At 42.3% G+C, this 241,769-nt stretch overlaps 1 protein-coding gene across 3 annotated transcripts; it reads right to left on the bottom strand.

Annotated features, from left to right (window-relative positions):
• Positions 1–30,735: 30,735 nt before the first annotated feature.
• LOC116989013 (syntaxin-1A) lies at positions 30,736–230,446 on the bottom strand. Of its 3 annotated transcripts, none has more exons than XM_033046126.1 (10): positions 230,243–230,446; positions 203,066–203,143; positions 180,335–180,434; positions 130,688–130,762; positions 124,414–124,487; positions 82,126–82,234; positions 53,369–53,442; positions 46,722–46,859; positions 43,468–43,578; positions 30,736–33,054 (listed from the first exon to the last, which is right to left on the bottom strand). In XM_033046126.1, exons 1-10 carry the CDS (start codon positions 230,270–230,272, stop codon positions 32,974–32,976), a joined length of 870 nt encoding a protein of 289 aa, XP_032902017.1. In that variant the 5' UTR covers positions 230,273–230,446; the 3' UTR covers positions 30,736–32,973. The 3 variants fall into 3 exon arrangements, with proteins under 3 accessions (XP_032902017.1, XP_032902019.1, XP_032902018.1); XM_033046128.1 differs by lacking the exons at positions 30,736–33,054; positions 43,468–43,578 and adding exons at positions 36,117–36,735; positions 43,655–43,765; XM_033046127.1 differs by lacking the exon at positions 30,736–33,054 and adding an exon at positions 36,117–36,735.
• Between the last annotated feature and the right edge of the window lie 11,323 nt (positions 230,447–241,769).

Genomic DNA, 241,769 nt, shown 5'->3' with positions numbered 1-241,769 from the left:
GGCCTCAATGTGGCTGCAGGCCGTTGCCACGCGGAAATTTTGGACAGTGTCAGTTTTTCGGAGCCCCGCGCGATGTCAGGACCAGCTCCGCACAACTCCATACGGCTCCGGCGATGGAAGTGGGACCAGCACCGCGAGGCCATACGGCTCAAGCGACCACGTTGGGTCACGCTTGCCGCATGCTCGTGGGACAGGCCCTTCAGTTTCCACTCAGTTCACATGTACTACGTGCTGACATAATCGGCAACATGATTACAAGAGGAATTTTGCATGGTTATTTTTGAGATAATTTTGTTTTTTACTGGACCCCTTTAGCAATAAAGTTGCCAAGATTGAATTGGATTTCACTGATTAGTTTCTGTATTTGCATCATTGCACTGTAACAGTGTATGTTCAGATGATCAAAGATGATACTTTAGATTCTTTCCATTGTTCAATCGAATGATACGTGTATAATATCAAAAAGGATAGAATCCCTTTTCATTTCCCTTGACTTTACAGAATGCAAGAGATACATTTTACTCTGGTTTCTAGGTGTCAAGAAATACCGATGAACTTTGCAACTAGTCCAATAATGCAGTAATGACAGTTTAATAGCTATAATCAGCATTTAGGTGAAATCGTTGAAGAATTTGTAGTGGGTTTCAGGTGGATTGTTAAATGATTCATGATGTAGGTTATGGATTGCGTATTTCGTAGCCGTCTCAGTGGCTGATCTGTGGATGTCAGGCAGACATTTGATATTGCCCAAGTAACGGTGACAGCAGTCCAGCAAGCACAGGATCATTATCACCAAACAAAGGCCCAGAGTGCTAATACGATTGCCCCCAGCATCCTTGAGAAAGGGGAAGAACAACCCGAGGGGAAGATGTCATCACTGTGGTGGCAAGTTATATCAAGCTGATGACTGCACACACACAAAGGTTCTGGTTGCAATAATTGTGGCGTGAAGGGACATTTGTTTAAAAGTACATTAAGACCCAGACAAACTCAAATAATCACACTAAAACCTATTGGGAAGAACATTAAAGAGCATTGCACAGGACTGACTTGTATCTTGAGCCCTCCAATCCAGGTACCATACTTGCAAATCCTTTCTGCACCCTATCGAGGTTAATGACATCGTTATAGTTTGCTGTTCAGACCTACACACAATACTAGCTTAAAGAACATTCAGTACAACTGTTGGATTGATAGATAGCCAAATGGAAATGTACAGGAGATTTTTTTTTGTGTTCAATGAAGGAAAGCGTGTCAAAGAGCACCTTATGACTGAGAATGCTGTCACCCCAGCGGTATGAATATTGACTTCTCTAACTTCAAATAACCTTTGCTTTCTCTCTCTCTCTCTCTGCATCCCTCCCATCTTCCTAGTTCCCCTAGTTCTCTGACTGACCCCTGATTACATTTTATCTGTATGCTTCGTTGTCACTTTCTCCTAGCTAACAATGATCTATTCTACATTATCCTTGACTCTCATCCCCTTTGATGTCTCATTTTCACACTTCCTTTTCTCTGTGTCTCCCTCTCCCCTGACTCAGTCTGAAGAAGGGTCTCGGCCCGAAACGTTACCCATTCCTTCTACCCAGAGATGCTGCCTCTCTTTAACTTTCCACTTGTCTGAATTCAATTCCAACTTGCACACATTCCTTATATCATGTTGTGACCTCGGACAACCTAATTCACTGTTCACTACACCACCGATTTTGGTGTCATCTTTAAACTTACTCATCCAAATTATTAAGAAATAGATATCCCAAAGAGCAAAGGACCCAGCACCAGTTCCTGCAGCACATCATTGGTCACATGCCCCCAGTCTAAAAAGACTTCCTTACCACCCTGGATGAATGTAGCAAATTAATATTTAAAGTGGATAGCTGTTTCTGTAAGATAGATGCTCCTACATCTCAAGCAATGATTTCAAAGCCGAAGATCATCTTTAAGGTTTCCCTTGACTTTACAGAATGCAAGAGGTAATTTTCACTGCTATTGAATTTGCTGAATTACCCTGTAGGAATGGAACCAAGTATGTTGCAGGGCTGCACACTGACCAGGCTCAGATTGACAGAAAGGGAGGCTCAGACTGAAGGATGAACTGTGCAAGATAGAAGGAGATGACACTGAGACAAAGGCTGCACATTCCTCATTTCATCAATCAAGTACTCCACATCCAACTACTGGGCAGATACCAGTGGAATTCTGATGGGTGGACATATCAAAGTACATTTGGGTCCAGTGAAACCAGAGGTTTAAGATATTGTGTGTTCCTAACAAGGAAGATAGAACTTAAGATTGTCATTTCATCAACGATCTGTTACACACATCTTGAGAAAGCTAGTTAGCAGGCCCCTGCCTTTTGAAGCGTCAGCAAGACTACATTGGCCATTGTAAGTCTCTGTCATCAAATTAACAAGATGAGGGTTTGCTGGAGCTGGAGGTTTCCTCACTTGTCACTGAGCCTGGTGTAGTGAAGGACAATGTCTTGAAAAGTGGTATTCAAGATGAATCAGTGAATGAGAAAGCCACCAAATTGAACTTGTGAAATATTGAAATGTTACTTTGTTTTGTTGTAATGTATTATTTTGAGTAGATTAACTTGAAGATTTTCATCCACATTTCTCCAGGAGGGAGAGAGAACTGTGATAATTATGTTGTTATGAAGTCCCTCTAGTGGTCAGATGAAGACAGCAAAATGGTTTTGCTGAGGGAAATCAGGCCAACTACTGCAGAAGTACGACACAAAAAGCTGGAGTAACTCAGCGGGTTAGGCTGCATCTCTGGAGAAAAGGATTAGGTGACGTTTAGGGTCGAGACCCTTCTTCAGACAGAAGTATGTTTTTTTAATTGTTTGTTTAAATCCGTTTACATTTACTGTATGTCCACTTTTTAAACTTTATTTTGATGGCATTTAGCAATCATATGTATCATACATGTAGGTGCCATCACCATAAGTAATTGTGATATTAAAAATTATACAGAGAAATTCAACTAGCAGTCACCGGGCTCTGGAAAGTGGGATTAGCTTGGTTAGGTAACTTGGTTGGCATGGATGAGTTTGGCAAAAGTTTCTTTCCGTTCTCCATAGCTCTGACTCTGGCTGATTTACCAACGTAGCACAGTGGTTTGGTGGAAGATTGCAACCTTCACGTGGTCCGCCCTGTTTCAACTAATGCAATCAACCCGGCGTACACAATCAAATAAGATCAAATAGAACAAGTTGTCCAACAACTTTAGGCTGTGCACGCCATACGCAAGACGAGAGAGAAGCACAGTGGTAAACCTCTGAATTCCATATTGCCAGTTCTCAAACTGACTCAGGTGACATTGAATCATCTAGGGTCACATGCATAATTGAGAGTTCCATGTCTTAACGATGCTTCCATAGGGTCATACAGCGTGGAAACAGGCCCTTCAACCCAACTTGCCCACATCAACCACCATGTCCCATCGACACTGGTCCCAGCTGCCTGCTTTTGGCTCGTATCCCTGTAAACTTGTCCTATCCATATGCCTGTCCTATCCATGTCCCTGTTTCTTAAACATTGCGATAGTACCTGCCTCAAATACCTGCTCCGGCAGCTCGTTCCATACACCCACGTCACGGGGAGAATGTACAAACTCCGTACAGACAGCACCCGTAGTCAGTATCAAACCCGGGTCTCCAGCACTGCAAGCACTGTAAAGGGGCTGTCCCACTGTGGCGACCCAATTGATGAGTTTAGGAAAGTTTGAAAAAGTGTCATATTGAAGACCTTCAACTATGTGGAAGACCTCCTTCGACTATGTTGAAGACCAGCTCCGACTAGCTTCGGGAAAATTGGACAGAATGAAGATGACCTCCTTCGATCTCCCTTCGACTATGTTGAAGACTATCTTCGATTACCTTCGACTACCCTCGATTACCTACGAATAACATGCGGACCTACTACGACCTACTTCGACTAAACCTACGAGTAAAAAAAATATCGATTTTTCTCCATGGCAACCTTTATTTACTCGCAGGCATTTTTCAGCATGTTGAAAAATACGCCGTGACCTAGCTGAGGCCTCGAGTACGCGGGGACTACTTCGAGCATGAAGGAGAGTTACAAAGACCTCCTAGGACCTCGTGTCGACCGTGTTGTGAGTATGAGACGAGGGCAAACACTTCTAAACTCGCCAATTAGGTTGCCGCAGCGGGACAGCCCCTTAAGGCAGCAACTCTACCGCTGTGCCACCGTGCCACCCTTATGTGTGATAAAGTTACCCCTCAACTTCCTATTAAATCTTTCTCCCCTTTCCTTAAACGTATGTCCTCTGGATCTCGATCTCGATTCCCATACTCTGGGCAAGAGAATACGTCTACCCGATCTATTCCGTCATCAGACTGAACTTGAGAACATGCTGCTCATTCATTCTAAAACCTCAGAAATAACATTCAGAAAGGAGACTGGAGCATTATTTAAAATGATTTCATTTGTATCCAGGCAAATATTTGGTCCTTTTAAATATCTGAGACTGAGCTTATTTTTGACCATGAGTTGCTTTAGTTTAATTTAGAAATGTTGGTGTCATGTCAACATTGGTATGTTTCTGGGGCTGCTGATGAAGTTGGACAATGGGGAAGACCTGACCTATGACAATAGAATTACAAAGTCTGTAATCCTGTCATCATGCAGCCAGAACAGACATAGTCTTTTCTCCAGCTCCATAACTTTTAGTTCTGAAAAACAAAAATTTTGAAGGGTAAAATGGGGAACAAAATAATGCTCCTTCTGCTGGGTTGCATGCAATGATATCCATGAGAATAATGCTTATTTCCTGGAGACTTGATGACAATCCTGGAGGAGACTAGATGAGATTTAGGTAGCAAGTTAACTGAAAAACATGAAGTTGGACTATCCCAACGTTTAAGAAACAGTAAGACACGTACTGTACATGGATAGGACAGGTTTGGAAGGAAATGGACCAAATGCGAGTTGATAGGACTAGTGTAGCTGGGGCATGTTGGCCAGTGGGCGAGTTGGGCCGAAGGGCCTGTTTCCATGCTGTATCACTCCATCAGATTTAAAATATTAACAAAAATAGTTAGAAAACCAACAGGCCAGGCAACATCTGTGGCCGGGAGATCATCAGGGCAGCTATATTGTTGAGATTCTGTGACACCTCTTTCTCTACTGCTTATCAAGACCCTGTAATATTCAGGTCATAGCCTAATCATCTTTACAACCGTGTTTCTTTAATAGTCATTGATCATGTTCATTTATTTCTATTTGTTCCATCAATTCATTTCTTGTGATAATTGCTGCATGCCTTTAATGGTTTGTTGAATGAGGTGCACCTGTGGTGTGCGTGAGCTTTTAATGGTATTCCTAATTATCATTGCTAAACCTGATAAATTAATTTAATTTATGAAGTATACTGTATTTCCATTAAAACAAATGTTCTAAAATGCAATTGTCTTACAAATAATTCATAATTAATATTATTTAATCTTTGGTTGATGACATTTCTGGCAATATTTTAACCACGTGTGTTTTCTTAGCTTTGTTTACTGTAAAATGTTTGCTTGAAAATTAGTATTTATTACCTACGGCTCTGTGGATCATTATTAGCTCCTCAGCCAAATTAATGACATTACTGTTGTTGGTTGCTAGAAATCTTCCATACTAACCCTGGAATAAATAGCTGGAAAAGTTGCCAAGTCTTTAAAGCAGTTTTCTTTGAAGTTGAAGACAAACGTTGAAACAACATTGACTGTAAAATCTAGTTCATTGTTTCTGTTTTAGACCTACAGTCAGAATTTAAAATCCAACTCTTAAATGGCTAACTTTTTTTTTTTTTTTTTTTTAATATTTTATTTTATTAGAAGTAAGTACAGTCATATGGCACCAAAGTGCCTAATATATATTTTCATAATACATTTTATGTACAACTTCTTTTTTTTTTTTTTTACATTGAAAAAAGATTAGAATAAGAAAAAGAAGTTAGATAGTAAAGGATAGAAATATGTGAAATATATAGTGTGTGAAAAAAGAAAACGAGTAAATGAAGAAAGTTGAGAGAGAAAATAGAGAAAATAAAATAAAATAAAAAAGAAAAGGAGATCATTATTTATAATCTTGACCAACCCTCGTCCAGTCCTGAAACAGTTATTTTTTACAATTGTGTTGCACCATATGATTCCAAAAAAACGACGAATGGAGACCAACTCGTTATGAATTGGTCTGATTTATCCATTAGGAGGAATCGCATTTCCTCAAGATGAGCGGTGTCCAACATACTTGCAATCCACATTTTAAGTGTTGGTATTGATGTACCCTTCCAAAATTTAAGTATTAATTTTTTTGCTATTATTAAACCATAGTTAAGGAATAGATTTTGAGATGTGTTCAATTTATTCCCATCTTCCATTACACCAAATATAATCGTTTCAGTATTAGGTTCCATTCTTGTCTTGAATAATTTTGTAAATATTTCAAAAATATAATTCCAAAATCTATAAAGTTTTATGCAGGAAACTAAGGAGTGTGTTATAGTTGCCTTTTGGGGTAGACATTTATCACAAGTGGCGGATATATTTGGATAAAATTTGTTCAATCTTGTTTTTGAATAATATAATCTATGTACAATTTTAAATTGGATTAGATTATGTCTTACATTAATTGAACATTTGTGAATATATATCAGGTATTTTTCCCATTTAACCTTCGTAATTTTTATCATTAGTTCCCGTTCCCACTCTTCTCTAAGTACCTCTGTCGAAGGTAGGTCTGTATTTAGAATGTAGGTCTGTAGGCTCACCAGCGTCTCTTCTTCCTGAGGAGACTGAAGAAGGTCCATCTGTCTCCTCAGATCCTGGTGAACTTCTACCGCTGCACCATCGAGAGCATCCTTACCAACTGCATCACAGTATGGTATGGCAACTGCTCTGTCTCCGACCGGAAGGCATTGCAGAGGGTGGTGAAAATTGCCCAACGCATCACCGGTTCCTCGCTCCCCTCCATTGAGTCTGTCCAAAGCAAGCGTTGTCTGCGGAGGGCGCTCAGCATCGCCAAGGACTGCTCTCACCCCAACCATGGACTGTTTACCCTCCTACCATCCGGGAGGCGCTACAGGTCTCTCCGTTGCCGAACCAGCAGGTCCAGGAACAGCTTCTTCCCGGCGGCTGTCACTCTACTCAACAACGTACCTCGGTGACTGCCAATCACCCCCCCACCCCCCGGACACTTATTATCACTTATTATTATTTATTTAAATCATTTGCTATGTCGCTCTTCCAGGGAGATGCTAAATGCATTTCGTTGTCTCTGTATTGTACACTGACAATGACAATTAAAATTGAATCTGAATCTGAATCTGAATCTGAGAATACTATTATATAAATATGATATTAATTTTTGTGAGTCAGCTTCAATATTCATTGCTTCTTCCAATAAGTCAGGAGTTACTTTTTGCTATCCTTGTATATATTTTGTCACAAAATCGCAAATCTGAAGATATTTAAAATATTGGTTGTTTTTCAATTTAAATTTTAATTGTAGTTGTTGGAATGATAGTAGGTTTCCCATTTCGTACATATCCCCGATCCTTCTAATTCCGAGACTTTCCCATTGGTTATATGTCTTATCAATAAGAGATGGTTTAAATAAAGGGTTATTCGCTATTGGCATTAACAGTGATAGATTTCTTAATTTTAAAGATAATTTTATTTGTTTCCAAATTCTTATTGTACCATATATAATTGGGTTCTTCTTATATATTGTGTTATTCAGTTTTTTTGGGGAGAAGAGGATAATTCCTATATTACAAGGATGGCAATCCTCCTTCTCCATTTTTATCCATTCTGTCTGTTGGGTAGAACTATCCAACCAATAAATCATATTCTTAATATGCACTGCCCAGTAATAATACATAAAATTCGGAAGTGAAAGTCCCCCGACCTCTTTTGGTTTACATAAGTGTTTTTTTGTGATTCTATGTGATCTATAGTCCCAAATATAATTAGTAATATTAGAGTCTAATTTAAAAAAAATATATTTTGGTATAGTATACCGGTATAGATTGAAATAGGTATAGTATTGTGGTAGGAAGATCATTTTTATTGCATTTATTCTACCTAATAATGATAAGGGAAGTGTTTTCCAAAATTTAATCAACGTATTAAGTTTATTTAATAAAGGTATGAAATTAGCGTTGAATAATGCTTTATATTTTCTAGTAATCTGAATACCCAAATATTTAAAGTTTTCTGTTGCGATTTTAAAGGGGAACTTCAGTAAGTGTGTAGGTTCTTGAGGTTTTAATGTCATGATTTCACTTTTATTCCAGTTTATTCTATATCCAGAAAAAGACCCAAATTCCTCTATTAAGTTTAATAAATTTGGTATGCTCGTTTGTGACTTTGTAATATATAAAAGTATATCGTCTGCATATAATGAGAATTTATTCTTTGAGTCCCTGGTATTATAGCCCTGAATATTCGGATGAATTCTTATACTTTCAGCCAGCGGTTCTATCATAAGGGCAAATAGCAGGGGTGATAGTGCACATCCCTGCCTATTACCCCTTGATAGTTGAATTTTTTGAGATAACATGTTATTAGTTAAAATTCTTGCCATTGGTTTATCATATAATAATTTTACCCATGTTATAAAATTCTCTCCCATATTAAATTTTTGTAGTACTTTATATAAGTATTGCCACTCTACCTGATCAAATGCTTTCTCTGCATCCAAAGAAATAATTGATATATCTTCTTCCTCTACTTTATGCGAGTACATTATATTAAACAGGCGTCTCAGATTATTAAATGAGTATCTTTTAGGTATAAACCCCGTTTGATCAGGGTTTATCAATTTACTAATATATTTGCTTAATCTTCTTGTTTAAACTTTGCTAAAATTTTCTGATCTGTATTTAAAAGTGATATAGCTCTGTACGAGCCCGGATCTTCTAAATCTTTATCTTTTTTTGGAATAAGCGTAATAGCTGATTCTGTTAGTGTTTCAGGTAGTTTGTTTTCTTTAAAAGCATGGGAGTATAAATTAAATAAATAAGGGGTTGTTATCTCCTGAAATAAATGGCTAACTTAAAACTGATTTGAGTGGTTAAATTATTTTACAGTGAAGAGCTGAAAGTTTCATCATCTAGGGACCACTGTTAAAACTTAGCTTTATATCATGAATTGCATTGAGGAAAGGGCCAGACAGGAAGGGAAGAGAACATTGATAACCATAGCAGCAAGTCTTGAGTGGTTACTGGGCAGGACGGTGGCATAGCGGTAGAGCTACTGCCTTAGAGCACCAGAGGCCCGGGTTCGATCCCGAATACGGATGCTTGTCTGCACGGAGTTTGTACATTCTCCCCATTACCTGCGTGGGTTTTTTTGGAGATCTCCGGTTACCTCCCACACTCCATAGATGTGCAGGTTTGTAGTTTAATTGGCTTGGTATAAATATATAAATTGTCCCTAGTGTGTATGGGCTAGTATTAGTGTGCGGGGATCGTTGGACGGTGATGAAGTGCTGTACTGAAAGATTCCACTGAACATATCTGGGACCACCATAGACCGATAGATCAGATTACTAAGAGGCAAGTGATTGGAAAACTTGCGCTCATACATTCAGGCATAATTGAGATATTTGGTAGAACAATTTCTTCTGTTTGTTTTCACCAGTGAGGCAAGACAATCCAGCAATGAAAACTGTATGAGGACATGTTTGTAAACATTTTACTTACCTGGAATGGGGTTGGTGAATCAGAGTAGGTGAATAGCTAAATTTTGCATTTCCCATTTTGAGGAAAGAGATTAGAGAACATGATGTGGGATGTGTGTGGTCAATGAAGATATGGCATGGGATTGTTGGCTTTCTAATACTTTTATCTCTCAATGTCGAGAGTTTTAATTGAAGAAAAGTGTAAAACTAACGCCAAACACGTGTAAAAGACAAACACTAGCACAGATCCTGGAGACTGAGTTAAATATAAAAAATAACACATTGGGCCAAAGTGGATGGTGAAATCTGCAAAAAGGGTATGTGAAAAGAAACTTGTGAAGGACATTAAATTAGCACACAGACGTTTATAATTGGGAGAAACAGATGCAATGGGGACCCCTTAAAAAAGAGATAATGGTGAATGAAACTGAATTAATGGGCAGGTTGAATAGTTACCTTGCATCAGTATTTACAGAAAAGAGGACGAAACCTGGCATATCATAGAAGACAAATATTAAATCCGGCATGGCGCTAATAAAACTGGCATAAGTAAATTAACATGGAAGAATGAAAAAAACACTAAGTGCTGGAGTTACCGTAGAGACACTTTATCCGACTGAAGAAAGATCCTGATCTGTAACATCGCCGAACCATTTCCTCCACAGATGCTGCCTGACCTGCTGCGTTACTCCAGCACTTTGATTTTTTGCTCAGGATTCCAGCATTTAGATTTCCTTGTATTTCATTGGAAGAATGAAATAAAAGCATTAAAGAGTGCAAAATGCCTGGGAGCAGATAGATTTCAATTTTGGGTATTAAAAGAAATAAGTTGACATTATAGCTGTCAGAACTGTACTAATTTTCCAAAATTCTTACTATTTGGAAACCATTGGAAAATTCTTCCAGTTCACACGTTACGTTAGGAAGGCGGGGAAGTGAAATGAGTATTCTAAACCATTTAACTATGATCAAAACATTATGGATTGTGATTGAAAATATGTTGGTTGTCCGGGTAGACCCACCATGGAGAGATGGGGTTACAACATGCCGGCAAACATAAAATAATAAGCACAGATATGCCTTTGGTTACTTATAAAAGTTTACCGAGAAAGAAATAGTGAAGTGTCTGGTAAAAGTTTGTTTGCTGAATTTAAATTAATGGGATTATATGCATTACTAGTCTGGATAGAATCGTCTGAGAAGCACGTGCAAAGCTAGGGATAAGGGGTGGCTATAACATATATAGTTACTTAGATGGAGAAATAGAAATTCATGTGTCCACATTTGCCACTGGCACCATTCTTCCTTTCATTTTGCAGATGACACTAAAAGATAGGTGGTGTTGTTGTACACATGAAGAAGATCATCAAGGATTACAGTGGGATCTTGATCAGCTGGAAAGGCGGCCCAAGGAATGACAAAAAGATTTTAATTCAGGAAAATATGAGGTGTTTCATCTTGGGAATTCAAACCAGGGTAGGACTTTCATATTGAATGGTAGGGGTGTGGGGAATATTGTAGAGCAAAGGTACCTAGGAGCACAAGTACATAATTTCCTGAAAGAGGCGTTACAGGTAGTCAAGGGAAGGCCTTTTAGCATGCTGGCCTTCATCAGTAAGGGCTTTTGAGTATTGAAGTTGCGGTATTACGTAGGCTGCACTGAGCATTATTTTCAGTTTTGGTCAGCCTGATGTAGGAACGATGCTGTTAAGCTGGAAAGATGGAAGATTGGTGCCAGTGAGCAGGCTGTAGAGTTGCCTACTGCTCTCAGAGGCAGTTCCAGTGCACAGGGACTGAGCAGTGGCTGCAGGAGGCAAGGGGACCACGTGTTCACGGTTTGAGTTGTCGGTACAGTGGGATGCTGGAAGCCCTGCAGCAGCCAAAGGGTCCCTTGGAAGCCATATAGAGGTTGTGTGCGGATCAGACACATCCTGCAGCTGCACAGAGCGGCATGGTAGCGATTGAAGACAATGACAGCATCGCCAGGCCCACCCATACAACACTGACCAAGACAACAGACCTTTACGGCCAAGGTAAGAAAATATACTTTTAAGAATTTGAAACTTATGGGGAGAATGCAGGAGAATGGGGTAAGAAACATAGAAACAGAAACAAAGAAAATAGGTGCAGGAGGAGGCCATTCGGCCCTTCGAGCCAGCACCGCCATTCATTATGATCATGGCTGATCATCCCCAATCAATAACCCGTGCCTGCCTTCTCCCCATATCCCTTGATTCCACCAGCCCCTAGAGCTCTATCTAACTCTCACTTAAATCCATCCAGTGACTTGGCCTCCACTGCCCTCTGTGGCAGGGAATTCCACAAATTGTTGAGAGGGAAAGGTAAATCAGCTATGATTGAATGGCGGAGAAGACTTGATGTGCCAAATGGCATAATTCTGCTCCTATAAATTATGAACTTATGAAACTTGAAGGAGACAAGATAGTGCCAAAAATGTGGTGACTCTTTGTGTCAGGCCTTGGTGTACTCTACTACTCTTGAACTACAATAGTTGCACTTTTGTACATATTTATGATGATGCCTATGTATAATATGATTTTACTGAATTGTATGCAAAACAAAGAATTTCACTGCATCTAGGTACGTGCGGCAATGAAGCATCTAGGTACGTGCGGCAATGAAGCATCTAGGTACGTGCGGCAATGAAGCATCTAGGTACGTGCGGCAATGAAGCATCTAGGTACGTGCGGCAATGAAGCATCTAGGTACGTGCGGCAATGAAGCATCTAGGTACGTGCGGCAATGAAACACCATTGGACCATCGGGTCATCGGGTGTACAACAAAAAGTATGGCTTTTTGTCAGGACGAGGGGCTGAGTTAGAGGGAGAGGTTGGGGAGGGCAGGGCTTTATTCATTGGAGCAAAGGCTGAAGGGTGATCTTATAGAGGTGTATAAAATTATGGGGGGCATAGATAGGGTAAATGTTAAGTTTTTCTCTCCCCTGGTGTGGAAATCAAGGATCAGAGGGCATAGGTTTCAGGTGAGAATGGAAAGATTTAATAATAACCAGATAGGCAAATATTTCAGAGTGTGCGATCCAGGTGGAACAAACTGCCAGAGAAAGTGGTTGAGGCAGGTATAATACTATTTAAAAGACATTTGGAAAGGAACATAGATATGAAAGGATTGGAGGTCTAGGGATCAAATATGGACAAATGGGACTAGCGCTAGATGGGCATCTTGGTTGGCATTGATTAGTTGGGCTGAAGGGGTTGTTTCTGCACTGGATGGCACTATGTTTCTCTATTGCAAGCAATGTCCTTAGTTGCAAAAACTAACTGAATGACAAAGTGTGGTAAATAAACTTTTACTTTAAGCCAAAAAAAAAAGTTGTAAATGGTGAAAAGCTGGAAGCGATACGTCCAAAGTACCTAGGAAGCTCATGTAAATGAGCTCATTTTATTGTTATTTTGTTTTGTTTTGAACTATTTTTGTTTTATATGTTCGAAATAAAATATATACAAAAATATATACAAAATGAATGATTAAAATGTCATGGTCAGCTGCAGAAAAAGGTTTTTGATCTGGGTGATTGGAACACCAGAGAATAGAAGTTATAGTAAAGTTGGATCACATATGAAATATTGTGAGCGGTTGTGTGTGCCGCAGGATATGTACAAGGAATATTGCTGCAGTTTTCCAGATAATTGGGCTCCAACGGTTCATTTGCGATTCGAGGTCACAGAGGATGGAGCTGGATTCCAGCAATTTAGGGTAGGGATCATTTGATCAATATTTTTCAGACATTAAAGGCAATTGGAGTAGATGGATGTTATTTCTACTCGTTTGCTAGCCGAGTACTGAGGACATAATTTAAACATTTAGAGCTATTTTACTTTACATTGGAAGGGGTGGTAGATATTCAAAACTTTTGTTTGCATCCAACAATTAATATTAGATCACGTAAATTTATCTCTGCTATTCGATAACCAAATGCATTGAGGGATGTAGATTAATATCATGGATTAGCTTTGATCTCAATGAATGGGAGAATGTGCTAAAGTGTTAAATAACCACTTTTGTTACTGGAAAATGCAAAGATGGCAAGAGATGGGTGGATGTTCATGAGATGATGACAGATATGGTGGAAATAACTGAATATCTGTTGGCGTGGGTGGGTTGTAGGATGGGAGATGAGAAGTTGTTTGCCTTGTTCGAGTAGCTGATTTGCAAGGTTGATGATTCAAATTCCAGAGGCTTGAAGCACTTAGACTAAGCTGCCATTTCAGTGCAGTAGTGCTGAATAGTGGAGGTGTCATGTTTTGGATGAGATTTTAACCTCACTGTTTATGTACCCATCCTCCCATTATTGGAAATCAGGGAGTTTCTGTTGGGCTGGACAATGTTTATTCTCACCAACATCACCAAAGCAGATGATTTGATTGATTTGGTGATTTATTTCAATGTCCATTATAGAGCCATGGTTTGGACACATTGCCTATCATTAAATTACTTCATTAACCAACCTGGGTCACCCTGATACTGTGTATAAATACACTTTTTGAGGTTTTTGTTTTTGCAGTCGTAGTATTCAGTCCACTTTCCCAAAGTTCTTCATTTTCCATAACGATCACCCGCACACTACACACCAGAAGCCAATTAGCATAGAAAACTCCACATCTTTGGAGTGTGGGGGGAAACGAGAGCACCCGGAGAAAACCCACGCGGTCACAGGGAGAATGTGCAAACTCCATACAGACAGCACCCGTAATCGGGATCGAACCAGGGTCTCTGGTGCTGTAAGGCAACAACTCTACCGCTGCACCACTGTGTCACCTTATGTGTGATAATGTTCAACGTTGTTAAGCATATGCCAGTATTGTTGTTCTGGAACACTGTGGCTAAGGCATGGTTAATTCTAGCATGCAAGTCCTCAGTTCTACCACTGGGATATTGTCTGGTCCCATAGCTCCCCTAGTCCCAGGATGGATCACCCACTTGACACTTCTTACTGAACATTAGCAATAGCATTCAAAAGGGAACTGCAGATGCTGGAATATCGAAGGTACACAAAATTGCTGGGGAAACTCAGCGGGTGCAGCAGCATCTATGGAGCGAAGGAAATAGGCGACGTTTCGGGCCGAAACCCTTCCCGAAACGTCGCCTATTTCCTTCGCTCCATAGATGCTGCTGCACCCGCTGAGTTTCCCCAGCAATTTTGTGTACCATTAGCAATAGCATACTGGGCCCTACTATGACTGAGTGTGGGGAGGTTGTTGGAGCTGCCTGCTCCATTTAGACATTTTATTGTCCACCGCTATCCAAGTTTAGATGTGGCTAGGCTGTTGTTTTGATCTCATCCTTTGGTTGTGGCATCACAAGTCTGAAGAAGTGTCCCAACCCAAAACGTCATCTGCCCATTTACCTCCACCAGGGCTGCCAACATTGGGTGAGAGTGAGAAATTGCGAGGGAGCGAGGGAATGGGGGGTAGGAGGGGGGAGGGGGGAGGTTTCTAGTTGTTAGTGTCTATCTTCAGTTTAAAACAGCATCTGCAATTCCTTCCTACACTATTTGTTAAGCAAAACAGGTCCTATTCTCATTATATAATTTTGTAATCATCGTGAGAGCATGAGAATTTTGTGAAATGCGAGAGTCTCACGCTCAATGCGGGAGAGTTGGCAGCCCTGCTAATAATGCAAACATTTTATGCAAGTTCCAATTGTTTGGGCAAAAATCACTTATTACTGCTTTATAACAGTTAAGTTACTTTAAGACCATTTCAGAAATTATGGCAGTCAACAAAAAATCAACTAACAAATTAAAGCAAACTAAAATAAGTACTTTAACGCTGTTAACAGAGCAAAGGGATATTAATCTCAAGAATCAAAATGGGGGCAATTTTGCTTAAATGGTCATTCTAAGTCCATTCAGGTCTGCATAGAGTCAGAGTTATACAACATGTACATGGCTGGCCCACTTTGTCCATAATGATCAAGTTGGCATTCTGTGTGCCCAGGGACTGGCTGCCGTTCCCAGATCAGCTCGCGTCCCAGGGACTGGCTGCAGTTCTCAGGTCGGCTCGCCTGCCCCGACCCTGCGAAAACGAATTGAAAAAAAACCCCGTGGTTTTTCGGGTTACGGGCCGGATTCGGCCTGTGTGCCGTAGGTTGCCGAACCCTGTCCTCGATGTTTGGCCTCATTGTGATCCCCCCATGTTTTACAACCAATTCACCTGGTTAGCTCTATCTCCGGCTGCTTCATGTTGTCGGCGGCTGCACATCCAACCAAGAAAGAAGAGAAGAGAAGAGATGCGACGTCACTCACAGCTGCCAACTGACGCTCTTCCACAGACCACACAGATCGCTCTGATGTGGCGCAAAAGAGACAAACTGTACAGGGACTGAAGACAGCGTGAGAATTGGCTGAAATGCGTGACTCTCGAGCGTGAGAGTTGGCAGCCCTGTCTAAGGCCAGGATGTGACAACAGACACACAGGGAGACACATACACAAAGGAAGACACACACACACACACACACACACACAGACACACACACACACACAAGGAGACACACACAGGGAGACAGACACACAAGCACACATATACACACACACACACCCTCCTCCCCTTCCTCCCTCCTACCCCCATCCCACCTTTCTCCCCCTCCCACCCTCTTTCTTCCCTTTCTCCTTCCCTTCCTTCATCCCCTTTCTACATTCTCTCCCCCTGTCTCTCCTTGCCTCCATCCCTCCCTTTCTTTCTTTCCCTCTCTCTCTCTTTTCCCCCTCCCTCTCTCTTCCCGGTTGCCCAATGGGGAGTCTGGCGGGCAGGGTGTAGCGTGGATTGGTGGCGCTGGCGCTGCCGTGTGAATTGAAGGGCAGGAGGGAGGGAGGGAGGGAGCGAGGCTGCAGCAGCGGCCGACAGCGCTGCGCTCACAGCCGGCAAACAGATGCACTGACACCCGGCGGCTGCACATCCAACCAAGAGAGAAGAGACGCGACGTCACTCACAGCCGTCAACCGACGCGCTTCCCCAGATCGCACAGATAGATCGCTGTCATAGCGCAAAGAGACAAACTTTGCAGCAAAGATCGTATAGCTCCGCTATAGGATCCTTGCTGTGCAGGAACTGAAGACAGCGTGAGAATTCTGTCTTCAGCGTGAGGGCGTGAGAATTGGCTGAACTGAGTGAGTCTCACGCTCAAAGCGTGAGAGTTGGCAGCCCTGCCTCCACAGATGCTGCCTGATCGGCTGAGTTTCCCAGTAGTTTATTTTCACTACTATTAACACCTTTTGGATTACAAGCACATATATAGTCCTGTGTGCAGCTTCACATTGTTGGATCTACTTGGTGCTGCTTGTTGTTGAACTAGGGTTGGTCCCATAGTTTGATTACAATGGTAGAATAATGCATAAACTGGGCCAAAAAGTTAGAGTGTGGCACTGTACATTGCTGCTGCTAATAGTCCAAGGTGCTTCATGGATTCCAATATTAAGGTGCCAAATTTGTCTGAGGCCATCCCATTTAGCAGACAGTTGTCGTACCACAAAGTGTGGAAACAGAACTTTGCTTCCATTAACCGTGTGATGGTCTTTTTACCCATGTTGTTGTGGACCAACAATCAGTAGATTAGTAATGATGTGGTCAATTAAACGTTTCTCTTGTGTTGCTTCACTAATTACATGCTGGAGTCATGTCCTTCAGGACTCTGCCAAATTGGTCACCTGTGGTCACTGATGCCAAGGGACCTAATACCTGGTGTCATTGTTGAGCACTTCTAGTGCCACTCACTGCTAGTATTGGATTGCTTTCTCTTGCCACACCTTTTGTTCCTGAAGTACCGAGCGACTGCGACTCTTTTGTGTACTTTGTATGCAAAAACAAATAAATTCACTTTTGTTAGGTTCAAGTGACAATAAAGTATCATCATCAAAGAAGGACAACAGAGTAACTTGCTGACAATAAGCAATAACTTCATTCTTTATATTCAAATTCAAATGACAAATTCCATTGTTGTGTTTCGGTACATGTGACAATTAAACACTCTTGAATGAACTTTATACATAGGGATTTGTTTTATGTGGAAACTTGAAAAAATAGGACAGGAGTAGGCCATTCAGTCCTGTGAGCCAGTTGTGCCTCTCCATGCAATCTTCTTAATAATATATTCAGGTCGAACAGGTTCAGGTACTTGGCCTCCACAGCACTTTGCTGCAGAGAATTACAAAGGTTTATCACCCAGTGAGTGAAGAAATCTCCCCTTATTTTGGTCCTAAATGTTTTATTACTTGTTCTAGACAATCCGTTTACACAATAATCCCTGTCAAAATTTGTATGTTTCAATTAAATCCTTTCTCATTTTTCTTCACCTAATCTTGCTCCTGTATTTGGCAAGTATATTCAGTAAAGTCCTTCTGTAAAACATTCCAGGAAATATTAGGTGGGGAATAACCCATCTTTCAATTTGTCTTTTCTGTTCCTTCAGAAGGATGTTGTAATTACTGTATAAAGATCCATCTGAAAGGCGAACAATTGCAGCAGACCACACAATATCATTGATCAGAATTGTTTATTTTGTGTAAGAATTCACAACGCAGGAAGCCATTTGCAACCAAAGCATGAACATACTTTACAAGAAGGCAATGGTTGGGGGAGCAGACGGGAGACAGCACCGTCCCTCATTTCTGCAACAAACTGCAACATATAAACCAGCACAATCAGCTCTACAGCACAGTTACAAATCAGGGCAATCCTCGCAGAGAGGGCAGAACTGACAACAATGACAGCCATCCACATCTTTACAATATCAAGCACTGCTGGTGAGGAGCAGTGGATTAAACGACAAGTTCAATGAGAGTTTCAGACACAGAAAGGAAACATTTTCACATCCTTAAAAAATCCTGTAACATGCAGCATAAATTCAACGAACAAGAAGGACCTGGGGTATTTTGTCCACTTTATTGCACAGTAATAGAAATGCTTATCCCCAGAGATTTATTTAAACGAGGCCACAATGATCTCGGATGCAACCTCCGATCTCCTTTCTGTTTGACCTTGCTGAAGTTCCCCCTTTGTCTGACTTACATGAGTCGTGCTTAATACTAGAGCTGGTAATCCCCCCCCCCCCCCCCCCCCCCCCCAGTCCACCCCCACCCGCCCGATGACCTTTCTCTATCTGGTGCCGTCACCAAACTTGGAGAGCTTTAAATTGAAGGACAGTGCTGCTGGATCCTGGTTTCTACCTGAGGATGTAACACTCTCAATGCCTTGATTGAAAAGTTACAAATCCCGTTATGAGAGGTTGATGCTACCAGCTCAAAAATGTGCAATAAGGAATAGGACGTTCCAATGAGTGATATCCATCGCAGTGGACTGGCAATTCCTACTACTTTGGCATTAGCTTGATATACTTCAGCAAAACAAAAAAATAAGTGTCTGTACCAAAATCAATTTGAAACTCTCACTTTTTATGATCCATTCATTGACACTAATCCCTCAATTTTAATTATCTGACCTTTCAACCATTGAAGTGCTAAACTACCATTATTGTGCACAATGTCATTTGAAGGATTGGATAATTCAAATTTTCCTGGTGGAATAAAGTTTGAATTACCGGAGTAGGTTGTAAATCCGAAGATTTCCCTGAGAGCTGTATATAGTTGAGCCATCGGTTTATATCCGGGGAATAGTAGTTTCAAGCATGGTCTGAGTAAATATTCACATCATGTTGGTGACCCCAGTCTTTGTGGGCTGTTTTATTTCATTTCTTCGCTCATTTGAGATGTTGCAAACTGAATTCTAGGACAGGGTGTGCTTTAAACGTGAAACGAGAAGAGCTGCAAATAAATTGTGGCAGAGAAGTCATGTGATACTCCCCTCAGTTATTATAGTGCCAGAGCTTCACAAAACTCACTCAGGAAAGATCTCATTTCTTTCTAGAGGCAAATTCGATTCCTGGTTCATTACTGAATTATTTGTGAATAATCCTTCTTTCGTGGAAGTTGAAAACTCAGTAAACTATCTAAACTGTTCAGCTAAATAAGACTTCCTTGCTGCACCCTGTGGGGTTTAGACAGAATTCTTTATAGTCTTTTAATAAAACCAAACATATTGCCACTGTGGTGAGTGCAAAGATGAGTGACAATGATGTACTGCCTCCATCCTGCCTCATAACCTCCACAGTAAAATAATCCAAACTGGTTGATGGTGCTGCCAACCCTTCTTGGTAACCAACAGCTTGGTTACCCCACCCAATGGAGATATCAATCAATGTGTTATTAAATGGTCATTTAGCTAACTGATTATTGAAATGGGAATTTTATTAAATTATTCTCTTTTTGGGTAATTTATCCAATAGGAAATTAAGTTTATTTCCCTACAAAAACACACCACTAGCTGAGATAGACACTAAATGCTGGAGTAATCAGTGGATCAGACAGCATCTCTGGAAAAAAAAGGATAGGGACACAAAACTCACCTGTCCTTTTTCCCATAGATGCTGCCTGACCCACTGATTACTCCAGCATTTAGTGTCTACCTTTGGTGTAAACCAGCATCTGCAGTCCCTTCCTATTACATCTCTAGCTGGCTGGGTTTTGTGCTGCAAGTTTTAGTTGAGCCGTGGATTAGTTGCTGAAGCTCTGCAGTGTGTGTACGTGACAAATGGAGAAGTCCCAATGATGGCCGTAATATACAGAAGCTTTGTCTGGCTTTCCTGATTCTTGGTGTTCTATTACTAACGAGCTGAGCACAGTTCCAAATCCTTGATGTAAAATATGTCTTAAATCCGAAGCATATGATTAATCCAGCAGCACTGTCCTTCCTTCCATCCATCTGTCTAGGGATGTGCCCCACTCACCATTGGGATCATGGCCACATATTTCCACTGTGCAGAATATCCTGGTACTGCCCTTGTAGTCAGACAAAGGGGACTCTGTACTTTTGCACCAAAAGATTTAGCATTTATTTTATAATGAGAAGGAAGACATTTTTTTTTAGTAGATAAGGGTTTTGAAATTTGCACTCCTGATCAGGGACATGTTTAAATCACATGCAGGCTTCTCTATAATACAAGGTGACTAACTGAGACACCTCAAGGATCGGTAATTGTCTTCAATTGACTTTCACATTTAAATGACTCAAGCTGTGCAACTTGGAGAACACTAAAACTGAATGGAAACTGGTGGAAACCAGTAATTAATTTCATCATAATACTACTGATATTGAACACTTGGATATTAGCTCCGGGTAACCCTCATTGAAAGATGATCTAAAGCTCCCATCTCAGACCAGTGGGGTAAATGGCACTGAAATAATTAGACCAGGAAAATCTTACACTTTGTCACTGATCTGTGCTAAGTTAGTTCTCTCTGAAGAATTGCTGCAGTGAGGAATGGGCTTTGCCTCTGATACTGATGCGTTGCTAGTACTGGATCAGCTGCCAGGGAAGGAGGCCGTGTTCAGCATAACCACCAAGGTGGACCAGTCAGGCTGAGCGGCTGCTTTTGTGCTGTACATTTTATGTAATCTATGTGTACCATTCTGGGATCGCATTCATAACTGGTGACTTGATGTCTGCAGGCAAGTAAGATCTTAGGTGGTGAAATACAACTTGCCTTTTGTAACACTCACCTCCTTATGCTGAGACCCCAGAAACCTGTAAAGCTTATTGTTTCAGTTGTTGAAAAATAAATAACAATTTAAAAAAAAAAGTAACTGCTTACTCCCAAACCATTCCGCAGTCAGTCCCACATCATTATTCTCCCTCCCATAATTGTATCCTAATCCTCCCCCTCCTTTCAGCTCCTAAACCCACCTCTTCCTTCAGCAGTGGCATCCTAACCATACCTTCGTCACCCAGGGATGGAGCTGCAGCCGAACCCTGTGCAGTCCTAACACGTGCTCCCACAATGATCTCTGTAGGATCTTACAGCACCAGAATCTTGGTGGGATCCTTGCTCTTTCTCTGCCTTTCATAGTGATCCTAATCCCACCTCTCCCTCCCACAGTGGGGTCCTAATCTTATCTCACCTTCCCAAAGTGAGATCCTACCCCCTCCGCAATGGGATCTAATCCCACCTATGCCCCCCCCCACAGTGGGATGTAACCCCACCGCTCCCTGCTACAATCGGATCTATCCCCATCACTCCGTCCCACAGTGGGAGCTTATCCCACCCGCTCCTAGCCACAGTCGGATCCTAATCTCATCTCTCCCTCCAACAGTGAGATCCTAACTCCACCACTCCCACCCACAGTCAGATCCTAAACCTATCTCTCCCTCCATCAGTGAGAGCTGAATCTTACTGTGCCCTCTCAAGGGTGGTTCTGAACCTTGCCTCGCACTCCGACAGTAGGATCTGAAATTCACCTTTCACTTTAGTCACCCTTCTTCCACCACTCTATTTCACCTCTCTATCTCAAGAACATTGCAGAACCCTCGCAGAATGACTTTGAAACTCTCCTGCATTGGGCTCCTAATCCTATTGTTACTCTGACCCAGCAGGGTTCTAATGCAGCTGCTTCTGCTCTTTGCTTCGATTACACCTACACTGGCCTCTCGGTTGTTCCCCCCAATTAGTACACTGCACAGCCCATGGCAGCAGCAGCAGCAGCAGGGGATGGGATGGGGTGATACTACAGCTGTTCTTGTCTAAGCCCATCCAGATCAGAGAGTGAATTGGAGCATGATGCTTTGCTTTTATTTATTCACCAGACATGTAGTGCTTTCAATTGTTGGCTAGTAAGGAATGTACTGTTTGTCACACCTTTGCAAGCTGGGTGGTTTCACTGGGGTATTATAGTAGGTGAAGAATTGTGATTTACTGTTGCACATTTATGTTTGTGAGTTTAAAAATAACATCAGGTATCGCGACGGGCAAACTATGAAAAGTTGCAGAGGGGGTCAGAGAAAAAAATTGCAATTCAATAACCAAAAGGAGTTATAAGGGAAGGCAAAAGAGGAGAGTGGAAGGGATGGTGCAAGCATCAACCACTGAGGGTGCCTCTCCTACTAACTGATTTTTATTTCAGCCACGAAGCTTAACATTTTGCTTCCACACCCTGTCCTGTGACATTTTCCATCCTTGTGCTTTTCATGGGAAGTAAGGGATTTGGGCAGGTCCCATGCCAGCCCATTCAGTGCTTATGGTAACTTTGATTTAAACTAAAGCGTGTAGGCTGCAAATGTAGAAAACACTGAGTTGTTTTTTTATCTTCAGATCTGACACAGATGCTAATGAAAGAATGCATAAGGGTTTCTCCAGGAAAGGTTTTTTTTTTTGTACCAAATATCAGAATCAGTGACGTATTTAGAAATCGCAATGGGGTGCAGATTGAAACTCCCAATTTCTACAAAACATCCTCATCCAGGCTTTTACTTTTCAAAATACAGAGTTTGGACACCACATTTATTTTGAGACAGAAAAGCCAAAACCAAACTAATCACAGACACGAGACGAAACACTGCTTTTCATAGGCTAACGTGCAAACAATTTGTTAATCAGCGGATGCAGCAGGTTCACAAGTCCAGGCTTCAGTTTGTGCTACACATTGGTGGGGTGGGTGGGGATAGTGATGGGCAGACTGGAGCTGAGCCAAGCCTGGCTGCAGTTTGTGCTGTACATGTAGGGAAGGGGTGCAAACTTTAGCTGAGCTCAGCCAGGCTTCCGGTCTGCTCAGTCACAGGCTGGTGACTTGTTTGTGTACATTCGAAAGCAGCTAAAATACCAAACACCAGATAATTGGCACAGAACATTGGCTTTAGATGAACAATAAAGTCTTCAAGCAACGCAGGGATCTAGGCCATACAAAAGGCAATTTTGTTTTGTTTTAAAATCATAACGTTAATGAAAGGATGTACCAGATCTGCTTGGAGTGCAATGGAAGATGTGGTGAAATGAAAGAATCCAGCAATAAGGCCTTAATCAGTCATCGTGGATTCACTTTCGCTCAGTGGTTTTCTTAGTGTGTTATTGCCCTGCAGTCTTCATCAGCTGCTACCCTGTAGATTCCTCCAAGAGCCAACCTGAATGGTTTCTCGAAAGATATTCAATCATCCTTTATTTCAGAACTCAGCAAGATTGAATCTTAATGAGCTGTGAAGCAGGTTGTTAGATCCCACATGGACCAGACTGGAGACTTCATTTATTTTTAACTGAACGTGTGATCTGGTCTGAAATTCCATTTAATTTTCTTTTACTTTATTTCGGGTGGTTTTATGTGATTCATGCCATTCAATGTTGAAACAAGGGAAATAGTCTCGTAACTTCACTGTGGTATTTAACTGGGCTGCTGGCAGGTCTTCAGCAAAGAAGAGTTAAGTTCACCAAAGAATGAGGTGTGCGTTATTGGTGAGGAGATGGTGGAGATGGAGGCATTACAATCTCAAATTGTGGAGTTGAAAGGGTATCTGATCTTCCTCACAGCTCACAAACTATTGTGGAAAAAACAGGGATGAAGACTGGGTTGACCTTGGCTTAGTTGTCACCACATTAATCCTTGATCATTTACAAGGGGCAATCTCATCCAACCCTTTGCAATAAGAAAAACTCAAACCATTTACCTCTCTGACTGATGCTCCAACTATCTAATGCACCTGGAGCCTGGAATGCTGATGACTGACAGAACGTTCCAATGAAAGCCACAGTGGAGATTCATACCTCAATCCTGTACGACAAGCAGATAGACACAAAATGCTGGAGTAACTCAGTGCATCAGGCAGCATCTCTGGAGATCGTTGGTAGGAGTCATTTTGAGATGCTGCCTGACCCGCTGAGTTACTCCAGCATTTTGTGTCAATCTTTGGTGTAAACCTGCATCTGCAGTTCCTTCCTGTATTACAAGTGCCCTGTGAACAACTTCATATGCCTAAACAATTTTAATTATGATTGGACTCATTGATGTAAATGACCATGACTCTAAAATGCACGTCTAGTTCCTTTGCAGCCATTGCCTAGTCCATTTACTTTTCAAAAAATAGTAATACTTGTATGTCTCGAAGACACAGATCATAGCTGGTCTCTAGGTAGCACAAACATAGAATTACTGATAGAAGCTGCAGGTTGTTTAGTTGTCCTACAGAAAGTAACAATGCTATTACCATGTTATGAAGCAGCCTTTGGCAGCAGTTTTCAACTCCATGCACTTCTCTGAAAAATGTGGTGTTCGAGCACACGACTGAATAGAATGTCTTTGCTATATTCACCCCAAAGCCAAGGACCAAAGAAATAACAATTGAAGCAAATTTGAGTAGGGAAGTATTATTTTCACTCTCTTTCTAATGCAGAGTAGAAATGCCTGAAGGTTGGGATCATAAAGCTATACAGGCCTTCTGTCCAACTCTTCCATGCTGACCAAGTTGCCAAACTGAGTTAGTCCCACTTGTCTGATGCTGACCTTTCCTATCGAAGTACCTGTCTTTTAAACGTTGTAATTGTATCCGCCTCTACTACTTTCCATGGCAGCTTGTTCCATATACGCACTACCCTCTGTACAAATTCCCCCATAGATCCCTTTTAAAGCTCTCCCCTCTCACCTTAAACCTATGCCCTCTAGCTTTAAACTCCCCTACTCAGGGTAAAAAGTATGGCTCTGTGCCTTATTTTGCTTAGTTTATAAAATCATCCCTCTTCCTATCGCAGGGTGACCTGAACTGTACACAGTGCTCCAAATGTCTTGTAAAGCTGTAAGATGACATCCCGGGGTGATGGTAAAATTGAATAGGTCTACTATGTTGTTAAAAGGACATCTGTAGTACATAGGCTGTCAGTACCGAGCCATAGTTATACCATTTAATTTAATGATCTGTCAGTCATTGCTTGATATGGCAGCATTCCACGCTGCACGTTGGCTGCAACACCTTCTCCCTGGCAAGAATCCAGACCTTTCCACTAATAAATGAATTGCTAAATTATACGGGGCACAGCACTCACAGATAATTTTCAGGAACTCTGAACTTCATAGCTGAAACCTATCTGATTTATATCTTGCTTTGGCATAAAAAGCTTCCCAATGCATTTCAACGCACTCACTTCATATTTCATTGCTATTTGGATGATATTACTGTACTTGTCAATGGCCGTAGTGATGTAGATGAATCTTACTCTGACATACAAGTGCTTTGCAAAAATGTCTCCAGTCCATCTCATAATTTAAATAGTGTAGACAATAGTGTGGACAAATATTTGGGCGGGAAGGAGAGATACTGCAATAAGGAAGGCAGTCCAATGACAAGATGGATAAATGAGGCGTGTAAGGAGGTTAGAGCATTAATTGGCATTTACTTTCTGGATATTGTCTAGATAAGAATAACTCTAAAATATGCCTCCAAAATGGTGAAGGATTGTCTCCTAGTCTGGTGTGGTGCTAATATTAATGATGATTATTCTGGGCCTGTTCTTTAACAATGATAAGTTACCTACATTAATCATGTATAGGGAAGCATCCAGGATTGAATTGTATTGAAATATTTATGAAGATACTAATGCATGGAAAGGGAAGAAAAGATTCAGATGTATTAAGTCCAGCCCATTCAATCAATGACACGTCTTTGTACCCTGTTCACCTCGTAACAAATTAAATTTTCCTCCCAATTCTCCATCAGTCTCATCATATACCTCCAAGCAGTATTAAACTATTTCTTGGGACAACTAAAACTCAATTTTGCTGACTTCTTGTTAATTTTTTTAACTAACTGAGAAAAATGGGGTTGGGCCAGGTTCATCATACATCACAACCAACTCGTAATTTACACCTTGTAACTGTTAATGATCTCATCAAAAACATGTCTTGTTTTCAGCTAAACTTGTATCGCAACATCATACATATTATGGAGAAGAAGCTAAAGGGAAAATAAGTTAGTACTCAATGATTGAGGGAATATACTGAGGTATATCATTAATAATGAAGATTTCGAGCTCAGCCTAAAAATAGCGAAGTATTTAAGGAATTGCATATTGGACAATACAACAATGTAGTAGATCCGCTGTCTCACTGCTCCAATGACCTGGGCTCAATCGCAACCTCTGCTGATGTCTGTGTGGAGTGTGCATGTTCTCCCTCTGACCATGTGGGTCTCTCCTGTATGCTCAGATTCCCTCCCATATTCCAAATGTTAATCGGCCACTGTGTATTGAATCAGTGAGTGGTAGAATCTGGGGTAGTTGATGTGAATGTGGGGAGAATAAAATGAGTCTATAGTAGGATTAGTGTAAATGGATGCTTTATAGTGAAAATGAACTACGTGGGCTGAAGGACCTGTATCTGCAATGTATGATTTATGACTACAACCACAAGAAAAAATTAAACCTACAGTCAATATCAGAATATATTAAAGGAGCACAATATCATGAGAATAGTTGAAAATACAAGTAAAGGGATAAATGGTAGGTGGCTTCAGTTAGTATAGCAAATGGAATGCTCAATGTTAATTTTCTGAGATTATCTCATTTTCTGTCATTATTTATATGTGAAAACAGTGGGCGAAAATATAATGGCCATGTTCAAAGTAATGGTGAACACTAGAATCGGAGTCGTACTGTGACATTTTCTATTAGCAATAAGAATGATCTTGAATAACTTTATAATCAGAAAAATCTTCAAACTTATAGCCAACACAAAAAGGCGATATGGAATAAATAACAATGAAGCTCAAAGATTATTTAAATAATTTAGATCTCTTTGAAATCAAATCCTCTGATGACAACTATGAGTATAAAATATAGTTGAACAAAAGCAGAACATGGGAGAGGTTATATCAAATCTTCTTCATCCCACTTGTCGGAGGAAGGAGCAGAAGAAGCCTCCCATAATGCTGACTAACATTAAGAATATAAATTTAAGACTGTGCTTCAGAAGAACTAAGGGGCATTTGAACTATCCTTTACATTAACTCCTCCAATGTAGTCCATTGCTCCTGCATGATAAATCTTACAAAGGCCAGATATTCAGTGTGTAAACTGAATCCACTCTTTTATACATTGCATTCCCATCTAAAACATTTCTTGATTACACAAACGTCTATGTCCATCTGGGAGGTCCATTCTCCCTTGCAACGTAATTCCCAAATTATTTTTGAGTATCAATTTTTCTGTTTGTAGTTTTCATACTTTTATAATCTCTGAATGATGTTCAGCTTTCCTGGCTGCAAAAATAATCACCTTCTTCCAAGAATATCTCAGATTTCTCAATTCTTCCCTGGTATCTCATTCACTTTATGCTGCCCCACCCAATATATTTCTATTACTTTAATTCTACATTGAACAGAGTTGAACACAACAGCCCAAGACAGATCTGGCCTGATTCCTTTTCAACAAAGGAAGATCTCTGTTGGCTATCTGGATTTAAATTATAAATATTTATGTAAAGATGCAGTGCTGGAGACAAACAGAGGAAACCTTTGTTTTAGAGACCATTATACCTGGCAAGGACAGTATTTAGCAGTCTCTACCCATTTAACACCTGTTCGTGTCAAACTTTCTTGAATATTCCTGCCATGAACTAAAACCTTCCAAAAATGTGGAGCTTTATTATATGCCACCTCAGGGAGCTGGTCTAGTAATAAATATGTGCAAAATCACCTCATACTAGATGGTGACTCTAAATTTATTCTGGAGAAATTCTGCTTTCTATTTCAATAAACAGCCTATTGATCTGAATCTATTGGAGATAATCTATTGTCTGCCATGACTCCAGTGCTTTGCACCACTTACAAATATTGTTAAACACATCAGATATTTATGGCAGTTCACTTGCTATTTGTTCTCCAGCAATACTTTGTCATTTATCGATCGACCATCCAGTGCAAAATCAATTCTCAATCCACTTAGACAGCCTCTTTTATGAATCTGCAGCTTCCTTTCTACACTGATTTTTCATTTTATTTAAAAAACCTTTTTTTGACTCCACTATTACCTCCAAGCAATCTCACAACAGGTAGCATTTCTGCAACCATACTGGAATCTGCTGATTAACAAACAGAATTGGCAGCATTTATCCATTTAAATGGTCTCATAGATATAAATGAAAAGCGGAAGGCAGATAGATGAAAAGGGGAAGGAAGGCTAGTGTCTTTTTAAAAATATTTTGTTTTGTTCAATGATATTAACAATTTACTTTCAGCTGATTTTTAGCAATTTTATTTTTTAACTAATTAAAATGAAATAAATGTTTCTGGATATCAGAGGCATTCTGAAATATTTACATATTTGCATAGCTTTGGCAGCTGACATAGCTGGGAACAAGGCTTTGCCAGCTGTCAAGGTCTCTGGGGCTTTTTCTATGTACATTGAAGGATATACCTCTCCCTAAATCTCATTGCAGGAATCTGGGATGCTTCAGACTTGTAAAATGGGCCTCGAGCATCTGGATCAATTTGCATGATCTGAGCGATTGCAGGTTATGGCAGATTTTAATGCTTCTGTTCTCCAGATGTTTATTGATTGCATCATGCTGAATGCCCTTAAATCACTTTTTGTGATATTTAGGAATTGGTCTGAATTATCATTGTTGCAACACGCTCCTTTTTCTGTTTATTGGAACCACATTTGCTGGACTGGGGAGCTTGCCACATTCTGTTTGTAAAGGAACTTTAAAAAAATAAAGCTAGCAATGGGGAATATCTCCTTCAATTTCTCAAATACATTATCATCTGTCCAGAAAATTTGGAACGATATAATTGCTCTGGAACATGTTATTTACTGATTGCTATATTTATTACAGGTAGACAAAAATGCTGGAGAAACTCAGCGGGTGAGGTAGCATCTATGGAGCGAAGGAGTCTAAAGAAGGGTCTCGATCCGAAAGGTCACCTATTCCTTCGCTCCATAGATGCTGCCTCACCCGCTGAGTTTCTCCAGCATTTTTGTCTATCTTCGATTTATCCAGCATCTGCAGTTCTTTCTTAAACACCGATATTTATTACGTCTCTCTGGAATGTGCCTATACTCCTGGCCTGTGTACACTATTCTGAAGAATCCATTCAAAGTCTTTGCTACATCTTGAGCATCAGAGGTGTCTTGCAATTAGTCTGTAATGGTGGGTTGTGATCAGTGTCATAGCTTAACCAGATCATTCTATACTGGTGACATATTTCCTATTCTGCACTGTTCTTAGAAGTGAACTGCAATTTTCCTTTTTCTTTTATTCACTCACTCTCAATCTTGTCTTTATTTTCCCCCACAGGCTTTGACGTCACTTGCTAAGTCATGAAAGATGTTAATAGGTCTGCCAGGTTTTGATTTCCTTTTTATATTTACTGTCCTGATATGATCTTGCTCATTCTATTTGGTGGCTTAACCTAAGTGAAAATATTCTTTCCCTGCTGATCTCAGCCATGCCTCACTCACCCACAGTTTCACATCGGTGAAAGATCAACTCATTGTGCAAAAGACAGGAAAAAATTCTGAAACATCAGAACTGACAAAAAAAAATTAGAGGTCTCTGTTGCTGCCAAGTCTACTCACAATGGTGAGCTTAAGCGAGCAGTTACTTTCAGCAAAACCTGCATATCAACAGCCAACTGTCACCGGATTAGCGACGTTAACATATCTGAAGGGAACAAGAGCAGTTTCAATAATAGTTGTGCAGATGAGGAACCCCAGTCGTGACAGTGCAATGTCATGAATTTAGTCTCTGTGAATAATGCAAACTATGCAGTTAACGCTGCTTTTGTTTGAAGGGGTGTACGTTGAATTTGTTATTTCTGATATTTCTAGCTTCAGAAGGCAACTCAAGTTGGATGGTTAAAGTATGGCATGAACAGCAGGGGAATTTCTGTTCAATATTTGAGGTCTCTCCTGTGCTTAATCTGCTTAAATTTCAGATGGTGTTCTGACATCTATTGACTTTGTTCTCATTACAATTACTGACGGGATGTTTCCCAGTCAATAAGTTAATTAAGACTGAATATCCAAGTCATAAAGGCAAAGAAAACACTGAAGTTACAAAAGATAGACACAAAAGCTGGAGTAACTCAGCGGGACAGGCAGCATCTCTGGAGAGAAGAAATGGGTGACGTTTTGGGTCGAGGCCCTTCTTCAGCTCGGGTTTGAGAAGGGTCTCAATCCAAAACGTCACCCATTCCTTCTCTCCAGAGATGCTGCCTTTCCCGCGGAGTTACTTCAGGTTTTTGTGTCTATCTTCAGTTAAACCAGCATCTGCAGTTCCTTTCTAGACTGAAGTTACAAATATTGGTCAAAGGTGATTTGGCAGATTAAACAGTTGAAGACGTTTTAGACTACAGGGTAAATCAACTGGTTTCCTGATACTCATTACTGCTCAGTGTGTCACTGGACTTAAGTATGTGTCAACTGTCTTAGTCACAGTGAAAACAGCAGCATCATTAGTACAGATCTATCTCAACATACTGCGGTGACAACTGAATTTTAAGGGAAAGTACTTGCAAGTAAATATTATGGAGAAGGGGTAAGATAGGTCAATGTGGTACTAAAAGAAAGGGGGAACTTTATTTCCATAGTAGACACAAAATGCTGGAGTAACTCAGTGGGACAGGCAGCATCTCTGGAGAGAAGGAATGGGTGACGTTTTGGATCGAGTAATTTCCATAGTAATGGTGAGAACATGGGAAACAGGTGAATGATAGTGAGTGTGACATGAATGGTAGAACTGCTAACCTAAATTGGAAAATTATACCATTTGAACTGCTCATCTAAAATGGAAAATTATAAAATTTGGAAAGCACATGTGAGCGATCTGGCGATTTGATTAGTGGTATTATGACAGTGCCCTGCGTAGGAAGCCTTTTTGCATCACCACTGCTGGAATAGACAAAAAGCTGGAATTTTAAAAATCCAGTTACATTTTTGTTAATACATAAATTGCATAAATAAAATGTTTTTCTTACTAAGACTGGAAGAAACTTGGCAACAGAACTTTCTGCACCATTTGCAGACTGACATCACCTCAACAACCCAAGGAGCTGCCAAACCAGAGTGCAGCTTGATGAAAACTAGCAAGTCTTGACCAACTGCTCTTTAAAGCCCTTTAATACCTAGTTACACAGGGTTACACGTCAGCTGTGCTGGCGAGGACTTGCGAGTATTCCTGGCAAAACAGCTCGAGTGAAAAAAACAGCCAGAAAAAAAGACTTCACGTCGTAGGTAATTAAAATAAATTAGAATTCAAAAGCAGGAAAACTAATTATAGCCGAGGTACAAAATCTCCAAACACAAGCCCTTTATAGATGTTAACACGAGTGCCACATCTGTTTAGGACGGATGATATAAAGGAGAAGAAAGCTGTTCCTCACTGGAATACCTTTCACAATATCGGAGACTGGTGTGAAATCCACAGTCTCTCAAGGTTTCTGGTTCAATTCAAAGGCTGGAAGAATTTATTTTTGATTGGTAGAACAGTTGATGGTTCACCTGCCTAGTTCCTGATTTTTATTTTGTTTTGGTAATCCAAAATAAATTTTAAAAAATGATAACATTTGTAAAGTTCCAACCTCATTTCCCTTTAAATAAAAAAGAAAAAAAAGCTGAATCCTTTAAAGATACTCTTCAGATCTTGTCAGCCTTTTCTCTAACATTGCGGGGAGCGATAGCACCACTTGAGAATCTTCATCAGCAAGTCTTCTTCACATGAAGAAATGACAGCGAATAAAAAACTGTTATTAGCAAAGGTGTAAGGCTGAGATCAAAAGAGACTTCAAAGACTGCCTGGCAGCTCCTCACCAACAGTAGCAAACACGGAGTCTTATATTTAGAGCAGAAATTTCTTGGACCATATCATTTCGCCATCAATGGTAGTGTTATTGTGAAGAAATAGAATTTCCACAGAACACTTGCAGTTGGGATAATGACCGGCAGCCTAGTCCAGTGGACACCATTGTGCTGATGAGATGTCGATCACTGCATTCTTCCAACCTTGACAAGATTTGAAAGCTCTTAGGGACTAATTGAGTTTTTAAAAAAAAGATATTGCCATTTTGCGATCAGTATCTTACAAAATGTCGACTCCAGCCGTTGTGTCTGTTGGTGTTTACTGGGCTTTCTTTGGCTTTGGCAATCAAATGGGTTAAGATCAATCCCTTTAAATGTGAAGAGTTTTGTTTTTTCCCAGGGCCAAATTTTCTTGTGTTTATGGCAAACAGAGCATCATTGAAAAAGAAAAAAGAGGAAAAAAAAATGTTACCATACCTTAACAGCCAGAAAGAGCAGGACCAGTAAAGGAAGTAATGCTAGATAGTCATGCAGAGGAACTTTTCTCAGTGATACCGAGTGAAAGTCACTTCATCCCACAAAGTGGCTGAAAAGCCCACATCACATTGGTAGATTCTTTCCTATTTTGTGTTTCTCAAAATCCAAACACTCCCCCAACTGTGGAGGCAATGACGACCCCCAGCACCACACAGCATATAATGATCATGATCTTCTTCTGTAGCCCCCACATCCAAGCAGCATGACAGGAAGAAGAGGAGAAAGTGTTAGTTCTGTAACTTTATTTACATTTAAATGATTCAGGGTCTTTACAGAATGGAAGATGAAGCAATTCCAAAACAGATTATAACCTTCCCTTTACATCAGTAAATGTTCTTCTTGTTGCAGGCTCTTCATTTTAACAAACCATTAACATTTCAGAACCTACCTTGAAACATAAGTCCCTCACATGTCAAACCTCTCGCACACCACACATCTCTCGGTATAAATAGGACACCACACATTCCATCACCACACTCCATCATATTCAGAAGCCATCCTCACATTAGACAACTGCTCACATTTGATGCAAACTACAACAACAATGCTCCCACTTCATATTTTAAATCTCTCTTCGTAACAAGTACCTGACATTAAACACTCGCTCATGACATTTTTTGTAAATTTAAGTAGCTGGAAACAGCTGGGGAGGTAGAAAGTATGATGTCTTCTTTCGACCTTTAATCTCAATGTTAAATGTTTACACATTATTGAAGTTAGCTAATAAGTTTCTGACTGGTATCTTACCCTAATCTACTTTTTGCTGTCAAATTTGTATTTACAGTAATTGAAAAGCTTTGCAAAAGGAGCAGATTTTGGGAGAAAGACGAGTATTCAAAATCCAATTTGGTTCAATCCTGAGTTGATAATACAATACAATTTTAAGAGAGGGGTGTGATTCCAAGTGTGTGCACAAAGAGGTGTAAAGTGCATATCCGCATGTAAGAATGTTATTTACTTTCAATTCACTTACCATCATCAGGCATTGAACTACATAGGGACACATTTTAGATTCCCTGTTGAGATGTCTGTTAAGATCTAGACTATAATTTCGACCTAAACTATCTTCTATTCCTTGTGGCCAATGGAATCATCAGCTTCTCCAACTTCTGTCAGTCTGTTATAGCAGCTCAACTGCTTCCCATACAGTCCCTCACTCTTCACCTCACACACACCTTGTGAAAGGGTTGTAAATGTTTTAACAGTAGAGCGGCCATAAAATATACAATCATGCAAAACAGCAAGCCACGTCTTCAGAAATGGATGAGGAGAAAGTGGGAAATGTAATGCTGATACAAGAAGAACTGAGTAAAATCTAGAAAGGTACAAATCTCCTGTAGAACTATGGCACTATCCACGTAGTACATAGTGCTGTAGTTTTACAGCTGGATAATACTGTTCCAGTAACACATTCATTAGCAGTAGTGGAGACACGGGAGAGGATCCATGCTGTAACACAATACATTTCTCCCATGGCAAAAGGCTCCTTTACTTTTGGGGAGAAATCGTATTACTTTTATTGCATAGTGTATTTATGTTTTTCCTTGGAGTCTATTATTATTTAGGCAGCTTCACTTTTTTGGGGGTTAAATAACAGCACTTCAGTAGTTTGTATCACAGTTGATAATTTCTTTGAGATCAACGAATTATTGTATTTTTATTATTTTGCCTTTGTCATTATTTCCTTTACAAGAATTGTTGTCAGTATTACATATGCCCATATATAATATGTGATAAAAGAAATGTTGACAATTTATAATTTTCCTTTAGTATGGTGAAAAACAAGCAGATAGAATGGAACTATAAACTGCAATGAATTATTTTATTTTGTGTTGTAAAATTATATATTGAATATAATTTTGTGTTTGATATAAATGCATTACCCTGTGCAATATTAGTTAGAGAGACGGCAAGATAAGCCTCAGTGTCCAGGATTGGTATGGAAGGAAAAACAGTCAGGAGTATCACCTCTGATCACTACCCACAGACCTCTGCAGGAGTTCATGCAAGTACTCAGGAATTAAGGATGTAAAGCCAGACACAATGACAAAAGGACACATATGCAGGCCTATTCAAGAGATATTGAAAGGAAGTTCGCTTTCATTGTATACTAGCCTTTTTGGCAAAGGTTTATAATTTGTTGAAAAATACCAGATCTCTTAGACATTTATTATAATCATAGCCAGAATCACTCTCAAAACCATTCAGACAACACCAATGTAAGTGTCGAGGTTAGGAGGAAAGCAAAACACTGCAGATGCAGGTTCTGATTAAGTTATTAAGTTATGCAGGGCCTATTGTGTTGACATTTGTCAGTGTCATAAATTTAGATCTATATTTTTTCCTGTAGAACTGTTCACGACTGCAAATTCATATATGGCTATATCCACACTCGTTCCTGCATCTATACATGAACATGATCATGTTTTTATATGTTTTTCTTTACATGTATCTGCATGTTTGATTATTTCCAAAATTCACATGGATCTGTGATTTATTTTCCTGCTCTTTAATTTTTTTATTTTTTTTATGGGCTTAGTGGCTTGGATTTTCCCAAGAAGATGGCAGGAATTTCTCATTGTAACTTATGATACTCATGCAAACATGAAACTTTGAAAAGGAATGCCTGTGGATTCATTTACTGTGATGTTTGTACAGTTTCTTGGGGAGTTGATCAAGTAGGGAGGTTAGTACCTGACAGAGTATATTAAATTATGAAAGGCATAGATAGATTAGACAGTCAGAACTTTTTTTCCCCATGAGGGAAATATCAAGTGCTAGAGGGCAAAGCTTTAAGGTGAGAGGGGCAACATTTAAAGATATGTGTGGCAAGCTTTTACACAGGGTGGTGAGTGCCTGAAACCTCTGCTGATGGTTGTGGTGGTGTCAGAAACGATAGTGGCATTTAAGAGGCTTTTGACAAGGCACATGGATATGCAGGGAGATAGGAGTTGGCCTTGGCATCATGTTCAGTATAGACATTGTGGCCCGAAGGGGCTGTTCCTGTGCTGTACTGTTCTATGTTCTATTTTTTAGGGCCAATTTGCTTCGATATGTGCGTCAGATAATTTGCATCTAATAAAAGCATTTTTTTAAATTAGGACTCATGGATTGGTGTATGTGTCTGATCTGTAGATATTTGCAATGGATCATGTTTAGCAACAGTAGGCTGTAACTTCCTGGTAGTGGAAGGCTGGAAGTTTGAGAGAGACATTGACAACGGGAAAAGAGGGAGTTGAGAGGGAGAAGAGTGGAAAGAAAGACCGAAAGACAGGATAGAAAAAAAGGTAAAGTAGCAAGATGGGAAAGAGAGAGGAAGGGAATGGAGAGTAATTGATTTTAAAATTATTTATAAAAATAGAAAAATCGCTGCTGAAATTCACCTGAATTCATCGTGAACTAATAAGTTTGTAAAATCATGGATCATACTCTGTTAAGGCAAGATGCAAACCAATAATGCTTCTTAAGATTATAAACATTGAAAGTAAACTAAAATGATAAATAAAAGAGTGTTGCTTGAATCCTGATGTTGCTCTTCAGCTTATGGAGATGCCAAAGCAAGCGAGGTCCGCACACAAGAGGAGTAGTCAGACCTGCAAGAATCATGCTCTTGGTGCCTGTAAGCAGCCCCTCCAGGAAAATCCTAGGTGTTGGCAAAATGAAATGGAGGTGTCCAGGAATGATGAGTTGTCGTCTTTCCTTTTCACACAAGCATACATGGAACAACAGCCCAGCTTTAGTCTCAGTCAGGATGATTCGGTGGGTCATGCACTTTCGAGCATTAACTGAGAGACACAGCCAAAGCAATGATGATAATCAACAGTACTACTGCAATGCATATTCCTATAAAGATCATTTTCTGTGGGAAGGGAAGAAAACAGTTTGGTGAGGCTCGGCATGCAAATACGCACATCACACAAAGAAACCGCAGTAGCAAATAAAACATTCAAAATGTGATGCAAATTTCTGGCTGACAACTGGGCATATGTTGCACACTGGAATAATACATTCAAAGTCATGACAGGACACCAAACATGTCCCCACATATCTATGGCTCAAGGTTGGATAATGTTGGATGGCCAATTGAATAATGAGCACATGTGATGGGACTGTGGCAGTGTGTTCAGAGCACTGTAGTCCCCACAGAGCATCTCGGAATTTTTTCCAATAAAGAACCTTTAGAATGAGGTCTTACGACGTTTACTTTCAGCATGAAGATTCAGACTGCTACTAGAGTGCTTGGGTGTCAAGTTAGGGAAAGTAGCTTTTAGTTAGGATGGAGTCCCATCTTGCTACTTTATAGAGATGTGTAAGATCATGAGATGAACAGATCGGGCAGATGCACAAAGTCTCTTGCCCAGAGAAGGTGAATTGAGGACCAGGGGGCATAGGCTTAAGGTGAAGGGGAAACGATTTAATACGAATCTGAGGGGTACCTTTTTCACACAAAGGGTGGTGGATGTATGGAACAAGCTGACAGAGGAGGTAGTTGAGGCAGGGACTATCCCAACATTTAAGAAACAGTTAGACAGGGACATGGATATGACAGGTTTGGAGGGATATGGACCAAATGCTGGCAGGTGGGACTAGTGTAGCTGGGACATGTTGGCCGGTGTGGGCAAGTTGAGCCGAAGAGCCTGTTTCCACACTGTATCACTCTATGATTCTATGACTCAGTGACCAGTTGCAGACAGGCATTGCACAAGACTTCAGGGCTTTTATTACAAGCATGAGATCTGCTTCTCACAGATCAACAGCCAGCACCAATGGTTTGCCCAGACTATACAGTGGGTGGCAGAGCCAACACAGCAGAACATGCATGCTGCCCCCATGCTTCTCTCTGCCAGGGCATTGAGGTGACAATCAGTTTTTCCGTTCAGCACATGGTCCATCTTAAGGCTCGGTTTGTCATAAATAGGCACAGCATCAAATCAAAAACATATCTTAACACACAGCAGCCAAGCTCTCAAGACAGCATTTGGAAGAAGCATGGAATTCAAGCAGCAATCATCAAGCCTTAGAATATCTGCAATTCAACAATAGTACGGAGATTGTGTCAAAATGGACAAAAATAAACCATTAGTAGAGGACAATGCACCTGTAACTTGCTTTGTGTATCTGTGCACAACTGCTTAGCTGTTAAGATTGTCAGGTTGAAATGATGCCAGCATACAAGTCCAATGCTGGCGGTCAGTGCAGAAGTCACTGGTAGGATGTAGGATTTGGAGGAAGTGGGCTGTTGACTTGCTAAAACAATGGCATCGTCTAGGTACTCATTTAAAAGGCAAAGCTTCCTCAGACATGATCTATCAGTCAGTTGCTTCTGTTCACGTTATGTGGTGTGACAATATTGGCAACTGGTGCTATATGCCTGCAACTATTCTCTCCCAGAGGGAAAAAGGATGTCGTGATTACATAACTGCTAAATCCAGGTTTCAACCATCATTTTAGATGCACTAATATTTTTCTGTTTAGTTTTAATGAGCATATATTTCTCCTTTTTCTGAATTTTGTTGCATTTCTTTTCAGCAATTATTATAAAACTTTATAATTACCCTTACTTTTCCTGGAATAAATAGGAATTGAAGATGCTCAAACATCTCCTGGACTATTTTTCCATCATCACTATCCCCTTCATATATTTTAAATAATTGCAAGTCATGTTAAACATGCTTTTCTGACCTGCGTAGTATGACCTCATAATTAGGAAAATTCACTGTTTGCTGTTCTAATAAATCTTTCAACCAATTATGCTAAAAATATGAATAAATCGTCTTTAAGAATTTCATAAGAGTTTTTTGAGTTTCTAGAGGCGGTAACAAAGGAGATGGATGAAGACAGGGATTTTACATGCCGTTTAAATTGACTTTTGTAAGGCATTTGATAAGGTCCCATGTGGTAGGCTATTGCAGAAGGTTAATGCACATGGGATTCATGGTGAGCTGGCTAATTGGATCCCAAATTGGTGGAAAGATGTTTTTCTGATTGGAACTCAGTGACCAGTGGTGTACCGCATGGATCGATGCTGGGACCTTTGCTGTTTGTGATATATATTAATGACTAGTGTGTTTGTGTGGGAGGTATGATTAGTAGGATTGCGGAGACACAAAAATCGGTGGTGTTACGAATAGCAAGGAAGCTTGTCTAAGACTACAACAGGATTAACACAATCAGATGAAAAGTTGGGAAGAGGATTAACAAATGGAATTTAACCCCAACAAGTTTGAGGTAATAAATTTTGGGAAGTCAAGCAGGGGCAGGTTAAATGTTTGGAGACTTAAGGAATACTGATAAACAGAGGTCTAGGGGTCCAAGTCCATAGTTCCCCAAAAATGGCACGCAGATCAATAGGGTGGTGAATAATGCATAGAACATGAGGCTTCAGTGGCGGGGCATGGAATGTAAAAGTTTGGATGTTTTGTGGGAATTTTACAAGACACTGATTAAGCTGCGTGAAGTACAGTATTTTTGCGCAGTTCCTATTGCCACACTTGAGGAAGCATGTGATTGCACTGGAGAGTCCAGAGGAGATTCATCAGGATTGGAGGACATTAGTTATGGGGAGAGAGTGAATAGACCAGGCTTGTTTTCCCTGAGCAAAGGAGACCAAAGGGTGACCTGATAGAAGCATATAAGATTCTGAGGGATACAGAGAGATTATGAGGGTAGATAGTCAACAACCTTTTCTCATGGTAGGGCGTGAATTTTAAGGCGAGAAGATGGAGCTTTGAGATTGATATCTCAAACATGTTGCCATAGGAGGTGGTAGGATCAGATTAAATGACTACATTTAAGAGGCATTTAGACATAATTTAAATAAGCAAGCACAGAGTGATACAGTCCTAAAGTCAGATTAGTGTAAATCGCAAAAAGGTTGGCATGGATGTTTTGGCAGAAGGGCCTACTTTTATGCTGTGCAACTCTAAGAGTCTTTATATTCACACCCTATACCATCAAGGCTGCAATGATGGGAAATAATAATTTCTCGGTGTGTCCTACTACAGGTATATCCTAGAGACTAATTCTGACATAGTTGTAAAAATTAACCAGAAGTTTCTCTGCTTATTTTCATCAGCCCAATTAGGTGAATTTCTCCAAACCAACTAAAAAATAGTAGATTTAATTTGAGAGAACTCCTATCACCAATTTCCACCCACAAAACCACATCTTATCCCTACACACATACATGCAAGCAGAGCTGATTAGCAGTGATTATGTTAGTTAAGGATGGCACTTCAATTTATGCTCATAGAAATCTAATTTTTTTTTCATTTTTAATAGATCACATTTTTAATTAAACTAACTACGAAGCTATCGGCCGCACACTGATGAAATGATTCAGTCAAGGTTATAAAAGATATGTTTATTGACTGTATCAGATTACCAGAGATGGAAGAGTGGACCCATATTAAAAATTTATATTCTGATGAAAAATCCATTTAAAATGGTATTAATAAAAATGCCCTAAAGTTATTTCTTGGTGTAGTTGATGAAAAAGAGATAAACGTTCTGTTCTACTGCCCAACTGCCCTTCATTGAAGATTTTAATTTAAACAGGCTTGCACAATGAACCACCAAAATTAAACCTTGGGCATGGTTGCCTGATTGCCTAACCCAAACTGATCAGTAATTTATGTTCTAACATATGTAACAAACAATAGAATTTGGTTTTTAATCTAAAACAGGCTGCAGCTTATGAATTGTATTTGCTTATTTTGAATTATTAATTAACAAGCTAGCATGTTTTTAGTAACAGAAGGCAGAACACTGGAAGAACTCAGTGGGTCATGCAACGTCCGTGGATGCAAGAGGGTAAGTAAATATCTCGGGTTGGGATTCTACATCAAATCCAGACCTGCCGGGCTCTTTGTGTTCTGTTTATCGATCCAGATTCCAGCATCTGCCGTCTCCTTTGTCCTCCTCTAGCATTTCTTTATGTTTCAAACCCATTCCCCATACGACAATTTTTTAATCAATTAATTAATTAATGATCAGACTCAACAGCATTCTTACCATTCAGTGACATTTGGTGAACTCACACCTATCAACAGAGCTTATTTCGATTTGAAGTACATGTATCCTTGATTGCTTGCATTAGAATAAACGGCAATAATGCTACTGTAATAGATGTATGCGAATCAGAATGATTAAATTGTAATAAATACACTCTATGGATATACGGATTGTTGGAATAGATGAAAATATGATAAATTAGTGGCATTAATTGGATTGTATGAAAACCAATTAAGTGAGGACAAAACTGAGGTAGATTTTGCTAAGTGTAATCTTTAGCTTGATTGGCTCCAGATAGGTTGGGCTGGAATTAATATCAAGTAGCAGAATAAATGAGTTGAGATTGATTTGAGGTAGATTATAGTGGACAGATTTTAATAGAAATGATTCAATTATACTGACTGCTTCTGCCCACATCTGCAGAATGAATATTTCTTATTCGTTGATTGTAAAACTTCAAAAATGGCCCAGACTAAGTGACCTAGTCCAAAACCAAACATAATTGAGCAGATTTTAAAATAAACCAGTCAGCTCTTGCCCAGGGCTAATGCAGGAAGTAAAAAAATAATAATGCTGGTACAACAAGGAAGCTTAATCGAGGCACAAGTGAGATATGTGGGGTTTTTTGTTGTTGGATGGAGGCCTTGCCTTACACGAGGCCTTGACAACTGGTGAAAATGGGTGATACATACAGTGGCCAAGAAAATGGAAAATAAAACAGAAGTTGACAGTTGTGTTGTGCTGACCTGTTATATACAGTTGGGCAAATAACATTGGATTGATTTTATTCAAAATGATTAAATTTAGATAGATTATAACAGAGTGAATTATATCAGGATAGGTTTATTTATAAGACACTGCAGTGGTATTGATTTGACAAAGACATATTAAATTCCCCGATGGGAGGGATGCAATAAATAAATACCACTGGACAAATTGCACCATCTGAGATTAGATCCTACTCATTGATTTATATTGGAGATAGATTTAAACAGGCAATGCATCATTTAGGCATGATGGGTGTCAGGGGTTATGAGGAAAAGGCAGGAGAATGGGGTTAGGAGGGAGAGATACATAAGGAATATGTACAGGGAATAAATTGCACTGAATTAGATGCTGTTAATATTAGCAAAGTCTCAAGATAGATGGCAAGAGGAAAATAATGGTTGATTGGTTTCTCCTCTGTTCTCCACCATGTCATTGTATGATTGTTAAGTCACTGTATGCAAGTCCTGCCTCAAAATTCTTCCAATCCCTCTGTAAATGGAGCTGGCAAAATGTCACATTACATTAGCTTGTATAAATGACAGATGGTGTATTGGCTGCTTTTGGGATCAGAGGTATGAATGAAAATGGCCTTTCCAGACAATGGGCATGAAAGACTGTCGGAAAGAACTGCAGATGTTGGTTTAAATCGAAGGTAGACACAAAATGCTGGAGTACCTCAGCGGGACAGGCAGCATCTCTGGAGAGAAGGAATGGGTGACGTTTCGGGTTGAGATCAGTCTGAAGAAGCGTCTTGACCCGAAACGTCACCCATTCCTTCTCTCCAGAGACGTTCCCTGTCCCGCTGAGCAACTCCAGCATTTTGTGTCTCGGCATGAAAGACCCACTGAATGTAGTAAATGTCAATACTAAGAAGTGTACGCATCTTTCCCAGGGTCCCACACCAAAAATGTTGCTTGACTTCTCATATTATTCTTAACCGACACTCTTTAACATACATCACAGAATCGGCTGATGCATGTGTTCTCTGCATCACACACCACTCATCACGAACTATGCCTCGGAGTGTGTCACTGTGCAATGTTGTGAATAGATTAACATATTCACAAAGGTAAGCTTACATCATCGCCCAATTTTCATGTATCTATTTGAGATGTCAGATCACTTTCTTCACTTAGTTTTTACTTCTACTTTCATCAAAAAGATGTTCTGCTTTTTACAATGTGGGACAAATAATCATTGCTGAAACATAGTTTCACCCTGGCAAACAACAGCAATGAGATGGGGAAAGTGATTGCAAGATTTATAGTGTACATTATGATCTAAGTTTACATCTAAGTTATAGAGAGTTATATGCAGCACAGGATCGCATGCTCCTCGACGTTATTTTTAACGTGCCTCTAGAATATCTTGTTTCTGATCTATAAATGTTTGAGTTACACCTTTTAAATACGTGAAAAACTGTGCAGCAACATAATGCAATGTGTGCACTTCTGAACTGTCGAAATTTCCTGAGGTGAAGAAAGCAGTTACATTTCTGTGAAAGACTCACAGTCCCAGAGCCAATTATAATATGTGAAGAGTACGGCCCTTATAATTGTTATCACTGACAGTCATAAAGCCAGTCGTGTGTGCAGAATATATAACCCTCATAAATCTTATTACAGCATGGGGCCCCCTCGGTGGGAGGGAAGTCGACCAACTGATGGAGTAACAATTATAGACACACACGTGCACAATGAGATGAATACAGGGTTGCGAAACTTTTTTTTTTGTACGGTCTCTTGTGATGGAATTGGGGACGCACAGTGAGGTCATCACGCATGCAGGGTTGTTGACGTGCACTACTCACCCGTCGTGCTTTACTCTGGTACTTAACCGCTTTTTTTGTGTCAGACACTGCCCTCTCTACGTAGTCAACTGAGTGCTCGACGTTGTATTCGATCCTGTCTATCATCTCTCCCTGGGCATCGAGGAAAGAGCAGACACGCATGAAAGTAACAGAGGTGCTTCAGCGGCCATTCTCCCCAGTCACTTACCCGCCGGCTGGTACTCTTAAAATTAACTGCTTTTTTTGTGTTGTCCTTCGCGTCGCCTATGTAATCCGTTGCATTAACAACGTTCCTCTCAATGCTGTTGACCACATCACCCTGAAACAGAAGGAGAAAGATTCACTCTTCCCGAAAAGCCCCTGGTATCCCACGGAATTATATCACAAGCATCAAACTGAACTGAACATATCTGACAGCATTGTCCTTGAAGGGTGGGGGGCAATGTGAAGTGAAGCCTCAAAGAGGCCCCACACTGCCACCCTGCATGCTTTTCTGTTGCAAAGAGCCATTCCTCTATTCATGTGGGCACCACTAATGGTTTATTTGAATAGCAACACAGCATAAAAGCAATATAACATAATGAGGCACTTATTCTCCCAAGGACTTACTCATCAGAACATCCAATAACTCCCACATAGAAACCTGATGAAATCAACCAAGGTATGGGTTGGTTTTGAGTCTCCAGATAATCTTTTTGTTTACCAAATGGAGCATTTTCAGATTGTCATCTTTGCTGTTCAGGGATTTTAAACTGGAATGAATTTCCTCAGGGAATTTCACTGGAGAAGCAGGGGTCTCTGTAAATATTTCTTGTCCCACTCCCCCCCCCCCCCCCCCCCCCAAATTTCCTCAGGTGCAAAGTTCATGGATAAGAAGCAAAGAGCTGTTTTGTTCAGCCTCCGTGAGGTGCCATCCTGAATACTTTGGGAATAATAGAGTTGCTTCCTGACATTCCACCTTTCCATCTGTCTCCCAGTGTCCCAAAACCCTTCTTGAATGCAGCCGACATATTTAAAATACCAATTTCGCCCTGACCACCAACACCAATGAAGCTTTTAGCTGCTGTTATCTGTTACTATGGGTGTCAGAGGTTACGGGGCGAAGGCAGGAGAGAGATAGATCAGTCAAGATCGAATGGCAGAGTAGACTTGATGGGCCAAATGGCCTAATTCTAAGGGTTCCTAACATGAGGCTATCTGCTTGAATAATCTACCCCTTTAGTCGACACCAGGCTTCCATTAGATCTCAGCACGCTGTGTGCGTGGATCCTGTCCAATGTTTGGCATTGGAGATCATGGTGGGTTGATGTGAACTGAGGACAGGGTGGAATGGCAGGCTAAATTACCCTTGCCGATGTTGGCTATTTCTTATTCATGCACCAACTAAGATTCTGACTCCTGGTAGCTTGAGAATGAGCGCAGCAGTGAGATTGCTTCCTCAGCCTTGTCCCTGGACTCATCATATTCCAATAGTGAGTGATTATCTTTACCCAGCAGCTCTGGTGTAAGTCTCAACAGATGAGAGAGCAGTGGGGGGGGGGGGGGTTTCGTGTTCAGATAGGCCAAGAAGCCAAGCACATCTTACATTGCTGCACCTTTGATTTTCTTTAGGCGCTTTACCACGTTTCAAGAGTCCAATATCATGCGTGTGGTTGGAAGTACATGCAATCATGCAAAGCTGCACTGTTACTGCATGCTACAGAATGTGTTACCTGCAGGACTCCACCGTCCAGTCCAGGGTATTAGCAGCAGGAGAAAACAGAGGCTGTTACCAGCAATAGGAAGAATAGACTCGCAGTCAGAGCCTCGCGGTGAATTGTGAATTAATGCAACAGAGCTCTTTGCAACTCTTATTAGATCTTTGCTCTTCTTGACTTTGATATCATTTTCCATACGTCACAGTCCCTTCAGTCCGCACATCAGATACCTCGTTTCTAACCTTTGGACAGAAGGTTGCTGAGATGGGGGCAGAAAGGGAAGGAAGGGGGCAGACACTTGGAGTGAGAAGTCTTTGCAAGTGGTTAGATGGTGTGATCAACAAAAAGAAGTGGGATGGTGGGGGTCTGGCAGTGCAAGGACAGAGGCAGCTCCAGGAATGTCTTGGGGGCACTTTACGAAGCAAAGATTCTGCCTGGGAATCAGCTGACCTGCCCTTGGCTCTGTGGTAGCACGTTTGGTTCTGAGTGAGGCATTATAGAGCTTCACCTATCCTCCGCCAAGGATCGTCTCAAACAATAAACAGGAAGTTGATTGGCAACTTTCGCAAAAAGGACAGTGCCTCAAATCAGAGACGAGGGATGTGAAAGAAGAGGAGGGCTGGGAATGGGAAGAGGCACAGCTACATGGTACTGATCATTTTAAATAGCAGAATAAGGTGCATCCTTCCATTGTCCTTATTTTAGGAGACAGGGAGATTACTGCACCACTTTGAGAAGCAGGTGATATCTCTTGTTTGCAGGATTGATGGTGAGACCATGATGGAAGAACTAATTCACTTCCCAGTCTAGTGTGGTGGATCAGTGGTTAGCTGGGTTGGATCACTGAAATTCAAGTGTACAATGCCTCACATGACCAACGAGGCAAACTCCCTTTCCAGTGCATATAAAGTCATGCAGTCCAGGTTCCCTCAAGCCTTGTCATCTTGGGGTACTGGTAAAAGGAGACTACTTAGACTTGCCATTGGCAACTTTGGAGGGCATTAGTGGTTATCAGAGAAACCTAGAAGGAAGGTACAGCGTAGTCTAAAAACTAAACATATGGTCAATGGGTTACACGCCAGTAAATTACATTTTAGGTTGGCTTTCTGTGTATTTTTGAATGTTAAGTGTGTCAAGGAATATAGGCTTGGATAGGAGAGTGGACAGTCTTGGATAGGAGAGTGAACAGTCACATCCTATTGACAATTGGCACAGACTCACAGTACTCTATGACCTACTCTTGCTTTAAGGGATTGCTCTTGGTCTTATGCTCTTGTTTTATAGGTTATGCTCTTAAACAGAGATTATTTTTTCCGTGCAACAGGCAGAATGCTCGAACACTAGTCAATGAGCAGAGACTTCAAAAACTGAAGTGATAATTCTTCAACGCACAATTCTTGTCGAATCAAAGTTGTTAAGGCAGTTAAAATCAGCAATAACAAGGAATCATAAAAAGTTTTGTTTTACACTCAATCCACGATGACAGAGTAAGATGGACCTTTTCTCGGTTTAGATAACTGGTAGTTCCTGCCACACAGATTCAAAATGAGATCTTTCTCTGTTTGATCCACATCTTACCTGGCTTTCCACCAGCATTGCCATGTCCATGAACATATCGTGCAGCTCGCGAATACAGTTCTCCAGTTTGATGATCTCATGATGTCGCGTTTCAATCTCATTTAGAGCCTGCTTCGTGATGTTGGAATCCATTATGATCTAAGAGAAGAGAAGAGAAAACCATGCAGAATCAGCTGACCAGCCAGGCATCACAGAACATATATGGGTGTGAACAAATACTACAAATCCTCGAAGTTACTTTCAATCTGTAGTCTGAACGGTTTAGAGGCAGACTGTGACAAAATCAGGGAAGGAAAAAAAAACCCCATATACAGATTTTTGCCATTCCATCTGGACTTCCACATGTGGCATCGCCCTGGTACAGGGCATGGTATTTTTAAATCATTTGGCATCGGTTTCATTTTACATTGTTTTAGCTACGTCTACATTCCAGGGTTAGACACTTTGTATTTTGCTCTGCAGTTCCTTGTATATTCATTCCTAGAGTTAAAGGACTGGAAATTCTCCTTAAACTAGCAGTCTTGATGGGGTTAAAAAAAAAATGCTGGAGGAACTCGACAAGTCAGGCAGCACCTATGGAGGGAATGGACAGATGACATGTGGGTTCGGGACCCTTCTGATGATGTGTTTACTCTTGCTTTATCTTTAGGACTGTATATCTTTTCTCCTTACAAAGACTGCATCTCCATTCACATGTTTAAGAAAGAACTGCAGATGCTGGAAAAATCGAAGGTAGACAAAAATGCTGGAGAAATCTCCATTCTCATTATCTATACTACTAGGTTTTCTGATTCTGCCAGAAATACCCTGCAACACATTCCATCAAACGACAAGGCAAAAGGTGAATCCTGTCAAATCCACTCATTACAGACAGTCTGGTTGGCTTAGCAACATTGTGGAACGATAGGCATTAAAATTTCACTGGCCAACCTGTAGCTCCTTGTTCCACAGCGCACCAGACATTTACTCGTACCCTTGAGCAGCCAAAACTGTTACTGCAATAATTTGTGTCTGGTTCAGATAATGGTGCCCCCCAAGGATGTTGAAGCTGAGAGATTCGGCAATAATAAAGCACTTGAATATCAAGGAGTCGTGGCTTTATTGGAAACGACAGTTCCTCAACACCTGTGTGATATGAATATTATTTGCCACCGAACAGCCCAAGCCTGAATATTGTTACGGTCCAGTTGCAAGTAGGGCCTGTCCCACTTAGGCGACTTTTTAGGCGAGTGCAGGAGACTCTGCGCTCGCCTCATGATCACCACATGTTCGCTGGTGGTCTCTGGTGAGTCTCCTTCATGGTCGGGAGGAGTTCCCGCATTCTGGGAACTAGTCATGGCCTCAGTATGGTTGCCACAAATATTTCAACATGTTGGAAAAAATTTCTGCTACCAAAAATTGGTCGCCGTGGAGAAAATCGATAATCCTGTAGTCGTCGGTGCAGTTGTAGTGGGGTCGCCATGTAGTTATACGTAGTCGAGGTAGTCGTAGGTAGTTTTAGTTAATTGCCTTTGCTGACCGGTCATTTTCATTGGCTCATTGGACGAAAAAAACATAAGCACGAATTTTCAGAACCAAGGATAACCGACCGGTAATGTTAAATGCCCGCCAAACTTCACAGCTGCGTATCTCTGGCTTATTAAAAGTTGTCTGGCTTCTTAAAAGTGTCTCCATTCCTTCTCCCCCTCTTTTAAAGGACTTACCGTACACTGTGCTAACAGTCTTAACCTTCCTGTTCATCGCGGTGTGCGTCTGTATCACCTTGGCTTTGCACCGTGTGAATTTCAGACACCGCTTCCCCGCTTTCCCTGGCCCCTGCCTTTGTGATGTGTTTGTGTGTGTGTGTGTGTGTGTGTGTTTGTTCCACTCTGATAGTCGCCTTTCCAGTTCCCGATTTTTCAGGCGAGTGCCGCGAACTTGACAGTCACCGGCAGTCCGCTGAAAAATTGCCTAAGTGGGACAGGCCCTTGTGGCTATTGAGTGATCCATTATCTATGAAACTGAGAAATCAACAGTAAACCTGTCCATTTCTGATAAAGCACCGTACAGTGGTGCAGCAGACGAGTTGTTGTCTTTCAGCTCCAGAGGCCTGGGTTTAAATCTGACTATGGGTGCTGTCTGTATGGAGTTTGGCCTGTGACCGTGTGTGCTTTTTTCCAGGTGCTCTGATTTCCTCCCACATTTCAGACATGCAATTTGGCAGGTTAATTGGCTTCGGTAAATTGTCCCCAGTGTGTAGGATAGAGCTGGTGTACAGGTGACCGTCGGTTGCCGTGGACCCAGTGGGCTGAAGGGCCTGTTGCCAAGCTGTATCCCAAAACCAAACTAAACGTGTGGGTGCAGGTCACTTCCTTCGGGATCTGTTGCAATGATCACCTGGTGGATCATTGATCTCTTGTTTGACCTCCAGTAACAACTATATTTCTTTACACTAATAATGATTCCAATTGGTGAAGATTTTCATCTCGGTTCCTACAGATTTAATTTTTCCCGTCTCATTCATGTCAATGACAGACACTCTCACCCAGTTTCTAGAAGTCATATTTTTTGACTGCTTGGAAAAAGGCTGTAATGAGATAAAACCAGATGAATGGTGACAAATGTCATGTGAAGGCACCTATGATGATTAATTTCAGCACTATGATGTTTGGTTTGACAGGATGATAATTGCCCACATTGGATTCATCCTGCTTTGATGGACAGGCCACACTGGGCAATTTTTCACTTTATCAAGTAAATTTGAGTGTTCCAGCTTGATTTGTGCCTGGTTCAAAGCCACAAGCCTTCAGCACTACGATGATGTAGGTCCGATGGCTTTTGCCAGGTACAGAGCACACAGCATCCTATTAATGTCATGTGAGGTGAATGATATGGATTCACACTGTAGTGTAGGTTTAAGAAGGATAATTTACTTGGCACATTGACCTGGTTTCAAATGCTTCCGTCTGATCTTGTGCAAAAACAACTGGACTTCAATGTCAGGGAAGACAGGGGATGTTTTGCAGTCTTAGTTGTTTAATGTTCCACTACTCTTTATCACCACATGACAGTGGATGGACCATTTTGACTTAATATGCTGGTCATGGGATCACTTACCTCTGTCTGCAAAATGCAGCTTCAACATGTTGATATCTTGTCTGCTTGATACTCCCTCAGCGTACTCTCCTACATTTCTATTTGAACTAGAGATTTGTCCCCTGTCTAAATTGTAATGGCGGGATGAGATGGAAATTGGAGAGGACATTTAGTACTGTTGCAGATGGCTACTAGTGCCTCACCCACCCAACTGATAATTGGGGAGCCATTTGATCTTAGGCCAGACTATTAAGCATGTTAGGCAAGGTGGAGACTGCCTTCAATGTGAAGTGTGTAGAAAGGAACTGCAGATGCTGGTTTAAACCAAAGATAGACACAAAAAGCTGCAGCAACTCAGCGGGATAGATAGCATCTCTGGAGAGAAGGAATGGGTGACTTTTCGGGTCGAGACCCTTCTTCAGACTGGTTAGGGATAAGGGAAACGAGAGATATAGATGATGATGTGGAGAGATAAAGAACAATGAATAAAATATATGCAAAAAACTAACAATGATAAAGGAAACTGGCCATTGTTAGCTGTTTGTTGGGTGAAAACGAGAAGCTAGTGTGACTTGGGTGGGGGAGGGATAGAGAGAGAGGGAATGCTGGGTCTACCTGAAGTGAGAGAAATCAATATTCATACCATAAGCTGCCCAAGCGAAATATGAGATGCTGTTCCTCCAATTTGCTTTGGCTGTACGTTCAGAGGGGGTGAGGTTAGAATAGGTAACGGGAGTGGAGAAATTGAGATGTTTGATGTAACGGCGGCAGTTAGAAATAAAGAGGTCTAGAGAGGGTAGCAGGCCATTCTGGGGAGTCCAAGAGGAGGGGGACTGGTGGAGATGGGAGAAGGCGTCATCACTGGGTGCTGAAGACCTTACCATAGAAAAAGGCTATTGAAGACAGACTTCAAAAGAACTGTGTGGTCAATCCTACCAATACTCACAGGCCAGTGTATCTGCGGCTGATATATTAGTGACAAAATGTTTGTGAGACTTGGTGGAGGCTAGGTTGAACTTTGAGGGCTCCTGGATCCGGCCTGAACTGTGTCCTCATAATGGCGATTCAGCCTCGTAGCTGGGCTGGAGTTACCCACAAACCAAATGCAGGAGCCTGGAACTTTGGCTGAATGGAATGATTCTGCACATCTGACCATGACGGGCTGTCGTTTCACCAGTTTGTGGGATAGCTTTTTTGATTTAGATAAGATGCCCAAATGTTTCTGGGAGTTTACATGGGTTGAGTATGCCTTAGTGCCCAAAATCAATGTCTAGGCTGATGACGAGTGGTACAATCTGTTTTTTCCCCCCTGATATTTGTGACCATGAGATTTAAACAGCGGAGTAGTTTGCTGGCCCATTTTCAGAGGGCTGTCACATTACTGGAATCACATTTAGGTCATAGCAGTTGCGGATAGATATATTTTCCTACAAATACGTTAGTGAATCATAAGTTTAAAAAAAATTTACAAACCAATAGCTGCTTTGACACTATTAATGATATGAACTTTTAAAATCCAGGTTACAGGATTGTATTTTTCAAGATTTCATCCAGGCTTGGAGCAGCGCGGGCAATTTAGGTGCCTGAAATGCAGCTTAGATTCATTCCTGGGGTGACTTGATTATCCTACAAGGGATTAACACTGGCCTGTACTAATTGGAGTTTAGAAGAAGAAGAGATATGTCATGGAATCGGGATTGCTGCAGGATTCTGGCAGGATGAATGTTGAGAGGCTCCCTCTTGTTGGAGATTTCAGTGTTGACACATGAGAAGGGATTGGCAATTGGTGTTGATAAGCAGTGGCTTTGAGATTCTTGCCTTCAGAGGGCTGTAATTGCTCTTTGAGATCAAAAGATTTGCCCACACCAAGGGATCAAGAGGATATGGAGATTGAACAGAAAACCGGACAACAAAAGGTCAGTCATGATCGTATCGAGTGACAGAACAGGCTCAGATCTCTAAGTGCGTTATTTCAACAACATATTTGGGTTCTGGGTTACTGGACTATTAACATAAACCTCATGCCTCCATTTATCTTTATGCACTCCCTACATCTCTTAACGCTCCAGGCTGGCAAGGTCAAATATGTGTTTAATTTACAGTAGTCCAATGTCCATGGAGTGAATTTACCAGAGGTATAATATTATATGTAGAAAAATGAATGAAGCTAATACTCGCTCAATTTACTCGCATGGGACCAAGTAAAATAATAAATAAAATGAATCAAATTAAAGACAAAATGTAAAAAAAATGTTTCAGTCCCATCAGCCCTAAACACTAACTCGCATTGAGTCTATTCACTGTTTATTACTGGCCTGTTGGACTTGAGTGGTTTTTGCTGATTTCACTTTGAAGCAACCTTGTGGCTGGAGAATATCAGATTCATTACTGAGTCTGGAAATAGACTCAAATGATTGAACGCGGCTTTGAAAACTTCTCACACAAAAAAATGATGCTTGCTCTCAAAGCCGAGTGGGAGAAAGTATGGATTATTTACAGTAATGATTTTTACTGAGTGCTAAACACCTGTGCGGGCAAATTGGCTGGAGAATTCAAGGTCATCCTCAGCCTATTGCCTCTGCCGTCCGAGGTTCCCATCTGCTTCAAAAGGGCGTCTATCAAATCGTTGCCGAACAAAAGCATGGTGCCCTGCCTCGTTGACTACTGTCCGGTAGGAATTACATCCACTATAATGAAGAGGTTGGTTACAGTGCAAATTAACTCCTGCCTAAGACACCACAAGTCAACAGCAGATGCTATTTCACTGTCTCTCTACGATGCTCTGGACCATCTGGAAAACTGAAACACAATCGTTGGGTTGCTGTTCAGTGACCAGTTTGGAGTTCAACATCATTCCCTCCAAATTCATCATTAAGCTCCAAGACCTAAGCTTCTGTACCCCCTTTGCAACTGGATCCATGACTTCCTCATTGGCAAACCTCAAACAGTGCAGATCAGTAACAACATCTCCTACTCGCTGAACATCACTACAGATGCACCTCAAGGCTGCTTGCTTAGTCCCCTGTTCTACTCTCTTTCTTGGCTAAGAACTACAGCCAAAACCATCTATAAATTCACTGATGACACCACTGTTGCTGGCCGTATCACAGGTGGAGATAAGTCAACATAAAGGAGAAACACAAAACACCTGATTGAACAACTACCTCTTGCTCAACACCAACAATACCAAGGAACAAATCACTGACATTAAATGGCCAACCACTTCGTCACAACTTAGTTTAGTTTAGTTTGGAGATAGAGCACGGAGCACCCAGGGAAAACCCACACAGGTCACAGGGAGAACTTTCAAACTCCTTAGAGACAGCATCCGTAGTCAGGACCGAGCCCGGATCTCTGGCGCTGTAAGGCAGCAACTTCACCGCTGCACCTCTGTGCTGCCCTTGTGAGATGATTGAATGGTAGAATTCCTTGCTTTAGCCCAGCATGCTGCTTTTTCACCCCTTTATTCATCACTTATTATCTTTTTGATCATGAATTTCAGCCCTGCTCAGTAGAAATAGTATCAGAGTTACAGAGAGCTACAGAGAAAACACACCACATACTGTACTTACCCCTGATGTGAAGATAGCAGGATTCCCACTCTCCAGCATGTCTTCCAGCTCCTCATTTGTGGTCGTTCTTCCAGCTAGAATAAATAAATAAATAAAAACAACCTTAAGTTATGTTTATAGGGTGAAATAGTATGTTTACTATTCAACACTAGTACATAAATATCACAAATTCACAATGTTTGCATGTTCAGTGCATTATGCAATCTCTTACACTGCTGAAAACCAGCTACAAGTGTTGGTCAAAATGGCTTTATCAAAATGTACTTATGATAATTGCTCGTCTCTGAGCTTCCCCCCAGTCTAGTTTCAGTAAAAGTACTGAATCAAGCACTTGAAATGACTAAAGTTTATTTTACCAAAAGCGCGTCACAGATCAAACACTGTTCCTATCTCCACCGCGGATTCAATCCTTGCTTCTGTCTGTTCAAGCCCTCTAGGCCTCACGCAGACAGTGTAGTGGCCAATTGGCTTGTTTTGCATGTCATTGATGATGGCATGTGCCTTTAAATTTTAGACTGCCCGTTATATTGTGGGTGGGATTTATGACATGTTTTTGGGCGTGTTTGGAGCTAAGATGCTTGTGCAGAAGTTTCGTTTTTAGTGTAGTTTGGAGCGAGTAGGGAGAAGGTTAACCCTTCGACCATGCGAAGTGTAATGGAGACACGAGGAGTTTTCTAATGTTTGAAGTAATAAGCGGGAGTTCGATGATGATTGCAGTAACGAGTCGGAAGAAATTTGAATGTATCTTACTGTTTTCTATCAACAATAAAGCTTTTATTCATCAAAAGACTGTGTTTTAAAGGCTTATCTGTGAAGAAGCTCTGAAGGTCTCTGTGAGTAAGCTCGCATGTGTTTCAAAGACACCCCCCTTAACCATGCTAATCCATTCAGCGGTTAGAGAGTTAATTTCTCGAAAGATATGAAAACCAGCCGCTACAGACAGACACTCCAGAAGTTCTCCAGAAGATCGACCTCGATTCTCGTGATCACGGCCTTTTATATTCCCCGCGAATCTGAGGGCACACAGGGGGTTGTCTTACAATTACCCAATAACAGATATCGATTAACCCCATACATAACAGATGTTTCCCTAACCCAATACTACAAAAGCCCAATACATTGTATTCACAACGGACTTCAGGATGAAGTCAACTGTTGAAACATTCAACCTGATTTACAAAGCTTTCAGACAAGGCTTAACACCCCATCCAATATACATCCAGCAGAGTCAGATTCTGCAACATTATATACAACCTATTTACAAAATGTATATCAAGTTTATAACCACCCAATTCATTCTATGCATTTGGTATGACAAGGCTTGCAGGTTCCCTGCTTTTTTGCATATGAATAGTATCTAAGCTCCAGACTCGCTGGCACCTCTTGCAGCCTGTCCCATCTCCGCAGAGAGCTTTCCCAATTTTACCAAATCTCCCAGCAAGCCCTGAAACTTAACCCCATTTTGAAGTCCTGACTGGTCCAATTTAGCCAGGATTAACACTTATTCATCCGGATCGCATGAGCATCATGAGCAAAACATATCTCAAATGACCATTCCTAATAGCCCATGAACTGAGCTGTCTGTTATTTCAGTGAGCAGTTGAGACTCAACCATATTGTTGTGTCTGGGGTGACAGATAAGGAAGACTGAATGTAGAAACAAGAAATTCAGATGCTGGTTAACACAAAAGGACACAAAGTGCTGGAGTAATTCAGCGGGTCAGGCAGCATCTCTGATGTACATGGATAGGTGACGTTTCAGGTTATTTAGACTGAGTCTGAAAAAGGGTCCCAACCCGAAATGTCACCTATCCATGTTTTCCAGAGATGCTGCCGAACCCACTAAATTACTTCGGCACTTTGTCCCCTAATGTCTGAATATTTCTCTGAAGAACAATGAATAATATGTTTTTTAGGACGATCTAAGAATTTCATTATCGTCATTACTGATAATAGCTATTTATTGTATATTTATTTGCGTGTCTGAATTTGAATTCTTCAAACCCCATGGAGGATTTAAACATGAAATTTGGATCGGTAAGGAAGCTGCCTGATTAGATTGTGTACTGGTGATGGTTGTTTGGTGTGTATTTTACAGCTTCCGTTAGAAAGGAGGATAAAGTTATTAGAATTGTTTGAGAGCCAGCAGGGACATGGGGGGGGGGGGGGGGGGGGGGGGGGAGGTGGGTGTGTGGTTTTAATCTCTTCCATGATTAGATTCACAAAAGTGGAGCTTGTTGTTCACCTCCATATGAGTTTTATCAAACTAATATATTTGAGCTTTAAAAATGAATACAAATTGTATTTAAATGATTATTAGAGGAGTTCATAGGAGAGTTATGTTCATAGGAGACTTATGATTCTCCAATAACACACATCTTCTATGTAAATAATGAACAATTGGTTCTGAAGTGTCTCACTCCCCCAGGTAGTAAATTCTTAGAATGCATTATTTGAAAAATGTAATATTTTAAAAAGTAATATATATGGATCAAAAGTACTCTTTTTCTCCTCTATCTTAACCACTCTATTTCTCTTTCATCCTAAATCTCATTTATGAAACACACTTGGTCTTTGTATACAGTCCCAGAGGTCCCAATGCTCCATTATCAGTCTGCACTTCGAGCAAGTTAAGAACGTAAGAATATTGATAACATAAGTGGAAAGAGGACATCATTAAAAACGGCAAGACAGATCTCATCTTTGGTTTATCCCTTTCTGATCTTCATATCTGTTGTTATCCAACAGTCCAAAAATCGAATCAGAAATACTTTGGGTAGATAAAATAACTCAGACACCTCTTGGAAAAATAATTCCAGAGGTTGGCAACCTTAGAGCCATTGAGAGCTACAGCACAGAAAAAGGTCCTTCAGCCAACTGAGTCCATGACAACCATCAACTGCCCCCTTACACTAATCCCACATTAATCCCATTCTCCACACATTCCAACACTCACTTGCACATTAGAGGAAAATTCACTGTGGCCAATTAATCTCCCAACCAGCACATCTCTGGAATGTGGGAGGAAACCTTCCAAGAAGATTCTTCCTTGCGTTGGTACAAACCGTTTCTGAGCAGTAGGGCAAGGAAACCGACCTGTTACACAGGGCCTGCTGCAGGAGGCTCCACCCCAGCAAATATTGGGCCACAGTTAAATGCACAGCTCTGCATGAAAAGCAGGCGGTGCACAAAGCAATGTTATTCTGAGTCACAGCACCACAGCCACGTCCTTAGTGTGGTAGCTGGTGATCAGATAGGTCAAGAGTCAAGTATGTTTAAATGTCATATGTACTGACAACGGAACAATTACATCCTTACATGAAGCAGCTTAGCAGGCCCATAAAAGCAATAATATAGATAATATATAACAACCAACAAATTCAATAAATTAATAATCTTAATATTACATAACCATAACAGTGCCAAAACCGAACTCTGTAGTGCAATCAAAGACACAGTCCATAGAAGGTCATGGCTTAGAAACAAGGAAGTGCAGAAGCTGGTTTATACATGAAGAGATACAAAGTGCTGGAGTAAGTCAGCAGGTCAGGTGGCATCCCTGGAGAACATGGATAGATGACGATGTGGGTCGAGTCCCTTCTTCACTATTCTTCTCCCTCCCCCACCCCGTACAATCAGCCTGAGGAAGGGGCTCGACCTGAAACATTACATATACATGTGCTCCAGGGATACTGCCTGATCTGCTGAGTCACTGCAGTACTATGTGTCCTGAAGGTCACAGTTGCTGAGATTAATATTGTGTAGTGTTCAAGAGCCTGATGGTTGTCGGGAAGAAGCTATTCTTGAACCTGGTGGTCATGGTTATCGAGCTCCTGTATCTTCTTCCCAAAGGTAGAAGCTAAATGAGAGCATGGCGTGGGTCTTTGATGATAATGACTGCCTTTTTGAGACAGCTTCCACCATTCTTTATAATCTTCATTCCTAGCCATTCGAGTTGCCGAACCAGGCCGTGATGCTACAGTGGCAAGTCTAGTCTCTGATGGTAGGGTGTCAACATATTTTCTATCTATGGTCTGGTCATCTTCAGTGCTGATTCAATCATGCAGCGAGGGCATTATACTGCTTGGCCTACAGTAAATTTTGAATGCACAGTTAGAGTCCGCAGAGCAGTTCATTCACCAGTTTTCAGAAATCCATTATTGGATTGAAAAGGCTGTTCGCTTGGAATGATAATTTATTTCACAAATTGAATACTCTCCTGGTGACCAAACTAACATTGTCTTTCTTTTACTAATTTAAGCTTGCTCTATTTTGAGTTAGTGTTGAAAATTCTATTTATAAAGATGTGAAAGCTATAATTATGCTATTTCAAACCTCTCACCCTTGGAAATCAATGGCTTTAGCCTTTCCAGATCACCTGGAATTCTTGGCAATTTTTGGTTTGCCCTTTCTCCAGGGAAATGCAACAGTTCCCGCATGTAATTAGGTTACCTGGCGCCCTTTGCTGACAATGAAGTTTAATGAATCAAAAACATCGATCCAGTATAACTTCTGGTCTCTGCTAAATGTGTGCCCATTGACACACATTGTAGAACACAGATGCTCTCCCCCACCAATCCAGTTCCTTTCACTCATCAACTAAACTGGAAGTGCTGGATTGAATATGAAGTGGAAAAGATTTTATTATTTGGATAGGGGATCTGCCATATTGATTGAAACAAAATATAACAGAAGTATAAGTTTCAAATCATAATTAATGAGCAAAGCATTTGTGATTGGCAGTTACGAAATGAATATGAAGCATGAAAGTTGCCCTTTTGAAAGTCGGGCGCTGAAGAGGAAACTAATGCAGATTTATATTCTCACTCCCAATAGCATCAAGCATTGTGTTCCAGTATTAAAGGGGCAGTATACCAATACTAAAATGATGGTGTATGTTTTTACAAAATAGGATTTCCAGTCAGAGAGCAGAGGCGTGCCAACAAATTATTTGTATAAAATTAGACCTGATCTTTGTTTGAGCTCCTGGCAGGCGTACAGAATAATAACTCCTGTCCAGCAGCGGTAAAAAGCATTTCTCTTTGTTGTGCATGACACGGCAAACAGACTATTGTGGCCAAAATAGTCCTCAGCAACCTCAGCATAGACATGGTGGGTCAAAGGGCCTTTTCCTCTGCTGAACTGTTCTAATCTTTAACAATACACAGACACAGACTTTGATCATGAATTCACGTAAACATATGCACACAAACACCAATTCACATGCACCGACTGATTCACACATTGGACCCGCAGTGGGAATACCATAAAATACAAGCAAAAGGACTCTGTTGAAGTAAATAATAACACGAAAGATGGGTTTTGTCCAAGTTTCAGATTTCTTGCAGAAGCTTAACTTATATTTTCACACAACAGAAAAAAACGAATCCCCAAGCAACCACACCCATCCCAATCCCTATTCATTTCCCTGCTACTAATTTCCTCTCTCACATACCCATGGATTCTCCATCCACCTACTTGAGTGTTAGTTTACAGAAGCCAATTAACGTACCAACCAGCATTGTTTTTGGGTGGTGGAAGGAAAGGACTCAAGGGAAACTCATAGTCAGATAAACTCCATACAGATGGCCCCAACATTTGGGACCACAAGAGCAACATGACAGCAGGTCTACCCACTGCATCACTGTGGCATATTTAATATTAACTGTAAATGTATTGACATTAGGCAACTAGTCAAACCCCACCTCTCCAGCTGGAGATCTTACTTTATCTGGTTTAGTTTTGTGTAAAATTATTTGTTTCAAATCATTTCAGCTCCAATACAAATCATGTCAAACAGCAGGAAGCACACTTATTAAAAAAATTCCTCTTCACCTCTCTTCGGGATTGGTGAAACACAAACCATCGCTGCACATATTAAACCTGAGACATTTGCCCCAAATAAATTCCCCCTGCTTCAGTTCTAGGCTATAGAGCTGGTGCTCTCAGGCTACTTCAGAAACCAATTACAATGTTGGAGGTTTATTTATTTTTTCTTGAAGCACGATAATAACATTATGGCAGTCATGCAGCATAAACCAAATAGCTTAAAGTTTGAGAACTGAATCCACAGGGTGTTCGAATAATATCTCTCCACACTTGAACTCTTCTACTCATCTAAATACCTACCAGGCAAGTGGGTCTGGATGGAACTTCCCGTCGTTTCTTCCGAAATCTTAGTCTTGTTTAATTTACTGTCATCACGCAAATCCTTTATTTCAATACCCTTCTCCACGTCTGTCTTCATTTTCTTATTGAGTTGCCACTTGCTAAGTGGAGTAAAGCACCAGGAAGATGACATTTCCAGTGGTATTTGAAGGGAGAACTGCTGGTGGGATAAGTATACCCTTAAAGTGTGTTCTGTATCTCTGCCGAGGATCTGGATCGTTTTTTTTTTTTTAAACCACACCCTCTAACGCGAGAGATGACAATAGGGCAAGGGCAGGTCAGATTACAATATGCAGATCAACTGGAAAAATACTGGAAATATGCTGGGGTTAAAAAATACCCCAAGGAAACACAAGAACAATCATGTCCTTGACAATCCATTATAAGAAAGGGGGAATCCAGAGACCGGCGGCATGGTGGCGCAGCGATAGAGTTGCTGCCTTACTGCACTTGCAGCACCGGACACCTGGGTTCGATCCTGACTACAGGCACTGTCTGCACGGAGTTTGAACGATCTCCCCATGTTGGCTTTTTTCCCACACTCTAAAGATGTACAGGCATGTAGGTAAATTGGCTTGGTATAAGTGTAAAATTATTCCTATGTGTGTAGGATAGTGTTAATGTGTGGGGAATATTGGTTGGTGTGGACTCGGTGGGCCGAAAGGCCTGTTTTCATGCTGTATCTCTAAACTAAACTAAAGACTGAACGGAACCAAGTAGAATTATAGAGTGAACCTTAATGGTCCGTGCTACCACGTGGGTCCATTGTACCTGTGGTGGATTTCTTTCAGCCTGTCACAGTACCAGTTAAACCAACAGGTTTATCAAGAAATCGACAAGCCCTGGGGACTTAAGCAGACATTAAGATAAAAACAAATTATTAATCACCTCACCCAAAATTTCCCATTCAAATACTCTCATGGACTTGCAAGAAAATACAGCCGGAGGTCACATTTGTGCAGAGGAATTGGAACAAGACTTCTTGAAAGCAGATCAAAAATAATTAAACTATTGTTACTTCAAACAGCTTGGTCTGGGCAGAGGAGCAATCTGCTCTGTCTCATTTTACCCGACTAAAGCTTGGTTTTGCTTCTTATTACTGCACGGCTCCAAGAGGGAAATAAGTTAAAGTTATCACCCAAATGGATTAGTTACCAGTGCATCTCAGACTTTGGCACGCTGATGTTAGGTGTTGTGGGCAGTGCAAGCTGGCGGCACAAAATCGCCACTGACCTGGTCGCTGAAGCCCAGTTGTGGTCCTGCCAGGATCACTCGGCTCCAGTCCAAACATGGACCAAAGAGCTGAATTCCAGAGGGAATTGAGTGCGACTCCAAAGGAACTTTTGACTGAACGTGGTATCAAAGAGCCATGGGCAAGTGGAAATTAATGCACATCGTAGGGAAAATACATAGATGGCTGGAATTCATACATCATGCAAAGGCTGTGGTTTCAAGCTCAATCATCTCAGCTTCAGAGCATTATTCCAGGTAGTCACAAATGCAAATTCTTGCTGATGACTGCATAAATGTGGGAAATATGGGAAAGATGCGATTAAGCTGGAGAGGATGCATGGAAGGTTCAAGCCTAGATTGGAGGGCTTGAGTTAGTGCTGAGTGATACTCTATCTAGAGATTTTCAGCGTATTACATCCAGATCCAGATCCAGTTGTAAACAACGATTGGATAAGCTGTGCCTATTCTCCCTGGAGCAAAGGTGGCTGAGATATTTAAAATTATAAGAGGCATGTAGACAGGGTAGTCGGCCAGTGGCTACTTCCCATGACAAGGGTGTCTAAAACTAGAGGGCATAGGTTTAAGGTGAGAGGGAGGGGATATATAGGGAGCTGAAGGGTGGGTTTTTCACATGGAGGAGTTGGTATCTGGAATGCGTTGGTGACAGAGGTAGCAACAACATTGAAGAGGTATCCTGACAGGTACTTGTGTAGGATGGAACTGTAGATGCTGGTTTATACCGAAGGGAGACACAAAATGCTGGAGTAACTCAGCGGGTCAGCAGCATCTCTAGAGTCAAGGAATAGGTAACGTTTCGGATTGGTTCGCAGTCTGAAGAAGTGTTTCGACTTGAAACGCACCTAATCATTTTCTCTAGAAATGCTGCCTGACCTGCTGAGTTACTCCAGCATTTTGTGTCCATCCTGACAGGTACTTGACCGAGCAAGCCATAGAGGGATATTGAATGAATGCACACCAGTGGTATTGGCGTTGAAAAGCACAATGGTTGGTATAGACACAGTGGCTATTTCTGAAGAGACTAATTCTGTGCTGAACAAATCTATGACTGTATGAAACAATCGCAAGAAGATCTTTAGTCAAACAAGAACATAATTAAGTCTAGCAACCCAAACTGGCTCTGAAGGACCTGACTATGTGTTAGAGGTATAAGAGACTGCAGATGCTGGAATCTTAAGTAAAAATCTAACTGCCAGAGGAATGGGTAGACAATGAGAAGTGTCCTGACCCAAAACATCGCCTGTCCATTTCCCTCCATAGATGCTGCCTGACCTGCTAATATCCTCCAGCAATTTGCTTTTAGATCTGTAGAAATTAGGTTTTTGGGTTGCATGCCCATTTTAATGTAACATTTGAATTCAGGTTAGGATCAGGCCGCACCATACCAATGTGACTCAGCACTCAGAGGGCAAGATGATTTGCCTAGTTATTACTGCATGCATCAACTGTTACTCATCAAAAGTTGGTGTTTCACCTTGAAGCAGAGCATGTTTGAGTCTGTACATTTTATGACAATGGTAGGTTGGATTTAGAAAAAATTCAGAACACAGGCTCGAATCAGCTCTGGCTGAGTATCTGTGCAGACCACTGTAACACAGTAGAATATTTCTTGAAATATAGCACAGACAAATATGAAAATCCAGAGTGAGACAGGGGCACTTATTTCATCAATCCCTTGGCATTCCGAAACAATAAAGGATTATTCCATATTTATTCTAAAATCAATTTAATGAGCAATGACCTATCTAAAAATAATGAAACTATTGTATTGGGACCTTGCTGTTATGGCTGTGTGCAAATTAGTTGCCATATTTCACATATAGCAAAGAACTTATTTTGGCTTAAACACTGTAAGCAAGTTGGAAAATCTTAAAATGATGAAAGTTGCTACATAAGTTAAGCTGTATTTTGTTTGAGTAGGGGAACTGAATTGCAGGGAAAATAATCTTTTGAATTATCCATTAAAACCTCTGTAGAGGCTCAGCCACTGGGTATATTCAAGAAAGAGGTTAATAAATGTTTGGTTATTAAGGGAAGGATTTCCCGAGGTGCTAAGCGACCGTGGTTCACGCCCAAAAACTCGTTGGTCGGCGGGACTTCGCCCGAAGGCTCGGCGGCTGATGTGACTGGGAACGTGACCGAAGGCTCTTTGTAACCAGGAGGGAGCTGGAGACGTCGGGCACTAGGAGTGGGCCGGTAGGAGGTTAAACCGGATATTACTTCCAGCGTCTTCAAGGTCAGCTGCAGGAGGTGCCCCAGGGACACAAAGATGGCCAGGCGCGGAGAGGAGAAGGATGTCGGTTTGCGGGGACTTTTCCAGTACATCGAGTGCGTGGGCTGACCGGATTGTGGATTTTGAATAACGGCGCCAAAAATGGCGGCGCCTGCAAGTGTAATAGATGCAAAACGAATTTCGCTGTGCAGTTGCATCTAAGACAAATAAAGCAGGATTGGCGCAGAAAAGTGGCGCTGAGGTTAAAGTTCAGCCATGATCCACTGAAATGGCACAGCATGCACAAAATGCCGAATGGCCTACTGCTTTGTTTTATACTGTTATGTTTAACTGACACAACATTATCATAGATAATTCTAGCTTGCCATCCAACACACTCTGATTTAATCCAATGCAACTTGATTGGTGACATTTTTGTTTGAGTTGTTCACTTCCAATGTTAGTGAAGTCTCATAATGGAAACCTTTTATTTTTCAAATAGCCTCTGATAGATTCTTCTCTACATGAAAGCAACGCTATCTGTTTATGAATATAATCAATTTCAAAGTTCACAAAAACTTTGCATCAAACTTAAAAATACAAAATACTGCAGACATCCTGCTTTGTATCATTCCCAAAAATTGTAAACAAGAGGGATTCTAGTGCAATCCCCGTGGAGCTTCACTGCAGGCATTTCTTCCTGAAGCAAAATGCTTCACACTGATCATCCTCCGCTGACTATGGTAACAAAGCCAATTCTGAATTAAATCAGACAACCTGTCTACGATGCCACGAGCCATAAGCTTCCTTACTAGTCTTGCATGAAGAGCTTTGTCAAATGTCTTTTGAAAACCCAAACAAACTACATCTATTAGATTTCACTAGCTGGCTAGTATAGTGGCTTCAACATAGATGCCAGCAGGCTTGTGAGGCATGACCTATTGCTTCAAAACATGTTGACAGCTGCCTAAGAATCTATGCTGTTAAAAAATACATTTATTGCATGCTGCAGAAGTCCTTTGAGCAATTTTACTACCACAGATGTTGACTAACTGGCCTGTAATCACCATGTCCACACTCTACTCATTTTGAAAATGGCAGTCACAATCCATGGGGATTTCTTGCATAGCTGAACTCTGCAAAAAATTAATTAAATCATCATTAATTTCCTCCTCCACGGAGGGTTGGAGGAGGAAATTTATGATGGAGTATTCGTCCGTGGAGGCGGTATGAGTTGGGCATAGAATAGGAAAGCTGCACGCACTCGAAGAAAGGTGCAAGGACTCCCAATAGCAAACGGGAGATAGAGGAACAGATCTGTAAACAGTTTACCGAAAGTTGCCAAAGCATCAAGTGTCTTACTGATTTGATCAGGTTTTTTTGAGGAGGTGATGAAGATGATCGATGAAGATAGGGCTGTATATGTTAGCAAGGCATTTGATAAAGTCCCCTATGGTAGATCCATAAGATTGGTCGTATGGATTTCGAACTGGCTTACTGATGGAAGACAGAGGGTTGTGGTGGAAGGACAATATTCAGGCTGGAGGTCTGCGGCCAGTGGAAAGTTATAGGTTTGCAGATGAAACCAAGATTGCTGGACTTTGAGGAAGGATGCCAAAGTATACAAGCAGATATAGATCAGGTACAGAAATGAGCAGAGAAGTAGCAGACGGCATTTAATATGTGCGTAAGGTGGTACACTTTGGGAGACCCTTAACTGCATTGATGTACAGAGGGATCTTGGAGTCCAAAAGTCCAAAACTCCCTAAAAGTGATAACACAAGCAGTGGTAAAGAAGACATATGGTATGCTTGCCCTCATTGGTCAAGGCATTGAGTATAAGAGGCAGCCAGTCATAATACAGTTTTAATGGACTTTGTTTAGGCCATATTTAGAATATTGTGAGTCGACACAAAATGCTGGAGTAACTCAGCGGGACAGGCAGCATCTCTGGAGAGAAGGAATGGGTGACGTTTCAGGTCAAGACCCGTCCAGAATATTCTTTAAAATATTGTGTGCAGTTCTCGTGGCCCCATTTCAGGAAGGATGTGGAGGCTTTGTAAAGGGTGCAGAGAAGGTTTACTACAATGGTGCATGGAATTGGGGTTATTAGCTACAGGGATAGGTTGGACAGAGACCTGAAATAAGTATATCAAATTAGTATATCAAGTATACTAAGTCTGAGTTAAAAAGCACCGAGAGGGGAGACAGTCAGAATATTTTTCCCAGGATGGAAAAATCGAATACTAGAGGGCATCGTTTTAAGGTCAGAGGGGCATAGTTTAAAGGAGATGTGCGGGGCAAGTTTTTTTTACAGAGGATGGTGATTGCCTGGAAAACGCTGCCAGGGGTAGCGAATGAAGCAGATACATTAGTGGCATTTAAAAGACTTTTGGACAGGCATATGGATATGCAGGGAATGGAGCAATGTGGATTATTTGCAGGCAGAATAGTGATGTTCTTGGCATCATGTTCGACATAGACATTGTGCGCTGAAAGACCTTTTCTTCTGCTGTATCATTCTATGTTAATTTTTTGACTATTTTTGGGATGTACTTTGCTCGGTCTGGATCCTTGTGGATATCTAAGTAGCTCTGGTTTTCAAATACACATTCATTATTTTGTAATAGATTAATTTCCTTCATTTACCAGGATGAAAAAAACAACTTGGTTTGTCTTTGCGAAAATTGATGTATGGAATCTATTCAACACATGCGCCATATTCTAATAATCTAGACTTGACTCACTTCATTCATTATACATGACCTTCTTTCTGATAACATATTCATAAAACCATTTCCTCTGGGTCTCCCTTTGCTTTGGCAGTGGCATATTTCTTACTGCACTAGTTTTGTTAGCTAATGTTGTCTTATTCACACCACCAGTTCCAAAATTTGCATTTTTAAGAACCTGTCCTTCCATGTTACGGCCAAGTCTTTGCTTGCACAACGTTGAATCCATATCTAAGTGTTAGGTTTAACGAAACAGCATGGAAACAGGTCCTTTGGCCCACAGAATCGGCGCTGACCAACGATCACTTGTGCACTAGTTCTGTCCGACACACTAGGGACAATTTTATAGAAGCCAATTAACTTACAAACCTGCACTTCTTTGGAATGTGGGAGCAAACCGGAGGACCTGGAGAAACACCACAGGGTGAACGTGCAAACTCCATACAAACAGCACCCGTAGTCAGTATCAAACTTGGGGTCTCTGATGCTGTAAGGTAGCAACTCTACCACAGCACCACGGTGATGCCCTTAAATTGTTCTTTATGTCTGTTACCTTAAGTTGAGCAAACTAGACATCCACTGGAGTTTAGATGAAATTTGATAGAAACATAAAAGATTCCGAGTGCAGAGGAGAGAGAGGAGGGGGGAGAGAGGGGTGAAGGGGGAGAGAGTGGGGAGTGGGGGGGGAGGGAGGGGAGAGGGGGAGGGGGTGAGAGGGGAGGGAGGGCTGGAGGGGGGGGAGTGGGGGGGAGGGAGGTGGAGGGGGGAGAGACGGGATGGGGGGGGAGGGAGGTGGAGGGACAGGAGAGGGGGGGAGAGGGGGAGGGAGAAGGAGTGGGGAGGGAGAGGGGGGTGAGAGAGGGGGAGGGGGAGGGGACAGGGGGAGGTGAGAGAGGGGGAGGGGGAGGGGACAGGGGGAGGTGGAGAGAGAGGAGGGGGAGAGAGCGGGTAGAGAGAGCGAGAGAGAGGAGGGGGAGAGAGGGGGAAAGAGGGGGGAGCGAGAGGAGGGGGAGAGAGGGGGAGGGTGGAGAGAGGGGGGTGGGTAGAGGGGGGGAGAGAGAGTAGAGGGGAGAGAGGGGGGTGGGGGGAGAGAGAGTAGAGGGAAGAGAGGAGTGGGGAGAGAGGAGAGGGGAGAGAGGCAGTGGGGAGAGAGGAGGGAGTGAGAAGAGGAGGGGGTGGAGAGGTGGAGGGGAGCCGGGAGAGTGAGTGGGCTGCGAAAACCGGAGATAGCCCGGGGAGAGAGTGAGAGAGAGAGAGAGAGTACAGGGCCCGACTCTCTGGAAACCTGGAGCGGGTATCAGCGGGGGGGAGCAGGATAGGAGCGGTTAGCAGCGGGAGGGAGGGGGCGGGGTTGGGGCGTGACTTCACTCGGGGCGAGGGGACAGGATGGTGACATAACTTGTGGTAAACAGTGCGCCTGCGCGTTGCCAGCAGCTGCTTTAATCCAGAGCCGGGGGGTGAGCTGGGTCACGAGCCAGGTGGGCCACGAGCAAAGGCATTGTGAAGTCATCAGCTGGCCAGCGGTTAGATTTGGGAACTATTTTAGTGAAAAACTCGGGAAATAATTACCCAAATTACAGATGAGGGTTTTATTGAAATCATGAGGTAAATCTCTACCTGAATATGTAAATATTTCACCGTTTCGGCATCAGGTTTTTGAGGAGATGTGAATCAAAGGTGAAATGACACACACAGTTTTAATATGATGTATAATTTGTTTCTGTGCGTTTCTCTGAGTCTGTGTGTGTGACATGCTGCAAGCAACATTTTGCATTGTATCTTTACATCACTGTTTTTATGCATATGACAATAAATTCAACGATCTTGAACATGATCAATCCCGTGTGATCAGGAATATACTATTTTCTAAAGCCTTCTTTTTTTTTAAACCAAAATTGCTTTTAACCAACCTGCTAACCTTGTGCTGCTGATCGCTACTAGTTACTAGTAACTAATAATAATTTTAAATTGACCATTGCGTTGGTCTACTTTACAACAGTAGCTGCATTTTTAAAGTATTTATCCATCTACAAAGTGATTTGAAAACACAAATGTAATTGTAAGCTTGCTTTCTTTTTTCCTGTTTTTCCCCACTCTGCTGGGACATATTCCCTGTGGGAGCAACCTACATCTTGCACGTAATCTGCCATCAGAAATCAGGAACCCTAATCCAATACCCCCTCCCTCTATGCTGCCAACATGACTGCAATGTGTTTTTGTATCTAATCTGTTGCTCTTGTACACATATGGTGCAAGGCACCATGGAGTTCAATGGTAGAGATAAAGTACATTGATTTGCAACGTAATTCCACAAGTACGTGCGGCTAAATTTCCACCCCGCTTATCCAACGTTGTTAATTCCTATATGAATAAAACGTCTGGGTTGAACCAATGTGGACGGTAAGAAGCATTGGGGCGAAGAATTATCCAACTGATTTTCATCACTGGAGGTAGTGATGGAGTAGAATTACCAGCATGCCAATGATAGACTTTGATCTTATAGAAACATATAAAATTCTTAAGGGATTGGACAGGCTAGATGCAGAAAAAATGTTTCTGATGTTGGGGGAGTCCAGAGCCAGGGGTCACAGTTTAAGAATAAGGGGTAGGCCATTTAGGACTGAGATGAGGAAAAAAAATTTCAGCCCGAGAGTTGTAAATCTGTGGAATTCTCTGCCACAGAAGGCAGCGGAGGCCAATTCACTGGAAGTATTCAAGAGAGAGACTTAGCTCTTAAGGCCAACGGAATCAAGAAGTATGGAGAAAAAGCAGGAACAGGGTACTGATTCTGGATGATCAGCCATGATCATATTGAATGGCGGTGCTGGCTCGAAGGGCCGAATGGCCTACTTCCTGCACCTATTTTCTATGTTCTATGTCTCTATAGAGGAGAGCACTTGCTTGAAGAAAATAGTGAAGCATTACGGTTAAACTTATCATTTGTATCTCAATGCCAAGATGTCAATGAATGTCTTGTAAATGCAAAATCTGAGCCACATCTTTAAAGTTAAGGGGATATGCTTACTTATAGTAAAAATACAGCAATTTTCATGGTATCTATCCAGTCAGATCCCCAGTTCTTGCCACCTGGGATGCAATTAACAAGTTAACTGGGATAACAAGTTAAAGATGACTTTAAAAAGCCAATTACACTGAAAGTTTATTCTATTTTAATGAGTTGACTCCACATAATGGTGGTCATCTCAGTAAGAAAGGGGTTAACTTGTGGTACGATAGCCAATTATTCCATCACAATGTTTGCTAGACTAAACTATATCAAGAATGGTTTGTGGAAGCAGCATTTGAAATCACACTCGTTCCAAGCCAATTCAAGTGTTGTTATGCTCAAATTGCCTGCTGAATCTAAAATGAATGTAACTCGGTGTAATTTGCCCATATGTGTTGACCCAAATTTAGAACAGAGCTAATGGCTCTTTAATATGATAAGGTAGTAGGTTACAAAAGAGCAAGGCTTTTGTTTTCTTGAGAACGAGGTTGCCAAATACAAGTTAAGCAACCATACAGTTTTCTGGTGTAAATATTGTAAACTAATTAATTTTAATTGCTACGTTGGGTGATTCCAATTTTTAGATTCTTTCCTCTCTCTTACGGATGACTAATTTGTAAGGTGATGGTTCCAAGGAAGAACGCCAAGTCTGTGCATGCTGACCTGCAGACTTCCCTGCATGAGTCAGTTTTGTTGGTCTCCAAGGTGCCTCCCCTTGGCTGTGCGAGCATGGAAGAGGTGACGGGAGTATTAAATCTCCTATTTATAGTGAACGGTAAGGCAGAACAAGAAATCTCATGATGTCTTGTCGGTTAACTGGCTTGGTATAAATGTAAATTGTCCCTTGTATGTGCAGGATAGTGTTAGTGTGCGGGGATTGCTGGTAGGCACGGACTCGGTGGGCCGAAGGGCCTGTTTTCCACGCTCTATCTCTAAACTAACCCAAACTACAACATCAGCAAAGCAGAAAAAGGATGATCATCCTTGATTTCTTAATTTCTTCCTCACCCAGCCAGCACTGGATGCCCTCGTATCTAAGTCCACAACTAGCTCATCAGAAGTCTTGCAGAAAAAAACCCTTGGAAAAATACAGACACATGCAAGTTTCATTGAATCTTACATCCAAATAACAGAAAGCATAATGGTCCTTTATTTGTACCCTTTCAGGATACGATGCCAGACAATCCTGAACAAAGGAACAAGGGAGATTAAAGCTTCCTGAAGAGAAGGTGACGTGCTGTTCCTCTGACATGCAACCATGAGAACATTGGAGGCCGAGGTGGGTGGCGAGAGTTCAACACCAGAGGAGTATTTATCTGCTTTGACCTCTCTCAGTGCTCCAGCTCAGGGGTCCAACCTTCTCCAATGGGCTGTCAATAGAACGCTGCCATCCAGATCCTTTGTTCATTCTTCCCACAGGTCATTCAAGATACTCAGGAGGAAAATGGGAACCAGGACAAACGGGAGGGGGAGAGCAACTAGCTTTTGGAGAACAGCATAGTCCTCTGTTTTACTGTTACTGTTCACATGACTATGTAACCAGACACATCTTCAATGCCATTTTTAACAAAGCCAACGACACCACCATTATTCGATGAATAACAGGTAATGCAGAGTACAGGAGGTAGATCGATAATCTGGTTGAGTGATGCCAGGACAACACTCTTGTTCTTAACAGTAACATGACCAAGAAGCTGATTGTCGACTTCAGCAAGGGACAGCTGAGGGATCTGCACCTGTCTTCATTGGCAGAATAGAGTGGAGAGAGTCAACAGCTTCAAGTACCTGGGTGAACACATCTCTGACGATCTGCCCTGGACACAGCACAATGATGCAAACAAAAAGAAAGTTCACCAATGCTTGTGGTTCCTCAGAGGTTTGATGAGATTCAGCATGTTGTCAAATTATCAATTGAACTTCCACAATTATAAGATGAAGAGCAAACTAATTGGTTGCATCGTGGCTTGGTTTGGTGACTCAAATGTTCAAGAACAAAGGAGGCTGCAGAAAGTGGTGGACATTGACCAGTCTATCATGGGCACAGATCTCTCCACCATAGAAGGTATTAGACTTTAGAGATACAGCACAGAAAAAAAGGCCCTTTGCCCCACCAAGATCACGCTGATCTGCAATCACCCCATACACCAGCATTATCCTACACACTAGGGAACATTTTTACAATTTTTACCAAAGCCAATTAACCTACAAACCTGGGCGTCTTTGGAGTGTGGGACGAAACCGGTGTACCCAGCCAAAACCCCCGCGGTCACAGGGAGAACGTACAAACTCCGTACATACAGCGCCTGAGGTCAGGATCGAACCTGGGTTTCCGGCTGAGTAAGGCAGCAACTCTACCGCTGCTCCACTGTGGCGCCCTTCCTCTTCTACAGTCTTTGAACGAGGTTTAGTTGCCCCCCCCCACAACCCAACTTGGTCGCAATGGTGGCCAGGGGTTTGGCCAAGCCCTGTGCCTACAACAAGCCTGTATCAACAGCAATTACTGCCTCAAGAAGGCAGCTAATATCAATGATCTAGGCCACCTTCAGAAACAACAAGTAGGAATTTCATTATTCTGGTTCATATTTGGTGCACATGTCAAATAAGCTCTCTCTTGATGTTACAACAGTAATATCTACAATATGCCCTCTTGTATGAGATGATAAACAGTGTGACATCCGAATACAATGAGACAAGAGTGAGAGGTCAAAAGATAAATATCGTGCTAGCATGAATTTTCAAACCAGCACCTTTTTTTCAAATGTATAGCGTCCTGAAGCCTGTTTCATATAGCATTTTCACAAGCATTATGTGGAATTAAGATCTAGTCCCCGACTCCATGGGATCAGCTCCCATTCCAGTATATTGAACAGAGAAGCTCGACTGATTCCGCTGAGTGGGAACTCGCCTGCCATCTTCCAAATGAAATATTTAAAAGGGTTGCCATCTGCTCTTTGATGTGCATATAAAACACTTATAAGAGAAGCAGGAAGTCCATCCCAGATGTCCTGCCCAATATTTATTTCTCATTAAACATCACTTATGTGAGCAAATTAGCTGTTCGCTCTGACACTGCTGTTGGCAGGAGTTAGCTTTGTGCAATTTGGGGGGGGGGGGGGGGGGGGGGGGGGCTGTCTTTCCTAACGTGACTACTCTACAGAAATACTTTTGTACTATGAAAGGAATGGGAAGAACGCCTTCAACGGATAAAGTCAGAGCACTACTGTCTCCGAGGCAGCGCCAGGCTGACATAGAGAATCCTTCAGGAGAGAATGTCTGAGTTAAAAAGCAGTTCAAAATAACCCAAGCCTTACAATGATGCATGTCTCTGGTGCAGAATTGTTGTTGAGAATGAGCACTGGGAAAAAAAAATCCACACATGTTCTTCCTCACAGTGCTTGTGTCTAGGAAACTCAAACATTGACCTGCTCTATCAAGAACAATGGATGTATGTCCAGTATTGAATCTGTGTATGTTCTCAGCTGGAGCCTGTGGTCAGCGAAAGTTCCATTTATGCATTAAAATCATCAATAGCACAGATGGTTTGTCAAGAAAATTTGCAACACTTTCAGTCACTACATTTCTTCATTTTAGGTAGATAACTTTGCAGAGTCGTTTGCCTGAAATATTATCTTTATTTTTTTTCATCACAGAGCAGCCTGCCGCTTATTGACCAGTTCGATGAATTACCATCGCCCAACAGACACAGAGATCCCAATCCCATGTAGCTCAAGTACAGGAAGAAGGGTCTCGACCCAAAACGTCACCCATTCCTTCTCTCCAGAGATGCTGCCTGTCCCGCTGAATTACTCCAGCTTTTAATGTCTATATACAGTAAGTATAATGCCTGGAGACCTCCCATGTGGCCAGAAACATAGTAACTGAGGTGGACTCCAATTAAGAATGAAGGAATACAGCCTACATCCCACCTGCCTCTTTAGCATCCTCATGGCCAATGTACAGTCCCTGGAAAATAAGATGGAGGATTCAAGGGCACGACTACTTCCTAAAGTCTAGGAGCAGAATTAGGCTATTTGGTCCATCAAGTCTACCCCGCCATGCAATCATGGCTGATCTATCTTTTTCTCTGAACTCCAATCTCCTGCCTTCGCTCCACAGCCCCTGATACCCTTACCAACCAATTGCTTTACCAAAGGGTTTTGAGGGAATGCTATGTTGGCTGTTTTACGAAGACGTGGCTTATCAGGTTGGGATGGGTTGGCGATGAAGAGGGTCAACAGCTTCATATTTCTGGGCATATACATCTCAGATTATCTATCCTGGGCTCAGCACACTAATGCAATCGCAAAGAAAGTTCACCTCGGCCCATACTTCCTCAGAGCTTTGTGGAGATTCACACCTTATATACCATTGAACATCTACAGAGGAGAGCATACTGACTGATTGCATTAGTAATTTGAACGTTCAAGAATGAAGGAGAGTGCACTCTTGTCTATCACGGCTACTGAATGCCCCACCATAAAAGAGATCTAGAGGATGCACTGTCTGAAGAAGGCAGCTAATATTATCAAAGAACCCAGAACTACCCTGGCCTTGTTCTCTTGCATCAGTGCTGAGCCCTATACTGTTTATCATCTATATCAACGATTTGGATGAGAATTCACAAATTTGCAGATGACTAAAATAGATGGTATTGCAGACAATGAAGATGGTTATGAAAACTCCTAAAATCTTGAAACTCTCTTGCTAGATGGCTTTCTCTGAGGCATACATTTTTTATGATGCTACGTTGGATAAGTCTGCATATGGTGACCTTCAGTGGTCCTCTATGTATTACTGGTTAATGTCGTTTATTAATCTATCAATGTGTACAGCTTTTATTGCAGTTGGTTGTATCTTGCTGTGAAAAGCTGGTTATTGCAGTTATCCATATCTCACCTCGTAAAGCTATTAAAGGCATTATGAGAATATCTTGCTGTATGAGTCCGTTCACTGCAGAATATCAATATTTAATTCATAAAAGATTGGTCTCTCAATACACATGGTGGGTTACTGCAGTTACCATATCCTGTTGTGAAACTGGTTCTTTCAATGTTCAAAATGTTGCTGTGACGAAGCCTGATTATTTTAGGATATCAATACCTTGGGCAGGTTTGATTATTTTATTGCCCCGTAAATAAAGTTATTGAAGTGATTCCACATCTCGGTGCGGAAAGCTGTTTGATGGAGCGCAGTATCTTGCTTGATACTGTTTCGCATCAATATCTCACTGTGCAAGAGTGGTTATTGTGTGTAACATGTTACAGTGCATCAGTAATCAATGTAGAAGCCTGTGTAGTGCATCAATATCTGATTATTCTATATTTGATTATGATAATTTTGGTGAGTCAGGTGTGCAACAATTATATTGTATATCAATACCTTACTATTTGCTCTTTTTCAGTATTTATCAGTAACTCTTGATGGCTCCGTGTTGATCTTCCTGCAGATAAAGCAGGTCTATTTTTACCTGTAGAAAGGGATTGCAGATGCTGGTATATACCGAAGATAGACACAAAGTGCTGGAGTTACTCAGTGGGTCAGTCAGCATCTCTGGAGAAAACTCGGGAGACCACTTCTAGTGAATTTTCTGTGCCCTTCCTATTTAATTTCTCTATTGCATTGTTCTGTGAAGACACCAGTTACACAGACAGACTCACACCCGGACAACAGATCACTCTTTCCATTCAATCGCTTATGTTTCAGATCCAACCCAACCTACCTTTTCAAAGGCTATTCACAGACACTCCATCCCACCTTTTCCAAGATTGCAAGGTAAGGAAGGCTGTACAGGGCATTCCTTCAAGGTAAGGAAGGCTGTACAGGGCATTCCTTCAAGGTAAGGAAGGCTGTACAGGGCATTCCTTCAAGGCAATGCTCAGAATTACAACAATCCACCCTTGATTTCTGTGCTTCCATTAAAAATCTTTTTTTTTGTTAACTTTGATTCTCCCATAGCTTTGCTGATCAGTAATTGATTGGGTTAATTGACTGAAAATCAGTGTCACTTATTTTCCCTATTAACCCTATTAATGGTGAATTCTAATAGAGCCTAAAATAAATCAGAATACATCATATTTCATGTTAAATGTTTATAGCTCTGAGAGAACACCATTTTGCAATGGACTAGAATTCTGTTTCTTCCTCCTTAGGCTTATTGTGATATGATATTAATTATCACTGATATAAGCAAGTTTGAAAGCCAGCTATTAACTTCCATGTATTAAATGAGCAATATATCCAAACCACTGGTAGTTTGTGGTCAGCGGTTTACTCATAGGGCAATGATTGATGGGATTGAGGTGAGAGGGCTCTGCAAAGGGCACTAGCTCAAATTCCACAAGAGGTTTTACAAGACCTGTTGCAATAGCAGTTGACAGACATTACAACTTCACAATCTCAGCACCACATCTCACAACCGTTTTCACCATGAAAATTAAACTCTTGATGGCTCTCTTAAATACCACTAATCAAATCAAGTCTGCAGTCATGTTACATCTGCAAAGTAGTCGCTTTTTTTCCCTTGCCATTTTTAAAATATTGTTAGCTGCAAGGGATCTGCATTGGACTACATTCAACAATGGGAGGGGTGGAAGTGTGGTTGAACCAGGTGCTGCATTTACACCAGCCATAGTAACATGTTTTCTGGTTCAGGACCCACATAAATATACAGTAACCCACTCCCTCTGCCCTGATGAGACTAACCCATGCAATTATGTGGCACTTCCCAAAGGAAGAGAATATTCATCAGGTTGAACATTTCCTGTAATATCTTTTTTATTTAATTTTCATTTCGATAGGTATTGGCCAATCTCAAAATACTACGTAATTTGGAAGCTTCACCCTCTTTTGAATTTACATAAGACGTACCTCAATTTGACTAGATTGAGGATTTAGAAAGCCAAAATGGCATTACAATATGCTAATCTACAGTTCATTGACCTGCCCCATTGTATCTGTCTCCAATGCTTCATGCTACACTGGGAATTCTGCTTTCCAATCAACATTTGTCAAAAGACAGTCTGCTCAGAGAAGCTTACCAGAATTGCTACCCTTGCTATTGGCATAGAATTAGAGGACCCATGCAGAAATGACCAATAGCTCCTTTGCCAAAATATATAATCCCAACCAGCATTATCAACTCTCAAATGTTGCGCATAGAAACATAGAAAATAGGTGCAGGAGTAGGCCATTCGGCCCTTCGAGCCTGCACCGCCATTCAATATGATCATGGCTGATCATCCAACTCAGTATCCTGTACCTGCTTTCTCTCCATACCCCCTGATCCCTTTAGCCACAAGGGTCACATCTAACTCCCTCTTAAATATAGCCAATGAACTGGCCTCAACTACATTCTGTGGCAGAGAATTCCAGAGATTCACCACTCTCTGTGTAAAAAATGTTTTTCTCATCTCAGTCCTAAAAGATTTCCCCTTTATCCTTAAACTGTGACCCCTTGTTCTGGACTTCCCCAACATCGGGAACAATCTTCCTGCATCTAGCCTGTCCAACCCCTTACGAATTTTGTAAGTTTCTATAAGATCCCCCCTCAATCTTCTAAATTCTAGCGAGTACAAGCCGAGTCTATCCAGTCTTTCTTCATATGAAAGTCCTGACATCCCAGGAATCAGTCTGGTGAACCTTCTCTGTACTCTCTCTATGGCAAGAATATCCTTCCTCAGATTAGGAGACCAAAAATGTACGCAATACTCCAGGTGTGGTCTCACCAAGACCCTGTACAACTGCAGTAGAACCTCCCTGCTCCTATACTCAAATACTCCTATACTGAGCATGTTGTAAGTGGTTTAATGAAAATAGTGTGGAGGAAATAGCTGGTGGGCATAACAGAGAAAAAAGGAATTTGGAAGAAAATATAAGCTTGGAGCTTGGTCTACTGCATTTGTGTAAAAGGGAACAGTTACAGGCAACAGACAAAGAGGGAAAGGGCAGGAGAGTGTAAAGGATATTACAGCGAGTTTTGCTCCCAAATTGGATCATGGAATATTTCTGAAGTGTTGAATTTAATGTAGACGAATGGGGCTTTCTATGCAAATCTACCCTTGCAGTTATAACAGCTGTTTCGCCTTCATTCATCAAAGCCCCAAGTAAAATATTTAGCTTGCCAACAAACTACCAACCCACGTTGATGTTACCCGTGTTGCCGGGTAACATTATTCGATATGGACACCAAGACATTAAGTAAAGAGGAAGGACAGGAGAACGAGCAAGATGCAGAGGAAGTCGGAGATGGAGGAAAAGGAGGAAGGTATGAAGACATGAGAACGGCAAGAGGGATGAGGTGGGTGGGAGAGGATGGAAAGATGAACAGAGGGAAAGGTCAGAGTGAGGGATGAGGGCAGGGAAAGAAAGGGGGACGGAAGAGAAAATAACCTTGCATGAACCAGCATAGGCAAAAGCCTCCTGTCAGACTGTACCGGCAAGCAACTTAACTTATTTTCACCCCTTCTCGGGGAGGAAGCATAGAGATTCAGAAGGCAGGTGAGGAAAAGAGATAGAGGACATCAGGAGAATCACATAAAGGCAGACACCACGATGTAGCTAGAGAGGAATTAAAGAAAGAAGCTCTATGTTAAACCCCAACTCCTGTTTGTTGTTTATCTGGTTTTTTTTTAATTGTTTCCCAATTTTGGTCACTACATCAACCAAGACAGGGCAGTTCAGTTATGAGGAAGGATTACTAGGCCAGAATTATTTTCTTTGGGATTGAAGAGGTGAAGGAGAGATTTCATAAACCTCAGATTTGTTGAATAGTGAGGATTCATTTCCTCCAGTAAGCAGTGTTAAGTATATTATGGAAGAAATCCTTAGCACATTTTAAAAGTATTTAAATGAGCAGTGTGTGTGTCGTAACCGACAAGACTACTCACAGTGCTGGAAATTGGTGTTAATGTTATACAAACTCTCTCAGGCTGTGCAGACATAATGGACCAATTTGGTCTTCTTCTGCATCGGAATTTCGATAATTCAGCACAAGAAGCTTGTTAAACAATCAATCCGTGTGTTTAATAGGGGCTTAGCAAATTGAAGGACAGAGAGAAGATATTTTTACTTCAGGAAATTATAAATTACTGGTACAATTGCAGTTTGAGGGCATGGGGCATGCCAGACCAACACATCCCATGCGTAAAGGAATGAGATACGAGAGAAGCTTAAGTAAACCTCAACCCCGAGAGCCTGTAAAGAACATTAGTTAAACTGACATCTCACTGAGGTGCATTAAAAAGTGCTTGAGGTAAATTCAGACCTAGTTTTCAAACTAATGAGAGAAATATAAGAGCACAAAATACAGATCAATATCAGTAAGGATCAATTTCGATCCTTAGATCAGGGCTTCCTGAACAATATTCCATTACGATTTCACTTCAATAGTTAAAATTTCACAAGACTCCAGAAATTAATGAACTGATATAAACCATCAATAAAATAGCATTATAACTGGTGCAACATAAATATCAATCTGATGATGATCAGATAGTGTAATAAACAATGGCCAGACTACAAAAATGAAATTCTAAATGCTCTTTGGATAGAATTACACCCATCAGAAGGAGGACCTCTGACGGTGCAGCACCTCCTCAGTATTCCACTACAGTTTGATTTATTCTTGTTTTGCTAAAATCTCTGCAGTGTGAACTGATAAACAGCAGTACGGGTCCAGTCACTGCGGGAATACTCAATAACATTAGATTAGCTTACTCCATGACTTGGAGGCATAAATGTTCTTGTCTGCCACATATTACAACTTGCACATACCCGAAGCCTGCATGTAAGTGGCTCCTAATCATTTGGCAGAAGTTGGAGGCATCCCAGGGATCCTTTCTTATTGGCTGGTGGACAAAAATGATGGAGAAACTCGGCGGGTGAGGCAGCATCTATGGAGCGAAGGAAATAGGCAACGTTTCGGTTCGAGACCTTTCTTCAAGAAGGGTCTCGACCCAAAACGTTGCCAATTTCCTTCGCTCCATAGATGCTGCCTCACCCGCTGAGTTTCTCCAGCATTTTTGTCTGCCTTCGATTTTCCAGCATCTTCTTTAAAATATTCTTATTGGCTTGTCTGCTTGACTCTCTGAGGGACTTTTACTGCTGAGCACACAGGCGCATAGATCTTTACCTCCTACTCACTTTCTTTCTCATTCAACTTGGACCTTCTCCCTAAACCAGCAGATCAGATAGGAGCCATCTTCGTGAACGGCTGCTAGCCAGCAGCCGTCCGTTTTAAATCCGTTTTTTTAATAGTTTTTAGTGAGTCCTGTTTTTTGTTTGTAGGGGATATGGTCTTTTTAATGTGGGGGGTAGGTGTAAACTTTATTTCTAGGTCCCTACCTGGTCGGTGTGGCAGCCTTTTCTCCGGGCTGCCCGTCGACCCGTCCTCGTGGCCTACCTGCGGGCTTGGAGCGCCGTTTCCTGGCGGGGACCGCCCAGCACCTCGGCCTCGGCCTCGGCGGCGGCACAGCATTGGAGCGCTGGAGCGGAGCGGAGTGGAGCGGGCGATGCCTTGCCTGGGTCGCCGCGCTGGACCGCCGAGAGCAACATCTCCGGGCTGCGGGTCTGCGGAGCGGAGAGGCGGCGTGCGGAGAGGCAGCAGTGCGGAGAGGCGGCGCCGACTTTTTCATCGGGAGCCTGGGAGCTCCAAACCGGCGCGGCCTTGTCGGCTTCGGCAGCTGCGGGATCCAACCAGGAAGCGGCCGTTCCAGGTGGCCCAGCCGCCGAAAGGACTCTCCCGACGCCGGGGCAAGACCACCCGGTGAGAACGGCCAGGGACATCGGGCCTCCGTAGAGGCAATTGCGGTGGCCTCAATAGGCCTGACTTTGGGGTGAACATGGGGTGGGGACTGGACATTGTGCCTTCCTCCATAGTGCAGTCCACTGTGGGGGGATGATTTTTTTTGTATAATTGTAGTCCTGTAGGTCTGTGTCCAAGATGGCTGCCGTGAAGAGAGAGTGGACGCTGGCGCGCTTTGGCTGCCGCTACTCTCTCTTCACACTGTGTTTTTGATTTTCTGTTTTTGGATTGAATTCTGTTTTTAATTTGTGTCTCTGTGATGTCTTTATTACTTGTTATATTCCGATTATATGTTATTCCGATTACTATGTAAGGTGTCCTTGAGATGTCTGAAAGGCGCCCATTAAATAAAATTTATTATTATTATTATTATTATTATCCCTTACCCCCAATTCTCCCTCATCCATCCCTCTCTCCCTCTTCATTCGCTCCAATTTCCCCACTCTCTGCTCCATAATTTTTCAATCTCTCCACCACATGCTTTTGCCACTAGATGGTTTGCATTACAGCAGGATTTAGAGATAAGTAATGTCACTCGCGGATGCTAGATGCCAGCAGGATGGACATATGCCTTTATTCCCGCCCCATGAGATCACTGTGGGCTTTTGAGGCAGTGAGAGTACAGCTGGGTGATCAGATTGGCGGAGTTGTGGGCATGGGGGTGGTGGTCCTGTCATTTTACAGCATAATTGCGGTGTCCAAGGCTAATGTTGTTTTACATGAACCCAGCAATGGGCATCGCAACGTTGTTGGCATTGTGAAGTATAATTTGGAAGTCCTGCTTTAGAAAAGCAAAATTACCTACTAGACAATAAAGTGGAAGTGAAATACTCAGCATCTTCTAAGTATAGTTGGTGCCTCAGTGAACAACTGAGGTACCAAAGTGGTTTAGGTACCAAAGTGACTTTGAATAATGCAGCAATCAGTGCTGACTGGCTAAATAGCTTTATTTCGGTTCCACCAAGATGCAGGACAGAACGCCACAGGAGATCCTTCTTCCGAGTGGCTATTAAACTTCACAACTCCTCCCCCTTCTGTCGTGGGCTAGACTGGGACTGACTCCCCTTCCCCCGCCCCCCCCCCTCCCAACCTTTGTACATCCCCCAAGCCTTTCCACTCGTCACTTTAATTTCATGTTTCATGTATTTTGTGTTTTTATGACTGTTGGCAGATCAATTTCCCTCCTGGGATAAATAAAGTTCTATCGTTTCATATTGTTCATTTTCTCCTATATTCCAATACCCTTTGGGTTCTTCAGTGTGCCGTTCATTGAATTAAAAAAAAAATTGCATTATTTCCACACACTATTTCTTTTCTGTTAACGATCCTCTTGAGTGGTTAAAAAGTTCACTCGACCCAGTTTTTCCTACTGAGTGCAATTACTTGGGATTGATGATCATTGTCAATGATTTGAGGACAGAAATTACGGTGGAAATGTAGGGCAGTATTTTGCGAGCACAGAACCGTGGCGATACTGCCATGCAGTTGTCACTAAACTGAGGACATGCTTGATTATCAAGGAGAAAATAGAATTCCCAGATGCTTTAGCCATTCCAATGCTGTCGCCATCAATGAAAGAGAGATTAACTGATCACTGCCTATTTTTCTATGTACTGCTTCCTCAGAACGCTAGATATCCAGCGTCGATCCTGACCTCGAGTGCTCTCTGTGTGGAGATTGTACATTCTCCCATTCCTCCGGGTGCTCCAGTTTCCTTCCACATCCCAAAGATGTGCGGGTTTGTTGGTTATGCGCCTCTATAAATTGCCCCTAATGTGTCGGGAGTAGGTGAGAAAGTGGGACAACGTCGAATGGCTAATTGATGATCAGCGTGGACCGAGTCGGATGCAGGGCCCGTTTCCAAGCTCCATCTCTAAACTAAACGCAGTTGCCTACAGTTGTAATCACATAGCATAAATAATCACAAAATGTTTTGGGGTAAATGTAATATAAATACAGGCTCAATCTTACTGTCAATGTAGAATGACTTAATGAATTAGACTCAACAGCATAGAATGACTTAATGAATTAGACTCAACAGCACTGAATGAGCCTCCACCTCACAAAGTCACATGTATGAAGATTAACAATGAACAATTGCCCATATCATTCATTGGCAGCAAGCACAATACCGACAATGGTACAATGCTCTTCAATCAGTTTACACATCCATCCATGCCACGACAAATGATGCAAGTCACCAAATCTGCCTTTGAGGTGACTCTCACCCTCAGTTATGATGAGAAGGGCAGATCTCTCATTCATGCTATGATAAACGGAAGCCAAATTATGTGCTGGTGCTGGTGGCCATGACGTGGCTTTGGAATCAAGGTGTTGCTGACCACAGGTAGATCTGAATCAGAGCGAGCCTTCACTTTCACAGTTTTGTAATGGGATTTGCGGATCAGAAAGAGCTTGGGGCACAACTCATAATGGTTTTCTGTCACAGGTTAAGGCCCAGCTGCTTTCGGATCCACATCAGCAACAAATTCAGGTCGAGTACAAAACACAAAGAATGCTACTATCTTAGTGTGGGAGCTCCGTTTCCGGCCCTTACTCAAAAAATGCTGCAGAAAGCGGACTCACTGATTTCAAGTTGGCGTTGGATTCGTCCTTTGCAACGCTCCCTGTAGTCGGTCTGTGTGGCATTGTACTCAGACATCACTTCCACAAATTTACGAGACAGTGTAGAATGCTGCAAACAAAAAGAAACAAGGTTGGAAGAAGAGTTTTGGATTGAAAACTAATTCTTGCTGCTGCAGCAAGTGCTATCTACTGCCCACCAGTCAAGGGATGCACTACGACTGATTCCACAACTGACTTTTACAACCTTTCCAACCCCATAGAAATTTTAATTTACCGCATTGCTTGTGCAATTTCCAATTTTGTAATCAACAATATAAATATAGCATTTCTCATCTTAAAAAGAATGGGCTGCTCAATTTCATTAAAAAAAATTATATTCGTAAATTAGGAATAAATTATTTTCATTCACATTTTTTATTTTCTCGAGGAGAACATGGAGGAGTTCTTAAACTGGACATTAACTTATCTTTTTAAATGTTGTTATCGTACCTCTTTCTGCAACTTACCTGGGTAGCATGTTCCTAAAATCCACTTGTAAAAAAGGTACCACCCAGGCTTTCTGTAAGCACGTTCACTCTCACCATAACTTATGCCCTCTTGTCTTAGGCTCCCTTTAAGATAGGATGAGATCATCCACCTTATCTGTGCCCCTTGTGGTTTTCTGCACCTCCATAAATTCATCCCTCAGCCTCCTTGACTCCAGGAAAATAAACCTAGTCTCATCAAATGAAACATAATTTGTCTTGTGCAGTACCAGTAGACCTATGGCTAATATTCGTAAATTAGGAATAAATTAAAATGGCTAATATGTCACGATTAATGAGTGTGAGTGATTGATGGTCAGCACGGACTCAGTGGGTCGAAGGGACGGTCTCCATGCTCTATCTATGACTCAGTTAGTGGTGGGTGTGTGGAACGTGCTGCCAGGGCTGGTGGTGGAGGCAGATACGATGGTGGCATTTAAGAGGCTTTTGGAGAAACATGTGTACGTGCATAGAATGGAGGGACATCGATCATGTGCAGGCAGAGCAGATTAATTTAACTTGACATCATGTTCGGCACGGATATTGTAGGCCAAAGAGCTTATTCCTGAACTGTATTGTAATATGTTCTATGCAAGAACTGATGCAATAATCTTTCATAAATCACCCATTATTCTTCTGGACTCCAAAGAATGTAGATCTAATATAGATCTAATTGCTTTAGATGCTTATGACAGGACAACCCTCTCATCTGAGGAAGTAACCTTGTGAATCTCTTTTTTGATTATCTCAAATTACAGTATACCCTATCTTAAATAAGGGAACCAAACCGTGCAGTTATATATATTAGATTATTATATATATATTTTATGCACTCCTGAAGTGACCCATGCAATTGATGAATAAGTCGACATAAAACATGACTGAAAAGTTGAGATAGGATACCACCAATAAGTTCAGGTATGGTTGTTATATCAACAACATCCATTGAGCATCTGGGGTCAATATATGCAATATCAGCACAATTAAGAAGATCGAAGAATTGAAACGGCAACAAAATGGTTCATTTAGTAAATTGGTAAATGTTGTTATGCCGATTTCATTCTTTCTTTCTTTTCAAGAGAGTAAAACAGTGTAGTATGTGCAAACAAATGTGACTTCACTGCATGACACATTCAATCACATGTGCATCATCGTACACATCGGAATGGTACCATTCGGCGCCGCCGTTTAGGCACCGCCGTTTCGCCTTTTCGGGGTGTTAGGGTTAGGGTTTTGGGGTGTTAGGGTTAGGGTTCTGATGAGTACAGATATTATAAACAGAGGCGCCGAAAAGTACCCGACCCATACACATGATGAAAGACTGAGAAGAACCTTGAATAAGCAATGCATATCTAATGGAGCTCTCCATGTGGCCTCCATATCACTGACTGTTCCTTAGGTTTCTTTGGAGTAGAAAAGGTACTCACAGAAGGTACTCAAAGGTATTCATTACAGTACACTCAAGGAAGCATATAGAATGTAAAGCATTCCATAAAAAACATGAGGAGGGGAACAGTACGATGCAACCACAGAGGCTTGTGGCCTTGTGGAGAAATTTGTGGTACTGGAACATAATCGGGTAACAGTTGTGCTACTGCCTTATTGCCCCAGTCTCCGGCTTTCAATTGTGGCCTCAGGTGTTGTTCATGCTATGTTTGCAGGTTCTATCCATGACTGTGGGTTTCTTCTGAGCATTCATTCAGTTTCCTTCCACACTCCAAATAAATGCTGGTAGATTGATTGGTGACAGTGAATTACACCATAGGGGTGGGTGTAAGGAAGGGGTTTGATGAGCATGTGTGAGACGATGGTGGTAGGGAAATAAAGACTGGGGAAATGGGACAACTGAAATCACTCCTCTGGAAGCCAGCGTGTACCCAATGGGCATGAATGTCTCCTTATGTGTAATAACACATGTAAGAAAGAATAGAACGATCAAAAATACTGGAAGCCAAGTGTGAATAGGCCATAAATAAGCACAGCAGAAGTAATCGATGAACTAATGTGCGGCAGAAAGAGAATCCTGCTGATCAGAGCTTGTGTAGGTCTACAACCGGGAATTAATAGTGTACCAAGAAGGAACAGCAGAACAACAGGAATCTGGCTTTGAAGAGACAAGGTTTTGACCTCCACTGGAATAAAAATATGAGACAATTAGGAAGTACAATGGTGGGTTAGGACCTCACCAGAAGCAAAAGGATTGAAGACTGTGTGAAGGAGCCAGGTATTGAATTTACATATTATATAAGAGCACTATACACATATGGCACAGTGGCACAGCGGGTAGAGCTGCTGCCTCACAGTGCCAGAGACCCGGGTTCGTTCCTGACCTCGGGTGCTGTCTGCGTGGACTTTGCATGTTCTCCCTGCGACCTTGTGGGGTTTCAATCAGGTGGTTCGATCCACCACATCCCAAAGACGTGTAGGGTTTGTAGGTTAATTGGCCTCTGTAAATTGCCTCTAATGTGTAGGGAGTAGACTAGAAAGTGATATAACATAGAACCAGCGTGAACGGGTGATCGATGGTTAGCATGGACTCGGTGGGCCGAAGGGCTTGTTTCCATGCTGTATCTCTAAACTACACTAAACTACTCAGGAGAACCAATGTTCTTTCCAAGTTTACTTTCATTCTCTGACCAGGAACAATATTTGGTGTCACCCAGCTTCACATTGGTTTGACCCTACGCACATCAGGATGCCTTCATTTCATTTGAAAGGAAGAAATTCAGATGAGTACATAAGGAGTCAGAATGAATTAATTTAACAATTAAATTGTATAACTTAAATAGGACTCCCTGGATAGGGAGTTCACTATTTTGATAGGGATGCAATGGTACAGTTTTGATGGGGGGTCAACATCGGGTCAATGTCATAATTCTTATCAAGCTAATTAAAATAGGACGATTAAATATTACTTGCAGACCCACAACATTCTGGTAAATTTATCTATAGGAGAATTGATTGAGTCTCAACAAAACTGGTCTTACCTGACCTACATCTCCACTGGCCCACTTAAAATAAAACTACCTGGAACAGCTGTAGAATTCTGAATTCATACCACCCAAAAACATGCCCTTTATTTTTCCGCAGCCTCCTGATTGTTGAAATTCCTCTTTATTAGCAGACGGGCTTAATGAAGTTCAATTAAGCCTGATGAAGGATCTCGACCCGAAACATCACCTATTTCTTTTCTCGAGAGATGCTGCCTGACCTCTCTGAGTAACACCAACATTTTGTGTCTGACAATTATGTTAAACTCCTCAGTGAAAGTCAGATTAAGAGGAAAGACGGGGCCTGTACTCACAGTCCATTCGAATCGGACAAAATCACATTGAAATGTTACATTTCACATGGTGAGTGATACTAAAGACGTGGTGAGGATGTTTCCCCGTTTGGTCTCTTGTGGTCGATCCCAGCGAGAGAGGGAGTGGAGGTGAGGGTGGGTGTTGGACACTTATGACTTGCTTAAAAAATAATTTATTTTCAGAGGATTGGGAATCTGTGGAATTCTGTACATCATTAGTTTGCACTCCTCACGTCTCAAGATTATAAATCTGTACATCTTCAAAGGACTTTGGTATAGGTTAAGAACAGGTTACAAAGGATGAAATTCATGGATTTTTGGAGTCGGACGCAATTAAATGTTAAGGATATCATGCAGGAAAGAGACTAAAAACGAGATCAACCATGGTGTCACCAAACAATGGATGTGGGCGAACAGACTACTCCTGCTTTTATTTCTTATACTCCTGAATTTTAGAAACTCCAGCCTCGGTTATCAAAGGTTTAAGCTATGGGGTGAAATGGCCTCAACTAGTATATTGTCCCAATGCTTTATAAAGAGGTAATCATCGTTCTACACACGCATCTACTTATTTCCTCCAAATATTTTGCGCTCGATACCCGAACTGATCTTTTAGGTATATTATCTTCAATGGTAAATCTTATTCTTCAGGATCCTAATGCAAGCTAAGTTTCCCCACTTTTAATGGTTCGTGTGCAACAGATACTTTGGCAGGATGGACACCAATATCAGTTAGTGGAAAGTTATTTTGGTGTCAAAGGCCTCCTTGTCATTGTTCTTTCATCTCCCAATTCAACACAAATACCTCAAATGTGGAACAGAAAATAACTAGCCAAGCTTTCAAACTCTGGGCTTAATTACAGCCATTTGGAAAATTAGTATTTGGAAATGCACACAGCAGAGGTTTTAATTGCACTAATTGTTCTTTAATAACCTTGTGATTGAGGCTCTCCCTTGGGTAAATCTCACTGAGGAGACAGTGTACTGTGGAGGAGATTATTAACAAGACATTACCTGTGCTTTTGGCTCACAGCATTTATTGATGATGGATGTGCATGATTATGCTTCAATGGAGAATTCATTCCAATATCTGACAATTCAACCTAAAACTGATGAAAGTGAAGTGGTTAAGATAGAATCATGTTCGGTGTGTACACCAATGGCTTTTAGTATAAACTGAAGGGGCATTGGCAATCCCAGTGATCATTCCCCAATGCATTCATTGATAGCTAATTGAAGCAATGAAATGGCTTCATGAAATGCCTTCAGGCCTAGGTGAGGTACTATGCATAGGTCTGTGGAGTATAAGTGACATTGAGGGAGAAGCTGGAACAGGGGAAGCTCACAAAACCTTCAGAACAACAGGCAGGATGCAGGTGAGACCAACCCAATGGAATAGGGGAGCATTTCAAGTAGCAACACTGTGGAGGGTAGGCATTTCAAGTAGCACCAGTGCACTCCATTCTTATGCTGCACCAGGTTGGAGATTTGGATATAGTAAGAAGAGGCTACCGATATAAGTAAAGCGTAGAATTTTGCATATGGATGAGAGGATAAGGGGCAGGAGGCTGCCCACTGTCCTGCAAAGGTTAGGACATCCAAATAGAAAGAGACTCGTGGCTGTGAACCAGTGAATTGGACATTGATAGAGCTGGGTAAATGGAGCACATCAGAAGGAAATGTTTAAGGGTCTTAAACCAAAAGCAGGACCACAAGAGGAGAGTGTAAAAGTTGAGAAGAAGTTGAAACAAAGAGATCTGCAAGAAATAAGAACCAGGATAAAAACTGTGGAAGGTTCCCGAACAAATGTTTGTGTGGCCATTAAAACTGGTGTGGATGTAGACGAAACAGTTGCTGAGCCTGAGCTGCATTTGGCAGCTGACGGAGTTTGTAATTATAAAGCTATTTATCTCCATCTGCCCATAACTTTAGTATCATCAATGATCACAATGAAACTGTCTCGATAGAATTTAAGAGTGAGTCATCCAAGAAATCATTGAGATGGAATGCCATATAATCCAGAACATTACTGATAATATTTCATTATAAATATGAATTCATATGTGTGGCCTGACACTAAAAAAAACCCCAATTATTAACTGAGAATTAATATGTCAAGAATATTGCTGTCCAGGGGCAACCATTTTGTCAGATATATTTCCGTCATTCTGGTTCTGGGTGTTGGGGGAGGCAGATTGGAGATGACTGAAAATTGTTTTAATTTTTCAAAACACAGTATTGACAAGTTCAAAGTCATAATCTTTAATCCTTGAAGAATGCAAAATAAAAATACTTGCTTCCATTTCTACTGTGAATAAAGTCTACCTTTATCCTTCTGTTTCAACTTTGTATTTTGCAGGAATTAAAATGTACAGCGTTGGAGGGTCTTTGTACAACATGATTGTCGTAGGCGTGAGAAGTAAAACTGGCCATCTCAGCATCAATAGCAGTATCTTGGTTTGGTGAGAACCAGGCATGGTTATTTCCAAAATGTTGTTGTCTTCACTTTTGGCTTTTGTCTGCTTCAGAGCAACTATGTAGTCAACTTGATGCAAAATAGGATCAGCAATGACCCGGCCCACTTTTAAAGGAATCGATTCCTTTGCTTGAGCAGTTTACAACCCAGTGGTATGAATATTGATTACTCGAATTTCAAGTGACCCCCGCATCCCTTCTCTCGCTGTCCTTCCCCCACCCTTGTCATCTACACTCTTCATATCGTTATCATCTCATGGACCATTGTGGCCTCCTCGGCCATTGGTGCCAGCTCTGGTTTATTTTGTATCTTTTCATACCTCTAGTTTCTCTCTCCCCTGGCTGTCAGTAGACCCGAAACGTCACCTATTCCTTTTCCCCAGAGATGCTGCCTGACCCGCTGAGTTACTCCAGCATTTTGTGTCTATCTTTGCTTTAAACCGAAGATAGACACAAAATACTGGAGTAACTCAGCGGGACAAGCTGCATCTCTGGAGAGAAGGAAGTGGTGACGTTTCGGGTCTAGGCCCTTCTTCAGACTGAAAGGGAAAATCCAACACTGAGAATATACTGGTTAGAAACAAAGATAGATGATAAAAGTTCACAGGGATATGTAAAAAATAGATTGGGATTGGTTTATTTTCACTTGTACAGAGATATAGTGAAAAACATTGCTTGCATGCTATCCAGGCAAATCACTTCATATGAGTACATCAGGTAGTGCAAAAGAGAAAATAATCAGAGTACAGTATAGTTTTACAGCTGCACATAAAATGCAAGTACAGGAGCAGCACAATATCGCAATGGTAGAGTTGTTGCCTTTCTGCTCCAGAGACCTGGGTTTGATTCTCACTACCAGTGCTGTCTGTACAGAGTTTGTACGTTCTCCCTGCGGCCATGTGGTTTTCTCCTGGTGCCCCGATTTCCTCCCACATTCCAAAGCAGGTTTGTAGGTTAATTCTGTAAATTGGCCCTAATATGTAGGATGTGAAAGTGGAATGACATCGAACTAGTGTATGAGTGATCATTTTGTCGGCACAGACTTGGTGAGCTGAAGGGCCTGTTTCCACTCTGAATCTCTAAACTAAATTAAACTGAGGTAAAATAAAAAATAGCCGCAAGGGCCACAACGAGGTAGGTTGCAAGATGGGAAATTCATTCCTAGCATTTGAGAGGTCCATTCAAAAATCTAGTAACCTCAGGGAAGAAGTTGTTTTTTAATCTGGTGCATCTGCCCAATGGGAGAGGGGAGAAGAGAGAATGAATGGGATATGAGTGGTCTTTAATTATGGTGGCTGTTTTTATGAAGCAACGTGATGCACAGATGGAGTTAATAGTAGGGAGGGTTGCAGGCAAAGTGGTTTGTGTGATGACTGGGCTGTGTTCACAACTCTGCAATTTCTTGCAGTCCTGGGCAGAACAGATGCCATACCAAGTCGTGATGCATCTTGGAAAATATGCTTTCTGTGGTGCAACTGTAGAAGTTGGTAAGTGTCATTGGAGACATGCTGGGTGTCCTTAGGCTTCTGAGGAAAAAGAGGTATTGGTGCTTTCTTGGTGTCAATTTAGGAAATAATACTGGCAAGAGACATTGCAGTGGGAAATAATGAAATGGCAGAGAAATTAAACAAACATATTGTGTTTGTCTTTGTGGAAGCAGACACAGAATATCTCCTGGAAATAATGGAGAACTACATTGAATGAGAATAGCATCAGTTCAATTAATGGGACCAAACACATTGGATCTAAGTCTGAAGAAGGGTTTCGGCCCGAAACGTCACCTATTTCCTTCGCTCCATAGATGCTGCTGCACCCGCTGAGTTTCTCCAGCAATTTTGTGTACATTGGATCTAATGGCTGATATCATACTGAAGGGGTTGGACAGGCTAGATGCAGGAAGATTCTTCCTGATGTTGGGGAAGTCCAGAACAAGGGGTCACAGTTTAAGGATAAGGGGGAAATCTTTTAGGACCGAGATGAGAAAAACATTATTCACACAGAGAGAGGTGAATCTCTGGAATTCTCTGCCACATAATGTAGTTGAGGCCAGTTCATTGGCTATATTTAAGAGGGAGTTAGATGTGGCCCTTGTGGCTAAAGGGATCAGGGGATATGGAGAGAAGGCAGGTACAGGATACTGAGTTGGATGATCAGCCATGATCATATTGAATGGCGGTGCAGGCTCGAAGGGCCGAATGGCCTACTCCTGCACCTATTTTCTATGTTTCTATGATTTGAAAGATGTGGCCATGGAGAAAGTGGATGGCATTCTACAAATTATCGAGCAGATCTCACAGACTGGAAGGTAGTAAATCTATCCCCATCATTTATAAGAGGGAAGAGAAAAGAAGGAATCATAGACCAATTAGCTTAACTTCAATAGTTGAGAAAATATGTTACTTATGGAAATGGTAATATGGCACTGATTAAATATAAAAGGGTTAACTGAATCAACATGAACTCATGAAAGGGAAATTGCATTTAACAAATCTGCTGGCATTTTCTGCAGTTGTAATGAGCAAAATGCATAAAGGTAAATGAGTGGGTGTGGTGTATATGGACACGGTCTTTCATGAGGTGTCACATAAGAAGTGATGAAATAATATTGGAGTAGACTAATATTGGTTCGAATTCAGGATTGGTTAATAATCAGAAAGAAGAAAGAATAAATAGGTTATGTTTAGTTTGGGAGACTGTGAGTAGGTCAGTGTTTCATGGATTAGTCCTGGGGCTCCAGCTGTTCCTAATCGCTGATTTGGAAGAGATGACCAAGTGTAAAATCTCTGTGTTTGCTGATGCTGCAAAACTGGATGGCAGTTTGTGTTGTAAAAAGATAGAGCAGAGAGTTTTGAGGAGTGGAGAAGGGTAACTGAATGAATTAGGAGATGGCTGATGGGATACAATGTGTGTACAAAAACAGATCTATGTTATGCATGATGAGAGACAGAAAGATGAGCCACACAGGTGACGTGTCAGGACAAAAGGATCTGAAGAAGGGTCTCAACCTGAAATGCCGTGTGTCCATTTCCTCCACAGATGTTACCTGATTTGCTGAGTTCCTCTAGCACTTTGATTTTACACAGATTTGCAGCATCTGCAGTCCCTTGGTTCTCCAGAGACAGTAACATGGTGGGTTCAGAGAAAGGTGGGAGTGCACAAATCATTCAGAGTTAATGTGATGTTACAGCAAGGAATTAGCAAGGCAAATTATATATTATCCTTTACTGCAGAGGATTTAGATACAGGACTAAAGATGTCATGCTACAATTATAAAGAGACCTGGTCGGACTGCTTCTGGAATAATGTGTATAAATCTGGTCCACCTCCCCAAGACAGAATATATTGCAGTAGAAATGATGTAACGCTTACCTGAAACAATAAGATAAAGCTTACCTGCAACATTAGCAGAATCAACGATCACATTAATACTTAAAAAAGATAAAAATATAGAAGAACCAGGATCATATAGAGCTATTGCTTTGTTAAATACGGATCAAAAAATAATAGCGAAAACACTAGCCAGAAGACTAAGCAGGTATGTTAGTAGATTAATAAATGAGGATCAAACAGGATTTATACCTAAGAGACATTCATTCAATAATTTGAGACGCTTGCTTAACATAATGCACTCACATAAATCTCATGACCAAGAGTTATCTATCATCTCACTGGACGCAGAAAAAGCGTTTGATCAAGTAGAATGGGATTATATGATTAAAGTATTGCAAAAATTCCAATTGGGAGAGAACTTCATCGCATGGATAAAACTATTATATAACAAACCTACGGCTAGAATACTAACTAATAATATACTATCCTCGAAATTTGAACTATCAAGGGGCAATAGACAAGGATGTTCACTATCACCGCTGTTATTTGTTCTGGTAATTGAACCCCTTGCTGAAAAAATAAGAACACACCCGGATATTTATGGTTATAATACAAAATATTCAAATAACAAAATATCCTTATATGCCGATGATGTACTATTGTACATCACAAAACCACAAATTAGTATACCAAACATATTAAATTTAATTGAGGACTTTGGATCCTTCTCAGGATCGAAAGATAGAATAAATTGGAACAAAAGTGAAATTATGTCGATAAAACCAAAAGACTCAACACACCTCCGGAAATTCCCCTTTAAAATAGCCACAGAAAAATTCAAATATTTGGGAATTGAAATTACTAGAAACTACCATGATATGTTTAAAGCCAATTATAATCCCTTACTTAAGAAACTAAATAATTTGATTAAATTCTGGAAAACACTTCCGATGTCCCTAATAGGCAGAATAAACACTATAAAAATGATCTTTTTACCACAAATCCTATACCTATTACAATCAATACCTATATACAGGTATCTCCCAAAAATGTTTTTCAAAAAATTGGACTCAGACATTACAAATTTTATATGGGATTATAAATCCCATAGAATACAAAGAGCACACCTTAATAAACGAAAAGAGTTGGGGGGTCTAGCGCTCCCTCATTTTATGTATTATAATTGGGCAGTAAATATTAAAAATATGATTCACCTGCTGGACAATTCTGCCCAGCAGGTGGACTGGATTGTAATGGAAAGAGAGGACTGCTCTCCGTGTAATATAGGAGCGACTCTCCTCTCACCAATACATCTGAATAACAAAAATTATAATAGAAATCCAATTATACATAGCCCAATTAGAACATGGAAACAAATAAAACAGAATCTAAAATTAAGAAACTTATCTCTTTTAATACCAATAGTTAATAATCCATCGTTTAAACAATCAATTATAGACAAATCATTTATACAATGGGAAAGAATGGGAATCAAAACGCTCGAAGATCTGTATGAATTGGGAAAATTACTATCATTTCAACAACTACAACTGAAATATAATTTGAAAAATAATCAATATTTTAAATATCTTCAAATTCGTGATTATCTGAAAAAATATACAAAAGACTATCATAATATGCCTACCGACTTACTGGATGAAGCAATGAAGACAAAGGCGGAATCAGTTAATCTAATATCGTACCTATATAACATCATCTTAAACATAGAAATACCCACAACTGATGGAATTAGAAGAGACTGGGAACAAGAATTAGCTATAAAAATTTCAAAAGAGAGCTGGGATAATCACTTACTACAGGCGCATAAATGTTCGATCAACGTACGACATACTCTCATCCAATTCAAAACATTACATAGACTATATTATTCAAAAACTAAAATAAATAAACTCTTCCCTAATGTCTCACCCATCTGTGATAAATGTCTGTGTCAAGAAGCTACCATAGAGCATTCTTTTGTTTTTTGTACAAAAATCCAAAAATTCTGGTATGAAATATTTGATATCTTTACAAAATTAATCAAAATAAAACTGGTACCAAAACCAGAATGGATCATTTTTGGAATATCGGAAGGTAACCCTGAACTAAACGTGTTTCAGAAGAATTTACTCAATTACGGGCTAATAATGGGAAAAAAGCTCATACTTAAATTCTGGAAAAATGCGCCCACACCAACAATAAAAATGTGGATATCAAATATGTTTGAAACACTACATCTGGAAGAGATGAGATTCCTCTTAGCAGGCAAAGCAGACCAATTCCAAAAGACGTGGTCTACGTTTCTGGAACTATTACAAGCATGAGGTGCAATAGTAATTTAAAAAATAAACAAATAAATAAATGGTGCCAGGATCTGGCAACGGGGGGTAAAACAACAAAAACAGATTTGGTTGGTAGTCCCCTTTCTGCGGAGTTTAATGTTATAATAGAGCGATTGTTTCTCCTTTCTTTTTCCTTCTTTTCTAGGGTCTACTTTCTTTCTTTACTTCCTTCTCTAACTTCTTTTCTAAGGGGCTTTCTTTTCTCAACACTCTCTTGCACCTTCACGACTCTTGCGCACTTTCCTTACTTCCTTTACTTCTATCTTTTTCTTAAAGCTCAAAAAATGAAGCGGAACAAAAAAATGTATTAAGACATATGTGTTGTGTATTATTGTAACTTACCGTACTTCTAATTAAAAAAAGAAAAAAAAAGAAAAAAGAAATGATGTAACAAAGGTTCACCCACTTTATTCCAGGGATGGGGTTCTGTCTAATGCGAAGAGATTGAGCAATCAGGGCTTTCGCTGTCATTAATTTAGGAGAATGAGATGTCATCTCATTGATACATTCTTTCAGGGTTTAATGTGGTAGATACAGGAATTATATGGGTGGATTGCGTTGAACCAGTGGAGTAGTCTCAAATCAAATGAGCAGCCATGAACAGGAAGGATGAGGAGACATTTCTTCACCTAATAAACATCTATCCAATTTCTATCAGTTGCTCAGTATATTTAAGATGGAGATTGATAAACATATTGATACTAAGGGAATCAAAGATCAATGCTGATTTTATTAAATGAGTAGCAGGCATGAGGGGCTGAGTGGTCTACTTTGCCTTCCACTACCTCGGTACTTGCTCCTTTCTTGATATGCATATTTGTCCCACCCACCTTGAAACAGGAAAAATAACCCAGCTCCATGTGTCTGAGAATGGAGAAAGCTGAAATGTGCTTTAATTGATGTGCCATCAATTTCCTAATTTAAAAAAGTTGATCTGGACATTGAGAATAATGATAAGCTTCGTCTTTTCTGGCCATGGAGGCTCTCAATTCTGTCCGGCAATTTGGCTGCCATATTATTAACTAGCAGCAGCATGGATCTGCATTGTGTGCGTTGCAACCTGCAGCTTTGACGTCTGCTGTGACTGTGCACAGCTGAAGGCCCAATGCACTGAAGTAGACCATCTGTTATTGAAGGACAATGCGGCCAGAGGAATGACAAAATCATAACCAGCAAAATACTGAATTATGTAGGACAAATGCTTGCTGAGTTTATTACCAACCACTCAAACATAATAACCTCAATCATCAGTATGAAACTCAACCAACGATGTACAAATGTTTTCTAAAATGCAGGGATCTCAAAGTGTTAGATATTGACCTCTCGCTTTCCCGAGAAAAGATCATTCAAATTCAATTCAAGTGTAAATGAAAATCAAAACACTGTGGATGCCAGAAATCTGAGTACAGAGCTTCAGCTGTAGGATTAGTTAATGCCCTTTCTCCACTAGTGTTTGGAACACAGTGCAGCACAATCCTCTGGCCTGAGAAAGGTCTCACGTTTGGATCTGAGATATCTGAGACAATTTTTAAACCCGGTTAATGTGACCAAGTCAACAGCACACAACATCCTGCAAAATATTCAGACACTGCACTCAAAATACAAAACAAAAACCCCAGCTGATTGAAACACTCAGTGAGTTCACCGGCATTTGGTGCAAGCCAGTCAGTGTATCAGATGTGGGATTCTTCCTCGGGACAGGAGGAGTCCATGCACAAATGATGTCCTTCACTGATGTTACTTAAAATGTTTACAGAGCCCATTAAGCCCTGAAGGAACCTTTAAATATATTTATTTAAAAGATTTCAACTTAGTCCTAAATTGGTATTTGTACTTGACCACAGTGCAAGGATAAGCCATGATGCGTAACAAAATGTACAGGAACATATATTCTGTGTTTGGTTTTTATTGTACAAGAACTGGATATACTTAATGGAACAGTTTAGCTTTCCATTTACCCCCTGCTATCCCTGACCTTGGTTTGTTTGAATACATTATAGATTGCACGGACATCGTAAAGTGCATCCAATCCTTAATGTACCTGAACTGGGAGCGTTACTTCCAAGTGCTAATTTAATCCATCCCATTCTATAAATTTTAATTCCTCATTATCCAAATGAGATTCCTGAAAATATTTGGAGAATATCCTCCTGTTACATCCTTTACAACCTTTGTGAATGAAAGCCCACTTCTTCCTGCTCGGTTTAAAATCAAGCGCATTACCACACCCAATCCATAAAAATCTGATGGATCTGAAGACCATTCAGCCCCTCATGCCTGCTACACATTACAGTTGGACACCCAGGGACTGCTTGCAGACTTACGGAAGAGCAGATAAAATGTTGAGTGTGTGTTTCTTTCTTTCTATATCTTCTGTGCAATTTCTGACTGAACTACATTATTATTATATCTGCATGAACCTCCTGTAATCTTTCGTGCTTGCCAAAAAATGTCAGGTTGGGAAATACTGCTTTAGACCAACTAGGGTCAGCTGGGCAAACTGCACTGAATCTGCTGTGTTAATCACAGTAATTCATCTTTCCAATTATTACTATTTATTACTTCCTTTCAAAAAACCTGACCCAATTATGTTGCTTGGCACTACAACTACAGCCCATCAGAGAGATTCGGAACTAGTCCAGCAGCTCGGTGTGGGGGAAGGTGTGTTGCTGTGGATTATCAGCAAAAATAGCAAAATTAGACACCACCCAGGGCTTGGCCAAACCTCTGCTCACCAATGCTGCCAAGCTGGAGGGACGGGGGACGGGGGGGGGGGATCTAAACCTGGTTTAAAGACTGTAGAAGAGGAAGGGCATCATGGTGATGCAGCGGTAGAGTTGCCGCCTTATAGCGCCAAAGTCCCAGGTTCGATCCCGACCACGGGTGCTGTCTGTACAGAGTTTGTAGGTTCTCCACGTGACCGCGTGGGTTTTCTCCGCGCGCTCCAGTTTTCACTCACGTGCAGGTTTGTAGGTTAATTGGCTTCGGTAAAGATTGTAAATTGTCATATCTAAAAAAGGACATATCTAAAAAATAGGGCGCTCCCCCATTGAAGCTACCATTCGGGATTGCGCAGCAAAGGCTGTGTGCAAATACACAAGTAAACAATTTTGCAACCAACTGATCAAATCAACAACTCATCCTGTCATGAATTGGTGGGGGTGGGGGGTGGATATTAAATGGTTACTCGGGGAGAAAGCCCTGAGAACAATATTGGCAAAGACAGGGCTGAAATATTTGCAACTGCCTGAGGTCCCCACCATCTTGGAGTCAGCACTGAATACCACAAGTTAATTCACTGAATACTACATGTTGTAAATATCCAATAGACTGGATAGGGTAAAAACTAGATGCAGCAAGGACAGTTTCCCACATCACCCTTAATTACACTTCTTCCTGCTCTGCATTCTGCAATGATTCCATTCCATCCTCCCGGTTTCTTCACATCTCCTGCATATCACAGGTGACACAAAGAACCGATCAGGTCCCTCAGCCTAACTAGTCCATGCTGACTAAACTGCCTTACCAAGAACGTCCCACTTGCCTGTGCCTGACCTATATCCCTCCAAAGATAGACACAGAATGCTGGAGTAACTCAGCGGGGCAGGCAGCATCTCTGGAGAGAAGGAATGGGTGACGTTTTGGGTCGAAACCTTTCCTATCCATGTTCTACATCATTTTCAGGGGATACATATTTAGTTCCTTTTGATTCCCACATAGAGTGGCTGGCTTGATCTCAGCGCCTGGTGTAACAGCTGCCAATGAATATCTGCTTATCAAAATGCAATGCCTCTGCTGAGTATCCTACAGTTTCTAATCCAATTAATCTGTGTCAGTCTGCAATATGAAACCATCCTCCTCCTCTAACACTGAATAATTTATAAAATCAGGTGACTAATAAAATTACCCATTTAGAAATCACATGGTCAGTGTAATGTTAGAAGCTTGCTAGTCGAATCAGAGTCATTATTGAGCACAGGAGATGACCATTCGGCCCAATGAGTCCACTCACTGCTTTACACAGCTATTCAGTCTGTCCCATTTCCTGATTTAATATCCATAGTCCTGAAGGTTTATTGATCATTGATCCCTTGATTAGTTGTTGATTGATTCTTGATTAGTACAGGTGTAAGAGGCTATGAGGAGAAGGCAGGAGAATGGGGTGAGGTGCGAGAGATCGATCTGCCATGATTGAATGGCGGAGGAGACTTGATGGGCTGAATGGCCTAATTCTACTCCTATCACTTATAACCTTATCCCCTCTAATTCCATCAGCAGCAGTATTCAGGTCCTTACCTCTTCCTGAGTAAAATAATTCTTCCTCATTTCCCTCATATCTCTTGTTCAATATTTAAAAACTGAGTCTTTGTACCACCAACTAATGGGAACTGATTATTTTTGTGAACCTTATCTAACCTTGCCTTAATCTTATATTCATTTTACCTCCATCACTCCAAAAACAACTTCAGCTTTTCCAAACTAACATTTCCTTGTAGTGTCATCGATTCATGGAGTCATACAGAATGAAAGCAGGCCCTTGGGCCTAATTTGTCAATGCCAACCAAGCTGCCTGATCTAAGCTAGTCCCATTTGCCTGTGTTTGGCCCATATCCCTACAAACCTTGTGTAGGAAGGAACTGCAGATGCTGGTTTAAACCAAAGATAGACGCAAAATGCTGGAGTAACAGACAGCATCTCTGGAGAAAAGGAATGGGTGACATTTCTGGTTCGAAACGTCACCCATTCCGTCTCTCCAGAGATGCTGTTTCTATAGGTCTCTATACCTTTCCTATCCTTTCTAAGTGTCTTTTAAATGCTGTTATAATATCTGCCTCAACTACCTCCTCTGGCAGCTCGTTTCATATACCCACTAGCCTCTGAGTGAAAGGGTCGTCCCTCAGGTTTGTATTAAATCTTACCCCTCTCACCTTAAACATATGTCCATCTTGTTTATGATTCCCCTATTCTAGATAAAATACTACATTTTTCACCCTATCTAATCCATCTCATGATGTTATGCACCTCTGCAAGATGACCCCCTCAGTCACCTATGTTCCAAGAAATGCCAGGTGGGCTGAGGTTTGCTTGATGGAATTTAATGCAGAGAAATGTGAGGTATTGCATTTTGGGAATGTCAAACCAGGGCAGGACCCACACAGTGAATGGTAGGCCTCTGGTGAGTGTTGTAGAGCAGAGGGATCTAGCAGTGCAGGTGCATGGTTCCTTGAAGGTCAAGTCACAGATAGATAAGGTGGTCAAAAAGGCTTTTGGCACATTGGCCTTCATCAGTCAGAGTATTGAGTATAAATGTTGAGAGGTCATGTTGCAGTTGTATAAGACGTTGGTGAGACCGCATTTAGAGTATTGTGTTCAGTTCTGGGCACCATGTTACAGGAAAGATATTGTCAAGCTTGTAGGCCAGTGTGGGCAAGCTGGGCCAAAGGGCCCGTTTCCACACTGTATCGCTCTATGACTCTATTAGGCCGGCACAGTGGTGCAGCGGTAGAGTTGTTGCCTTACAGCGAATGCAGCGCCGGAGATCACGGTTCGATCCCGACTATGAGTGCTGTCTGTACAGAGTTCGTACGTTCTCCCCGTGACCTGCATGGGTTTTCTCCAAGATCTTTGGTTTCCTCCCACAATCCAAAGATGTACTGGTATGTAGGTTAATTGGCCTGGTAAATGTAAAAATTGTCCCTCGTGTATCGCTGGTCAGAGCAGACCCAGTGGGCCGAAGGGCCTGTTTCCGCGCTGTATCTCTAAACTAAACTAAGACTCTAAATAAAGTCCCAGCCTGCCCAATTTCTCCCTGTAACTCAAACCCTCGAGTCCTGGGAACATACTCATGTCTTCTCTGCATCCATTCCTGCTTAATAGCATCTTTCCCATAGTAGGGTGACCAAAGCTGAACACAATACTTCAAGTGCAGCCTCACCAACGTCTTGTACAACTGTAACAAAACGTCCCAACCTCTATACTAATTTCTCTGACTGATAAATGCTAATATGTCAAAACATCTTCTTCACTATCTCTCCGTGAATCCACTTTCAGGGAACTATGTACTCCCAGATCTCTCTGCTCTACAACGTTCCCCAGGCCCCTTCCATTCACTTATTCCTGGAAACATTTGGGTAATCTCCCCTGAACCTTCTCAAATATCTTCACATCCTTCCTATTATAATTCGATGATAATAATTCATTGTAATACTCTAGTTGTGAGGCCTAACCAGAACTTAAAGGTTCAGCATTAATTCTCTGCTTTTGTACACAATAACTCTACCAATGAGACTCAAACACATATGGTTTGCTAACTCTTCTCCCAATATGTTTCGCTACCGTCTAAAATCTAGACATGGATTCTTAGATCCCTCTGATTTTGCACATTTTTGTTGAACTGCAGTGCTAAGACTGTATTACCATTGTCCATGAATCACCCCACGCTGCTCTGAATAGAATTCTATGCAATATTGTCTATACTGTGGCCTATGTACTATCGCAATCTATTGAAATCATCTGCACTGTTCACCACACTTCCAAATTTGGTTCCATCACCAAACTTTGAAAATTGTCCTATCACATATATATTTATATCAACAATATAACTGCCACTTGGTGAATACCGATATCCGTCATTCTACAGTATGAAAATCAGTATTTTATCTGTTAGCCAATTTTAATACAATTATATATTGACCCTCTAATGCCACAGGCCTCAGTGTTGTTAACTAGCCTTTTATCCAGTACTTTTATAAATATTTTCTTAAAATTAACAGACAACATCCACTGCCTTTCCCTCGTCAAACTTTTCTGTAACATCAAAACATTCAATTAGGTTAATCCCACATAATGTCTCTATTACAAACAGCTCTCCCTAATTAACTCAAACCTCAGTAAGTGCCTGCTAATTATATTCTCAATTATTCTTTCATAAAATTTGACTAGCACCAATGGTAATCTGACCAGTTATCGAGTCATAGAGTAATACAGTGTGGAAACAGGCCCTTCGGCCCAACTCGTCCACATCGGCCAACAATGTCCCTGCTACCCTAGTCCCACTTGCCTGTGCTTGGTCCATAACCCTCTAAACCTGTACTATCCATGTACCTGTCCAACTGTTTCTTCAACGATGGGATAGTCCCAGCCTCAACTACCTTCTCTGGCAGCTTGTTCCATACACCCACCACCTATGTGAAAAAGTTACCTCTCTGATTCCTATTAAATCTTTTCCCCTTCACCTTGAACCTATGTCCTCTGGTCCTCGATTCCCCTTCTCTGGGTAAAAGACTGTGCATCTATCCAATCTATTCCTCTCATGATTTTGTATATTTCTATATGATCTCCCCACAGCCTACTCAACCTCTCCCTATAGCTCACACCCTCTAGTCCTGGCATGCTTACTAGAGCTGTCCCTACACCCTTCGTGAACAAGGATGTCACATTTGCTACATTCTGAAACTTATGGCACAATCCCCTGTTAGCCAATTTTAATACAATTATATATTGACCCTCTTATGCCACAGGCCACGGGGTAAAAGAGCCGGCTCTTACACGAGGCGGAGACGGGGGAAAAGAGCAGGCATTCACGCTAGGCTAACAGCTAACCCCACCCGACCTGCAGTGCCCTCGCTTCTCCTCTCTAATGTCCGCTCCCTGGACAACAAACTTGACGAACTGCGTCTTCTCAAGACAACATACAGGGATATAAGAGACTGCTGTGTGTTTGTTTTCACGGAATCATGGCTCCACGGTAACATCCCGGACACGGCAATACAGCTGAAGGGAATGACATCGTTCCGTGCGGACAGAGAGGCAGCTAGCTCTGGTAAGAGCCGAGGTGGAGGCCTGTGCTTGTACATAAACAAGGACTGGTGTGTGAACGCTACGATAGCCGGGAAACACTGCTCTCCGCTGATAGAATTCCTCATCGTGAAATGTCGGCCTTTCTATCTGCCGAGGGAATTCTCCGTTGTTTTTGTTGTGGCTGTATATGTTGCTCCAAGTGCTAATGTAAATTCTAAGGCCAACGAAGCACTGGGAGCTCTGCATGACGCCATCAGTGAGCTCCAGACCAAATATCCTGATAGCTTCATTGTGGTGGCTGGGGATTTTAATCACACCAGACTTAAGACTGTGCTCCCAAAATTCAAGCAATATGTGGATTTTGAGACCAGGGGAGAGAACATCTTGGACTTGGTTTACACCAACATTCCAGAGGCTTACAAGGCAGCCCCACGCCCTCACCTGGGCTACTCGGACCACATTTCAGTGTTTTTAACACCAGCCTACAGACCTCTGCAAAAACAAGTCAGAGCGGAGAGAAAACACACCAGGGTCTGGCCAGAGGGAGCAGCCTCAGCACTGCAGGATTGCTTCCTGCACACTGACTGGGATGTGTTCAGGACAGCAGCATCCTATGATGACCTCATCAACATCGAGGAGTACGCAGAGACTGTAACCAGCTACATTGCCAAGTGCACCGAGGATGTCACTGTCATGAAAACCTTCACTGCACGTGGAAACGAAAAGCCATGGATGACAGCAGAGGTGCGCTCGCTGCTGAGGGCTCGTGATGCAGCCTACAGAGCCGGTAACACAACCGCTCTTCGATCTACCAGGACTGCACTGGAAAAAGGAATCAGGGCAGCGAAACGTGCCTACGCGGGGAAAATCCAGGGACACCTCTGTGACACAGGAGACACCAGGAGGATGTGGAAGGGAATCCAAACACTGACGGGGTACAAGGCAAGGCAGCAGGTAACTGACACGGGCACTTCTCTCCCAGATGAACTGAACAACTTCTTTGCACGTTTTGATGCAGCAAACACCACACCCAAGGGGAGAGCCAGCCCCTGCTTACGAACCGACCAGCCAGTCCTGACCATAGACTCAATGGACACACGGAGAATCCTGTCTAAGGTCAACCCGTGGAAAGCAGTCGGACCCGACAACATCCCAGGACGTGTGCTCAAGGAATGTGCTGATGAGTTAGCAGATATGCTAACAGACATCTTTAACATCTCCCTTAGTCAAGCCATTGTCCCCACATGCCTCAAAACTTCCACGATAATCCCCATAGCGAAGAAACCAGTGGTTGCCTGCCTAAATGACTACCGCCCTGTCGCCCTGACCCCAATAATAATGAAGTGTTTTGAACGCCTGGTAAAATCCCACATTACTGCCAGCCTCCCCTCATCGTTAGACCCCCTCCAGTTTGCCTATCGCCCCAACCGTTCTACAGAGGATGCCATCTCTACCACGCTGCACACAGTACTCACGCATCTGGAAAACAAAAACACATACGCCAGAATCCTGTACATTGACTTCAGCTCAGCGTTTAACACCATCATCCCACAGAGACTTGTGGAGAAACTAACCCTGCTGGGCCTCAACACCACCCTGTGTCACTGGATCTTGGACTTTCTGACAGAGAGACCGCAGTCAGTCTGTGTTGGCAAGAACACTTCAGGCTCGATCACGCTGAGCCTGCTGTTGTTCACATTGCTCACAAATGACTGTGCTGCCAGATTCAGGGACAATAAGATCATAAAATTCGCGGATGACACAACAGTGGTGGGACTCATCAGCGGAGATGACGAATCAATGTACAGGGAGGAAGGAAAACAACTAGTGGACTGGTGCGGCAAAAATAATCTAGAATTAAATGTCGACAAAATGAAGGAGATGGTTGTCGACTTCAGGAGGGCGCAGCCAAAGCATACACCCCTCAACATCAGTGGCACTACAGTGGAGAGAGTGGAGAGCATAAAGTTCCTCGGTGTGCAAATTACAGACAGCCTCACCTGGTCCAGGAACGCCACTGGGACCGTCAAACGGGCCCATCAGCGACTGCACTTCCTGAGGAAACTAAAACAGGCCTCACTCCCCACCAACATCCTCAGGACTTTCTACAGGGGCACGGTGGAGTCTGTACTCACGTACTGCATAAATACGTGGTACTCCACCTACAATTGCTCGGACAGGAAGGCTCTGCAGAGGGTAGTGAGGGGAGCAGAGAGGGTCATTGGCGTCTCCCTACCCTCGGTACAAGAACTGTTCCAGAGCCGCTGTCTGAAAAAAGCTCAGAGAATTGCTAAGGACAAACTGCACCCCCTCCACATACACCTGGATCTCCTGCCATCAGGCAAGAGATATCGAAGCATCAAAGCCCGGACTACAAGACTGCTAAACAGCTTCCTACCACAGGCTGTGAGGCTGCTAAACAGTCACTCTGTACTCACAGTCACTTGATTCTGCGGCTGGCACGGACACTTTAATAACTGGCACTGGCCACTTTAATAACTGGCACTGGCCACTCAAATCAGCTGCCCCGGACATTTTATGATTGGTTTATTGTATTTTAATGTTGTGTTTTACCTGCTTTTAACTATTTATACTGTTCCATCAGGGACTGGATTGTTTTTAGTATTATGTGTGAAATGTTTTAAATTTCATGTGCGATGCTCCGCTATTCCCTGGGAAACGTCTTTTCATTTTGCACTGTACAACTGTTGCTTGCAAGATGACAATAAAGGTTGATTGATTGATTGATTGATTGATTGATTGATCTAGGGCAGAGTAGAATATCATGGCAACGCTCTCAGCTACCTCCACTCCCATTTCCATAAGCAACCTGGGGTGCAAGTCATTTAAACCAAATAAGTTATCAATTATCAATCAAGAGACGTCTCGCCTCTTTGCCAGAGTAGGGGAATGGAGATCCAGGGAACATTGGTTTAAGGTGAGAAGGGTGAGATTTTAATAGGAACCCGAGGGGTAACTGTTTCATTTAAAGGTTGTTAGGTGCATGGAACGAGCTGCCGGAGGAAGTAGTTGAAGCAGGTTTTATCACAAATTTTAAGAACAGGCTTAGAGGGATATGGGCCAAATGCAGGCAGGTGAGACTTGTGTAAATGAGACATATCGGCCTGTGTGTGCAAGTTGAAGCAAAGGGCCAGTTTCCACGCTGCAAGACTCTATCTGTGGGGCTGTGGTTGCGGGGCGAACCAACTTCCGACCCGACTTTGGAGCCTCAGAGGCTCGGCTGCAGGCCAGTGGACGACATCGTCGGGAGCTCGCAGGTCACAGGTGACGACCTGTTTTTCCGGAGCTCCCGCAACTAAAGCTGCGTCCACTGGACTGGAGGGCGGCAGCTTCGACCGCCCCGGGCCGCAGAGTTTGAACCGGCCCGTTTGCGGAGCACGGACTCAGCCGCGGGACTTACTGACCATCACCCGGCGGTGTCGCAACATCGGAGGCTTGGATTGCCTCAGCGCAGAGGGAGAGCGCAGAGGGAATAGACAATGACTTTGGGACTTTAAACTGTGTTGAGTGTTTGTTATTTATTCTATGTTATGACTGCAGGCTAAACCATTTCGTTGCACTGAAAAGTGCAATGACAATAAATTGAATCAAATCAAATCAAAAAATCTATCAACTCTAGTCTGCCCTTCCAATTCAACCTGCATATCAATTTTCATCCCATCCACTGCTTCAGATGTTTTGGTAACATGCTCTTCCCTGGTGAACCCTTGATATAAAGTACTCAATAAGTATTCACTCCTTACCCTCTGCCTCACACTTAATTGTATTCATCTTTGTTCTGAACAGGTCAAACCCCCCCCCCCCCCCCCCCCCCCCCCCGCCCTCCATTACCTGCCTACTATTTATAAAACTGGCACTTTCATGTTGAACGCCATTTAATTTGCATATTCTCTCTGCCATTCTCCTTACTTATCTACTCATCTTAATGCATTCAGCCAGATTCTCAGTGGTACAATTCACCCGGTGTTGAATCAGAATGGTTATAGCACAGGAGGGGGCCATTTGGCCCATCATTGTCAGTGCCATGTCTCTACCAGAACAATTCTCCAGTTTCAGCAACTGAATCCTTTTCCACATCAATTTACTTTATTTTAATTTACCATTTATATATTTAATCACTTCCCTCTTGAAGACCACAATGGAGTAATCTTCCACTACTTCTGTGGACAGTACATTCCAAATTCCAAGTGCTTATGGTTAAAATAATTATCTTTTCCTCATTTAACTCTTAATTCTCGTACCTTTTGTTCTTTTGTTTTATATTTATCAACTCCAATCCTTGCCTCCTCCAACAACAGGAAGAGCCTTCCATGATCCACAGCCTGAATCATTTTATATTCTTCTTTCAAATCTTCCATGAACATCCCCTTCTCAAAAGAAAACAGTCAGTGCCCCACTAATCCTTCCTAGTAATTGTATTCCCTAATCCCAGGAATCATGCTTGTAAATCTTTTGTGGATTCTTTTCCTTCAAGGCTGTGTTAAGAATTGAGCCAAATATACCAGTCGAGACCAGCCAAATGTATTGTAAAGCATTAACATAACTTTGCTTTAATACTCCAAGCTCAGATTTGTTGTATACCTTATTATAACCACTTTTGCAACCTGCTCTGCCACTTTCAATGATGTGTTCACACATACCCCCGGGTTACTCTGCTCCACATCCTTTTGAGGACAATGTCTTTTAATCCATAGACACAAAATGCAAGAGTAACGCAACGCGACATGCAGGATCTCTGGAGAGAAGGAATGGGTGATGTTTTGGGTCGAGACACTTCTTCGAACTGAAGGGATAGTGAATGGATGGAAGAGATTCCTCAGACTGAAGAAGGGTCTCGACCCGAAACATCACCCATTCCTTCTCTCCAGAGATGCTGCCTGTCCCAATGAGTTACTCCAGCATTTTGTGCCTATCTTCGGTTTAAACCAACATCTGCAGCTCCTTCCGACACATCTTTTATTCCATTTTGCCTCTCCTCTTTCTGTCAAAAATGCATCCCTATATATTTCTCCACTTTAAACTTCACCTTCTATGTGTCTGCCCATTCTACCAAGATATACTGTTTATATCCTGCTGCAATCCGTCACTATTGAGATTGGAGTCCACATGATGTCAAATTTTGTGGCAATTTTTAAATTTGTAAAATGTGGCTTGCATCCAATCTAGGTCACTAATATGGATCATCCATCCATCCATCCCTGGGGAATAGCACTATTCCTCATCATCCCATCCGATAAACCAACCGTTCACCACAACTCCCTGTTATCTGTTACTCAGCCAACTTTGCATGCAAGCTATCAATGTCCCTTTTATACCATATGCTTCAACTTTGTTGATAAGCCTGCTTTGGACTATGTTGCCTCATCAAGTTGCTTCTCACATCCATCATTTTAGATTAATCGTATTTTTCATTGCCATCGTCATGCAAGGAACCCTGTCTTTGATGCTTCCTTTTCCTCATAATGGAATATATCTCGTCAGTACCTGTAACATCTCTGCAATTGGAACCCATTGCTCTTTTACATTTTATGGTTGACATTGACATCCATTTTACCTTGGCTAGATACTCTTCATTCCACTGACAATGGATATCTTCCAATTTAGACTTTCCACTGGATTTTTTCTTGCCTTTCTCTGACAGTGACTGATATCACTGATACCTACACCACTTAACCCACCTCATTCCCCAGGACCAGATCCAGTATTCAGCCTACTTTTCCCATCCCTCCACCTGTATCCCTTCCTCTGGCTTCACATTTCACTTGTCCTATCTCCTCATCTTATACCCTTTTGTCTCATTTTTATCTCTATCCTTTGTCCACCCCTCTCCCAACCAATACCCTTCTCACCTATATTCACCTATCACCTACCAGGCTTTGTCCCAGCCCTGCCTCTTTTCCAGGTTTCTCTCCCCCCTCTCCTACAATCAGTCTGAGGAAGGGTCCCAATCCAAAGTGTTGCCTATTCATGTCATTCGAAGATGCTGCCTGATCCACTGAGTTACTCCAACATTTTACGTTTTACCCATTTCCAGCATGGCTTTCTTCATAGCTCGGTCAAGAATATATGGAGCAAGAAAGCTTTCCTGAACACTTTTTCAAAAATTCTACTTATTCTAGTGGATACATGGAACAAGCTGCCAGAGGCAAGTAGTTGAGGCAGGTGCTGTAACAGCATTTAAAATACATTTGACAGGTACATGGATAGGAAAGGTTTAAAGCGATATTGGGCAAATGCAGGCAACAGGACTACCTTAGATGGGGTATCTTGGTTCGCATGGACGAATTGATCAAAGGGCCTGTTTCCGTGCTGTATGACTCTATCTGCAGTCACTGTAAATTTCCCCTCTATATTCCCCTCTTCCTATTTGGAATAACACCTAAAGTGTTACACTTTCAATTTCAGCATTCTATTGTCTACTCAAACTGTTCTGAAAACGACATCATTCAATTTCAATTTAATATCCTTTAAAATCTTTCCTGTATTTCCCCCTCTATCTTCATTTTTTTTTGAGGAATGGAAAACAAAACTGCACAGTGTTCAACCAGGTTATTATAGAAATTTATGTCTTCAATTTGGTATTCTGTCCAGCAATGCACAAACCTCAGTACTTCATTTAAATTCAGTGGCTTTATCTGCTTTACTTATCACATCTAAATGATTTTTATATATATCTCTACTATCACATCTTGTCGTTCTTCTTCTAAATTAAGCTTTCTTCATTTCAACAAGTGAGTGATTTTCATCATATCAAAGTAAAACACCTTACAATTCGCTACAATTAATTTCATTTGACTTGTATCTGCTCGTTGTGCAAGCCTATTTACTGCACATCTCCATGTTTTTTTGCTGCAATCATTCACATTATTAATCAAACTCAGTTATCTATTATCTGTAATTTTTTTAACATTAGCCCTATGATTCCAAGGATGGCAATATTTACATCTCTTTATTTTTGAGATTTAGCCATCATTAGCAAGGCCAATTTTTTGGGTCTTTACTAACTGCCCGTGAGGTGGTGGTGTGGTGAGCTGCCCTTCTTGAATCCTTGCAGTCCTTCCCGATGTTCTGCAGGGAAAGTGCAGCAATATATTACAAAGACAGAATGATACATGATTTGGAGGGGCAGCTGTGGGTATGTGGTGGTTCCCATGCATCATCTGTCCTTGTCCTTCTTGGTGATAGAGGCTGCTAGTATGGGAGATACTGTCAAGTTGCTTCTAAGTAGAGTACACTTTAATAATGGTATATACGGCAGCCGCTGTGTGCCATTGATGAAAGGAATGAACGTTGATGCGATGCCCACCAAGGCAGCTGCTTTGTCCTGGATGCTGTTAAATTTCCTGAGAGTACATAGAATTCCAGTTCATTCCTGGCTCGTGGCTTGTCAATGATTGAAAGGCTTTGTGGGTGTCAAGAGGCAAGTTATCTGTCACAGGATACTCCCAGCCTTGAACTGCTCGTGTAGCCATGGTATTTATGTGGCTAGTCCAGCTGGATTTGTGATCAATGATGACCACACACCCTGCAGGATGTCAATGGTGCGAGGTTCAGTGTGATAAGCAATCAAACATCCAGGATATATGGTTAGATTTTCCCTTGTTGGAGATCGTCATTGTCAGGCGGTTTAGTGGCGCAAATGTTACTTGCCACTTGAATGTTGTCCAGGTCTATTAGCAAGCAGGCATTCGCTGCTCCATTTGCTAAGGAGTTGTGAATGGAGTTGACCATTGTGACATTAGCAGCTAACATCCCCACTTTTGAAATTGCAATAAAGGAAGGTCATTGATGATGCAGCTGAAGATGTTTGGGCCTAGACTATAGACCTGAGAAAATCCTACAATGATTTCCTGGGTGGAGAATAATTGATCTTCAACAGTCACATTTCTTTGTGTGAGGTACAACTCCAACCGATGGAGTACATTCCCTTTGAAGACCATCGATTTCAGTTTCACCTGAGCACCTTGATACCAAACGTGATCAAATGTTGCCGTGAGCCATTTCACCTCTGGAATTCAGCTTTTTGCATGGCTAAAGCCATGTTAATGTCTGGAACCGAGTATCTGAGCAAAATCCAAACTGTGCTTCGGGGAATAAATTGTTGATGAGCAAATATAACATCGCTGATTATGCTTTCCATTGCTTTGCTGATGATTGAGAGCGGATTCACTGCATGATAATTAGTTGGTTAGGATTTGTCCAGCAATTTCTTAACTGGTCAGACATTTGTGACCTGCTGAGTTACTCCAGCACGTTGAGTCTTTTTTGGTAAACCAGCATCTGCAGTTCCTTGTTTTAACATGGAGAAATACTGATTCATTAGCTGGGGAAGAATAGCAGGTGGGCGGGTGGAAAGAGTCAAGCCAAGAAAGTTTAATTGTCATATGCACTGTTAATAGTGCAATTAAATTCTTGTTGCATCTTTACAGGCACATTAAACACAATCTACAATCTAGACTTGGCTGTGTTTGATCAGATGCCATGGAGTTTGGGGTTGTTGTTGAAGATTCCAAGAACTACTTCCTCCTGCCTTTATATCACTGTGTGGCCACCTTTGGTAAGGCCATTTAATATCTATCTATCTATCTATACATAACTAAAAGTCTTGCTCACGATGTGTCTCTGTGTCAATCTGATTAATTCCTATCTTCTTCCAAACGCTAGACCACAGCCTTCCCATTTTCACATATCCTGCTGACATTTTCCCCGTGGTGGCGATAAACATCTTCCCATCACATTTCCACCTATATTTCCAAAGTTATTCGCGATTAAAGCTTTAAAAATGCCAACATTAACAAGATTTTTACTGTTAAAATCCTTCCTCCCAGCTTCCAACACACATCGATACAGTTGCAAGACACGAACTTTTGAAAAGTCTGAACTTTTCACCTCAATGGGATATTTCAACAGTAGGGGGAGGGCCAATAGGTATTGCAATTGGAACTGCTGCAGAAGGTAAGGGAGGTGCAATTGGATTTTTTTTAAATTCCACTGCTGAGGATGGCAGGGGAGTGCTGGAATCTTACGTCCGGGAATGGCGTCAGTTGCGTTGGGGGAACGTGTGAGTGGTGGAATCTTGCGTTGGGGGACCATACCATTGGGGGAGCAGACCCGAGCACTTGGTCTAGTTAATATATTAATATTATATATAGTTATAATATAACACTGAATTAGTGTGAATGGGTGATCGATGGTTGGTGTGGCCTCGGTGAGCTGAGGGGCCTCTTTCCATCCTGTATTTCTAAACTTACAAACTATTATTTTCTACAAGATCTCATCAATGGCTCCTGGAAGTCCAAATATACATCAGATGATTCTCCCCTATCCACCACCTAGTTTCTTTAAATAGTACAGTAGACTGTCAAACAGGATTTCCGATGCAGATTGTGTTTAATTCCAATGACATTTTCTAAGTAGAAACAAGGAACTACAGATGCTGGTTTACAAAGGAAGCCACAATTTGCTGGTGTAGCTCAGGGGGTCAGGTAGCCGTATCTCAGGAGAACATGGGCAGATGACGATTCGGGTCAGTATCCTTCTTCAGTCTGATTGTGGGGGCGGAGGAGGGGGGGGGGGAGGGGGGAGCGATGCTGGAAGAGAGGATGGACAGGACAAAGCTTGGCAGGTAATGGACTGACACTGCTGAGGAGGGTTATTTCAAAGGCAGATGGTTGGATAAAGCCCAGAGATGAAAAGACAGAAGGTGTGAGATAAAAGGATTAAATAGTTGCAAATTGTGAAGCTAGAGGAAGCAATGCAGGTGGAAAGGAAGGGGAGAAATAGGTGCAAGTCCAAGTGGAGCACAGGGGAGGGTGGAAAGACAAGGGGTGTTGGGGGGGGGGGTTATGTGGCAGGAGAAGCTTATGTAGTTATCTATTTTATGTGTCCTGTTATCTTGTTCTTGTTCTTTAGAATAGTCTCCAATATTTCCCCCAATACTGATGGTAAGCCAGTTGTTCTGTTAATTCCTGTTTTCTCTCATCATCCTTTCATAAACAGTGGGGCTACATTTTCCTTTATACAGTCTGCAGGAACTATTCCATAATCCATAGAATTCTTGAAAATGTTCATGGATATATCTACTATTTCCACAGGTAGACAAAAATGCTGGAGAAACTCAGCGGGTGAGGCAGCATCTATGGAGCGAAGGAAATAGGTAGCGTTTCGGGTCGAGACCGTTCTTCAGACAGCTGCCTCCTTTAGTACTGGCATGGAATGTTAGTCAATCTGAAATCTATGGAGAGCAGAAAACAGGAAATGTACTGAGAGATGATTGAATAATTTGGTCTGGGAGTGAAAGTAACGCACACAGGCTTGCACATTCAGGTGGGCTGAGGAGGGATCAGTCATGGCTGTTTTTGCAGCGGCTGAAGGCAATGTTTTGTTGAAGATAAGAGAATGGTCAAAAGATTAGCTCCGGATTAACCTGGATGTTAAGTTTATGAGCATTGCTTCAGCAAGATGGGTTAAGAAAATGGAATAAGAGAATATTGTTTTAAGGGGAAACATAAATAGGAGAAGATAAAGCTCGACTAGAATCCTGACCTATAGTCCAAACACAAACAGGGGAATAGAATAGCCATTAGAGCTAGAACAGGGAGTCCTTAGCAATGATACTGAAGCTCTTCCAATATCAATTGCAGATGTCACCAAGGAGTTCCATTCAAATGACAATAAGCCGAGTTCCAGAGCTAATAGAGCAAGAAGGTGTTGCAAGAAGAGTTCCCACTGTGATCAGATAAGTAATAATGGAACTAAAACTAGAGTAATCATAAGAAGCTGCAAAATAGATGAAAGCCATTTGTTAGGAATTTGTCAGGATGGGAAACTTATGACGTGAGAAGGTAGGTTTTCTAATTGATTTTGTTTTATTATTGAACTGACACTGCTGGGAAAGGTATGCAGGAATCAATTCAGCGCCCATTCAATTTCAGCCTCGGATTGGATTATGTTGTGCCCCAGCGTGCCTGCCGGTTTGGAGTTAATCACTTCAGCATTAGACCTTGATGATGTCACTTAAACATGCACTCAGTTTCCCAGTCGCTATGACTGTTGAACGCTGAGTCATTTACTGGCCCAAAGCAAATCGACTGCTCGATGCAGCAGGGTCATGTGTCCAAACAGTACGTAATAAGACATTTTGAGGCTATGCTTCTATTTGCTTTTCTCCCATTTCCATTTTGCTTGTTGGAAAGCTTTATGCTCTGTGATGTGCCATTGATCTTTTTGGTCTGATGCAATTTGGCAAGAAAGCTATTTTCATCTACTTTTTCATGGAGAAATGAAGAGAAAAAAGAGAGATCAGTCAGTTCAGAGGAGATATATCATTCCAAAGCCTCCACATCTTTCCTGCATTGCGGTAAATATTACACATGTAGTCTAACCAAATTTTTATAAAGCTGGAACCGATCCTTATACCCAATGTGAAAAGCATACCATATTCTTCCTATGTTACTCCATCTTTTTGTGCTGCTACTTTGCGAGAGCTGTAGACTTGGACCCCAGGATCAATGCTGTTAACAGTCCTACCAAAGCATATTTTTTCCCTCACATTTGACCACCCAAAGTACAATAACTCCACATTTGCTCAGATAAAACTCCAAATATGGCCATTTCAATGCCCATAATCTGTAAATGATTGATATCCTTTGACAGCCTTCTTCACTGTCTGCAAATCCACAAATTTTGGTATAATCTACAAACTATACTAACCAACCCATCTAAAATGTATCCAAGTCATTCATTCACATCACAAACAACAGAGGTCTCAGTGCTGGTCCCTGTAAAACATCACTGGCCACAGACTTCCAACCACAACGACACCCTTAAACCACTACCCTCTGTTTTGGACGCGTAAACCAGTTCTGAATCCAAACTACTAAGTGACCATGGATACCATTCATTTAATTGGATCATCCCATCACGAAGGATCTTGTTAAATTGTCAAGTGAGTTGTAGATCCTGGAATCAGATAATGATGGGTTAAACTAGATTGCTAGGGTAGCGGGAGAGATAGAAGTGGGGTAAAAGAGGAGGGGGAGTCGTTTTATTGATTGAGGAGAATGTCACACCAGTAGTCTGAGATGACATTACTGATGGATTGTCCAGTGAGGTTATATGGGTGGAGCTGAGAAATAAAAAGGGGATGATCACCTTGTGGAGAGTTGAATATAGGTCCCCAAATAGTTAATTGGAATTAAAGGAACAAATATATCAAGAGATTGCAGGCAGCTGTAAGATTAATTTGGTTGTCATAGTAGGGAATTTTATCTTTCCAAGTATAGACAGGGAATGTCATAATGCCAAGAGTTTAGATGGGGTGGAATTTGACAAATATGTTCAATAAAGTTTCCTCGGCAATATGTAGAGGGCCCTTCAAGGCAGAGGGCACAGCTTAATCTACTCTTAGGAAATTTAGACTGAACAAGTGACTGAAGTGTCCATGCGCGAGCCTTTTGGGGCTAGTGACCACTGTTCCATTAATTTTAAAATAGTTGTAGATAAAGACAGGGTTAATATTCTGAATCAGGACAAGACCAACTTTAATGATATCAGCCAGGAACTTGATAAAGTAGATTAGAGGAGTTGTTTGCAGGCAAAGGAATGCCTAGAAAGTGGGACCCATTTAAAGTGTGATGACAAGAGTTCAAGGTGTACATTATCCTGTAAAAGCCCCGTCCCAGGGTGCGGATTCATTCCAAGAGCTCTCCCGAGTTTGCCCTGATTCGAACTCGGAGATTTACGGTAATGGCCACTCGTCGGTACTCGGGGCTCTCGTTCAACATGTTGAAAAATCTTCACGATTCTTCCCGTGCTTACCTGCCGTTAGCGAGTCTCCCCGAGTACCTGCCGTTAGCGTTACGAGCCGCTAAGAGACGTCCCCGAGCTCCGACGTACCCGCTACGTTCATTCTCAGTGCTTACCACGAGTTTGATTTTTTTTAAACTCGGGAGAGCTCATGGAATGAACGCGTACCGTGGGACAGGGCTATTAGAGCAAAGGGCAAGGCAGGAAGGAGTAAAGTAGTCTGGATGATGAGAGAAATTGAGGCTCTGGTCAGGACAAAGGAGGAACCATGGGACAGGTATAGGCAGCTGGGATCAAGTGTATCCCTGGAGGAGTTCCAGGAACTGAGGAGCACACTTAGGAAGGAAATGAGGAGAGTAAAACAGGACCAGGAGATGGCAAAGCCAAAAATACATAAAATGCATAAAGGGAAATAGGGCAGCTTGAAAGAGAATAGGACCCTTCAGAAACCAAACCAGTCATCTCTGCTGTTGTCAATATCTGCATTAGTGCACCATTCCTACATATTCTCATTCACTCATTGACACAAAGAGTTACAATGACACCCCATCTCCTAAAAGATCAGGATTAAAATTCTCATGTTATCTTTGTTTCATTTTCCCCCCAAATAGTATTCAGGAAGTATCTCCGACACTACATTTCTTCCTTGCCCATCAGAGCTCTCTCATTCTGCATTTTCACCATTCTACTAAACACTCACCCCACCACCTGAATGCCACACTCCCACCTCATCTTCATCCCAAAAATTCTTGAAAAGCGATCCTGGAATATTCCATTCCACCAACACTGCAATAAAGAGGTCACTATTTTTTTTCGATATCTGTCTTACTGGATTTGATAAACATCATTGGGCATCAAATATGTCAACGGTTACATCCACAGGGCTTTGAAGACATGCCTGACACCAGCATTATGCTACTCTCTGCACTTCAGATGACAGCAATGCTTCTTTACATGCCAAGCTAAATTATCTATTTTTTCTCCAAGAATGAATCCTAAACCTAAATTGAAAGTTTACAAGGGATGTTGACACTAGCTTTAAATTGTTAATGGTACTGAGGCAGCGTTGCTATGGCAAAGCATTGCCTGCAAGATTCTGAGGCATTGCTTCCTATATAATCGACTGCTGAATCCCTAACCAGCACAATGCAACTCCCTGAATCAATATATTCTGTGCTTTCTCTGCTTGTTGCACACTCAATTGTGAAAGTGAGTCATGTTTGTGGATATCCATCAATTGTATGGCTTGTGCAGGTCAATTAAACAGCGACATCTACAATGCTATTGAAGGATTCTGAAAAGACATTAAGAATTTGGGATTCTATCTTTACAAACAGATGACAGCAAAAGTGCAACCACAAGGCAAATAAATGGCAAACAAAGAGAAATTGCATTTTAACAATCACCATAGTTTGATTTACGACTGTAACACAGTAGCTTTCATGATGTAATCAAGTGGCCTCTGGATCGCACAATGCAGAAAATGTCTGCAGTCTGAGGGTTACGTCCGGCAATGGATCACTATGGATTAGTCAGAATCCGTTCCCCAGTGTGTATCGGCTTCCTTGTCAATGTTGGATGCTATTTCTCAGAGTAATTCCCTTCCCCTTGGACAATAACAAAATGCAAGGTCTTTGGCACATTGCATGGTCGGGTCGGAGCCTCGAACAGAGTCAGGCCAAGGATGGAGCCTCGAGGTCGAGATGGGCCGAGGTGGACGGGCGAGAAACAAAGAACTCTCTGATTAGTATTGAATCCGTTTATACAGATGTCAGTGGGAATCAACCCTCCATCCACTGCAAGTCCAGTCACCAAAATATCTACACTGACAAACATCATGGAGCTCCAACACCTGAGAGATTAAAAATACGTGTTGCGATCACAAGTGCTGTTGCCCTCATTTTACGTAGTTTACACACATTACCATTGGGTTGCAAATGCTCTCACTGGGTATTGCAGTGCTGAGGAAATAATGTTGCTGAATAATGCAAACAACAGCGAGAACAAATATTTACATTTTAAGAACATTTTCTAAAGATTTTCGGGTATAATTGGACTCAGAGCACAGGGATCCAAAATAAATGTAGCCAGAAAACAGTACATTTGAGGCTAGTTCTGTTGTGCTGCTTGTAAATTACTCCACTCCATTGCAACACACTCTGATGGTTTATTTATAAAATGCTTGCAGTGAAAATCAAAATGCTATCAGACACAGCATCACAAGCCGCAGCCATTTCTTTGAGAATACACGATGCAGTTTGGATGTGAAATGGCTGGTAACTATAGATTCTTTGGCTGTTCAGGGTAGGGTAACTGAACTCTGCTTACACTGCAGAGGGCAGCAGATTGACTTTGTAACTGCTGCGCAGTGCCGACTTTCCCTGGACACTGGGTGATTGTTGATGTTTGTGTCATGTAAAAATGCAATCAACTCCTGCTGAAGTAAATCCCATTGCACCATCAGAGGGTCTGAAGCTGTGGAAGTGGCAGCTGCCATCTGACAGTGTTCCCATTCCAAATGTTTTCTTTAAGCCCTTGTTGCCGAATTTACTACATTTACTTATTCACGCATTACCGCAACGGAATTAACAATGATTCGCAATTTCAGCTTTAAATACTGGGTAAGACATGAAAATGATGACGTTTTAGTTAAATATTTAAACAAGCTTTAAACACCACTTCAGGCACTCTGGCCAATATGATGAGGCTCCCATTAATAATGAAGGAAGGGAGGCACTAGTTTAGATTGAAAGTTGAGTACCATTGTGCTGAGTTAAATGTAATGTAATACTCAACAACAGCAGAATGCAGTTGAACCTTAACCCTGTTAAATAAACAGCGACTCTGTACAATTGCCCAGTGAGTAACCCTTACCCTGAATAAACAATGGGGTATAGTCATAGTTTGTGAGCCTTACGCTGGTGAATAAAGTATACAGATTTGATGGCCGCATTAATTTATTTGGTTTTAATCTTGCTCCATTTTGATATTTTTAGAAGCTGTGAAAGCAGGAATGTCTGTTATGTTGCTATTCGTTTATCTCACAAACTAAGTAACTTTTCTGCTGCTGCTGATGTTCATTCTGAGATATATTTGTTCAGTATTTACTCAGCCTCTTTAACTATCAAGATTCCTCCCCAATGTGGGGGATGGGGCAGTGTTGCCAGAAAGCTTCTCAATGTCCTTGCATCGTGGCCTCACATGGGGCAAAATTCGATAGGGTAGGAGCATTTTGTGTCTATCTTCGGTTTAAACCTGCATCTGCAGTTCCTTCCTACACACCCCAATATTATGCTCACTGAGCTATGAGCCTTCTTTTAAGCTGGTGAATGTTAACAAGTGCCAAAGGACACAATAATTTTTCTTTCAATTTCTTTGACCTTTAGTTAAAAGAGTCTCTTGTTATCCTGCTTCTTGGATTATAATCCTTTACCTTACTCACTCACTTATTGATACAGGTTTTTAGTAAGTAGACCTTAATATTCTATACCGTTTTCAAAACAACTGTGAAGTCGTCATAGTTTAGACAGGCTAATCTTAAGTAAGAAAATGTAGATATTTGAAGATAAATCTGAGCAGTTTAAAATTAATTGTTTCTAAAGATGAACATATTTTTTACAGCTAATCTCAAGAATGACCCAAGAATGAATGTATATAAGATTAAAAAAGGTGCCCACCACAGCTTCTGTAGAACAATGTGAACAGTCGAATTTTAAACAACAAGCAGCATCTTTCATTGCCATCTTTTATTGGTGCCAGCATATCAATTAAGAACATTTGCAAAATGAAATAGTAAGATTAAACGAGAACTTACCAGTTTGAAGTTTGATCGTTATTTTATGAGGAGTAACGTTGAGGGAATACGTGAAGAACTCCGCCAGGACGCATGCGTGTCATTCTTCAAAGCAGCGATGTGAAATCACAGATAACTGTAATGACTAAACATAGTAAGATTAGAGGAGATACCAGTTGAGTATATGATCAAGGGTAGGAGCGGAGGGCACGTATTCCCTCAACGTTACTCCTCATAAAATAACGATCAAACTTCAAACTGGTAAGTTCTCGTTTAATCTTACTATTTTACTTCGGAGTCACGTGAGTGACTACGTGAAGATTTTAAAGCTCTGTGATTTCATGCCGTGGAAACGAGTCCATGCATCACATCTGCCTTGATTACGGGGAGAATAGAGTTAACATCATTAGACATCAATACGATATTGAAACCCAACGATAAATATATTAACACCAATTATTGCCCCTATTTATGGGGTAAGTTATATTACAGAACTTAAATTTGTTTCTGCAAATGTTCCAGGTTCAATGACTGGTTTGTTATAAAGTCGTTGGAAAGTTTCCTCCGTTGACCATCCTGCTGTCTTGAGGATTTGGTCCATAGGAACGTCCAACTTCATAGCTGCCGATGTAGCTGCAGCCCTGGTGGAGTGAGATTTAAAAATGCTAGTGTCTACTCCAGCCCTTATTAGGACCTTTTTTAGCCATCTAGAGATGGTCTGGACTGTCACTGTTTTGAGTGGCTGTTTGTAGCTGATTAAAGTGACATTTCTTTCCCTCTGATGATCTTAGTATACTCCATATATAATAGTAAGTGTGTTACAATACAGAGACGACCATCTGTCGGGTAGGCCCTGAATTCTGTTTTTAGGCCTGCTGACCCCTGTCTGTTCTGTTTGACTAATTCATTGATGTGAAAAGTTAAATTTCCAGATGAAATAATCATGTTGTCCAGCCTTAGTTTCTGTAGTGACTGGACCCTTTGTGCCGTGACCAAGGCCATCAGCATGACTGTTTTCATAGTCAGTTTCTGTAGGGACAGAGCTGTAGCTGGAGACCAGTTTCTTAACATGGTCAGTACAATGCTCACATCCCATATTTGGGAGTACCTGGTTCTTGGGGAATTAACATTAAAATGCCCCTCATGAGTTTGGTTACCAGGGTGTGTCCCAACAGAATGCCGCTCTGTTCCTTGCCAGAGGTATTTTGACAGAGCACTTCTGGCGCAGTTGATGGCACTATGATTGAGCCTCTCATCGTAATGGAGGCTTGCCAGGAATTGCTGAACAGACGGGATGTTCATAGATCTGTGGGTGATGTTTATTGTTGTGACAGTACTTCCCATTTCTTGATGTACACCAAGTACTGTTTTTTGGTGGACTGTCTGTGGGCCGCTGAAATAATATCCACTGTTCGGTCCGTCAGTCCCAGGTGTAGTAGAGGTGCTTTCAACTCTATAAATTAATAGGTTTATATAATTATGACATGGGTAACTACCCCTTGTTGCGGGAAGAACCAGTAAATTAGGTCTATGATGGATGGTGATGCATGGTTCTAAAACCATGTCGTGTATCACCGTAACCCATGGTTGAGTAGGCCAATCGGGTACTATCAAAATACCAGACGCGGAGTCTACTGTATATTCCTAAATACCCGACTGATGAGGCAGAAGGAGGGAATGCATAAATAAATAATCCCCCAATGCAGCGAAAATGCATCTGTACCACTGCCCCAGGTTCTGGTTCCCATGAACATAATTCGATAACTGGTGAGAGCATGGATGCGAATAGGTCGATATCTGGTGTTCCATACCGTGCTGTAATTTCAGCAATACATTTTTTATCCAACATCCATTCAGTGTTTTCATAGAATTAGCGTGACCTGTTGTCTGCCACTAATTCAGTTTACCTGGTAAGTAGGTAGCTGATATCCAAATATCTCTCTGGATACACTATTGCCAAATTGTGTTGGCCAGATTGTCACATGATGTCGATATGTTTCCACCCATATGGTTGATATATGCTACCACGGTGGTGTTGTCAATTTGTTGTCTAACATGCTGGTGATATAACCCAGAACAATATGACTTAAAGCCATGGAATGCACTCAACATTCCCAGGTAGTTTATGCCCAGTGTTTGTAATAATGATGCCTCCTGTGCATTCCATCTCCCCCACAGCTGGAGATGGAATTGGTAGCATTCCATCCAAGTGCACTGGCATCAGTATGTAGTTCCATAGACGGGTAGCTGATAATGTTTGGATCGGAACAATGCCTAATGTTATGTTTCCACCATTTTAGTTCCATTGTGGCCTCTGTTGGTAGCTTCATTGGTCTGTCAGAATGACCCCCATAATTTTTGAGTGCACGAATGTTTGCCCTCTGTAATTTTTGATAATGTAAAGATCCGATTTGTGTGGCTGGAAACGCAGCCACTATAATGCCAATTATTCTTGCTACCAGTCTGATGGATGGTTTTGTTTTGCTGCAAGCCTCCATTAAGGCTGTAACCTTTTCTTTCGGCAAAGTCACTGACATGTGAACTGTGTTAAGGGTGTACCGCAGATGATCCATTGTGTTAAATAACATCTGTGGTCACCTCTAATGGGTACTGTATAGTAAGCATCTTTAAATACGATGCTTGCCATGTAGTAACCTAGGAATCAATTGCTTAGCAGTAACAAAGGTTCCCATCTAGTAATGAATATATAGCACGAAAGCATTCAAATTAGTCAAATCTATGATGATGTGGCAACCACCATCTAGTTTATGATAAAGATTTTGGACACGAATTCCTGTGATTCGTGTTGGATATCCTCCATTACTCCTTTTTTATATGGGCACTGTAGTTCAGCATGCGCTTTTGATTTTTTCTTTGCCTGTAAGCACGAACATTCGGTTCGGTACATGCTGAACTGGAGGATTATGTTTTGTATAAATTCTATGGTATAACCCTATACTTCTGAAAATATAAGTGTCGGTAGTTAATTTATTCCATGCATCCAGATAGAATTGTAATCTCCCACCAACCTCGTAAGGAACCAGACCCACCTACCTCCATGGTTACTATTGGTAGGTTTGTCACTTTTTCGGCATCCTCCGTGGACGTTGAGGTGCCGGTGTCTGTATCTGTAGTTGGGTCGGTGTTGAGGGTTAGCGCATTCCCCAGGAAGTAGTTTTTAGACGTTGCTTTAATGAGCCCCAGGGTTTTACCCTCTTTGTCAAGTTCTTTTACCTGTTTTGATAAGTTGCCTCCAAATAGTAATATTGGTGGTTTGGAGGTTCCAGGTTTGCATAGGCCTGCAAATTAGGGTCTAAAGCCGGTTGGATGGCACTTCTTCTAATGCTGTTTACTCGTATTGGTAGTTGCAAAATAAAGCCAGTGCATCCTGGTGATCTTGTGTCATGTCTTTTTTGTTTATTGTGCGGGCGAAACCCGTAATTCCCGCTGTTAGGACTTTCAGAACTTTCTGTTGTTTCAAGTCCCTGGCTCTGCCATGTTTTCAAATACACTGGTTGACACTGGGAACATTCAGTGTTTTGCAGTTCCCTGATGGTAAGTGTCTTCCAATAGGTTTTCTTGCACCCCATGTGCACAAGGGGTATATTCTGCACCCCTCTTCAGGTTCAGCCCAGAATTGACCCTCTATACTCCCCTCTGATGAGGGAGAAACACTGTGCAGCCCTACAAGAGGTACTGCTGTAGGACTTACTAGCTGCCCCCTGTGACTAGTCTCCATCTCCCGGAGCCTGCCACTTTGGAGTATTTCCTCCAGCAGCCGCTCCAACCGGCTCCAATGCTCACGGGCACTGGCCGTCGCGGCTGCTTTTGAAGCTGCTCCTCCTGCAGCCGCTCCAACCGGCTCCAATGCTCACGGGCACTGGCCGTCGCGGCTGCTTTGTTCCCCGCTCCCAGCCGCTCCAACCGGCTCCAATGCGCACGGGCACTGGCCGCTCGCGGCTGCTCCTAAAGCCGCTCCAACCGGCCCCAATGCGCACGGGCACTGGCCGCTCGCGGCTATTCAGAATCGGACTCATCGGAGTCAACGACTGTTGGTTTTTTGCTTCGCTCTACCGCTCGGCCGTGGCCGGTGCGGGAGCGAAGTCGGGCACAGCTGTTCCCATTACGGGAGATTGGCGTGCCGTTGGCTGCTGCTGCCGGCTGCCCGCAACTCCGCGGTTCTCCCCCGCCAGCTTTCCCGCAGCCTTCGTGGATCTGGTCCATGTCTCCACCTGTAAGGTAAGTGGAAGGAACGCAGAGTCTCCTTACCTGCTGTTCCCGACTTTCAATTCTGGAACGCAGTCTCCTTACCTGCTGTTCCCGGCTTTCAATTTTTGCCTGCTGTGACTCGTTGCAATGCGTGTAGCGATATGCCACACATGCGTCCTGGCGGGGTTCTTCACGTAGTCACTCACATGACTCCGAAGTAAAATCAGTGCTGTTTCCCATTCCAGTCCTCACCTCCCATCGTGGCTCTGACTTTATGCCGTCTCTGTTCTGGAGATTGAACTATGCTCTACTTTTGCCATTGTTTAATCATCACCCACAGCATGTGGAGCAGTTGAATCCTATCAGAATTGTAGAATCGGTGCCAATTATGAGTTGTGGCAAGGGGTGGGCAGAGGCCCAGCAGCAAAGAGTGCCAATATCAACAATGGGAAAGGAAACAGAATGTTAGTATGATTGGTGAGAGAAGAAAGTGGAATAGCATTAAGAATGGCAGGTCAGTAGCGGGCCAGCATGGCTTGTGAATAGTGCTAGAGAATAGGATGCATTGTGGGCATTTGTGGGGAGAGGAACTTTGTTGTGAGAGGAGGGTAAAATATTCCATCATTATTGACAGAAAGTGAAGGATGCCAGTACAAGGGATCCAAGATGGTGCCCAATCCAGGTGACTCTTTGTGCGTTAGTCACAGACATGGATCTGCAATCACACATTACAATCACTCCACTCTTTTAAAGCTCTACTCCTACAGCAACATTTCTTCCATTAACTATGATCTTCTTAATCTCCTCTCTGATCTGTTCAATTTCCAACTCCCGGGATCTACCTCATTGGAGACCCTCAGTCTATCTTTGATCGGACTTTACTGGCTTTATCTTGCACTAAACGTTATTCACGTTTTTCCCTCTATCATGGATTTGTATCCTGTGGATAGCTCGATTGAAATCATGTATTGTCTTTCCGCTGACTGGTTGGCACGCAACAAAAGCTTTTCACTGTACTTCGGTACACCTGGCAATAAACTAAACTAACAAGTGGTGGAAAGAGGCAGAATATCAGCCTGGATGTTGATGGGAGGAAATAGTATGGCATAAGCCATGCTACCTCAGTCCCAGAATGAATTCCAACCTGCAGTGCTGTCAATGTGGAGTTTGCATGTTCTCTGTAACTATGCAGGTTTCCTCCAGATGCTCAGGTTTCCTCCCACATCTGAAGACATGCAGGTTGGTTGATTAACTGACTCTTAGTGTACAGTTGAGTGGTAGAATTTGGGGTGGATTGATATATGAACGTGGGAGAATAAAATTGGGGTTCATGTAAATGGGTGGTTGATGACTCTTGTGTCATGGGCATGGGATTGGCACCATTGTTATCGGGGCAAAGAATGGCACAATGGAAATTAGAAATGCCAATGTCAATGAGTGATTATTGAATACCATCAATGTTGACCCCTTATAAAGTGCAGGCATCAATCCTGTCATAACATACCTATAAAAATACTTAATAAATGGTAAGGTTGTAATAAGCTTGTAATTGATTTTATGGCTAAAAGTTACATCAGATCTAGAGTATATCCTTTGTACAAACTATGCACCGCTGTCAAACATTCTGGTTGGTCTTTGCAGTATAGAATTCATTAGAAATACATAGAGTTTGAAGTCACTGACCTGTGTCTTGCGTATTCTCAAGTCAGCCGAGGATCTGTTCTGTCCCTCCTCTTGCTCTATGCTTTGTTCAATACCTGAGGAAATAAAATGGAAAGACTAGATATCTCGTACAAAAGATGTATTTATAAAACAGCCGAATAATTGCTGCTGGCCAGAATGTGTTACTGTATATTATACCAGACATTATATTCATTGTTCACCCATGGTCAGCCGAGATAGAAGAAAGATATTCATTGTACAATTATCTAATCATCTTTAGTACAATATAGGTACACAAATATTCAGGTTGATTTATCAGAATATTGTACAATATGTTTTGTGCATGTGCAATTACAATGACTACAGACTGCTCAATATAAGCCCACCATCAATGGGACCTGCATTTGTATTTGATAAGGGGTGAGAAGTGTTAGAAAAGGTTATGAAGGACGTCGATAAAAGAAGAGAATCACAAAGAATTGCGGATGCTGATTTACAACAAAAAAACACACAAAGTGCTGGAGTAACTCAGCAGGTCAGGCAGAATCTCTGGAGGACATAGATAAGCAACAATTCGGGTCAGAACCCGACTCGTTTCAGACTCCATTACCACTCCATAACAGAATACTTTATTTGATTTAAAGGCCATGAAAGAGATCAAAAATTGATGGTTCAGTCATCTCATGTGGAGAAGTAACAAGAAAATAAGAGATCTACAGGAAATTATTGAACATAGAATGAAATAATCGAGAGTTGACGGAGACTGTGTGAGGGAGCATGGGGAGAACCTTGAACTAAAGAGCTAAATCGTGAGCTATGAGTGTAATTCTAACAAAGATCAGATGAGAGGCGATTTATGAATGCTGAGTATCAGACTCTGCCAAACACTGAAGATATCCAAGGTAATACATCACTGTGATATTCAAGGTCAGGGTGCCAGGGTGAGCAACACAGAGAGAAGGTTCAGCAGTGGTGTAATTGTGCTGAAACTCATGATTAGGAAAGAAAAGTACTCTAATTTCTGACCAGATTCAACAATTCAAGGGTCCTGCCAGATAAACGACTAAGATCAAATTAGGGTTGCAGGACTAAAACAAAGGCAAGATTCACTGAAAATTCAGATGTAAATAATCTGAAGCTTACCATTTCCACTTAACCTCCAGCTTTCCACTAGGAAAAGGCATGCGCAGAAATGTAATTCTGTTGGCTTTGGAAGGGATGGGTGGATATGTGTATCTTAACTGTTACGGGGAAAATATATGTGCATGCGCCCTTATTAGTTGATCTTGGGAGGAGTCCTTGCCTCTCCACCCATGCACCCTTAAGCTGTAGTAAATTTAACCCCCATGTCCTCCTCAGAGCTGCTTTAGGAGATCTCTGCACTTTCATCAGTCTTAATCCTGATTCTTTTCAGTTGTACGACTACACGGCAGATTACAGATCCCCTTCCACCCCCCGTATTCTGCTGCTTCTGGCAGAGCCATTTCTCCCTTCATACTGCAGCCCATAAATCTGTGTCACAATATCCCTCCTCAAAATCTTGCATTTCCAATTATATTCATCCATGGCCAGACACTGTCACACCTCCATGGCGTCTGCTCATACTTCTCCACTGTAACTGCGGTGAGCGAGGGAGGGGCTTTCATTCCATTAGCCAATAGCTTAAAACCAATTACAGGAATAAGTCTGGTGGACTATTACACCAGACGACTGTACAAAGGGCTGTCGAGCAATGCTTTAGTAAACCAGAGACATATATAACGGAATAACTGTTGAAACGATGCACTCACATCCTTGCAGATCTAAGCTCAGCACAAATCCTTTCAAATGATAGATTGAGAAATCCAGAACGCAGACCTCAAAGGAACTCAGTCACAAAATAGATTTTCATTTTGAATAAAATTATTTTTTAAGTACCATTTAATCTGGTACCTGAATATTTATCAACCATTTTTTTTTTACCACATAATTAGAATCAGAAAGATAGGAATTTCATGGAGACATTTAAATCATGCAAAGAAGCATGATTTAATTTAAATATTTTTTTAACAAACTGTCATTTAACTTAATAGAAAATATGCTTAATTCAATTCATTTTTCAATTCCTGTCTGTTCCTTGCAATGCATGGGATGTGCACTCTAGCCTCTGCTGGCTTCACTAAATCACTTTGTATAGAAATTGAATGTTATTGCTTCCATCCTTGTCATGTCAGAGTTGGAACAATGAAGCATCTTCGAGCAGTATAATCGAGGCTTTTGTGCCCTTTAAAGAATCTAACTTTAACCACTGCCCTGTTGCAAAGATTAAACAATAATTTAAGTTTGGCTACACCAGGCATGAGCAGACTCAACAGAAAATGTTGGCCTACCACAGAAATATGGGGCGTGTTTCTGGCCACTGCTTTACCGTCAAGAATGCCAGGATAATGCAGCACAAGCATTTAGATTTAGTTTTAGAGATACTGTGTGGAAACAGGCCCTTTGGCCCATTGAGTCCATGCCGAACAAGGTGGGAGGAAACTGGAGTACCCAGAAAAAATCTACGCAGTCACATAGAGAACGTGCAAACACCACACACCTGTAGTCAGGAGCTAACTTGGGTCTCTGGTGCTGTGAGACAAGAGCTCTACCACTGCTCCACTGTGCCCCCCTAAGCATCTTTATTGAAGAGTTTGTGTCGTAAGGCCATATTAAATCACATAATCATTTCAGAATGGAAGATGGGCAATTTGGCCTATCATTAAAGGACACAAAGTGCTGTAGTAACTCAACGGGTCAGGCAGCATCTCTAGAGAACACGGAGAGGTGACATTTTGGGTAGGGACCCTTCTTCAGCCAGTTTGGTTCATTAACTTGGTCGACCATCCACTGTGGCTCTATCCATCTGTAATCCAGCTAGTCTGACACATCTTCCCTCTCTCTATAGTTAATCAAATCTTTCTTTTCAGAAACACATCCTGCTCCTTTTTGAACCTACCCTAGTACTACTCCTCACAGTGCTTATTTGGACCATAACAACTTGCTGAATGAATGCTTTTTCCCTTTTGTTCCCTCACTTCCATTTACATTCATTCTACGTCCCCTGGTTCTTCAACAGTTTCTCTCCATCTATTTTTTTTGTACATCTTTGTAAAACCATGGTACTCTGCAGTGGATACAGTGGTACAAATTGTAAGAAAATTAATGTTTTCTAAAGGTTCGTCACAACTTTGTGGCTCTCAAATTCTACACCTCCCAACCTTTATCCCACAAAATGCAACCAACCAGACAAGCAATTAATAACATCTCTGTTCATTCGAAAGTCCACGCTTTGAACCATCATTGAATCATCGCGAGAAACAGCACATATTTCGGAGTGTGCCGAGAACTCAACAAATAAAATTCAGTACAATGCACAAACATAAAAGAATGCAACCAGAAAAGAAGTGTTAGTGAGAAGATAAAATATATTGAGGACCAGAAATCGGAGAAATCAGATAAGGGAGAAATTCAATTCAGACTAAGGTTTGTAGTGCACATCCAAAATAAAGAGAGTGAAATGGATATGGCTGAGGATTTGGAGGCTTTGTCACATTTTATTTTGATACTGTTGCAATATTAGGAATTGTAAAACCACTTTCCAAGAATTATAAGCTGAGGGTTGTAACCAGAGGGGAGGATAGGGAAGAGGACAAATTTACAAGAACATTTCATTAGGATAATGACAATAATGATAAGAGGGAAGTCTTTTAAGACCGAGATGAGAAAATCATTTTTTACACAGAGAGTGGTGAATCTGTGGAATTCTCTACCACAGAAGGTAGTTGAGGCCAGTTCATTGGCTATATTTAAGAGGGAGTTAGATGTGGCCCTTGTGGCTAAAGGGATCAGGGGGTATGGAGAGAAGGCAGGGATGGGATACTGAGTTGGATGATCAGCCATGATCATATTGAATGGCGGTGCAGGCTCGAAGGGCCGAATGGCCGACTCCTGCACCTATTTTCTATGTTTCTATGTTTCTATGATGCTGATAAAAGCTTACACACATGTACTTTAATCCTGGCTTATTATACTTTAAACATCTTGATGGATCTTTTTTATTCTGAATGATATTTGTTTCTTCCAGTCAGTCATCATCGAGGTGTAGGATAGTATTGCAGGCAAAGTGGGGTAAGTTCTTCAGAACTATCGGAGTCAAGGGCCTGTCCCACTTAGGCGATTTTTTAGCGGACTGCCGGCGAGTGTCAAGTTCGCGGCACTCGCCTGAAAAACCGGGATGAGGAACGCGACTGTCAGAGTGGAACACACGCATACACACAACCAAACACATCGCAAAGGCGGGTGCCAGGGAAAGCGTGGGTAGCGCTGTCTGAAATTCACATGGTGCAAAGCCAAGGTGATACCGACACACACTGCGATGAACAGGGAGGTTAAGACGGCAAGCATAGTGTACGGTAAGTCCTTTAAAAGAGGGGAGAAGGGGGGAGAAGGAGTGGAGACACTTTTAAGAAGCCAGACAACTTTTTAATAAGCCAGAGATACATAGTTGTGAAGTTTGGCGGGCATTTAACATTACCGGTCGGTTTTCCTTGGTTCTGAAAACCCGTGCTTACGTTTGTTTTCCCCAATGAGCCAATGAAAATGACCGGACAGCAAAGGCGATTAACTAAAACTACCTAAGACTACCTCGACTACGTATTACTACATGGTGACCCCACTACAACTGCGCCTACGACTACAGGATTATCGATTTTCTCCAATTTTTGGTCGCATTTTGAAACATGTTGAAAAATTTGCTGCGACCATACTGAGGCCACGACTAGTTCCCAGATTGCGGGAACTCCTCGCGACGATGAAGGAGACTCACCAGAGACCACCAGTGAACATGTGGTGAGTGCAGAGTCTCCTGCACTCGCCTAAAAAGTCACCTAAGTGGGACAGGCCCTTCAGGCTAATTCTGGCCCAACAAGACGGGAACCAATTCGATCCAGTTTTAAGGAAATGAACTTAAATATATGGAAGGTACACACAATTGCTGGGGAAACTCAGCGGGTGCAGCAGCATCTATGGAGCGAAGGAAATAGGCGACGTTTCGGGCCGAAACCCTTCTTCAGACTGATGGGGGGTGGGGAAAGAAAGAAGGAAAAGGGGAGGAGGAGGAGGAGCCCGAGGGCGGGCGGATGGGAGGGTGTGAGGAGACAGCTCGAGGGTTAAGGAAGGGGAGGAGACAGCACGGGCTAGCCAAATTGGGAGAATTCAATGTTAATGCCATAAGGACGCAAGGACCGCAGACGGAATATGAGGTGCTGTTCCTCCAATTTCCGCTGTTGCTCACTCTGGCAATGGAGGAGACCCAGGACAGAGAGGTCGGATTGGGAATGGGAGGGGGAGTTGAAGTGCTGAGCCACCGGGAGGTCAGGTAGGTTATTGCGGACTGAGCGGAGGTGTTCGGCGAAACGATCGATCATGGTTCAGTGGAGGAGCATTTGGATTAGTAATGACAATGCAGAGCTGAATAAAAAACGAGAAGCAGAACAATAAAATAAAAATAATCCTCCACTGGGGAAAGACTAATTGCAATGAGCTGGAAAGGATCTGGCTAAAATGGATTTGATTTCAATTGCCCTGCCAAGCAATGAGACACTCATCATTCCTTTACATTAGAAGGAAAGAAAACGAATGGCATTCTATGTGTGGGATTCTTCAATGATATATAAAAAATATTAAAACACAAGAAAAAGGCAGCTTTTGAAAAATGCTAAATGGAATCAAACTGAATGCAGAGGATAGTATATTAAAGAAATAAAAGAGAAGGATTAGGAGAAGTTTAGGCTAGATCTTCCATTTGCACAAAATGTTAACGACAGGACATAAGGGTTTTCTATGGGAGGCTCAGTTTACAGAGCTGATTCTGGGAAGTGACATCTTCTGATTTGTTTTCGATTGCCAGCTGGCCTTTCACTGCGTCATGGTCCATTGGGGTAGTGGAATATTATAAGTGATTTCTTAGCTGCAGTCTGCACAACAGCCATCACAAGAACACAAAATAGGAATAGGAGTAAGCTGTCAAGACCTTCAAGCCCGTTGTGCCATTTAATATCATCATGGCTGATTTTTGCTGGCCTCAACTCCTCCCCTTCGCCATTTCTCTATATCCCTCTGTTAATTCCCCCTCCACTTGTGGTTTGCATGGACTCAATGGACCCAGAGTCTGTTTTTGTGCTGTATCTCTCCATGGCACAAAAATCTGAAGTATTGAACAATAAATAATTTAACAGGTTTTGATGCAGATGGCCGCTAAAAATCACATACTTACTCTTTAACTTGGAGCGGACCTTATTTGCTGTCTTCTTAATATCCGTCATCAGTTCTTCTAATTCCTCCTTTGTTTCTGAAAGACAGGACATTTAAAAAAAGATAAAAGAGTGCTGGAGAATGTAGTGAGTGGCAATTAACCAAGGCATTTTAAGATTACAGATACACTGTATGGATGATGAAATGTCAGGACAATTAACTTTGTAAAAAACCATTCCATCAAATAAACCTGCATGTGCTTTTCTGAAAATCAGCAGATTATATTCCAATAAACACATGGAATATTCAATTAAGAAAGTTATGCTGAATCTTTAGAATGATAAGAGCTTAGATTATCGGTATCCAGCTGAACATTTTATTTTGGAGATGTTATAATAAATGCTTAGCAAATGAAGCAGCCCATGCCTGCATGCAGCAAGGCCTGGACATACTTCAGGCATTGGCGTAGAAGTGAAAACAAACATCTGTGCCACAGAAATGTCAGGCAATAACCATTTCTGACAAAATAGCGTCCAACCACTTATCATCGGCAAGAACCCATCATCAATATCCGTCGACCAGAAGGTTAACCCTACTGGCCGCGTAAATACTGTGCTTTCAGGAATATGTTACAGACCTACACAGGTGGCACAGCTGATAGAGCCGCTGCCTCCCAGCGCCAGCGACCTGGGTTCGATCCTGACCACAGGTGCTTTCTGCCTGTGTGGTTTGCACGTTCTTCCTGTGACCGCATGGGTTTCCTCCCAGATCCCAAAGACGTGCCGGTTTGTAGGTTAATTGGCCCTCTGTAAATTACCCCAAGTATGTAGGGAGTGGATGAGAAAGTGGGATAACATAGAACTAGTGTGTGAACGGGTGATCGATGGTTGGGGTGGACTCGGTGGGCCGAAGGGCATGTTTCCATGCTGTGCCCATAAACTAAACTAAACCAACTATCCTTTGAGAAGTAACTCACTTCCTGGTACCTTAAACCTGTTCCTCACCTACAAGGCACAGGTCAGAAGCGCATTGGAATACTTGCCTGGATGAGTGCAATGCCAACAACTCTCAATTAGTTCAACAGCATCCAAGACAAAACAATCTATTTGAGTTGCACGCTTTCAGGCACCATAAACATTCATTTCTTCCACTACCAGCACACAATGGCTGCAGTGTGAACCATCTACAAGCCGTACTGCAGTTATACATTCAGGACAGTCCATCATGACTGAGGGGGACATGTTGAGGGGGGAGAGCATTGAAACTTACAAAATAAAGAAAGGCTTAGATAGAGTGAAAAGGATGTTTCTACTGGTGGGAGAGTCGAGGACCAGAAGTCATAGCCTCAGAATTAAAGGCCGCTCTTTTAGAAACGAGGTGAGGAGGAACTTCTTTAGTCAGAGGGCGGTTAATCGTGGAACTCATTGCCACAGTGGACTATGGAGGCCAAGTCAGTGGATATTTTTAAGGCAGAGATAGGCAAATTCTTGATTAGAATGGGTGTCAAGGATTATGGAGAGAAGGCAGGAAAACAGGATTAGGAGGCAGATATCAGCCATGATTGAATGGCGGAGTAGACTCGATGGGCCGAATGGCCTAGTTCTACTCATATAACTTGTGAACTTATGACCTTCCAAGCATCAGCACCCGCTGCCCACAAAGACAAAGGCATGGCACACCATCAACCGCAGGTTCCCATCCAAGTCACAAACCATCTGATGTGGAAATATATTGTCTTCATCATTGCTGACTCTAGATCATGGAAATCCCTACCCAACACCACGGTGAGAAAACCTTCACCAGCAATAATGCAGTCGTTCAAATCAGTGGTTCATCACTAGCTTAAGGACAAATAGAGACGGAACAATAAATTCTGATCTTGCCAGCCTTGTCTAGGTCCTGAAAATGAAGAGAATCTTACCGTACTAACCAGGTTGTGTATAACCGGCCAAAACCAAAAAAGAGTCAGCACAACATATTGAAAAAAAAAACAAGCTGCAAGCTCAGACCACAATTTAATCTCAAGACCTCGCAATTAGATTCCAGATCGTAATTCACCCACAGACAGGTTGTGGTATATTGGCCTTTCGTACATATGTAGCTTGAACATCAGTTCTAGGTTTCGTCCCATTAAATAGTGATGAACATCAAAATGTAGTGTTACACAAATCTTACCGCATATTCTACAAGAGCACAGGCTTAATGTAGCGATGTTACAATACCTACCTTCAGCGGCGCTGCAGTTCTGCCACTGGCTGTGTGTGCAACTTTGGCGCCTTTGGGGGGGGGGGGTGGCGGGATTAAAATGCTCTTTTCTCCTGCCTGTCGGAGGCGAACTTCCTCGGGCTGCCAGCTGCTGCAGAACAATCGACCGGACTTCCGTTCTAGGAAGTTTAAAAAATAATCGCTGGACAATTTAGTCGTAAAATAAAAAGCTACTTCTAACACCCTCAACGCCTACAACGGGACGGATCTCAAGTAGGGGACAAAACATAATGTAAGTCGTCTATTTTACATATAAACTTGCTTCTTAGGATGACTTTAATCCAAATTTAATTGGCGAAAATGTGATTTTAGCCCCATACGAACCGGCAGTGTTTTTCCTGCCGATATGGGGTTCAAATTCACAGCAACCGCAATGTTCCAATCAATCGCGTTCCTCAAAAACCCACTCGCAAGATGATTTAAATGCCCATTAATTTACGGGAATTAAACATTAAATTCCTTCCATTTGGCCTATAAATTCATGACAATGAGATTTAAAAATCATGTTATATTGTGAATTCTTGTGTGAATGTTATTTGGACACTGAGGATATTAAAAAATGTTAACCTTTTCTTAAGAAATGGATAGATGTTTAGATCTAGTAATTGAATTTTGTAATTAGCTACAATTAAGTAACTAACTAATTGTATGCTTAAATTTCAGGTCATCCAAGTAAAATTGTTTCATATTTGATTCAGAATGCTTCAATCTATAATAACTGAAAATTTCATTCAGTTCTCTTAATTTTTAAGAAAGTTATGGGCTTTTGACTGTCCTCGATCACAGCTTTTGAGTTAAGTCAATGGAAAAGCAATAGGGAACAAGATGCTAATTTCAGAGTATGAAAATGGCCATAACTGTTTTAATACTGAAGATATGAAAGTGAATTAGGTGTCAAATTAAAATTCTTTTTATGCTTTATCTGACAGGATAAATTGCAGACTTGATTTTTTAAATCACAAAATTTTGTAATTGCTATTTAATGGAATTTCAGTGAACACAATGAATGCAACAAGGACCTTCAAACTAAATGGAAGCTGAGCGCGAGAAGGAGAATATTTAGTAGGAAAACTAATAGTTACGTTTAATTTTCAAGATTTCACATGTTTCAAATGTAAAAGCAGGATTTGGAAGACAGAAGGGATCAGGAAAAGAACTCTAGTGCTTTGGCCTACTCACTTCTCCTTGGCATCAGCTCCACCTACATCAACCGACTCCAACTGGTCCAGAACGCAGCCGCCCTACTCATCACCCTTACCAAATCCTGGCATCACATCACTCCAGTCCTCAAACAACTTCACTGGCTTCCCATCTCCCACCGAATCACCTACAAAATCCTGATCCTCACCTACAAAGTCCTCCACCATCTGGCCCCCCCATATCTCATTGACCTCCTCTCCCCCTACCAACCCTCACGGTCCCTCAGATCCACATCAGCCGGTCTCCTCTCCATCCACAAGTCCAACCTCCGCAGTTTTGGGGACAGAGCCTTCTCCAGGGCAGCTCCCAGGCTCTGGAACTCCCTCCCCCAACTGATCCGCAATTCCGTGTCCCTCACCATCTTCCAGTCCCGCCTCAAGACCCATCTCTTCACCTCTGCCTATCCTTAGCCCCACGTCCCCGTCCCTTTTCATCTGTGCATTAATTGCCTCATACTGTGTTTTGTATTGAATTCTGTCTTTACTTTGTGTACTAGTCATGTCTCTACTATTTATTTCATTCCCCTTACATGTTTTTCCTCTACATGCTCAATTTTTGTAAGGTGTCCTTGAGACTCTTGAAAGGCGCCCATAAATAAAATGTATTATTATTATTATTGCCTTTCCACCAGGAGACCTAGTATATACTGGGTGGGATGAAAATGGTCAATCTCCTGGCAGACTAGTGCAATTAAAATAGAATAATTGAAGATAGATTGAAGATAGTCCTGGAAATCACACAGCCAAGAGTTGTATTTACCGTCCAAGATAATCCAAGTCAGTGTGAAAGTGATCCAGCTCTCTTGATTGAATATATCAAATGATCATTCACTGGATGATCGGCAAACTATTGCAACTAACAATCTATTTCTACTTTTGCAATGGTAGAAATGACTGGAGTCATATCTTGCAGAAAGGAAACTGGGTGTGGTTATTTGAGGTCAATTCTTCCAGCCCAGGCCAGCTACTCCATCAATAACCTTCCATCATGAGATTAAAAGTGGTTCTCTTATAATTGGCATTATTCCATTTATGACACTGCAGCAAATGAAGCAGTTCTACATGCACGTGATCTACACTCCATTTAGGTCAGGCTGATGAGTGGCAAGTTACATTTGTACCACACATGAATACCAGGCAATGACCATTATCCTAGATACATCCTCAAAAAATTCCAGAAGATTAGTCAAGCATGATTTCCCCTTCGTAAATCCATGTTGACTAGGACCGATCCTGTTGCTGCTATCCAAATGTGCTGCTATTTCACCTTTTATAATTGACTCCAGCATCTTGCCCACCACCGATGTCAGGCTAACTGGTCCATAATTCCCTGTTTTCTCTCTCCTGTCTTTCTTAAAAAGTGGGATAACATTAGCTACCCTCCAATCCACAGGAACTGATCCTGAATCTATAGAACATTGGAAAATTATCACCAATGTGTCCACGATTTCTAGAGCCACTTCCTTAAGTACCCAGGGATGCAGACCATCAGGCCCTGGGGATTTATCAGCCTTCAGTTCCATCAGTCTACCCAGCACCATTTTCTGCCTAATGTGGATTTCCTTCAGTTTCTCCGTCACCCCAGAACCTCTGGCCACTGGTATATCAAGAAGATTGTTTGTGTCCTCCTTAGTGAAGACGGATCCAAAGTACCTGTTCAACTCATATGCCATTTCCTTGTTCCCCATAATAAATTCACCTTTTTCAGTCTTCAAGGACTGCAGGGATTCTGGAAGAACACTTATCACTATGTTCGTGAGGGCAATTTGTAATGTTGACCATGTCATTGAATCCCGGATCCTGAAAAGTGAATAATTAGGGGGGAAAAAATGATTTCTGATTTTCCAAGAGTGATATAACTGAAGAAATTAGTACATTATATAGTTCAGGAGCTTTGCTGCTCTACATACCTTGATCCAATCAGCCATGTCTATACTTTTCTAATATGCACAGATTCAGCCCCTTGAATCTCTGTATGTGACTAAGCTTTTCCAGAAGCATAATTAACTTTATGCATCTGTGCACCGTTTCCAAAACTTCAATTTCTACCACCATGTAAAGAGGCCAAAACTGGTCAAGCTCCAAGTTTAACCAAGGTCTTCAGGACAGAAGCACAGAATGCATTTTGTTCTATAGAGAAATGGCCTGTGATAATAATCCAAACCCCATTAGCTTCAGCGATTGGGTCACGTCAATAGCTGCAAGAAACAGAACAGGAATAAGGAACAAAAAAAGCAAAAAGACCCTCAATCCTGCTCTGCCTTAAGATCATGTCTGGATCACTGCTTTTTTCTGTTCAGTGTCATATTTCCTGATTCCCTATCTCCCTGTTTTCAGCTTTTAATTTACTAAACTGAGAAAACACAACCTTCTTGAGTAGAAAATTCAAAGGATTTAAAGTCCTCCAAATAATATTTCCCATCTGAAGAAGTCTGAAGAAGGGTTTCGGCCCGAAACGTCGCCTATTTCCTTCGCTCCATAGATGCTGCTGCACCCGCTGAGTTTCCCCAGCAATTTTGTGTACCTTCGATATTCCAGCATCTGCAGTTCCCTTTTGAACACAATATTTCCCATCATCTGTCCTAAATAACTGTATCCTATGACTGCCTAGGTCTAGACTCCCCAGCCTGAATAAAGAGCTTCTCTGCTTCTCTGCATCTGCCTTATCAATGTTTCATGAGTCACTAACCTCCTGCTACACTACAACAATGAATTTTTTTTTGCTAATGTCTTCAATTCAGTTCTCTGCAGTGTGCACATATTTATCGACTGACATCTATTACAAACCCACTGACTCCCACACTATCTCGACTACACTTCTTCCCACCCTGCTTCCTGCAAAGACTCTACCCTCTACAACCAATTCCTCCGTCTACGCCGCATCTGCGCCCAAGATAAGGTGTTCCATACCAGGATATCTGAGATGTCCTCATTCTTTAGGGAACGGGAGTTCCCCTCCCCCATCATAGATAAAGCTTACATCGGTACCCCGTAGCTCTGCCCTTGCTCCCCTTTCCCTCAGTCGCAACAGAGATAGTCCCCCTAGTCCTTAAGGGCCTGTCCCACTTGGCCATCATTTGCGCATAATTTACGCGACATCATTTACGCGCATTAGGCGCGCATGGTGCGTGATGAAATAGGCAGTGACGCACGGCCGCGCACGGCGTCGCAGGATTTTGTGATGTACAAAATCTTTGCGCGCCATGTGCGTGATGCGCAAATGGCAGCCAAGTGGGACAGGCCCTTTACCTTTCACCCCATCAGCTGTCGCATACAACACATAATCCTCCGACATTTTTGCCACCTCCAACAGAATCCCACCACAAGTCACATCTTCCCATCTCCACCCCTCTCTGCCTTTCCCAGAGACCGTTCCCTCCATAACTCCCTGGTTAACTCATCCCTTCCCATCAAAACCACCCCTTCCCCAGGTACCTTCCCCTGCAACCGCAGGAGATTCAACACCTGTCGCTATACCTCCTCCCTCGACTTTGTCCAGGGACCCCGACAGACCTTTCAGGTTAGGCAGAGATTCACTTGCACAGCCTCCATCCTCATCTACTCTATCCGTTCTTCAAGATGTGGACTCTTATATATCGGCGAGACTAATCGCAGATTGCCGATCGTTTCGCTGAACACCTTCGCTCAGTTCGCCTGGACCTAAATGATTCTCCTTCCCATTCCCTCACATTCCCATTTCTGTCCATGGTCCCCTCCCTTGACAGAGTGAGGCTAAACATAAATCGGAGGAACAGCATCTCACATTTCGCTCGGGAAGCTTACAGCCCAGCAGTATGAAAATTGAAAATCCAAATCCATACTAGCTTCATGATTGAGGGAAGACAGGCATCATTGGGAGAGACAAAAGCAAAAGAGACTAGTATTTTTAATTTTAGGCATAGTGAGACCTTGTTCGACTAATCTGGGGAATAGGACGTTGCACTGGCTAGGATAGGGCCAGTTTAGGGAAACAAAACCAGAGCTTAATTAAAAGAGTCTGGGGCACAGAACAAAGATGAAGTTTTTCCAATGTTCAGCTGGAGAAAATCATGATTCATCCCAGTCTATGAATCAGTTGGACACTATGGAGTCAAAAAGTGGTGGTGAATTCATCTGGGCTTCAATGGCATATGTCAAACGGCATGAGTAAAAACAAAGAAAGTTAGCCCCCCTCCCCCTCCTGAGTAACAGAAGGACCTGATGGCATTGTTAATGAATCACTGAAAGTTAACATGTATTTAGTAATTAATTAGGAAGACAAATGGTATATTGGTATTAAACAGCAAGAGGATTTGAGTACAAGAATGAATTTATCTTGCTCCAATTATGCAGAATCCTAGTGAGAAGGCATCTGCAATGTAATGCACATTTCTGGTTTCCCTAAGGAAGGATAAAGGTTGTCCCATTAAGGCTACTTACGAATAATTCTCATGTATTTCTCATGTTTGGTGAGATTAGGTAGAGAGGGTCTATATTCTCTTGAGTTTAAAGAATGTGTGGGGACCTCATCGAAACATACAAAATTATTTCTCGGGTGGAGTTTAGAGTACATCTAGAGTCATTAAATCATCAAAGAACTGAGATCAACTGAGGGAGAAAATTCAAAAAATCGAATGGTCAAATAGATTGAGATGGCCAGATGATCAATGGAATGATAGATAATAAATTAATTGAAGATTATTCTGTCCCATCTACATTTGCCTCAAACAACAGTGACAAGATAGTGTTCTTTCCAAGGTCCCCACGCCTTGTTTCACTCATGGTCACTGTTCCTTCGTCACATATTCTTAAAAAAAATTGCTGTTTTCTCCCCTTTCTCCAACTCCATCCTCTCCACTTGCCACATTCCCCAATGATCAATTTTACTCTTTGACCCTCTCTTCCATTACTTTGTGAAACTGACAAAACCGAATCAAGCAACGGCAGACCCATCTGCCACAGATCAAGACCTGGGAATAATAATGGAAATGCACCATCTGGAATAAATTTGATCTGTACTTAATAAACTAACAAACAGTGATCAGTGCTTTCAGAGAGGGAAAGGTTCTCCTTGAGCAATATCTTTAAACATTATTTGCAGCAACACCACCACAAATGAGCAAGGAAATCAACATGCCCCGAGGTAAGAGACTTCCTGTAGAATTTGATATTTTCATGAGGTGAATGGGATGGCATACAACTCTGGCGATATATGATCACTATCTCCTGACCCCCCCAATGTCTTTCCTCCATCTACTAGGCACAAATTAGACTGGGTATAATGCCAGCAACTCTCAAAGCCTGACGCCATTCGTGGCACAATGATGCGACTAGTATGGAGGCTGCCTCCCAGTGCCAGTGACGTGGGTTCAATTTTAATCTCCAAAGCTGTCCGGGTTAGATTGGGCTACCTGGTTCAGTCTTGAGATGCTCTAATAACATTCTAAACAAGTTGCTCTTCTCTGCCTCCAAAACTGTGTAGAATAGGTGCAAGCAACATATAGAGACAGGATTCTTTGTGCAATAATATTTACATTAACAGTCGGAATGACGTGGGTGTAGAAACAGATTGAATACTTCAGGTTTAGATTAAGTTAATCCAAATCAACCAAAGCAGCCTTCTGGTTGGGTACCACTTAACATCTAGTGCTGTTCATTCATTAAATATAAACGTACAAAAATATCTTCAGGAATGTAGTGAATCTACGAGCAGCACGGTGGCGCAGCGGTAGAATTGCTACCTTACAGCAACAGAGATCCAGGTTCGATCGTGACTACGGGTGCTATCTGTACGGAGTATGTACGTTCTCCCTGTGACCACGAGGGTTTTCTCCGGGAGCACTGGTTTCCTCCCACATTCCAAAGACGTACAGGTTTGTAGGTTAATTGACTTTCGTAAGAATTGTAAATTGTCCCTAGCGTGTAGGATTGTGCTGGTGTACGGGGATCACCGGTCGGCTCAGACTTGGTGGGCCGAAAGGCCTGTGTCCTCTCCGTATCTCTAAATTAGACTAATGTATACAACTGTGAGTGGCCATACTTTAGTCCTGTTGAACTAAGAATCACATGAGGTACATACTTTGTACCAAACTAACAGTCACAGCGACTGGAACAAGAGTTTGATGGCAAGAGCTTGAAGACTCAACATACATGTAAGTTATTTGCTTTGGAAATGAATCACAACTTGCACAACATGCACATTTGTAAAAACATTGCAGAGAATGAACATGAACCGCCGAGGTCTGGATCTGATATCATCGCTGCATCAGCCTTCTGAAACGCCCTGCCTCTGTGTGCTGCACAGAGACTTCCAAAGGCAATTATGGTTGGGTAATAAATTCTTGCATTGCTGGTGACATTCACCATGAATTACACCGTGCTCCGATGTGTCTTAAAACAAAGAAAAGATTGCTTTCCCGGAGAGGCAGATTGAAAGGTGGGTTTGAAGGCATTTAATGCAAAGAACACGATAGAACTAATCAGGGAGTTTTGCTACCTTTACCAGTCATAAGGTCATATGATAGGAGCAGAATTAGGCCATTCGGCCCATCAATTCTACTCTGCCATTCAATCATGGCTGACCTATCTCTCCCTCCTAATCCCATTCTCCTGCCTTTTCCCCCTGACACCTATGCTAATCAACAATCTATCTATCTCGGCCTTAAAAATATCCACTGACTTGGCCTCCACAGCCTCTGTGGCAAAGAATTCCACAGATTCACCACCCTCTGACTAAAGAAATTCCTCTTCATCTCCTTCCTAAAAGAATGTCATTTAATTCTGCGGCTATGACCTCTAATTCTAGACACATACTAGTGGAAACATCTTCTCCACATACACTCTATCCAAGCCTTTCATTTTTGTACATTTCAATGAGCCCCCCCCCCCCCACCCCTCATTCTTCTAAACTCCAGAAAGTACAGGCCCAATGCTGACAAATGCTCTTCATATGTTAACCCACCCGTTCCTGGGATCATTCTTGTAAACCTCCTCTGGACCCTCTCCAAAGCCAGCACATCCTTCCTCAGATATGGTGCTTCTCAGAAAACTGGAATTAAAGGCAATGTGAGACTGATAATAATGCAGAAATAATTAGTATGCGATTGTTGGAAAATTGAGCCAATAGAGTTTAGTAAGAATAGACAAGTGAAATAGTGCACATTGATCGAGCCATGAAATACACTTTTGGACAAATGGGAGTCTGACAAGTAGAAACAGCAACAGAGGAAATGATGTTATCTTTGAGATTCTTGGTAGCCGAGCAGAAAGCTATGATGGAGTAAGAAGTGTTGCAGAAGGAAAAGTGAGCCATTTGGACAAAGCATTAAGCCGAGGGTGAAGAATTACAGTTCAGGGTCGAAGCTAAACAAAAACCTGAGAATCATCTTGTTCCGTCCATAGAGTCACCAGGGAGGGAGATTAAAGTCATAGCGTTCAAGTGTCTGAAGAAGGGTTGAGTTTCTCCAGCATTTTTGTGTACCTTAAAGTCATAGCCGTGGGATTTAAAGATGATGCCTTTTGTCTTCTCAATGTCAAACTGAGGGAAATGGCACTTCACATGTGATTTGAGGCCAGGGTTGTTAGTCTGACAACATAGCAGTGATGGGATTAAAGAAGGTGATGAGATAATAGATGACCATTACCATATAACAAAGGACCTAGTTCTGAGAGCATGAGTGAGAAATAGGAGACTTCCAGATAAAAGGGAATCTTTTACTATGGTACTGTTTTGATTGCATTAGTGCTGTGAAAGATTAGTTAATTTCCCATGGGCAACCAAGGCAGCACGCTGGGTTTAGTATGGGAGGCAAGTGTAATTTTGAAAACAGACAGGTCTGTTGATCAGTAACTGTGGCTATCATTGACACACACAAATATCTCATTATCTTCCACCAACGACTGTCAACTAGCTATAATCATACAAATTGACAATCATCATCATCCTAAAATGTCTAAATTACAGATGACAGCAGGGCAGAAGGTCAGCAACATTCTTAATCAGAGGATGGTAATCCTGGCTAAAATGGAGCAGCTAGGACTTCAAAATAGGTTTAGTTTCAGGGTTGCTGGGAGATTTGGTCAAATTGGAATTGCTCTCTGCAGAGCTGGGACAAGCTGCGGAGAGGTGTCAGAGTGTCTGGGCTTAGATACAATTTGCAAGCAAAGAATGGGAAGATCTGCAAACCTTGTCAATTTGGTGCAAAATGCATATAATGCATTGGATGGCTGCAAACCAGACATACACCTTGTAAATAGTTGTAAATAATGTTGCAGAGTTTGACTTCGCAAAATGTTGATTGGATGAGGTGTTGAGCCTTGTCTGGGTTTTCTGTAAATCAGGGTAAATGTTTCTAAGTTGGCTTCCTCTCGGAGTCCGTTTTGAATACAATGTATTGAACTGTTGTATCATTGGGTTAGAGGAATGCCTGTTATGTATGGGGTTAATCGATATCTGTAATTGGGTTATTGAGAGACCACCCCCGTGTGGTTCGGCCCCTCGAGGTCCCGGGACATGTACAAGTCCGTGATCACGAGGCTCAGCATCGATCTTCTCATAGAACGCTTGGGATTGTGTGAACTTCTGGAGTGTCCCTGTCTGAGCGAGGCCTAGAGGGCTTGAACAGGCAGACACGAGGATCAAACCCGCGGTGGGATAGGTACAGTAGTTGATCTGTAACGCACTTTTGGTAAAATAAAACATAGCTGTTTCAAGTGCTTGATTCAGTGTTTTTAGAAACATAAAAATAGGTGCAGGAGGAGGCCATTCGGCCCTTCGAGCCAGCACCGTCATTCATTGCGATCATGGCTGATCGTCCCGATTCAATAATCCCATTCAACTAACGCCTAGAGCTCTATCTAACTCTTTCTTAAATCCATCCAGTGATTTGGCCTCCACTGCCCTCTGTGGCATGAAATTCCACAAATTCACAACTCTGGGTGAAAAAGGTTCTTCTCACCTCAGTCTTAAATGGCCTCCCCTTTATTCTAAGACTGTGGCCCCTGGTTCTGGACTCACCCAACATTGGGAACATTTTTCTTGCATCTAGCTTGTCCAGACCTTTTATAATTTTATATGTTTCTATAAGATTCCCCCTCATCCTTCTAAACTCCAGTGAATGCAAGCCTTGTCTTTTCAATCTTTCCTCATATGACAGTCCCGCCATCCCAGGGATCAATCTCGTGAACCTACCAGAGCCCTATACAACTGCAGAAGAACCTCTCTGTTCCTAAACCGATATCCTCTTGTTATGAAGGCCAACATTCCATTTACTTTCTTCACTGCCTGCTGTACCTGCACGCCAACTTTCAGTGTACAAGGACACCCAGGTCTTGCTTTACCTCCCCCTTACCGAACCTAACCCCATTGAGATAATAATCTGCCCCCTTGTTTTTGCCACGAAAGTGGATAACCTCACATTTATCTATATTATACTGCATCTGCCATGCATCTGCCCACTCACTCAACCTGTCCAGGTCCCCCTGCAACCTCCTAACATCCTCTTCACAGAGTGGGAGGAAGCTTAAAAACGAGCAATTATCAAGGACAGACACAAAAAGCTAGAGTAACTCAGTGGAACAGGTGGCATCTCTGGAGAGAAGGTATGTGTGACGTTTTAGGTTGAGACCTTTGCGGACGACACACCTTGATTGGACTGATCCAGGTTGGGGAGGAATCTGCCTACGGACAGGAAGTGACACAGCTGGCATCCTGGTGCCATCGCAACAACCTGGAGCTCAATGCTCTTAAGTGGAATTGATTGTAGACTTTAGGAGAACTCCCCCTCCTCTCACCGCACTCACCATCAACAACACCAGAGTCACATCTGTGGAGTCTTTTAAGTTCCTGGGAACCATCATCTCCAAGGACCTTAAGTGGGGGGCTACCATCGACTCCACAGTCAAAAAGACACAACAGAGGATGTACTTCCTGCGGCAGCTGAGGAAGCACAATCTGCCACAGGCAGTGATGGTCTAATTATATATGGCCATCGTAAAGTCTGTTCTCACCATCTCCATCAAGGTCTGGTTTGGCTCATCCACCAAGCACGACACCCGGAGGCTGCAGCGAATCGTCCGATCAGCTGAGAAGGATATTGGCTGCAACCTTACCTCCATTGACGAACTGTACACTGCAAGGGCCAGGAAGCGAGCGGGTAAGATCATCTCTGGCCCCTCTCGCCCTGACTACAAACTCTTTGAATCACTTCCGTCTGGAAGGCGACTTCGGAGTGTCAAAGCTGCCACAGCCAGACATAAAAACAGCATTTTTCTATGAGTAGTAGCTCTTCTCAATAACCAAAATTCTGTAGCCTCCTTTTGCTCTGGTATTTTACTTAATTCACATGTTTAATCAATAATGTTTTATTATTAATGTTTAATGTTTTACGTATCATTCCTAACTGTCACTGTATGTCATGTTGTCACTTGCCGGCGGAGCACCAAGGCAAATTCCTTTTATGTGAATACTTGGCCAATAAACTTATTCATTCATTCATTCATTCTTCAGACTGGTTAGGGGTATGGGAAACAAGAGATATAGACGGTGATGTGGAGAGTTAAAGAACAATGAATGAGAGATATACAAAAAAGTAACGATGATAAAGAAAACAGGCCATCGTAAGCTGTTTGTAAGGTGAAAATGAGAAGCTAGTGCGACTTGGGTGGGGGAGGGATAGTGCGAGAGGGAGGGAATGACGGGGCTACCTAAAGTGAGAGAAATCAATATTCATAAGTTGTACAAAAAACCATTAACATCAATATCCATCCAATACTGGCCTCACTGTCAAAACCTGTACATTTGTCCTGCTTTGAACATTTCCAAGGTGTCCTCAGTCCATGCTCTGAGAGAGGAGATTCCTTAGTTATTTATTTATTTAGCGAATGCAAAGTCCTTTAGCCAAGCAGTTAAGCCTTTAGCCTTAGTAACTGTCTTGAATTAACATACAATCCAAGGCTGACAGCTTGAAGAATACTGCCAAAATCCTGCAGCCAAGAATAGCTACTGAAAGAAAACCTTGCATCAAATTCAGTAGCTACTGAGGTGACAGGAAATGCAATAAGGCAGATTTGGCTACTCGATCCAACCAGCAGCATGAAGACACACTGCAGGGGGCTGAAAGCTAAATTACCAGAATTCACAGTTGAGCAACCAACAGTCCTACAATTGTGTCACAGCCTCCACACTTCAACACAACACACTCAACGATTCACTATAAACAGCAAACTACAACCCTGGTTATTAGAGCAGATCCAGCCACATGCATTCTATACTGCAGCTGTTCACATAGATTGGCCAGAAGCCTAACACGGTGCTTCACTAACTGAATGATTCACTATAACATAGCTCCCAGTAGAAGAAATATTGCATACAAATATTGAATATAGCTTGCAAAGACAACGTAAACCAGTGTCAATGACACAAAGAGGAAATCTATTTATCCCCAAAGGTAACAGAGGTCATTCGCAATATTCTGGGATAAGCACTGGGAGGTTTGAGCAATACGGAACACTAGCCTGTCTGTGCCATTATTGGTAACTGTAATTATCACTGTGACGCACTCTTGTCAAGAAGCTGTGCTAGTGAGCATCAAAACCATAGCAATCAACAAAAGGAATCCTCTGTCCAAAGTTTTATCTAGCATGATGCATGAAGGTCATTTAGATATTTGTTGCTTCAATTAATGTCGCAACGTTGGTTCCCTTGTGCAATGTTTGTACATGCATTGGTTACCTTTAATGACTGCACATGGTCCAAATCTTGCAGCTACTGGTGTTTAGTTGAGTTAATGCCGTCAATGGAAACAAGTTTTGCTAATAGTTCTACCTCTATTACTTTGCTTTTGCAAGCAGAAACTGTAAGAAATCTACAGGTCTATATTTTGGGATGAATATCGACAATATCGCTGTCCATCTGAAGAATCATCTACCATCTGGGAATATGTTGTAATAATTCAAAATAATTGCCTGCTTCTGAAGGTTGACAGATAAAAAAATCAATACTCCAACATTATTGGGAGCTGCAACATTGGCCAGAGCCTTGCAATAAATATGGTCAGTGTGGCGGCACCCGGTGGTTAGGCCGACTGCCGAGGATGCGAATCCTTGGCAGTCGGGGGCGGGGTAGGGTCACCTGACTGGGCAATAGCGGGGAGGAGTTGTCACGGGGTATAGGGGTGTGTCCTAGTATATATAACGAACCCCGGATCAACCTCTTCCTCTTCTTTTCGTGAGTGTCCTGCCACCTCAGCAGGCAGGAGCTCAGCTCAAGCCCACGAGGCAACAGCCTTGCAGCAGCAACAATGACTTTTGTGTTCGAGGACTAAACGTGCATGTATATCTAACCTATAATGCTGGAATAAAGAAACCGTTTATTCACGATGTTTGGTGCCTCTACAACAGGCACATTTTAAAAGAAGTCACGACAATGGGATTACTAATTTCTTCATTGTCTTTGCCGTGTACATTACATAGAAAATAGGTGCAGGAGGCCATTCGGCCCTTCGAGCCAGCACCGGCATTCATTGTGAAGATGGCTGATCGTCCCGAATCAATAACCCGTGCCTGCCTTCTCCCCATATCTCTTGATTCCACTAACCCCTAGAGCAGGGATGGAGAACCTGTGGCCTTAAGGCCGCATGCGGCCTTCTAGGCCATTAAGTGCGGCCTTTTGAATGAAACCAAATTTTGTAGAACAAATCCTTTTATTTTTATTAATATGTTTTTGTTCGTCTTTTATTATTTTTATTTTTATCTTAAAATGAACGTATTTAAAATACCAAAGAGTAAAAGAAGATTCAACAAAATAATCCTACATCTAATTGAAGTTTCTTGGATGCGGCTTTATTAGATTACAGCTAACTTAATGCGGCATTCCAACATGAAAAGGCTCCCACCCCTGCCCTAGGGCTTGCTTTTTTCCTTGACTTTTCCTTGACTTGCTTTTTTCCTGTTAACACAAAAACCTCAAGGAAATATTTCACCCAATGTCAACTTGTCTTTGGAAAATACATAGAACACAGAACAGTATAGCACAGAAACGTGTCCTTCAGCCAACAATGTCTATGCTGATCAGATAGACTGTTGCCAAGATAGACTCATCTCATCCGCTTGCCCATGATCTATATCCCTCCATATAACCATATAACCATATAACAATTACAGCACGGAAGCAGGCCATCTCGACCCTTCTAGTCCATGCCGAACACGTATTCTCCCCTAGTCCCATATACCTGCGCTCAGACCATAACCCTCCATTCCTTTCCCGTCCATATAACTATCCAATTTATTTTTAAATGATAAAAACGAACCTGCCTCCACCACCTTCACTGGAAGCTCATTCCACACAGCTAGCACTCTCTGAGTAAAGAAGTTCCCCCTCATGTTACCCCTAAACTTCTGTCCCTTAATTCTCAAGTCGTGTCCCCTTGTTTGAATCTTCCCTACTCTCAGTGGGAAAAGCTTATCCACGTCAACTCTGTCTATCCCTCTCATCATTTTAAAGACCTCTATCAAGTCCCCCCTTAAAGCCCTAACTTGTTCAACCTTTCTCTGTAACTTAGTTGCTGAAACCCAGGCAACATTCTAGTAAATCTCCTTTGTACTCTCTCTATTTTGTTGACGTCCTTCCTATAATTAGGCGACCAAAATTGTACACCATACTCCAGAATTGGCCTCACCAATGCCTTGTACAATTTTAACATTACATCCCAACTTCTATACTCAATGCTCTGATTTATAAAGGCCAGCACACCAAAAGCTTTCTTTACCACCCTATCTACATGAGATTCCACTTTCAGGGAACTGTGCACAGTTATTCCCAGATCCCTTTGTTCACCTGCATTCTTCAATTCCCTAACATTTACCATGTACTTCCTATTTTGATTTGTCCTGCCAAGATGTGGCACCTCACACTTATCAGCATTAAACTCTATCTGCCATCTTTCAGCCCACTCTTCCAACTGGCATAAATCTCTCTGTAGACTTTGAAAATCTATTTCATTATCCACAACCCCTCCTATCTTAGTATCATCGGCATACTTACTAATCCAATTTACCACACCATCATCCAGATCATTGATGTACATGACAAACAACATATGTGCCTATCTAAAAGCTTCTTAAATGCCCCTATCATATCTGCCTCCCCCACCTCCACCCGTGGCAACTTGTTCCAGGCACCAACTCACTACCCACAGTGTAAAACACTTGCTGCACACATCTCCCTTAAACTTTGCCCCTCACACCTTGATGGCCTCTCCCACTAAGGCGACTGCAGGGGACTATGCAGTCGCCACATGTTCGCGGGTAGTTGCTGAGGAGCCGCCTTCATGGTCGCAAGGAGTTCCCGCATTCTGGGAAGTATTCGCAGCCTCATTATGGTCGCCGCTAATTTTTCAACATATTAAAAAATTAGCGACGACTAGAATGAAGCCGCCATGGAGAGTAGCAAGAATTCTCGTGCCAGGAGGTCAAAGGTTCTTGGAGGTTCTCGTAGGTTGTAGCCGGTGCTGACTGGTGAATTTCATTGGCTCATTGGGGGAAAAAAAAAGGTAAGCAGTAGTTTTCAGAACCAAGGATATGTTAAATGTTTGCCGAGCTTCACAGCCATGTTTCTCTGGCTTCTTAAAAGTTGGCTCCACTCTTTCTCCCCCCTCTCCCCATCTCTTTTAAAGGACACTGTGCTTTAGCCATCTTAATTATAGCGCCAACCTTCCTGTTCATCACGGTGTGTGTCTGTATCACCTTGGCTTTGCGCCGTGTGAATTTTTTAGACAGGGCAAGTTGACAGGGCAACTTGACAGTCACCGGCAGTCCGCTGAAAAATCGTCTAAGTGGGACAGGCCCCATAAAGCTATGCCTTCCAGTCTTTGACCTTTTCACCCTGGGAAAAAAAAGTTTCAGACTGTTTTATGGGGCTGTCCCACTGTACGAGCAATTCAAGAGCTCTCCCGAGTTAAAAAAAAAAATCAAACTCGTGGTAAGCATGTTGAAAAATGTCCACGAGAACCCTGAGTACCTACGAGAATTCAAGTGTGGCAAACATCTTGATGTTTTTAATTATTCAATAGACGGACAAATTGGGATTAGACCTCTCAGCCCCTCAGGTCTGCTCCACCTTTTAATAAGATTACTGCTGAGCTAATGGCAGCCTCAGGTGTACTGTACTTCCGGTGGCGCTGGTGCCAGCTGCCTCCACCTTCAGCCCGGTATCTTTTTGTTTTTTCGTTTTTTTTTGTTATGTTGAAGTGTGTTTTTTATGTTTTTTAAAATGTTTTAATGTGGGGGAAGAGGGTACGGTAAGGGGGATACCGTCCTTCAGTCACTTCCTGGAGAGGACGCGACTATTATTCGAGTCGCGTCCTCGCCCCCCCCAGCGGCCTACCTACTGGATTGGCGCGGCCTTTCCTGCCTGGACCGACCAGAGCTCCAGCAGCGGCGGGACAGCACCGATACATCGCGGGGCTGGCGATGCCTTACCGGGGATCGCCGTCTGGAGCCCGGAGTGCTGGGCCTGCGGCACCGACATCCTGGAGCTGTGGTTCGCGGAGCTCCCAACGCGGGCGGCGCTGACAAACATCGTGGGGTCCTGCGACTCTGCCCGGCTCGGCCTGCGGACTCGGGAGCTGCGGACTCCGGTGGGAGGCGGCTGATTGGGAGGTCCGGGCCGCTGAGGAGGATTTTCACCGTCGGGGTTCGGTGTCGGCGTTCCATCAGCCCGGCGAGAGGGCCTGAGCATCGGGCAGCCCGGGGTGGCGACTGCGGGTGCTCGGAAGGCCCCGACCACGGGTGAACATCTGGGAAGATCGGAGGGGAGGCTGGCTGGACTATGGTGCCTTCCTCACCTTGGTGCCATTGTGTTATGTTGTGTTGTGGACTTTCTGTGTTTGTGCTTTTTTTTAAATTCTATTTTATTTTTAATTTGTTTTATTATTTATTATTTATTTATTTTTATGATACTGACTGTAAAGGGAAATTCATTTTGTTATCTCTAATTGAGACAATGACAATAAATTTGAATACAATACAATACAATACAACTCTGCATGTCTGTCTGGCCATGGTAATCTTTCACTTCCTCGCTCATCAATAATCTATCTACCTCCGCCTTAAAAATATTCAAACTGTGCTTCCATCGACCTTTGAGGAAGAGAGTTTCAAAGACACGCGATTCCCTTGAGAGAAAAAAAAGGCTCATCTCTCTCTTAAATAAGTGACGTCTTATTTTGAAACAGTGATCCCTATTTCCAGATTCACCCACAAGAGGAAATAACCTCTGCATCCACCTCGTTAAAAGCCCTCAGGAACTTAAATATTTCAATCAATTTACTTTGCTACTATTGGAATTTTAATGCATCGTTAACCTGCACTCATTGATTGAGTGGTTGTCTACTCATTTGAAATGTTTACCACTAGCAGTCAACAATAGACAATAGGTGCAGGAGTAGGCTATTCGGCCCTTTGAGCAAGCACCGCCATCAACGTGATCATGGCTGATCATCCACAATCAGTACCCAGTTCCTGCCTTCTCCCCATATCCCCTGACTCTGCTATCTTTAAGAGCCCTATCTAGCTCTCTCTTGAAAGTATCCAGAGAACCGGCCTCCACCGACCACTCTCTGAGGCAGAGAATTCCGCAGACTCACAACTCTGTGTGAAAAAGTGTTTCCTCATCTCTGTTCTAAATGCCTTACCCCTTATTCGTAAACAGTGGCCCCTGGTTCTGGACTCCCCCAACATTGGGAACATGTTTGCTGCCTCCAGCGCAGGGGTCGGCACCTATGGCCCCCGGGCCGAATGCGGCCCGTAACCCGAAATCATCCGGCCTGCAGGCGGATATTTTTCCCGTAATCATCCGGCCCGCCGAGCTCTGGCTGTACCGCATCCTGTGCAAAGCCACCGGCACGGCCCCGCACCTCCTGTGAACACGTTTAAGAAAGAACTGCAGATGCTGGAAAAATCAAAGGTAGACAAAAATGCTGGAGAAACTCAGCGGGTGAGACATGCAAAGATTGCATGAGGTTGCCTCACCCGCTGAGTTTCTCCAGCATTTTTGTGTACCTTCTGTGAACACGTGATTTGATGCCTGCCATCCGGGGTGGGATCTATGTGCACACGTGATAGATGTGGCCCGCCATCCGCTCACAGACATGCATCCTGGCCCCTATCCAGAACAAGGTTGCCGACCCCTGCTATAGCGTGTCCAAACCCTTAATAATCTTATATGTTTCTATAAGATTGCCTCTCATCCTTCTAAATTCCAGAGTATACAAGCCCAGCCGCTCCATTCTCTCAGCATATGACAGTCCCGCCATCCCAGGAATTAACCTGCACAACTGATTGAAGAGATGGCTCAGTGAGAAACCAGTGTCTCCTCTTTGAGTTAGCTTGGGTAGTCTAAATGCTTAGTGATTTTAGTCTATTATTGCCACGAGTACTGACATAACAGCGAAAGACTTTGCGTGTTATCCAGTCAAATCTGAATTGTAGAATAGTGTAATAGCTTTCAGCTACATAAAAAGAGCAATTTAAAAAAAAAATGCAAGGGCTGCAAAGAGGTGGGTTGCAAGATCAAGAATACACCCTTAGCTTATGAGAGGGCCTTTCAGTAGCAGCAGGGAAGAAGCTGTTCCTGAATCTGAATTTAGCTTGCATGTGGCTGGTGTGATGTTGGGAGGCAATCTATTTCAATATTATTTAAGAAATGCACAGTGCCAAGGTCAGAGGCTCCAACGTCTTAGAATGCTGAATTTGCTTGTGCAAGCTTGCAGACAGCAGCCCAAAGGCTTACGTCTGGCTTGTGCCATGACCTATGCACAAGGATCTGAATGGCATCAAAGCATCCCATCGTGATTTATCTCTTGCATCCAGAAAGGGGCTTCATATTCTCCCAGCTGTATCTGAGCTCAGTGATTGAAAAATCAATGTAATCTGAAATAAATTGTGTTTGTGACCATTTCAGTGATAAATCATACCATTGGTAAATCTGTTGAAAGGCTTAGGTTTAGGTTTGTCTATTAATGTCATGCAGAGGTAGAGTGAAAAACTATCTACTTTTTCATACTATCCAAACAGATCAGATATACCATACATGGATACAATCAGTTCAAACAATCACAATAATACTTTATTAGCCAAGTATGTTTTGCAACATACGAGTCAGCCATACAAATAAAAAGCAACGAAATACACAAAATACATTTTAACTTAAACATCCACCACAGTGACTCCTCCACATTCCTCACTGTGATGGAAGGCAAAAAAAAGTTCACATCTCTTCCTTTCTTTGTTCTCGCGCGGTCGGGGGCCTCGAGCCCTCCGTTGACGGGACGATCTTGACGACCGTAGCCGGCGGTGTTTGGGCCCTCCGCATCGGGGCGATCAGCTCCTGCATCGGGGGAATGTCAGGTCCCCCGCGCCGGGCTATCTGACCCCGGGTCGGGGCTGGTCGAGCCTCTGTGTCTTTGGAGCTCCAGACTAGCCTCTCCCAAGACTGCGAGCTCTTGATGGTAAGTCCGCAGGCTGCGGTTGGAGCGATCCCAGGCAAGGAAAACAATCGCATCTCCGGCAAGGTAAGAAAAAAACTCGTACAATAGAATAAAAGGGAAGATACAGAGTGCAGAATATAGTTCTCAGCACTGTAGTGCATCACTTCCTTAGACAAAGTGTAATATTCTCAGTGGGGTAAAGGTGAATTGAACAATATCCTGCCTTATGGAAAAAATTACCCTAGTAACACTGCTAGGATTTCCTTGCCAGGAATAGACACAATGGTGTTCCCAGGCATAATTATTTTTGGAACATTACAGGAAAGATTGGACCATGTTCCCCAGGGAACATCCTTCACTGAGTTGTTCCTGATTACATGGTTTTAATCCCATGAAGTCAACTGACAGAGCAAGGGTGGGGAGAGAAGAGCAGGAAACAGATAAGGTCAAAAAGTTAGCTAGGCTAAATCCTCACACCTCTTACTCCTCACTGCACTCATGGCTGTTATCCCCATCATTACTCCGAACAATCTGCTATCCATCTTCCTCCACAACGTATTACTGGTCTCCTAACCACACACCCTCAGCAAATAATACAATCCCTCCTGTCCAGCACACACAAAATGCCGTCTCAACACTCCCCCTGCTCTTGACGTAGATGTCGCCAATGACTGAAGGTGTGCTTCATGGAGCACACGCACTATTCCTGAATCAGGCCTGTGGCCAACCACCCGGTCACTACCTTAGGAGGTGAGCAGCACACTCTAAAGCACATAAATATGTAATGCCTAGCAGCTCCTGACCCGAGGCCCAGCACAGTATACAATAACCAAACCAGTGCCCAATCTAATTGACATCTCCCAACTCCACAAGGACTAATAGACTCTTGTGTTGCGGATAAGTAATTAACACAGAAGCATTTGATATTATTGAAAGACCAACATTCCCAACCGTATTGCTCTTCACCTTGGATCTACTCCATTTTTGGTCAAGCGTTTGTGAATATTCCATTTGCCCCTCTTCAACAGGCCAATTGAATACATGCCTCCATAATAGCCATCAGGCTATTAAAACTGGCTCGGACAAAACTCTGATTATTAATAACCACTTTCTGCTATTTGCACTTTATCAGTTTATTTATTCATGTATGTATATATTTATATCATGGTATATGGACACATTTATCTGTTTTGTAGTAAATGCCTACTATTTTCTGTGTGCTTAAGCAAAGCAAGAATTTCATTGTCCTATACAGGGACACATGACAATAAACTCACTTGAATTTGAACATGTTAGTTGTTTCACCAAGAATGACGACATTTCTTCTTAAAATGAAATATAATTCTAAGCTTTTTATACAAACTTTCAAATCTACAAAGACTGAGCAAACATTATAATTACTGGAAATTAATGTCAGCCACAATGGTTTTGACAAGGAAAATTACAGTATCTCCAGTAACAGCCACTGAGTCAATGTAAACTGCCAATGATTTTAATAGAGCACTTAGTGGCTTTCAAAGACAGCATTGGCCAGGATATTCATTATTGAGGGCTGTCATTGCAGACACACCTACCTATTTAGCCACCCACCTTGCACCGCATAAACACCATTTGAAAACACTCCCCATACTTGCTTCAACCTCTTCTAGTGGCTGTGGACTCCACAATTTATCTGACAACCCAATCATTCTCTGATTAAGCAATACTTTATGTCAATATTTAGATTATTATTTCTTATTTCTATTTTATTCCCTGGGTTTTGATTTTTCACAACCGAGGCATTTTCTCCATATCCGTTCTGTCCCACACATGTGTAATTTTAAATGTTTCTAATAGCTCAGTCCAAGTTTTCTCCAAAGGAGAATAGAAACCTCAATCTGTTTAGTTGTTCCAAATACTGCAGAGTTCAAAGTACAATTTGTGAAAAATCTTTCTATCGTATTAATATATCAAAGTACAGGTATAACACAACTTGGTCACATTTAAATCACATGAACCTAGAAATAATGTCCCATGCACTGTTCTTACATATGGTGATGTAATGCTATCAATGTTGATATATCCCATTGCTTTTCTAATTTTATTGGAAGAAATAAAAATCATATAAAAGTGCATCGTAACATATTAAACCATAATTCAATTGACCACCTATTTATATTCAGTTACATTGATTGTGACCTATAAACACGGTGTCTGATTCACCCTGACCCCATTGTGGACATTGGACTTTGTCTATGGAACTGATGTGCTATAATTCTGAAAACTATATTTTGCACTCTGTATCTTCCCCTTTGCTCTATCTACTGTACTTGAGTTTGACTTGATCTATTGATATATGGTATATCTGACCTGTTTTAATAGCATGCAAAACAAAGCTTTTCTTGGTACATGTGACAATAGTAAACCTACACCCCATACATGTGTGTGCAAATTTAAATGCTGGTACATCATTTCTTAAGTCTTGTACATTGTGTGTCTTCTGCAATAAGGAGTGAGGTTTGTACATAGTATCTAACCTGAAAGCATTTCAATTGATTTTCACGATCAAGCAGAAAAAATGAATATCCATTTCAGAATCATAAGGTTTGAGAACATGCTGACTAGTTGGCAGGAATCAATTAGGTCAATGGAGAATAGTGCCCATAGATGTATATTGGTTTTGACCCCAATTCATTATCACAGGATCAGTTAAAATTATCCTCAACTTGTTACGCCAGAGCCTTGGAAAAAGTTGATCTCTTTATATAATTGAAATTCTTCTCATTCAAACCATCCATGTAGCTCTTAAAGTGTGGCCACCGATTTAATTAAAGTTAGTGCTAAATTAAAAGCATGTTTTTGACAGGTTCATGACCATCAAGAAATTACAAGCACCCAAGCTCATTTTGCACAGAGGGCATCTTACTGTGGATTCAAACCAGCCTTTACATGAAGTATTGGCTGGAAAAATCTTGACCTATGCTGTTTGCACTTGACATGAGTGCCTGATGGAAAAGGTAATAAATTAATCTGTTCTCTTTCATAATTATCTTTATTTTTGGTATAATTTGCATTAAGGGAACTTGTGGGCAACACATTTTCTTTATCTTCCATCTGAATCAGAAAGCTGTAGGTACAAGTACCGTTCCAAATATTTGAGCATAAAATCTTACCCGACCCTGATGTAGTATTTACACAATTCTGCACTGTTGGAGATTCAATTTTTTGAATGTGGATGAAAAACCCCCCAGGACAATATTCTTCAAGTAAGGGAATTCTACCCAAGGCTTTGGTTAATCTATCTCCCAGAGCCAACACCACAATAACAGATTATCAGATCATTATCACATTGCTGTTTGTGGAATATCTATATGCAAATTCAGAGCTATATTTCTTAACTTACAACAGTAGATACATCTTAAAAATACATAATACTCTGGGATGTTCCAACATCTCATTGGTGAAAGGTGCTGCACACATTTCAGGTTCTGAGACAGATCTGATAGGAAATCAGTGCAACAAGTATGCTCTCAAAGGATAGCTTGAAACGTGATTGCTGCTAATGACTGTTCAGTAAACATTATACAAAGTGTGAGCCAGAACGTTTCACATGAATTTGTTTAATATTCTTTTTTCTTTCATTGAAGAGCAACCTCATTGTCATCATTGTCCACAGGCTCCTTGTTTGGACTAGTACCATATAACCCACAGAAAGACACAAAATGCTGGAGTAACTCAGTGGGTCAGGCAGCATCACTGCAGAACGTGGATAAATGACTTTTGGGCGGTACCCTTCTTCGGACTGATTACAGGGATGGGTGGAAAGAAACCTAGAGGTGGCACTTCTGCATGAGGAACGGTCCTGACCTGACACCCATCCATATTCTCCAGGATGCTGCCTGACCCGCTGAGTTACTCTGGCACTTTGTATCTTTCCTTAGTAAATCAGTCCCTTGTTTCTACCATATACTTTACATTACTTTACATCAGTATGGAAATTGGACCAAATGTATTCAGGTATGAAATGATATCTGCCATGCCTGGGACTCTTCAGACAGATTGGAAAGTAACACGCAAGCCTTGGGTTCATCAGGTTGATCTATATGATTGGGCAGATGATTTACACTCAAGCAACACCTCATCTTGACCCACACTGGATATATCTAAGCCTGACCAACAAGTAGAAAACATATGTATCATGCTGTTTAGGAAGAAACTGCAGATGCTGGTTTAAACCAAAGATAGACACAAAATGCTGGAGTAACTCAGCGGGAAAGGCAGCATTTCTGGAGAGGAATGGGGCATGTTTCGGGTCGAGACCCTTCTTCAGACTGTACCATGCTGTCTGTCCATCTAATCAAGAAAACTAAAGCATGTGAATTATTAGCTCAAAAAAAGTTGGTAATTCAGAAATAGCACTAAAGTAAGTACTGCATTCATATCAGAAATAGAGAGGACCTGGTATTTTCATGGATGAAGCCGACAAATGCATTCCTTAAATATATAATGAGATATACAAGCTTTGTGGACAGCAGATTTAAATAATTTTGATTGCTGATGCCACATTTATGCTGTGCATTTTTACACAGCTGAAGCACGTATGCATCAAACTCATCCATAAAAGGAAGAGTTGTTTAACATCCTAAATTGTTTTCTTTATAGTGGGAATTTAAAAAATATTTTTTGCTCTCCCTCAAGATGTAATTGGAGAAATATATGTCTAAATTTCTTCATTTCAAGATTTGCTAATCAGAGGAGGTGCACAACTGGTCACATTTACTATGGGAATGCAGCAGTCAAATGTTATGGCCTGAGGAAAGGTCCCTGTGTACAATGTGCCACACTTTGCTTTGGATGACTGCACTTCCTCGAATGGGACACCAATTTCCGTTGAGAACTGTACAATAAAAATAAAATCAGAGGGGGCTGCAATTACTTCAGTCCCACCTCCCACCATTGCAAAATGTCACCTTCCCTGCATTCAGAGAAAACCTCAGTCCCTCAGTTTGCAGTAAACACAAGCCGCCAATGCTGCCACAGATGGTCTGCAATACTCAAGAATCAATTTTGGAGATTGCCAGCAACTACAGCCATCCAGAACAACTGAAAACCCAGCTGAATTGAATACAAGTATGAATTTGGCAGTGAACCAGAATCGAATAGAGGAGTAGAATTGGGAATTCATTGTTCCCCCTCCCAGCTCCAAAGAATTAGGAATTTACAAAAAGGCAATCTAGCATTTTTCTATTTGCTTCCTGCAAGCTTTCGAGGGAACATTGATGAGACCACAGTGAAAAGGAAAGACGGAGAAAACATGAGCTTCACCTTTTTGTTCCATGCGGATTGCAAATGGGCTCTGAAGCAGCGATTGGGACAATTTACAAAACTTACAACTAGTGTATAGGGACAGCTTGGAAAACAGAGAACCAATTGGAGCTATGTTAATACAATAGGTTCCCTAGATACAGTACCCCCAAAGACAATGGTATTGTACTCCAGTATGTCCAAGTAACATCCATTGAATGTGATGCATGTCACAAAGAGTTTGAAGCTCCAGCTGAAGTCAGTGCACTCAGCAGAGACAGCTTCTTGCATTATGTGAAAGTTAACACGTGCATCAAACTCATCATCTGTAGAAGGAAGAGGCTGCTGCTTAACATCTTAAACTGTTTTCTATGTACTGGGAATTTAAAAAAAAACAGATCTTTGAAACATTAGCTCTGTTTCTTTTTCGACAGATACAACCCGACCTGCTCCTTTTGTTTTTATCTCAGATTTTCAACAGCTGCAATTAAGAAAAAATGATTTGCTCTGCTAATACTGATAAGATTCAATCTCTCTCCAGAGATCGTCTGAGCAAACGATACACTGAATATTACACCTTTCCACAATTTAGGCCACCTCCCATGATCTACATAAGACGTTACAATTTTATGTTTGGTGATTGAAACGTGAATAAAATACTAAGAGAATTGTGTTGCACAGAATGCTAAAAATGTGATTATTTTACATTGAAATTATGTATTATTGAAACTGGTGAAATTATCATTCAGAGATTCCTCAGTCATAACATAATCGGAATCAAATCCAGTATCTGTCAATGCTGAATAGATCTTTGAAAAGTTCTTTGTAATGACAAAACAGCAACACTCTGCCATCGCAGATTCCAACCCATCATGGCACACTTCAGTTATTTCAATTCCATCACAACACATACAATTTGTTTCAAAGCTATCATGACACAGTCGACAGATTTCACCCACCTTGAAAAAACTTGCAATAAAGGTCAAATAAGATATTGGAGAACGTTACAGACTAAAACTCTAATGTTTCTCAGGTTGATGAAGGGGTATATGAAATCTGTAATTTTGCACAGTCTCAGAGATCTAATCATATCCACCAATTCTCAATTTATTAATTCCATACAATTACAAGCCTCATTCATATTTCACAGCTGGCATTTACACAAAACATCCAACAGAAATATATTCAAAGAGTCTTCACAGAAGTGTAAAGTAAATAACAAAAGCCAATACACTGAAAGAATGTGATAACAATGTAATGTTATAACCCAAATCTCATCAAGTATTCAGCATTTAAGGTGGATGGTTTGTGTGGATTGCTTAAAGGAACAATAAAGCCTAGGTGGAGTGGATGTGGAGAGGATGTTTCCACTATTGGGAGAGTCTAGGACCAGAGGCCATAGCCTCAGAATAAAAGGACAGATCTTTAGAAAGGAGAAGAGGAGGAATTTATTTAGTCAGAGGGTGGTGAATCTGTGGAATGAATGGCTGTGGAGGCTGTCAATAGAATTTTTTAAGGTGGAGATTGATAGGTTCTTGAATTGTACGGGTGTCAGGGGTTATGTGGAGAAGGCAGGAGAATGTACTTGAGAGGGAAAGATAGATCAGCCATGATTGAATGGTGGAGTAGTCGATCTGCCGAATGGCCTAATACTGCTGCTATAACTTATGAATTTATGAAATGGAGGAGATGCAGCAGGGCTTAGGAAAGGGTCGCAGAATGAGAGGTCTGGGTGACAGAATGCTTTGTTCCTCACTGGTGGGGAGATGAGGACATTTGAAGTGAGGTGATGTGTAGCAACATAAAAGACCCAGCACCAAAACAGTCAAGTGGAAGACAAAGGCATAAAGATAAGTTTCAGTAGCAGAGAGGATAGAAGAGGTAATGGAGATGACATGGGATCCAAAAAATTGCTGATTAGCAGACTCAGTCCAAGGATGAAATCACAGAAAGATGATCTCAGAGGTGAAATATTGTTTTTTTTTAATTCATTCTTGTGATCTGGATTACACCGAGTATGTCAGCATTTATTGTTCTTTTCTCATCACACTAGAAAATCAGGTGGTGAATTACCTTGTTGAATCTTTGCATTCTTCTGGTGAAGCTTCTCAACCAAGTTAGGCAGAAAGTGCAAGCATTTAGACGCAGCGACAATGAAGGATTGGTAATATATACGCAATGCAGAATGTTGTCCGACTTGGAAGAGAACGTGCTTCCCATCACAGATAGTCTTTGTCCATGGTAAATGTCCTGTGGGTTCGGGAGTTGTTATCAGAGTACCATTGGAAAGTAACTGTGGAGCAATTTGTAGATGGCCCCGATGGTAGAGGAAATGAGCATGTTCCAATCAAGCCGGCCAAATGGTGTCAAGCTTTCAAGATTCAAGAGAGTTTATTGTCATGTGTCCCTGATAGGTCAATGAACTTCTTGCTTTGCTTCAGCACAACAGAACATAGTAGGCATGACTACAGAACAGATCAGGCGAGTCCATATACCATTATATAAATATATACACACATGATTAAATAAACTGATAAAGTGCAAATAAACTGATAAAGTGATTGCTGCTGCAGCTACATTCTTCAAAGCAAGTGAACAATATTCCATCATACTGTAGAAACAAGGAACCTACCTGTTCCTTCTTGGTGGTGGAAAAGCATTAAGGTGCTAGGAAGCAAAATGCTTGCTGTAAGATACTCAGTGTCTGACCTCGTATAGGCACATTACTTTTGATAGATGATTGAATTTCTAACATAGAAGTGATCTGTAGGATGATGATAGTGAGTGCTCGGCAATGGTGATCTCTTAGACGATCAAAGGAAGTCTTACTGGTCAGTTTTGAACATTTTGTGGCATGGATGTCATTGCCACTTAACACCCCGTGCCTGAAAGCTGACCGGTCTTGCTACACGTAGACGTGGATTGTTTTGTTTACTGAGTTGTGAATATAACTGAAAATTGTGGACATCCCTCACCTAATCTCTTGATCAAAGGAAGTCTTTCTATCTCCACCCCTCCCCACCCACAATCAGTCTGAAGATGGGTCACCTACCCATGTTCAACATAGATGCTGCCTGACCCCACTGAGTTACCCCAGCATTTTTTCTCATCTTGTAAACCTATGTCTAATGAGGCAGTTAATGGTGAGTGAGTGCCTCTTGACACTACTGTCAATAATAACGTCTATAACTTTGCTAATGAATTACAGCTGTTTGGTTTGGTGTCAATTAGTTGGATTGGATTTATGAACTTTGTGAAACTGAACAGAGATGGACAATTTTCCATAATGTGATGTAATGTCAGTGTATGGAACAACTTGGCTAAAGTCTGAAGAAACGTCCCGATTCGAAACGTCGTCAGTCTATTCCCTTTACAGGTGCTCACTGACCTGCTGAGTTCCTCCAGCACTTTATGTTTTTGCTCGAGTCATGTCCAGTTCTGCATTGTAACTATATTGGAACAAATTGGCTGGAGGCATGTATGGTTCTGGAGCATAAATCTATCTCTATTATTACAGCTGGGAGAACGGTCTTGTCCAATTACCTTTACAGGAATTATTATTGCACCGAAGAGAAATGCAATAAATGACATAATACTCAAATCACAAGATACCTTAAACTGCACCAAATATATCTGTACAATGGTACTCTGATAACAACTGCCGAACCCACAGGCAATTTACCATGGACAGAACTAGTTGCATAGAATAGTTCTTTATTCAAATTCAGTTGCTGCTATTATACAAGTTACTCTTTTCATTAAATATTGACTTTCTCCCTCACTCACTCTACCCTAACACCCCCCCCCTCCACTCTCCCTAGTCTTTCTATCCACCTAATTTGCAGATTATACAAAAATAGGTGGAAGGGCAGGTAGTGTAGAGAAAGCAGGGACTCTGCAGAAGGACTTGGACAGACTGGGAGCGTGGGCAGAGAAGTGGCAGATGGAATATAGTGTCGCAAAGTGTGGAGTCATGCATTATGGTAGTAGGAATAAAGGCGTAGACTATTATCTAAATGGGGAGAGAGTCCAGAAATCGGAGGTGCAAATGGACCCGCTGGAGTTTAGAAGAATGAAAGGAGACCTCATTGAAACATACAGTATAGTGAAAGTAATGTTTCCACTAGTGGTAGAGCCTAGGACTAGAGGTCATAGCCCCAGCATTAAGCCCCAGACGTTCGTTTAGGAAGGAGATGAGGAGAAATGTCTTTAGTCAGAGGGTGGTGAATCTGTGGAATTATTTGCCACAGAAGGCTGAAGACGCCAAGTCAGTGGATATTTTTTTAAGGCAGAGATAGATTTTTGATTAGTACAGGTGTCAGATGTTATGGGGAGAAGGCAGGAGAATGAGGATCGGAAAGCGAGATGGATCAGCCACGATTGAATGGCGGAGTAGACGATGGGCCGAATGGCCTAATCCTGCTCCAATCATATGACCTTATGTTCCCACATGTACCTTATTTCCCACATACCTTGCCCCATCTCACTCAGATTCCTCCTACCCATTCCATCTGCCCATCACCCACACACTGTTCCCACCTGGCCATTCTTTTGACCTCTTTTGGTCCCATATTCCACCTTCCTTTCCCATCAGTGTCCATCCATCTCAGCCCATGCTTATCTCCATTAATCATGTCCCAATGCAAATGTTGATTCAGCAGTAACGTCTGAGCCTCTGTTGATGCCTTTTCCCCTCCCTCTCGCACATCTGCCTCCATCCACCAACCTACCGCACCTCACGCACATCCAGCTATTGTACATCAGCTCTTATCCTCACTACATCTCGTTATTCTGGCTGTCTCTCCTCCACTCTTTCAGTCGAGGGGAAGGGTCTCAACTGAAATGTCAACTATCATTTCCCTTTACAGATGCTGCCTGATCTGTTGAGTTCCTGGAGCAGTTTGTCACTTGCTCACTACTACAGAGCACTGAATTGAAAAATAAATCAGATCTATTCGTCCTCTTGACAATGCACTGCAATAGCGCTGAAGATCAACAACTCCATGTCCTCCCACGGAAACTGGGTGGAGACAAGATGAGGACACATCATAACGGGGTCATTAATCATCTACCTCGAATGGCAGGAAGAACCTGTCGCATTTCAGCAGGTCAATACTATGCGCTTTATCTGCAATCTGGCAATGCACCACCTGAATACAGGCAAACAGTCGTATTATTTAGTCCATCCTGCCACTTGACGTCTCTCACCAGCTGGGAAAATATCGCCACTGAAATTGAGCATTTCTACAGCATACATGATATCACACACATATCTCACAGTAATAGATTTGACGGTCTTTTAGCATGTACCTAAAATACAAGCCTCTGGCAAGCGTTTGTGTATACAGATAACAGAATCTGATTGCGTTGACAAAAATGTGAAAAAACAAGTTAATTTATTTCTATTACTGACACTGCCTTGAAATGAATGCACTGTGTGTTTTGTTGCCATACATTGTGTTGCTCAGCAGAGATTACTTCAATTGATTTGTGCTCCTCTGCTGACTGTTTGAGGTCTGATAACTAGCACATAGAAACTTTATGTTCCAACAAAGCTTCATATCCATTTAAAGAGTAAAATGCAACTAATGAGCAAACATATTGGCCTTGAACTACCTGGGAATTTTTGTACACCAATTGTTCCCAATTGTGGATCTTATTCGAGTTTTGCACCTTCTAATGTTATGGGCGTGTATATTTCTTCAATGATTTGCATTGCTTCTAAAACATGCTTACCAAAATCCTCTGTTATTTACATAATTGGACCACAAGGCAAAATTGCAGCTGTATGCAAGTTTCACGCCCTTTGCAAAGAAAAATAGTACTTAAAAAGAACCATTCAAAGACATTTAATAGATGCACAACTATGATTTCTGGAGTGCATACACAATTTTTTCCCCTAAACTTTTCTTCCTGAGGTTTGAACTGCAGATTGAAATTCTCTGAATCCTTACCACCACAGGAACTAAAAAGCCATGAAAGTCTTATTTTGCCTATGCCTCCCATTACAAATTCTTCTCAAACTTATAGTCCCTCAATATAAAGCTCAACATTTTCTATTTTCCCCAAATCTACTTCTGCACGGCACGGTGGCACAGGTGGGGCTGCTGTCTTACAGCGCCAGACAACGGGTTAGATCCTGACTACGGCTTCTGTCTTAACGGGGTTTGTACATTCTCCCCGTGACCGCGAGGGTTTTCTCCGGATGCTCCGGTTTCATCCCACACTCCAGAGATGTACAGGTTTGTAGCTTTATTGGCTTTGGTAAATTGTCCCCAATGTGTAGGATAGTGCTGGTGTGCGGGGATCGCTGGTTGACGCAGAAAAGGTAGATCAAATTGCCTGTTTACACGCTGTATCTCTAAACTAAAACCTCCTGTGTTTATTGTTTTGATGGAGCAAGGGTGGTTCAAGGTGATGGAACCAAAACATGTGGATGGAGTTAAGATACTGATCAGCTACAATCTAACCAAATGGTGGAATGAGCATTTTTTGCTTTTTGCTCCATCTTTAAAACCGATTAATTGGACGTGGCATTGGACAATAGACAATAGGTGCAGGAGTAGGCCAATCGGCCCTTCGAGCCAGCACCGCCATTCAATGTGATCATGGCTGATCATCCCCAATCAGTACCCCATTCCTGCCTTCTCCCCATATTCCCTGACTCCGCTATCTTTAAGAGCCCTATCTAGCTCTCTCCAGAGAACCGGCCTCCACCGCCCTCTGAGGGTGAGAATTCCACACACTCACAACTCTGTGTGAAAAATTGTTTCCTCGTCTCCGTTCTAAATGGCTTACCCCTTATTCTTAAACTGTGGCCCCTGGTTCTGGACTTCCCCCCAACATCGGGAACATGTTTCCTGCCTCTAGCGTGTCCAAACCCTTAATACTCTTATATGATTCAATAAGATACCCTCTCATCCTTCTAAACTCCAGAGTATACAAGCCCAGCCGCTCCATTCTCTCAGCACATGGCAGTCCCGCCATCCTGGGAATTAACCTTGTAAACCTACACTGCACTCTCTCAATAGCAAGAATGTCCTTCCTCAAATTAGGGGACCAATACTGCACACAAACTCTAGGTGTGGTCTCACTAGGGCCCTATACAACTGCAAAAGGACCTCTTTGCTCCTATAGTCAACTCCGCTTGTTATGAAGGCCAACATGCCATTCGCTTTCTTCACTGCCTACTGTACCTGCATGCTTACATTCTGCACAGTAGGGTTACGAAACCACTATCCTTTTTGGCTAAATCCTCAGATCAACTTATGCATGTTTAAGATGAACCCTCGATCCTAGTTCCTCAGCTCTGCTTTGGGAACTATCAGTGACAAGCCTGATAATCTACTCTGCCAATTTCTGCTCTATAAACTCCAAATGGATTTCAGACCTCCCTGGTTGACAGTTGCTTTAAAAAAATCATTGTCTTGCTCTTCCCCACACTGTTCATTCTCATCTGTAATTAAAGTTAATGCTTCTGCTGTCTCCATGCTATTTTTGTGGTTAAATGCGTAAAATAACTATGTGTGTGTCTATGTACGATATATTGGCATCGTCACATGTGGCATAAGTACGTGGCAGTTCTTGTCCACCTGAAACTGGTGTTTACCAGAGATTATCATAGATCATTAATAATATTAAATATTATTACAAATCTATAATATAGATCATTACAGGTCAGCAAACTGCCTCAAGGACCTCCTCAATACAACTGGTGGCAGAGTGTCAAAACATAGAGTTTTGTGAAAGGAAAACCTCCGCTGCGCCTACCAACTATGACTGATTCATGCAAGTGGCAACAAGAATTCAAAACATCACAGGTACGGAAGAGAACTATCACAACATTTCAGAAACATTTAGACAGATACATGGATACGATAAGTTTAGAGGGCCAAACATGGGCAGGTGGGCACGTTGATCAGTGTGGGTGAGTTGGGCTGAAGGACCTGTTTCCATGCTGTATGACTCAAAGGGAAAAGGGTTGGGGCATTGAAGTTTTCTAGTGTGTGCAGTATGTTGGTGACTCTGTGCAGGCTACAATGAATGAAGAAAGACACCAATCTACAGCATGGAGAGAAATTCCAACAAATGGGGAGGAGGCTAGAGAGTGCAGAGGAGCCTTGAGAACAGCTACTTCACCAATTTGGCAGTAATCAGGTCAAAAGCATGGAGGTGTTCTGAGGATTCACCCTCAGATATATTTCCATTGACTGACCATCCCTTCCCAAATCCCTCTGAAAATTAATGGTTTCTATTTTTATAAATTAATTCCGAAGAAGGGCTTTCAACTTGAAATATTAGCTCCTCTTTCCAGAGAGGCAACCTGATATTCCAATTGTTTCCAGAAGTTTGTGTTTTATGTTAATTTCTGATTTTCAGTGTCTTCAGTTTTGTTTGGGTCTACAACGACTAGGCAAGGACCTGCCAAGAAACCAAAGATTACTTTGAAAGGTCAGATTATTTGGCAGAGTTATTAAGAGGATATTTGACTAACATTTAGATGTCCGGGTGTGAAAGAACGTTGGTTCAAATTAGCAGCATCACTTTACAGGTATTGAAATCGTGGAGATTGATTTGAGAGGTTTTTTGGCCATCTTCCGCAACTTTTTGGCAACCTGCAAATATGACATTATCTCTGCTTCAATTGCAAAGTGTTGTCTGAAGACCTACAAATGACTTGCATGATGAACATTAATAAAGTATTAACCTGGTGAACACCTAAATATGCATCAACAATCATATTCAGACATCAACACTAATAGGTCTCAGCCAGCAGCAGCAGTAGAACCATTAAAAGGCATCGTGCCAGGCCTGAGCTGAAAATATCCAACAAAATGAACAGATTCTGAATTTTGGTAAACATATTCTTCTGATAACTCTGCCATTAGATACATTTCATTGAGAGCTTTTTTTCCACTACAATTTTTTTCTTTTACTACTCATACAGGGACTTGTGGAGTTCTTCACCTTGAAGATCAGAGTAACATGTATTAGTTTTTATGTTTTAATGTTAAACTTCTTTAATACTATGTTGTATTTTTATTAGTGTGCTGCAAGGACATCTGAATTTCCCCTGAATAAGGGGATTAATAAAGTATTTATTATTATTATTATTATTATTATTAGTTAATACAAGTGCAGCCCACAATACAGTTACCCCAAATCTATTTATGCTACCAAAAACTATGCATGAATACAACTAAATTTACACGTATACACAGGGATACTCAGTAACTTCTACCAGCACTAAGCAGTTTCCAATTATGATAAATATGAGGTAAACCACGGCAAATGATATCCATTCAAATATACCAGCTGAAGATCAGACAAAAAAACCAGCGCCCAAGATATGAATCAATGAAAGTGCCACATCACAGAATGTAAACCTTGGTCACTATAAAATCCCAAAAGATGTTGTTGATTTGCCAGCCACACCAAGACATTACACAAGAAAAAAGTATGTTCAAGGCCCACTGCCTTCATCTCCTTCCTCACCCGTCAATGTACAATAAATCAAGCAGAAAATCATATCATTGCAACAGCCATAATAACACAGTTTAATCACATTACATACAGCTATCTAAGCATGGAACATTGCACATCCAGGAACACACAGATGGAAGAAAATCAGTACATTATACAGGCTGTAACCACAGTGCATCAACAAATCAACAATGTTAGTATCTCTGTGCTCTACATTCCCATCAAAGTTAATAAGTATTGGCTCACCCATTGTGAAGATACCAAACATACCCTCAATTCATTATACAGCACAGGAATCACAAGTAACTGTTGTACATTTATACAGAATATATAGTATTGTTCTAGTATACAGGGCACAATATCATGAACGTTTTTTCCATCTTTCCCCTCAAAATGTTCTTTGAAACTACTAGTTCCAAAGAACATTTTAAGGAGGGAAAAGACCAAAGTTTTGTTCAGTGATGCATGTATTTTTGCTTGTTTTGATGTCAGATCTTTCACTGACCATGGCACTGCAAAGGATCTTGATATGATTTGCTACATCAAACGCAACATGTAAGTGCTGTTGGTGTTGTGTTGAAATGAGAGCGTAATGGACTTGCTAAAGTATTTGAGTGAGTTTCCAATTTGAAGCTGGCCACATCAAGGCCTCAGAAAGTGGTGGTCTTTTTTTGCAATGCAATACAGAGATCTGGATTAGTGGACATTGGAAACTACTTTTGACTAGCCCAGCCAGCTATAAATTCTCCTGATGTATTGTGAGTAGATGCACCTCAACAAATTTCACATTTTAGAGCAATTAATTAATTAATTAATTTCAAACCACATGCAACATCTACGTTGCATGGTTTAAATTCAAATAAATTAACACTAATTTGATTTTAATCGTACAACCATATATTATTACCAGATAAAGAGAAAAAAAAAATAGCTGACTACAGGTTAGAAAACTAAGCATTGCAGTGGTATTTAATCAATAATCAGCTAAAATTCTGGGCCAACTTGTTTTGGCCTTTCAACTAAAACTTGCACCTCATCATTAAGGTTCAGATGATCCCTCAAATTGAGGCCCTCAAAAGAAGCCTGCTGAAAACCTATACTGTTTTAGGGCAGTTGGGCTGATTTTATTGAAAGAACCGTAACAGTTCACCACTGAATGTGGACGTCAGCATCCTATATATTTTACTGGCTAAGGTGTAGAGAACAGGGAGTTGGGATTTTAAGTCAGAATTGTATAAATACCAGATTGGTCAAAGCTAGTGGAAATGCATGTAGTTATTTTCACCACATTGCAAGTAGAATGTGATTACATTATTGAGAGTACAAAGAAGATTTACAAAGGAGTCACCAGGGCTGCGGGGATTTTATGTATGAGGCTAGATTGGCTAGGCTGGTGTTATTTATTTATGCAGAGAGTACATATGTAACATTGTGAAAGGTCAATAATTTAGAAACATGGGTTTAAAATACTAGGTTCGGTTAGAGAGGAACTGCGAAAAATAATATTCCTATTCAGATATCAGTGGTGGTCTAGAAATTGCCATGTTAAAAGGTCCATGGAGGAAGTAACTCTGCACATATTAAATACCTTGAAATACTGTAATCTACAAGGGAACAACTTTAAGTGGGATTAGTCCGGATAGTTCTTGCTCCTTTCCCAGCATGGACATGTTGAGCCATATGCTTCTACACTGTGATTTTAAGTGATACTCTCCCCACAGCCTCGCTAATGTGGATCAGAAGCAAAACACGAGAAAATGGTTGAATGTCAAAGGAGGAAGAGAAAAACACAAAGGAATATCTGGAAGTACCAGTCGCATCTGTTGCAGGCACAGTGCTGGAATTTATCATGAAGGAGATTATTAGTAGAAACAGAGATCATATTAACAGAGGCAAACTCAATTTGATTTTGGAAAAAATAATGTTAGAGGAATATATGATTTTTTAAGGATATGATTGTCAGGCCCCTGTGACTGCTTGGGTGTCCTCCAGGTGCTTCACTTTTCTCCCACCTGTAAGATTAACAAACGTGTGGGAGGAAAGTCAAAGCCTCAGTGTGTAGGTGAGTGGGAGAATTAGGGATGAAGGGGAATTAATGAGTGTGGGGAGAATTATAAAACAGGGAGGAATTGAGGAATATTGTAAATACTCAGTTAATGGTCAGCAGGGACTCAGTGTGCCGCAGGGTCTGTTTCCATGCTGTGTCTCTCCAATTCTTTATCTGTTTTTTTTAAAAAGGCACAGAAAGGTTTGGTACATAACATAAATATTCACTGGGATGAAGGAACATTTTTGCATGGATCGATTTCAATATAAGATGGAAACCAATGAAGGTTGGCAGGCGATAACCATGGAATGACATGCGAAGAAATGCTAGGCCCCAAGGTATTCCCAATTTATATTAATGACACATTATTTAATGACACTTTATCATAATTACAAAAAAATTGCTGGCAATGCAGGCTTGTCAAGAAAGTTTATTCTACCGAGGACATAAAATCTGCAAAGGTTTATGCACAGATTAATCAACTGGGTAACTTGATAGAGTACATGGAGGGTAAACGACAGGTTATTCAGATTGATTAAAAAAAAGAATGTATTTAATGATGATAAATCAGTAACTACTAGTATAAAGAAGAACCTTGAAACGCTGGCTCAGCATTTGAGAAAGTAAATATTCAGGTAAATCAAACAATGAATGGAAATGACATGTAGAATTTTATTTTAAGACATAGAAATAAATAGTATGGAAACTTTCTAAGATTGTGTAGGGTTTTGACAATATCTCATTTGGAATAATGCGCACAATTTGGACCCGTTTCTAAAGGACATACCTGCGTTGAAGTTAATAAAGTGAAGGGTTATGCAAATTGTTAATATAAATAACAAACAACAGTGGATCCAGCACCGATTCCTGCGGCGCACCATTCGTTACAGACCTCCAGTCTGACAAACAATCCACTACCACCACCCTCTATCTCTTAGCTTCAAGCCAATTTTGTATCCAATTGGTGAGCTTGCCCAGGGTCCCATGTGATGCAACCTTACAGACTAATCTACTATACAGGACCTTCTGAAAAGTCTTGCTAAAGTACATGTAGACAATGTCTTATCAACCTTCTTCGTCACCTTTCGTTTAGTTCAGTTTAGAGATACAACGTAGAAACAGGCCCTTTGGCCCACTGGGTCCGCGCCGACCAGCGATCCACGCATATTAACACTATCCTACACACACAAGGGACAATTTTTACAATTACCAAGCCAATTTACCTACATACCTATACGTCTTTGGAGTGTGGGAGGAAACCGAAGATCTCGGCGAAATCCCACGCAGGTCATGGGGAGATCGTACAAACTCCGCACAGACAGCACCCGTGGTCAGGATCGAACCGGGCTCTCTGGTGCTGCATTCGCTGTAAGGTAGCAACTCTGTAGCTGTGCCACTGTGCCTCCCCTCCCCTCCCCTCTTCAAAATACACTAACAAATTGGTGAGGCATGATTTCCCATGGAGAAAGCCATGCTGACTATCCATAATCAGTCCTCACCTTCCCACATTCACAATTTTGATTATCTATCTATCTATCTATCTATCTATCTATCTATCTATCTATCTATCTATCTATCTATCTATCTATCTATCTTATTATTATTGTTATTATTATTATTATTATTATTATTATACAACTAAAAGTCTCATCTTGTATGTATGTAGGTTCCCGAAATACAGCTAAAACGGTACATGATAGCGCAACAATTTTAGGGGCACCTTACTCACCATTATATTGTACAAAGTAATTTGCTTTATAAACTTTAATTAAGTTTATACTGTCAATGTGACAAGTTTCAACGTGGCAGTCTCACCTACGCAGTGCGTTCCCACTTGCCGGGCCCGTCAGCCGCGTCTGTGCTGTTGGGGGAGGGCTGCCTGGCCAGGTATCCGCGCGTGCGCCCAGAGCGAATGAGGAGACGGAATTTGAAATAACTGAACATCTCAAGGATCTCTGGCGTCACAACTGGGTCACAACGAGGACCCAACGGGGACACGAGCCGTGTAGTATTCTCTAGAAACCTGACCCTTTTTCCTCGTGCTTCACCACATACATTTATCATATGAAGTAACATCTTGGATTAATATTTTCACAGAGAAAAAAATAAAACCTAAATCTACCAGGGTTAGATTATTTGCTCGCTCACAAATTATCTCATTACTTTTCAATTTTTCCCCCCATTTACCCTTCCTGGTGACTTAACCTCGCTAATTACTGGAATGTGATTGTCAACCTGCCAGTGTTGCACGTAAAAATTCTTTGAGACTGTTTTCTAAATTTGTGTCAGCTAATCTTAAAACAAATTCGTAACATTCTTCCCGAGGACTGAGGGCCATTTAGGAAGAGAGGGGCCCTCCACAGACCCCACCAGGAGATGACACTGCAATAATGAGCTGGTGGGCGGGGCTGACCCTGGTTGTGCCCATTATTGATTCTGGACTTCATGAAGTCTAATGACCTCAGGACAAACAACAGTGAAAGTAGACCACTGACACATCACTGATCTTTGAACCCCACTTTGGGAGAAAGGTCCACCTGGTGGCGCCGTCGGCGATGACAGCCTCGCCAACGGTGTGGCTTTTTGTCATTTTTAATGTGTTTTAAAAAGTATGTGTTAATGTTCTCTGGTTTCTTTTATGGTGGGGGGTGGGTGAGGGGGTCGGGGGTAACTTTTTTCTCAACCTCCTACCTTGCCGGAGTTGCGATATTTTCTGAATCGTATCTCCGGTCGCTCTGCGGCCTAACTTCATGTAGCTGGCGGCCTTACTCGAGACTGATTTTGAGCCCCACCGCATGGCCGTGGACTTACCATCGGAGCCTGTGATCCCTTGCCTGGGATCGACGCTCTGCGGATTCCAACATTGAGGAGCTCACAGTCTCGGGTAGGGACCGATGTCGGGAAGCTCCAAAGTCACAAGAGGTTTGACCAGCCCCAACCGGAGGTCCGATCACCCAGCGCGGAGAGCTGAGATCCCCCCCGATGCAGGAGTTTAATCGCCCCAACGCGGAGGGCCCGACTGTCGGCTACAGGAGCCAAGATCGTCCCGTCAACGGAAGGCTCGAGGCCCCGAGAACAAAGAAGGGAAGAGATTAACTTTAAATTTCACCTTCCATCACAGTGAGGAATGTGGAGGAGTCACTGTGGTGGATGTTTATGATAAAATATATTTTGTGTGTTTTGTTGCTTTTTATTGGTATGGCAAATCAAATTCCTCGTATTTTGCAAAGCATACTTGCCTAATAAAGTATGCCTATGATATCAACTTCCAATGCCAGTTTTGATTAAGCTGACAACATTCTGAAAGATATAATGAGTAGGTTGGGCATGCACTCAATGAAGATATGCATGGTTTTGGTGTTGGTAAAGTCCACATACACATTGCAGAGAAAACACGTCAGAAAAAGGACCTATATGTCATGCAGTGAGGCAGGGTTAAGCAGGTTAGACTAGGGGCTTAAAATTGGCACCCATGAGGTTGGTGAAAGTTTGGTAGTGTTTTGTAGTTTTGTACCCTAACAATACATTCATTCATCACCAGAGCCGTCTAGCATGTTATTCACTGCTCAACAATAAGCAGTTGAATTCTATCAGTAACATCAGATATTCCCTGTGATAAGGCATCAACCAAATACAATGATTGGGTTAACCATATGCTAAACTCAACAACCAATATAAAGATCAACAACCTCTCAAACAAAAATGAGTTGGGACAAGCCTCTTGATTTAATTTCACATAATACTGTAATGGCAATAGCTCTCATGATAAACTAAGATATTCATGCTCTGTAGTTTTCCTGCTTCACAACTTGAATGTTGGTAATTGGAGGCAGATCTCCGTGAATAATGTTGTACTCGACTCTGGTGGAGTCCCATCCTGAGTACTAAAGGCAAGACAGGCACATTTGAAAATCCCCAAATTGTCAGTTAACAATTCCCTCTGGTCCTTCCTAAAGCTCCCAGTTTCATGGAATCTAGAGCCTTGCCAATTGAGTTCACTCCAGACAGTACAAAGTGACTGAGTTCAATAAACAGCCGATGTGAAAATTACCCAGATTTGCCCTATTCACAATTCGCATGACAATTATAACCTAACAAATCTCAGCCAAACCAATTATGCCTCGTTTATTACCTGAAGCCCAAATATTTTTTACCATTGGACTTGACTAATTGCCAAACTAAAACCACTTGCCTTCAGATCTTATTTCAACCTTGATTCAGCTGAGTATTTGATAGGAGCTATGATTAGCCATCCTTGACATAAGAAGCAACATTTTATTAATTACGTCTGTAAAGAGCTGCAGCAAAAACAAATTTTAAAGAGTTCCAGAAAAACATCTGGATTTAAAATGATAAGTTTCAAATGTTCTGACCAAGTATTAAATGGTGATAATACACAACAGTTTGAAGATGGGTCACAAACCAAAATGTTGTCTGTCCATCCCCTTGACAGATGCAATCTGATTAACTGAGTTCGTCCAGCACTTTGTACTTGGCTCATGATTCCAGCATCTGTAGCTCCTAGTGTCTCTGGACAATTCCTCAGTTGTTCAATGGCATCAACATAATTTACCTCACAATCAATATTCAGGCGGGGGGGGGGGGAATTTGAGCTGAAGTCTAACTGAATCAGCCCCATGAACATCAGTAAAAACACTGGGGAGACATTGGGAATATAGCGGTGGAAGACAGATCAATCACCTCGCCATCATCGACAAGCTTTCACCCAGGTGTATCAGTTGCAACATTGAAACAACTCCACACAATCCAGGTCAGATGATTTGCACAATGAGCACTTGCTAGCAGATTGAATAATCAGCCATGTCCCATTAACAAACCACATCTTCACCATCTGTCCACGTAATGTGGCAACTGATCAAGCCTTTATGGACAGCCCCTCCCAGCCCTACAATCTTTTACAAAATATTGGTATTGGTTTAATATTGTCAGGTGTACCAAGGGACAGTGACAAGCTTTTGTTTGCATGCTATCCAATTACATTAGGTAATACTATGCATGAATACAATCAATCTATACGTATGTACAACAGGTTAAGATTTCCCAATAGAATAGAGATTTTATAAAGTGTTGTGCATTGGATGAAAGTAGATCGTCTCCTGGGACCAGCACATAAAGAGTCTCCATGCTCTGGTGCCATTTTCAAAGTGGGATAAGAGCACCAAGATTTCGGGAATACCATCACGTGCAAATTTTATGAGAATCATAGAGAGCTAATAAATCACACCCTATCCTACCGAACCCTTCAGGGTACGGCCCGAAACGTTGCCTATCTCCTTCGCTCCATAGATGCTGCTGCACCCGCCATAGATCCATAGATGCTGCTCCATAGATGCTGCTGCACCCGCTGAGTTTCTCCAGCATTTTTGTGTATCTTGGGAAAGTAATTAACTTGAATTTAAACGTTCTCTTTTGTGCGTATTAATCCCGAGCTGCATCACACATTTTATTCGTTTCAGTTCTGATATTTCCTGTCACATAACGCTGGGGCCAAAAACAGCATGTCTACTGCCAGAGCTTCTGCCCCATGACATCAGTGAGAGCTGTACACCCACCTACCACACAACATGACTAAATGAAAGGTATTGGGAAAGAACCCCATCCACCCCCAGTGTGGGAGGTGTCCACACCGTGCATTTGTAATTGTGGAGGGAGCTTGCAGCGATCCTCATACAGCAGATCCGCCTACCGCCAGCAAGTCGGTAGGCGGCGCGACTCTCGTCAGCTGCGGCCTCTGCAGTCCGTCTGCGTTTTTATTATTTTATGTCTATGTTTTTATGTAGTTTTTGTTATTTTTTGTTGGGGTATGTGTGTGGGGGGGTGGGGGTGGTGTGGGGGGGGTTGGGGGTAACTTTTAAATCTCTCCCTGCACGGGAGACCCGACCTTTTCTTTGTCGGGTCTCCGTTGTCGTTGGGGCTGCAACGAGGAGCGGCCTCCAACAGGAAGACCGGGGGAACCGGCGCCGACTACTCACCTCACCGTCGCGGAGCTGGCCGAGTCCAGAGCGGGTGGAGCTGTGGTGGACGCTGCTGCGACCCGACCCCCGGAGATTCGGTGGCTGCAACTGCGGGTTTGGCGGACGGTAACACCGGGAGCCCGCGGGTCCCTGGAGGGAGACCGCTTTTCGGGGCTTCCGCAACGGCGACTTCTCCCGCCCGAGTTGCGGGGTTGAAGAGCTCCTGGAGCGGGGCCTTACAGCACCGCCCCGCGCAGCTTGGAATGGCGGCGGGTCTCTGCGAGCGCACGCCGGGGGCTCTAACACCAAGACCCGGTGTGCGACCTTGCATCACCCGGCGTGGCTTAATGGCCACGGGACAATTCGCCATCGCCCGCCGGGGGCTTTGACTTTGACTCTGACATCGGGGGGGAGAGTGCAGTGGAGAGATAAGTTTTTTTGGCCTTCCATCACAGCAATGTGATGGATGTTTGTGTAAATTATGTTGTGTCTTGGGTCTATTTGTTTGTAATGTATGGCTGCAGAAACGGCATTTCATTTGGACCTCAAGGGGTCCAAATGACAATAAATTGAATTGAATTGAATTGAATTGAATTGAATTGAATCCTCTGGGATCAAATAGGGATCAAAAGTGGTCTTTGTAATTTTTGGAAAACAAGTCTTATTAGAAATATATAAAAGGTAGACAAAAATGCTGGAGAAAGTCAGCTTGTGAGGCAGCATCTATGGAGCGAAGGAATAGGTGACTTTTCGCGTTGAGACCCTTCTTCAGACTGATGAATTCAGAAATATATATATCGCCGCAGTGGAAAACAGCAGAAAGGTTAATGGGATTGGCATCAACGTGACTTACACCAGGGAGAATTTGGTTCCAACCTCGACACAATGATACTGCAACACTCCAACAGTCTTAGCTGACAGACACCTCATTATATGTCTGAAGAAGGGTCTCGACCCAAAACGTCACCCATTCCTTCTCTCCAGAGATGCTGCCTGTCCCGCTGAGGTACTCCAGCTTTTTGCGTCTATCCTCATTATATGGACATTGCAGAAGGTAGGTTGCTCTTACAGACTACACACGTCAAACAGTGTGCAGAAAATATGAATGAAGCAAGGTGGCTGACTGCCCTTCCCCCCCACACTCCTGCCGCATTCTCCATTCACACCAGTCATCCGATCCCCATACGTGTTGTTAACTACGCTCCCCTTGTGTGCAGCTTGTGCTCTCACACTGCAGGAGAGCCAGGATTGCAGCAGCTGCCCTGCTTTGTTCTTACAGCTGAACACCACATCTTTTCAGCTCACTCACAGCGACTGCAGTCTATCAGCAGGTGGTGATTACAACACATCCTCTTATCCTTCCCATCCGAGAAATATTTGTGTAGGAGATAATGACATCTCATCAACCGTAAATAAAACTTAAGGTTTTTTGTGTCTGATTCAGCTTCACTGCAGCAAACTGCACAAGTTCTTACTTTACGCTGCTGCCATTAGCAACCCATGCACAGAGGCAGAATTACAAAAAAAAAATTAAATCAGGAATGCAGAGGAGGCAGCGAAGAGGCACGGAATCGTTTGACACAGAAGCAGACCCTTCAGCACACCACGAGTCCAGCTCGGGTATTCCTGTCATGCAATGCAGTATCATTATGTTAGCGAATTTTTCGACCCAGACGTGAAGAACCAGGCAGTCAGCATAATTGAATTAAAAGACACAGGATAGAGGTTGCAAGCACTGAGTTGCTGCAACCTGATGTTGCACACAAATAATCATCTGCCAACAAGCACGAGAATGTTGAGGATGTTGCCAGGACTAGAGGGTTTGAGCTATAGGGAGAGGTTGATTGGACTGGAACTCTATTCCTTGGAGTGCAGGGGAGTGAGGGGGTGATCTTATAGAGGTGTATAAAATCATGAGAGGAATAGATTGGGTGGAGTCTCTTGCCCAGAGTAGGGGAATCGAGCACGTGGACAAAGGTTTAAGGTGAAGGGGAAAAGATTTAATAGGAATCTGAGTGGTTATTTATTTTCACACTAAGGGTGGTGGGGTATGGAAAAAGCTGCTAGAGGAGGTAGTTGAGGCAGCGACTATCCCAACATTTAAGAAACAGTTAGACAGGTACATGGATAGGACAGATTTGAAGGGATATGGGGCAAATACACGAAAGCGGTAGCTGGGATATTGGCCAGAGTGGGCGTTGGGCCGAACGGCCTGTTTTCATGCAGTATCACTATGACTCAATGATAAGCCTTGATACCTCACATTTACTTCAGCCAATTAAATGTTCCTGGGGAAATCACCTCGCTCCCCCATCTCCTTCATGCTCTCTAGCTGATCACCCCACACATTGACTCTCATGGTCCAACAATTTCCCATTATAACCTGAAGGTAGATAACTGCCTTAATGGAGTAAATGGCTGGCATACAACCTCTCTTTCCCAACCCCTTTCCAGCAATATTTTTCTAATGAGTAAAAGTGTTAGCCCGTGTGATCTCCTCAGTCTCGGGGCAAACACAGAGGCAGAGTTTGAGACTTGGGTCAGTCAGGGCCAGCATTCGCAACAATGATTGCACTGACTCTGATTCACAATGTGCTTCTCTGCTCAATTTAATTGGTTTTGACCAAATAGCCAGTGATGCAGCAAATGAAGTATTTCTTTCTAAGACCGGGGGGGGGGGGGGGGGGGGGGGGATTAAACCCAGGCGACTGTGGGTGCTAGTCACAAAAATTGATCTGCAATCACACATTATAATCGCTCCACTCTTTTAAATCTCTACTCCTACAGCAACATTTCTTCACTTTATCATGTGTCTGTACACTGCGAATGGCTAATTTGTAAACAGGTATTGTCTTTCCGCAGACTGGTTAGCATGCAACAAAAGCTTTTCACTGTACCTCGGTAGACGTGACAATAAACTAAATTAAACGTCTTAGTCCCTTCATAAACATAGGCACTAGTCCTTTTCAATGCTGTTAAATGTAAGGCAATGCTGATAACATTCTGTCTGGAATGCATTGGGACACTTGGTATATGCTAAATTAAGCGGACCGATAGGGCATGAGATTCCCATTGGTCTGTGGCCAGATCTGGCACATGAAATCAAATAGATACACGCACTCTCTAACCCAAGTGCTATACAGAGACAATCCCATTTTTTTGCATTGCAATGAAAGCATAAATATTTGGAAATCAGAACTGGAGCTTCAAGTATGGTAGGGTTAAGTTATCCATGTATTTCTCAAATTATTCAGGAGCAGGTGATCCTGTGAAATTCTGAATTTTAACATTAAATTGATTTTGGATAATTATATCTTAGGAGTTACATGCTGCAATAGATGAATGCAATGAAAGTAATTTGGATTCTCAACCAAACCTTCACTCACACCCACACTTTCACAACCTTCACTTGCAAAGGTAGTCCACCCCCTCCAACAATTTTACTGAAGATTGCTATTTCGAAGAGATACTCCTCTCCCTTCCAAACTGATTAAGCTGTTATTCATCTTTAAAATTCCTCCTCCTCTTCCCGAAAAGCTGCTCCGTCTTCTAGTTGATGTCGCAATCCCACCATCTGCTGCCTTCATTGCCATCTCACGTCCTCCACTTTTCTCCGGTTTCACCACTGTCCCTTCTTCACTCTCGCTTTCCTTTCTACACTTGCATTCATCCAGCCATCCTTCCCTTGCTAAACTTCCTGCATCCCTTGACATTCATTTAGTTCTGCCTGTGACTGCAGATCCAGTGATACTGCACACGTGGTTGTTGTGAAAGTTCCTAACTTCCATTCACAGCATCAGCCATTGGGTCTTTTGACGTTGTGAGCAGTGTAAAGAGAGAAGAATCATGCCCAATACATTGGCTGTGGTACTGGGTGAAACCAAACACTGAAACTTTGAACATATCACCATAACCATCGCTGCAGTGTAAATATACTTAATGAGAACCAGATCAGAATTTTTGTTTAAAATTTTATCAGTCAAGTTACTTATAAGAGCATGACTGCAGTGGATCATTTTGTGCCAAATTGCTTGGGACCTTTAAAGTAGTAGATCAAGTTAATTAGCCTGACAAAGCCCAAAACCTAAAAAGGACTGCCATTATTGGAAAGTCAGCGTACACAGTAGCTTCACCAAGGACAAAAGAGTGCAGAGAAGATTTACAAGGATGTTGCCATGAATTGAGGGCCTGAGCTATAGGGGAGAGGTAGGGCAGGCTTGGACTATTCCTCGAACGCGGGACGATGTGCGGTGATCTTATAGAGACGTATAAGATCATGAGGGGAATAAATATGGTTGATGCACATAGTCTTTTCCAAAGAGCAAGGCATTCAAGAACCAGAGGTCATAGGTTTAAGTTAAGAGGTGAAAGATTTCATAGGAACTGGAGGGTTAACTTTTTCCAAATGGAGGGTGGTGGGTATATGAAAGAGCTACCAGAGGAGGTAGTTGAGTGAGGTACTATAACAACATTTGTTATAGGACATTTGGACAGTTACATGGATAGGAAAGGTTTAGAGGGATATGGATCACACGCAGGCAGGTGGACTGAGTGTAGATAGGACATCATGGTCAGCATAGGCAGATTGGGCCGAAGGGAGTGTTTCCCTGCTGTATGACTCTATGACTGCTTCACCGTGTCCATCACCACCCTGGGAAATCTCATAAAGACCCAACAGGACTGCTTCACCGAGTCTCCATCATCACCCAGAACGACCACACTGAGACCCAACAGGCCTGTTTTACCGAGTGTCCATCCCCACCGAGGGAGATCTCATTAAGACCCACCAAGACTACTTCACCGAATGTCCATCCCCAACCAGTAACGTTGCTTCGTGACCAGACATGCTAGCTTCAGTGATTGTACAACCCAATCCAAAGAAGCCAGCCTCAGTAACACAGTCAGAACAATCACAAAGATTTAGTGAGATCGTCTAGAAAAATAAACACTTACTTTCATCTGGGTTTGGTGCAGCGAGAATCGCACTGTGTTTCCTTTTCACCTCTTCCACATTCTCAGAGATCTTGTCTATGAATTGTCGAATTTCTTCAACCTGTCAATTATAAGAGATCAAAGCATTTAGAAACATATTCCCCCAACTGTTGACTCGAGATCAGAGTATAAAAGAAAGGAGATTTGCATTCAGAGCATTACCAGTTAAGCAATGTTAATAAAATAAGGATCGTACAATAACGCTTGCAGACCCTTCCAGCTACTGTGGTATTGTCAATTATGCAGAGACTTAAAGCCAAATTATAAGACAAGGAACGCTCATAAAATTTGATAACAACAGATAATTTCTCTGAATCAACTCATTGCACTGTTCTTCTTTCAGTACCTAGTTTACTTATCTTTTCCCTTTAAAGAAGAACCTATTTTGGTTCCTTTCTGCAGCTTATTCTTTGAAAGACATTGTACAATGTATCTCCAGCACTCTCACATTTCCAACACAATTAGTTACTCCCCATCTCCTTCTAATGATATTAATCCTGGAGCCTTTGCTATTATTCATTCTTTAAATCTTTTCCATCACTTTGAAATATTTTTAGATGCATAATTAACACAGTTATATAACACTGCCTTTGTACTCTCAAGTGATTCTTGGCAGAATATCAGAAGTCTTCAAGCATTCTTGACTTCTGCATTCTTGTTATACTCAATGTAAAATGACTTTTTCCTGCACCTTCATATGTAAATTGACTGCCGCATTGCAATGGTCTCAAAACTCCCAAGAATGCTTGTTGGCTGCACAGAGACCTTGTACAGTTCCGAACCAGGGGAGCCACATAACTACAAGATCCCGGCTTTGATTCTGATCTCTGATGCAATGTGTGTGGAGTTTGCATGTTCTCTCTGGGATTGCACGTGTTATGACAGGTATTACAGTTCCACCTACATGTCCAAAGATGTGATGGTAGGTCAATTAGCTATTATAAATTACCCTTTAATGAAGGTTAATGGGAAAAATAATTAAAAGGGAAGTTTATAGGTATGTACGAGTGAAAACAATATAATAACAGGGAAATAAGAGAAGAAATGGGACTGTTCCCCTAGGAGTTGACAAGGAACCAATGGCCTCCTTCTGCGTTGTATGTATAAGATAGATATAAGAATGACATGAGACGACAGGTTTGTGGGGCAGCAGTGGGATCTGGAATGAGGAACGTGTCAATTGGCCTTGCGTGCTTTTCATCCCCCACTATATCTCTGTCACCTTGTGGTTATTGGAGTTGGTGGGAATGCAGAGTTGCAGTTATAATCTGATCAGCAGTGCTCAAGGAACTGAGGGGCCTCCCCCAAGTCGTACTTCATATAGAGCCATGGAATCATATACAACAGGAACAGGTCCTTTGGCCCACTGTATTCACGTTGGCTGTTATATTGATGTTAAATATAAATTTATATTCATCTTACACTCATCCCATTTTATTGTCCCACAATCCAACTATTTCCTCCCAATCTATCATTCATCTCTACAATAGGAGGAATTTGTAATGGCCAATTAAACAACCAGTTTGTCGTATGATGATCTTTTTGCGGGTGGGGGCGGGAGGGGAATGGGGTGCTAATCAGAATCATACAGGGGTTTCAAAACTAAAGTGAATAAGGATGGAACAGGGGGACGTAGCAGGGGTGCATGGGAATGGCAACTTTAAAGAAAAGTGGCATGGACTCAACCAGCCAAATATCTGATCATGTGGAAGCGACAGGCAGAGGCAAATGGAAGAAAGCATCATTATGGTTGACAAGCTCCGAGCCACTACTTGTGTGATTTTATTTATAACTTTCCCTATTCACTGCAGACCAAGCTATGCAAACCAATCACATGCGCTACATGACATGGAAAGCAGGTTTAGTTCAGTTTATTATTGCCACGTGTACCGGGTACAGTGTGAATCTTTTGTTGCGTGCTATCCAGATAAAGAAAAGACTATATATACACATAGTTACAATCAAGCCGTCCACAGTGTAGAGGTAAAGGATAAAGGGCACAACATCTAGTACAAGATAAAGTCAGATAAAAGTCAAACTAAGGCTAGTTCAAAGGTCTCCGATGAGGTAGATGGGTGGTCAGGAATGCACTGTAGTAGGCAAGAGGGTGGCTCAGTTGCCTGATAACATCTGGGAAGAAGCTTTCCCTGATATGGGTTTTCAAATTTCTAGGAGACAGGAGAAGAGGGAGGTGACCGAGATGAGGCCGATTATCCCGGCCAGAGGGCCTGAAACATCGGCCGCCGTTGCGGCAAATGCGGAGGCCCCGACCACGGGTGAACAAAGAGGAAGAGGACTGAACTTTATTGCCTTCCCTCACAGTGGGAAACGTTGATTCTGCTGTGTGGGGATGTTCATGTTAAATTCTATCGTGTATTGTGTTCTTTTTATTCGGATGGCTGTATGGTAATTCAAATCTCACTGTACCAATTGGTGCATGTGATAATAAATGTCTCTTGGACTCTCTCTTCTTGAACTACAGCCTCAAAACAGGTGTTCGTGTGGGAGATGACACCAATCTTGGTTCCCTTCTTTATCTAATAGTGATTACATTATTGAAATGCATAGAGCTGAAGCATGGATCTATAGCAGCCCAGGAAGTCAATCATCTGCATCCAGAGAAGGGTCTAACTAGGTTCCCTTGACATTCAGAATTACTGTCACTAAATCCACACCATCATCAGCCTGGGGTTTGCTGACAAGCTCAGCCAGTTAGCAGTGCACCACCTTAAACATGCAGTGTACCTTATCCACTCGTCAAGGTTTCATTGACAGTGCCACCCAAGCACACAACTTCTACCTCCTAGACTGGGAAGGCAAAATAAATAATTTGAATGACACCATCCACAAATTCTACCCTTAGATTATTATTAAAACACAAAGTACTTGTGCTATAACACCAGGATAAGCGCTCAATAAGAAAACCAAGCCCAAGGCCAAAGTTGTATCTAAACTGCTTATACACATATATGCTAAGGACAATAACTAACTCCATATGCAATATTAAGCTATCTACGTGCTAACAGGCACATGAAAACTGATAGTTTAGATGGAAGTATATCATTGGGATTATCAAATGGGCACCTCCCTTCATTGATGTTTCGTTGAGTTAGGCCCAGGACACATCGGAAAGGTTCAACAGTTAGTTCTGGCATCTTAAAGCCGCGGTCTCCGGTGAGGAAGAGCCGATCCTGGACTGACTCTGGACTCTGGTCCTGTCCACGGGGGGGGCGGGAATGGAGGAGGACTGGCCAAATTTTTGTGCCTTCCACCACAGTGATGAATGCTGTGGTGGATGTTTGTGTTACATTTTGTGTGTTCTTTATTATTGTATCGCTGCTGACAACCCAATCCTTGCCGGGTCACTGCTCGTGCGGTCGACCGGTTGGTGCAGAGAGTAGCTTTGAATGTTTGTCTCTTCGTTGATTGTGTCCTTTTCTTTTTTTAAAAGCTACTGTAATGCGCCCTTTAAATTGCCCCTCGGGGATGAATAAGTGCTTGATTGATTGATTGATTGATTGATTGATTGAACCACCCCCCTCAATACCTGCTCTCACCAGCTATGCTACCAGTACCTACTAAATAAAGGAAACTACAGATTGATTCACACAAACAAATGCTAAACACTCACATTCTATCTTACACTTATCCTAACCCACGTTTAAACAGTCGTAGCGCCACAAATATTAACCTTGCATGAAGCCGGGATACACTTACATAGAATACACTTACAAAGAAATACACAATCCATGCGTTATACATTTCATGTCTGCCCCCAACTGACATGGTTTCTTTTCCACCAAATCTTATACTATAGACTTGAGAACATATTATCATTATTTTACCGATCCCATTATACTTTTGCAGAATTACTCTTTAAAAACTACGTTTTCTGACTGCAAGTGACTTGTGGACTTCCTAACAGAGGGATAAATATGCTGCATAAATGTAGATCATTCCATCTCCACCAGAGTCCTAGAGATGCCCATCTAGCTGCACAGTGGGAGCACCTGCACTGTGCATCTGCAGCAGTACATGGTGGCAACTCTCCACAAACATCTCAAAGACAATTAGGATGGCAGATGAATGCTGTCTTAGTTAACAGTGCTCGCCACCCACATATGAATTACAAACATGGTTAAATGCAATTCTGAGAAAGCAAGTCGGGACCAGGTACAAATTTTAGCCGTGAGCAGTTGAACTGTTGCCAGTGACTCAAAGGCTGCAGCAGCTAGAGTGCTGAATTATCCAACAATGTGCATGGTGGGCTCTCGCTGCATCACGTGACACTGGTCATTGCCAGACAGGTTTGCTGCAGTGCTGTGCAGCGTAGGCTTGATGTGGTATTAAGACTAATCTGAAAAGGCCTCAGATATGGGAGGAGGGTTTAAGGATGCACCTTGCGATAAACACAAGTAAGGTGGATGTTTAACTGAGCTCCTTAACCATCCGGATTCTCCAGCCAGGAAAAACAGTTTCTCAGCATCTACCCTTAAGCCTTTACATTTTACACATTGCAAGGAGATATAATATTGCTGCTCTATACAAACTATATTGCTCAAGCTGTTGCCTGGCTTTCATTTATGATATTCCCAATTACGTGTCCACAGCCTTCACCTGACTGTCTTGGCACAGAGTTATTGGCTAATTAAGGAGCAGACCCATTGACCCATTCACACTAGATTTATTTTATATTTTATTATATCCAGTTTTCATGAGAAATAATGCAGCATGCTCGATTTATGGACAATAGAGTACATTTTGTTCTCTGCATTATAGTAATTCAGACCATCATATTTTTACACCACAAAGGACTGAAATGTATTCAACATCTCGTAGGTTATCCTGTATGATTCCCAGCACTACACCAGCCTGGGACCCTCAGTACAACATCCCATCACACTTGATGTCAATACAATTGTACCAATTGCACCAAGATGTCGATAGAGTTTACATGTTACTATGCCTGAGCATAATAACACGAAGATCTATTTCAATTTATTTACATTACACGCAGATTCATACTGATTTATGCCAGTTCACTCTGACACTGACCACACTAAGCGAGTCAATATATGTTACAGAAGAATACAGTGATCTTAATATTTTTCCTGCAAAATGGGGGCAGGGATGCAAGTTGCGTTATGGAGAAGCAGTGGTTGGCAGCTGATGCTGAGGCCATTAATGGGTTTGCTGAGAAACCAAGGAGAAGCACCTTGCCTCAACTGGCCCAGAAACAGCACTGGAATTCCTCACCTGTCCGCACCACACTCCAGCCATGATGACCATTAAACCCGTTTAAAACGCAGGTGAGTAGGTCAAGCAGCATCTGTGGAGGGAATGAACTAGTGACATTTTGCTTGTTTTGTTTTGCTCAAGATTCCAGCATCTGCAGTTCCTTGTATCTGCCTCCAACCTGTGATTAGGTTGAAAAGAAAAAGGATCCTTGAAGCACAGTGACTGACTCTATTAAACTGGAGCTGGTGAGTTGCAACAAGGCTCCCATCCAATACATGCCCACATTTCCTCCATTCACATTGATCTTCTTCTTGCGTATGGCGTGCACAGCCTAAAGTTGTAGGACAACTTGTTCTATTTGATCTTATGCGTGCATGCCAGGTTGATTGCATTCGTTGAAACAGGGCAGACCACGTGAAGGTTCCAATCTCCCACCCCAATTCACATAGATGATTTATCTATGTTAAATTCTCTTTTTACAGTAAGTGACAATAAAAATCTGGAAATGGTGTAAATCTAAAATAAAAACAGAAAATGCTGGTAATACTCAGCAAGTCAGGCTGCATCTGCGAGAAGAGAAACAGAGTCAACATTACAGATGGACCCTTCATCAGAACTGAAACAGAACTGAAACTTTCGCCTTTTTAATTCCGATGATGTTTCTCTTCCCACAGATGCAGCACAACCTGCTCAGTATTTCTATTTTTCTGTTTGCAGTAGATTTATGCATATATATGTACGGTCCCTTTATGACATTAAGCATCTGAATCACTCTTTAGTCATTTCTGCAAACAATGGTTTGTGTGCTTAAGGATTCTTTTCCGCTTACAATAAAATGATTAAACGTTGAGTAGTCTCATGACAAATTATTACCTTGGCATATGCCTCTGCAGTGGAAATTCAATTCCACATCCTCGTGGCATTGGGAAGCTACTCAAGGTTATTTCTGAGCTGTCAGCCTCTGTTGGTTTTGCAGTTGATGTGTTTGATCATAATACTATAGTTGGTGCCCAGGTACTGAACCCTTTAAACCCATCTGTGCTGTTCGGAGAGAGCAGAGGCAGATCCCTGACAGGGTGAAATTTCCATGGTCGCAGATCTGCCTCTTTGATTCTGTCATTGATCAATGTGTGTAAACATTATCCGTCCCTGCACTGCCTCAGTCATAACCTCTCGCAATTAATATTCTTTCCCTATTGTGCTAGAGACAGTGCTTTCTGTCATTAAGGCAACTTACAGACAAAGAGCACAAGCTATATCTTCACTGGTTTCATTGAAGAGCGGGTACTGGTTCACATTATGATCTTCTGCAAAACATTAATTTCTACACCTACAGAACAGAAATGGGTATATGCAACGATTCTTCTATATATTGACTACAAATTACAGATTTCTACAACAAACCCACTGACTCCCATGGCTATCTGGACTACACTTCTTCCCACCCTGCTTCCGGTAAGGACTCTATCCCAATTGCGCCGTCTACGCCGCATCTGCACCCAGGATGAGGTGTTCCAAACCAGGGCATCGGAGATGTCCTCATTCTTTAGGGAATGGAGGTTCCCCTCTTCGACTATAGATGAGGCTCTCATCAGGGTCTCTTCTATATCCAGTAGCTCTGCTCTCACCCCCCCCCCCCCCATCCCCCCACTCATAACAAGGGGAGAGTCCCCCTTGTCCTCACCTTCCACCCTACCAACCGTCACATACAACAGATAATCCTCCAACGTTTTCGCCACATCCAATGGGATCCCACCACTGGCCACATCTTCCCATCTCCTCCCCTTTCGCCTTTCCGCAGAGACCGCTCCCTCCATAACTCCCTGGTCAATTCGTCCCTTTCCACCCAAACCACCCCCTCCCCTGGTACTTTCCCTTGCAACTGCAAGAAATGCTACACTTGTCGTTTTACCTCCCCCCTTGACTCCATTCAAGGACCCAAGCAGTCTTTATAGGCGAGGCAGAGGTTCACCTGCACCTCCATCAACCTCATCTATTGCATCCGCTGTTCTAGGTGTCAACTGCTCTACATCGGTGAGACCAAGCGCAGGCTTGGCGATTGCTTCGCCCAACACTTCCTCGCATTAATCAACCTGATCTCCCGGTGACTCAGAACTTCAACTCCCCCTCCCATTCCGAATCAGACCTTTCTGTCCTGGGCCTCTTCCATGGCCAGAATGAGTCCCACTGCAAATTGGAGGAGCAGCACCTCATATTTCGCTTGGGTAGTTTACACCCCAGTGGTATGAACATTGACTTCTCTAGTTTCTGGTAGTCCTTACTTTCTCCCTCCTTCCCCTTCCCTTCCATACTCTCCCACAGCCCTGTCTCAGCCTCTTCCTTTCTCCTTCCCGCCCGCCCCCCACCCCCACATCAGTCTGAAGAAGGGTCTCGACCCGAAACGTCACCTATTCCTTCGCTCCATAGATGCTGCCTCACCCACTGAGTTTCTCCAGCATTTTTGTCTACCTTCTACATATTGAGATCACAAGTAAAATCCACTATTCACGCATGCACACATACATCATATGAGCATTATGAAATAACAATTCAATCAGCTAGTACCAGGAGACATGTGAAAATAGACACACTCTTTTGAAATTATTGAGGCATTTAAGTATTTCAATGTTGCTTGAGGTGTGTGTGCGTAGATAAAGTACAGTATCCTTTATTGTCATTCAAACTTGTTAGTTTGAACGAAATTAAATACCTTGCAGTCATAACAGAGAATAAAATAACAGAACACACAATGAACACAGTTTAACATCCACCACAGTGAGTACCAGCCACCTCTTCACTGTGATGGAAGGCAAAAGTCTTAAAGTCCTTGTCTCTTCCTTCCTTGTTCTCCCTCTGCGTTGAGGCGATTCAGGCTTTCGATGTTGGGCCCCCCGCCGCACTTCCAAGCTCCGCGAATGGGCCAGTTCAAACTGCACGGCCCTGGGGCGGACGAAGCTGCCACCCTCCAGTCGAGCGGACGAAGCTGTTGTTGCGGGTGCTCCGGAGAATCGGTCACCAACCTGGGACCTGCGAGCTCCCGATGTTGTCGTCCACTGGACCCGCGGCCAAAGCCTCTGAAGCTCCGAAGTCGGGCCGCTGCCGCAGTGCCACCACAGCCCCGAAGTCAGCCAGCTTCGCGATGGTGAGTCCTGGCTCTGCCTGCGGAGCCTCGAGGTCGGTTCCAGTTGGAGGCCGCCAGCTCCGCGATTAGGCCTCAGCGCAGACGGAGGCGGATTCAGGGGGATACGACAAAGAAAAGGTCGCATCCCCCCGAAGAAAGAGACTAAAACAAGTTTCCCCCGCCCCCCACACATACACAACTAAAATTAAACTAAAACATACGTCCAACAAGACAAAAAACACGACAAAAAAAAAGAGAAAGACAGACGGACTACAGGCGAGCCGCAGCTGCTTTGGCAGTGCCACCACTTCCGGATGGGGAAGGGGGCTGTTACAAATATTAATTGCAGAATGGACATGATAACCTTATTATTAGCAATGTGAAGCAAAGAACTTCGAAGTAGGTCGAGACCATATCTTGGAATCTGAAGCTATACAACTTGCCACAAACAAAGGATTTTTTTGATGAGTTCTTCAATGAAGCCAGAGTACTAACAGAATTTTGGATAAATCGGTGCCACTTGTGACTAGTATAATAAATAATTTCAGGAAGATTACTGTACTCATCCTCCCAATTATTTTCGATCGGCAGTAGAAAGGCTCCTGCTTTTTGAAAGTCAGGCAGAATGGATTACGGTCAGAAACAGGAGCTACTGACAAAGGAACGAGACTCCCTCAAATTAAACGGTGAATGTTATGGGATCAAACTGCAGTGAGAGGTACAAAGTCTGAAAAGCGAACAAGTGGACGAGGTTACAATGCAGATTTTTTTTTTTTTAAAGCATTCTCAGAAAAATGAGCCAATAATCCTAGAAGCATTTGAAGGAACAGTCCAGACATCTGGGTGTTTGCAGCAGTCGGTAATGACTGCAGTTATTTTTATAGCTTATTCCAGAAGATAGGAATCAATTATTCAGTGAAGTACAGAGTTAAAGAATGGGGAAAGAAGTGGGCGACTTTATATCTTCATGAGAGTTTAGATCTCAAGGAACTGGAGTTACTATCATGCAGAAAGATAAAGGAAGTGCAAGTCTTACTCAGTTTAACACAGGACTAATTGAGACTGCTGCACACTCTCTGGAAGAATCAAAACAGTCATGGGAGGTGGCTTGTACTGACAAGGCAGAAATGTATTGCTCATCCTCATTTAGTCTGCTTTGCCAGAAGCACTGTGCTTATGATATGCTAATGCACAGAACCACTGGGCATGTACAGAGATGCCCGGCAACAGGCCAGGATTTTTGATATCCCTGGTGCAAAATTCTCTCATGCACAAGGGCCCTTCATGGCATGAGCTTCAAACCAGAGAATGAAGAGCTATTTGAACATCATTTGGGATGTCCATTCTACCTGGACCAAGCCAAGTCTGACGAGTCTTTCTTCGGCCTTTAACCTTAATCCATGCCCCACCTTGCAGTAAAAGTTGCCAGAATCAGATCAAACGCTCTATTCTCTCCAGACAGCAAGTGCCCACTCCCTATCATTGATCCTACTCTCCTCAATGAATGTTATCTTCCAAATACCACTCTGTGACCTATCATTTCCCAATTAACCCTCAGATCAGCATCCCCTTCATCCCTCAAACCCCACCACCTACCCACGTGATCCACTCCTCAGCACAATGCCTTTAGAATCTCCAAAATGGCAGAAGATAGTGGGGAAGAGTATATTTTGCCTTGCACAGCAACTTAAGGTGCCAATAAAAAGGTTAATCTGCCAGTTGCTGCTGAATGATTTTGGTTTGTGGACCCGATTTGGTCATTCATGACATACAACGATGAAACGAGGAGATGGTTAAACAAAAGTGATATCATGGCTTACTTCAATCCACACAAGATTCTTTAGGAACATCTTAATTGAGATAATAATCAAACTACCAAAAAGAGGCCAGTTCATTGGCTATATTTAAGAGGGAGTTAGATGTGGCCCTTGTGGCTAAAGGGATCAGGCGGATGGAGAGAAGGCAGGTACAGGATACTGAGTTGGATGATCAGCCATGATCATATTGAATGGTGGTGCAGGCTCGAAGGGCCGAATGGCCTACTCCTGCACCTATTTTCTATGTTTCTATGTTTCTATGTGCATTTTAATCTTGTTTATTACAGATTCTGGTTAGAGCAACTATGACTTGTTTCTTTGACATCAAATAAACTAAATAGAAATAATTTCCAGAGATCTCTTTAGTTAATAGTTAATATTAATTGATAAACACTGTCACAAAAGCTAAATACATGTACGTTTAACTCATTACTATAACTTGGGCGTAATGCAGAGCAAAATTTGATACAAAGACAAGAAACATGTTTGGATGAGGCCCTAACGCATGGTTAAAATAATGGGTTTTTAGCGAGCACAGTAGATGCAAAGAGGTGGAGAGATCTACTAAGGGAATTTCATAGTTTTGGGCCTTAGCCATGAATATTGTGACTGTCAGTGATAGAGCATTTATTGTTTCTGTGGGTTTCCTTTGAGCTGTCGCGGGAATGATGATCCCAGACTGAGATAGAGCTTAACCAATACATCTTCATTTAAAGGATTAACTAAGACCGTGTTGGACGACATGAAACGATCCCGTTCTTAAAAGGAAACATAATATACAGATGGAGGCCACAGAATGATTTAACATAGTAATTAGAATTTTAAAATTAAAGCATTATCAAGCAGTTTGCCAATGTAGGCAAAGGTGTCAGAAGGAGGGCTGAGGTAAATGAAGCTACACTGCTACAAATGAAACAATTGCTGGTGCTGTTTAACAAAGCTGGTGCTATAATAAATACCTGTCAGCACCTGCATTATAATAAAGGGTGATGAGCAAGCAGGGGTTGGTGTAAGTAGGTGTTGGGCATTGAAGTTTTAAGCGTGGTCGTTTGTTTCATTACAACCCCAGTTGCAACTCAGTGTGGAGGCTCACTGCTGTTACATTCAGCTTTTGTTTCTTTTCTGGGCTACATCAGGCCCACCCACAAATTTTATGCTGAGAGGATAAAATCTGTGCAAACCATATGTCGTTGTCAAGGACAAGGCATTTTTTTTCACTTTAAGAAAAGTTTCAACAAAATAGGCTCCCACTGCAATATCATTCATATTTCTGACATTTTGATATTATGCTGCAAGTAGCAATAACCTTTTGCACAGTTTATGTTGTATGTGCTTCCATGCCGACATTCAATCTTCAAATGTTCCATTGCGGTAGCAATGGAGGTGTTACCCCATTTACAGTGAAGGTCATTGCAAGGATTCTCCTCAACTGCCTCCATTCAGTGGTGAAAAATATTGTTCTCTGCATTGCAGGTTTTCATCCATCCAGGCAAAGACATAACTGTCTCTAAACATCAACTCCAAGAATTGCAATGGGCAACATCAATGATCGTACAGAATCTTTATTGGTCATTTAATAGTTTTAGATTCCTTCAAATGAAGGGGATTACATCAAATTGTGTTCCTTTTCCAATTCAACTACTCTCAGAAAATTTGTTTTCATCCCAAGTTTGCTACAGGATGGTATGCCACCTGCGATCTTAACCAAAAGATCCATAAAAGGCCCAATTTCAATGTACACTGGAGTCTTTTGCTAGACTGTGCAAACATTTCTCTAGGATGTTCTTGCTGCAGTACCTCCACTCACTTCCAATCTTACTGCTGCAGTGGAGCTAATCTAGAGGACAAATTGAAAACTATACAACTAATGACACCCCCGCTTCATGACGCAGGTCACACCAATCTCAGTCACTGAGTACCAATATTATTTTTCTTTTTGTTCAGCAAACCCACGGGTGGCTTGCTTCCACTCTGGCGTTCTGAGGGGGGTCAAATAAGGTCAATGAGAGGACCCCAGAGGCAGGTGGCAGCCGACAGGACATGCAGATAGGTGGTTTGTAGTGTGCTCTTTCCAGGACATCTGTGTGCTTCCAATGCATGACTTCAAGGTTATCAATATGTTCATGTAAGCTCCTTCTCCATGTTGAACGGTCATGGCCCAGAAAGTTCAAGGAGTCGGTGGGATTGTTGGATTTCTTCAAGGAAGCTTTGAGCACTTTTAAATCTATTTCTCTGTCCAATTGGAATGGGCTGGTGAGTTTTGTGCCAGACATACGAATGACATGGCCTGCGCAACATGCCTGGCTGAGTGTAATAGATCCTCAGCACAAAGGTGAGAACAAGTGTATTTGAAGGATTTTGCAGTGACAATCTTGGTGCTGTTTATCCAATATCTTACGATGCCTGCTACAGGTAGCCCCTACATCCACGTGTTAGACTCACGTAGGAAGCAGGGATCACTGCAGCCCAATAAGACCATATTTTTTTGGGTAGGTCCGAACATCTTCAAATACCCTTTTACTCAATCATTCAGAGACTGTGTAAGTAGATTTAAGACCTGGTGCATTTCATTACCAATGCCAACAGGTGGGGAAGTATTCTATTTTTTCCAGGTTGTTATTGTGAACCATTATTGTTGGAGGCAGTGTGGCACAGAGGGAGGAGGGGATGGGGGTAGGAGGAAGGGAGACATGGGTAGAGAACCTTGGTTAAGTGCAAGGTCCATTCTCTCATTTGCTTCCGTGAACATCAATGTTTTGGACCTCGGCCAAAATTCAAGGTTGTAAAAATTCAAGTGTCGTTTCTCTACTGCAGCTCAACTACTATCATTCAGGTGACCGATAGGTTTAGGAGTGTAGTCACTGCAGGGGTGAAGAATTTTGCATTCGTTTTGAAGGTTAGTCTCATCCCCATGGTGTTTTTTTGGGAGGCGAGGCACAATGTTACAGTTACAAAGATCCTAAAAAAGTTTTGGAAAATAATGCAGCCTTGTTCGACACCAAACTTCACTGAGAATTGTTATGTTGAGAATCCATTGATTGATATCAGGACTTACACACCATCAAAAAGCAAATGTAACATGGAGCTAAATTTGAGGCAGATTTTCCTCAGTTCCTCCCCAATTGATGGAGACAAATGTCTTGGTGTGGTCGAGGAAGATCAGCTGGTGTTGCCCCCTGTATTTTACCTTTAGAATTGTCACACAATGAAGATCCACTGTAAATGCAGATAGACTGATCCAGTGAGAAGCTGGGAAGCAGTGGTTGAGGAAGACCCGAGCAATGGCTTTCCCTGTGGCAGATACCCAGGAAACCTTTCTACAGATACCACAATCAGACCGATCTCCTTTCTGGGTTGGTCAGCATTACAGCACATGAGGTCCACTGGGGAATGTATGTCCCCCAAGTGTGGACAGATACCTCATGCTACAAAAAAACTTACATTGTGCAACTTCCACTCCACAACATGAAGCTCTGGCCTTCACAAAAAAAAAAAGATCCCCTATCCCTGCTTCTCCTGCAGAATGCTAGTCCCCAATGAAAGGTCTCGATCGAAGACCATGAGAAACATGGACCTCTTCCCATCAGGGGTCATCAAAAGGCATATTTCAGTGAAAAAAAGACATTGATGATGAAAGTCACCATTATTTTCAGATCATTGGCATACTCATACCATTAAAGAAAAGATTACTTGAAGATGAAGACCTCAAAATGAAGCAAACGCCATGCTCTACTGGTTAACAACGATCTGTTTCCATGAATGCTTCTGTGACATGCAAAGCACCGGAGACATTCCACCAATGCTGTCCCAACAAAATCTTCCAAATGCACTGGCATGAGATGCAAACCATTCTCAGTATCCATGACAGACCAACATTTCCAGTGTTGAGTCTCAAATGACATACAGACAGCACTGATGGGCAGGCCTGTGAATTCAAGATGTCCTCAAAGCCTCTTTGGAAAAATGTGGCATCCACACTAACCAGGGGAAATCGGTGTTTCATGACTGGTCATAATGAGGACGGGGCATTTGTTAGGAATTTGCAAGAGTCTGTATATTAATGGTGGACTACGTTGCTTCTCAGCATACTCACAATCTAATCAAAAACATCCTGCCCCGCCTTGGGCCTCAGTCAACTCAGAGGCCACATGATGCAGTGGAAGCAAATCATTTCCAACTCTAAGGGATTGCCTGAAATGAAGAATTCATAAACATCTTAGGTTGCAATGGTGAAATGAAGTCTCAGAACTTTTGCAGATTAGAACTGATTCATGAAAGAAAAATTATGATACGTTTATGAAGAAGGATAAGCAGTCATTAAAATGCACTAATACCAAGATTCCAGAAGGATAATAATTGAAATAATCATGTTTCCAAGTCTGCATGTTCATCTCCTGCCATGCTTGGTTGCAGCTTTATGCTGCACCTTGGCTTAATCCCAATAGCTAGTTACACCAGCTTCTCCATGTATTGTCACTTCTCCGTGGATTGTCACCTTGTCGTGGTGAACAAGCTTGTGTGGACCTGAGATCCTGAGAGCGACGCCGTCTGGAGCAATGCTCCTGGTAGGGCCACCCGTAGCGGTAAGGTCGAGGGGGAGGTCTCTGACAAAGAGCAATCCAACCAAGACCTCAACTGTGGAACAGGCGGAGGATGATGGCTGACCTTAGTGGAGCGTCACAACGGCTGGGAAGGCGGATGAAGGCTGCAGCAGAAAAGGGTCTCCGGTCATCTTGGACTCCACGCCTCTGGATCCTGACCCAGATTTGTCAAGGACCGTGGGGTGGCTGTCTGTGTATCAGTCTCCCCACGTTAAACAAAGTCACGTACAGGCGCCCTCCATCTAGGAAATAGCACCCTGGAGACACCCATGGTCAGCCATGACTGAAGGGGGCCTAAGAAGAGTTGCACCAGTCAGCCAGAAGGTCTTGTTAATTATTACAGAATTCCTCCTCATAGGCTCCAAAGCCACTCAGCAAAATCAATAACCCCACTCTCACCATCGACGGCACCACTGTCTCCCCATCTCCCCAGGCCCGCAACCTTGGCGTGATCTTTGATTCCACCCTCTCCCTTGAGCCTCACATCCGCCATGTCATTAAAACCTCCTTCTTTCATCTCCGCAACTTCGCCAAACTCAGACCCTCTCTCACACCTCCCGCTGCTGAAAGACTCATCCATGCCTTCATCTCCTCCCGACTGGACTACTGCAACTCACTTCTCCTTGGCATCAGCTCCACCTACATCAACCGACTCCAACTGGTCCAGAACGCAGCCGCCTGACTCATTACACACACCAAATCCTGGCATCACATCACTCCAGTCCTCAAACAACTTCACTGGCTTCCCATCTCCCACCGGATCAACTACAAAATCCTGATCCTCACCTACAAAACCCTCCACCATCTGCCCCCCCCCATATCTCACTGACCTCCTCTCCCCCTACCAACCCTCACTGTCCCTCAGATCCACATCAGCCGGTCTCCTCTCCATCCACAAGTCCAACCTCCGCAGTTTTGGGGACAGAGCCTTCTCCAGGGCAGCTCCCAGGCTCTGGAACTCCCTCCCCCAACTGATCCGCAATTCTGTGTCCCTCACCTTCTTCCAGTCCCGCCTCAAGACCCATCTCTTCACCTCTGCCTATCCTTAGCCCCACGTCCCCCTCCCTTCTCATCTGTGCATTAATTGCCTCATATTGTGTTTTGTATTGAATTCTGTCTTTACTTTGTGTACTAGTCATGTCTCTACTATTTATTTCATTCCCCTTACATGTTTTTCCTCTACCTGCTAAATTTTTGTAAGGTGTCCTTGAGACTCTTGAAAGGCGCCCATAAATAAAATTTATTATTATTATTATTACCACCAGGATAGGTCGTAAATCAGGATTTTGACCCCTCCACAGCATTGTATTGTAATAGTTACAGTACAGTTGAATGAATAATGGCAATCACAGTTGAAAACGGTAGGAAGCCCTATTTTATAGGGCAAGACGTGGAGCATATTTGCAAGAGTTAAAGGTCAAGAGGACGTCAGTCGTTTGGATATCGACGATCTACTGATTTCGTAATTGTTGAAGAAATAGTGTCCAACTCCAAGAAATTAGTTGGTGAGGCCCAACTAAAGAGTTCAACTAAAATGACCTCCAAGGAGGAAACAAATTCTGTGAAATTAAATGCTAATGAAACCTGAACAAAATGCTAAGAAGGAGTTGCCAATGACACAGGGTATGGGCGAGCACATAGGGGTTATGGGCGAGCAGGGTATCACAACTATTCACTAGGATATCAGGTTTTGCACAGTGCTGAAAATACGACAAAAAATAAGGAAAGGAACTGTACATTCAATTTATGATCATTTTAATTGCCATCCATTTGGGAATCCTGGAGTAATCCATTTTAAGGACTTCTTGCCTGTTTCACAAACCAACTATATATTCACTTTCAAGTAAAAGTATAATGAGATTCCTTATGCTTAATTTGATTTGGTATAATGGCCAATCACACACAGTTGGGGCCACATAAATCAGGTTGCAGTGAATATGATTTACTTTGGGTATTCAAAGCTTATCAAGGCAGCGTTGAACTAGATTTTGAGTACAACATCCACAGAGAATGTAATCATTAGAGCGAGAGAATGAGTTCACTTTCTTTTAAAAAAATATTGGCTTTATAGAGCTATGAATTTAACTTCTCTTAAATTGCAATGATGAAAACTAATAAGGGGCGCCATCCTGTACGGGTATGGCTGCCCAGCCTGCAGCTGTCCGTTTTTTCATCTCTATTTTAAATTTTTAGTTAGTTGAGTTTTTGTTTTCGGAGTTCTAGCCTTTTTTATGTGGGGGTGGGGGAAGGGGGAAACTGGTTTTCATGGTCCCAACCTGGTCAGAGAGGCGGCTTTTCTCCGGGCTGCACCGTCGACCCGTCCTCACGTCCTACCAGCGGACCTTGAGTGGCGTTTCCTGAGGGGACCGCCCAGAACCTCAGCTTTGGCGGTGGTGCAGCGCTGGAGCGCTATCGTGGAGCGGAGTGGGCGATGCCTTGCCCGGGTCGCCACGCTGGAGCTCCGGAATGCTGAGACCGCAGGTGAACATCGCGGAGCTGCGGGACTGTGGAGCGGCCAGCTGCGGCGCTGACTTTAACAGCGGGAGCCTGGGATCTCTCGCCGAGATCGCCAGTGGTGGAGCTCCATCCAGCGCAGCCTTTTGGCTTCGGAAGCCGCGGTCTCCGGTAAGGAAGCGGCCGTTCCAGGCATCCCAAGCCGCTGAGAGGGTTCTCCTGACGCCGGAGCATCATCACCCGGCGAAGAAGGGCCTGTAACATCGGGCCCCGTAGCGGCGACTTTGGAGGCCTCAATAGGCCCGACTATGGGTGGACATGGGGATGGGGACTGGACTTTGTGCCTTCCCTCACAGTGGGAACCATTGTGGGGGGATGTTTTTAATGTTTATTGTTAAATTCTTTAATGTTGTGTCTTATCTTTATCTGTGTGCTGCATGGCAAGTCAAATTTCACTACACCAATTGGTGTATGTGATAATAAATGTCCTTTGTATCCTTTGTAATGGTGAACAATTAGCCTCGAGTGTCTCATGTGATCAGCAGGAACAAGTTAACGGAAGTCAGGTGACTCACGTCTTATTACTTGGGAATATAAATCCATGGGTCCAGCTAAAATCACAATTTAATACAATATCCTGGGGTGTATATCTTTATCAGCAAGGAACTTTGGTGAGATAAGGGCAATGATGACAGGATCGCATAAATTGATTAAATAGAGATTCTATGGGATGTCTGGTGGGGCATGTGATATGTTAGAGTGGTAATATGTAGAAGATGATTGGAATCCATGGTGACCACATCTGCAGTAAGCATCTGTGGCCCGAGAGACTGGCAAGGTTTTTTTTAAGGAGTCTGAGCTTCAGTAACTGCAACGCATCAGAACGTGAAGGTGAGAGGTGGGAGAGAGATAGTTATTGGATAAGTTATTCCAAGACTCAGTCACACCTCTTGGATTAAGTCCTACAGAATGAATCAATCACGAGCATAGCACAGCATGATGAAGAGCGAGGCGGAAAAGAGAATAGAAAAGCAGTGAAATAAGGCCCCTCCATCCTTGCTTAATTCCAAACTAAGATGAGGTTCTTGCAGCCTGTGAGGATGAGAGCAGGGTACATGAGCAAACCAGCCAAAGCTTTGTGGTATAGGGGTCCATTCATGGTCGGGGAGTGAAAAGGAATGTAGTGGTAATAAGAGACAACAAATTCATGGGGTCAATACTGTACTCTCCAGCTGTAAGCACACATCCTGAATGCTACATTGCATAACCAGCACCAGCATGAAGTACATATCTTGAAAGAACTTATAGAATGGAAAAGACTCCGTGGTCATTGCCGTATCTATAGCATTGCTTCCCTCGTGTACTAAGGCGATGCTCCTGAGGAGTATAAAAGCAGAACTAAAAATCTGCTTTGAATGGTCACTATATTTTGAGACTGTGACCCCTAATTGTAGACAGTCCAGCCATGGAAAACATTAACTCTGCATCTACCCTTCCAAACCTCTTAGGAATTCAGTATATTTCAATGACCTCATTCTTCTGCACTTGAGTTTCAGCCCAGTCTGTTTAATCTCTCTGACAAACGGTATTTGACCTGAAACACTTGCTCTGCTTCTTTTTCCCTACGTAGTCTGACCTACTGAGTGCTTCAGGGGTTAATCATTTTTGTCTGCTTAATCTTTGCTCCTGCAATTGACATGCCATTCGAGGAAACATTCACTTCACCTCCTCTATCCTAAAGGGTAGTGAATCTTTGTAAGTGGGGTACCGATATTGCCGGCAACTGATTAAAAAACAACACACCACCCTTCCCCCTCCCCAAAAAAAGAGAAAGACTGGGCAAGAAAAAGAAAACTAGTTGCACTGTGTCCAACACCTCAATTAATCCAGATGGGGCACTCAATCAGAACAAGAAGGAACTCAGGCTGAAAAAAAAAGGTGGATTGATTTGTCACCTCAGTGGTCATTCTCTTCCTTGCCCATGCAAGCTCCTCCTCATCGTTACAGCCTCCTTATATCACCCTACTTACTGAGACTACAAATACATCCATCACCACAACTGATACCACCTCTTCCTCCATGTAGGTAAAAAAAAGACACAAAATGCTGGAGTAACTCAGCGGGACAGAAAGCCATCCCTGGAGAGGAATAGGTGACGTTTTGGGTTGAGACAGTCTGACGGGTCTCGACCCGAATCATTAGCCATTCCTTTTCTCCAGAGATACTGCCTGTCCCTCCGAGTTATTCCAGCATTTTGGGTCTATCTTCTGTGTAAACCAGCATCTGCAGTTCCATTCTACACAACAAAAGAAATTGTTCCATCACCTCTATGAATTTGGTAGATAAAACAGGTATTACATTATCTAAAACAGGATATTAAGATTCAAATCACTCAATCTAAAATGGCTCCCACAATTAAACATTTTCAAACAAAACTAGTTGCATGGGTGCGTGAGTACTGAAGGCTTCATAAACCTGCAGACCTGTCCAGCTAAATACATTCCATTGTAGAGGAACAGTAACAGCAGTAACATTATTTCCTGGATTTGCGTTGTGCCTGAAAAATGTTTGGTTAAGTGCAATTTTGTGAATCACGAAGACAGTGCAAAATCCATTATGTGCATTTTAATACAATGTATTCGCATTAGAGATTGAGATATTATTTATTACGAAAGAGCTTTGATTATCAGACATGTATCCCCCCAAGACAATAGCATTAATAACAAATTTGTTAATCAAACATTCATAAATGAAAGAGTCACTGCTCAGCCTCATGAGGGAATGCAATTTTGATGAGAATCAAATAGATTAATATTTTGGCAAACAAACAGTAATAAAATTGACCAAAAAAATTAGTGAAATCTAGCCAGTGATTAAATAATACTTCCTTCCTACACAAGTAATACTTAAGTGGGCAAGGAATTAAGGTTTTACCACTGTTTTCACTGCAGGAAGCATTAATGTACATTTATGAGCAATTCAAATGGGGTTTCTAGCCAACGCTTCTTAACAACAGATGTGCTTGTGGTTTAGAAAAATGAAAATGAAAAATAGCCAACAGTTTTCCCAAAATGGTTTAAACTAATCACAATTAAAATACTATCCTGGCACAATATTCTTTTTGCAAACCTTCTTTATGAGTTAGATGCTTGAAAATAATCAATGGGAGACAGGCACCTACCGTTTTCTTTAATAATTAAAGAACTGCAAAGAGGAAGAAAACATCAACCTTTCTGAAAGGATAGGCAACATTTTTAATCCTTTAGAACATGTTGACTCTTGGGTATAAATCGTAGACAGTTTTGCCTTGGAGCCACTTGAACGCAGATGAGACAATTTCAGATCAGCTCAGAACAACCAAATACTTTGAGAATGCATTAAGACAGAAGAAAGAAGACTCTTGCCTTAGGCTTGTTATCCTAATCCTGGTGCACCCAATTAATTGGAGTAAATCAGATGGATTCAAATGGAAAATTGTGAAGTATTTCATCATGATAGATCTACACTCAGCTCGTATTAGGCACAGCACCTGTGAATGGGAATGTTTGGTGCTGTGCTCAAACTAGACTATCAAATGTCCTAATACTAATCTGGAGATTCAAACACCTGCTGTTGGTATTTCACAAAGCATTAAAACAATTGCTAGGAAATTGTGTAAATATGTTGATATAGGTATAATTCGTGCCCGATAAGATAAAATTACTTATTTGCTTTTCTTTTGCTTATTTCTTCCACTAGAATGAGTGTCTTTGCCTTCTTCACTCTTACTGTCGTCTTCCTACTGGAAAGAACTGTAATTGAGATCTTTAAGGGAAGCAGGAAAGTATGCAAGGTAGGAGAACAGAAAAATTTAACTAAAATAATTTGTTCTCATCTCAACACTAAATGGATGTCCCCCTCATCAACTTCATACGTGTCTCTGTGCCAAATCCCAATTATCAGTATTTCTGCATATTCAGAATAGGGCAAGCATTATTTTGGGAGAATTGTTTGATTGTTGCAGAGAGTCCAACCCCAAGGAAGCAGAGGCAGTAGACACGAGATGTGAACGCCAGATTTTGCACTCCACATGCAGCACCATCATCTCAACTTACAGCAAACAGACTTCACCATTAGTCTGCAGACCCTTTGCTTGTACCTTGATTGCTCTCTGGATTCTGTTGTCTCTTTGTACCTTAGCCTGTTCAGCCTTGCCAAAGGCTGTTAATTAAAGCCCGTTAACAAGACCGCATCATCACTTGGCTGCAGCACTTGGATACGATCCTTTTCCATTTACAAATAAGCTAACAAAATTAAACATCATTATGATATCAAACTAACTTTGGCAAAACAAGGTGGTAAAATTCCTCTGACACCCACTACAATCTGGACTTCTTTACCATGAAGCATTTCTGAAATAAAATACATAACTTTTATTAAACAATTAGATTATAGAATTATATTCTCCATAAGTTTTAATAACTTGCCTTTTTTAATTGTTGTTTAGGAAGAGAGAAAATAGCAGTCATGTTTTCATGAATAATGTTTATTTTGAAATAAAAAAGCTTTTTGATGTACCAGGGCTTCTCATACTCATGAGAACACAGTAGAACATTTGGAACAGTCAGTCCCATTCTTCTGCTTTCTGCAAATAACCCTGAAAGTTTATTTCGCTTGTTCCTATTCAATTTCCATTTGAAATCATTTGATAGTGTCTCCTCCTACTACATTCATAATCAGACCCCTTCAGGACATTACTGCTGACTTCTCAGAGAAGTTCTTCCCCACATTCCCCCCTCTATCTCTTGATCAAAACTTTATATCTGCGCCTTTTTGTTCAGGTAACAACAACGTTCTCCATTTTATCGAAATTGGTCATAATCTTGTACATTCTTATTGAATCTCCCTGCAGCCTCTTTTGTTTCAAAGGTAACAACCTCAGCTCCTCCAACACAAGCTTGCAACTAAAATCCTTCAATTCTGGAATATTCTCACTCTTTCAAACCTTCACCGCCACCTTAAAGGTAACCAGAAATGGATGCAAAATGCAAGGTTCAACATCGCTTGGTATTCAGTGATTTTGGTATTCAGTGATTCTATACCTAAAATCCCACCCAGTTTTCCAAGTGCTCCCTATTTATTCTGAAAGATGTGTTCATATAAATTACCAGGTTTGTCTAATTCCCCAACCTTTTCAGACTTTACTGCTACATCTATACTGCCCATTCTGGTAGTTTACATGCTGTTGAAGTTCATTGTTACGTCCTTACTTGAACACCTCCAAGTTTGAGCACCTCCTAACCTGTGCTTGCTTATTTAGTTCCCCAACAAGATAGAAAGCCATCTAGCTATTGGGCAGTGTTAGCTGAGGAATATTACAGAACTAGTACTACTGTTATCAGTTTTGGTGCGAGCCAGCCAGTCCCAATGACAATATCCAACCGTCTGAGAACTCTTTACTGTAAATCACTAACAATCTCACCTGCTCAAAAAACTCATCCATGAAGTGGTCCCTGTCCACGTTAACGCTGACTTCATCATCATCATCGCTGTCCTTTGCCTGTGAAATAATGAATAATAGTTACAGCACAAATCAGAAATATGGCCTCAAAACCCAAGTAACAGTGTCCTGAACATCACTGTTAATCTTAATGTTTAAATAAACAATACACCACAAATAATTTATTTCAGAAGAAATGCAATCAGCAAAAGACCTCGAAATAGGAAGGGTGACCTTTTCATTGGAGTCTGAGCTCATCCATTCCGGTTTTTAAGGATGCATTTCCATAAAACTGAGATTTTAAAACAAAATAGCAGAAATGATAAAAGGGCGAGATCATGTTGAAGAATTTAAACAGCAGCCATGTTTATTCCCCTGTTGAAGCCAGAAATAAGATTGCAGTCAGTATATATTCCCTTCCATCTCGGTCAATTCTCAATGCGGAAATTTCAGGCCCACAAGCACATCAACGGAAGATGAACAAGCAGGGAGGCACTGAGAATGTTGACCGTTTGTTGGAAGCTCACACAAGTCCAGCAAGGTTGGTGGAAGGGGCATGCTACCTCACAATGAAGGAATCAGCAGATTGAACAGCAGGGAAAGAAATTGTTGATGGTTCAGGTCGAGATTCTGCATCAAGGGAAAAGGCCAATATGAAGAGGAAGGCGTGATGAGACAAGAGGCAGAGGCAAGGCTAGGTAAAAATATAGTTGAAGAGCAGGAGACCAGTAGAAACCACAAAGAGAGAGCAGTGAGAAAGGGTCCCACAGAACTCCCGGGGGGGGGGGAATTTTTTTTCAAGCTCAACATACATTGAAGTGACTTTGCAACGGTGTCACGAAACGGGAACACAACAGAACTCAGATGCTGGAATCTGAAGCAACAATCAATCAACTCGAAAAGTCAACAATTCCTTCCACCCCCTCACATAACGTGATGAGCATTTGACGACACTGGGCCAGTTCTCGCTGGAGTTCAGAAGAATGAAGGGAGACCTCATTGAAACATACCAAACAGTGAAAGGCTTGGATGTGGAGAGGATGTTTCCACTAGTGGGAGAGTCTAGGACTAGAGGTCATAGCCTCAGATTTAAAGGACATTCCTTTAGGAAGGCGATGAGGTGGAATTTATTTAGTCAAAGGGCAGTGAATCTGTGGAATTATTTGCCACAGAAGGCAGTGGAGGCCAAGTCAATGGATATTTTTAAGGCAGAGATAGATAGATTCCTGATTAGTGCGGGTGTCAGGGTTATGGGGAGAAGGCAGGAGAATGGGGTTAGGAAGGAGAGATAGATCAACCATGATTGAATAGTGGAGTAGACTTGATGGGCCGAATAGCCTAATTCTGCTCCTATCACTTATGACCTTATCACCTCACAGATGTTGCTCGATCTGCTTAGTTCCTCCAGCAGATTGTTTGTTGCACCTGATTGCAACATCTGCAGTATCCTTTACCACCATGCCACCTCACAATCTGTCTACCTGCCGCTTCTGTCAAGCACCTACACCTCCAGAGTCTGCAGGTCCCACATTAGCTACATCAGTCACCTCAGAACTTGCATAACTTAGTTAAAGCAAGTCATCCTCAATCTTGAGGGACTCTCCCTGGAAGGAGAGGTTACCAAGGAGCTCCAATAAATCTGTTGTAAAAGTTTTTCTTGGTCACAGGTTCAAGATGAACACACACAAAGGCTGACATGTGACAGTGATTCTACCTCTTGCCATTAAATTACATAGATAACAGGATTATAACAAAGTGCACAGTCATTTGAAAGGTTAATTACTGGGAAAGGACAGAGCAACACTGACAACTTTATTTGATGTTATTAACAAAATAAAGCATTGAATGTGCAGAATTTTCTGTATGAACCGGATAAAATGCACTTGGCAGATATTTTAGCCTACTGCAGTGGCTCAGTTTTAAGGACAGAATTGTTAATCAATGCCACATAAATAGGCATGCGAGCTTGATATTGATGAAATGCTTGAGGTCTCTGAACATTGCCACAGCAATGAAGCTTGGAGGAAAGATCCGAAGAAATATGTCCCTGCCAGAATTCAGATGAGTCAACAGAGAGGTCAAATTAAGATTCTAATCAGGAGTTACTGACCCAGACAGCGAGAACACCTGAATTATTGGTAAAGGGAAAGGTCATTGTTGAGGTAGACAGAGGGATTCTGAAACTGTAATCCATGACTGCAGTCCAGTAGGAAGCACATATTGGCAGACAAAACCCACCTCCACACATTTTGAGAAACAAAGAACTGCAGATGCTGGTTAATACACCAAATGACACAAAGTGCTGGAGCAACTCAGCAGGTCAGGCAACATGTATAGGAAGGAACTGCAGATGTTGGTTTACACTGAAGCTGGACACAAAATGCTGGAGTAACGCAGTGGGTCAGGCAACATCCCTGCAGAAAAGGAATAGGTGATGTTTTGGGTCAAGACCCTTCTTCAGACTCGGTGATGTTTTGGGTTGAGACCCTTCTTCATTCTGAGTCTCTATAAGGACATCAACCCAAAACGTCACCTATCTACGTTCTCCAAAGATGCTGCCTGACCTGCTGAGTTACACCAGCACTTTGTGTCCATCCATTTTTGCCAAGGTTTAATCATTTTTTGCGTGACACAAATGCACAGGTGAAGACTTTGCATTGTGTACAATGAGTTAAAATGGATTAATGGTGCTGCAAATTTATAAAAATAGGCCCCTTTATAAAGGCTATTTTCGACATTGTCAGGGGCCCTAATTACACACAATGTCATTAGGCAGACCACATCATATGTGGTCTTACCAGACTCCCAAAGCATTAATCTATTCTTAGCTATGACATGGGAACAAATTTTCAGGTTAATAGAGGAAAAGATTAATGAATACGCTCAAAACTTCCATGAACAAAATTGCAATATCCCCACTGACTCCTAGAAATCTCTGGCCCATGATCATCCAATGTGGAGAAGCGGCATTCAGGGTGGCTGTGCTTCAGAGAAACCCCCAGCTCACAGATTAGCCACCCACCTACCCTGTCGACACTGCTTGCGACCAACATGCATATTTGCTCACTTAAATCTCGTGTGGTGGAGTATGTAGGTCCCACGTTGACCTCGTCAGGGGCTATGTGAACAGCGGTAAAGTTGCTGCCTCACAGCGCTGGCAGCACCAGAGACCCCGGTTCGATCCTGACTATGGGTGCTGTCTGTACAGAGTTTGTACTTTCTCCCCCTGTGACCGAGTGGGTTTTCTCCGAGATCTTCGGTTTCCTCCCACACTCCAAAGACGTACAGGTTTGTCAGTTAATTGGCTTGGTATAAGTGTAAATTGTCCCTAGTATGTGTAGGATAGTGTTAACGTGCGGGGATCGCTGGTTGGTGCGGACTCGGTGGGCCGAAGGGACTGTTTCCACGCTGTATCTCCAAACTAAACTAAACCTCTGAATAAGGAGTGCAAACGTCATCTCCGTTTGCCTCGAGCAGAGATTAAACATCCAACAACTTTCCCTTACATCCTCAGTCATCACACCAGCTTTGTCCTCGCACTCAGGAAAACATTCTCCCTCTTCTCAGTCAGGGAAACCTCTCTCCTCCAGATCTCAGGCCATGATAATCCCATTTCATAATTAATTCTTACACCCAACCAGCAGCACATTAATTTCAGAAATCCCAGAAGTCTCATTAGTAGGATTAGAGCTTTGAATTTCAACATTTAAACCTTCTACTTCCAGGCATTATTAAGGTGGATTGTTTCTTGGGAGCCTTGCCCCAGAATTGTGCTTTGCCTCTGTATCCCTTCCGTGGCCTGTTTGTGCTTTAAATGGTCACACGCACACTGAGGTGCCACGATGGCGCAGTGGTAGAGTTGCTGCCTTACAACGCCAGGACCCGGGTTTGATCCCGACTACGGGTGCTATCTGTATGGAGATTGTACATTCTCCCCGTGACTGCATGAGTTTTCCCCATGTGCACCAGTTTCTTCCCACATTCCAAAGACGTATAGGTTTGTCGGTTGACATAAAATGCTGGAGTAACTCAGCGGGACAGGCAACATCTCTGGAGGGAAGGAATGGGTGACGATTCGAGTCGAGACCCTTCTTTAGACTCGACCTGAAACGTCACCCATTCCTTCTCTCCAGAGATGCTGCCTGCCCCGCTGAGTTACTCCAGCATTTTGTGTCTACCTTCGATTTAAACCAGCATCTACAGTTCTTTCCTGCACACTAGGATTGTAGGTTAATTGGCTTTGGTAAAGATTGTAAATTGTTCCTAATGCGTAGGATAGTGCTAGTGTACGGGGATTGCTGGTTGGCATGAACTCGGTGGTCCGAAGTGCCTGTTTCGGCGCTGTATCTCCAAACTAAACTAAACACTGTGGACAGGACTCAGAAGGTAAATAAATTAAGTCATGTAGATTTTGTTGGAATTATTGCATGGACTAACCAAAAGAAAAAGTTCACAACTGAAACCTTAAGAAGTAAATGTTGCTTTCGCAAACAATAAATCTTGAATCTCACCCAGTCAAGGTAATGAATGCATGCCTAAAACTCTACTGCAGCCCTTGGTCTCTTTGCACCAGACCATATGCAGTAAATGGCCAATAAGAGCAGAAGCAGCACACTTGTCAGAGGTTAATTGCATCATCCATTAAATTATCATCAGTTATTCTGATTTAAAACAAGCTGTTAATTAATCTGGAGCCGGAGCAAGTTAGCTATGAGGAGTTTGGATTTGAAGGCACAAGATCAATTACAATTGCAGATATTGAAAGGCCAGCACAATAATGAACACAGCAGATTGTCTGATAACAGCATTCACAATCCCCCTGTTGTGTATGATGCTGGCATACATTTCCTCCCAACAATCATATTGCAAATGGACATACCCTCGAACTTAGGACACTTTGTTAACTCACTGTCATCAACACTTACAAAATTCACCGTTGAACTGGTTAACCTGATACATACTGGTGCAAATAACCAAAAACACTGTCACTAAATGAAATCAATCACCACTGGGACCTACAGAAAAAGACTGAAATTAAGCAACATACATATCTGCTAACTTAAATCAATATAGTTATTGACTAGTCGTAAGTACATAGTGGGTGAAAACAAGTTCAATTACAGATGCTTGGGACTGTCTCATTTCAGCACGCATAGATTAATATTGCCCTTTAAAGTTTTTCAGCTCCAATCTATGTGAATGGGTCTTACAAAAGCAACTAATCTCCTGCAGAAGTGAGGATAATATTCCACTGCCTTGGGAGAGGACAATAATGAATTGGAATGAGGAGATGGAACTCTGCAAACCATCTCCAATCGATTTCTATACCCTGGCCTAATCACTGGATCTGACTAGATGCTCTACACTACATGGCCATGGTGAAGCAATTTTAGGCAGGTCTCACAACCTCCATCACCCTGAAGTCATTATCCACAAGTATCTCAACAACCAGCTGCTCATTACATGGGCAGGCAAGGGAAAAGAAAGAAAGGTCTTCACCCGAAACGTGAGTCTGAAGAAAGATCTTGACTTGAAACATCACCTATTGCTTTTCTCCAGTGATGCTGCCTGACCCTCTGAGTTACACCAGCGTTTTGTGGCTATCAAAGGAAAATAAACCCTTGCTTATCGATCACATGCAATAGAGGCTAATTAAAATGTTATGCTTCTAAGTTATATTATTTGTTTGCATATTGTATTAATGTGCATCAGTTCATCATGCTCATTGTTCTTACAGCTACCATGATGGACTATCAGGTGCTCCGTAACAAAATGTCACAATATTAATGCGCTGAGATCATTATGGACATTGTATTGGTTGGTTACATATCTGCTTTGTACCAATGGTGATGGGGTGGGGGGGGGGGGGGGGGATATGGTAATAGCCAACCAAACCTTTGAGTTGCTGGAGATTTTCTGAATCCCAAGTAGCGATACAAGTCAGGTAAGGAGTATCAATTGGCTTTTTTTTTTACCAACAAACAATTATGGTCTAAAATGCCATAATAATCTTCAAAACCTTTGTGGAAATAGGGAAGTGGAACTTCAAATGTGTTCAAGCACTAAAGGCAATTTCAAGCATGGCACTGACATATCTGGCTTGCAATGCTCTTTGTGTGTATCAGAAGATTTTAAGAACACACTCTCTGTTATCCAGTTCCAGGTACAGTCCGAAGATGTTGGATTGCTGAGATGTTGTAGCGTAGAAGCTGCACCAGCAACTTCCAGAGTCACTGGCATGGACTTGCATCAACTTTTGCAGTTGCAAATTTGTTGAACATGGAGGGAATAAACTCCATAATGGTTGATGAATGTTCTGGTTGATCCTGTGGTTACTCTGATTAACCTGCGCGCAATCAATGGCATACTGCACCAGTGAGAAGCCGGATAGAGACACAAGTCTTCACTCATCCTGACAGCACTGGGGAATTTTGCACATCATCTGATTCTGCCAAACAACCCATCAGTCAACCACAAAATGTATTTATGTACAGCCAGAGAGACACCCTCGATTCAGCTACAGCAATACATTGAAAGGAACCAGAAAAAAGAAAAATTGAGGCGCCTGGTTTTGTCTTTCACAGCCACTGGGAACACATAGCTAGCAAGAATTCCAGAAGGCTGCAGATTTATCCGATGAAACAATTTCAAGCTTCAGAAGTATTGCACTGCAATGAGGTCAACAAGAAAACTTGGCCTCTGTCAGGCTACCCTGTTGCCCAGGTACAGTCCGAAGATGTTGGATTGCTGAGATGCTGAGACCATTGAGAGCATCCTTACCAACTGCATCACAGTATGGTATGGCAACTGCTCTGTCTCCGACCGGAAGGCATTGCAGAGGGTGGTGAAAATTGCCCAACGCATCACCGGTTCCTCGCTCCCCTCCATTGAGTCTGTCCAAAGCAAGCGTTGTCTGCGGAGGGCGTTCAGCATCGCCAAGGACTGCTCTCACCCCAACCATGGACTGTTTACCCTCCTACCATCCGGGAGGCGCTACAGGTCTCTCCGTTGCCGAACCAGCAGGTCCAGGAACAGCTTCTTCCCGGCGGCTGTCACTCTACTCAACAACGTACCTCGGTGACTGCCAATCACCACCCCCCCCCGGACACTTATTATTATTTATTCAAATCATTTGCTATGTCGCTCTTCTAGGGAGATGCTAAATGCATTTCGTTGTCTCTGTACTGTACACTGACAATGACAATTAAAATTGAATCTGAATCTGAATGCCTCCTGTGAACTCATTCTCTTTGCTGTCCACCTATTGAATTCAACACAGGTACTGTGGACACTTATTTCACTCCTCATCCCAAATCTAATAAAAAAAACAGCCATGATGTCATCCTTTCCAGAGGCTGTGTGAATATACCTTATTGTACAAATAACTTGGTTGAAACAAGTACCCTCATCAAACAGCTCCTCAAAGGAAAGTGGGAAAATGTGCATGGTGCCTCTATTGGGACTCAGTTGGCCATACTGATATATTGCTGCTTTCTCTTGTCCTTTTCATTGATGAGTCTCTCGAAACTACAGAATGGTTATGCGAGCAGCATTAGATTTTAAACCTATTGAAATCCAGAAACCTCGATGTCCACGGCAATTTAAAAAATGGAAATAGGCACGCTGCAAATGGTTTCGGGTTTAGGCCGAGATTTTCATATTTCTATAGCCTGGTTACTTGCTTTAAAATCTACAGTACCTCGGAGGCAATTCCCTGCTGATGTGGCCCGATTCTGGGGAGAAAAATATTTTATATTTTCCCCACTACCCACCAAATTGGAGGATGCAGGGATAGCACTCTCCTCCTCCATCACCCAATCACACTAATTGAGTGTAATCTCACTTTTGCATGCACTCCTTACACGTAATAGAACCAATTTAAAGAAGCCAATTAGCCTACAAACCTGCATGTCTTTGCGATATAGGAGGAAACCGGAGCACCTGGGGGAAATCCACAGGGAGTACATGCAAACACCACTCAGAGAGCACCAACTGTCAGGATCAAACACAGGTCCCTGGTGGTGTTGGGCAACAGTGCTAGCAGGTGTGCCTCTGTGGAAATGAAATTTGAAGCACTTGTTCACTCTTAAGGGTGGTCTTTCTTTCGTTACAGACCAATTTCAATGTTTTATTTGAAATCAATTGCAATGCAAAAAAAAAACTGCAGATGCCAGAAATCTGAAATAATAACAGAAAATGTTGGAGAATCATAACAGCATTTGTGGAGAGAGAGTTATTATTGCAGGTTATTGATTCTGGAATTGAAAAGTGAGAAGATGGTGCAGAATTGGGAGAGGTGGAGAGAGCAAAGGGAATGTCTGCAATGAAATCCATCCCTCACTCCAATCAAATGGAGAACACTTCCCTCCATTTCCAGTCCCCTCACCACCATCCAACCTTAAACTAGCAGGAGGTACTAGTCTCAATCTACAATGCCAGGACTGGGCAAGCCCCATTTGTCCTGCAGCCTTACTACCAGCAACACATTAGGGCAGAAGCATAATTTGTATCTAAATGATGCTCTAACAGCCCCTCAATTACCCATTTGGTCTCACATCTATCACATATATTCCCATTGTTCTACTCACCCTTCCCCCAACTTATCTGCAAATGAAAACTTTTTTTTTCCTTTCTTTCGCAGTTCTGAAGAAGGATCCCAGACCTGAAATGTTAACTGTTTAAGAAGGAACTGCAGATGCTGGAAAATCGAAGGTACACAAAAATGCTGGAGAAACTCAGCGGGTGCAGCAGCATATATGGAGCGAAGGAAATAGGCAACATTTCGGGCCGAAACCCTTCTGAAATGTTAACTGTTTCTTTACACCTATGCTGTCTGACCTGCTGAGCATTTCCTGTATTTTTTGTTTTCTTTAATATACACTTCAGATTTTGAACATCCACAGTATCATGATTTTCAAGCTTTGAACCGGCTGAAAAAGTCCCATACACCAAGGTCACATTGGCCTGATAGATTGCCCTGCATCCCATTTTGAATTGATTTACATCCCAATGCAGTTTCCAATTATGAAAACTGAGCCAACACTGCAGAATTCATGTTTATTCTGCCCTGCCTTTCCCCACTGAAGTCAGGGACTCGAGATGACTCCTGTGTTAGTCCAGGTCACATTAAGGTGGCTCACATTTCGGCCTGTCTGACATTTGAGTGCACAAGGCACCTTCAGAGAAAATGATTTTCTGCTCAGTAAACCTCCTGTGTTCGCTCCAGCACAAGATTTATGTAAATTTTACCTTTCCATCACAGTTTCTCATTTACAAGAAAATTAAGGATTTGCAAAGATATATTTTTTCTATTATTTGCACATTTGCGCTGACTTGGCTTTGGTCGATGAAGCATTTATTATGATGCCACTTACATCGATTCCTTTGGCTTTTGTTAGGCTGAAGTGACACTTAAGGTCATCTTTTCAGTTTTTTTTCTCCCTGCTTTGCCAGGTTTCGTGATTGGGGAATCTAAAAGCAAAATAACTATCCTCACAATCCATTCCCTCCAGAAATCTATCCTATGAATACTTCCTCTCACTCATTTCAATTCCCGTAGAATGTACAGTATACACAGAATTAAAAATAAAAAAAAATCAGCATATTAATTTTTGCCTTTGTTTTCATCATAAAAGTATCTGCACAATACATTTTAAATTATTTTTTATCTAGACCAATAATTTGTTTCTTTTGAATGGATTCCGAATAATTCCAGTAAGTTGATGTTTGAATCTGTACTTTGAAATACCAGTGTGATTATTGGTGTGGTAATTTGAGGCAGTCCTCCGATATATGGACAAAATGCAAATCCCTGGGCATCATCTGAATGCCATTACTAGAGTACTGCATAAGTGATCTGTGGCTTCCTTAAAATACATTAAAGATGGCAAATGTTATCCAGCGAACATACACTGACAATCCACGCCCATCCCATTTTATACTCCCCGGATTCCACCACTCACTCATAGACCAAAAATAATTTACAGTGGACGATTAATTTACCGCCCTGCATGGTTTTGGGTTGTGGGAGGAAACCAGAATACCCGGAGGAATCCTGCAGTTACAGAGAAAATGTTCAAATTCCACTTGGATAATGTCTGAGATTGGAATTGAACCTGAAGCTGCAAGGCAGCAGCTCCACTAACAGTGCCACTCCACTACCCCTTATTTTCTGAGCCACCTGTTTGTGGGGAAAGATGAGTGAAGGAACAGCAAAGGGCCATTCATCATCTCAAGCCAATTTCACAATTCAATTAGCTCATTGCTGTTCAGTGCCTGAACTCTTTATTTGCCAATCACTCATAGCCCTGGAAACCCTGACGAGTAAAACAGATTTTTGAGAAGGTCTTTTATTTCAATATCTGATAACTGCTGTGTTGTGCACCTCACGGTTCCAGTAACTTTTCTTCTCTTCATTCCCCCATTCATAGTCCTTCAGAAAGATTAGTCGTGACTAATAACCATTCATTTCCTTCTCTTGGGCGGCATCAAAAGCAGCTGGGAAACGTGGATAACCCCAAGGTTATACAAGTGACAACACCGCAGACAATTAATGTCTTCATTGCAGACGTTCCATTTGCTTTCTCCACCTCTCCCAATTCTGCACCATCTTCTCACTTTTCAAATTCCAGGATCAATAACCTGCAATGATAACTCTCTCTCCACAAAAGCTGTTATGATTCTCCTACATTTTCTGTTATTATTTCAGATTTCTGGCATCTGCAGTTTTTTTTTTGCATTGCAATTGATTTCAAATAAAACATTGAAATCGGTCTGTAACAAAAGAAAGACCACCCTTAAGAGTGAACAAGTGCTTCAAATTTCATTTCCACAGAGGCACACCTGCTAGCACTGTTGCCCAACACCACCAGGGACCTGTGTTTGATCCTGACATTGGGTGCTCTCCGAGTGGTGTTTGCATGTACACCCTGTGGATTTCCCCCAGGTGCTCCGGTTTCCTCCTATATCTCAAAGACATGCTGGTTTGTAGGCTAATTGGCTTCTTTCAATTGGTGCATGCAAAAGTGAGATTACACTCAATTAGTGTGATTGGGTGATGGATAGTCAGCATGAACTTGGTGGGATGAAAAGCTTGATTCCATGCTGTATATTTCAATCAATCAATATCTAGGTTCTAATTTTAAAGCTCTGCAAGCTAGCTCCATAGGAAAATGTTCATCTCCCTCCATGATGGGGTTACTGACTTCTTCCAAGAGTTAAAATAGAATACCAAAAGCTATCTTGCCTTCTGCGAGTCTTTGAAGCTTACCTTGCTGATTTTGTTCAGTTTTGTCGATGTCTTTTGAACTTTGTTTCTTTGAGCTCCGTATTAAAAGGGAAAAGAGCAAGAGGTAGCTGGGTTTTTAGTACACTTGTTGTGAGTTTACAGAGGACATAAAGGGCCAGCAAGGAGAACGGTGGTGGCACAGTGGTGCAGCTGGTAGAGCTGCTGTCTCACTGTGCCAGAGACCCAGGCTCGATCCTGCCCATGGGTGCTCTCTGCGTGGAGTTTGCACGTTTTCCATGTGTCAGCGTGGGTTACTTTCCTCCCACATCCCAAAGACGTATGGGTTTGTTGGTTAATTGGCCCTCTGTAAACTGACCCTGATGTGAAGGGAGTGGATGGGAAAGTGGGACAACTTAAAAAACAGTGTATGTTGGTGATCGATGATTGGCATAGACTTAATGGGCCAAAGAGTCTGTTGCCATGCTACAGCTCTAAACTAAACCAAACCATTTACCAAATGTTCTGCTGCAAATTTATACAGGCTTTTGGAAAGTGCCTGAATACAATGGCTTCAATCTTCCCAGTCCTGACCTTGAAATATTATCAATTCCTGGATTGAATGCCATACAGATCTCCTGATAGCAGAAAGTGAGGTGCTGTACTACGGTGTACCAACTGCTTTGAAGATTGCTTCTTGGAACGCCTCAGTAATCAATTAAAAAAGACAAAGTGTTGGAGTAATTCAGCACTACAGGCAACATCTCTGGAGAACATGGATAGTTGACGTTTTGGGTCGGTATCCTTCTTCACACTCAATCAATACAAGGTCTCTTCAAGTGTCAACTGTTTGATTATTAGTTATCCATGTTTCACAATTAGGAAAAGGGAAATGAGGAAGGAAAGGGGACAAGTAGCAAATAAACCAACTAAAATTTACAGTTTTCAGCACAGGTAGAAAAGAGTTTTGAGGTAACAGTTGCTCAGCCCTGACATCAGGATGGGGTCCAAGATAATCTAAAGACCAACTTGACCTTAATGTTGCTATTAGACAGCCTGCAGACAAGGAACGAGAAATCAAGGATCAGAGATCAAGGCAGCAATAATGAGGTGGAAAGGAGAAGCCATTATTCAAGGTGCACTATTTGCATTCAGGCAAGTAGGAAAGAGACCAGTTTAGTTTATTGTCACATGTACCGAGGTACAGTGAAAAGCTTTTGTTGTGCACTATCCACCTAGCAGAAAGACAATACAAGAATAACCACACAACTACACAGAGCTATATAATGCAAAAATACCTGGAATGGTTGGATTAAAACTGAATTGTTCTTTGCATCTCAATAATTCAACTCTATTTGCCTCGAGGGTCTCTTGACTCCTAGGAATGTCTGAACAACACAAATGCAGCAACCATTCTCCCATGTGACACCATTATAAAATGTCTACTAATTTTGTACAATGAAATAGAAAAAAGAATGTTCTGCAATTACTGTCCCCGACATGTTTAGGAGCTATGTATAATGAATATAATTGTGTTCACAGATACAACTGCATTGATGTGAAGTGCCATGTGCATTCTGAATAACAATAGAGTGAACAACAGACACACAAGGAGCAGTCCTCGTATAACGTGGGTGTATGAAGGAACAAAAGATTACATGCTTGGCAACAACAGATGTTTCCTAGAATGAGTCTTGGGTCTGACACCCGATTGTCAGTGTATTCTGTGCAGAGCTAAATCAACTGTGCAGAAAAAGGCCCTGGGCAGAAACCTTTCATTCTTTTTAAAAAAAATCAAAAGTAATTCCCGGGTGGCAAACAGGGCTCAATGTTCCTGAACTAGAAAAAATAAACAGTGACTTGTCCGATGATGATGGGCGAGTGTCATCTGAGTTATGAGGTCGGGAAAATAGACACAAAAAGCTGGAGTAACTCAGCGGAACAGGCTGCATCTCTGGAGAGAAGGAATGGATGACGTTTCGGGTCGAGACCCTTCTTTGAGGCAAGGAACAGAGTCAAAAAAAGGGGGCAGAGGGATTATACAAAAAGGTGTATACTCACAAAGCAAGAGACCTTTATAATCAGAGATTGCAGAGATGGAAAGGTTTGTTAAAATTGAGGAGAAGTTAAAAGGAGTTCAGGAGGCCAAGCAAAGACAGACGTTTAGCATCAGTGTAGGACATTCAAGTTCTGGATTGCATGCATTTTATTTTCCCAGACCAACAAATCAGGAAGGTACTGACATACTATGTGAAATTATTAAGAGTTTCTTCTAGGTAACTTCATACTCAGTCCAGTATTTGATACCTAGCTCAGGCTCTGCACAGACTGCAGCCCATGTCCCACCATAAACTTGCAACATGTGGCTTTGTATCCTCCAATGTTAAAAGCTGATTGAGATTGTTCACAACCCATGTTACTTTACAAACTGAGTTTATTTCTGACCCCAGAATCCTGACATCAGAAAGCATAACACATTGAAATATATATTGTGATATTTTAATCTCAGAAATTAATGGAGTCAACCCCAAGAATAGGCAATAACTGAAAGCAGATGCAAAATGCTCACCTCGTGGATGTGAATTGTGAGTGGGGGCTGTTAACCAATCTGCTCTAAATAGACCCATCGCAACATTCCTAGAAGACGGCACATTACAAATTTCAACTTTGTAAATTGTTGAATTTTGTTCACCATTCTAGTGGACTTCTAGCCATTTTATTTTCACAGACCAACAAAGGGGGGAATAGAGGTGTTGGTGTGCTTTCTTGGTTGTTGCCTCAATGTGGTTGGTCCATGACTGGTAACATTTGTGCCAACGAATTTGAAGCTCTGATGTTTGGTGCAAACTCACTGGAGCTGGGGGCCGCTTCCATGCTATATCGCTATGAAGTCTGGAGTTGTGCATGGAAACTCCAGCTTTTTGCAGCAAATTCTGATTATCCAGTTTTCACTATTGAAAAGGCAGTGGAAAAAAAATTCCATCATCAATTAGAAAAGGGAAGATAGATAATTGAATGGAAAAATATGGGGGGAAAAGGCAGAGCAGGAGAACTAATGGAAATGCCCTTTCCTCACACGCCAAAACTGGGTCAAATGACTGCCTTCCTTGCGTGCATTATTATTCTGTGAGCTTGCTCATGGGTCATGTTAATCCAGAGGGAAATTTGGATGTGGTCATGTATATAAAATGTTAGAAAATCAGCACTCCCCCGCCCCCCTCCCCCTCCCTCTCCCTCTCTGATGTGAAATGGCCATAAACCTTGTCTGCTGTCAGGACCTCTTAAAACATAAATATTGGATTTCACAGAGCAGCTGGAGAAAATCTCCCATAGCACCCCAAGGAGTTCTGATGCATTGTGAATAAATGCTTTCCAACAGCTATACATGGAGGTGTATAAAATCATGAGGGGAATAGATAAAGTGAATGCGTAGAGTATTTTTTCACCCCCCAGGGCAGGTGAATCATGAGCTAGAGGTCACAGGTTTAAGGTGTGAGGGAAAAGATTTAATAGGAACTCGAGAGGCAATCTTTTCCACACAGAGGGTGGGGGTTTATGGAATGCATTACCAGAGGAAGCTGTTTGAGGCAGGTACAACTCCAACATTTAAAAGACATTTGGACAGGTTAATGGATAAGTAAAATGATGATGGGAATAGGTCGTGTGGGAAAATGGGATTAATCGAGTTGCGCCATCATGATGAGCATGGACAAGTTAGTCTGGAGGTCTTGTTTCTGTGCTGTATGACCCTACATGAGAAGATAACTAGAAATTATATTTCCCTTTTGTGTTAGTACAAAGATAGGAAATTACAATCTTTACAATTCCCTTCAGAATGACCCAGAGATAGTTTTGCAGGATATGGAATCGGGGTTATGGAAGACTTTTGGCGGCAAGGGGAAATCTTTATATCTAATCCAAAGTGTCAGCAACTCAAGACTGTTTGTTAAAGCAGTTTAGAGAAGCTATACTGTTTAACTGGGACTGAACCTAGCCTTGAGGCATTTGTTCCAGGTGAGTCTAGGGTGCTTCTTATGTTGAGGCATTTGCTTTTCAAATCCCCGTGGATTAGTGTCAAATCTCATATGAATTTCTGATAGAGACCTTACTCAGTTAAATCAGGATTAAAATGATAGTGGCAATTAGGAGATCCAGAGCAGGGTACAGGCAATCCAGGCGGTAATCTTGTGAATGAAAAAACTGATCACAAGACGCTGCGCCACACCAGAAATACTGCAGCTAATTTCCCAAAATATTCTGGCAGGGTGACGTATTAACGTCAGGATCCCTGAATAGCAGCACAGTCAGATTACCCTCAGCCAATACACATGCCAATTGCTGTTCCAATAAACTAAAATGCAATTTCCACAATGTATTTTGCTCAGGCGGCCAGCAGTCTGCATTACTTGGCCCTCAGAGAGGATAGCATGGTTGAAGGGGGGGGTGGGAACCATGCGGAAAAACCAACAGCCTATGTGTAACCGACATTTAAGGGCCTGTCCCACGATGCGAGTTCACCCAAGAGCTCTCCCGAGTTTAAAAACAAATCTAACTCGTGGTAAGTATGTAGAATGTACGTAACGGGTACGTCGGAGCTCATGGATGTCTCAATAGACAATAGGTGCAGGAGTAGGCCATTCGGCCCTTCGAGCCAGCACCGCCATTTAATGTGATCATGGCTGATCATCCCCAATCAGTACCCCGTTCCTGCCTTCTCCCCATATCCCCTGACTTTGCTATTTTTAAGAGCCCTATCTAGCTCTCTCTTGAAAGCATCCAGAGAACCAGCCTCCACCGCCCTCTGAGGCAGAGAATTCCACAGACTCACAACTCTCTGTGAGAAAAAGTGTTTCCTCATCTCCGTTCTAAATGGCTTACTCCTTATTCTTAAACTGTGGCCCCTGGTTCTGGACTCCCCCAACATCGGGAACATCGTGTAGCGCCTCGTAATGCTAACGGCAGGTGCTCGGGAAATGCGGAAACTCGTGAAGGTTTTTCAACAGTGTGAAAATCTTCCAAGAGTAAAAAAATACTCGTGATGAGGTACCACGAGTTTGATTTTTTTTTAAACTCGGGAGAGCTCTTGGTGAACTCGCATCGTGGGACAGGCCCTTAAGTATTAGGAAGGAGGAGTGAAAACAAAATAAATGGCACATTGACATTGGGTGAAATCAGGACACAGGAGAGGTCTTGGGTTGCGACCCTTCTTCAGATTCCGAAAAAGGATTCCAACCCTAAATTCATTCCACATAAACTGCCTGAACTACTGAGTTCCTCCAGAACTTTATGTTTTTTCTCAAGATTGCATCAACTGCAGTCTCTTGTGTGAATGGAAATGAGGTTGTTGTATATGGTGAACTTAACCTCCACCAACCTATTTCTCAATTATAAAACGTTTCATATTATTAATTGTTCTTTATTTGGAAATACCTGCACGCACAGCATCCCACTCAAGCCAACAAGTGGCAATGCTGCAAAGCCAATTAAGTCAGTGGTTATTAAATAAGGAAGAACCTCAACTACATCTTTGTCATTTGTCCTTACATTTGATAGCTTGATGTCAAAGGTTCTGCATTAAGTATCTGAAGATGCTTCATTACTGCAAGAGCTGGCATAATGACTTTTTATCATTGTCAGCTGACATCCTTCTTCCATTCTTTTTATTTCAGTTCTTAGCAAATTAGGATTCCAAGAGAAGATGAGTTATTAGTTATAATAAACTCCCCGTAACTGCAGAGACGGAGATCTAGGTTATGGAATACTCAACTATTGTAACTGGTCACTCTCAGCGGTGAGTAATGCCCCTGTCCCACTTAGGAAACCTGAACGGAAACCTCTGGAGACTTTGCGCCCCACCCAAGGTTTCCGTGCAGTTCCCGGAGGTTTTTGTCAGTCTCCATACCTGCTTAAACTACCGGCAACCACTTGCAACCTCCGGGAACCGCACGGAAACCTTGGGTGGGGCGCAAAGTCTCCAGAGGTTTCCGTTCAGGTTTCCTAAGTGGGACAGGGGCATAAAACTAGCAGGAAGTGGGTGCATTGTTTGGTGGCACATTTTATAACCCATGATACGACTCTTTAATCTCCCTTCCATTGTCGAGCTAGAGTTTTGCAGCGCCATTTCATTACAAGGTATTTTGTTAGCTAGAGCAATTGGGTTACGGGGAAGCTTGTGTTCCCACACAAAGAAATCTATCAAATCCCCTTCCTCATTCTGTCAAAGACTCAACAGACAGTTCAGATCGATGTCTTAACATTTCACATCAGAAGAGCCCAGAGCAGCACATTCTTCAACTTCTATTCAAAAACCTACACTACACCCAGTCTATTGCAAGGTCACAATCACTTTCAATTTCTCCACCTCCATCACATCGGTTCTTGAGATGAGATTTTCTACTCCAGTGAATGTGCTATTCTTTCAAGAAACACTGCTCCCCACCCACCCACCCAAAGCCAATGGATTTTCCAGTTTCAGATAATCTGCACCTCCTGCCCCTTTCGCTCTTGTCATATGTATCCTGACCCTCCTACACACAGCATAGAAACATAGAAAGTAGGTGCAGGAGTAGGCCATTCAGACCCTCAAGCCACCACCGCCATTCAATATGATCATGGCTGATCATTCAGAATCAGTTCCCTGTTGCTGCTTTTTCTTTAGCCTTGATTCCTTTAGCCCCAAGAGCTATATCTAACTCTCTCTTGAATACATCCAGTGAATTGGTCTCCACTGCCTTCTGAGGCAGAGAATTCCACAGATTCACAACTCTCTGGGTGAAAATGTTTTTACTCATCTCAGTCCCAAATGGCCTACCCTTTATTCTTAAACTGTGACCCCTGGTTCTGGACTCCCCCAACATGGGGAACATTTATCCTGCATCTAGCCTGTCCAATCCCTTTGTAATTTTATATGTTTCTATAAGATACCCTCTCATCCTTCTAAATTCCAGTGAATACAAGCCCAGTTGATCCATTCTCTCATCATATGTCAGTCCCGCCATCCCGGGAATTAACCTGGTCAACCAATGCTGCCCTCCCTCAATAGCAAGAATGTCCTTCCTCAAATTAGGCAACCAAAACTGCACACAATACTCCAGGAGCGGTCTCACTAGGGCCTGTGCAACTGCAGTAGGACCTCCTTGCTCCTATACTCAAATCCTCTCGCTATGAAGGCCAGACATAGAAACATAGAAAATAGGTGCAGGAGTAGGCCATTCGGCCCTTCGAGCCTGCACCGCCATGCAATATGATCATGGCTGATCATCCAACTCAGTATCCTGTACATGCCATTAGCTTTCTTCACTGCTTGCTGTACCTGCATGCTTACTTTCAGTGACTGATGTACAAGGACACAGGTCTCATTGCACCTCTCCTTTTCCTAATCTGACACCATTCAGATAATAATTTACCTTCTTATTCTTGCCACCAAAGTGAATAACCTCACATTTATCCACATTATACTGCATCTGCCATGCATCTGCCCACTCACCCAACCATTTCCAAATAACCCTGCAGCCTCATAGCATCCTCCTCACAGCTCATACTGCCACCCAGCTTTGTTTTCATCTGCATACTTTAGATGTTACATTTAATAAATTTGTCCAAATCGTTAATATATATATATATATTGTAAATAACTGGGGTCCCAGCACTGAGCCTTGCGGCACCCCACTAGTCACTGCCTGCCATTCTGAAAAGGACCCGTTAATTCCTGCTCTTTCCATCCCGTCTGCCAACCAATTCTCTATCCATGTCAATACCCTACCCCCAATACCATATGCTCTAATTTTGCACACTAATCGCTTGAGTGGGACCTTGTCAAAGGCTTTTTGCAAGTCCAGATACACTACATGCACTGGCTCTTCCTTATCCATTCTACTTGTTATATCCTCAAAAAATTACAGAAAATTAGTCAAGCACGATTTCCCCTTCATAAATCTGTGCTGACTTTGACTGACCCTTCCAAATGCACTGCAATTACATCTTTAATAATCGTCTCAAGCATCTTCCCACTACCGATGTCAGGCTAACGGGTCTATAATTCCCTGTTTTCTCTCTCCCTCCTTTCTTAAAAAGTGGGGTTACATTAGTTACCTTAACTGCCCTCCAGTCCAACCTTACCCCCCTGCCCCCTATCACCTTGTTTCTCCCCCACAACCCCCCATCTCAATCCTCCTACTGGGTCCCCTCTTCTACCCCACTCCGCCACTGCTCACCACTCCCCTCCCTGTTATTCCCATTTGCCACGACCACTTCCTTGTTCAGTTCCACTCCTCATCCTCCTTTCCTATATTATTGAGTCCACAGCCTTTTGTACTCCACTTCCCAGTCTGTTGTTATCTCCACCCTTCCCTCCCCCACCTGAGGTATCTGCCAAACACCCCTTCTCACCTCTAGCCACCGATCTTATGCTAACTCTTGCCCCACCACTCTCCCCCCCTCCCCCACCATAATGATTTCCTCTCTACTCTTTCATTCTATATGAAGGGTCTTGACCCGAAAGATCAACTGCCCATTTCCCTCCACAGATGCTGTCTGATCTGCAGAGTTCCTCCAACTCTCTATTTTTGCTGCAGAATCCAGCATATGCAGTCTTCTGTGCCTCCTAGTTTTTATTCAATATCGTATTCTTCAGAAAGCAACTGCAAATTTAAAGAGTTCCACTTCAACCACACAACCAGTTTTACTAGCACTGTCCCTTTGATCGCCCACAACTGCTCACAATTCCCATGATGGAAACACATGGAGATAGTGAAACGATAAAAATGTTACAAAAACTACTCAATGTTAAATTTCAAAACCTACATCGCAAAGGCCTGGCAGCACCCCAACCAGCTACATTACTGAATGACTGCAGCACCAATTACTTCATGTTTATTATTTGCTGCCAATGGCTTTTAAATTATTGTTCACAGATTTCCTCACTGCATAAAAAGACATTGCGAGGCAATCAATTTAAATTCCCCTTGATACTTCTGAGATTAATTCAAGTGGTTGGGGGCATTCATTAGATGGGAGAAAGATACATAGGGGCAGCAACAGATCAGAGCTGTCATTATTCTGTCCATCAGTGCCCAACCCATTGCAGGGAACTTTATAATCCTCTTGGCAAAGTACACTCAACCAGATTCTTTGTATTTGAAGAATCTCAGCATTGATCATTTTGATTAGTCCCCAAAACCTCCTGAAGGCTTAATAACATTGAGCCTTGTGTTTTACAACATAAAGCAAAGGGTTTAAAATTGGCAGCCTCAGCAATTAAATCAGCAACTTTGCCGTGTACCCGCATCTGATATTGACTACTAACTAGTTCTTTCTTCCACCCACTTGGATTCATCCTGTCATGCTTTCTTAACCATTTTCAGACTGGGAAAGCTTTGAGTGCAGCCGACCCGCATTGCTGGAGTTTCTGAGACGACTGAGCTTGCAGTAATAGTGCAGAGAAGTCACGTGCAGTGGATGAATCCCAAATCCAGCCACAGACTAGTTGCTCCATCTGGCTCACCATCCAATGCCATTGCCTGACTGTGGACGCTTGCAAATAATAGACAGATAAACAAATGTGCTGTCCAAGAGGAATACATTGTTGCCACTGCATTCACTGGGAAAGAGGATAAATACCAAGAAATTTAAAATTGTTATGTAATTTACCTAGGAGCTGCTAAGAATTACAGGCAGTGTCAGTACAGTTATCTACAGACATACACACACACCAGTATTTTTGTGACAGATTTGAGTGACAAATTTGAGAAAAGATTCACTGGGGTTTGATATTCTGTGGGATTGTCCAACTGGGAAGGTGATGATGTTAATACAGATACAGCTTACAGCACAGAACGGAGGACAAATGGAACACTGTGACTATATCAGCAGGGTTTGTACACCAAAGTGTCCATGTACGAGAGGGGGTTATGCACCTAAAGATATAAAGCTGTGGTGGCTTTTAAAACCAGTGTTTATAATAATTTGGCCAGTTTAAAAGGTTCCTGAATTCGCAGTGGCTAATGTAATTAATTATCAAAGGCGATAACATAGCCTTCAGTTTTCACACTGACCATGTAATGTCCAGCTAAAGATTTGGAGCTCTGTGAGGTGTGGTTTCCATCCCTAGCAATTGTAGAGGCGGCAAGTCTTAAAAGATTAAATGGCCTATCCTTCTCACAAAATTCTAACGGTGGTGTGCCCTTGCAAAATGTACTAGCCTTTGAATTGTATCTACCACAATAGATATATTTACCCGATTCTCAGAGGTACAATGCAAGAGCGGGCATAGAATCAACAGAGAAGACAGTGACACAAAACATGACAGTCGACCATGTAAGATGCTTTGCTAGCAACAAAGGCCATCACTAGCTCCAACTGTTTATAAGGAACATAATGACCCTGAATTAGGCCATTATCATCTGCATTCAATCGGTAACTGAAGCTTTGTTTCATCACTCAGTCAGTGCAGCAGAGTTAGCCGCAGTTTTACAACATTCCATTTCTTTTGTCACATTGATCGCATGCTAGTAATTTGCTTGGAACGCATCGACATCCAGAGGGAACCTCAAAATAGAAACTGTTAACTCACTGTGTATGACCCTGACCAGGAAATTATGCTCCTTTTACAGATATGGATGATTGTATTGGAATGGAATCAACTGCACTCTGCTCTTTCAAAAAAAAGAGGAGAGCTGAACAGCTACTTGCTCAGAATTAAAGGCGATGAACCCAATTATCTGGCAAAGATTAGTTCCAACATTGCAAACAAATAAACAAGACCCCCCCACCCACACCCACACCCAACCCCACAGAGTGAAAACACCACAGTTGCAGAATTCAAAAACAATAAAAATACCAAAATATTCAGCAAAACCGGCAGCCAGGTATTATTTCAAGTTTATGACCTTTGATGGAACTATCAGAACAATGGCAACAATAGATTATCAACCCGCAGTTTTAACCACTGCCGTCCCTGCGCCGACACTGCCTGATCTGCTGTTGTTTACATGGTTATACATGTTAACGGGCACCATATGTCCTGACATTGGGGGAAAACTGAACAGTTTGCACAAGATTGCAATAAGAATGGGAGAACAGATCGTTGGTGCACAGGAGCCGCCAGGAGATGAATCATTGCTGCAAGACAGACAGGTGCAAACTAAATCAGCAGCCACAACTTCTAACAGTCATCAATCAATAGAATGTTTCACAGGGCAACTTTACAAATGTGGTTTCTTTCTCTTTTCCTCAGAATGGAGCACATATGATTTGATCCATTTCTTCACAGTGACTGCTTTTGCAAAATAAAATGATAGACAATTTATTCCAAGCGTCAGAATTTTATTCAGCAAATAATCCCAAGGTTGGTGGGGCATGTGGAGCACCAGCTTTCAACCTGTTCTGTTGCGGTATTATTAGTTCACACGTTGTACTGCTCTTCTCATGGAGCAGGTTGTAGCGAGTCGACACCTAGACAATCAGTAGTCTTTTGAGGTAAGAACATGAAATTAAGAGCTGTTGTAGGCCATGTTGCCCCTCAAGCCTGCCCCACCATTCAATACGATCATGGCTAATGTGCCCCAAGCCTCATCTCGTCTTCTCTGCTGATCCTCATAGCCCTCGATTCACCAGTTTCCATGAATTTGTCTGCTTCCTCTTCAAAATATCCCCAATGATCAAGCCTCCATTACTCTCCAGGTTGCAGAATTCAGCTACCCTCTACAAGTTGTTCCCAGATACCTCAATTTTAAATGACATCCTCCTAATCTTAAACTACATTCTCTTGTGCAAGGTTCTTCCACTCGTGGCAACATCTTGACATCCATTCTGCCATGACCCTGTATAAGGGGGTGTTTGCATGTTCAATAAGGTCACTCTTCATTCTTCATAATGCCGAGGAATAGAGAAGTTATGTACTCATTCATGATAGGACAACCCTCTCATCCCAGGAATTAGCAGAGAGAATCTCTTTTGGACCTCCTCCAATGCCTTAAATAATGGGACCAAAACTGTGCCAACTGTTTGTGTGACTAACATTCCAATAGCAGCAGAAATGCTCATGTTGTAGCTCACCATTCTCTGTAGTAGTTCCTGAAGCTACTAGGTTGCAAATTGACGCTGGTGTTACTGTCAGGTGAGCACCTCTGTACTTCTGCCTTCTATTCCACTGAATGAAAACTTCCTCCTGACACCCTCCAAATCAATCGAGCATCAATGAAGGGATCTTGGAGTCTCAAAGAACTGCAGCTGTTGGAATCTTGCATGGAACACAATGTGCTGGAGTAACTCAGCAGGTTAGTTTGCATATCCATGTCCTCCAGAGAGGCTACGTTTTGGATTGGGACCCTTCTTCGGAAGGATTAGTCTGAAGAAGGGTACCAACCTAAAACATCACCTGTCTACGTCCTCCAGAGATGCTACCTGGCTCATTGAGTTACTCCAGCACATAGAAACATAGAGAAACATAGAAAAATAGGTGCAGAAATAGGTCATTTGGCCTTTTGAGTCAACACCGCCATTCAATATGATCATGGCTGATTATCTAAAATCAGTACCCCATTCCTGCTTTTTTTCCCCCCATATCCCTTGATTCCTTTAGCCCCAAGAGCTAAATCTAACTCTTCTCTTGAAAACATCCAGTGAATTGGCCTCCACTGTCTTCTGTGGCAGAGAATTCCACAGATTCACAACTCTCTGGGTGAAAAATGTTTTCCTCATCTCAGTCATAAATGACCTACCTCTTATACTTACATTGGACCCCTGGTTCTGGACTCGCCCAACATCGGGAGCATTTTTCCTGCATCTAGCCTGTCCAATCCCTAAAGAACTTTATATGTTTCTATAAGATCCCTTGCCATCTTTCTAAATTCCAGTGAATACAAGCCCAGTCGACCCATTCTTTCCTCATATGTCAGTCCTGCTATCCTGTGAATTAACCTGGTGAATCTATGCTGCACGCCCTCAATAGCAGAATGTCCTTCCTCAAATTAGGAGACCAAAATTGCACACAATACTCCAGGTGCGGTATCACCAGGGCCCTGTACAACTGCAGCAGGAATTCCTTGCTTCAAAACTCAAATCCTCTCGCAATGAAGGCCAACATGCCATTAGCTTTCTTCATTGACTGCTCTACCTGCATGCTTACTTTCAGTGTTTAAGAAGGAACTGCAGATGCTGGAGAAAACATTTTTACTGAAGAAGGGTTTTGGCCCGAAACGTTGCCTATTTCCTTCGCTCCATAGATGCTGCTGCACCCTGCTTACTTTCAGTGACTGCTGTACAAGCCCACCCAGGTCTCATTGCACTTCCCCTTTTCCTAATCTGACATTATTCAGTTAATAATCTGCATTCTTGTTCTTGCTACCAAAGTGGATAACCTCACATTTATCCACATTATACTGCATCTGCCCACTCACCCAACCTATCCAAGTCACCCTGCAGCCTCATAGCATCCTCATCGCAGCCCACACTGCCACCCAGCTTTGTGTGATCCGCAAACTTGGAGATGTCACATTTAATTCCCTCATCTAAATCGTTAATATATATTGTAAATAACTGGGGTCCCAGCACCGAGCCTTGCGGCAACCCGCTAGTCACTGCCTGCCATTCTGAAAAGGATCCATTAATTTCTGCTCTTTGCTCTCTGCCTGCCAACCAGTTCTCTACCCATGTCAATACACTACCCCCAATACCATGTGCTCTAATTTTGCACATTAATCTCTTGTGTGGGACCTTGTCAAAGGCTTTTTGAAAGTCCAGATACACCGCATCCACTGGCTCTCCCCTATCCATTCTACTTGTTATATCCTCGAAGAATTCCAGAAGATTAGTCAAGCACGATTTCCCCTTCATAAATCCTTGCTGACTACCTTCCAAATGCGCTGCAATTACATCTTTAATAATCGACTCAAGCATCTTCCCACTGCCGATGTCAGGCTAACTGGTCTATAATTCCCCGTTTTCTCTCTCCCTCCTTTCTTAAAAAGTGGAGTTACATTGTCTACCCTCCAGTCCACAGGAACTGATCCAGAGTCGAGAGAGCATTGGAAAATGATCACCAATGCACCCACAATTTCTAGGGCCACCTCCTCGAGTACTCTGGGATGCAGACCATCAGGCCCTGGGGATTTATCTGCCTTCAGTACCAAGTTTACCTAACACCATTTCCTGACTATTGTGGATTCCCTTCAGTTCCTCCCTCCCATTAGATCCTCGGTCCTCTAGTATTTCTGGGAGATTGGTTCTGTCTTCACTAAGGAAGACACAAACAAAATACTTGTTTAACTGTTCTGCCAATTCCTTGTTTCCCCATTATAAATTCACCTGTCTCTGATTGTAAGCTACCTATATTTGTCTTCACTAATCCTTTCTTTTTTACATATCTAAAGAAGCTTTTAGAGTCAGTTTTTATATTCGCTGCAAGCTCTTTCATGCTCCCCCCCCCCCTTTCTTAATTAACCCCTTTGTCTTCCTCAGTTGAGTTCCAAATTTCTCCCAGTCCTCTGGTTTGCTGCTTCCTCTGGCCAATGTATATGCCTTTTCCTTGGATTTAATTTTTAATGAAGGGATCTTGCTTCAATTCCCTTATCTTCTTCATTGGTTGATCCTCATTGACATCAGCTGCATCCAGGCTGGTAAATCCCTTGTATCTGAGCAGTAATATGGCTGATTCACTCAAGGTCTTTATTTTCAATTGCACGGTTAAAAGGTCGCTTGAGGTCTGGTGACTGACTCATTGACCACTGCAATTCATTGACTTCCAAGAGAATAAAGTGGATCGGTTTCCCAATTTCCATTGCCGACTCCCATCTCTTCCTACAACCCACTGTCTGGGCTTCATCCCATATCCCACCAGCCATCCTCTCAGTCCACACATTTACGTAATGCAGCCAAACACACGGTCCACCACATCGTGAGCAATGTTGTATAAAAACTAATAGCAGGGTAGGGGACAAACGGGAAAATAGAAATAAAGGGGAGGAAAGTAAAAACTAACAGATGAGAAAATAAAACAGCATGGTGCCGAGTCTGTGTGTGCGACTGGCTTTTTGAAATAATTAACAGTTCTTATAATTATTAAATCCAAGATGCTGGAAGATAAAACTACAAGGTAGTGTAAAGGTGGAGTGTATGGCAAGGGGTGAGGACCGACACTGGAGAGATGGAAATGTTATTCCGCTCATTTGTATTACAATCATGTCCAATTAGTTGATCCAAGCCCACGGGGCACCAGCAGAGGTTGAAATGGCCGTTTGCATTGTCAAGATTTATGGATGGATGGATTACTAAACTTGCAGAAATGCAATAGCGCCGAGCAGGTTTGGGCAGCAAGAACCAGGAGGGAGTGGGAGAAAGAGGGGGGGCTACTCAGTATTCATCCAGCGCCTCGCGTGTGGAGCTAAAAGGATCAATCATACCTGCACATCTTTCACCTGCTGCACTATGATCGCTCGCAGGCAAAGGACCCTTTCCCATCCCACCGCAGCGGGACACCGCCCGCGAGGGAAACTGCGGACACCTCTCCCCTCATCCCCATACCACGCTACGAGAGAGAGAGCGATTCAAGGTGCATCCCATTCCCGGGACAGTCCGGTCACAATCCGCAGAGATGCGGCTGAAGTTCACGCTGTCCTGGCTGATGCCCGTCTCCTCTTGCATCTGACCACCTCTTCTCTCTCTCCCCCTCTCTATCTTACTCCCCGTGTACATGCTCCGCACCGATGCCAGTGTCCGCAATGCCAAACACAATTTACAACAAACATTCAGAAGCAAAATAAAATAACCGGACTGCTTCTCTCTCTTCCCCCCCCCCCCGATGCGCGGCTGATTAACCCCCCGAGTCAACTGCACCACGCCATCTCCCCTGCCCCGTTATCCCACCGGGCTGATGCATCTGCAGCCAAGGACCACCGTGCACACATTCACCCGCTCCTCCTCCCATTGTCGATACTCACAGCCCGCAACTCCTGGGTGCGATCTTTCATCTCTCCGGTGTCCTGGAAGCCCGGCTCGGATCGGGTTGTGTTCGGAAACGCTCTGCGCGCAGCGTGCACAAACCCAGCAACAGAGGATGGCGATGCCGAGCTCTGCGGTTTCTCTCCCCCACTCACCGGGCGAAGGAGGCGGCTCCGAAGACTGGCAGCTGCCGCCAAAGCGCATGTCGGGGCGGACCCCGGCAAGGCTCACTTTGCACACAGGGGAAAAAAAAGACAAACATTACTGGTATCAAAAACTGACACAGGACTCTGCAACTTGCAAATATCTCATTCAAAGACTGACCACAAAAGGCGGAAAAATCAACACACGGCGCTCAAAAATTAACAAATATTATGAAATTAACGACGATTTTTGGTCACATGAATGAACACATGAAATTATTGCAATTATCGCTATACGCGATGGAACTAACGTTAAAATTAAGTGATTTTATATTAAGTGAAATTAACACGACACGTTGTGTCATTAACGGTACAATTAACACGATCTATGGTGGAATTAAAGATTAAATTAACATAAAAAACAATTATATCAACAGTGAAATTAACACAATTTTCAAATTTACAGTGCAATTAGCACAATGCATGGTGGAATTAGTGAGATTAACAGAACGCAAGATTACATTAGCAGGAGCATTGGGTCTTCATATTGTGAAATTAATATCTGTGAAATTATCACAACAATGGAAATTAAAATCCATGAGATTAAGTGTGATATCAACAGGAGAGATTAACAGTGAAAGTAAAAGTGAAATTAACAACACCGTTTAACAATAAATGTAACACAGCGCTGGTAAAATGTAGAATTGCCACTTGTCAGAATTAACAGTCATTTTAACACAACACATGGTGGAACTGACATTAAAATTTACAACACCCTGTGAAATTTACCCAACATGCAGTGACGTTAAACATGGTTTAATTTGCCACATAGTTTCATTGTACAAATTGTGCTTTAAAAAAAATCAGCAGAAGGGAGACTCAGAGGAGTTTAACATTTTGGTGACTGAAATTCTGGAGGAGGAAATGGAATGGACATTGAAGGATTTTGGAAACTCTCCCACGCCCCACCAACAGTTGAATTGTGGAATTGAAAATAAGATTAATGAGAGCTACGAGGAACTGCAGACATTGGAATCTTGTGTCAAACACAAAGTGCTGGAGGAACTCAGTGGGTCTGGCAGCATCTGTGAAGGAATGGATAGGTAATGTTTCTTGGGAGAACATACTACAGTGATAGTGCATTAACATAGAACATAAATCATAGAACAGTACAGCATAGGAACGGGCCCTTTGGCCCATAATGCCTGTGCCGAAAATGATGTCAAGACAATACCCGTGTGCATACCCACATAAATGCCACTATTGAAACTGTATCTACCACTACCTGGTATCTGGCAGAACATTTTAGGTACTGAACATCTCTTTTTCCACGTACATATGCCCTCTAGTATTAGTTGTTTCCATCCTGGGAAATTCCATCCTGGGAAATGTGCCTTCTGTCTGTCTACCTTATCTATATCTCTCATCATTAATATAGATCTACCAGGCTCCCCCTCAACCTCTGGTGTCCCAGAGAAAACAATTCAAGTCTGTTCAACCTCTCCCTGTAACTAATACCCACTAATCCAGCATCGTCCTGATAAACCTCGTCTGCGCCCTTTCTAAAGAGTCCACATCCTTCCTATGTTAGGGTGACCAGAACTACACTCAATACTCCAAATGTGGCCTAGCCAAAGTCCTACAGAGCTGCATCTGACTATACTTTACGCCCTGACCAATGAAGGCAAGTATCTCATGTGCCTTCTTTACCACTGTAGCTACTTGTGTTCCCACTTTCAAGGAGTTATGTACCTGACTCAAACAACCGTCTGTACATCAGTGCTGTTAATGGTCTTGCTATTATGCCCCTGTCCCACTTAGGCGATTTTTTAGGCGACTACAGGCGACTAGGCTGTCGCCACATGGTGGCCGTGGTGTCGGCTGTATGGTTGTGAGTAGTCTCAGTCACCCAAAGAATCGTAGCGTTTTTCTGGTCGGCGCTGGACAGTTGGCTTGACGCCAATGAGCGTAGCTTGACTTCTCCTGACGTAGGTGCTGTCATAGGTTGTCGCCAGGATGACGTAGGCTGTCGCTGCTCCTGACTTCAGTGAATTCCATTGGTGACTACCTACGTCAAACGGCGACAGGCACCGGTGACTGAGTTGTCTTAAATTGTCTTCAGTTATCGCCGACAGGGTCGTACCTTGTCGCAGGTGGACGTAGGTTGTCGTAGGTGGACGTCCTAATGGGTCGCTGGTTGTCGGTAGCTTGCCGAAGCTTGACGTCGACGAGATGGTAGGGTGTTGTAGACATTGTCATAGACATCATAGTAGGGGGTCCAGTCGCTGGTTTTTCAGCGACCTGCTACGACTCTGACAGTCGCCGGCAGTCGCTGAAAAAATCCCCTAAGTGGGACAGGCCCATTAGTTGTATATTTTTCCTTCACATTCGACCTCCCGAAGTGTATCACCTCACATTTGCTTGGATTAAACACCATCTACTATTTCTCTGCCCATTTTTGTATCTGATCTATATCTAGCTGCATACTTGAATTGCCTTCCACACAGTCCACGACCCAAGCAATCTTGGTGTTATCTATTAATCAACCCATCTATATTTATGTCCAAATATTAAATATGTCCAGTGCTGGGTGCATTGCTCTGGATGGTGCTTAGCTTCTTTGGTGTTAATAGTTACACCTAACCTAATGTAATAAGAATTGCATATTGTTTTAATAGGAAGATAAAGTTTGGTGATGCTGGAATTTAGACACATGGAAAACATTGAAAAATAGGTGCAGGAGTAGGCCATTCGGCCCTTCGAGTCATTCAATATGATCATGGCTGATCATCTAAAATCAGTAGCCCGTTCCTGCTTTTTTCCCATATCCTTTGATTCCTTTAGCCCTAAGAGCTAAATCTAATTCTCTCTAGAAAACATTTGTGTAGAAGATGATGCATGGCTGCAATTATCAAACCATTGAGTTGCACGTTGATGAGAAAGAGGAGAAAGGGTAAATCGATAGATAATTATCCTGATGGCAAGGATAATATTGGCGAAGCACTAACTCAGCTTATCTGGTTGAGAGCGGGATGTCATGAGGCAGGTCTCATAAAGATAAAAGCTTTGAGAGGGAGGAAAATTAAGGGTTTTAAATAGGATCTGGAAATGGAGAAAAAGAACTTTAACAAGCAGTGAAATTAACATCTTACAAATGAAATCAATACATGAAATTAACATAAATGATGAAAACAACTATACACCACAGGTTTGGACACAGAAAAGCAACAGCGGTAACAAACTATTGCACAAAAAAATGTAATTGGTACAATGTATATATGCAAAATGTAAAATTAATGTAACAATGAATTGTATGGAGAACAATGTTTATTTGGGAGGATAGCATGTGGAAATAGTTTGGTGCGTCAACCAACAGAAATACCACGACAAAGGTCTTAGCTAAACTGCGGTTGTGGGAATTATAAATTCCACGCTACCTGGCCTCTAGGGCAAACGGCCAGGTCTGCTGATCTGCTCCTTTCCGAGTTCATCGGCCTCTATTTCACTTGCTCCAGAGGTCTGTGACCTCCTCTCGGCTACTGCTTCCGAACCCAGACTCGGCCTTTTCTGTAGTAGATCAGTTGAACCAACTGCAGTGCATCTAAGGTTGGTGTAGATCTTTTGACTTCCACCTGTCTACTCCTTCCGAACCCAGACTCAGTCTTTTCTGTAGTAGATCAGTTGAACCAACTGCAGTGCATCAAGCGTTGTCTAAGGTGGGTGTAGATCTTTTGACTTCCACCTGTCTACTCAGCCATAATAACAGTTGATCCTTCCTTCACAGCAGCACTTTCTTTCTTTTAACTTAAAATAACCTAGGCACTCAAAGTCCTAAGGTAAAGAATCCAAAGATTCAATATCGTCTGGGTGAAGTGATTTCTCCTCCTCCACATGTTGACTCACCAATTACTCGTGAGAGCCGTTTGAAGAAGGGGACCGACCTGAAACGTCGCCTTTCCATTCTTCCCACAGATGCTGCCTAACCTGCTGATTTCCTCCAGCGTAAACTAAACTAAACATTGAACTAAACACTTTGCGTTTTGCTCAAGATTCCAACATCTGCAGTCTCTGGTGCCTCTATTGAGAGTGAGATTTTGACTCCTCCTCCATTCTCAGTGCAAGGTCTCCGCATCTACCCTTAAGGTCTCTTCATATTCTTCTCAACTCTGGAGAATGTAGGCCCAATCTACTCAGTAACTTCTCATATGACTCACTTACACTCGAGGTACAAACATAGTTTGATTTAAATGTTTTCCTTTAACAGCATTGGAATTGTGGAAGTAGTTTAAGCTCTTTTCCGCTCAGGAAACAAATACAGTATGTTGGTTAGCCTTGGCAAATGACCACAATTAATAAAAGTAAAAATCAATTTTCGACTACTTTATTTGTGTTAACTATGACTCAGCTGCAACACTATTGAAATTCATCTTGCAGTTTGGGTAGAGTCTTAAAAAAAACTAGACTAAGTGACTCCCCTGTCACACGACAGGCCTGGTCCCCCAATGCAACCCATTCCCCAGCTCCACTCACCCGTTCCCCACCGCAATCCATTCCCCCAACGCAATATTTCCCATTCATCCATAGCCCCCATATGCACAGACGCGTCTTATTTCCCATCATCCCCCAACACTACCTCCCCCTCCACCCTCCCTCTTCTTTCCCCTCTCCTCTTCCCCTCCCCCAATCCCTCCCTCTCTTTTCCCCTACCCTGTCATTCCCTCCCTCCATAACTTCTCTCCCCTCCCTACTCCCCTCCTATCCCTCTATCCCCCACTCCTCACCTCCTCCTATCCCCCCAACTATCCATCATCACCTCCCCCACTGCCCTCCTCTCCCTCTATTCTCCACTCCCTAGCTCCCCCAGTTCCCCCTCCTCTCCTTCTATTCCCCCTCCTCCCCCACTCGCCCTCCTCACCACCCCCACTTTCTCCCCTCTCCCTCCCTACCTCCTCCTCTCCATCAATCCCCCCACTCTCCCTCTTCACATCCCCAGGATCTTGAGGGTGCCGCTCCTTTCCCTCCCTGCATGCCCGGAGCAACTGCTCCGCAGCCCTCAGAGCCATCCTCAGCGCCCAGGCCCCAGATCATCGTTGCGGCCTCTCCCCGCTCCCGGAGCTGGCAACCGCCGCCCGCAGATGCAGTCCCAGTCTCAGCGCCAAGACGGTGAATCCCTGTGGGCCTGGAGCAACAGTAAAATGGAAGTAATCTTATCCGTGTCGCCCTTGTGAAAAAAAGTTGGCGATCTGAATTCTGGAAAGGCCCCAACTGCACAGGCGCGGCTGAGGACCCATTGGGTGCCCTTTGTGATGCCAGTAAAGACGCGCACGGGAACCCTCCCCCAAGTGAGCCTGCATGGGTGGGGGCACTGTTTTGTTAAATTAAGTTTTCAATGTTAATAACTTTTAAAATATACCATTGTTTCATTTACACCACAGGACAATGGTGAGTAAGGTGGGCCAAATATTGTAGTGCTATCGTGTACTGTTTTTGTACAAATAGAAGTACAACACAAAACCTGCAAACAAACAAACAAGATGAGAGTTTTAGTAATATACTAGATCGAGTGCAGACCCGCTGGGTCTGCTCCCCCAACGCAATATTCTACCACGCACCCGTTCCCCCAATGCAACCCATTCCGCCAATGCAATATTCCACCACTCACTCATAGCCCCAACTGCACAGGTGCGGCTCATTTATCCTCATCCCCCAGCACTCCTTCCTCCTCTTCACCCTCCCTCTTCAATCCCTAGACAGAGAATGGGGTAGAGAGGGAGGGGAGGTAGAGAGGGAGGGGGGGAGGTAGAGAGGGAGGGGGTAGAGATGGAGGGGGGTGGTAGAGAGGGAGGGAGAGAGAGGGAGGAACAAAACGTATTTCATTTACACCACAGGACAATGGTGAGTAAGGTGGGCCAAAAATTGTAGCGCTATTGTGTACCATTTTTGCACAACTCGAAGTTCAACACAAAACCTGCAAACAAATAAACAAGATGAGAGTTTTAGTAATATACTAGACCAAATGCAGACCCGTTGGGTCTGCTCCCCCATTGTAATATTCCACCACTTACCCGTTCCCCCAACGCAACCCGTTCCCCCAACACAATATTCCACCAATCACGCATAGCCCCAACTGCGCAGGCGTGGCTCATCTCTCCTCATCCCCCAGCACTCCTCCTCCACCCTCTCTCTTCAATCCCTAGAGAGGGAGGGGGGCGTAGAGAGGGAGGTAGAGAGGGAGGGGTGGTAGAGAAGGGGAGGGGGTAGAGAGGCAGTGGGGGTAGAGAGGGAGGGGGAGGTGGAGGGGGGTAGAGAGGCAGGGGGAGGGGGTAGAGAGGGAGAGGGAAGGGGAGGGGCAGAGAGGGAGAGGGAGGGGGTAGAGAGGGAGGGTAGAGGGAGAGGGTAGAGTGGGGGGGGGGGAGCGAGGGTAGAGAGGGAGAGGGCAAGGGAAGGGGGTAGAGAGGGAGGGGGTAGAGAGGGTGGGAGTGTGTGTAGATAGGGAGGGTGTAGAGAGGGGGAGGGAGGGTAGAGAGGGAGTGTAGATGTGGCAACTACCTCCTTACCCCCTCCTCTCCCTCAATCCCCCCACTCTCTCTCCTCACCTCCCTAGTGGCCCCTTTGTTGCGAAGTCTCACCACTGCGGTCTCGATGTCTCTTTCACCACCGTGGTCTCGCTGTATAAAACCCCAGCCGGGCCGTTGCGGGTAGAAGCCCGGGTTGGAAAAAGCGGGATGTTAATTTAAATGTGGCCCTCCCCCTGACGTTACTGGAAGCTGGTGACTGCCCACTCCACCTTGGTGGCCGCCGCACCCCCCCCTTTGTGACGTCACTTGAAGCTGGTTGAAGGAGGTTTGCCAATTAAAAACTTGGTTTTAGCTATTTTTAAAACGCTATAACTTGTGAAATATAGCATGAAATGTGAAGTGAAGCAGTTTATTTTGTCGACGGGGTTAATGTGATTAATAATCTGTGAACATTTCTGTGCTGGCCAGTGGTGTTTTGTCGAAGGTAGAAAGACACATACACAGACACGCACACACGCATACACACATACAAGATGAGACTTTTAATAAGCACTAGACCAAGTGCAGACCCAACGGGTGTGCTCCCCCAATACACCCTTCCCCTACCCATAGCCCCCACGGGAGGCGTGGTCCTCCAACTCAACCCATTGTCAAAGGTAAGATTCGAGCACTCCTCAGCAAAGATCACAGCTCGTGAGCCTCCCCCAGCATTGGAGATGGAAAAAAAATCCCAATAGCATCTTTCCAATTGCAATACCAATTGATCCTACCCCTCCTGTCCTGCCAGGAGCTATGATGGCACACATAGTTGCAAATGTGCACTTGCTGTGAGATGCTATTGAGCTGAAAAGTTCAGAGTGTTGCTGCCAGTGTTCCTGTCTTGCAACTTTGTATCAAAGTGTGTTGGAATCTGTGATGAATGATTTTAACAGGAAAAACCATTTTAAATTCAGTATTTTTTAACATTGTCAGTAATAAGTCAAGAAATAAAGCCTGAAATTTTCAGATAAGTAGTTTTGGGCTCCACGGGAAAAATCTACCGGATATGTAAAAATGTTACTGTTACCGCGTTGTTTTTTCGCGAATATGTGATTACACACGAACAAACAAATACACACATGAACACACATCCAAGATCAGACTTTTAATAGGTACTAGACCAAGTGGGACCCATTGGGTCCCGTCCCCTCAACGCGCGGTTGCGGGTGGGGGCGCCCTGTGGCGTCACACACACACTAACCAACCTCCCACACACACTAACCACCCCCCTTGATATTATATTAATATTATTAATTTGCTCCTTTTACCCCATCCCCTCCCTATCCACTCACGCATAGCCCCAACTCGCAGGCACGTCCAGAGAGGGAGAGGGGTGGGGCGGGGGTAGAGAGAGAGGGCAGAGAGAGAGGGGGCAGAGACAGAGAGAGAGGGGCAGAGAGAGAGAGGGGCAGAGAGAGAGAGAGGAGGGGGAGAGTGAGAGGAGGGGAGAGAGGGGGAAGAGTGGGGGGGAGAGAGGGGATTAGAGAGAGGGGAGGAGAGAGGGGGGGAAGAGGGGGAGAGTGGGGGGGGAGAGGGGGGGGAGAGAGGGTGGGGAGAGAGGGTGGGGAGAGAGAGGGAAGGAGAGGGAGAGAGAGGGGAGAGAGAGAGGGGGAGAGAGAGGGGGTAGAGAGAGGGGGGGGAGAGAGTGGGAGGGAGAGGGGGAGAGATGGGGGGAGATGAGGGGGAGGGAGGGGGTGGGGAGAGAGAGGAGGGAGAGAGAGGGGGAGAGGTGGGGGGAGAGGGGGGGGGGAGAGGGGATGAAAGAGAGGGGGGAGAGAGAGCGGGGGGAGGGGTCGGGAGAGGGGGGAGGGGGGAGAGAGAGGGGGAAAGAGGGGAGAAAGGGGGGAGAGAGAGGGGCAGAGAGAGAGGGGTGGAGAGAGGGGGGGGGGAGGCCTGGACCGAGCCGAGTAACGGACCCGAGCCGAGCCGAGGACCAGGCCCGAGCCGAGCATCCGACCGAGCTGAGCAGCCAAGCGAGCCAGCCGAAGAGCCGAGCAAGCCAGCCGAGTCTTTTGAATAACTGGGGGGAGGGAGGGGTCGGGGGGGCGGGGGTGACATCACTCGCAGCGCGTGGAAGAAGGGCTCCGAGCGAACGAGCCGAAGAGTTGAGCGAGCCAGTCGAGTCTGTTGAATAACTGGGGGGGGGGGGGGTCACGTCATTCGCAGCGTGTGAAAGAAGGACACGCGGAGCAGACCCATTGTGACGTCATCAGTGAAAGACCGTGGTTTTTAAATTTAACGTTTTTTTCGTATTTTTGAACATTTTCAGTAATGACTCCGGAAATAAAGCCTGAAATTTTCAGATAAGGCGATTTTGGACTCCATGGGAAAAATCTCTACCGGAATATATGTAAAAATTCTACAGTTACTGTGTCGTTTTTTCACGATGATGTGACAACACACAAACAAATAAACACACACACACACACACACACACACACACACACACACACACACACACACACACACACACACACACACACACACACACATCCACATCCAAGATCAGTGTTTTATAAGTATAGAGATATGATACAGATAGATGATCACATGAAGAGTCGTTAATCTGAATCATTATACACAAGGTATTGGAAAATACTAGGTTACATTCTGAAGAAGTGTCCTGACCCGAAACGTCACCTATCCATGTCCTCCACAGATGCTGTCTGACCCGTTGAGTTACTCAAGCGCTTTGTGTCTTGATCTGAAACATTAACTGTTTCTCACTCCATCGATGCTGCCTGAACTGCTGAATGATTCCATCTACTTCACTGTAACATGAGAATTCAGCATAATGTAATTTAATAAACACAATAGCAAGTACATTTTTGATAATACAAATTTAAATTACCATTACATAAATAATTAAACACACAACAGTTTAACATTCGTACAGACAGTACAGAGGGAGGTTCTCACCCAAAACATTGACTGCCCATTTCTCTCCACAGATTCTGCCTGACACATTGGGTTCCTCCAGCAGCTTGTGTTTTGATCAAGATTCCAGCATGTGCAGTTTCTTGTGTCTCCTCCAGCATTTTGTTTTTTTGTGTAACAAGCTCTAACTAGCTCTTAATCAAGTAACACATGTAATTCAAAATTAAATTAACATAGGCTCAATCAGTGGCTCATCAGGATTATTGAAACGTAGTTTTATTACAAATTTATAGCATTCTGATAGCTTGTTTTTATATAACATGATATGATCATCTTTTCCAAACAAAATCGACGAGAATATTAATAAACTTGAAAAAAATCCATTCTTTTTCACAGCCATTTCTTTGAAAAGTGAAACTAAAACTATCATCTACAATATCATCTTTAAAACAGTGCTCATGCGGACTACCATAACAATGAACTAAATAACCAATCTCAGGCATCAATCGTGTCCAATCTTGAACAGTACCTTGATAGAATAAATTGCAGAAATAAGGACAAGAAACAAGCAAATTGGAATTGATTGTGTCTTCAATGTCCTCTGAATGACTACTGAGTTTCAAAGCCAATGCAATTACATCTGAAGTATAGTTGGGCAAATGTAGTTGCCAATGTGCACACAGTAATTTCCAGGAGTTGTTGACTTCGGGGAAAGTGCTGCCGAGGTTACATCCTTGTTCTCTTCTAATCACCACTGTGAAATCTATCACAGAAACGGAATAAAAATCTTAACCGAACAACTGCATCTCTGATAATGCAATACCTTCTCAGCCTTTTATATGTACATCAACATGAAAATCAAAGAATGGTTTGGCCTTTTGACCCCTTGTGACTGCTTCACCATTCAATCAGATAATGGGCTCAATGCCACCTTCCTGCTCTAACTTTGTTTGTTTTAATTCCATTAATATCTGAAAATCTATTCACCACTGTCTTGATTACACTCAGAAGATGAAGTTTCATGGACTCCTTGGGTACAAAATTATAAATATTAATTATCATCTGAATTATGAAATGCTTCACTCTTTTTTAGAGACTGTTCTGTGTACCCTTGATGGGGCAACATTGTCAACCCTACATCTACCCTATCAGTCCTACAATAGCTTTATACATTTTACAGCCAGTCATTAAACATTCATTTTTTTGGCAAAGCCAACATTTAGTGCCCATCCTAAATTGCATTTCAGATGTTGATGGTGAGCCACCATCTTGAACTAATGCCGTCTCTCTGGTAAAGCTAATTCCCCAGTGTTTTGGGTAGAGAATTTCAATACCTCAACCCAGCAAAGATAGCGGATCACCAATATATCTCCAAGTGAGCAGATATACCAGTGATGCAGCAAACCCAGTCAGAAGGTGGCAGATGCAATTAGTACAAATTACTCAATAGCGCTGTGAAAATATCTTCACCAGAATAAATGCAGCAGTTCAAGGAGGCACCTCACCACCGCCTAATCAGAGGCAACTCGAGATGAGCAATAATTGTTGGGTTTGTCAATGATGGCCAGGTTCTAGAAAATGGGTAAGTATTTCAAAAATATGTTAAAGCATCTGATAGTACCAGTAAGAGATTTATGTTACTTTCATTCCTGGAGTCCAGACCCAGATGCAGGGTGCTTCATTTGCTGAGGAGCTGTGATGGAATTGAATATTGTAAAATCAAGGAAACTTGGCCCAACTGAAGTCAACAGGCATCAAGGGAAAAACACTCTAAATTAACACTGGAAATAAAGGATTCAGGATCGACAATATATTTCCTGGTCATACGTCATCCTGACTTGATAATATCTTTCCAGTCATTTGTCTTAGTACAATTCCTGGAGTTCCCTACTAAACAACATTGTGCCAAAAGGATTACAGCGTTTCAGGACAGTAGCTCACTATCACTT

This window comes from Amblyraja radiata, chromosome 28, assembly GCF_010909765.2.
Source record: "Amblyraja radiata isolate CabotCenter1 chromosome 28, sAmbRad1.1.pri, whole genome shotgun sequence".
Classification (NCBI taxonomy): domain Eukaryota; kingdom Metazoa; phylum Chordata; class Chondrichthyes; order Rajiformes; family Rajidae; genus Amblyraja; species Amblyraja radiata.
Note: the sequence above shows the minus strand (reverse complement) of the source record. Positions and strands in the feature narration are given on the sequence as shown.

Coding starts and splice junctions, on each gene's coding strand:
- LOC116989013 (XM_033046126.1), bottom strand. CDS start 230,272: ATGAAAGATCGCACCCAGGAGTTGCGGGCT. Junction 203,144..230,242: donor GCACCCAGGAGTTGCGGGCT/GTGAGTATCGAC, acceptor ATTATTTCACAG/GCAAAGGACAGCGATGATGA. Junction 180,435..203,065: donor TGGATGAGTTTTTTGAGCAG/GTGAGATTGTTA, acceptor TATAATTGACAG/GTTGAAGAAATTCGACAATT.